The sequence below is a fragment of the Lampetra fluviatilis genome, chromosome 7 (genome assembly GCF_964198595.1).
Source record: "Lampetra fluviatilis chromosome 7, kcLamFluv1.1, whole genome shotgun sequence".
Classification (NCBI taxonomy): Eukaryota; Metazoa; Chordata; class Hyperoartia; order Petromyzontiformes; family Petromyzontidae; genus Lampetra; species Lampetra fluviatilis.
Genome location: NC_136281.1, coordinates 111,900 through 392,069, shown reverse-complemented (window position 1 = coordinate 392,069; position 280,170 = coordinate 111,900). Strand labels below are relative to the sequence as shown.

Here is a 280,170-nt window from a genome sequence, read left to right as displayed (position 1 = left end):
ATGCCTGGGCAGAAGAAGGCCTTAGGCTGGGACTTGCAACCTGCCACAGCCTTTCTAAATTATCACAGTGCAGCTAATAGTGTTATACATAATGAGGCTTTAGTTAAGTCACTGCAAGGAAATTCATTAAATCCTGGAAAGTAGGCTTCCCATGGATAAATATATTAATATGGACATTACATATTATTTTATGTCTCCTCAGCCCCATTTAAACTATTTTAACGCTTTAAATAGCTTCCGTGATTTTATGCTGTTGTCCCAAACACATATATGCTTGTAAATATGACTGAGGTACAATGCTTTTCATATTTTGTTAAATCCATAGACGATAACCCGACTGCAGACTCCTTCAAAATAAAAAATATTCCCAGTGGCCTTTGTTAAAACAGGCAATACCCGATCAATTTTAACTGACTTAATTGAATCTCGGTCGTGAAGTCAAAACAAAGTCTCATGGTAAACCATGAATGTCAGATATTAGAGTTTACATCATTTCCTTTCAGTGATTTCAAACCAATCCCCTCATGAGTTTCAAAAAACAATTTACGATGGTAGAAACAAAAAGCATTCTCAGTATTAAAATTGTACATACATTGGTATATTGAAGCTAAAGCATACCCAGGCTTTCCCTGAAAATATCTCTACGTGAGATTCCCCCACACCTCGCAAACAAAGTGCTTGGTGTTTTTGCCAACATTCGCCGCAATGCAGCAGTGGCAAATGAAGGTGCCGTAGCTGCCCGTTTACACTTTTCCTTCTTTATTTGGTCCACTGCATTGTGGGTTCTCTTTAATGTGTAGGGAACGCCTGTTTTGCAGTTGATACTGTATCTAAACAGGGCTAAAGATCCCATAGTTCCAATACTCAGGGTTGTCAGGTCTCACGTCGCACGTGCAACGCACACATTGCTCTCGTTACAATCAGGCTTGGGCTTCATGGCACGACAATATGTTCACCACCAACTATTTTGTCCCTAGTGGACGTCATTGCAATTCCCAGACCTTGACAACGATGCGATCTGTTTTTCCATAATAGGTTGGTTGCTGGTTTGCATTTCTTGACGACCATATAGTAACGATGTTCATGAAATAGCTTCCCAGACAAATAGTGTAGCACTTTGTCAATGTAAAAAAGTCAGGAAAGCTTTCCTGCACCAGCTAATATTCAAAACCATATACCTCTCACGTCGCTTGCATCAGCACACGAGTCACGCACGAACTGGCGGCACTTGTGATTCCTGAGCATTTCACAGACTTGAGAATCCACACTTGTTAATGCCACAGCAAAATCACTTCACTCCTCTCCTGGTCTCACGCCATTGTGAGACAATCCCGCAAAACCCGCCGGGTCAGTGACGCATCCTGCGTCTCCCGAGTTGATCTGTGCCTCGTACAACCTCACATTGGCTGCTGTAAATGTCTCATCGCTCGAGAGGTCTTCGTGGTGGACATAACCCACGGATGGGTCATGGTTTACACAGACGTAAACCAGTGGTTCCCAAGCTCTCTGGACCCCTTGGATGATTGTCAACCCTCAAACTAATTGTCGCAGACCATCGAGTATTGACAAATCTGGTGCGTTGTGAAAAAAATATGAAATCTGCAACAGTTCAGAAAACCAATTCCCATGGTTCGGGGAGCCACCAGTGGGCCTGCGGGCCACAGGTTGGGAACCACTGCTCGAAATGCAGAGAGACGTCTTGGCGGTACACCGGTCCTCATATCAAAATTTGAACCGACGTTTGTCTTCCGACTGCTTCGACATCACGAGACCTTAGTTTGACGCTCACCCCGCAAGATTTTCTGACTGGGGATGCGAATCGCGGGAAAATAATTGATTACTGCGTTTAAAAAAATGTATAATGTACACCACCGTTATACCGCCAATACATTAATGGGTCCCTTCCCAGAGATCGGTTCTGTCCTATTGACTAGCATGTTGTAAATTACATCTATATAACCGACGTAAATATACTTTTCTATCTATATACTGTAATACGATACTACTCTTTTTAAGTTGTTAGGTACGCATTTGTGCATACATGTCGACTTGTGATGTGCTAACATTGTCAGAGGAAAATGCGACCCATACCTCGGCGGTTCAACATTGATAGCGCGAGGAGCCCCAGACCGCATTGACTTGGCAAAGCTGATTCTTAGCCAAGTCGACGATCACCAAATTCCCGCAGGTGGCTGTGTAGCCTCAGGGTCAAGGCGCCCCCCACTTCGTGTGCACAGGATCGATTCCCACTGCTGGTAACACACCAAGGTTTTCCTGGTGATTAGCCAAATACGTTACACTATCAACCAATGCAGTTCTCTGTATATTGTTAATTACAGTAACTTCTACATGGTGCCATATTCGGATCTGCTTTGAAAATCTGATCATTTGAAATAGTTCCAACCTGGCTGAATGTTTTTTCTCCAAGGAGGGAACTCAGAGGTTTGTTTTACGTGGTCTCCATCTGATTCGCAAAGCCTGTTTTTGATGTATTTGCCAAATGCAAACCTAAACAATATATATACTACTGAACATACATTTACTGTTGATGTAATACATTGGACACCGTGATGTGTGTAATACTTTGTTTTAATTGCTGCATTTACAAGCACGTATAAATGGTTGTTCTTTATACAGTCTTGATGTGTATTTTGACCGGTTGTGATTGATCAGTTATTACACAGCAGTATGCGCTGGCTGAAGATTGTCGAGATTATCAAGCATTTCGACTGCAACGATGAGGAATTGCAATAGTCCTCATTTGGCACAAAATAAAAACATATACCGATCTCGGTAAAAGGCAAACAACAGCTGGGCTGGGCGAGGGAAGCCATGGCAAGGTCTGGTGCCATCAACTGCATTGGCTGTGATGACCTCTAACCTTGACAGTTTGACACAATGGGCAATAAGAAACGAAAGACAAATAGTTCACTGCTTTAACCCACCGGTGTGTTGAAGTGTCTTTTGTGAACGTGACACTTTTTTACTGATTGGCCGTGTCGGGTGGTGGAGGGTTACGACACATTTATAAATAACGCGATCTAAACCCAAAAACGGTGAATATGAATAATATTGGTCGCGAAAGCCTACGTGTTAAATAAGAAACGAGTCACACTTTTATTTACAATTCGCTTGAGCACAGACTTGCCCAACACATCAAACCCAGTGCGTCTGTCACTGACATTCAAGAGTAAAACATGAACATATGAAACAGGTCTTAAGAAAATATTCTGTACGACTCCCTTGGGTGCCAAACACATTTTGTGCTGAGCTACCACAAGCTGGGAGCTGCAGTGGTTTCCCCCCCCACCACCCAGCAAGTCGATTGGCAGGCTGCATGGGGTAAAGTGCGAGTCCTCCCAATTCTTCAACATCTTGGCCAGTGTGGAGAAGAGGTCAAGTGTTCTCCAGGGGGCCACTCGAGAGCTCCCTCTAGTGGAGGCCCTTCTGCTGGCAGTGTCGAAAGAAAAACGTTACAGGGCTGCACATCTACATTACCACAACATCACGTGTGCTATTTATCTTCGAAGGATTGACTAAATAAGAAATAAGCCAAGCCGGATCCACTTTTCTTTATGATGCAATGCATGGCTATGCTTACATCACGTTCTGAATAAACAAGCTAGTGTAAAAAGAAAGTACATATTTACTTTAAAAGATTTGTTTTGAACCTCCATTATTCAGAACAGAAATATGAAAAAAATACTAGCTGCAGTTAGCTGTCAGTCCTGATTTGAGTGAAATGTTATTAACGTTTCAAATAATTCTCAGGGGGGAAATGTTAGCCATGCTCATGCTTTAGCAAAAATATATCTACGTCATTCATAGAATCCTGGAGAATATGGCAAAGGTGTGACTGCAACGGAGCACAAAAGCAAATAATTTTGTATTGTAATATATACGCATAAAAGCCAGTAGGGCCAAGTCTGTATCGCTCATGAAGCCAAAACAGGCTAAAACGCACAACACTGCACTGCCGCTTAACCAATATTTTGGCGTAAATTAGTCGTGCAGCCTAATGTGTAAAAGTCTATTGCTATTCTCAAGCCTGGCCAATGGTGGCTGAGCTCCAAGTGAAGGGAGGAATTTTGCCAAGATACCAAATAGGAAAACTATATCATTCAAAATTATCTTGGCCACAAATGCAGCTGTCTGTCATGACCTTAAATGTTGAACCAGAATCAAGAGAAGTACCAGAACGCCACTGTTGCCAAGAATGTGGCTCTGCAACCAATTAGAGAATTCACATTTAAGCAGCTGAGCTATTCTTTCACACACACATAGGCAGTTGATTACAGGCGATCCAACACAATTTAGAAATTCTCTTCATAAAAAAATGACACGAACTGTAAAATGAAAGTAACAGCATGGTCATTCCCCCATTTCTTAATGTCAGCCACACTGGAGTCCCACAACCACCATGCGGCAGTTAGGAAGCGCCAAAAAGGCACGGCTCAGCAATGACGCGTGGTACACCATGGAATGTGTGCTCCATATGGCAGCACACCATCCTGGTGCCTCGGACCAGGGCCTGACAGATACATTTCCATTATGCATTCGGTTGCCACGGTGTTGTGGATCGATGTTTTTGAAAGTGTAATCAAGAGCATCCCGTTGCATGGGTAGCATTTTCCTTATAGGTGAAAAGGTAACACTTCAACTGCCTGTATATTCACATATCAAGGCATAAGATCTTCCAACACAGTTATTCTTAAAAGATTTTTCGGAACGAGTTGATTTTCTTCGACCTATCGAAAGCATGGTATAACAGTTTCGGCATCGTCCCTTAATGTGACCGCGTACAATTTAACTATTCTGTAAATTCATTTATTAAGGCACAGGATATGTCAATAAGGATATTCTTAAGAGATTCTTAGGAACATGTTGCATTTTCATGGGGTTAACCAAGCATTTTCTGAACATCAACCTGAGTAGGACGACTGATATTTCCAGGGACCACTTTAGCGGTATCTTTGGCAATGCACTAAAAAAAGGGTCCACTATGATGTCTCACCCCCTTCCAGCGTGCATCAGCACTCATTGGTTAAGTTCAGAGGAACCAGCAGCCAAAGGACTGCTGGCTCAGATGAAGGAAAGCTTACACATTTAATGTATTAAAGTACACAAATGCGCAGCAGACTGCAGGGAAGAGAGCAAGAGGGCAGAGGAAACAAATGGCTGCTGTGCGTGGAGCAAAAAGACACAAGTTCAAGAGCAGACAAGTGCTGCTCTATTCAGCCGGATGAAACATCATCAGTGCTAAACTGTAGGTCACATTCACAGCTTTCAGGTTTTCGTGTTTGTCTGAGAGTCATGCAGCTTAATGGGTGGCCTTGTTGTGCGCTGGGTGGCATACTGCTGGCTAGCGCTCTGCCTACGCCGATCCAGCGCCTCTTGCCTCTTGCGCTCAATCTCTTCAGGGCCGCATCGCTTTGGGCCTCCTAAAATTCGCGCACAGAAAGTGTATGCATTAGGGGTACGGTTAACACAGATTCTTGTTAACCAAGCCTGGCACAGAAACCACAGTAACATCACCAGCACTGTAATTAATGATTGTTATACTGTGCAGATTAGTGTAATTGACACTATCTGTACACTCCAGTGTACTCCATAAGCTATGCTTATGTGTATCGCAGTGTACTGTGTGTAAATTGAGTAATCAAGTTGGCCAGTTATATAAATCTGAAGTAAAAATTTCCCTTGGATTAAACCTATTCAGATAAGGAGTTAGAAGACATGGGATTTGAGCTGTTTAACAAAATGACCTGTCTACCCTATGGATACACGACCCAACTAATCAAGACAATACAATACTCTTTGGTTCTTTCGGTAAAGTCACGTAGAAAGAAAATAAATTTAATTAATTAATTAAGTAATTCCTGCAGTCACGAAAGCTTCAAATCAAGACGATACAATGTTCTATAGTATTCCTTATGACAGGGTACCCTACAGTAAACCACATGGTATGCTATGCTTGTGTGATCTTCATACATTCCACACCGTAATGCTTTGTGCTTAACAGAATTCAAACTTATGCTTGTGGATATCCCACTGCACTTAAGACATTGCTTCAGTGCGGACAAGAGGCCCTTACATACCTGTGAAAGTCACTGTCGTGTCCGTGTAGTGTCTCCGCAAGACAGGCTTCGAATTCGTTGACAGGATGTCAAATGCTGAGCGGCTGCGGTTCAGGGGGCCACCCGGAGCAGCTGGGGGCGCGCCAGTGGCCCCACCGCTCCTCCCCTGGAATTCGCCGATCCTCGGTGGCCCTGGACACGCAGCTGCTGCCTCGGGCACGGTGAGTCTGCGAGTGGGCGGCACCACTGAAGCCCTCGGTTTCGACACAAATGTCTGGGCGCCAGCTGGCAGGACGCTCGATAACGGCACGAGCATGCTCGCCTTTTCGCTCCCTCCTGCCGCCCGAGCCTGCAGCGGCATATTTATGGACTGGGTGTGGCTGGGCAAGACGGTGTTCAGATGCACCATGTGTGGAATGGTCAGTGCAGAGCCGGATTCACCCACGGCGCTCCGTGTTCCCATGCCACCCTGGGCCAATAGCGAAAGCCTGCTGGAGTTGTCACTCACCCTCTCAACAGCCGAGTTGTTGTTCGTTCGGACGAACTTGAAGCTGTGCTGCTTCGTGGGACATGTGCCTGACGATACCTCAAAGCAGACCGCCCCAGCTGTTGCTGCAACACCGCAGGAGGCACCAGAGCCACTCGGCTTCGCATCCGCCCTGGCAGGCGGGCAGTCTGCAGTCAAACTTTCCGAAAGTGTGCACTCGTTGTTCACGGGGTCAATGTCTGATTGCTTGTCCCAGATGCCGTCAACGGGCTCCCGGATCCTGCTCAGGAGCTCGTCCATATTACCGAGGTCATCCCATTCATCCTCACCGATGACAGTACTTGCAGCATTGGGTTTAACTGGGTTGGGATAGGAGATTGGGTTAAGATTGGAGTTGGAATTGGAGGTAGCATTGAGGTTAAGGTGGACATTAAGGTTCAATTTGGAACTGTGTGCAGGATAAAAATTATGGGTAGGGTTAACTTTACAGTTGAAACTAGGTTGAAGTTTGGTGGAAAATGTATAATTAGGCATAGAGTTAACACTCTGGTTAGCTTCAATGGTCTGATTCGGGCCAACAACTCGGCAAGCAATTCTGCCCTTCTCTTGGCGTGAGCTTGTTGCCTTGAAAAACTCACGGTTAATCTGAACCACAGCAGGGCCCAGAGAGTCTGCGCACTCGAGCTTAGTAGACATTTTCATTGCTGCATCCCTCTGACCAACCACTGCATGCAGACTTTTTACTGCGGCCTGCATTGGTCTGTTTGGCCGAAATCCACTGGCACACGGACCTTTACCAGACTGGTCTGCACTCCCTCGCTCTATGCCTGTCGCAATGCTTGAGGACGCGCTCTGCAGTGGCATGCTGGGAAGTAAATTCTGTTTTTCTAGGGAGACCTTATTAAAACCGTTCGGAAAATATGCTGAATGCGCAGATGGCATTGCACTCTGCTTAATAGGGGCATTCATTAAGCTAGATGTAGCTTCAACAGAATCAGGTTTCAATCGAGCAGGCCCTTTTGTTTCCCCCTGGTTGTCCTGCATTTCATCCACGACTAAGGTTCTTGTGGCAGTGGCATCCACACGTTCGGAGTTCGTCACAAGGTCAGACAATTGAGAGGAAACAGCGATGAAGGAACTGTCGTGCATCCAGTCATCATCCTCCCAGTCATCAAACACGTTCTCCATGGGTAGATTCGACCCTGGAATCACACGGGCCGCCGTGACACCATCCCGTGCTGCGCCCTCGGCAAACGCCAACACTGTGTCTCCTGTTTTCGTGTTCGTGGGCCTGGCACTCCCAACTTCCTTATTCCGCTGTGCGCAGTCAGTAGCACCGCTGGGTTCATAGCACAAAGGTCTTGCCCTCGCCCCAGCAAGCGGAGCGTCGATGACGCAAGAAGACAGGTCCCCAGCCAATAATACCTGCGCCGCCTTAGATGTGCAGCGCAGACCTTGAACACTGTGACATGCCGTTTTCTTGGCCAGGCTCGGAGCAGCGGACGCCGTCGCGAGCTTATCTTGGGAACCTGTGCCCACCGCACCCCCTCCACTGAGGGGATGCGACGGGTGCATCGTGTCCTCGTCGAACAGGGCGTGCAAGTCTGCCTCGTACTGCCACCCTGAGCCATTGGCTTTGGGCGTGCTCTGCAATGGTGGACAGAAAGTGAGCTGTGATGGCCGGGGGCGGTCGCCGCTGTTGGCGGACGCGTGTTCGGACGCGGGCTCCGGCGACGGTTCCAGCTCGTGAGGCAGCGAGACGATCACCAAGGAGCTGGACACGGGAGTGCCGAGGATTCGCGTGGGAGTGCTGTGATCTTCGCGGCCGTTTTCTGAGCGTCTGGCAATGCCCGCGCGTTCCCTCAGGATCTCTGCGTGAGTTAGACGCGTCGCCGAGTGGAGAGAGCCCTGCGGCGGCAGGTCTGCTCCAAATGCGGTCGTCACTCTTGCGCAGGTGGTGGCATTGCCATGCTGAGGCGGGGACCGGACGCGCTCCGAGCACACGGTCGACGGGGCGTTGTTGCCGTCCCGGGACGCACGATCTATGTCCTTTGCCATGCTCACCAGCTCCTCAGGGTGCAGCTCCCGACACTCGACCCTCCGTCTTTTATTCCTGCTTAATAAAAAAACAAGAGCAAGTATCTCCATTTAGCTGTGTAGACTCTTATAGGACAGTCACTATTCGTGAGCCTTTAATATGGCTGGTAATCATTTGAGGGGGAATATAGCCAGAACCACAACTAGCTGTCATTATTTCTCTGACTACAAGAACTGCTCATTTAAAATTGAGTTAACTTAGCGGACGCCCATACCTGATGTTGGCTATTAATTTAACTATGATTACCGAGATTACAATACAGTACAGAATGTAATACAGATAATAATATGCCACATTGTGCCCTCACTTTCTCAATATACAATGAAGCACAGACACAACCATTCAAAAACAAATATTCAAATATTCACATGGCAATGACTGGCAGAGCATGCAAATAACTTGTTAGACCATGTGAACAAGACCTGGCGCTGGGTATTTTGACAGAGGTGACTTGAAAAAGGTTTATATCAGCTCCAGCCACCAATTTTCACTTGAGCGTACAGTAAAAAATTAAATAAGGGCGGATATAATTGCAGTGCAGTGGAAAAATATCCTCAACACCCCCCGCCCCCACACTCAGCTTAACTTAGCTTTCTTATCTACTTCCGCCCCCTGCATCACAAAGCTTCAGTTTCAACTCCAGGTTACCTCCCAGCCCACACCCCGCCCCCACACCCACCATGCCCCCTCCCCCCCGCAACAATATAATTCCTCGTCACAGCCATCTCTTAGACACATTTAAGCGATTATGCTTTCGCTACGTTGTCCCCACCTGAAGACGGACGCTTGTGTTGCGCCCGAAACGTCATGCTTTAATTTAGTTGTTTTAATTTATTTTATTTTTTATCTACGTGACTTTACCGAAAAAATCAAACAGTATGGATCTTTGCAGTCACGAAAACTTCAAATCTAGAATTCTCAACACCTCTGCCCACGGTGAATCAGAATATTTATATATCCTGGATAAATCTGATGAACTATGAAGCTAATTTTCACAGATGTCCAGCAACCGTGTGCACATACAAAAGCTCACACATTAACTCAAAAGAAAAAGTCTCCGTGTTTAAATCTAGAGCCGTGGCCTGGCCAATGTTACCCCTGGGTGCTGTGTTCATGGTTGATGGGCTCTGGTGAGAAGGAACTAGATGATGGAGAAATGCCTTCCCCGTCCATCCAAAAGGTCACCAAGGAACCCATACTGTTGGGCATGGGCTCTTCCTGCACACAACACACACAATCACAAAATCAGCACCACATTAACCACTTTCCCGATTCTGTTCCGATCATGTACGTTTACATCAGGGGTCCTCAAACTTTTTAAACAGAGGGCCAGTTCACTGTCCCTCAGACCGTTGGAGGGCCGGACTATAGTTTAAAAAACTATGAACAAATTCCTATGCACACTACATATATCTTATTTTGAAGTGAATAAACAAAACGGGAACAAATACAATATTTAAAATGAAGAACAAGTAAAGTTAAATCAACAAACTTGCCAGTATTTCAATGGGAACTATGGGCCTGTTTTTGGCTAATGAGATGGTCAATGTCTGGTTCCATATTTGTCACTGCTAGTCGTAACAAGTGATGCAAGTGTGCATCCGTTAGTCTAGATCTGGTTGGAAATTTCAAATGTTTCATTCTGGAAAAAGTCTGTTCACAGACATAAGTGCTGCCAAAGATGGTTGCCATTTTGAGTGCATGGTTCCTGAGATGAGGATATGTCTCAGAGGGGAGAGATGCATAGAAATTATGAAGGCTGCTTGACTTGAATGCGTCTTTCAGAGAGTCACAATTCTGCAGTTCATCCAGTTCCATTTGGTAAATTGTATCCACATTTTCAATGTCAATAGAAAATGGGTTACGGAAAAGCTGTATCTCCTGTTCATGGAGATGAAGCTCTTTAAATCTAAATTGGAACTCCTTTTGCAATTTTTCCAGTGAATCCACACATGTTTTGTTTGGGAATTGCAACCAATGGTTTTTCCGCTAACAGATTTTGAGTTGTGGGGAGATGGCAGAAGTTTTCCTCCTTAACTTGTTTGATGAGGAGGCCTAATTTTATTTCAAATGCTTTGACATGTGATTGCATATCACAGAGGAGCTTTCCCTTTCCTTGAAGTTGCACATTGAAACTGTTGAGTAGCTCCGTTACATCTGTCAGAAAGGCAAGGTGCCATTTCCATTCTGCATCATTGAGCTCTGGTACTTCTTTGTTTTTTGAAAGCAGAAAAGCTGTAATCTGTGGAAGTAAGTCATAGAAACGTTTCAAAACTCTCCCTCGACTCAGCCAACGGACTTCTGTGTGGTACAGAACATCTTCATAGTCAACATTTAGTTCAGACAGAAATTCCTGAAATTGTCTGTGGTTTAGTGCATGAGCTCTAATGAAGTTAACACAAGATACCACAAATTTCATAACAGAGTTCCACTTCAGTGATTTACTACACAGCGCTTGTTGGTGGATGAGGCAGTGTATGGCTATTGGATGAGAATGGTTATGTTTGTCCATCTCTTGGTTAATGCGAGCAATTACTCCTTTCTTAGACCCCACCATGCTAGGAGCACCATCAGTTGTCACACTGGCTAGTTTAGCCCAATTCAGCTCCAAACCATTCACAGTTTGGCAAACCTTTTCATAGATATCCTCTCCTGTAGTTGTTCATTTGATGATTTGCAGTGCAGCAAACTCTTCTGTGACTTCGAAATAGTCATTCATCCCACGAATAAAAATTAGAAGTTGTGCAGAATCACGAACATCATTGCTTTCGTCGAGTGCCAAGGAAAAATAGGAAAGTTTTTTTGTGGAGTTTTACAAATGCTGATGCAAATTGTCTCCCATTTCTTCAATCCTCCGTGTAATTGTAGGTCCTGAAAGACTCACTGTACTAAATAAATCGGCCTTCTCTGGACACATCTCTTTGGCAACAGAAATAAGGCATTCTTTAACAAATTCTCCCTCCACGAATGGTCTGCCAGTGCACGCTATTAGCTTGGCAACTTGAAAACTTGCTCGCAGTGATGAAATATTTAGCTGCTTCTACTTCACAAAAGTATTTTGCTGAGTTGTTAATGTATTTTTCAGTTTTAATATTTTATCTTTTCTCACTTCTCCGACCAAACAATCATATTTATCTTTATGTTGAGTTTCATAGTGTCGACGTAAATTGTTTTCTTTGAACACAGACACTATATTCTGGCATATCAGACACACAGCTCTTTCCTTGTACTGCATGAAAAAGTAATCATAAGTCCACTGTTCTTTGAATATCCTACACTCCGAGTCAATTTTTCTCTTTCTTGACATCAGTTTCCTAGGGAGTCAAAATTGCTATTAGTAAAATACCAATATATATATACAGCGCTACAAAAACAATATACCAGCAATAACTTTGCCCACACAGAGACATACAGACTGCACTGCCCATCAATGCAGTCTGATTGGGGGAACTCCGCTTTTACCCCAGGCTCACACTGGTGCGGGTGCCATTAAAAAGTTAATTACACCTGCAGTTTTGTTCACAGATCGCAGTACATCCCCAGCACACAGGAATATCACTGGGAGTGGAGCCGAGGGGCAAGTGAGGGAGCTGAGGGAGGGAGAGCCAGTCAAGCGCAGCCAGGGGAGGGCTGGCAGTCTTAGGCCTGGGGGGCAAGTCCAGTCAATTGGTCAATTAAACCATTCACCAGCGCAGCCCAATGAGTGCCCACCACCGCAGCTCAATCAGTGCCCACCGCCGCAGCTCAATCAGTGCTCACCAGCGCAGCCAAATCAGTGCTCGCCACCGCAGCCCAATCAGTGCCCACCACCGCAGCCCAATGAGTGCTCACCAGCGCAGCCCAATTAGTGCTCACCAGCGCAGCCCAATTAGTGCTCACAAGCGCAGCCCAATTAGTGACCATGGGCCGGATAAATGTCCTCGGCGGGCCGCATGTGGCCCGCGGGCCGTAGTTTGAGGACCCCTGGTTTACGTCATTGGAATATAATCGATTCCGAACGGAATAGGAAGGAAAGGGCATGCGGGAGGGCGTGTGGAACAGTTTGGCGCCATCTGTCATTGAGTGCGGTCGTGTTTCTACAGTTCTCTGTGGTGAGTACAGTACAATGTCTATAAGAATAACGGCACCAAGCCTCCCTACATACAATTAACGCTAACCGCTTGCGCGTTCAGAGATTCAGCGGTGAATGGGACCCACCCTGCAACTTGCAGACGTCTTGGATTGTGAAAGGGTTAATTCACCTACTCGCAACAAGCCACATTTCTAGAGAATTAGATTGTGGGTTATCAAATGTTCTAGGACACCCTTTAATTCATAGAATTGCCATTGGAGTGACGCATTATACAGGAATCCCCCATTATACGTAAGGGATGCGTTCCTGGGAAATACTACTTAACTCTAAATTATTTAAAGCGAACTCTAATTTCTCACAGATATAATGTTAAAATCATGATTTGCGTTCCTAGCCGATATTCCTGGACGAAACAATGCGTGACTAAATATCATTAACTATACAAAAAGCATACGATTATAAATTAACATACATACATTTTAACTCAAAATAAATACAAATAATTAGATTACACTTACCAGAGATGGTTGAAGAGATGAAGGGGTAGGATCAAATGCCTTTTCATCTGACGATGAAGCTGGAACCACTGGAATGTGCACTAGTGGGGAATCTGCCTCTCTTCTCGACTATTTTCCGGACTTTATGGCGTAATTGCAAAACGTTTAAAAAAGATATTTCCAAAGATAGCTGGACAGCATATTTCTTCTTCTGCTGGTACAGCTTAGCTCCTTGTAGCAGTGAATGCCAATGAATATTAGTGGTGGTGGTATCGTCCTCATCCTCAGCTCATTGATGTTCCAACTACATCAGCTCTTCACCATGGGGGACTCAAACAACTCCACTATGTTGTCCGACTCCTCCACATTGTCGAGTCCACCTATCTTGCGATGCAATACTGCACTGTACACATGTAGTGGGGTGAGAGCCCTCCACGTGCTACGCACGCATTTTTTTCAAATATGCAAAGCATTCTACTTGTAAGGAAATGTTCCCTCATTCACCAGCAACGTATATGCGAAACAACGCATAATGATGCAATTTGTAGCGGGGGGATTCCTGTACCTTTATCTGTATGCCTGTGTGCATGCAAAGGCATTACATAAAAAAAGATTTTCAAACACTGTTCGATGTCCTATTTTGATAAGGGGTGCATGAGTGTGAAATGATGAGGTCTGCATGTCCCGCAACACAAGAGTGGCACACTGCAACAAACCTTTGGAGCACCTCATGCGAATGTGCACCTACCACAGGCTTGAGCTTCTTGATGATGTCAGCCACGTTTGTTTTCGTTAACCAGGCTCCCCTCCGCTCGGCTGCGGCACACGCAGAACGTGGAAGCATGAGACAAAGAGTCCAACCATAACACAAACCGTACCAATTTAATTGTACTGCATGATGGAATCAACCTCACGAGTTTATTATTTATTTTACCAGATGGCTTTAAAGCAAATAGATGGGAAAATAATCTCATCTAAAAGAGCGTTTAAACTAAATGGCACTTTTTCCTGGCACCATCAAGCCCATTTGAAATTACACAAAGCATCAAGCAAACACCTAGCATTTCGCTCTTACTTTAACACATATCCTGCTAGTTTACGTAATATTCTGAGTAACGATCACAGTAATTCAGCAATGAATGGAAGCCAAATATGAAAGGTTTACGTGAATCATAATATTGACCAGAGAGAGCTGTAACAGTCCTGCATCTTGTGAATTAAGTGAACAGGCTGGTATGTAAAGATACAGGAGTTCAGTCAGGCCACAAAAAGGGAGGACAGTTAAAGCAAGGATTCATATTCTTAGGTTTTTTCGGTAAAGTCGGTGGGCTCTCATGAAATTGTCTTTTCCAAGACCAAGGTTCTCTGCAAACCTCCTGGCTACCATCAAAGGTTTGTACACGAAGCCATACAAATATACAAACACAGACATAATTTCAACCGTGATGATGGTTACAAACTGAGTAATCATTGGAAAGATGTGATTAACCATGCAAAAAAGATTTAACTACACTTATTTGGCCAATCTTATTTGACAGACAACTATTACAGGTTTACCATGTTCAGTTGTTTTCACCTTGTCACAGGTTGAGTCACAAACCGTACCTCTCCATAACAAAGGCTCACCCTCTTAAGCCTCACCTTACCATATGAATAAAAAGTGTGCTGTACTTGCCGCTCCCCCCCCCCTCTCCAACCATTATATAAACGGAGTGGTAGCTCCTGCAATCTCTCATTTACTTGATACAGCTGTTGTGGCTGTGACGGTTCCACCTGAAGACGGAATCTTGTGTTGCCTCTGAAACGTCGTGATTTTTATTTTACTTTTATTAATTTTAATGTTTTACCTACGTGACTTTACCGAAAAAACCTAAGAATATGAATCCTTGCAGTCACGAAAGCTTCAAATCTAGAGTTAAAGCAAGGCTGTGCAAACGATATCGCGCCTGGGTTCATCAGCAACAGAGTGCAAAGAGGCCGTCCATAAATGACGTGACGCGATTTTGGACGATTTTTGCCCCCCCCCCCACCCATCGTCACACGGCGTCAAAAAGTCAGACCCCCCCCCCCTCAAATATGACGTCACAAAGTTCTGCCCCCCCCTCCCCAAAAAAAATATAAAACATGCTTCAAATCGCTTTAAACTATTGTCATTATAGTGCGTATTTAATGTGGTGCTGCACTCTGATGTTGTAGGAGAAAACATTTATTAAAAAGTCTATTTAATTAAGTAGAACGTATTGTCTATATTTATTTATTAAAGTTGCGCATTTTGATGTGACGTCACATTTCTCAACCCCCCCCCATCGCCACACATCGCCACAAATGTCTGACCCCCCCCCACCCCTAGGTGCGTGATGTCATTTATGGACGGCCCCAAAGGATTGGTGGTTGCAGGGGGACATTGTGCAGACCGCGAGGTAAGAGGTAGTTAAGAGATGTTTAATAAAGTGATAGCTCAGGACAAGGGTGCAGATGTTTTCTAGCCAGCTCGATGATTGAGTCTAGGACGCACACACTTGAGCGAGAGTATTTAATGAGAGTGGAGTTTTTTTTGTAAGAATGAGGACATATGGTTTATCAGCTATTTCAATGTGCAACAAACAAACGTAATATGTAATGCTTAGAAATTGATTTAATGCTAATATAATGATTTAACAATACATTGTCAATAATTGAGGATATGTTAAATTCATTTCTGAAATACATGATATTAAAAATCAAACGTAAAAGAAACAGCAACAAATATGACATGTGCCGTACAGTCGTGTTCCTTGATGTGTTCTCGTCACCTGTGGGTCCCTGGGAGGGCGAGAGTGGGTTCCAGGAGATGTCGTGTTCAGACTCGCTGCACGTCGAGGTGTGAGCGGCCAGCCCAGACTCGAGAACAGCGCTGCAATGTGCGTTGGAGCTCATTATGTTCGCTGCGAAAAATAACATTACAGGATCTGAACACATTGACGAGGAAGCATGCACATACACTCGCTTGAATTGTCTCACACTCAACCATTCCAGCCCGATTGTAGTGCGCTCATGACGCCAACCATTAAAATGCAAAACGTCGTCGAGTCCAGGGGTCGGCAAACTTCGGCTCATTAAGGACCACTTCTCGTCCGTATTCGATATCGGACACGAATTCTATTGTTTAGTCAAGGGTCACAATACGCGCGTTACATCATATTGTGTAGAAATCAACACTTTCTATTTATTAAAATGTAATACAAATACGCCGTTACATCTCGGCTAACTTTGGAAAATATAGCAAACAACACTGTACAAATACTGTACCTCTGATTATTTGTACGAAATCATTGCAACATACATACGCAACTGAAAATAGAAAAAAAAAACATTACAAGTATGAGACATTCCTTTAATCCAGTAGAGGCTTTAAAAATAAGTTAAATAAAAAACTTTTTAACACGCTTTCATTTAAATGTACCGCACTAGTAAATGGCAGAACTCCACGACTCCAGGAAGTGGCCCCGAGGCTTGCCACAACGTAAGGGGCCGTGGTCAATTACAGCCAACGTCAGTTGAGCGTGGACAATTAGACCAAAGCCGAAACATAACATAAATAAATGTGTATCAATATTTTTTTCATTTTTAATGATAGAATATAGTATTGTCATCAGTATGACATAAGTATGCCAAGTTTGCAGTCGATACCACATTGGGAAGTGGGTGAAAATAGAGTTACAAGATTTGAGGATACAACAACGACAGAGTGAGTTAGCCCACGTGCGTGACGCTCACGCCATGCGCCACTTTCAAAAATAAGCAACGCGCGACGATGAACGTCGTTCGCGTCGTTTGTAGCCAACCGGACGAATTGGAGGCGCACAAACAAGGCAGCTTTGGTGGGAAACCACCTCCCCCCCCCGGTATTTTGTTTGCGTGTTTAAAATAATATTTTAGTTTTTTGTAAAAGTAATATTTTGATTTAAAACGTCTAGATTTGTGGAGCCCAGCTCTGTACTTTGCCTGTCCTCTCTCTTTCACGCCGTTCCCTCATCACCATCATCAACCGTAGCCCTCTCACCTTCACCAACCCACCAACATTAACAGCCTCTTAATTTAACCTGATTTACTCCAACGTTTCATCTCACAAAGTAATAACAGACTCGAACGCACGCTATTTCATGATAACCGACAAGTGCATTAATGATAACAGTGTATTATGGCAAGGCACACCTTTGTTACAGAAATTGGCGTCCAGGCGTTTTAATGGGACGTTGTATTTTGTAGCTACGCGTCTTTCACGCCATTTGAAACCGCTTTAACACCCAACCACCTGTTAGAAACTTACACCCACGTTATTCTACTGTAGAGTAATGCACGCGTATCCCAGCGTTTGGTTACATGTCACCGATCCTGAGCGCTTCCCCGGCCTCACCCCTCGCCATCCTCCCGAGCTGCGAGGCGGCGGTCCTCGCCTCCCCGCGCCGCTGCCGGCTCAGCCTGGCGCCCTGCTGGGGCCTCTGCGGGGTGTGCGCCCCGTCCACCGCCACCTCCCCTCCTCCTCCTCCCGCCGCCGCCTCCTCCACTCCATCGTCCCGTGCTCGCGTGCCTCTGCAGGTCTCCTCGCCGGCTGTCGGTGGCTGCCGTCGGGTCCGCATGCTGCGCCCAGCACGCCCTGCGCCCTGCCGGCCCTGGGGAGGGCAGTGGGAGGAGGAGGTACCTGGGGGGGCTACGAGAAGGGGGGCTACGAAGAGGGGGGCCCGGTGGTGGTGGCGGAGTGGAACCGACCCCGCGTCCCCATCGCCGAGGGGTAAACCGCAACCCTCTCAAGTGTCGTGATCCTGCCTTGGCAGTGGTGCACAGGCGGCAATAAAAGAATGTCAACACGCTGGTCGGCAACACTGTGCCACGAAATGTAAAAACGAAAACATAATTGGCGACGTTTCGGGCAATGGCCCTTCGCCAGAGCAGGCAACTTTATCAAAAGCGCCGCCTTTCCCAGAGGCTGCGCGCTGATTGGTTGAGCGCCGAGTCGCGCGGGACCAATCAGTCACGAGCTCGTACCGCGAGTAACTTTATCGACCATTGGTCGGATCGCCGCGTCACGTGGGATAATCGTCACGATCGCCGCCTGCCTATTGGCTGACCGCGTCGGGCGGGGCGTAGAAACCGCCTGCGCGTTTCCGCCATTGGCTGGTCATGGTCACGTGGCGGGCAACCCCCGAACCCCGTGGACCTCTCCCCGCTGCAACTTTATTGACAACGGGGGCGGGGGCGGCAAAGCCCCCTCGCCTGGTGGAGCCAATGGGCAAGCCTCTCTGCTGTCACGTGACCCGAGGCGAGTTGAAACTTTATTGCGGCGGTGTAGCGTGCGCCAGAAGCGCGCACACGGAGACAGCGCGCGGGCGCCTCGGGGAGGGTAGTGGGGAAAGGGAGCGCTCTCACTGGGGAAGGGAGAGCTTCACTCGGGAAGGGGGGAACTTTTGACTGGGGAAGGGGAGAAAGAAGGTGTCAACAGCGAGGAGAGGAATGCTCGCGGCGGGGCTGCCGCCCGACGTGGCGGCGCTGCTGCCGCGCGGCGCCGAGAGCCTCGCGCTGAGCTTCTGCCCGAGTGAGGTCCCCGCCGCGGCGGCTGCGCTCCTGAGGGAAGCCGTGGAAGCGCAGCGCGGAGACACGGCGCGGGGTGAGCAGTGAGACGGGGTGATGGGACGGGGGTGAGGAGACGAGGTGGGGGGTGGAGGAGACCTAAGTGAGGGAACAGGGTGGGGAAATAAGGTTAGGGGTGAGGAGACAAGGGTGATTGATGGATGGGACAGAGTGAGGAAGTAGGGCGAGGAGACAAGGGTGAGTGGTGGAGGGGACAGGGTGAGGGGTGAGGAGACAAGGGTGAGTGATGGAAGGGACAGGGTGAGGAGACAAGGGTGAGTGATGGAGGGGACAGGGTAAAGGGTGAGGAAGTAGGGTGAGGAGACAAGGGTGAGTGATGGAGGGGACAGGGTGATGAAGCAGGGTGAGGAGACAAGGGTGAGTGATGGATGGGACAGGGTTAGGGGTGAGGAGACAAGGGTGAGTGATGAAGGAGACTGGCTGAGGAAGCAGGGTGAGGGGTGAGGAGACAATGGTGAGCGATGGAGGGGACAGGGTGAGGAAGCAGGGTGAGGAGACAATGGTGAGTGATGGATGGGACTGGGTTACCTATTACACTCACCCCACCAAGGCCCTGTCAATGTGTTTCCTGCTCCAGAAATGTCAAAGGCAGCACTGGACGTGGCGTGGGAGGGCCTCAACTCTGCGTGCTGGCGCGACGTGAGTGTGGAGTGGCGACGGTTCTATGCACTGAGCGCCCTCGTAGCGGCTCTGTGTGAGGTCAAGGCTGGGAAAGAAGAGAACCTCAGGGTAGGTATGAAGTTGCTCATGTCCAGCATACATGTATCATCTATGATAATTGGTTCTTTACCCTTCTATCTGGCAACAAAACTGACACCTTTTTTTACAAGGAGTCATGTTTGCATAGACCACAATACCTGCAGTCATAATGCAAGCAAAAAACATAACTCTGATAATGTGCACTGTCCTTGAAGGTGATTGGTCCACACCCGAGACAGCTTTCTTTAGAGCCTAGTCTCACATGGGTTGGACCAGATGACGCCAAAAGGCACACAACTAAAAGACAATGCACCATCAGAGTATGAGAGCTCGGGGTAAGCATTTACACCATTGGAACCTCATTTGCCAGTAAAAAATATGATAATTTTTTTTTTACCCTTCTATCTGGCAACAAAACTGACACCTTTTTTTACAAGGAGTCATGTTTGCATAGACCACAATACCTGCATTGTCTTTGAGTTGTGCGCCTTTTGGCGTCATCTGGCCAACCCATGTGAGACTAGGCTCTAAGGAAAGCTGTCTCGGGTGTGTGTCCTTGAAGTTGATTAACTTCAAGGACAGTGCACATTATCAGAGTTATGTTTTTTGTTTGCATTATGACTGCAGGTATTGTGGTCTATGCAAACATGACTCCTTGTAAAAAAAGGTGTCAGTTTTGTTTCCGGATAGAAGGGTAAAAAAACAATTATATTTTTTACTGGCAAATGAGGTTCCAATGGTGTAAATGCTTACCCCGAGCTCTCATACTCTGATGGTGCATTGTCTTTGAGTTGTGCGCCTTTTGGCATCATCTGGTCCAACCCATGTGAGACTAGGCTCTAAGGAAAGCTGTCTCGGGTGTGGACCAATCAACTTCAAGGACAGTGCACATTATCAGAGTTATGTTTTTTGTTTGCATTATGACTGCAGGTATTGTGGTCTATGCAAACATGACTCCTTGTAAAAAAGGTGTCAGTTTTGTTGCCAGATAGAAGGGTAAAAAAACAATTATCATGTGGAGGACCTATTATATAACCTTCAACAAAGGCCAGAAAACCCTGGCGCAGATCGTAAAACGGTGCAGATCAAGCGGTGGGGCCAATGTGGGGAAGAAGCAGGGTCGAGAAAGGAACTGGTGGAGCCAACATAGGAGGAGAGACAGCAGGTCAGCGAAATTAGCCAAACACGTTGACGAACGTGTTGAGTTTTTTCATTGTTATTGCGCTTTCCGCTACAACCAATGCGGCATCACCAAATAATGAATGTGGTGACGGGGTGGGACCAAATAGGAGGGACAGGACAGTTGGGGAATGACCTTAACGGTGAACGAGGCTCACAGGATAACTTATCAGATCATAATGCCATTTTCCGCATGCTCCATTTGTTTATCTTCCCAGGAGGCTGTGCGGTTTTGTGACCTTGGTCTGATCATGGGAGCGGCGATTCTCGATAACATCCTCATGCGACTGGTTGCTGTGCTGCAAAAACGTCTCACTGGACTTAAGAGGTCCCATGACCGGTTAGACGATGCGCCATGTGACCTCAAGCACCCTGATGCAAAGGTAGCCACACTTGGTTGAAAGTATTGACTGCTGTAAAATTTTAAAACTAATTTTATTTGACCAGGTAAGGGCACACTGAGCTATACAGCTCTTTTCAGAAGCGACCTGGCCACAAATGATAGCTCAACGAAGTGGATTATTATGTGGAAATGTATATCAGCCATATTTCTAAATGTGGATCCAAAAACCGGAGGACCCGGAGAAAAATCCACGGGGAAAACATGCAAACTCCAAATATACAAGCGTCAAAGGCCAGACTGCTCAGGGGACAAGTAATTTAAACACCGCAAATTACGACAGTTAGGGGTTACCACTACTTGTGTTAACTTGTGTTCAGTTTAGCGCACACACCCTAGCACCTGACTCTGCCGCATGATACACGAGAATCTACTCTCTTGTGGCCTGCATGTGCACCAAACTTGGTACGTACACCTAGGGAACGTTATCACCCTGGTTTTGAAAGATGTGTGAATTATGTTTTATGGGGAGATGTGTCCTTTTGTGGACATGTATTTTCACCATACATTAGTGTGGCTTTAAGTTTTAAAACCCTGCCGAATATTGTGCAGATGTATGAATATTGGCACCAGTAGTGTTATCATTGGAGCACTGTGAAACTGCCGAGACAGGCTACGTTTGAAATCTGACCACATCAGAAATATCAAATGGTAATGGGAGGTATTTGTTTTTGTGTGTGTGAACCTGGCGACCAGAGTTCGATTCCCGCTCACGGCCAACACGACCAACACCAGTGACGATTATCTGTACCGGTCCTAGGCCTCCCCTAGGTCAACTCGGCCTCAAATTAGTACCTGGTGCAGTGTGTAAACATTGCCACTTGGGAGATGAAGGCGGCCGGGCTAGCCCTCCCTCGTGTCCCGTGCCGGTCTTCATAGGTGCTTGCTGACAGCACTTGCCCCAACAGTCTGTTAAGGCTACACGGGGTGTCTTTGTCTAGGTGTGCCGCCTCTCCCCTGAGCGGGCTGTACCGCAGCTCGTGTGCCCATCCATTGACACATTCCGTCGACTGCACTTGCTGCCCGCTGAGCCCGTACTTCTGCAGGACACAGTCTCCCACTGGCCTGCCCTCACCAAGTGGAGGTCACTGCTCACCTACCTTTCTCACATTTTGTAGCTTGGCTCTGACTGTTGAGTGAGTGCTGTTATCATATCAATTAATTTGCCTATTCCGGGATAATGAGGGGGACCATGAGCTTACACAACCACCATTTGTTTACGAATTTTTGGTAGCACCCTCACTACACAAACATTTTATTACTCAATGCTCTGTTTTATTTAAATACATAATTACTTGATGGCCCCTTTCAATGTACCTTTAACAGCAGAAAAAAACATGTAAACAAAGGATATTAGCAAATAATAAGCCAAGGTGTTGGTTTAAAATAAGCCAGAAACCCAAGAGTTTACATTACAAGTTGATACTGCATTCTGTGAACTTTTTAATCCCCCCTCTATTTGTGGTGAATCAAACTCTTGTCACAAAGATGAAGCCGAATATATTTGTAATCCCTATCATTACCTTAATGCTATGGTGACATTACCTTTGCATCTATGGTGAATGCTCCATTGACGGACACTCTCAGGACTGACCTAGGTGGAGTATTGTTGGTCTTTATGCTGAATAATTTGGCTCCATGATCCCCATCACGAGCCATTCTAACTTTGTATTTAGTAGAGTGTGGTCCTGAAAATAAGTTGTTGTACTGTTTGTCTGTTCCATTGTCTATCCTCTCCATCTTCACACACCACACAAACAATCAGGGTAAGGTATGGCCAAATAATCCCCCTAGCCTGCACGGCATGGAGAGGCCCTCATCCAGCAGTGGATTGATAAAGGGGCTGTACATGTAATGACACTTTTTCCTGCATTCTGTTGGACGAAATGGGTTCTTTGTTTATTGATGTGTGTGCAGCTTGGGTTACCTAGTGCGCATGGCCGGTTGCCGAACTGTTCCAGTGGAGCTTGGCTCGCGCTACACGGACGCTCATTGGACTCAGACTCTCATGACGCTGCAGGAGTTTGTGGAGAAGTACATCATTAATGCGGTACAAATGCACATGATATGCGACCATTAGGAATCTCCAGCATTAAGTGTGTTTTCTCTCTCTATGTGTGTGTCCTCGTGTTGTCGCTCTAGTATTTCATGCAGTCACTAAAGCTCCAAATCTCTCATTGACATGCTAATTTCTCTACCCCCCCTCTCTCTCTTTGTCCCCTCTATTTAAGGCCTCGACACAGAGGCGTTGTTTCTCTGTGTGCCTATGTGTGTCTCTCTCTGTGTTATCTCTCTCTGCTTATGTGTCTCCTTGTCTGTGTTTTGTCTTTCTCTCAAATTTAGCAATCTTTGGAAGAATGTAATCAACCAGGTAGGGTGTTGACTGTTATGTTAGCCGAATCTGTGTTGCATTGCATTATATTTCTAAGTGTACTAGGTTTGTTTTCTCTTTCATTTGTACCTGATGATGATTGCTTGTGTTGCAATCGAAACGTCGTATGATATTATTTCATTTATTTTTTCTTTATACATGACTTTACCGAAAGAACCAAAGAGTAATTCCTGCAGCCACGAAAGCTCCAAATCAAGTTTGAATCTCCAGTATTTACACCACCGTCAGTCATGAACATCTCCATCTCCTTTCATTCATCACGATTCGCTTCTCGAAAGCATACGTCATTTATAACCATTATCCTCTATGTTTATTGCATTATTCTTTATAACCATGTTCATATCATAATCGTTACATCACAAATTATGTTATGTCTGTACAAATACATTATATATGTTTGACCTTACTTCCATGAACAGTTGCTGTTATTGGCATATCTGGCACTAATCCATGACCTTCCCTGAACTCCCTTGTCATTGGTTTATTGGCACTTTCATATCACCTCATCACCCCAGCAATGCGCCATAGTAACTGTTACCTTCTTGAGCCCGTTTGCCTGTGTACCTGCTACTCTGTTTTGCAAACATGATGCAGTAAACCGTTAAATACAGTGGAACTCCTCGTATCGGTGGTGTGTGTTGATAGGTGGTGCACTATTCCCAGATCCCATATGAGTTAATCTGCAAAATTAACAAGTGTTGTGAAAGTAACTGCTGAAAGATAGCATTGAATAATATTATTTTTTTCACAGGAGTCCCAACCAACAGTGGGTTACCTGGCTCAACATGAACTGTTTGATCAGGTGGGACACTTAAGAACGTACATGTACCCACTTGTATACTGACATCCATGTGTATGTATTTATACGCTTGAGTGGATATGTGCGTCGGCAACAGGTATGGGGAACAATACATAAAAACCTTTAGTTATGGTTTAAAATAAAATCGTTACGTTTGGTTGCGGGTATTTTTGAATTCCATTCTATTCCAGGATCAAAACATGTTTTCAGAATGGACTTTTGAAATTCCTATGAAATTATTGGAATTGAATGAAAGGACTTCATCGGGAAACATGATTGTAGCATGAACACGTGCTGAACTCTGCCTAATAAAAGCATGTGTTTTAAAAATATGCATAATATTTAGTGTTCATGCATGTGTTTAAGAAAACCAGACAGGACATCAGCTCACTGCATTTAACAACCGTGGTTATAATCCTGGGTAGTTAAAGCATGTGAATTAGACACCAACTTGCGTATGTTCTCAAATCCGTGCGTTCCTATTCTTGTCTATCAAAGTAATTCTAGGCATGTACCTGTCCATGTTAATTTGTGCACTTTTCAGCTTGTGTTCCATTTATGTTGCATTTTTTGTGATTCATTTTGTAATCAGGTATGATTCAACACAGTACATAAAATCCGTGATCTGGTCCCGTCTGTAAAAGATGTGGTTCCAGACATACAGTACCCTGGCGTCTACAAACTAAGTTGCCTCTGTGGTAGCAGTTACATTGGAGAAACCAAACGACATGTCTCGGACCGCATCCGTGAACATAAAGCAGACCTGAAACACGGTAGGACAAACACCTCAGCCGTAGCAGATCACTGTTACAATTCAGTGGGCTCACATGACATTGACTTCTCCAAGACAGAGGTTCTCTGCAAGCCATCTGGCTACCATGAGAGATTCGTTCATGAGGCGATCCACATATACAAACACAGAGACAATTTCAACCGAGAAGATGGATTCTGGCTCAGCAATCATTGGAAGGACGTAATAAACCACTTCGGATCTTAACTGATTGTTGTTCACGTTTATGGTGACTTTCAGACCGCAGTCCACTCACTGGCATTAACTGTGTATCTTGTGTTCTCCACAGGGAATGCATTATTTGCTCCATTGCGGGTCTCCTGCCATCGTTCTCCCATTCACATGTTTCATTGCTTCTACATACTATTAACATGCCCTCCCTTTGTTAATGCTACCCCCCTCCCTTTGGTGCTGCTGATCCTGCATAATACATGGGCATAATATGACTTTGAAACCCCCCCGCCCACCTCCTACGCATTTCCCATGAATATGCTAAATTCCTCTTGATATGCACATTCTTTTGTTAAGGCTCTCTTCTTCTTCCACCTCCAACTCAGCTTATATATAAGCTCCTAGCTTGGCAGTGTCTCATTCTTCACCTGAAGACGGCTGCTTGCGTTGTAGCCGATTATTTGATTTTATTATGTTTTATTTTTATTATTTTATTACTTCCCTTCTACGTGACTTTACCGAAAGAACCAAGAAAACGTACCCAGATGTATACAAATGCACAGCTGATGTTCGCAGTTGTGGTACCAGTAAATGTTATGAGAGCTGTGTTGTTACACCTGCTTGTTTACAAGGGTGTAATGGTGGTGCTGATTACATTAATATTTCTTGTGCAGATCCCAGATCTTAGAAATGATATTGTTATTCCGGACTACTGCTGCGTGTCAGAACGAGAGGGAGGAGATGACGAAGAGGAGGGAAGCGAAGAGGTCGTGATCAATGCATGGTTCGGCCCTGGTGGCACGGAAAGCCCTTTACACCATGACCCGCAGCACAACATTCTGGTGCAGGTACACAAGTGTGTGTTCACCCAGAGGCACTTTGAATTGCTATAATAACAACCATCTACACCACAAATGGTAGTGTGACATCCTCAAGGCACTAGTGCCAACCTTGGCACAACAATATTCTTCATTCACCACTAAGTCACATTTGAATCTTCTGGAGTTTGCATTAGCTGACTGACAAGAAGTCACGGGTCAGAGCTGGATGATATAGCTTAACAGAACAGAGCGACTGGAAAAACAGAACAACTTTAGAACTCGGTCAACTTTCTGCGTTAGCCACACGGTGCAATGCTCTCTGTTTTGAGTGTCACTTTGCTGCCTCCTATTGGTAGAAGCGAGAAGCCATTTGTCTCACAATAGATACGTTGTGAGTTTATTACCCACAATGATATGACAACATAGTTAACTGGCATTCCATTGCTTGCTGGAGCAGGGACACTGACTTATTTTATGACCTTACAAAATATGTGTACATCCTTGTTGTGTTGTCTCTACTACATTGCTGTGTATGCATATTTGGCACAAATTATTAACAGGTTGATTCGATTGTCAACATAAAAATCGGTAGTAGAGATATTTGCATACTTTTTGCAAAACTGAACGACAAAGAACGTTCGTAAACACATGAATCAGGGCTGTAACGTGCATTTAGCTTTTTAATTACGTGACCGTGTGTATGTGTGCGTGTTCATTAATGTGGGTATAAAGGTATTTGGACAGAAGTATGTGCGCCTCTACTCTCCAGAACACACTGACAAGCTGTACCCTCATCCATCACACCTGCTGAACAATACCAGTCAGGTACAAACACTGGCACATCACACTGTTTTGTCTGTCGATGATGTTGACGGTGGAAGCTTGTTACAGCGAGGAATTGTGCTATATCACCCACAGACTGTGAACATTGCCTGTTGTGATGGTCAATGTTTACTATCATCTGTCTCCCCCTCCTACTGTCGTCGTGTCCCAGGTGGACGTGCTTAGGCCCGACACGTGTCAGTTTCCCCGCTTCACCGAGGCCCCGTTCCAGGAGGTGGTGCTGTCCCCCGGAGATGCACTCTTCATTCCTCGCAAGCACTGGCACTATGTAAATTCACTCAGCCACAGCTTCTCTGTGTCCTTCTGGTGGTCTTGATCACACACGCACACAAATGCAAGGGCATGGACGGGCTACATCTCGCTTCGTAGGCTGGCAGAGACGGTGCTGTTCATGGCAAATACACAGGCCAGAATGCTAAAGAATTGGGTTTGTTGTACTAGCACCACTCACACATTTCTGTGCTCATGGTAACACACTGCACCAGGTACTAGGTTTTATTTATTTATAAAGCACCTTGAATCAAAGATCTCAGCACTGTACAAGACAAAGCAGATGATACCCCACATGATAAATTGTAACTTATGAATTGTAAAATAAATATTAAAAGCCATTTGCTGAATTACCTCAAAGTTTTATAAATGTAAGTGTATAAATACGTTTTCGGATGAGCTTAGGCCGAGTTATCCTAGCAGCGATGCAGTGGTTCGTGCATTGTGCTATGAACCTAATGACCTGAATTTGATTCTCAGCCGCAACTAGCATAATTTGTGAGTGATATCTGAACCGATTCTGACCTGCCTTCAACCTGTGCTGACCAGCATGGTGAAGTATGATAAAAACGGCTTCCATGACTGACATGGCATGTGGAGGCCTTCATCTAGCAGTGGATTGACAAAGAACTGTAAATTATAGTCTATGGTTCTTTCGGTAAAGTCACGTAGATAGAAATAATAATAATAAATAAAGTGACTAAAGAATTATACAAATATCACGACGTTTCGATCGCAACACAAGTGGTCGTCATCTGAATATTCTTTTTTATTCACTTTATTTTTATTATTTTATTGTTATAATTTTTTTCTATCGACGTGACTTAACCGAAAACCATAGAATGAATTCCTGGAGTCAAGAAAGTTTTAAGTCAAAATTTAACTAAATTATATTATTAATCGGGGAGGAAGGGTAGTCCAAGCCAAGTTTGTATGCCAATTGCCACTGGTATTGTGACTTTACAAAACCAGTAATGTTTGCTCTTATGGAATTATTTGTAAGAGTTGAATGTTATTCAATATAAGCCACAAACAACACCTTGTGGAAGACCGAACACAGAAGATCCCTGAGTTTAATCTCCCACGAAGCTCATGGTCCACCCTAAACTGCATCTACTGTGCAAACCATGACAATTGCAGATAGCTGATGCAAATGGAAAATAAAAAACTCGTGGTCATCCAGAACAGACCATATAACGTATAATGACGCAATGCCTGATCCACAAATAAGAAGGAGACATCACAGCGGTGATGACACACTCCGCTACTCCTGACGCAGTTGACTGGCTTGACCACCTGAATGTGAAATTGTAGTTGTTGGTCTGCATCTTCATCAGCCGTATGAAAGAAAAATATTTGCTGAGTCGGTAGACCCATGCTGTTATGCCCTAAATCCAAAATGTGCTAACTATACAAAGTTATCCACTCTTGCTACCTGTACACAAGTCTGTTATCCAGTTGTACATAAAGGGAACAATTGACAAATTTGTGTTTTTTATGATTTAAAGTGTAATTTTGATAAATGTGTTGCATAAGAAACAAGCACACCATATTACATTTAGTCTCAGTATTAAATGTATTGAGTCAATGAGTGAGAGATTGGTCACAGGGTATGTAAGGAAGGTTTCTATCACGGTGGCGAAATGTTATCTCCCTCACTTGGTATGCAGTAGGTTATGGGTTCGATTCTGACCCTGATCATGAATGTTCTCACGTTCTCGCCGTGGTCGTGCGGTTGTTATTCCGGGTCATCTGGTTTTGCTCTCCAGATTTAGAAACATGCGTTTAGATTATTTGGTATCAATTCCCACATAAAAAGCTATTTCCAAGGGCTGTCATGTGTGGCCTGGTTGCCTCTGAAAAAGAGCCACTAGCTCAGTCGGCTTTATCGGCTGAAATAAGATCGTTGAATCTGGGGAAAACATTGCACATACCTGATCAGGCACCACATGCTGCCCCCAGCCGCTGCCCCCAGCCGTGTCATCTCACCTGTCATCTGTGCGCCACCACAAGGCTTGGCTCTGCTACGGGTAATTTCATTTTCCTGGTAAATGAATTCCCCTTGAAAGTATTTACATTCGTCGTAGATATTTATTTTTTAGTGGCTCTGTTGGAAAATGTATGTATGCAACTTAAATTGATAAGTACAAATTCATTGACGTATAACAAAGCAATTTAAGTTCGATGTTAAGTAACCTGGGATGTTACATATTTATTATCCACGACCAGACAATCTGTGACACACCATTGTCGACTGCCCAAGTTGGGAGCCTTCTAAAGATATTTGAACTGGAGCTAATCTTAGCTCGCCGTTCCATAGTCATGCTCTGTTTAAATTGTGTTACCCAAAGTCAGAAAACAGCCCTCAAAACCAACTTGTACCAATCCACTGGATGTTTCTTACAATGGTTTTGCTGAAGCTGCATTATTTTAGCTGATAGACGATAATGATGATGGCATGACAGCCAAAGGAGAGAACATGCCAGAGAAGAACAAGCAGTGTTGAGATGGCACACAAGGATCGCTTCATGTGCCATCATTTACGTTCTTGTCCGTTGCCGTTTGTTTTATTCACTCGTATCCATGCCCACGAGATTCTCACGGGGTCTGTGTAGCCTGCGGAATTGTGTAATGTCACCCTAGTGTGGCAATACACTGGATTATATGAGTAGAACCTGCCTGCAAGTGGGACATTGTAGGGAGAGGACTAACCCATTTTCTAGCACGGTGTATCGGTTGCATACCAATGACAAGATTGTTGGGTAGGTGTTTGCCACCCATTCTATGGTGTATAAGACTGAGAAGATGGCAGACCAGGAGCTCATGATAGCTACTCGAGACCACCATATAGACTATAGAGTACGTGTGTATTGCAGTCTCCATTTTACAACAATACATATGGACTTTTGGCAAAGTAAATTGTATTAAAAGGCCAGTTTTACAAACTGCAAAGAAATGGTATAACATTACTTAATTACAACTGCATGGGATGTTGCCGTGGTGTAATGTCAAGCCCACTGAACAGGCTGCTGGTTCGATAATTATTTCACCCAGTGCAGCAGTTGAATCGATCGGCTTTTCTTAAATCCCACCGCTGCTGTCCACCCAGCAGTAAAAATGGATACACCATAGCCGGTCAGTAGGTTGCGTGTGCTACGGTAAAGTGCGGATACTCCCATCACTTTCTAAACCACGTGCAAAGAGTAGTCCGAACTCTGTTCCAGAGGGGCTCTCGAGAGCTTGCTCTCGTGTCAATCCTTCAGCCAGCAGTGGCATTCGCCAGCAATTTCAGGGCTGCACCTTCACCACTCCATATTTCAGCTGTCCTACACATTGAGGTGCCCCCAGAAACAGGACAAGCGAACGTTTAGTTTTGGAGCTATGAGACACCACTGCTGCACATCATTCCGACAGTTGGTTTGCAATGACTTCACAATCGTGTCAGTTATACATATAGGTATATTTATTATACAAATTTAAACACAAGTCAATAACGGCAACAAAGTCCATATTTCTGTACATGGCTGGAAAAGGTACAAAAATGAAAACCGGATTCATAATTTCTTTTGGGTTAGGTCACATAATGATCCGACTAAAATCTCTGTCGTTGAGATCCTCCACCATCCGACGCCACCAGAAAATGTGTCGCGTGTACCAGTGTTTAACGCGCCATTTAATGTTTCAGCTCGCGGCAAGTTGAAAGAACAATCCTCGCAAACAGGTTTATCAATCGGATACGGGACTTCATTTCACACCACAATCCAGGAAGTCAGAATCGGCAAGTCAAAACGACTTACTTGATTGTTGTTCACTCTTCCGTGATCTTGATCTGATTGGTGGAGTTTCAAATGAAACATATCTAATTGCTATTTGGTTGTGAGGATTGTGCTTTAACTTATCAGTGAGCTGAAACAATAACCATTTATGCGGCAAATTCTTGTACACGTGACAATTAATTTGGCTGTTAGTTGGGTGGAGGGTCTTAACAATTTCACCAGATCATTGTAGCCTGCACAACAAAAATATATGAATCATAACACTGTCTGCAAAACCCTACGTGTTAATAAAACGAGTTGCTAATTAGTGTAGTGCGTGAGCTTTGGGAAGTGACTTTTCCATGACCAAGGTGCAGTCTACATCCGTAAACCTTTGGGGATTTTGCCTGAAGAGGTAAAAACCCTCCCTCAGGTTTTCCATTCCATGAAATCCATGTAACTTGTTAGATGCTGACGGGTTCATATTATACATTGCCTCCACATTACAATTAACAGCTTGCACATGTAATGTTGTGCACGTCAACAGTGTTGGCAACTTCCCCTACCTGACAGCCACAATCCGCTCAGTGGATTCGGCATATGCACACATTCACTTTCAAGACGTGATGCAACACCGCCAAATTGGCACAAGCAAATGAGCGGGTGAGAGTTAAGTGCATGCTTGTGACATTCAGCCTTGTTTTAAAGCAGACACTTTTATGTTTCTAGTGCGACAGCAAGTACAAACGCGCGCAAGTGTTCGTACAAGCCTAGCAGTACTGCAGGTAGTTGGTGATGATTCTGGGCAGGGGTAGACAAGATATCATGTGCAGTCGCGCTCGACCAAGCTTCTTTCGTATCGCCAGTCTGCATATCTGCGTGAGAGACTGCGGGTCTGCACACAGGTACATGGAAAGAGACAACGATTTAAAAAAACGTGTAGGTAACGAGTGTTCTTTAGACTGCACATCAAAATAGCCAGGACGTGTGACTCATTGTATAGATGCCTCCTTCCTTACCTTTGAGGGTGCTTACCTATAAACACTTGGCACTTCACCAGCATCCATTCAAGAAAGCCTGGTTGCTGATGAGACACTTATGTTGAACCTGGTCCAAAGTCTGCTTGTGCCAAATTTATGCCACTGAAATTAGGCACTTCCAGAATGCCTATATGGAGAAGACCTTGCTTATTTATTTCTCACAGCATATAAGCTCATCTGGCATATATGCTGTCTATGCCTCCCCAATTGGCAGTTCCACAAATTAAACAACCTTGGTAAAAATGTTAAAATCATGCTAATGGTACATATTGATGGTAATTATCTACGTTAAAAAAATATGGCTTATAGAATAAGTGGTTTGACGCATACACCATCATCCCAGCATGGATTAAATATTCATGTCATCCGAATCCGTCCGACACCATGCAGTTTGAGGAGCATTACCTCTCTTCTACCTAAATTACTGTTTATAATTAGTTGACGTAATATGATGTCAAAAGGCACTTTGTGATTCATCATTATATCCCCGGCAGGCTGTCGACACAGCATGGTACAGCAGTGCATTGGCAATGGGCTGCAAATTATTCTCATTATGATAACGCATCTCAGAATACACAAGCAGATGGCGTATTCAACGTGCAGATGGCGCGTACTGCAGCAACGCACCTTCGTGCGACTGCAGCAACTGTTGCAGCGTGCACTCGGGGTGTGCATGGTGCGCGTAATCCACCGCTCGCTTGCCGTCCGCGTCCCTAACGTTGACGTCGGCTCCGAACTCGAGGAGCAGCCCGACCAGGCGCAGGCCGTGCGCGGTGCAGTACACGCCGCCGTGCGCGCCGTTGTCGCCCCCCTCGTCGTACACGCCCAGCGGGCCGTGCAGGCCCAGCACAGCGCGCACCCTGCCGTGCACATCCATTGTGCTGCTGTGCATCGCGCGCGATGCCACGTGCAGTGGAGTGGTGCGGAAACACCCCTTGTTGACGTCCGCGCCTGCACACGGACAAAGAGATGCCCATTTTCCATCGGCGCATCCGAGCCGTGCCTAGAATGGGAACCTCACCGGTACGGGTGGTTTTCCGCTGGCAGTTTGCCGAGCCGAGCCAGAAACAAACCGCGATGCTTTGGCCTCAGGATACTTTGGTGCTTTAAGATCCTTCGGTATTCAGGAGCAAAATAAAAGTGAATCCTTACAGAGAGAATTGTGCGTTTAACCGCACCTGCACGTAACAGAGCCCGCACACAGGCATCGCGGCCATGCAGGCTCGCCGCATACAGCGCCGTCCCTGTGTGGGGCAGCTCCGCGTCGATGTTTGCCCCAAACTCGAGCAGCGTCTCCAGCACGTCCACGTGACCTGGATGAGAGGAGGGGATTGGGGGTGGAGTTACTGGAGAGGTCTATTGCAGTGGGGAATGGTGGTATAGTGGCTCGTCTATTAGCGACAACGTACAACGTCAGTGGCACGTGCTATCAACATCTCATCTCGCCTTAGCTCGGTCAACTCAGAAAAGATGAGGATCTGGCGCTGTGTATGAGTATTGGCAATCGACAACAGCTCAGTTGGCAACACCATCCCTGTTGACTCATTAGATACCCACTAACAGCAGTTTATAGCACTTTATTGGGCTAAATTAGAGATATTTGTGAGTGCAAATGGCATCTAAATTTGGGACGGTGGGAGGACTGTTAAAGAGTGCGGTGAGCAGGCTTGCGATGACCGGGCAGCTGATGGCACTGGCCGCCAACAGAATGATCAACACAACAAGAAGCAGAACAAAGCAAGACCCATCGAGAACACAGCAAGAGGGAAATAGACGTGCGATGTGATCACCAAACACCCTACCCTGAAAACCCACAACACCTGCGTCTCCTGTCAGAAAGTTTGTGCCACTCAACGACACCCCTTGGGGCAGTATGTCGGGCACTGGCACTCTGGTGGTGTCTCCACCATGCAGCTAAAAATGACAGCTGGTGTGGCATGAGCAATAGTCTGTTGCCATGGAGAATTTTCTTGAAATCAAAAGTCACTTATGAAATGTATGTGTAATTTCTTTTGCATCTTACTTAGCCAACCGTGCTAATCCTAGGTGTGGGGAAATGTTGAGACTGTAACAAATTCACAGACATAATGAAGAACTCATTTTCTTAATAGCTGTGAAACTCCTGCCATGCGGTGTGTGGGTTGTGCTTGCCACCAATGGAAGTCTGCGTTGCGTGATGTGGGATGGTGTGACTTTGTGTGCAAGGGTGGGGTGGTGTGACTGATGTATTCGGGTCCGGTTTCATGGTGTGCGGTGTGAGGTGCGTAACATGTTGTGGATTCATGGTAGGCAAAATGTTGTGTGTAGTATGGTGTGACAGTGTATGCGATGTATCATGGTGTGGTTTCATGGTATGCGGAGTGTGCTATGTAGAATGGAGCGGCACAGGGTGGTGATGGTGCACGTGGTGTGGCCGGGTGTGGTGTGCAGAACGATGTGACGGTGCGGCGTGTGGGGTGGCGTGGGTGCAGTTTAGATTCACTTTATTAATTTTTGCAGGAAGGGACCAATGAGTGTTTGCCTTTTTCAAGGGCATCCTGCGACGATACAGATGTTAATTACAATCATGACTACATAGGTCGAGATACAAAGAGCAAGCACCGGTACGTACTTCATATGATATAGGAATAGGGAATCAGTGGAAAACGTACACAAAAAAGCAGGGCTACATAATTTTAGGAACAAAAATAAAGGGGAAAAAATATTATGTAAGAAAGCAATCACATACAGACCCGGCTTACGCCTCTCTGCCAATCATTTGATAAACTTGAGTTTAATGAGTGAATGGAGGTTTTTCATGATCAGCAATGACTGAATTCCCAAATCTAATGCGATGATATAGCATTCCACGAGGCAGCAGCCACCGATAATGCCCTGTTTCCGCACACCGAATTAAACCTGGGGATTTAAAAGAGGAAGTATGAGGAGCTTTAAGGCTTTGGTTATTTTCTCTTTTGGGGACAACAGGCCCATCAAGTATCTATGGGAGGCTGCTTTTGCCAGCATCAACATGATGAATAAAGAATAGGCATCAGTCTTTCCGGAAAGAATACAGGAGGCGTTAAGATGTTCCAACACCAAACAGACAACCATCACAAGGCATCTAGTCTGCATTCACAAAGCACGTGAGTGGTTAAACATGCAAACAACATGCTTTGATCACATATGCATTGTCCTTGAAACGAAATGGCCTACGCCAGAGACAGCCTCCTTCGTGGCCTTTTCGCACTAGTTTTAGACCAAAGAATGCCAAAAGTCGAACAGCACGAAGACAATGCAAACATCAAAGCATGAATAGCTTGGGTTAAGCAGTTATATCCATGGGACATTTTTTTACCAGCATCAAGATGATGAAGAAAATAATGTATTTTGCAGATTTAACCAAGAGAACCATTAAAATCAACAGGGCCCAGTGGATGCTTCTACGGGCAGACTCAAGTTGACGGGACGGTGCAGCGTGCGGGGAGTGGTGTGTACCCACCACGAGTGGCCGCCTCGTGCAGCGGGGTGGTGTGTGCGGCGCAGTAGAGGGTTGCGCCGCTCTCCAGGAGCAGCTTCACGCACGCAGGGCTCCCGCGCACGCACGCATTCACCAGCGGGGTCACACCGTCTATCGTCATAGCATTCACCTAGCCACAAAGACAGAGATCCCCCAGTATGGCCTGAAACAGACTTTTTGGGACAAGTTCTGTTCACGAGTAGCACCTATAAAGGCCGGAATGGCACGCGAGGAGGTGGGTGGCCAGCTCCACGCCCGGCCGCCTTTGTCTCCCCAGTTGTGATGCTTATACACCGTACATGGTATTAATTTGAGGCCGAGTCGACTGAGGAGAGGCCAGGACCGGTTCAAATAATCGTCACTGGTGTTGGCCATGGGATTCGAGCTCTGGTCGTCACGCATGCACACACACACCCAGTTATGCAAATAACAGGACAGGAAAACCTCTGTTAACGACTAATCGCTTAACGACGGGCCTCCATAGAGCACAATGTCTTCTCTTACCGACCATTCCCTGTAAACGACGGGATGTTGTAGGTACACTAATATGAATGCATTTATTAACCATGTTTCTTTTAATATTCTAGATTTATAATGTTGTTACTAATATCCATTGTTTAAATATTAAAAAGTAAGTTTTTCGGGTGAAAAAGGCAACTTTCGATGCTATCGGAACAAATTAAGCCTTTAACGTGTATTTCCTATACTCAATTAACGACCGGTTTCGTGGAAACAATTACCGTCGTTAAGAGGAGTTCTACTGTACTCACATAGGTGGACGCCAATAAATATTCAAACCTTCTCTGATACGTTTTCAGATTTTTGTTTTTCGAAGTGGGAATCTCGTTTGCAATGTGTCTCAGTTGTCTTGTCTGTCTCTTTTGTCTGCCATTCCCGTGATATTAGCCTAAAGGTACATTCACATGTACATGATGGAAAATAAATCACCATTTAAACTCCATGATCAATGCACATCTCGCAATGAATAAGTCGATGAATTGTGACATACCTAGAAATTGTATTGGCACACTATGTACCTGTGCATCACGCTTGACATATTTTCGGGATGTATTCCCAAATTTCATATCCATGCAAAATTAAATCTGAAAATCCTACCTAGATATGAAGATTCGAATGACGTGGGAAAAAAGTAGTTGATTCTAAAGTATGATGTCAGAGGGAATGTCACTTATATTACATCATGTCTATGATTTTCCCGCCAAAAGCAGTGTCAGGTGGCCGTGTGTGTGCGCGTGCCGTGTGCGTGCATAGGGGTCGTGTGTGTGTGTGTGGGTGCCATCTGTGTGCACGTGCCGTGTGTGTGTGCGTGTGCCGTGTGCGTGCATAGGTGCCGTGTGCATGGGTGCCGTGTGTGTGTGTCGTGTTTGTGCATGCCGCGTGTGTGTGTGTGGGTGCCGTGTGTGTGCATGGGTGCCTGCGTATGTGCGCGTGCCGTGTGTGTGTGCGCGTGGGTGTAATACCATGGCCCCCGCTTGGATGAGGGCTCGAGCACAGGACACATGCCCCCCAAGACACGCCTCGTGCAGTGGGGTCACCTGGTCTATCGTCAACGCATTCACATTGCAGCCCTGCCAATGACACGTCAATGTGAAGCGTACCATAAGAATATCACATTATTACCGCAGTAGGTGTGTGCACATGCACGCGTATAAACGTGTCCGTGCATCTAGAGCGGGATGGTAGTGTAATGCCAGCAGTGGTGGTTTCGTGGTCGGCGCATTGTGCTACAATCCTGGCGCCCTGCATTCCAGTCCTTGCCAGCGAATAATGATTGTGTCAAGTGACCGAGAACGTCAACTTCAGATGAAATATATACATTTCACCTTATAAGACCAGCGTCTAAAACTATCCGTGATTGGCTTTTGAAATTCACAATCGTGCAGGTCGTATGGTTTCATGCGTAGTTTTAAGTTGTTTTTTTTATGTTTTTGCTCGTGTATTTATTTGCGGACCTGCATGCTTACTCACCTGTGCAATGTACGTTTTGAGTGAGAGAAGACGTCCCTGGCTCGCAGCTTCATGCTGCAGGCTCCGGTCGGCCCACGATCCTAACGCACGCATACACAACAACGTGCACGCAAGAACACGCACGCAAAGATATATAAAATACGGCCCCTTTGTAATTCCACAGCTGGAGGAAGGCCTCCCCCATGCCACGTCGGTCATTGTGGTCTCTGGACCATAATTCACCATGTGGGCCAGTGTGGGTTGGTGATGGGATGGGCCCAGGACTGGTTCAGATATGGCTTGCTACTGATGTTAGTCGTGGCTGTAAATCTAACTCGGGTTGCTGGGTTCATTGAGCAGTGAGTGCACCACTGGGCCACCACAAACTATTGCTGTACCACACTGTGGAAGTATTACATACAGACCCACCTCATCTATTCACATTATTCTCAGAGTAGGACGATGGGGTTATCTTTGCAAGCAGGTGGAGGTTTATTTAGAACGAATTTTCATATACTGTACATCGGTAGTGGCTTCCAGGCTGTAACTGATTAAAAAAAAAGTTTACAGCATTACCAATGTATGTATTTTATAACCTTGACAAATATTATTTTTGAAAAAACATTCGCTGACATATGACTAGCTGAGTGTTCTTTTGATATATAAATGCTTTAAAATCCTACTCCTGCCTGAACAATCATTGTGGGTCCAGTATAGTTGGAGTTGTACAAATATACGAGGTTTTCTTGGTTATTATCCACATGCCAACTATCGTTTCAAACCCTCAATTGTGTAAATCTTGTGTGATAATTTGTCCAGGAGAGCTTGACTTAAGATATTGCCAGGGTGGTTCCATTTGCATGAGTTTTTAAACCCCGAAGAAGCCGAGATACGGCCAGGAAAATACTATTTGGGATGGCTACGTTGGAAGAACAGGAGAGGATGCTGGCTGCGCACCTCTGATAAGCATGATTGGCTACGTACGGTGCAAAATAACATACAACAGAAATGTAAGGAATTAAAGAAGGAACAGCGCATTACAGGTCTGATTACTCTACTTCAACTTTTGCTACCCACTGATTGTATTATTGCGCCATTATTTAGCATCATGTTTGTGCATTGTACTCACCAGAAAACCTTTAATAAACACGTAAGTAAATAAATACCCCCAGCATGACGCTGCGTCCTCACCGCTCAAGGTTAACACCAGACACTAATTTTAGGTTGAGTCATCCGTATGGGAGACACAGGTTGAGATATCAATTGACAATGGTGATGTGTGCGTCCAGGAATAAAGGGCAAAACTGAAGCACAACCCCACACGCCCACCCACATGCCCCCAGCCAACTTGAACAACATGATGCCAGCCCCATTCTGGAGCAGACAGCTGGTGCTCACTCACACTTATTGTCACGGGCTTGGAGCTGATGCCTGCTTAGATTAGCCTACATTTCAGACATTACACAAGCAGCTTTGTCAAATTCATCAAGGATATCCTACTCACCAGCAATGTCTGGTTTGTCCAGAAGCATCTCAGGTTGAAGACAAGGGCTTTTCAAACTCAAGTCCTCATGCTTCCTCACTGCAGTTTGTCAGATCAACTGAGACACGTGCATGTCCATAAAATGTGCAGCTGTCTGTGCAAATAATTTGAACGAGTCAAAGTATTCCCATGCTCAAATGAGGGTGCGGTGGTACTGAAATTCCACATTCATATGGCAGGGATCATCCCATCCACATTACAACCACTGATCACTTGCTGCAAAGCGATACTCAATTTTGTTATTTTTGGATAAAGGATAAAATGAGTTGACACCAGACTGGGATTCCAACTCGTAACCTCTTGATTGTGAGTCGAGCACTCTTGTGACGGACACCACCCGGCTGGAATGACTGCACTTTGGCAAACATAATCTGCAGACAACCAGTGTCCATTGGACGGTCAGTGCATTGCCATGTGGTCGATAATGAGACCTTCAATGCAGAAAATATTTGCATGGGAATGTATAAAGTTACATGGCAATGTAAATAATATTAAATAATGTGAGTGCAGGGGCGTAACTCCCAATTTCAACTGGGGGATATGCAAGATCCGACTGTCGGCCCCCCTCCTTTCTCCAGACTCCTTTCTCTTTTACTGAGACAGCTACTGGATGTTGTTAACCGGTATACAATAAAATATAGGTTATAACTCTCTATAAATTATTTTAGTTGCACCTTGTATTTGATTTAGAGGAAGACAGTCTCACAGTGACAGTATTAATAAATAAAAACATTTCAAGGTACAATACTCACAATTAATGAGACCTTTTTCCTGTATGAAATGCAACATAAGAATAGGATTTGACCCTTTCTGGCAATAAAACAGCTGTTAAGATGTTCAAACACCCAATAGATACATTTTGCAAGGTATAAAGTCGATATTAGCCACACACACAAGCCGCACGCGTACAAAGGATAAATACGCCCCCCCCTCCTCCGTATGGCCTTGAACAGACTGTCGGGGCAAGTGTTGTTTGCGGGCATCGATGAAGGCCAACACGGCACACGAGGTGGGTAGCCAGCACCACGCCCGGCCGCCTTTGTCTCCCTCATTGAGGCCGAGTCTACCTAGGGGGGAGGACCCACGACCGGTGTTGACCGAACTCTGGCCGGGGTTCGTGGCGTCTGCGCGCTCACCGCCGCGCCACCGCTCTTGAATTCACGCGCACGCGCCCGCGCACGCGCGCGCACCTTGGCACGTGAGCACCGCCCACCCCGCGTCGCGCCGCCGCTTGGGTGGCACCGCCGCCGCTTCCTCCTCCGCCTCGCGGCGCTTACGTGACAGGTCCCACTCTTCCATCTCACCGTGCCTCCATACAACTCCTCAATCACTCGACAACGTCGTCGTTATCGACGTCGCGATGGACGCACGTGCGCGAGGCTCACACCGGGAATCGATTTCGCGCCGCCGATTTTCTCGGACGATTCTGCCCAGCATCGATTCCAGAGTGTCAGAGGTTTGTGATCGAGCTCCAAATATATCCCGAGGAGAGGAGGAGGGTGCGGCAGATGGATGCTCACCGCTCCTCCACCATCTCACTCCTCCACCACTCACTCCTCCACCATCTCACTCCTCCACCACTCACTCCTCCACCATCTCACTTCTCCACCATCTCGCTTCTTCACCATCTCGCTCCACCATCTCACTCCTCCACCATCTCACTCCTCCACCATCTCACTCCTCCACCATCTCACTCCTCCACCATCTCGCTCCTCCACCATCTCGCTCCGCCACCATCTCACTCCTCCACCACTCACTCTTCCACCATCTCACTCCACCATCTCGCTCCTTCACAATCTCGCTCATCCACCTTCTCGCTCCTCCACCATCTCGCTCCTCCACCATCTCGCTCCTCCACCATCTCGCTCCTCCACCATCTCGCTCCTCCACCATCTCGCTCCTCCACCATCTCTCTCCTCCACCATCTCGCTCCTCCACCATCTCGCTCCTCCACCATCTCGCTCCTCCACCAGCTCGCTCCTCCACCATCTCGCTCCTCCACCATCTCGCTCCTCCACCACCTCGCTCCTCCACCACCTCGCTCCTCCACCATCTCGCTCCTCCACCATCTCACTCCTCCACCATCTCGACACCATCTCGCTCCTCCACCATCGTGCTCCTCCACCATCTCGCTCCTCCACCATCTCACTCCTCTACCATCTCACTCCTTCGCCATCTCGCTCCTCCACCATCTCACTCCTCCACCATCTCAATCCTCCACCATCTCGCTCATCCACCACTCGCTCCTCCACCATCTCTCTCCTCCACCATCTCGCTCCTCCACCATCTCGCTCCTCCACCATCTCGCTCCTCCACCGTCTCTCTCCTCCACCATCTCGCTCCTCCACCATCTTGCTCCTCCACCGTCTCGCTCCTCCACCGTCTCGCTCCTCCACCGTCTCGCTCCTCCACCATCTCGCTCCTCCACCATCTCGCTCCTCCACCATCTCGCTCCTCCACCATCTCGCTCCTCCACCATCTTGCTCCTCCACCATCTCGCTCCTCCGCCATCTCGCTCCTCCACCATCTCGCTCCTCCACCATCTCACTCCTCCACCATCTCACTCCTCCACCATCTCACTCCTCTACCACTCACTCCATCATCTCGCTCCTCCACCATCTCACTCCTCCACCATCTCGCTCCGCCACCATCTCGCTCCTCCACCACTCACTCCTCCACCATCTTGCTCCTCCACCACTCACTCCTCCTCCATCTGGCTCCTCCACCATCTCGCTCCTCCACCATCTCGCTCCTCCACCATCTCGCTCCTTCACCATCTCGTTTCTCCACCTCACTCCTACGTCTCACACTCCATCTAACTCCTCCGTCTCGCTGCTGCGTCTCACTACTGTGTCTCACCCCTCCGTCTCGCTGCTGCGTCTCACACTCCATCTCACCCCTGCGTCTCGCTTCTGCCTCTCACTTCATCTCACCCCTGCGTCTCGCTGCTGCGTCTCACTCCATCTCACCCCTGCGTCTCACTCCCATCTCGCTCCTCCATCTCACTCCTGCATGTCGTTCCATGTGATTTTTATTAAGCCTTATCACGCTTCGGAGTGAACATTCTCTTCGGACTTAAGTTACGCGACTTTCATGTTACACACTTTCAACATACGATGTGAATACTGCCTTCCAATATCGTTGCTAACATTGTGACATTCCTTGCTGTGTCCTCAAATTAGTTCATTCCCTCATGTGACCGAATCAGGACACCTTCCACTGCTGACCAGACTCGTTTACTCGTCTAAAAGCGTTAATCCACGGTGTATACATACATATATTGTACCACTGCTGTTGGACACATTCCCACAACAACAAAAATATATCGATAACTTTGAAAGGTCAGCTTGCCTCCGAAGACGTCGTAAAAATGTGGCTACTTCACGTGATGGCGAAGCCTTCGAAGCGTAAACGCGGCACGTGGTCCTCCCACCCTGTTCTACGCAGAGGCATTGCGCAAGAGCCGCCAAAGCGTCTGCTCTAAAATAAGCTCCGTCGCGTCTATATCCATCGCTTAGGAAGTGGCGTCACCTCGAGACAAATCGAACTCTGCCGTTGGCATTTGCCGATTTGTTTTAAGAGATTGATTCTGGAATCGATTCTTGGCAAGATATTCTTCCTCTAATAATACTGCAAGGGGTCACTCGCCCCCAAGGCTGCCACCCCCCTCGTTCGCAGCTAAGTTTAGCTCAGAGAGTACAGCGCTAAATTAAGAACGCCCCCACGATCCAGCTCACAACACACGTGGCACATAAACAGCCCGTAGACACGGACACACACAAAGCAGGGCACACACACACTGGCACTCGCCAGCTGCTCCACTGTCAACGAGCCACGCGTGCGTGTCGCGAGACACTCTGCACAAAGCCATGCGCGGCTCCATCCTCGCCATCGAGTGTATGTTCTGGTTAGTGCACTGCGATCCGCGTGGTGAAGTATGGCCAAATAACCCCCACGAACCGCACGGCGTCAGGAGATCCTTCATCCAGCAGTGAGTGGGCTGACAAAAAAGGGAGCTGTACGATTACATGTCCATGAGAGTCGTATAGACGTATGCCAACTTACACTCGCAAGCGTCGCCATGAGATGGCTAAGACCCCATAGCTACACAACTACCTCCTGTGCGTGAGATACAGACGGGCTTACCAAGTGGCAGAGATGTGAGTTAGTCCAAATCGGTGTCAGATTTACACACACCCTCACGTGTAGGAACATTCGTCAGTGTGTCCATTGCGCACGCGAACGGTGGGCAGCGCTGATCTCCGGTGTCCGTCCTAAATCAGTGGTGGAATTTCCACACCACATTCATATGAGTGGTGGCCAGGCTACACACTGCGCGATCAGGATTTGGATGTTCACAATGTGGCACATACTTCATTTACCGCGGGAAGATCATTGGATGAGCCGACCACTTTACGTGCACAGTATCGACACACGTGCTAAACCACGTCTCAAAGAAACGACGCTGCCACTAATACGGCCAGGTGATATAGATCAGGTATGGGGGGAATGGAAAAAACAATCGTATATCTCGGTCACGTTTCCTCCTATCATCTCTCAAGTCGCTAAATTAAGCGGCAGCAAAGCCACGTGGTATAAGCTCAAGTGAGAACAGCGGCGACTGGCTGCTATTGCCGTGTCACGGTTGAGTACCAAACCTTAAGCGAGATAACCACACACGTTCACTCACCCGAGAAATACCGCCAACATTTAAAATAGCGTCCCAATTTAGTCTACCAGAACCATCGGTGTTAGTCATGCATCCAGTTATTGAGACCGTCCCACGTCCTGGTGCCACTTGTTGGGCTCTCTGATCGCTACAAATTCCGATGACTTGTGGGAACCGGCCACATTTCACATTCATCTGGCAGGAGCCAGCCTCTTCATGTGGAAGCCACTGTTATGCATCGTTATAGTAGCACGAATGGTGGGATAGGTGGCGTCTACAGCCGCTGCGAGAGACTTAAGACAAAAGTCACCCCGTGTAGACTTTTCAGACTGTTGGGGAAAGTGCTTTTAGCGAGCCCCTATGAAGAACGGCGGGGTGGGTAGCAACACGCGTGGCCGCCCCCAGGCCCAAGTGCTTGGTGCTTTACACAGCGCACCGGGAAGTATTACTCATGTAAGGCTGAGTCGACCTCGGGTAGACCCTGTACCGATTCATGTATCCTCCACCGGTGTTGACCGCAAGTGAGAACCACTTGGGCCGCCAGCGCTCTCCACGACGTGAGAGAGACGCGCGCGCACGGCCTCGCAGTGTGGAGCGAGCCCGCATCACCCCGACCGCAACACCGTCCACACGTCCACCCCCGCCGGTGGCGCGTTCGTCCACTGCCGGGTCGCACTCGCGGGTCAATCCGCACGGCCAGACTCGCCAGCCAGGGGGCTCTGCAGAAGCGCCGAACGAACGCTCCCGACCGCCGACCCTCCACCCCCAGGAGTCTATCCACCCCCAGGGATCTATCTCCACACCCAGGAGTCTATCCACCCCCAAGGATCTATCTCCACCCCAATGATCTATCCACCCCCAAGGATTTATCCACCCCCAAGGATCCATCAACCCCAATGATCTATCCACCCCCAAGGATCTATCCCCACCCAAGGATCAATCTCCACCCCCAAGGATCTATCCCCACCCCCAAGGATCTCGACGACTCCACGCCCCCCCCCCACCGCGATCGTGGCCCCGCTCCCTCCATCGCTATCTGACTCCCCGACACAAATCCACAGTCTAGGGCTGAACGATTTGGGGAAAAGATCTAATTGCGATTTTTCTGACGGATATTGTGATTTGATTTGCGATTAAAATTTTTAAGTCAAGCTTCAGTTAAATATTCACTGTGTAATAGATTTAAAACATGTGATGGAGCATTACCACATAATATCATCAGCATATGAACTTCTCTATATATTCTAATGAAAGGATGAGAACTTAAAATATATTAATTGCTTCCAACATGCATTTATTAAACTGAAATAGAACAAACATAGAACAATTGTTAAGTTAAATACATAAAGTTCAAATTTTTTTTTTTCAATAAGTAATAGGACTTTTCAAATCGCAAAAAATTTCAGCCTTTGCGATTTACTAATCGCATTGTTTCAAATAGCAAATTTCGATTTGAAATCGATTAATCGTTCAGCCCTAAATTCCACATCGCCGCTGGCTCCGCTCCGCAAGGCGGCGCCCTCCTTGGAGCGCTCGGGGGCTCCTCTCGTTGACGAAGGCTCAACGAGAGGAGGAGGAGCGGCTCTTGGGGTCTTGGTCACGTCGCCGGGCTCGGTGAAGCGACGGCCGCCACGCGACCGCCACGCGACTTCTCGTCGCCTTCTCAAGCAAACAGCAAAGCGGCAGAGCGGCCGTGCCCCCAGGAGGCTCCGTCGCAAGCTCCGGGACCCCCCCCCCCCCAGCAGCGTCTGAGACGCGCGCCGCTCCAACGGAGATGAGACGATGGTGCACGGAGGGGAGGGAGATGGGAGATGAGACGATGGTGGGAGGTTATCAAATTGACTCCCTTCTGTCCATTCGCACTTAGCCCCCTCTCGGCCAATTCTCACCTCTTCGTAGCCCGACGCTTGGGCCACACTGGCCCCTGGGGGCCCTGGCGCAGTTGCACCGCCTGCGCACTCGACAACGCGCGCCGCCGAGTGAGAGTGCGCGGCCGTACCGCTGTGCTCCGCGATGCCGTAGAACTCGCTGGCGATGCGCGCCGCCTCCTTGCGGTTCCCCCGCACGATGTAGAAGTGGCTGAGCAGCGCCAGGCTCAGCTTCACGCACAGCTTGAAGCAGAAGAGCGCCAGGATGCTCAGGTAGATGTTTCCGAACTTGCGCGCGAACGAGAAGCCGTCGTCCTCCGCCGACATGCTTGTTACAACAAGTGTGTGTTGCTACGGCTCGCTGGATGCCCGGATAGTTGAGGCCGCCTCTCTGGCTGTTGCTGTACTGGCCGATTCAATGTTGTTTGTAGTCTGGATGTGAGCCGACTGGCTGGTAGTATAGTCAGCTGGCTGGTAGTATATATAGTCAGCTGGCTGGCTGGGCTGGCTGGCTGGCTGGGTTGGTGAGCTAGTGAGCTCGTGGGCTAGCTGACCGGTGGGCGAGCTGACTGGACTTGGGTGAGCTGGGCTGGCTGGGCTGGCTGCTGTCCGCAAGGCTTGTCGCTATCTGGCCACGGGTCGCTGCTGCCGCTGCGGCCGCCTCCCGTGCGGTGGCATGGGGGGGTGGAGTCTGTAGCATGGGGGGGGGGTGGAGTCTGTAGCATGGGGGGGGTGTTCTGGAGTGTGTAGCATGGGGGGGGGGAAGGGGGTGCTGGAGTCTGTAGCATGGGGGGGGGGGGGGTTCTGGAGTCTAGCATGGGGGGGAAGGAGGTGCTGGAATCTGTAGCATTGGGGGGGTGGTGCTGGAGTCTGTAGCATTGGGGGGGGGGGGGGGTTCTGGAGTCTGTAGCATTGGGGGGGGGGGGGTTCTGGAGTCTGTAGCATTGGGGGGGGGGGGTGGCGTCTGTAGCATTGGGGGGGAGTGCTGGAGTCTGTAGCATGGGGGGGGTTCTGGAGTCTGTAGCATGGGGGGGGGGGGTTCTGGAGTCTGTAGCATTGGGGGGGTGGAGTCTGTAGCATGGGGGAAGGGGGTGCTGGAGTCTGTAGCATGGGGGGGGGGGGGTGTTCTGGAGTCTGTAGCATGGGGGGGGGGGGAAGGGGGTGCTGGAGTCTGTAGAATGGGGGGGGGGAAGGGGGTGCTGGAGTCTGTAGCATTGGGGGGGTGGGGTCTGTAGCATGGGGGGGGGAAGGGGGTGCTGGAGTCTGTAACATTGGGGGGGTGGAGTCTGTAGCATGGGGGAAGGGGGTGCTGGAGTCTGTAGCATGGGGGGGGGGGGGGGGTTCTGGAGTCTGTAGCATGGGGGGGGGGAGGGAGTGCTGGAGTCTGTAGCATTGGGGGGGTGGAGTCTGTAGCATGGGGGGGGGGGGGGTGCTGGAGTCTGTAGCATGGGGGGGGGGAGGGAGTGCTGGAGTCTGTAGCATTGGGGGGGTGGAGTCTGTAGCATGGGGGGGGGGGGGGTGCTGGAGTCTGTAGCATGGGGGGGGGGGGGTTCTGGAGTCTGTAGCATGGGGGTGGGGGGGAAGGGGGTGCTGGAGTCTGTAGCATGGGGGGGGGGAGGGAGTGCTGGAGTCTGTAGCATTGGGGGGGTGGAGTCTGTAGCATGGGGGGGGGGGGTGCTGGAGTCTGTAGCATGGGGGGGGGGGTTCTGGAGTCTGTAGCATGGGGGGGGGGGGGGTGCTGGAATCTGTAGCATGGGGGGGGGGGGTTCTGGAGTCTGTAGCATGGGGGGGGGTGCTGGAGTCTGTAGCATTGGGGGGGGGGGTGCTGGAATCTGTAGCATTGAGGGGGGGGAAGGGGGTGCTGGAGTCTTGGCGTCTGTAGCATGGGGGGGGGGGGGTGCTGGAGTCTGTAGCATTGGGGGTGCTGGAGTCTGTAGCATGGGAGGGGGGGGTGCTGGAGTCTGTAGCATGGGGGGGGGGGTGCTGGAGTCTGTAGCATTGGGGGGTTGGAGTCTGTAGCATGGGGGGGGGGGGTGCTGGAGTCTGTAGCATGGGGGGGGGGTGCTGGAGTCTGTAGCATGGGGGGGGGGGGGTGCTGGAGTCTGTAGCATGCGGAGGGGGGTGGAGTCTGTAGCATGGGGGGGAGGGTTCTGGAGTCTGTAGCATGGGGGGGGGGTTCTGGAGTCTGTAGCATGGGGGGGGGGGGTGCTGGAGTCTGTAGCATGGGGGGGGGGAGGGTTCTGGAGTCTGTAGCATGGGGGGGGGGGGGGTGCTGGAGTCTGTAGCATGGGGGGGGGGGGGGTGCTGGAGTCTGTAGCATGGGGGGGGGGGGTGGAGTCTGTAGCATGGGGGGGGAGGGTTCTGGAGTCTGTAGCATGGGGGGGGGGTGGAGTCTGTAGCATGGGGGGGAGGGTTCTGGAGTCTGTAGCATGGGGGGGGGGGGGGTGGAGTCTGTAGCATGGGGGGGGTGGAGTCTGTAGCATGGGGGGGGGGGGTGGAGTCTGTAGCATGGGGGGGGGGTGGAGTCTGTAGCATGGGGGGGGGGGGTGGAGTCTGTAGCATGGGGGGGGGGTGGAGTCTGTAGCATGGGGGGGGGGGTGGAGTCTGTAGCATGGGGGGGGGGGGTGGAGTCTGTAGCATGGGGGGGGGGGGGGTGCCGGAGTCTGTAGCATTGGGGGGGGGTGCTGGAGTCTGTAGCATTGGGGGGGTGGAGTCTGTAGCATGGGGGGGGGGGTGCCGGAGTCTGTAGCATGGGGGGGGGGGGTGCTGGAGTCTGTAGCATTGGGGGGGGGGTGCTGATGTCTGTAGCATGGGGGGGGAAGGGGGTTCTGGAGTCTGTAGCATGGGGGGGGGGGTGCTGGAGTCTGTAGCATTGGGGGGGTGGAGTCTGTAGCATGGGGGGGGGGGGGTGCCGGAGTCTGTAGCATGGGGGGGGGGGGTGCTGGAGTCTGTAGCATTGGGGGGGGGGTGCTGATGTCTGTAGCATGGGGGGGGAAGGGGGTTCTGGAGTCTGTAGCATGGGGGGGGGGTGCTGGAGTCTGTAGCATTGGGGGGGTGGAGTCTGTAGCATGGGGGGGGGGGGTGCTGGAGTCTGTAGCATTGGGGGGGTGGAGTCTGTAGCATTGGGGGGGTGAAGTCTTCCGCTCGGTGGGGGGGAGGGGTGCTGGAGTCTGTTGCATTGGGGGGGGGGGTTCTGGAGTCTGTAGCATGGGGGGGGGTGGAGTCTGTAGCATGGGGGGGGGGGTTCTGGAGTCTGTAGCATGGGGGGGGGTGGAGTCTGTAGCATGGGGGGGGAGGGTTCTGGAGTCTGTAGCATGGGGGGGGGGGTGGAGTCTGTAGCATGGGGGGGGAGGGTTCTGGAGTCTGTAGCATGGGGAGGGGTGCTGGAGTCTGTAGCATGGGGGGGGGGGGGGGGGGGGGGTCCTGGAGTCTGTAGCATGGGGGGGGGGGTGGAGTCTGTAGCATGGGGGGGGAGGGTTCTGGAGTCTGTAGCATTGGGGGGGGGGTGGAGTCTGTAGCATGGGGGGGAGGGTTCTGGAGTCTGTAGCATGGGGGGGGGGGGTGGAGTCTGTAGCATGGGGGGGGGGGGGGGTGCTGGAGTCTGTAGCATGGGGGGGGGGTGGAGTCTGTAGCATGGGGGGTAGGGTTCTGGAGTCTGTAGCATGGGGGGGGGGGTGGAGTCTGTAGCATGGGGGGGGGGGGGTTCTGGAGTCTGTAGCATGGGGGGGGGGGTGGAGTCTGTAGCATGGGGGGGGGGGTGGAGTCTGTAGCATGGGGGGGGGGGTGGAGTCTGTAGCATGGGGGGGGGGGGTGGAGTCTGTAGCATGGGGGGGGGTGCCGGAGTCTGTAGCATGGGGGGGGGGGGGTGCTGGAGTCTGTAGAATTGGGGGGGGGGTGCTGATGTCTGTAGCATGGGGGGGGAAGGGGGTTCTGGAGTCTGTAGCATGGGGGGAGGGGTGCTGGAGTCTGTAGCATTGGGGGGGTGGAGTCTGTAGCATGGGGGGGGGGGGGTGCTGGAGTCTGTAGCATTGGGGGGGTGGAGTCTGTAGCATTGGGGGGGTGAAGTCTTCCGCTCGGTGGGGGGGAGGGGTGCTGGAGTCTGTAGCATTGGGGGGGGGGTTCTGGAGTCTGTAGCATTGGGGGGGGGGGGGGTGCTGGAGTCTGTAGCATTGGGGGGTGGGTGGAGTCTGTAGCATGGGGGGGGGGGTGCTGGAGTCTGTAGCATGGGGGGGGGGGTTCTGGAGTCTGTAGCATGGGGGGGGAAGGGGGTGCTGGAGTCTGTAGCATTGGGGGGGGGGGGAAGGGGGTGCTGGAGTCTGTAGCATGGGCGGGGGGTTCTGGAGTCTGTAGCATGGGGGGGGGGAGGGGGTGCTGGAGTCTGTAGCATTGGGGGGGGGGGGAAGGGGGTGCTGGAGTCTGTAGCATGGGCGGGGGGTTCTGGAGTCTGTAGCATGGGGGGGGGGAGGGGGTGCTGGAGTCTGTAGCATTGGGGGGGTGAAGTCTGTCGCACGGGGGGGGGGGGTGCTGGAGTCTGTAGCATTGGGGGGGGGGGGGGGTTCTGGAGTCTGAAGCATTGGGGGGGGGGGGTTCTGGAATCTGTAGCATGGGGGGGGGGGGTGCTGGAGTCTGTAGCATTGGGGGGGGGGGTGGCGTCTGTAGCATTGGGGGGGGGGGGTGGAGTCTGTAGCATTGGGGGGGTGGAGTCTGTAGCATTGGGGGGGGGGGTGCTGGAGTCTGTAGCATTGGGGGGGGGGTGGCGTCTGTAGCATTGGGGGGGGGTGGAGTCTGTCGCACGGGGGGGGGGGGGGTGCTGGAGTCTGTAGCATGGGGGCGGGGGTTCTGGAGTCTGTAGCATGGGAGGGGGGGGGGTTCTGGAGTCTGTAGCATGGGGGGGGGGGGGGGTTCTGGAGTCTGTAGCATGGGGGGGGGGAAGGGGGTGCTGGAGTCTGTAGCACGGGGGGGGGGTTCTGGAGTCTGTAGCATCGGGGGGGGGGGGGTTCTGGAGTCTGTAGCATGGGGGGGGAAGGGGGTTCTGGAGTCTGTAGCATGGGGGGGGGGGGCGCTGGAGTCTGTAGCATGGGGGGGGGGTTCTGGAGTCTGTGGCATGGGGGGGGGGGGGGGGAGGGGGTTCTGGAGTCTGTAGCATGGGGGGGGGTTCTGGAGTCTGTAGCATTGGGGGGGGGTGCTGGAGTCTGTAACATGGGGGGGGGGGGGTTCTGGAGTCTGTAGCATTGGGGGGGGTGCTGGAGTCTGTAGCACGGGGGGGGGGGGTGGAGTCTGTAGCACGGGGGGGGGTGCTGGAGTCTGTAGAATTGGGGGGGGGGTTCTGGAGTCTGTAGCATTGGGGGGGGGGGGTGCTGGAGTCTGTAGCATTGGGGGGGGGGTGGCGTCTGTAGCATTGGGGGGGGGATGGCGTCTGTAGCATGGGGGGGGGGGTCCTGGAGTCTGTAGCATTGGGGGGGGGGGGGTGGCGTCTGTAGCATTGGGGGGGGGTGCTGGAGTCTGTAGCATGGGGGGGGGTGCTGGAGTCTGTAGCATTGGGGGGGTGCTGGAGTCTGTAGCATTGGGGGGGGTGCTGGAGTCTGTAGCATTGGGGGGGGGGGTGGAGTCTGTAGCATGGGGGGGGGGGGGGGTGCTGGAGTCTGCGCGCTCACGGCTCCCAGGAGACGGAGGACGCGGTGTGGATTTCTGGTAGGGCGCGTTTCGGGCATCTCCGTGTACGAGTGTAGGGGTGTTACGGATGGGCTGTATACATAAGATCACACGGGAAACAAACACAGCGGGCGGGGCTTCGTGAGTGCACGGGGAGGTGCTCTCAACGACGTCCGCACCGGGCAGCCTGGGGGGCTGGCCCGGAGTTGTGATCCCCCGGGGCCCCACCCCTCAGCGGGGGGTTTTGGTATAAAAGGGGATGAGCCGGAGAGCTCGGGGAACAATGTTAAAGCTAAACCAGTGAAGACCGAAGATCGTCTAGCTAGAGCCCTGGACTCCCCTGGGACGCCGCCCTTATCAGGGCCGCGCAGGACCGAGCCAGCGGCGTGGTCCCGAGAACCAGAGCCAGTGCTCTGGGACTCCGGGTACCGTAGCCCGACTTACCAGTGTCGGGCAAGATAGCCTCCCCTAGCCCGTTAGTGGAGGACTAGGAGGTAGGTCAGATAGGGCTAGCAAGTGTGTTCCCAGCTAGCCGGGTGAGGGGGCCGATACCCCCTCCAGTGTTGTATGTCCGTAGTTGTGACAACTATCACGGAATAAATACGTGTGCCTCAACCCCGGCGTCCAAGAGTTCTCAACGATATTACATCTGGTGACAGAAGTGAACGATCACGAACATGGACACGCGCCGGACAGCTCGAGCCGGGGTATCGGAGGCGGAGGACACCGCTGTAATTGTGGAGCCCGAGACGGCTGAAGAAGGCATCGAGCAGCCGGGGCCGGACGCATCCTTACCGCAGCATCGGGGTGAAAGGGAGCCGTCAACAGAAGGACTGAGGCTGGCTCACGCGAGACTGGCGGAGCTGCTGTACGCTGCTGCCGCCACGCTCGAACAGATCACACGGCTGGGGGCTGGTGGACCGCCACGGGGCGAGGACAGCCGACGACCGGTGCGCCTTCCCGCCATTTCAACGGAGCCCAACTTCGAATCTCCCGCCATCGCCGCAGCAGCTGCTGAGGGCGTGGCCGGCCTGAACCTCGGGTCCGACATCGGCCGCACAGTGGCTGCCGCGTCATCACCAGCGGACAGAGCGTCACCACTGGTGCGACCGGCGATGCCATCCGTCGCTCGTGCCGAAGCCCAGCCGAGTGACGGGGAGAGCGGAGTGCGAGCTTCCACGGCGGCCGCTGCGCTGCATCAACGGCTACCTCCACTCAAGGAGTTTGTGGGCGAGGAGGGCGACTGGGGCGGCTTCCAGCGGCGCTTCCTCGCGCACCAGGAAATGGCGCAGTGGACAGATGCCGAGGCTCTCTGCGCGCTGCCGGCGCTCCTCGACAGCGACGCCCTCGCCGCTCTTACATCGGCGCCGAAGGACAAACGCTCCACGCTACAGATGGCGCTGCAGTTGCTGGCTGCGGTCTACGGACCATCGTCGGAATGCAGGCAGCTCTTTTATGATCGGCAGCGGGGTGCAAAGGAGTCGCCCCTGGCGTACCGTACGAGTCTCCTGGCGCTCGCAAAGATGGCCTTCCCACGAATGGACGACAAAGGCGTGGACGCGATGGTAACGGAAAAGATCCTCCTGCTGGCGGACGACCTGGACATCGCCGTCGTTGCACAGGATAACACAGAGATGGGTTCCCTCCAGGCTGCGCGGCTCCTCCACGCCAACCTACTGTCGCAGCGATGGAAGGCCAGCAGGGCAGCGGCCGGGCGTACTGTGGCTGCAGCCACCCTCCCGGCGGAGGAAGTTTGCGCCATCGACCATCAACTGCAGCAGAGAGCGGGAGTACGGGCGGGCCGGGACGGATCGAGCCGCCTCGACCATCCATCATCGTCGCCTGCGCTCCCGCGCTGTTACAACTGCGGCATCCGGGGCCATGTCGCCTCGGGGTGCCGCTCTCCTCGGCAGCGCGGGACGACGCCTCGACAGGACGCCGGCCCTCCTCCTAAGCTCCATCAACATAACCCGGCGAGTCGCGGCACCCCTCATGTTTGGCCCACGCACACACCCGTCACACACTCGCACACCGCAACGAACGGGGGGCCGACATTGCGCACCGTCGCGCCAACACGCACCACTATGGGGACTCAGATCGAACCCAGGCAGTGGTCCGTGTTGGCCCATCGCGTTGTGGCTGCATCGTCGGGGTCGTCAGCCGTGGTGGGGCACATTGACGGGGTTGAGGTGCGCATCCTGGTCGATACAGGAGCATCGGCGACCATCATTTTGGAACTAATTTACAATATTCTCCCTGTCCAGAGCCGTCCTTTACTGCCGGTTAACGTCCCATTCTATGCTGCTAACGGGGGCTCACTTGGCATCATTGGACAGATTCGAGCACAAATTTATATCGGTGATATCAAATTGTCCGGCCCGATTTTTGTTTCCTCCTCGCTGGCGGTTCCGTGCCTGCTGGGGACGGACTTCTTGGGCAAAATGCCGATTCTTATTTTAATAGACCAGGGCTGCATTGAGCTCCCGTCGGGCCGACGCATGGCGTTTCTGCCGTCCCCCACTGCGGCTCGGACGGCGTTCGCAACGGTACCGGCGTTCGTCGTTAAAACGGTTCGCGTACCGCCGGGGGCACAAATGTTGGTGCCTCTCAAACTTCGTCGGCCCTTCGCTAAAGGCATTGGGGACCAGGGAATTCTGCTGGGGCCATCTAGGGCCGGGGTTAGCGGACCTCATTTAATTCCGGCCCAGACCATCGTCAAAAGGGACGGGGACCCTTTCATCGCGGTCCTCAATGTGGGGTCGCAGACGGTGGTGGTTCCTCAAGGGACCGTGCTTGCTCACGCAACGCCGGTGCCCTGTGAGGAACCTGTCGCGAATCACGTAGGCACTGTCCCTCTGCCGCATCCACATTCGATGAAGGGTGGCTCGAGGCGCTTTGTGCGGGATCGACGGACCTGTCGGATTTAGAGCGTCAAAAGCTTAGGACACTGCTGCGTGAATTTTCCGACGTTTTCAGTCAGAACAAATTCGATTTGGGCTGTACCCATCTGCTGCGTCACCATATTGATACAGGTGACAGCGCGCCAATACGCCAAAATCCTTTTCGGTTAAGTCCCGCCGAAAAGGACCATGTCAAATCGGCTGTTGATGACATGTTAGCTGCCGACATCATTTCTCCCTCTACCAGCCCGTGGGGAGCGCCGATCGTCCTGGTTAAGAAACAGGATGGCTCGTTGCGGTTTTGCGTCGATTTTCGCCGCCTCAACAAAATTTCTGTTGCCGACGCATACCCGCTCCCACGGATTGACGAATCACTGGACGCCTTGGCGGGAGCGCGATTCTTCTCCACATTGGATTTGCTTTCGGGATTCTGGCAGCTTCTTTCTGGACGATGATTCTAAGCCTAAAACTGCATTCCGTACACCGCACGGCCTCTTCCAATTCAACCAGTTGCCGATGGGACTCCACTCGGCGCCGGCGACTTTCCAGCGATTGATGGAATTGGTTTTGGCTGGATTGCAATGGGACTCGTGCTTAATTTATTTGGATGACGTTATCGTCTTTAGCAGAACATTTGACGAGCATCTCCAGAGGTTGCGGGCGGTTTTCCTCAAAATGCGGGCTGCTAATTTGAAATTTAAACCCCAAAAATGTCATCTGTTACGCGAATCTGTGCGTTATTTGGGACACATCGTTGGACGCTCAGGTATTGCTACCGATCCCGCCAAAACGCAGTGCGTCAGCTCCTGGCCGACTCCCACCTCTGTGGGAGAGGTCAGGAGTTTCATTGGATTTGCGTCGTATTACCGACGCTTTGTCGCGGATTTTGCGACAATTGCGAAGCCCCTACACGCTTTGACGTCAAAGGGGGTCCGCTTTCATTGGGGACAGGAAGAGGAGGCTGCTTTCCGCTCCCTTCGGGACGCTCTGGTTAAAGCTCCTCCCTTGGTTTACCCCGATTTTTCTAAACCCTTTGTGCTCGACACCGATGCGAGCAACACGGGTATTGGGGGCGTGCTTTCCCAGGTGGTTGACGGCGTAGAACGGGTAGTCGCGTACGGTAGTCGGGTGTTGTCTCCAGCGGAGCAAAGATATTGTGTCACCCGTCGGGAACTGTTGGCAATTGTCTATTTCATCCAACAGTACCGCCCATATCTGTACGGTCAGCGTTTCACCGTCCGTACAGATCATGCGGCACTACAGTACGCCCTGCGAGTTCAACAACCATCGGGACAATTGTCTCGATGGTTGGAGGTTCTCCAGGACTTTGATTTTGAAACCACGTACCGTAAGGGCGTTCGCCACACCAATGCGGACGCTCTGTCGCGCATGCCAACCACCCCCGAATGCGCATGCCTCCTGGGGTCGGGTCGTTGCAGGCACCCGGGTGAAATATCTGTTCCGGTCTTGGCGGCCGCCGACGACGCAGCGTCGATGACGAATTCGATCGCACAACAGGGAACAGATTCCCTGTTGGGGTTGCCTGTCACTGAATGGGGGCGCCTACAGATGGAGGATACCTCCCTCCTCGCGTTGCGTCGTCGCGTCAGGGATGCTGGGCGGGGGAGGGGTGATGCCGACGCATGGGAAATGGTCACGGGTCTGCTGATGCATTGGGACGGGAAATCCCATCGACACCGGCTGGTGGTCCCTTCTGGGTTACGGGGTAAGGTGGTTTGGGCCGCTCATGAGCGCCTCCTCCACCTGGGGACCCAAAAGACCCTCGCCTTGCTCCAGCTTGATTTTTTTTGGCCGGGCATGACAAGGGATGTCGCAGATCTGTTGGGGTCATGCCCTCGGTGTGCGCAACGGAAACCACCAGCACGGGAGTCTAACCCGCCTTTGCAGTCTATCAACGTCTCCAGAGTCAACGAACTTGTCGCGCTGGATATTCTGGGCCCATTCCCCGCCACCCCCAGGGGCAATAGATATTTGTTGACCGGGGTGGAGTACTTTACGCGCTGGCCTATGGCTTGGCCCCTGGCCAACCAGTCGGCAGCAGCCATCGTGGAGGCCTTTGTCCAGGGATACGTCCGGAGCGGCTGCTGACCGACCAGGGCAAAAATTTTTCCGGCAAACTGCTCCAACAAGTCTGTGAGCTCCTGGGCACGAAAAAAATTCGTACCTCTCCCTATCACCCGCAAACTGACGGGATGGTCGAGCGTCTGCACCGAACCATCACGTCCATGTTGTCACAGCAGGTTTCGGACTCACAGACCGATTGGGACCTGCAAATTCAAGGGGTCCTGGCAGCATACAGATTGGCCCCCCATGCGGCAACGGGATTTTCCCCCTTCTTCCTCATGTATGGCCGCGAACCTGACCCACCTGTTCGGGCCCAGCTGCAGATCCCCGCGCCGCAGGGTAAAACTAAATTGGCCGACCATGTTAAATTTAACCTTGCTAAATTAACAGAGGCACGGGATGCTGCCATGCAAAATTCCGACCTCCGTCAGAAAGCTAATGAGCGGCTCAGACTGGGTCGCGCGCACGTGCTACAGTGGAAGCCGGGGGACAAGGCATGGCTGCACTGTCCCCAGGTACCACTCGCGACCTCCTCTAAACTGGTGCGGCCGTGGCGGGGCCCTGTCGAGGTGGTTGAGGTTTTGCGGCCTCAGTGCGTACGCATCAAATGGGGGAAGCGCCGGTGGTTTGTGCACCCCTCCAGATTGAAACCCTTTGTTGCGGTACGCAGTCCCACTCCACACACGCGTGGCCAAACATGTGGGGGGTCGACCGACTCAAAGGGTCCGTCTCCGCTGCTCTCGCCTGACGTGTTGCCGGCTGTCCCGCCCCCAGGTGCACCAGGAATGACGGGCTCACGCCCGACAACCCCTACGGGGGATGCCGAGGGTCTCGCGACATCGAGAAGAGATTCACTCGGAAATGGACAGTTGCCACCCGACGGCCCGCCATCCGGGGTTGCCCCGTGTGACGGGCCTGCTGCAAGGACGCGCGCAAGAATGCGCAGACTCTTGTGATGCCCAAAAAGAAAAAAAAACATTATTTTTCACATGTTATGTTCACTGTGTGCTGCGTCGGTGGTGTGTTCCTGGCACATTGGATTGTACGTATGTTGTGTTCACTGTGTGTTGTGTGTGTGCTGGGGTTCCCTGCAAATTGTATATACGTTGGTTTTACGGAATTCGTATTTATTCGGGGGGGGGGGGGGTGCGTCAGGTTATTTTCCCTTCTTGCTTTTCTGGTTCTTGTTGTTGTTCTCGTTCGCGTTATGGTTGAAAAAATTGTGAGGCACACGCGGGGTCGAGGGGTAAATACACTTTTATTGTCGTTGTTGCAGCCGGGACGGCTGCGAGCTGTACAGGGGGGGGTGATGTAGGGGTGTTACGGAGGGGCTGTATACATAGGATCACACGGGAAACAAACACAGTGGGCGGGGCTTCGTGAGTGCACGGAGAGGTGCTCTCAACGACGTCCGCAACGGGCAGCCTGGGGGGCTGGCCCGGAGTTGTGATCCCCCGGGGCCCCACCCCTCAGCGGGGGGTTTTGGTATAAAAGGGGATGAGCCGAAGAGCTCGGGGAACAATGTTAAAGCTAAACCAGTGAAGACCGAAGATCGTCCAGCTAGAGCCCTGGACTCCCCTGGGACGCCGCCCTTATCAGGGCCGCGCAGGACCGAGCCAGCGGCGTGGTCCCGAGAACCAGAGCCAGTGCTCTGGGACTCCGGGTACCGTAGCCCGACTTACCAGTGTCGGGCAAGATAGCCTCCCCTAGCCCGTTAGTGGAGGACTAGGAGGTAGGTCAGATAGGGCTAGCAAGTGTGTTCCCAGCTAGCCAGGTGAGGGGGCCGATACCCCCTCCAGTGTTGTATGTCCGTAGTTGTGACAACTATCGCGGAATAAATACGTGTGCCTCAACCCCGGCGTCCAAGAGTTCTCAACGATATTACACGAGTATCATCGTCCCCCTGCCCCCTACCACCTCCCGTTGAACCAGCAAACAGCTCGAGATTGACTTGTTCAACGGCGTTCACTCTCAATACACGGCAACAGTAGTCATGTACTACATGTGCATATATACACAGGGATTGAGTTTGATGTGAGTGCGGGCGATAATAGGTTTGGGAGGGTACCGAATATTGAATACATTGAGACTGCGTGCGGTATAATGTATGAAGTACTCTTGGTTATATGAATGTGGTCGTTTACAAAGGATCACAGAAAACACGCGGTGCACTTGGTTATTCACATTGGCACATTTATTTAATTGCTTATATATACTTAAGCAACAAAAATGGTATCCCACTTTAACATACATTTTCATCTGTCATTCCATAAACTATAATATACAGTAGTGCTCTCATGCATATCTTTGCACATAGCACCAATGTGGACTGCATTCGCAGTAATATAGAATACCTTTACCAATAAGCAAAATAAATGTATGCTGGAGAATATCAGCCTACAGATATTTGAAATACATACTTATCATTAAACTACATAGATACAAACTAAAAGTTACGATTTTTTAAAATAAATTTTCTCATGCAGTCATCCTGGTCATCAAGTTTGAACAGCAGTTTTACAATTTGCAGCCTATTTTAACTGTGAATGACACTTGCCGAGCTCTACGCCGGCGAGCACGCTTACCACATGTTCCTCCTGGGATTGCCATAGCAGCCGACTCGATATTATTCACGAAGTGTTTGATTCGGACTTCATCTCTGACAATGTCACCCCAATAAGCTATGCACATGCACCCTTACGAATGTTGAGATGCAGACCGACGATTATGCAGGCTTGTAGCACACCAATATCACTGTACAAAACAATGGTGGATAGATTGCGGTGGCAAATAGAAGCAGTTTCTCAACGCAAGGCTGACCCACGAGTGCACCAGAGCAAAATATAAAATTCCCCTATCGTATACCTTGGGTCAATACAGAGCTCATGTCGGGTTTGTGTATATAGCATTATTACATGTACTTTTTTTTGTCAAGTTGCTTGGGTGTAGTTTTTTGACATGTGTAAACAAAATACATGCAATCCCTGAATGTCAAAATGTGCTTCTACAATCATTGAGTGTATGTTCAGGACAATAACTGTACAATATAACATACAGCGGTGGAGCACATGTAACCCAGACATTTTGAGAAGAGTATTGGTGGTTTACACAAATGTGTGAAACGTCCCAAACCCACTGGGCTTTGAGTCGATCAGATGGCAGTGCAGCAAGTGGTTTTAATATGTATGGAGCTGAATTGCTTACTCATGAATTATCTTGGTATTTCGGTTTCCTTCCACATGCCAAACATTAATTAAGAGACTTTACCAAACTGCCCAATCCAGGACCCGAATGAAACTATGAAAACTCAATGAGTCTTTCCTCTTGAAATTTCCAATGCAAATATAACAAAAGTTGTATTTAGTTGAAAAAAAATTCAGTGCAACTTAAATGCTCATTTTTGTGAATATCCCCACATTTAATTAATCATCTAAGTAATTTTCCTTCAGGTCTGCACATTTGCCGTAAAAGCGCAGAAATGCTATCGAGTGCAGTATTTACTGAAGAATATTACTGCCTCACTCGTGACACGGTTGCCCAAAGAAAATGTTTATCGCAGTTCATACTGTAAACCACTCCTGGTATCTATATCCTTTTTAAATGGAACTCATTTTCAGATGATTAAAACATCTATAAATGAGAAGCTATGCGGCTTAAACTAAATTATAAAAAAATATTGGCATATTCTATTTTTTTCATCCTGAAATAAATTACTGACTGTACTTTTGCTCTCAGCAATGGTACAGTATACTTTAATAAATGGTAACAACCTCATTAAGAACTCAGAGCAAAATATCGCAGTTTAGACAATCCAATACTTTGACTGGTCTTCCTGCATCACCAATTTATCTTCATTATTATCAGGCACGATCTAGCCACTATTGGATGAAGACCTCCCCACCTATTTACTGGATATAGTTTTTACATTTGTCGTACTCTTTGAAAACAAATGCCACACTTACTGAACAAAAATGTTGGATTAATATTAGAAAATAGCTTAATGCCTCCACCTTTGTTTTGGCAGTGTCATAGCGCAGCTATTGTACATTGTATTCACATGAGCAATCGTGACAATTTGCATGTAGGCCCTCCTGGTACAACATGCACTTTAAGAGGTGATTCACATTTAGTTTGATAAGAAATACATTCAACTGTATTAACCGATTTGTCACTTTAAAGTTGTACAATACATACTTGTGTAAATGTAATGCATTTTTCTTTCCTCTAATAAGCATCTATCTTAATTAGGTTTTAATGTACACAGTATATATATTTCGCAAACAAAAATGTTTTTACAAAATGTATTTAGCACGTAGAGAGGTGTGCAAACCCAGAAATGCCGATGGTGAATTTAGCTGAATACTTTAAAGTCGATATTACATCAGACAGCTGTGCAGCGTGTGTGCAGCAGACAACATAGTTTATCGGGGTGTTATTTCATAGGGTAATCTTTATACTGTACATTTATGTTTAACATCTTTCATGAAAAAAACTTAAAACAAATTCTACAAGAATAATTACTTTTTTAAGTGCATAATTTTCTACAAGAATACTTACTTTTTAAGTGCAAAGAGACAATCACAATGTTATAATTTAATGAAAATGTATGAAATAGGAATGTATCACTTGGTAACAAAATGTAATAGTTGTGTGTACGTATGTAGAGTATGCATGCTTGTGTACACACATCTAATTTAAACTTCAAGGGAGGTCGTGGTCGGCTTTTCTTTGCAGCAAGCACAAACGACTGCGCACCTCCTGCACGTAAGCCCAGTTCGCTGCCAATACCATTAGGTAGTGAATCTGCAATATTTTTACACAAAGACACAAAACTAGCCACAAGCGCGTGCACACACACACACAGCCATGTAAAGTGTAGGGGCAAGTATTATTAATATCTACTGAAGGCGGGCACAGGAGACACAAGGGGCTGATATGGGCAGAACTATTCGCTAATTGAAGAAAATGGTCAATACTTTTTATCACCAAATAAACATGCGTTTAGATTATTTGGCTGCTATCAATTTCCATATGCTGAGCCACTTCGTTGATTTGATTTCTAATTTGTGGTCAGGTTGCTTCTGAAAAAGAGATAATAGCTGTGTGCTTTGCCTGGTAAATAAAAGTTTAGTTTAACTGGGCAACATTGAAGTTCAGCTAACAATAACTTTATCCAGATATGAATGAGTTGTTTCACATGTAAAACTGGTTTGTTATAGATGAAAACCTCTCAAAACCAGACTTGAGTATGCCGAAAATAGGGTAACACTATTGGAAATAAATCTTTTTCATTAAAAAAAACACTCAAAAGAACACCAAGGCGCACTACCACAGACGGGACTGGCCACAGCGGACCGAGTTCTCTGTGGGGAGGAACAATCTCGAAAGACTACTCACTTCTAAATCTTTAGTAGTCATCTTTTGGATTACTTTAGTATAAATACATGTTAATTTTGATTCATTTGTTTTTTTCTCACTTTGTGAACGAAAAGACACAAATTCGCCCGTTTTCTCATTGAAAATTGGTAAATTTCAAAATATTACTGTCCTGGTCACAAAAGCAAAGTTTGTGGGGAATAATAGCCATTTTCTTTACTTTTCAGGCATAAGCAATTACGAAATAATAGTGTTATCTGAACCTGTCTTGGGCCTCCCCTAGGTCGACTCGGTCTCAAATGAGTGGCTGGTGTGGTGTAAAAACATCGCCACTGGGGAAACAAAAGGCGGTCGGACGTGGTGCTGGCCACCAACTTCGTGTACTGTGCCAGCCTTCATACGCGCTCGCTAACAGAACTTGCCTAAACAGTCTGTTTAGGCTATACGCGGGATCTGTATGTGTGCACATGCCCATTTGTGTGTCTGTGTGTGCACGCGAGTACCCCCGTGTGTGTGAAATTGTGGTGACTCGATGTCCCCCTTCCAACAGGCAAGCCAGCATCAGGACTCTAGGTAAGTGAAAATAAAACTGATTTTATTTGTTACTTTATTTTATGTTATATTTTCTATATAGTATGTTTACAGTGTTACGTGTAAATGTACATTTATACTTATTCATGAGTTTCCCAATGTGTCCCTTTTTTGTTGAACCATAACACATTTCATCACACTGACGATATGGGCATTTAAATACAATCTATAATTGTGTTCTGACTTACAAACCGTTCGACTTAGAAACGGGTCTCAGGAATGAATTATGTTTGTAAGTCGAGGACTGCATGTCACCTAGAGGGGCTCTCCCCCACATTAGTCCAGCTTTACTATAAATGTAGTTCTACTGAGATGAGTTGCAATAATTATAACTCAAAATGTTGTCACCATATTGATTCAAATAACGTGTATTACTGTGATAAAATGTACTCCAACTTTACCATGGCAATTGTAGCCAGCAGCGCCCCAGCCATAGAGACCACAAACAGATGGTACGTCACATCAAACTGTAAAACAAGTCAAATAATTAACACATTCACAAGGAATTACCCACATTGCATACGTAGTGTTTATAGCAAACTGGGCATTGCAAGCATCTGCCAGTCGACCTCACCCAAGAGCAATGTGGTAATGCTCATCTCTGTTGGTGACCTTGAGCCAAAGGTAGAAATTCACATTGATGTGACAAAGGGCAGTTTCCCCATTGGACAACCACGTGACTTCTCAGAATGTAGTCATTTTATCAACCTTGGAGAAATAATGTACTTAGTTAATGCACAATTGGGATTTCAGCTTAAGAGCTTTCGATCCTAAGTCAAAAAATGTTTCTCTAACCAGTGTCACCTGGCCAGATTAGGAAAATGGATGAATAACATGTAAAAATAAATAACAGGTTAAAACAGTTAGTCTACGGAACTATAATGATACCACAAACTGTCAAGAATTCATGACATGTCTGAGGTCGGTAAAGGGTTGACTGTCTCACCACAATGTAATGAGTCTTTAGAGTTAGGAATTCTAAAGGTGACTATTACAAGGCCATAGAAACAACGGTGATGACAGTATTTGTCTCACCTCTGCAGAACTGCACATGTCTTCCAATGCAGTTTCACACAGGATTGTGTCACCCATAGACCAGGGTAGGATCCCTGAAAATGTTAACATTCACCACACGATATACACATCAATTAGTTTTGAAGATGTACCACATTACAACACAATACTGAACTTAAATTAGCATTTCAAAACACAAGCACAACTTAAATTTTGCCTGCCAAAATTTTTTATTTTCACATATTCCAAATAAGTGAGAAACTTTTGCGCCATTAAAGACTGGACTAAGACGTTCAACTCATGACACTAAAGAGCCTGATCTAATCACAGGTGGCTGTCAAACCCAGGATTTCAGTGGTATATGCTCACGAGTGATAAGGAATCGGTCCATGGCCATCTGATCACCTCAGATGACAACTCGAACTCCTGCAAAGTGGTATTCGTTTTATTGATTCTGGAGAAATGTTGGGCTGAGTAGATCCCTGATTGATATCACCGTGTAACAAAGAAATGTGTTCCTGGGTAGTACATTTTATTTCCTAATTGCTTAGGCCTCAAAAGGTATAGAAAATGGCTATTATTCCCCACAAACTTTGCTTTTGTGACCAGGACAGTGATATTTTGAAATGTACCTATTTTCAATGAGAAAACGTGTGCATTTGTGTCTTTCGTTCACGTAAAGTCCGGTTCACAAAAGCAAAGTTTGTGGCGAATAATAGTCATTTTCTGTACTTTTGAGGCATAAGCAATTAGGAAATAACACTTACTACCCAGGAACAAAAATTGTGTTATATAATGTATTTCAATTGACAGTGATTATGTGCCAGGAGTGAAGCGCTCAATTTTTATTCTGTACAATTACACAGTGTGGGATGTATAAGGATGGATTGGGCACCATACCATATTGACGGATGTCGACACACACCGGAAACCCAAGGGCTGAATCGGCACAGGCAATTGATATGGCCCGGAACACCCAGACCGGAATTGCCAGCAATCCAGTTAGAACAATCCACACCAGCATGAGCAAATAGGCCACCCCTACACACTGACATGCAAATATAGGCATAAGCACACACTCAAGTCGCTCTACGTATACAAAAGACAAACTTCCCCTCATAAGCTATACATGTTGGTGAAAGCGATGTGAGAGCCAGCACTTATTTATGATTTTATACAGTGTCTACATCATCTCAAGATGCTGCAATAAGGTTGGCATGATGCACAAGAGTGTGGTGTGACCAGCACCATCCCTGGCTATTTTGTATCCCCAGTGCTAATGTTTAAACATCAAACTAGGTACTCATTTGAGGCTGAGTGAACCTATAGGTTAATATACAATTTGTCACGGATGTTAGCAGTGATCAGAAATGGAATTCACATTACTTTTGACATGCGCAATATGTTGATATCATGATAATTCTGCATCTCCATCTCTTGAGGCTTCCCATGTTTCTCTCTGGACTTCCTCTGCATCTTTGTGTTTGTTACTATCCATTAGGCCTCGGCAAGGTAAGGTAATTTACCCTTTTTACTGGGTAAAAGGGTAAAGGTAAAGGGTAAAGGTGTCGACATGCCAAGGGGTAAGGTAAAGGGTAGGGTAAAGGTAGCTCGGAAGAATTACCCGGTAGGGTAAAGGTAGCGCAAAGTATTACCCGGTAAATACGGTACCTTATTTACCGCTAAAAGCTCTGTGGCACAGTCCGTGGCCTGCATTTAACAAGTAGTATTTTAAAAAAACTTTTTTAAAACACACTTTTATTAACTGTACTAGTAATGGCAGAACTCCATGACTCCAGGAAGTGGCCCCGAAGCTTGCCATAACGTAAGGGGCCGTGGCCAATTACAGCCAACGTCAGGTGAACGAGGACAATTAGACCCAAGCCGAAACATAACATGTAAAAACATGTTTTGAAATATATTTTTTTATGATAGAATATATTGTCATCAGTATGACATAAGTATACCAAGTTTGCAGTCGATACCACATTGGGAAGTGGGTTAAAATTGAGTTACAAGATTTGAGGATACAACGACAACACCAACAACAACAGACAGAGTGAGTGAGTTAAAAGAAAGCGTGTAAAATTGGAATCATCGAGAGTATTCTATATGTATAAAGCGCTCTACCCAGCATTTACCGTTATAAACCTTTTTCATGTGTAGTTCCCTAGGAATTACCCTGTAATCAGGTAATTTGTATGGGGTAAGGGTAAAAGGTAGGGTAAAGGTAGGCTCGTTGTTTTTACCTTTTAACTTTTACCTTACCGAGGCCTACTATCCATGTCTCTCTGTAATGGTCTCTCAATATCTGCCTTTGGGGGCCCATATTCCCCCCCCCCCCGTCTGCACAGAACCCCACTTTGTGACGATTGCCTGAATGTATTTGAAGTGGCTTGTGTAAAGGTGAAGAATTGTAAGTATTACCATAGCATGTATGCAGCGCCCGAAGGTTGTCATGCTGAATGTGCCATACAGGTCTGTGACGGACCCCGTTGTGTAGATGCTTTGAGTAAGTAGCATCAGTGAGCAGAACGCACAGGTGGAAGCTAGCCCATAGCTTAGGTACTGGGCCCTGCTAACACTGCGCACACACACATACACACACACAGGTATATTGGTAGAGATTGTACAAGAAGTCCACAAAACTCCGAGCAAAGCTGACTTGGGTAACACAAAATACAACTAATTTAAATACCAATTGGGTAGGTTTTGGATGGTATTCAAAATGGAACGTTACAAACCAATGCGATAATTAACTAAAGTCTAACCAACGAAGAGCGATGATTACCATATTCCCATAACAATCGTGATATCATCTGAAATGCAATCAATACATTATCCGTAAAAGTGATTCCCACCCCATGCCTAAACTGTGCAAGCTTACACATTTTGCATGTGGCTCAGCGCGTCTTCGTCAAGGGTGGAGTAGAAGGATTGCAGGACGGTCACGGTGCCAGTGAGGGCCTCGTGCCCACACGTGCACGCCAGGGTCACTCCCGTGAAGCAGAGGATCGTTGCCAGCAGCGAGGCGTACGGAACCCCTCCCAGGCATTTGATGCAGCACTCAAAACACCCTGCGCGACACGAGGACAATCGAGAGCAACAATTCGGTACAGTATTGTGTCTGTACGTACGGGTATGTTGGACTTCTTTCGCACCGTACGTAGCCGACCGTCATAATCGGAGGTGCGATATACACGCGAACGCACACTACACCCGTGATGCATTTTCGACCACTGAACCCACGACAGACAGGGTAAATACCTCGTCGGGAGTTGGGTCCGATTTCCAAGTGCGATGCACTTGGTGTTACAGGCTGCCTGCGGAGCCCTCTGCTAGCAACGTGGGTGACTTCTTCAGGGACCGCGTAGTAGTACAGCACAGTAGTTTACAATTCACACTTTGCGAGGTTTAAGTCTCAATAGCGGCTGGCGAGGTGGTCAGTGAATTCCCGGTAGCGCAGAGGCGTTTGACACAACACTTTAAAGTATTATTCTCTCTCCAATTAACGAAGTTTAAACTCGTGTTTTTGTTTTGCATTGGGGAGGAAATGTAGGTATTGATTCACCGACCCCATAATTAACTCGTCTGTCATAAAATATTTTCTATTTGTCCAATAACAAATGAACTTTGTAACTTCATACAATTTCTCAACTCGAGCAACTCATTTATTCAACTACAGCAGTCATTAATAATTTAGGATTATATCTTTAATTGTTCCTTTACTCGGTACTGTATTGCCATAATCATATTGTCACGTTAATCCGACAACCCATTCACCTAAAACGTTGCTTAAAACCATTTCTATTCCTTGAATCCGATCATCTCATTCATGAATAAATTAACTCTTATGCATCGTTTCAGAAAATAGTTCACATTCTCATTATTTAATACTTTGTATGTGGAACTTCTTTCGCACCATACGTAGCCAACCGTGCTGATCGTATGTGTTCAAGCGTCAACTAATTACATCAATAATTACATTCTCACCAGGAATAAAACAAGTGTTGCCAGGGAAGCTTTAATATAGCTCTTCTTAGTCAGAAGCGACGTGTCCCCTACACACGATGGCTCAACGAAGTGGCGGCGGCGGCTTGCCGCCATGTGGACATTTACAGCAGCCAAAGGACTCTCAACAGGCGCGATTATCACTGCGGAGGACCCGAAGAGAAATCCACGCGACCACGGGGAGAAGAGACGCAAACTCCAATGATGTAACCACGACGACCTCCTCCTGTAGACCTGGCGAGGGAGTCAACATCTCAGAGCCACCGCGGATCGGAGGGAACGAACCAAACTCACCCATGGCGCCTCCTCTCCCGAGCCGCGCTCTATCGATCTCAGTTCGCTTACAAGTGAATGAAAAATTGACCAAATGTGGAGTTAGGAGACGGTAATTATGCGATTGAATCGTTGGCAGTAAATATGGAGTGGATTACATAACTCGCTAAATACGGAATTAATCGATCTCGTCACCAAACATGACGGTGAATCACACAGCCAAGAATGAACGTGGAGTGAATTAATCACTAAATATGGAGTGAATCACCGGAGCAGTCAATACACGAGTGCATTCATTATACAGCGAATAGGGCACAGATGACATCGAAACAGAGTGAATGAATGCACCAGGGAGAGTGATCAAGGAGTGAATGAATGAACCAGTGAGAGAGTGAACAACACGGAGTGAATGAATGAACCAGTAAGAGAGTGATCAAGGAGTGAATGAATGAACCAGTGAGAGAGTGAACAGGGAATGAATGAACCAGTGAGAGAGTGAACATGGAGTGAATGAATGAACAAGTGGAGTGAATAAATGCACCAGTGAGAGAATGAACACGGAGTGAATGAGTGAACAATGAGTGACTGGATGCCCGAGGCAGTCGGTGGCCGTGGCTCCGGGTGGGATGCGGTGCACGCAGCCCCCTATCCGTCCCTCTTATTGGTCATCGGGAGTGGCCACGTGCCCTCGTCACAGCCAATCGGCGAAGGCGTCTCCCGGGGACCGTCGCACGCGAGAACGCGAACGGTGCGCTCCGATTGGTCGCCCGCCACGCAGCCCCCCCACATCCCCTTCAAATGGCGGGAACATTATTGTGGCCTCGTGCTGAAGAGCCCCCCCCTCCTCCCGAGTGGTACAGCCCGCGACGAGGGTAAAGACAACGCTGATCTTGGACCGCATCACTTGAATTGCCTGGAAGGGGGGGGGGTCCAGAGGCGGATTACTTGCACGTTGTAGTCAGCGTTTTGCATTTCTCACGCTGTGGTGCGTGTATTGCCAAGGTAAAATAATACAATAATACATATCAACATTGTCCGTTCATACAAATACTTTGTGCCATTTCCACCTGTGTAATAAAGGTTTACAATTGCGGCTCCTGCAGAGTTCGGAGCCCAGAGCAGCTTGAAATCAATGCAATGCCTTTTCTGATAAGCTAATGCAGAGATAACATCATAACGCCTGAATGTCATGCCGGCAGAGGGCCATTGAAGCCAAGTGGCGCACTCGTTTGACACAACTAAGTCGAAACATGCACACATCTGAATTGGACTGACATACCAAGCAGGGAGATGGACTTTGCAAACACTGTACAGATCCTATCACGGACAGATCTGCCAGAGCAGCTGGAAACACGAAGCTCTGCCAGCCATGCAGGTGCGGCAGTGGGCTTCACGATGTCTCAGACTAACCCCTCTGCGGAATGGTTTTGCATCTTCAATGGCGTCGTGGTGCCCCTGCAGAGCAGCCCGCTAGGCCGGAGAGCATCTGGCGGAGTCGGGGGAATGAACACAAACAGCGGATCGAAGAGGCCGCAGCAGGGACGCCGCTGCTGCTGCGTGCAGGCGGCAAGCACGAGGGGGGTGGTGGTGGTGAGAAGGGGTGCAGAGAGACCCAGAGACGGTCACAAGCGCCACGACACTCGAGTCGTCACGACCAGGACGCGTCTTGGTCCCACAGCAACTAAGCCACGACACGGGGTGCAAGTGCCACGTCTCATGTCCCACAGTGGTTAAGGCACGACACGGGGTGCATGTGCCACGTCTCATGTCCCACAGTGATTAAGCCACGACACGGGGTGCAAGTGCCACGTCTCATGTCCCGCAGTGATTAAGCCACGACACGGGGTGCAAGTGCCACGTCTCATGTCCCGCAGTGGTTAAGGCACGGCAAGGATTCATCGGACATTACGTCAATCTACCTTTGGGGGGGAGGTCGGGATAAGTAGGTGGTTGTGGCATTCCATGTCCTCATTAAGGACACGCACCACCCCAATGGACACATCTCACCCTCTTTACAGGCTCTTGGCACCGAGACGTGTGGCCGTAAAGACATCGGTGCCACTCAGCCCACAAGCCCCTGGTTGGTGGGAGCCACCATGCCAGACCTGTTACCACCGCTCTAAATCCAATACGTGAATAAGATGTAAATCAAGCCGCTACGCTTCAATGGGACACGACTTGTGCCCGTGTTGAAGGGACACGCTGCCGACTGCGTGAGATGATGGCCCAGCTGGACGTGCCACCTGCCGCTGGGACACTAGATCCACACCCCGTGGACTGCAGCGGCCAAACGGAGCTCCACATTTGGTCTGGCCGTGAGATACATTGTCGTGGAGGAGTTCCCGCTAACTCCTCTTGCATACCTGCTGACAGCGCCATTGGAAATGGAACACATTGATCAGAAACCATGCAAATCAGAGACGTATTGACTTAGGAAAATAAGTGGGCTTGGTCAGGGCATATCGCAAGAAGTGATGATTACAGATTGGCAGCCAGAGGGAACAATCAAGAGGATGACCACATTGGAGAATAGAGATGGAGTGATAGAATCAGCTCATGCGCAACAGATAGATGGATTATCCCAGTTTATAAATGTGAATTTAATGTTCAGCAGAAATCAAGAGCTATGGCGACAACTTGGAGACGCCTTCAACCAGCAGTGGATAGATAATGGCCAATGATGATTGGTGTGGTTCAAAATCAGAATTTCCCCAATTTTCAGACAAAAGGGTAAATTAAAATGATCAAACATAAATAAATATGAAGAACATTACATGTGTAGTTTAAATACTTTACAATTAAGATTGAAAGCATGAATATGTAATAACAGCCATAGAGGGTTCACGTGGGGATTGGCTTGCCGGTCCCGCTTTGTAGCCAATAAGGGGTGAGCCAGGGAGCATGGCCTCGGCGTGATCACGGCATGTTAGCAGGGGTGATTGGCCTGGCCAATCGGGGCCTCAGCTAATGGGAAGCCGGATCAGAGGCGTGGTCCCGGGATTGACAGGGAACCATCGGGAACGGTCAACGCTGTCTGCGGAGGATTGACTGGGGGGTACCACGTGACGAAGGGATTAAGAGAGAGAGGGAGAGAGAAGTCGGGAGCAGACTTGGGAACGAGAAGAGCAGGAGTCACGCGCGTACGGGGCTCTGGGTGCCACGTGCGCGGTGGGGACTTGGCGGGAAGTCTGCCCGCTTTCCGTTGTCTGTCAGCAACGGGGAGTGTGTGAAGTGTAACTGTGGAAGTTGAAAATAAAAAGGACTAATTCCGTCTCAAGAAGGTTTACAGGAATTTTCCTTCCATATTACATATCGTAAGGGGGCCCGTCACGCGAACGCTGACGCGCTCTCAAGGCTGCCACCCGTTCCTCCGTGCACTTGCCTGACGGGCACGCACCGCTGCGCGGCACCGCCCGCCTCGCCCTGCCCGGTTATGGGGGCGATAGCGAATGAGGACGACCAGAAGGTGTCGGTGGACACCGATGATACCTTATGGCTGCCACATGCGGTCTGGTTACGTGAGCAGGAGGCTGATACTTCGCTGTCTCCGCTACGGAAATTGATAGGGAAACAAAAAGTTAAATTGGCGGGATGGAAGTGGCAGATGTTCCGAGGCAAGTCGGGACTGTTAATGTGCACCGACGGGTTGTCTGACCGACCACGCTTGGTCGTGCCTACTTCGCTTCGCTACGACCTGCTTCGCGCTCTGCACGCTGATAAGTTGATGCCCCTCGGCGTCCAGAAGACTTTGGCCGCGATGCAAAAGGATTTTTTCTGGGCCGGCATGACGGCAGACATCAATGACTTTGTCCGCTCATGCCATGATTGTGCGAAGAGGAAACTGCCTCGGAACCAGTATGTACCGCCGTTACGTTCCATTGAGGTGTCCTGCATCAACGAATTAGTTGCTCTGGACATTCTGGGCCCGTTTCCCCCGTCGGCTAGGGGCAATAAATACCTTCTGGTCGGGGTGGAATATTTTTCTCGATGGCCGATGGCCTGGCCTCTACCCGACCAAACGGCTGCGTCCATCACCGACGCTTTCTTGAACGGGTATGTCATGGATAAGGGGGCACCTGAGAGGCTGCTCACAGATCAAGGGCGGAACTTCTCCTCTAAATTGCTTAAGGAGGTTTGTGACGCGCTGGGCACAAAGAAAATTCGCACTTCCCCGTACCATCCGCAAACGGATGGTATGGTGGAGCGATTCAACCGTACCCTTTCGGCTATGCTTTGTCACACGGTCAGTGAAAAGCAAACCGATTGGGACTTGCACATACCAGGCGTCTTAGCGGCATACCGCATGGTTCCACATGCGTCCACGGGATACTCGCCATTTTTTTTGATGTATGGCCGTGAGAATGTCCCACCCATCGATGTGCAACTGGGTAAGCCGAGTCAACAACCGTCCCGCTCCTTGCCTGATCACGTGCGGGACTCGCTTGAACGAGTTACGGAGGCGCGAGAGGCTGCCAGGTGTGCGACAGCCCGTGCCCAGGCAAGGAACGAACGGTATGCGCGTCGATCGCGTACTCGCATGCCTTGGTCAGTGGGAGACCTGGCATAGCTCCACTGCCCCCAGGTGCCGGTGGGCACATCCCCTAAACTGCACAGGCCGTGGCGAGGGCCCGTAGCGCTGGTGGATGTTCGGAACTCACAGAGTATCCGCGTTCAGTACGGAAAACGTCGGTGGTATGTTCATTCCTCGCGACTTAAACCCTATGTTGATACGCGTGTCGGTCCCTCATCCCCACTAGCTGACCTGCCGGGTTCTGCCGGGCCGATTACGTCGATTGCCACGCTCGTTGATCCCAAGGGGGACTGTGTTGTGCCTCCTACAGATGAACAGGTTCTGAGGGCTGAGGAAGCCCCCGCTGCCCCCCCTCCAACGGGGCCTGCCCTGGACATGACCGAGAACCAACAACCTTCTTCTTCAAGCCTACCACCTCCTGTCGATCTGGCGGCAAAGCGACCATGCGCTGGAAGCGGAGAGGGTCCCGCGTCGCGTACGCGATCGAAATCTCTCCCGTTTCGTTAACGTTTTATCGTCTAGCTGTTTCTTCCCTGTCGTTACCGCGCTGCAGGGGCGCCCTAATGTATGTTGGGTTTTTTCATGGGTGACTCTGTTTTTAAGTGTTGTTCGGCGCGGGGACGCCGTTTCACCCTTTATTGTTAAATGCACCTTGGTGCCCTAATAAGATGTTTTACGGAATTGGTTGATCACCCTTTTCCCAGCCAAGACGGCTGATTTTTTTCACCGGGGGGGGGGGGGGGGGGGGTGATGTAATAACAGCCATAGAGGGTTCACGTGGGGATTGGCTTGCCGGTCCCGCTTTGTAGCCAATAAGGGGTGAGCCAGGGAGCATGGCCTCGGCATGATCACGGCATGTTAGCAGGGGTGATTGGCCTGGCCAATCGGGGCCTCAGCTAATGGGAAGCCGGATCAGAGGCATGGTCCCGGGATTGACAGGGAACCATCGGGAACGGTCAGCGCTGTCTACGAAGGATTGGCTGGGGGGTACCACGTGACGAAGGGATTAAGAGATAGAGGGAGAGAGAAGTCGGGAGCAGACTTGGGAACGAGAAGAGCAGGAGTCACGCGCGTACGGGGCTCTGGGTGCCACGTGCGCGGTGGGGACTTGGCGGGAAGTCTGCCTGCTTTCCGTTGTCTGTCAGCAACGGGGAGTGTGTGAAGTGTAACTGTGGAAGTTGAAAATAAAAATGACTAATTCCGGAAGCCGTCTCAAGAAGGTTTATTACAAATACATTGGGTCTATCTGGCTGCTGTCTGAAACAGGGCTCGGGATGTGTCCCTCCATCCGCGTCCCTCTGACAAAAAATTCAATTGTTTCGTTGTCAAATCAGCCTCGTTGAATGTTTCCAGTCGGAGCAGCTTTTGGAGCGTTTAATATATACACTATACTGTGCCCTTGTGCAGATATTGCATGACCAAAAAGAAACCCCTTCAACAACCAGGCCGGAGGTATGGATAGTCAATTCATACTTTACATCTGTGATGAATAGCAGCCATCGCCGTCTGGCACACACACAAAACAAACCCACCCAATGTTGGGAAAGGCTGGCACCTGTGTTAAACAGCAGATGGCGATAATTTTCTGTACAGCATCACACGACTCGGGCACAGCAAACTGGACAGGACGATACTTCCCTTGGAAGATTTTCGTTAAGCGAAATGTAAAACGATGGCGAAGAAATTAATATCACAAATCGCTGTGTTCACATACTGCTTGGATGCGATCACACGTATGCGTGTGTTAATGAGAGCTCAGACATTACATCTTGTCATAAACATGCTTTTACAATACTGTATAAATATATAATATTACAACATTTATCATTTTGCTAACCTGACGAGTTGATTAAATCAATTTTAATTATAATGTCTCCATTACTTCTTCGCCCAAAATATCCACATTTTTTACATAAAACGATTTAGCTTGTTCCATGTATTTTTTTTTTAACCAAGTGTCCCTCGGCTCAAACGAGCATTAGGCGCTACCGTATCCATCTCCATTTGTGGCCGAGTCAGTGGCACAAATGTCACGTTCATAAACCAGGGACCAGGTTCTGCATGTGAGAATTACTGCTGACTCACCATATACCGTGTAATACCATATATATCCTGTCCCCTTTATTAAAGGGGAGAGTGCAGCTCAGCAATTGTTCTCTCGCACACCACAACTGGCAGAAGGGCCTCCACTAGAGAAGACTATGGGTGATGGTCCCCTATCTCTCATACCTGGTTCACAAATATCTCCGTGGCCTCGCCCCAACGTATCATCTCGCTTCCCTCATCTCGTTCTACGAAACCTTCTCGCTCTCTGCGTTCACAATCCCAGCTGTCTCCATCTGTTCCCCCTCCTCCCTGTGCACAATCACGACCACGTTCTTTCTCGCTTCTGGCCCCCTTACACCGTAACAAGCTGACCCTACACCTCAAACAATCAGCCTCGCTCTCCATTTTTCCTTCTTCCCTTAAAACACTCACTTTGTCTCGCTTACCCAAACTCCTCTTCCCCATAATCTCCTTTCACAACTTCCCTCCCCGATCATCGCACTCACTCATCATCAACCACTCATTGTCACTCTCATCATCGTTTATTTCACGCATCATCATCATGCTTATCATGCACTGCTATCCTTCTCATTAACTCATCTCATCACAGTTCTGCTGTACAAATAGTTAATTCTTTATACTGGTAGGAACGAAGTGGACCAGCCACCAATAGATTAATATCGTCCGTCCGTTTGTCCGTTCGTCCGTCCGTCCGTGTAGCAACATCGCCCCCTACTGCAAACACTTGGCATGACCCTACAAAAACCGAGACCTAGGCCTCAAACTCTCCCTTCGTATCGTACCCCCGCGTGTGTGAAAGGGAGTTAATGTTTAACAATGTTACATTCCCTGATGTTTTTTTAATAGAAACATTTACATTTAAAGCTTTTACATTAAAAACAACTCCCTACCCCCCCTCGTCGGCGGCTCTCCAGCCGAGCCAGGCCTGGGAATCTCTCCCCCGCTAGGGGTGTATTGGGTGGGGCTACAGCGGCAGGGGGCGGGGCTACGCGGGGCTGGGCGGGGCAACGGCGGCAGGGGGCGTGGGCACGAGGTGGAGGGCGGGGCTACGCGGGGTTGGGGCGGGGTTACGGCAGTAAGGGACGGGGCAACGAGCTGGGGGTGGGGACACCGAGATGGGGCGGGGCCACGGGTGGCCGGGGCGGGGTTACGCGGGTGGAGGGCGGGGCCACGGGGCATCCACTTATTGGCGGCCATTTTTTGCCATTTCATTTTATTATAGCCATTCAATTGTTCATTCCTACCAGCCCACCCCGCAGGGTCCTGTTTTGAGCGCCTTAATCAAGGCACTTTGCAAGTTAAAATAAGATATCTGTTCTAAATGTATGGTCTCCAAATTATCTTCTGAATACATATATCCTGTCTCTTATCTCTCTTCTGAATATATCTCTCATGTCATGTGCTTTCATTTCCTATATTTCCCATCTTATAAAAGCATCCCATATATTGCTAGTACTACTGTCTATATCTGCTATCTCATGTCTTGTCTGAATGCAACAACTACCGACTTTCGTATGACTATATCTCTCTTATCTCTTTTGCATGGATACGGCTCCTATTAATCAGCTATAACATGTAATATTGTTAGCATTATAGCACTGTACATGTTTAATCCTGCAGCTCTTTGCATGTTCGTCAATCTGTTTTGGGTTTGTAATATTGGCACAAACTCGTGAAAATCACTATTTTGTGGGTAGTCAGAAGTAGTTTATTTATGAGAGACTTGTCCACACGACAGGAATGTGGAATTTTCTTCACGAGTAGGATCACTCATGGAGATGAGAATTACATAAAACTATTTGGCATTGAGATGATAGAAACTGCAATACAGCATGCAATTGCAAACTATTAATTTTGTTAATATGCCTTATACTTTGTGCATTTTGCTGTACTGCACAGCAACCTATTTTACCCGTAATATTAGGTTACTCACTAACAGGGTATAAAGATCCCACGATAAACCTCTGTCAAGTGGAAATTGGTCCTGGGTTTGCTTTGTTTGATCAAACACTACTGGGATACATTAATCTGAAGTGAACATTTTTTTACGGATATGCTCGTGCATTAAACACAGCCTATGACTTATACATTGCACATATTTTTGGTGTTGTGCATACACAAGTGCACACATGCTGCAGAAAGTGGTAAAAATGCACCATTCATATTTAATTGCACTTTGCACACGCAGACAATGCGCTGTCTAAGTGCATATTTCATGAATGGTGTTGGCACATAGTGGGGAAGCAGCAAAAACGCGCTGTGTATTTAGTGGGCTTTGCACACACACACACACCGTTAATCCAATACAGGATGCACGTACCTAGGTGGCACTATTAAGCCTAACCCAACGTTTAGCTGTACTTTGTGTAGAAGTTCTCATCATCACCATCATCAACCATGATCAATCTACTGCTGGATGAAGGCCTCCAAAATACATCTCTATCTCATGGTCCAACAATGCAAAAATTAGTGGTTCTAATGCCTCACGCTGTTCCATCATATCTTTGGGATATAGCACAGCTGGGATATTACTCAACTGGGCTATATATGTGAATACAACTGACATTTTGACCAAAGCACTTTCATATGATGCATTATTATTACTACTACTGCATGATTATGAATAACGTGAAGTTAAATTCCAGAATATTATTTTTCACAATGGGAACAAACTATATGTTAAGCGATTATTTTTATACTATTTCCTGAGTTAGCCTGACTGTATAATTCATGCAAATTTAAAGGGCACATGAAGCAAAAAAACAACACAATTGGTGGCTGCATGAAATAATCCTTGTGTAGTGATCCAAAACTTGCGAGCTGTTGGCATTAACCATGACAATGTTCCTTATTAAGCAGTGCAACCACTCGCCTGCCCCATTACCCCCCATTTATCTTGCAGGTTCCGTCTGCATGCCCTACCAGCTGTTCAGCAAACATATCGCCCCTTCATCTGTTTCTACTGATGCATCCGGGGTGTTCAATCAATCTGTTCCAAGCACATAAATATTGACCCATCTTATAATATTTATTGTAATGACTGCCCTCTCAACCCCCTCCATTTAAGGGCACTGTTTTAATTACTGTAATTTCCAGGTAATTGAATGTTGGCAACTGGCTGGCTCATATGGATATCCCATTGTTCTAAATGGGTCCTGGCTAGATGAAGCACTTATGTACTAGTTTTGCCCTTTTCAAATCATATTTTGTTTCTATACAGTCATACAGTAGTACATCTACGACATAAAATGGGCATGCCATTCTTGAATTTATTTAACCGATCAATGGAATTGGATAATGTATTTTTGTACCATTTATGTATGTACATTATAATATATTACACAGGGCTAGTCGCATGCAATCATTATTATATCACGTAACCAGGCAATGCGCGTTAGTCTATCTTTGGTAAAGATTATTAGGAACAATTTATAGTGTCTCGAAGATGGCGAAACAAGGTTAATTTTCACGTGCATTTATCTTGAACTTGTATCGCACCGTACGTAGCCAACCATGCTAATCGGAGGTGCAGGGGAAGGACACCAAACTAAACAGAAAAAGCAATTCTAAATAAAATTATTTTTATACTCGATGTAAAAGTGCATAGTTCCAGTGGCTTCCTAGTATCGGAGCGAAGAGCGTTCCAGACGACATCTGAAAGAGTTCGATGCAGTGACCATCTTTATTCGATGGTTAGCCAAAAGCAGTTGCAAGGATGACCGGAATTTGCGTGATGGTTTATGCTCCTTGGCGAGATCAGTAAGGTATTGTGGTATATTTGTGGCAAGCACTATGGTGTGTAATGAGTGCGACCTGACAATGCATTTGTTCGGCAACCGGAAGCCAATGCAGCTCAGCGAGTAATGGACAGACATGGTCGGATCTTACAGTACCCGTCACGATGTGTGCCAGATAATTTTTCAAGACGTGTCTGTCGAGTAGTCAGTTGCAATAATCGAGCCTTGTCGATACTATGGTACACGTCACCATATTAGCTATGTCACAACTCAATAGTGGTAGAATGTATCGTAGAGGCCTGATATGAAACTTGCAGGACCTGACTATATTTTGCACGTGGTGAGGTTAAATACCGACACAAAAGTCATCATGGCCAATGCCTTTGTCACCAAACCTCACCACTGCTTCCTTCTACGATCTAAGCCAGTCCTGTCTAAACCAACCCACATTGACCAGCAAGGTCAAGTGTGGTCAAACAACCCCCATAATAGATGGCATGGGGAAGCCTTCATCCAGCAGCTGATTGACAAAGGGTTGTAATAATAATCAGTATTGTAATATTTTTTTCAGATCAATGTAGCATTAATCTCCGAATGAATGATATGTCTGCCCTCTAGTGTCACAATCTGGGAAAAAAATATTTTTCCTTGGTTGCCATGGTTATGCCCTATCCACTGCGCAATATTTACCAAAGTCAAACCGACACAGAGTATACATTATTAAACATCTCATTACTTAGTAAAACACCCTCGTATAACACTGTAAACATGGAGATGCTTCATTGATATGTTTCATGCATCATACAGTACATTTATTTCAGTTATTTTAGGCATAACCCATGCACTTTTCACATCTAGATTTAAAACATTTCTTTAGAACAGTTTTTTTGTGTTTAGTTTGTCGTCATTTCCCCGCACATCCGATTAACACGGTTGACGACGTACGGTAATAAATAAGTTCAACATACATTTGGTTATGTGTTACAGATGCATTACTTAGAGCAACCAAACTGATCACTGTGGTGAAGTATGGTCACACTGCCGTTTAAATCAGCCATCATAAGTTGCATCATCACATTTGCATAGACAGTATTTTCTAAGACTCAGATCTGTGAACAAATATTGTCAGTGTTTAAAAATTATAGACAGTACATATCAAAGACAGGAAGTCAAAATCCCAGTCTGATATAATTGGCAGCCCCAGTCTTGTGAAAGGACTCATCGTCTCCATAGTACAACTATTGTTGACTTCACAAGAAGGTACATATTATATACAGTATGGTCATTGATGGCAGGTGACGTTTGACCGATTAATTTGAATGAAACATAGATTCTGTGAAGTATTTAATATCCACGTTATGAGGCCTTCTCTAACACGATATTTACCGTGTGGACTAGGTCACTGGAAATAGTCTCAGAGGTAGCTCTGTGATAGCCACTTCTATGTGCCGCTCTCTAACACAATGAGTAGACACCGCTCTGCCAGATATCCAAATGGATCCTTTGTCTCAAACAAGATGCAAATAGCACAATGAGGATGAATCTCGAGAAAGATTACAATAAAATTAAGTTTAAGACATGGAAATGTCATGCTATTCACAATTATTCATAATATATAAACAATGATATTAGAATTATAGCTTCTCTCACCCGTGATTATCTTCATCCATGAACAGTACCACTGACTTCCATGTGGGCCTTTGCTATTGATGTCCCCAGGGTCTGGAATGCTATTGCCAATAAACTGCAACTGGAATCACTACCTATGAGATCTTCACTCAAAACTGCTCTAGAGGAGTTTTAGACCCCAAGCTGCCACTGCTATTCAGTGGCCTAAAATGAAATAAAATGTTTCGCTCCAGATGACCGCTGCAAAGTATTATCTGTGTCTTGATTTAGTGTGCTGATCTTAAAGGTGCATTGAAAAATGTTGATACTCCGACTGATGTTCCTGCTGTTGTGGAGTGATTCATGCAGCCAGCTATGGCTGCAGAGTTTGGTGGTACATGTTGTCTGTCGTTTATTGTGAAAATTCGGTCACAGTTCCTATGATCACTGTTACATTGCTTTTATGGCTTTATTTTGGTGATTTCGAAAACGTTTTTTGGTTTGGCCATGTTTGTTTGTTAGAGTACGGAGTTAGACTGATGGCCTTAATCTAAGTTGTCTTGTGGTTGTTGTTGTTTGACTTGCATCCCACTGGGATTTTTGCACACAGCGTTGGTGTACGGTGCTTTTTCTGAAATATTTTGTTGTCTTTTCTTGGATTTTATGTTTGCACATAGTCACATAGTCACTTTAAGATGTTTTCTTGTTCATGTTTTTGTTTGTTGCGGTTGCACCCGATTCAAGAGCCGAATGGCTCACATGGCTATACCAAATAAATGAAACTGAAAGAACTGAAACTGAGTTTAATAATGTGCATTGCTTACAGGGTGCTTAACTGCCTCAGCGACTCAAAGCCCTTAACCTCTCAACCATCCCAATGTGCTGCTACTGCTGCTGCAGTCTAGCCAAGAGGACCCCGTGTCAGCTGCGAGGTGTGCACAGCGCCAGCCTGCAGTGAGCATTCGGCCGCCAGTAAGAGGCAATGGTGTATGGTTTTTTATTATCCAAATGAAGTAATTTACAAGTAATTGATGAATTTCGGATCACGTCTCTGATACACACGGCCTACTCTCTTTTTTATATTGTCACAGGATCTGGTACGTCCACTGTGAAGCAGACGGTGTGTAGTTCTCGTCAATAGAGCTGCAGTATTAACTCGGGTGCAGTATTTACTATGATCCTGAATGCTGATTTATTTCTTGTCACTTTTACATTCCGGGTATCAAACCAGCATTCAACTATAAAGTGTTAGAATTCAGGGAGTTGTACAATGTGTCACACACAGCACCTACTTGTTGCCCTTGACATGTATGCTTTGTGTTTTTCAGCCTGGAATATGATTACCCTTATTCGCTACAGCTTCATACTCCCTGGGCATTTACACTGAGCCATGAACTAGCATCTAAATTAAGTTCAACGACGAAAGCAATGCTTCCTACAATTTTTAATTTAAATACAGTTTTTTTTGCTTCCACAAAGACATACTTGCCAACATGATATACTGTCTGCCTCAAATATAGAAAAAAGTAATAACATCCAGATCCCCAAGGATCACATGCACATATAACTGGATGATTACCCACACATCACTTCAGTAACTCACGCACAACATCAGCAGCTATTTTTTGTTTAAGTGCTTGTATGTTTCTTTAACATATGCTTTCACAAACAGCAACTTTATAGCAGGTCAGCTTTGAAAATAGCATAAGTTATAGTCCAGGACCTTCGACATGACGGCTTCAAGTTGTAAGCATGTTCCACGTGAACATGGTTGTTGGGTTTGTTGTCCTTACCCCGCACTTCCGATGAGCACGGTAGCCTATGTACGGTGCGAAATAAGTTCAACGTGAAGAAGAGAATATTGATTCAAATTAAGTAATTGGTCTCGTGTGTGTACTTGTTCTCAATGTAATAGAGGGTTTATTAAAATTAATATTGAATCATCGTTCTCCGTGGGACGTGTTTACCAAAGAAATGAGCGGTGTGTGACATGGAACATTTTAATGTGTTCTTTGTATGGAAAAGTTTGATAAATGTGTAAAGGCGTGCCATGGTGGATTGCGAGGACTGGGACTTGGGACACTCTATGGAGCTTGTCCACTGGCTCGTACTATTTAATGTATATGCATTCTAGCTAGTGGTTAAAGCAGACGTAACAGGGGGAATTTTATGCAAAGGGGGGCAAGGATGGGAGGGCAGGTATGGGCAGTCGACACATTCATCGACCAATATACACTGTCAAGCCTCCATGTACAAAGTAAAGTTATGCTTCTGTCAAATTTATATCACTTAAATAGCTAAACATTTTCAATAATCAGACCACTTGATGGGGAACAGAAGCATTTCCCTTGCTTAGGGGGGCAAGTTATCCTGCACCCCTACTCACTTTAATCACTGATTGCACTCACCCAATACAGGGAGCCCTTTCCACCCACTTGGTCATTCATGATTGGCTCCCTTTCACTTGACCCACACTCCTTCCTGTTACAAATCCACTCTCCTTCCTCTCACTTTCATTCCCAATTTCTCACCATTTCACTCTGCACCTCCGATTAGCACGGTTGGCTACGTATGGTGTGAAATAAGTTCAACATACACACAACCAACACCTCTGCAGTCTACTGCACACTTTAAAATTTTCTGCCACTTTCCCACTCATTCTTTCACCAATCACGTTCTCATACTCGTCTTCGTGTTGGCATAGCACCCGTCTCACAAGGTTGCAAGTTCAAGATCCCGGTCATTGCTGTGGGGTCAATAACTTAAGTACCTATACTTAGGTTTTTTCGGTAAAGTCACGTAGGTAAAAAATTAAAATTAATAAAAGTTAATTTTAAATTTTTACCTACGTGACTTTACCGAAAAAACCTAAGAATATGAATCCTTGCAGTCACGAAAGCTTCAAATATAGAACTTAAGTACCTCTTTGTGGGAAGTCAACATCGATTGTTTACACAGCAGGGAAGTTACATTTGCACTATGGGCTCAGGACCAATGGAACGCCACCTAACTGATGGTTGAGAAAGTTGACCCACCAACAAAATACGGCAATACAACAGTATTATGACCCCCAATGGCGGGGCCCCATAAGCCCCCGGCTCTCGCATAAACTGCGTTGCGACGTCATTTTATATCTGTTAAAGGCGAACGGTACGGCAATCTATTCCTCTCGACGAGCTCTACACGATGCGCTAATCAAAGTTTTGTTTCTTCTGCGTATTCGTCCTTGCTGCGCTTGGACGACACGACAACAAAATGATACGCACCAGGCGGGTCGCGACGTTTATGTGCGCGGTGGGACGGAGTCGCTAAAAATAAATTCAATAATTACGATTTTGACTTCCGTTTATTCGGGACCCCGGGGTCCCGCCATAAGGTTCAATTTTGACAAACCAGCCTGACTGCTGATGAGACCCAGAAGGTAGAAACTGGTTCAGAGTTTGCTTACATAAACAAATGCTGCTGGATAATATTGGTATTTAAAGCCCACAGGACGGTGAACTAAAGCATAGTTTACTTACATGTGGAGAATGGAGCATTGCTTAGATTTTAGTTTAACAAGTTATGTATACACGTACTGGTTGCGGGGCTGTGCTGTGTGGTTGTCGGCAGAGGGCAGTGCAGAAAAATAAATTGTTGTGTACCGCTATGCTCCCACGTCTATACTCCCCACCTTCACTAACCCGCATGAAGCAGCATGGTCAAATATGGTCAAATAACCCTCCTGATCCGCACAGCGTGGGGAAGCTCTCATTCGACAGTGGATTGATAACAGAGATGTAGGGCGGTATTCTGTACTGGGAGGCTGCAAAAATAAAACAAACAATGGCCATCGTGTGTGGTTAGGGTTGACATTTTAGGTAGAATAAATGGGGATATGCCAGTGTAAGACGATTACCTCACAATACCTGAAGAGGGGAGAACTACTTGTAAATGCGAAGTTTTCAGCCGTGGATTATGGTGCTATTGATAAAAACTGGAACCTTACATGACTTGGGGGAAAACACAGGAGAGGTGGTAACGTTGTGTGCGGTACACATAGAGTTGTGTGTTTTGTTGGTGTAGTGTGAGAAACAATGAAGACCTCTCTGAAGGTTATGCCTATCCCCGGGCACCGTGGCTGTGGCAGACACTTTTATTTCGAAGGCCTTTGCAAGTCGGGTGTGAGGACACGTATTTAGTTTACACTTTTCACCTAAAGCGTGCACTCGGCACTGCTCCGGGGACAACGACAGTTCAGTGTCAGTGAGATTAGTAACCAGCGTCACGTTAAATGCGACGCTTTACAATGGGACAGAGGTGGGGACAGAGGTGGGCCCATTCCGGTTGTGTCGCACCGCTCGTGAGCTCCTTACAGTTGTGTAATAAAGTTCTATTATAGTCAGAGCGATTAGTTACTTGACTTTGTTTCTAACTAATGGTAGCATGCTGTTCATGATTTATACGATTTTTTATCCAACGTAATTTCTTGGAATTATTTGTCATGCACAGTACTATATTTTTTTCCAAAGATTTCATCCCACAAATAATTGTATCCAAATTATTCAATAGCCATCATGACATGATGTGGATAAACAATCTTTTAGAATTGCTTCACCTCGTGGAATATAAGACCACTTCAGGGAACAGCCCTGGAAAAAGGAGACGATGTCAAGATTTGATGGAATGTGTTCTTGAGTCTGTCTTCCCCAACACTGGACGGTGCTCCTTCTAAGTCACTCTTCTTGACCAAGGGCTGAGCTGACAAACCGAGGTCAAAAAATTCATACCACTTTGTGTAAATTCAGCACTGGGTCACTCTGGACTTTGTATTTGGAATGTGGAATTTCAGCCATCAGCCAACAGTGATAATAGTCTATGAGCCCAGACCAAATATTCTACTTGTCGGTACAACCTGAAGTGACATTACATTCATGGTTCCAGTATATTATGTGATAACCATTCGAAATTGGTGTGTTATCAGAATATTCATCTCGTATTAGCTGTATAAATACATTGTACTCAAGTTTTGATTTCTACTCTGCTTCATTGACTATAAATGGAGATAAGCACCACTTCATTTCAAACTTGAACAGGAAGACATTGCTTGTATATTTGTATCATAAGGTATCACTTTAAACAAGATAAATATACTGTACAGTATTTTATTTTTCCTCAACATTAAAGATGTTGCCATGATATAAAAGCACAACTGAACTTGCAATCCAGAGATTGTTGGTTCCATATCCTGGCACAGCAGTTCAACAAGGTGCAAGTATCTTACATCTCCCATCTCTGTCCACCCAGCACTATAAATGGGTACATCACAGCTCGTTGAATTGCAGTCGCATGTGGTTGGGCAAAGTGCTGTATTTTAGCCGTCTGGGTCGTTGTTGTGAGCGTCGCTCTTCTACCCTGTACACACACACCTATGCACACACACACGGATGGCAGAGCCACGAGGAGATGGAGTAATGGGTAGAGAAACATGAGACACGGTGAGAAACAGAGACCCCTCCCCCACTCGCCACTGGGACCTCGTTGATTGCCTTTTGTGACCTATCCTGAAACATTTACAATTTCCTCTCCAACATACCGTGTTTACTCTCCAACACACCGGTGTTCTGAGCTAGTAACTAATGGGCACGTTTAGTTTACGTGACAAACCTTACTAATTGGGTGTCGGGTGATGGCAGCTTTGACACATTTATATTTACGCGATCTAACCCACACAAAAACCTTCGTGGGTAATATTGGTCGCGAAAGCCTCCGTGTTAAACAGTATAATATTCTGATTCTAGATTGACCAGAGCGCTGCAGGGTGGCACGGGGCAGGGATTATTCGCATAAGGCACGATCACGAGAGTACAAGCTATGCCTATTCATAATAAACCTATATTATTGTGCCTTCTACTCCAAATATTTTTTATATAAAGGGTACAAGGACAAAATAAGGCGAGATGGATGAGGCGTGCCGAAATTATTTCCCAAACATCTGAAATGAAGCAGTGATGAAGAAAGGCGACTGCCTTCAACCAAATGCCACCAATTTACACGTGGGTCGGCGTGACGGCTCGCGAGGCCACGTGGTGCGCACCGAGCCACGCCCACTCAGCCCAGTGGGCAGAGCTCAAGTCACCGGGGACTGAGTGACGTCATCTCAACTGGTTTTGCATTCCTCAGTGTATATGGGAGCGGGGCCTCGTCGCCTCCGCACCCACGTGACGTAGTCCTGTCTTATCTGCTCCATGAAATGCAAACTCACTTCGATGACGTCCGTTATTGGGCTGTACCAAATGCTCCGTACGAGGCGGGGGAGTTTAGGGGGGTGGCTGACTCCAACAACACTTGAGAGGACCCGCGGAGCGAGTGCCGTAGGGTGGGAGGGAAAGCGGTCAATGGGTGGCGCTATCTCTCCCCCCTCCCCCGTGAGGTTCGGCGGGTGGAGTCGCCCGCTCCGAGGAGCGGCCCCGTCTCCCGCCTCTTTCTCCTGCAGCGGCCACGGAACCGCCTCCTCCGCCGCCCGTCACTCGCAGCCTTCGCCCTAGACGACTCTGAAGGCTCCTTGTTTCCCAGTCGCTCGCGGTGTAGATGCCGCTTTGAGAGCGAGGAGCAGCGGGAGAAGGAGAGGGGGACTGGGAAGAGGAGAAGGGGAGCGGGGCAGGGACGCGGCGGGGTGGGCAGGGCTCGCCATTGTGCGCGGGGGCGATGGCAGCGGCGGCGACCCGGCTCGTGCCGCTGCTGCTCGTCGCATAGCCTCGCCCATCCGCAGCCGACACCAACAGCAGCAGCAGGAGGAACAACATCACCAGGAAGAATAAAAGCAGCAGCATCTCGGACAACCACCGCGGTCGGTATGGACGAGCACCCAGCCTTGCAGGTTGGCTCGCCCGGCCTCAAGCAGCTCCAGCAGCAGCCGTCAGGGGGATCCGGGCAACAACAACAACAGCAGCAACAGCAGCAGCAGCTACTGCAACAGCAACTCCAGATGCATCAGCAGCAGCAGGGCGGCGAGGGGGGCAGCGAGTCCGGCCGGCCTCACTACTCGATGCCGGGCATCCTGCACTACATTCAGCACGAATGGGCGCGCTTCGAGATGGAACGGGCGAGCTGGGATATGGAACGCGCGGAACTGCAGGTAACGAGGGGGGTTTGGTGGTGCCTAGTGGTGATGGATGTCCTCAACATCGCCACCAGCCGATGGTGTTGATGTTGTGGCTCCGTGCTGGGAGGAGGAGGGAAGCGTCTCCCCTCTCCGCCATTTTGGAGTCAAAATGGCGATGGCGGCGCCGATTATTTTATTTTTAAAGAGCGAAGCGGAGATTTGCGAGGGGTCCCCTCGTGGCTGCGCCTCGCCGGGAGTCGTCTCCCGCGTGCGAGACGGCGCCAAGGGGCTCCCCGCAGCCCCCTCGCCTTTTGTCTGGAGGCGCCGCGGAGCCGCACTGTACGGGGTACAGTGAGGGCGGCCACGGCTCTCGGCTCCGCCGGGCGCGGCTCCTTCCTGGGTTCCCCGTCTCTCAAAGTTGTTCATTTACCAGTGTGCGTGTGGCTCTTGCCGTTGTCCGTGTTCATGTGCCTTCGTCTGGAAGCCCCGTATGTGTGCGGTCACGTCTGTGTGTGCGTGGTGATCGGTGTTCGGCCGCGTCTGTTTTTGTGTGGCCGAATCCGTGAATGCAGCGCGGGGCCGTCTCTGTGTGTGGCTCCTGTGTTTCTACGATCCTGTCTGTCTCCACGGTGCGTGAATGTGTATCCCGCGAACGTGGCAAAGTATCTACGTACTTTTCCATGTTCAGTAAAATACTTTTGGATGTAGAAACATTTTAAAAGTGACATCGATTAGACAATTATAGTCGGCAACAGCTATGCCACCTTCCGTAAATCACAGTCACATGACACTAGTGGTTGCCATTAAAGAAACCAATTCCGTATGAAAAGCAGTCCACATAGCTGCATACATTTGCTCTTAAACAGAGATGTTTTCTTATGGAAACAGACTGTGTGTGTGTTCACGTAACGCCATGTCTGGATCTCTGTGGCCTCGTGTCACCCTTGAGCGCGTATGATCTGGTCTGTCTCTGTACTAGCCAGTTGGTTCTTGTACATCCCAGTCTCTCTGTCCGAGCCTGTCTACAATACATTCCACTTATTCAGTCTAGTCCTCAAGAGTCTGAATGCTTTCAGCAGGCTCCAACATTGGGATGTTTGACCAATTCCATTCATAAATGTTTGGCATTTTGGGATGAAGCTGGTGTACACAGAAAGTAAACGAATGATACTCTATATACACTAACACTCAACTCCGAACAGATGGATTCAGAAATCGGTTGCTGTGCTGCCATGTTGTAGACACCTTACAGCCTAATACTACAGCGTATCCTATTATCACGCAATTAACCAGGGTGAAACGTATGTGGCTTTATAAGATATCTTCAGGTTGGGTTCGTTCAGTGTGATACAATCACATGGCCAAATTATGTTAATGTGGTCCTGTCTGTAAGGCCCTCTCTGTGTCTCTGGCATCATCTTTGTTTTCCTCTATCCTTCTGCTCTGCCTGTGATCAAATCTGTCTGTTGCTATATGGTACCCGTCTATTTCGCCCATCTGTCTAAATTACGTGTTTTCTTGGTCTGTGACTGGTCCTATCTAATTTCCATCTATCACTTTGGTGGCCTATGGTTGTTTATGCCTTGGTGTATTTGCTATTATCTCTATGGTACTCTCGCTCTTTTGACTCTGCCACTCATGGCTTTGTTTGCATAAATATGTATATCTCCATGTACTCCTTTCCATCTCTCTGGCTTGTCTCCTTATCTGTATGACCTTGTTTGTGTAGCCTTGTCTTGCCTCTAGTCTCACTCTATGACCCTTTGTTTTTGTCTTTGTTATGCCATATAATCCTGCCTTTGTCTCTCTGGTGTTGTCTGTCTCTCATTGTCTATCTTTGTATACCTGTCAGGCTGTTCATCATTTTGTCTTTTCTGGCATTGTATGGCAAATATGTCATTGTCTCTATCTTGAAATTCTGTTTATCTTGAGTGTTTTCCTGTGTCTGCCACATTGTGAAGCGTAAGGTTTAAATGTGTGTGCCTGTCTGTCATTCCCAATTTGTGTCTGTTTTGTCGAATTGTCTCTTCCTTTTTAGTCCTTTCACTCCATGCTTGATGTCATCGCTGGAAAGAGATACTCTTTCCAGCTTACTCTTGATTCATCTGTGTGGTTGACCACTGAGATTGTCTTGTCAAACGGAAGGTGCTTTATCAAAGTTGAGATTATTCCGATGTTTATGAGTATTACCCATTTGACAGAGATTGTTGCTTTCGGGCAGGCATTGCCACCTGAGCTCCCTCCAACGAATAGAGCCAACCCTAATGGTTTCTGTCAGTCTGAGTAGTTATGTTTTTGTTTATCGGATTGTACTTGTCATTTAGTCCTGACTCAACTCGCTGTCCAGTGATGTTGAAGCTTGATCCTTTTGTGGATCGATACCTGATATTGATGATCTTTGCAAGTTACATGGAAGCTTTCATTCATTTGGAATGCAATGATTCATTGATTTGAAATATAGTATTGTTGATACTGCTTTAGAGTATGTACTCGTAACCTTCGATTCATTACTGCATGGTAGGAAAATTGATTCTGAAGGTGGAAGTCATATGTTTAAGTGTTTAGCATGAGAGTTGAATCTATTTAGAACTTTAGCATCACATTCACTTCTGAGTTGTAATTTTTGGGGGGCTAATGATTTTTTTTATAGTCGTGAGGTTTACATTTGTGCCAAATTACAACAGCATCACACTTTAACAGCATAATTTATGTAACTCAGTCACAATCACCGGAGGTTCTGTATGCAAAAAACGATTGGCTTCAGAAATCGAATTGACTTCAACGAAGATGTATTGAAACATGGAGATTGCAAGTTGTAACATTTATATCCTTGCTTTGCACTTTTGTTGCTAGAGTATTGTAGTTTTGTTACTTTGATTATAACCCTCTAATATGAGTGATGTATTTCTCAACAAAGTATATATTTTTTTACAACAAAGGAGATAATTTAACATGTAACATTAAAACTACGATATGATTGAATAGTATGCTACATACAAATTATCTCAGTGAGTTCCCTAATTACTCGGCTATCCAGCAACCCAAGTCATAACGAAGCTCTAAAATGTGCTCTCTGAATTCTTGTTTCCTGCCTGTGTTCCTTGGCTCATGCATGAGCTCTCAAACTTCGTGTTTACAAACCCAAGATCTTGACAGTGCTCGTCTGTGTTGATGGCCTGGAATCAATGGTGCAAATTCCACAGTTCCTTAACAGGGACCGGTTCTTTTTACACGACAACCAGAAAACCTAACCCAAGATCACGACTCATTCCCGGCCTCTCGTTTTAAACCTTGGCTTAACCATAGCCTTAAACCCACTTCTCCCTCTTATTGGAATAAGAAGCCAACTTGAGCCGTGTGGAGGCCGACAGATGCAGGGTGCCCGGGCTGGGCAAGGAGACTGCTTCTCCAGCTCTTGTCACCCGACACCGGACCCAGCTGTCGTGCCCGGTCAGTGGGGCCGTTACTTGAAACCGTGCACATGGACGGGTATATATAACGCAATGGGTCTTAATTTTAGACGAGTCGTATTATTTTATCCTCGCGCCTTGGACTTTTTGCTATGAAAACACAACTGAAAAAACGAATATCGGTTATTTTGTTGATACAAACCTAGACTCTCTGTACCGAACTGTTGGACACCATTTTTTTATTTGGTTAATGAGACAAAGGACTTTCAAATTAGCATCTAGTGCGTCATTGTTGCGCCCTAGTAACATCGTGCAATGCCACTCCCATACATTTAATTACAACAGTGCAGGCATGTTGGTTGTCGCAGTCTTGTTGGACAGCCCATATTTGTCACAACCAATGTACGTATCTGTGGGTTGCATCTTTAAGTTACCTCTGTAGCGTTGTGCATCCTTGGTGGATTTGTCAATGATAGACCAAAAGCGCCACATGTGAATGTCTAAATTGCAGCGCAAATAGGTAGGGCGTGATTGTTTTCGACCGTCATTGATTTTTATGCCATTGGGTACATATTTTTATATCTTCAGTGGTTTGAGTGAGATTTGTGCGTTTTAATAATAATGCGTTTCATTTGTCCATGGAAGTCTCACGGACTGTCAAAAATTTGAATGCTTGGCCAATTCGATTTAGGGTTTTTTATGTGGAAGGGAACCGGATGCGGGTATAACACTTACATTAGGTCCACATTGGCTCACAAACCATTTTATTTATTAGCATCTTCTGGGCACCTCACATCCCGGCGGGTTGGAGAGTTTCATAAACCCATGCCTACAAGAGTACTGGATTATCGTCGCCCGGCTGAAGTAACCCATGCCCAACTCGCATCATTGTGACGCTCGCCAAGGCATTGTCAGACCACCGGGTCATCCTGTGCTCAATAGGAAGTCATTTCTCCTCTGCTGCCCCCCCTACTGTATGGAGTAGCCTCTCCCACATTGTCAGCACTGCTTGCTCAAGTCCAGGCTTCACACTCTTATGTTCTCCACTGCCAATAACTGCGCTCCTTAACTGATATTTTGTATCCACCTACTCTACAGGGTGATTTTTTTCTTGCACACTCATACCGTCACCACTCCCAAACTCGCAACGTCTTTTCCTCGGGGGAATATCTCGGGTTTTCCCTGCCGCAGTCCTCCATTGCCTGATGGAGCAAATGTCTCCTATTTTTACAGAATATTTAGATGCAGTCACATTAATGCGTCATTGTCTTGAATATGAATTGGAGTGAAACGTTTATCAAAAGCTCTGTCTTGTGTAGGATTTCACAAGCAAAATGGCAGGCACACGTGTCTTGAGATGTTTGAGCTATAAAGGGCCTCAGCGGGGCTGGGTGTAGTGCAATAACTAAGTGGTAAATGTAAGAACTGCAGCCCTGCTGGTCTGTCCATGGCTCCATGGAGAAGCCCGACAGAAGGATATCTCGAGCTGCCTTTGTTCGCAAATAGCGAGTAAGAGGGATTGTGCAGTTTTGATAATATTTGCCTCTAGCGAATCGGTGGCTAATAATTTTCAACGTGTGTACTTTATTGGGTTTTCGCAGTAATTGATTGTCAAAGAGGGACCGGTAAGTAGGACAATAAATGATTTGTGCCGAGTTTAGCATTGCCATAATGGTTTCCTAAGCAACATGTTTAGCTCTTGATTTTGAACACATTTGCTTGAGTAAATGTCACCGGCAGCAAACAGCTGTGTCAACGAAGCCCTCTTTATCATTACCAAGGTCAACAGTAATCTACAGTTTAAACATAATTGACTTAAGTGCAATTTGGGCTTTATTTTAAGAGATAGAATAAGTGTTACTTTCTGCGAAAAAATCAAACCGTTTATAGTTGATTACCTTATTTAAATAAGTTAGTGGGCCTTGTTTTGTTTATTGCTGCGATAAAATTTTGTATTGCCTCTGCCCATGGAATTTGAAAGTTCTAATTACTCCTGGCTGATGCTACTAAATTGCTGATTTGTCTTATTGTGTTGAACCACAGGGGTCACGTTGAGCTAAAGAATGTCACTTCGTGACTGCAGGGATTCATCTTCTTGGTTCTTTCGGTAAAGTCTTTACCGAAAGAACCAAGAAGATGAAGTCGTGCTTTATTGTTTATTTTTTCTACCTACGTTACTTTACGGAAAGAACCAAAGAGTATAGATGTGCTTGTCATGTATAAAATGCTTGAAACAAATTTAATGGAATTTTTAAATGCATAAATTCTGGATTCAAGACGGCCAACAGTGAAGTGAGCTGTGTTGAAAAGTAACATTATTTAACCACACGAGCCTTTGTAAAAACAATTGCACTCGTTCAATTTGGTGACAAGCTGAGGATGTGGTATAAATACAGCCCTATGCAACATAATGTAAATCTCCATTATACTTTCAACAAAGAGACTAAGTTATGTTTTAAAACACATCCCTGACCTATAGTACATACAACATATTGAAGTGTCATTAAAATGCTTTTTCACGTGCAATTTTGTGTCGGCGAGACACGTCTTCCTCTGGGAACTAATCGGGGTCTGCCATAATTCAGGTCCCATGGTTATGATTAGCCTTGTCTCCCTTTGTTCCAGCTCCTCATCTCTGTCCTCCATATGCCCACACTCTTGTCAACCCGTATACACACACACAGAGACAAATGCCTTCGCAAATCTGTCTCGGAGACTCCTAGACTCACCTTGGGGACCCATAGACCTACACACACCCGTATACTTCCTTGTTCATTCAGGCTCGAGACCTTCCCTTTTCATCTGTCTATGACTGACTGCCTCTTTCTGTCGAAAATAAATGCGCACTGTTTCTGCACAGCAACTTAATATGCGGTCATATTTTCAAGCTATGTAAATCGACATTGTATTGTGCGGTATATAGCAGTGGTTCTCAACCGGGGGCACGCGGACCCCTGGGGGTACATGAGATGATTTATAAATGCGTGAAATTATATCATACATAAGTCATTGGTGAATAATCATGTATTAATCTGCCAATATAAAATAACTATGAAAACATTTTAATCCACATGGGAACCTAGATCGATATAAAATACCTTTCTAAAGTAATCGATCACTAACATTGGTTTTCAGGACTAAACAGCAAGTACGAACAAATTGCAATTACGTCACCGCACGCAGAGCATCCCTTGGTTTGTTTGTATTCGCGTGCAGTTACTTGCTAGTTAGGATACCTCACAAAATGGACAAATTTTTTAAATATTAACGTCCATTATTCATACATTTATTTCTCAAACATTTACGGTCAGGCAAGGCGGTAGTACTCGGTTGATACAAATTTCAACAAAGAGTATTACAGAAGCCAAAAATGTTGAACCGCTGATATCCAGTAGCATTCCTCTGTGCCACCTCAGGAGGAATTGGAAGGAAAAGATCCTGTCTCTTGCCATACATTTGCCAACAGCGTGTCACGTCAACATTGGATTGTTGATTATGGCGGTGTCATTTTAAAATACAGTAATCCCGAGTTTGAGGTGGTAGATGCGTTCCTGAAAAGTACTGCGTTAAGCGAGGAATCGCTCTATCCAATCACACTTGCACAGTAAAATCAGCCTGCAGTCATCCCATGTCGGGACAAAATAATGATTTGAGGCTACGCCAGCGTGCTGTCACTCCCCAGTAGACCTCGGTAAAGTAATTTACCCTTTTTACCGGGTAAAAGGGTAAAGGTAAAGGGTAAAGGTGTCGACATGCCAAGGGGTAAGGTAAAAGGGTAGGGTAAAGATAGCTCTGAAGAATTAGCCGGTAGGGTAAAGGTAGCGCGAAGTATTACCCGGTAAATACGGTACCTTGTTTACCGCTAAAAGCTCCGTGGCGCAGTCCGTAGCCTCCATTTAATATGTAATATATATAAAGAAAACTTTTTTTTAAACACGCTTTTATTAAATGTACGAGTAATGGCAGAATTCCACGACTCCAGGAAGGTAAACGTAGGCTTATTTTTTTTACATTTTAACTTTTACCTTACCTTGCCGAGGCCTACTCCCCAGACTGTTATACCGCTTAGCTGCACAGCTCAGGAAAACCGTTCGTCATTCATTGCTCGGACACCGCGTTATAGCGACGTTTGTTCCGTGTTGTGCGAAATTTGTTTCCAAATATAAGAACCGCGTTATCGCGAAAACGCGTTTTTATGAAAACACTTTTAAGCGTAGATTTACCGTCTGCGTAGGGTGGCTCTGCAGAGTCTTTAGCTTGCTTTCCATTTGGCACTGCACTTTGTACTAAATGAAACCTGCTCTGTTCATTGCCTTGACCTCTACTCTAAATTTGGTTTCCATCTATCTTAATGGAAGAAGATGCACCGGTATAAGTTTGTTTTTAATGCTATCGCTATTGACCTTGAAGTATATCTGGGCTGCTTGTTATCACGTATCATGAATGACTGACCAATTTAGAGTGTTCATGTGTCCATGACACCTCTCATACCTGGTACAATCTGTCTTATTTACATTTACTATTTACGATCTCCTCTCAATTGGTCTTCTTTGGTGAAACAGATGATCTGTTCAGAGCGTGGGTCCATTTGTTTTGAAATCACATTCAAATGGTTGTGTCTACTTAATTTGCTTTGCACCATATTTAATATGCTTCCATGTTGATAGCACGTGTTGAAATGTTCTTCTTCCTTCGTGTGGCATTGTAACACGTCCCTCTTAAATTAGATTAGTGCCAACAGGTTATGGTTAAACAATCAAGGATCTATGCGTATGAATGTAGGTAAGGTCAGAGTCGACAAGCAGGTTAATGTAATTGTTTTAAAACTTTATTTTCAACAGAGAAGATTAGGTATGGAAACAGTAGACATAAAGTAAATTCCCACATTATTGTTGACTTAATGTTCACAATACTGTTGTGTGGGAAGTCAATCGCGGTTGTCCTGAAGAGAGATTAGCCGTTGCCACATGTGTACGCCAGTTTATGAACTACAAATGCTCAAATGATTAACAGAGTGATGTCACTGTTTAGTGAAGAGCGATGTCACTGTTTAGTGGCCTAAGTAATGGTGCCCATGTGACATTAGTCTGCACCTGAAAACAGGCACACAATTCAAAGGGTGCTTTAACAGAACAGTGATATGACGATATTAAAATATTGATGCTATTAAAATTGTAATTAATGTTAAAATTGCTATGATGTAGCAGCATGAATGTGACCCAAGAAGGAAATGCCAGGGTCTTGCACAATAATATTGTGCCATGGGAAGGAGGCATCAGCCCTTCTTTCACCTCCCCTTACCTGCCTTCCTCTTTCACAGCTCTCACCCAGTGCCTCTTCATTTCTCCGATCCCACACCCACTGAAGAAGCTAAAATGTCATATTTTTCACAGTACAATAAATTGTTATGTGTAATGTCTCTAAATGTAACTGCATCTCAAGATGCTGTACAAGAATGCGTATATGTATTGGGAAAGGCTCGATTAAAAATTACATGGAGAAGGAGGTGGGGGAGGAGGTTGTTGGGCTGAGTGATACAGGGCCAGAGAACGGCTGTAGTGCAATGTTGGCTGACATTGAATACATTGGTGGAGTGGGCCTGCCAATCAGGAGTGCTGACTGCTAGGAGGGGTGGGGAATTCCGGACAGCAGAGTCGAGCAGACGAGGATTGACCACCCACAGAGGAGAGCTATGGGACTGTATTTGGCTGTGCATGTTGTACATTCCTTTATAATAAAGAAGTGAATAAACCAATAAACAGTACATAAATTAACTGACACTTGCTGTAATATTCTGTGGGTTTTGTTTATGACTTAAGATCCTTTCTGGTGAGAAACATACAAAAGAGCATAACATGCAGTGAATCTTATTGGTTCTTTAGGTAAAGTCACGTAGATATAAAATGTTTTTTTAATAAATTGAAAATAATAAAAGCAGTGAATGTTCGTATGCAATGATTAATTGCTTAGAATACAGTATGTTATAATGGTAATGGAACACGGATCGAATGGTGCTGCAAAGAATGTATTATTTATGATTATGCAATTTGGAAATATGAAAGAGTGATGTCCTGCCCAAATGATCATTGAAACTATTCATATCCTGTTTACAGCCCAAAACCCGTGGTGGAATTTCAAGTTTCCAATGGTGGAGGCAAGCCTATCCATAAGACAGTCCCTGTTAGCTTTCCCACAATGTGGTCTTTATTTCATAAACCCCAGAAAGTTGATAGGCCGAGTCCACTTCCTGCCAGGATTTTAACTCGCAACTTTGTGAGTCGCTCACTCTACCAACGAGCAACTCGGGCCGATTATGCTCGTTGCATGTAAACGATATGCTAATATACCTCTTGGCTAATGGAACAAACAAGATAGACCTGAGCAAACTACACTAAAAATAATAATCTTGCATTGAAGTGTGACCCACAATCATAACATGTAATTTTCCCATGAGGAGGACTCGTTACATGCCCACCATCAGGTGCGTGTGGTGTGCTGTGGCTTTGCATGTCAACAGACTGGATTCATCATCAAGTAGTGCCACATTTTGCTGGCACCAATCTTTTATGTGGTCATCAAGCCATTCTCTCTTAGGTCTTCCACTCTTTCCAGTTCCTTCCTTTTTTCTGATCAACACACTTTTAAATTTTCTGCTGTTGTTCATCCTACATATGTGTCATAATAATCATATATTTTATGTGCAACGTTTTTCTTCTACGTTGGCCACTCTTTGGTTCCAGCTTAGATGCAGTATCCTTCTGTAGCAATATATTTTCAGTGCCAATATCTTATTTCTGTCAGTCTTTTTTAATATCCAAGTCTCACAGGCATATACATCTGTACTGGACATGAATGTTCTTCAGATGTTCAGTTTGGTCTTGTAGGTGATTTGCTTGCTTCTCCATATGTTATTGAATCCTGCCATTACACCTTTTGCCTTTGCGATCTTCGCTCTTATGTCTTTCTTGCAGTCGTCCAATGTCAGTAGACTTCCCAAGTATACAAATTCCTTTACATTCACAATCTTGCTGCTTTTTATTATTATTTCTTTCTCAATGTCCTCCCTTCCAAACACCATAGTTGTATTTTGAACGTTAATCCTCAGTCTCGCATCCTTTCCTGACTTATTCGGCGTATTAATACTTTACTGCAGTAATATGCTGGAAAGATTCACAAAGGATAGATTGGTAATCACGAAATGGTGTACTGGGAGGGGGTTGGAGGTTTCGTGGATCTGAGTTGACGAAACACTACATGGATATAATGTGAATATGCAAAGTGTAATAATATATGTGTATTTGTTTATTTGTAATGCATATATCTTAATCTTATAGTCTAGGCAAATTGCAGTAACAATTGAGGCCTTGCCAGACTTCAAACACTGTTCACTTTCCATGTGTGGCAGATACAACATGGGCTTGGTTTCTCATTGGATATTGTGGTGACTCATACATAAATGATTGATTATTACGTTTACTTGTTTATGAAACGTGCCTGTTTTGGAATCTGGATCATTGCTGAAGCATAGCTGCCACTTGGTAATACTTTACAGAGCATTCTTTATTTTTATGTACAATATTCTGGAAGTGTAGGATGTTGTGTTAAGTGGTGTAGGATTATGTAATGTCATATTTTGTGTACCTGATTCATGCACTTGGCAGTTGCTGATTTGATTGCTCCATTATCGGTGTGAAATGTGCAGTAAAATGCAGAAGCAATTATATGAAATAATGTTCCCCATGATAAAAAAAAATTGCACCTGTTTAGATCATTATAATTACCCGATCAATGTGTATGTGTTTTATCATGGAGGATGGTGTTTTTGATTTTTGAGTGTCGATTTACATTTGTGAAAGCTAGACAAAAACACGTTTATAAATCATCTGAACCAGTCACCAACCCTCATTGACAAGTGTGGTTATGAATGATAAACACCCCGAATTATTGACATAGAATAGGAAGGCCTTCATCTAGAATTTTATTAAAAAACAGCTGAAAATAGTTATAATGGTGTTGACGCTTGAGTTTATAAAATGTACAGTGCTATACATTACAGTACAGCAGTTTTCTTCACACTTTCTCAAGCACGTGTACCCAAACTGGCTGGCCCAGCTCACATAGAATGTGTAACGGAATATGACCAGCTTTGATGGCATTATGGACTTACAGTGGGAGCCGTTTACTATTGTTTCGTCATAAAGATTTAGTTGCCATAATAATTCAGAGGCCACCGAGCCCTGAAGCATTGGTTTGTTACTTGGTCCACCGTACACCACGCTACCTCTATTATGGATACCATTAAGTTATTGACGTTTGTCTCTGTGCATTTCCTCATGTGTAGCACAACGGAGGCCTATCCTGTTGGTTTCAGATTTTGTACGCTTCTTAGAACTGGACTATATCATTATTAAATAATTGATTACCCTATGAATTATCGGATTGATTTAGTTGAGAAAATGTGAAAATAGCTGGAAAAGTCTCACCTCTCTTTCCAGAGTGAGGTTTCTCGTTTGGGGCACTGTACCCTGTCCCCACCACCCAGGATGCCTCGCTTCATCTCTGCACTTGTCCTGAGTGCCATTAGAGTAGATTTAGCCACAGACTAATATTTGTTCAAATGTGATGTAAAGACAAGCAATAGTTGCCTTAAAGTGTTAATTGGCATCTTGGAGGACAACATTTGGTACACACCAGCATTGAGCTGTAGGCGGTGTATTGAAACGTTCAGGACGATGAGAGAACCTTGGCTGTAGCTGTGCTTGGAGCAGCTACACTTCTTCCTCCTTGCAGCATGCCCTCAGTGAGGAGATTCACAGTATGGGCAAGGCCACAAGAGGTGAAGACAGACTTACTCATTAGGCTCATGCCACACACATCCCACCTATTTCGATTAGAAGTAAGCTTGCTAATAGGAGATCCTGTGATCCCTGCCAATGAGAACATGCCTGAGGCTGAATATTCAGAGCAGAATCAACCCAAGACCACTGGAATAGACCTAATGTTCTTGAAGGACCAACCTGCCAACTCTGAGCCTGATACCTTTTGTGATAGATAAGTGGAGAGCTCTACATTCACTGCAGCAACGGTCCTGAAATGTAACCTTCAGAGGACAGCTTGCAGACACAAGTTTAAAGTTAACATGCATGCCTTGGCATATTAAATGCGTTTTGTCTGCATGAGTATTGGGTGGTGCTCCTCTCCATTGGCAGTGGGTTTCCACGTTCTTATGGTAGGACTGGTCCCTACAGGACAAAGCAGTTTTCACGTCCCACAAGCACAAAGTAGTACTTATTTTCTTGATCCCGCAAGCAATATGGGCCAAGTGCACCCCTGATTAATTTGAACTCGGCTTTATATATGCAAGTTGAGCACTCTTACCAAAGTGTCGGCCATCGTCGTGATTGCATGTAAACACGTTCAGAGTGCGCAGGACTTGCCTCTGCTGGAGAGTATTGACGCTGTTTGACCTTGCAGTTTACTTAGGTGCTTGTCTCTTGCTTGTGTAGGGGTGTTAGAGAGAGAGCCGTTATGCATGGCAGCTTATGGGAAACAAACACAGTGGGTGGGGCTACGTGAGTGCACGGGGGGGGGGTGCTCTCAACGACGTCCGCACCAGGCAGCCCGGGGCCCCACCCCTCAGCGGGGGTGGAGTATAAAGGGGGATGTGTCAGAGGGCTCGGGGCAGAATGTTAAAGCTAAACCAGTGAAGACCGAAGATCGTCTAGCTAGAGCCCTGGACTCCCCTGGGACGCCGCCCTTGTCAGGGCCGCGCAGGACCGAGCCAGCGGCGTGGTCCTGAGAACCAGAGCTAGTGCTCTGGGACTCCGGGTACCGTAGCCCGACTTACCAGTGTCGGGCCAGACAGCCTCCCCTAGCCCGTTAGTGGAGGACTAGGAGGTAGGTCAGAGATAGCTAGCAGTGTATTCCCAGCTAGCCGGGTGAGGGGACCGATACCCCCTCTAGTATTGTATGTCTACAGTTGTGACTACTTGTACGGAATAAATACGTGTGCCTCACCAACGGTGTCCAAGAGTCATCAACGGTACTTCACTTGTATTTCAGCCGTGATGGAGCCTTCTGCTCTGAAATTGCTATGGCTTTCAGACCTCCCTTAACTCTCCTTAAATTGAGCTGCTGGTTTTATTTAAAAATGCAGCGGATGTGGTGGGCTTATCGCCCGTTTACGTTTCCATACACTTGCCTTTTCACTGCTGGATGAGTTCCCATTTTTAAACCTTAACCCGTAGTTTGGGTCGTTTACATTTTGGATTGTGCTTATTAAAGGGCTATATGTGAATGGGCTTTCACCAGCTGATTAGTAAATGTTTAAAAAAGATATAAGCACTTAAATTTCGATTTAAAGCCTTCGTGACTGCAGGGATTCATATTCTTGGTTGTTTCGGTAAAGTCACGTAGAAGGGAAATAATAAAATAATAAAAATACAACATAATAATTCTCACGTTTCGGCCACAACGCAAGCAGCCGTCCTGGACGCTGTCTTTCCGACAGCTCTGTTATTCACCTGAGGACGGCTGCTTGCGTTGTGGCTGAAACGTGAGAACTATTATGTTGTATTTTTATTATTTTATTATTTCCCTTCTACGTGACTTTACCGAAAGAACCAAGAATATATAAGCACTTATCAAAGAAGTCAAGTGACCTTCGGACTGCACTGGCAGCTCCTAAAACCAAAGACTGCATTCACGCACTACCTTGTCCTGTTCATGCTCATAATATTACTACATCAAGAAGGGAATGTTTTTCCATAACCCATCGCATTATTGCCTGAGAATTTCCTAACAAACAATTACATGTAAGCATTTTTTGCATTTGTCTTTGGCATAGGTTTTCTAGTGGCTCTTGGTATGTTGAAGAAAAATAAATGTCAGGTGGACTCTGTTCCATTACCTTGACATTATAGGTAGGGACTTCCCTACAGCAATGTGTGTATGGCACACTGCTTCAACAATACAGCACTGTTTTGAAACGGTTACTCTTGGTGTAATGTGGTTTTCAGTTAACATCAATCCTGATAGCCATCTGAATGTTTCACTCAAGGTTGGTGAAATAAATAATGTGGTTTTACAATGTTTTATTTCAAATGTGTGAGGTTGCCCTGCTCCTGATGCGTGTATGTGCACTTACGCTTCTGTAATACTATTTTTAATCCTATGATTCTTCCCTGCATGGTTACTGGAGGATTATCGATTCTTCTTTGGCCGATTACCATATTAAATTCTCCATTCACTCAAATGAGATTCTAACAGGGATGCTGCCGTGGAAAATCCATCCAGGGTTGCTTGCACGAAATGTGCACCATTTAACTTGTATCTCCATGCAAAAGCAACCAACATATAACATATGCAACAGATAATACAAACTAGACAAATAATATAATTATTGAATTAAATTGAGCCTAAATTTTTCCAATTCATAAAATTGTTTGAGTGAGGTTTTGCATGTCTGACAATTGAACAGGGAGTATGAGGTCTTTCAGTGCCTCTGTGTGCCATTCCAATAGTCTACACTACATATCTGCTCAATTAGTCAATTACCTGAGCCTAGCAATGTAACGGCCTAGCACTAACTACAGTTTGCTGAATATTGCCCAATGTGGCTGTGAGTCTCATCAGTTATGCCCACCACTTGTGAAGGCGGCAGTGTTTACAGACTGGGCTTGTTAAATTCCTGTTATTACCTTCCCATTCCCGATTCCATATGCAACATCTTACAGAGAAATGCGTGCCATATTGAAACAAAACGCTGCACTATTAGGTAGGCGATTGTCACTCTTAGGTGCGCTGAGCCAAAGGTAAAATTTATCATTCCTTTGGTAAGGACCCAGTCTCTTCCAAGCGACTATACTTCTCTCTCAATGGTCTTCATTTTTCCACCCACGGAGGGATGAAAAGTTAAGAGATGAATGTCGATAATGAAACCACCTCCAGTGCTATGGGTGGTGGGTCAGTGCAAACTTGGTTTGGAGGATTGGGCATAAGTGTGTGATGGGCCGAGAGTTTTCCTGTAAGTCCACATCCAAAACAACTTCCCTCTCCTTCACTGTTTGTTAGCAAAAACAAAAGTAATCGTAAGTTTTCATGAAATAAAATATACAATTATAGATATCGGCTTGGCAGAATTGACCAGAATCGTCATTGAAATATATAGCCGATGTCGGTTGTTTGGCATCGGGGGCCTCATTACTCTCGGGGCATTTATCGACCATGATACTAGCCCAATATAGACTATAATCTCTGTTGAGACGTATTACACAAGCATTGGCCGTACGCTTTAATAACAATCCACACTGTCAACCTGGCCACACGGACCCCTGCCGTACTTGATCACCAATGCTGATTTTGGTTAATTACCTTGTGAATGTTTTTCTGATATACAATAGTTACATGCATGCCAAAATTAACATGTTTATGGAAATTACATGAAAACTTCTTAAGTTTTGAATAATGTATTCTCCCATTATTTGGGATAAACAGTAACAATAGAAGTAACATAAAAAGCTTTGGCATGCTGATGTCACCAGTGTGAGATGGTACATCCGCGTGTTGTATTACCACAGCAGTGTTTACTGATCTGTGCTTGTATTAAAATAGTTTTCCCTTAAGTGAAAAACACTTAGAAAAATCAACCCTGTTGGATTTGGCATTGCCATGAAGATCACGTGTCCCTATCCAGACAATCACAGTGTGCAACAACAACATTTAACATGGGTATGAACAAAGTTTCTTATTGCAGAGCATAGCTGTATTATATTGTCAGCTTTGTAAACCTTTATTAACACAGCGATACACACGCCATTGTTTTAAGCATCATTGCTTTAAAATAGCACTGCTTAACTTGGGCTGTAAGGAAACATTTAAACAATGAAATGTTACATTTTCTGGCAACTCAGGTATTGTGAGCATCGCATTGCTTTTAAGCATTGGATTGTATGCCTACCAATTAGTATGCACTTGTTAGTCAACCTGTCACCCCCCAGTCACCAACTGTCTCAATGAGATGTCATTGAGACAGTATAATTTCTCTGTCGTATAAATATGAATTTTCTCCGGCTCGCCCAGAGCTATTAATATTTGTTTGGCGCTATACATACCAAAACATGTGTTACACTTGCACACAGATGCTACCACATACATTGTATCGCTGAACCAACCTTATGAAAGTCACATAAAAACAGGTAATTCTATTACCTTTTTTTATCACAATGGAAATGAGCCGGTGACATAGTAGAAGTAAACATGGGTGCAGGAAACTACAAGTGGAATCTTTTCTGGTTTTGCAAAAAAAACGCAACCCAACGTTGTTGTGAGAAATGGAACCAAAATTGCGACCATCCTTGGTGTGCATAATCAGTCAGTATGGGAACATCCAAAATAGTTTTGTTATCCTCGTAATAAAGTGAGATGTTATATTTCTGATACTAGATTTTTGGCAATAATTGTGTATAAATCATTTTTTTAAACACTTTCAATTGTCCCTCTGACCTTTGAGTTTCAATAAAAGGAAATCTTAACTCCTTCTATTTTGAATGACACTACTTAATATCAGGCTAATGACCATATGAAATATTTTATAGCCAATTACCAATTTTCAGTTTTTATGACGTCACATCCTCTTTGTGTAATAGGAGCTAAGGGAACGTAATATATTTTGTAAATTAAGACTCATTCTCACAACTTTAAACTCTACCAAAAGTCCAGGTTGTTGAGCAGACATTCCTTATTTTTAATGTCAACACTCCATTCAGAGGTCCCCATAATGTATGCAAATGCATGGTGTGTATGCAAGAACTAGCTTTATTTAATTTGTACCTTCGTATGCGAAATGAAACATAGCACAGTTTCATCCCGAGACTTGTTCGGCACATTATTTTCGTACTCTTGGGTGATGCGTGATGTATTTGCATTCTCAGGATGCTTTCACACCTCTTTCGTTAGCAATAAATTAGGACCGGAAGCTATTCATATCAGTAAAAAAAGTTAATTAGCTGAACATTATCGTAAATCTCTCACAGTGATTCGTACAACATTGTGATAGGGGAGCTGAAACTATTATTTACTGGTGGCTATGGCTGGGATTCAACATAGTGACAGACTGATCACAAGTCTTTTTTGCAGCCGATGTAGGCCTATCAAAATGTTGCAGTCGCCACACCAGGCTGCATTCCAGAAGTAGTCGTTGATGTCTGGTGTGTGTACCACACCTGTAAGCTCCACTCATGTATAACGCATGTCAAGAGTGACGGACAGGCACTTAAATACACGCTATCTTTTTGTTCTCCTGCCTGACAATTTTTCAGTATTACAATGGATGCTGTTCATTTTTTTAATTTGAGGTTTTGTTGAATTTACATTTCTTTTGGACACATTTGCCCAAGTGTTTGAAGCATAGTGCAAAGCTTGTCTGTGGCTTGAAACAAATATTAGAAGTGAGTTTGAGGGTATTTAAATTTGTGAAATATCTGTTTGAATAATCCCACTTATTACTTTGTGATATGTTTGCCCAGAGATATAGTCCTGGCACACATAACGACTGTGTGCATGTGTTGAAAGTTAATGAACGGATAATCAAAATATCAGAAATTTCACATTCAAAATAATTTAGTCTTCATGACAAATTATGGACTCTTAGGTTGTGCCATTTTCTATTTTAAAGCCACATTAAGGATTGAATTTCGCAATTGTTTTAGTAACCTTGTAGTGCATTTTCAGGGAGGGATCTCGCACTTTATTTACAATGGAACTTGAGCGAGCCCAGATGAAAGCACACATCTTTAGGCCACCCTTTTTGGTGGTGTTTGTATATTCTATGAACCAAAATAAATAACCAATTCATCAGTTCTCACCTAGGATGACATGGTAATCATCTTGAACTATAATAACATAAGTCTCGATGTGTAAATGCATGGTTTAAATATTCAGGAAGTATTAGCATTTGAAATGAAAATTTTACCTCGGAAAATCGTAATAGACGTGTGTAACAAGCCGATTAATGCACCTGGGCACATGTTAAAACAACACTATTTACACAACTGACAGTAGCATTTGGTTAAACCTGCTCTTGGTAAAACATCCGTTGCATTAACCCCCCCTCCCTCACCGGCAAAAATGCATGGCTTCCCAAGTATTACATAAGCTCAGTTCTGCATGTCCACTTGAGTACATTATTGAAGCGTAAATAACCAAGTCTTTTGTATGTTTTAATCAAATTATTAATGTTTGGAAGTATCACGTGTACATATTTATATCCGCTAAATATAAACGTAATTTTTATTGAACCATTTATTTCAAAAGCTATTATAGAGATATTTTAGAGCCAGAGTTTTAGATTGAAGTGGATGTTTTTGTGAAGTAGACATCGATTTGTAACCAGAAAGTAGATGGATTTTCATTGCTGTTTGGAGAGCATTGCCAGTCAAGGTTAAAGAGAGAATTTATTTTCCTTCAAATAGAGGTTTAAGTCAAATCAGTCTTGAGTGTCGGTATGTAAAGTGCGTGTTTTGGAGCTAGTCACTGGCCTGTCGAGTGGAGGAGATAGTCAAGTGGAGTGCGATCAACCACAACGTGGGAAGGCTTCACCCTCTGAAGTGTTTTCTCTTGCCATGTCTGGGCACCATTTGGATGCCATTGCATGAAGACCATGGGTACATTTAAGTTGGAATGTGCATTCCTGAACACTTCCTTCCACCGTGGTTTGAATATACTAATCCTTTCCTCACAGTAGTTTACACCATGATTCATATTATAATTGCATTGGGTATGAGAATAGTTGTTGTTTTTTGCTTGAAATTCTGGAAATTCTGAATGCAATTCATGAATTTGAATTCACTAGATTTATTTCCAGACTGGCTGCCCTTAAAACTATACTGCAGGTGACAGTTGAGGTGGAGCCTCCCGTTAAGTCGCATTCATTTGGTAGATGTTTGTGTTCACATATATGATATCGAGAAAGCCATTTGAATGAAGGGGTTAATTTTCTCATCAGCCCAGCTCACTCCCCAATCGTCACCACTCATTGTTGATCCCTTCACCATTGGCACTGGCCCTCCGCTGTCACTCCTGCCCCCTCCCTTGCTGGCCAACTCTTGCATTTATTGCCGCGCAACTCAACGTACACCTGACCTTCACCGCTTACCAGACACTCGCTCACCAGTCAACTGAATGAGTTACTTATCACTCGACACCTCACACACTCCAAATACTCGCCTGACGTTTTATCAGACACTCACTACTCACTTGGCCCTCAGCAGACATTTCACACTCACCAGGCATATGCCACCTCTCACCATTCAAAAGTCACTCCTCAGGATGCACTCACTTGACGCAATTCACACTCACCATGCATATTATAATTTGTATGGCTGTTACCTTTCATACTTTGCATTACGGCTTTCAATAACACTTCAAGTCCAGCAGGCCGGGAATTACTGTTTGCAATTAGCATGCATCCTTGGTTTTTCATAAATTTAAAGTCATAATTGGTCTGTGGGTCAAATTCAAGGCCAAAGGTCACTTTTTCCGGCTGTTGTTGCCCCTACACTGGCCCCTGTAGGACGAACACGATTGCAATAAATGCTGTGACGGATCTATTGACATGCACCGCATAGCTGTTGCCTCTTTCATTGACTTCACCTCTTTCCTCTTTAGCCTTGCCCCTTTTCTTGGTGATCCCACCTCTATGAGACCTTCTTTACAAGTGGCAAAATATAGTGATAGTTTTTTACCCTTTCAACTGGTACAAAAACTGACACCTTTATACAAGGCATCATGTTTGCAATAACCACAACACAAGCAGTCAAAATGCAAACAAAAAGGATCAACTCTAGTAATGATAATGCTATGCACTGTCCTTGAATTTGATTGGTCCACACCCAAGACAGCTTTTCTTAGAGCCTAGTCTCTACATTGGTGTTGGACCAGATGACGCCAAAAGGCGACACCAATGGAGACTAGGCTCTAAGAAAAGCTGTCTCGGGTGTGGACCAATCAACTTCAAGGACGGTGAATATCATCATTACTAGAGTTGTTTCTTTTTGTTTGCATTTTGACTGCTTGTGTTGTGGTTATTGCAAACATGATGCCTTGTATAAAGGTGTCAGTTTTTGTACCAGTTGAAAAGGTAAAACCCTATCACTAGATCCCACCTCTTTCCGTTCACGTCACCACAACGTCTTGGGTTTGTTGGCCTAGGTTAATGGTTTACACATCACTTTGCCAATACCACAGGACCTTGACACATTCTGGTCAAAATGAGCTCTTATATGATGAAACATAGTAAAGTAAATGCTGTAATCATATGACTGACTTATAGATAACTATTGTTTATATTGATATAGGTGTTTGTGTAATGAAAGGATGTAATGTGTGGGTTGTGTATTGACATATAAAAGGAATGAGGTACTTATTACCAATTGGGCTGTACAGATACTAATATCTTCGAACATACCATGTGCAAGGCAAGAAAGGTCTCAGTGATTATATCGGATTTAAATTAATATTTTATTTAATGTGTTGGGTTTCGTCCTTGTGTTTGTATAACTCTCCAATGCGTTTTTGGATTTTTTTGGCGTGCCCTCTGACATGCGGAACATCCCGAATCTTTTGTTCAGAAATTTGACTAAACACACGAAGACAACTTTCTCTGGGGTTGTAAATCTCGAATGCCGTGCACACATTGAAGATGATGTACTCGTCACTCTTGACGCCCGAGTAGATGGGGGTAATCCGTCCAGGTCATCTTGCCTGTGGCCCCAGTCACTACAGAGAAGAAACATGCAGTGTTCTGCTTCCAGAAGCAGTCTATCACATGACCCCACAGCTGTTGTGTATGTACATTAATGATGAAGACAGTTAAGTTTAAGTGAGAAGTAATATTGATAGAAAAGGATAGTTCAGGCTTTCTTGGAATTCAGTACTCGGTCGTTGACTTGCTCTATGACAGGTGAATAACTAAAGATTGCCTGATAAGCTGGTTGGCATACATCCCTGAGAAACCGTCGACATTCCTGGTACATAACGTAATCACAGCAACTACAGTGCTCGGTCAAATTAACTCTCTGCATTCACCATTAACACAACAGAATCAACTATTAAGCATATTTATGGTATAAGGCAATGTAGTGAAGTTGTTTTTACACTTTCCGACACAGCCTCTTCATTTCTATTTACTTTTGCGATGCTTGCCCATAACATACGTGAACTTTAAATTTCAGCATTGTATTCAGCGACCACTTGATTGTATCTGCCATTGTTACATATGACTGTACAATGATACCTCGGTTCACGAACTTAATTCGTGAACTGACTCTGGTCGTGAACCGAATTGGTCGTGAACCGAGGCACATTTTCCCATAGGGTTCAATGTAAATCCGGTTTATCCGTTCTGACCCTTTTTTTTGTTTTTTGAAGCACAAAAATATGAAACAAATGACAATACACATTACTGTAGTACTGTACAGTATAGTAATGTATAAAGAGAGAACACTAACCTTGCTTGAGATGACTTCTGGCATGGAGGAAGGCAGGTGGGAGGCGGGTGGGAGACAGTAAGCACTCAAACGGGTGAACTGTACAATACAGTAAGTACAGTATTGTACAGTACAGTAGTACAGTACAGTACTGTATGTGCTAAAAAGCACACCAAAAATCAAAAAGTCACTGAAAGTGTCTTCACAGTACTCACAGTACTTCTTTCTGTCTCTGCTTCTCTCCACGATCTTCCTACAGGAAGTCACGACCATGTGACAGCCTGGAATTAGCATAAAAATGGACGCGGCTCCTGTTCGTGAACCGAAGCGGAGTTCGTGAACCGGAGCATATTTTTATGAAATTTTCTGTTCGTGAACCGAGTTGTTCGTGAACCGAAGCGTTCGTGAACCGAGGTATCACTGTATTTAGTGTCAATATGTGATGTGGTACCTTCGGATCAGTTTCATTTGGGCACAAGCTTGAATTTCCATAATTTTGATCTTAGTCCAGATTCAGTAGCTATCCTATATATATACTTTTATTTATTTTTCCAGTTGTATTGCTTCTGACATAACTCTTTGCTTGTTTAGCAACCTTGTCCATGACTTTGGTTTTGATAATATTTATCCCGAGTCCGACTTTGCACCTTCTTAGTGAATGATGAAATCGTTACCTGCAATACATTTTCATTGTCTGTGATAATGACAATGTGTCATATGCCTTGGTTCTTGAATCCATATGTTGGAAAATATCTTCTAATGTTGCTGTCAAATTGTCTTGGTGAGTTATTGCTTGCCTAACTCGTCTAATTTGTTTTTGCTGTGGTATGCTGCTGCACTCTCAGTGTATATCTAAATGTATATTCAACAATCTCAATTATATGTAAAAAAAAATTAAATTTTATTATAAATGATTGGATAAAAATTTGTATGTATGTTAAATATGCTTTGTGGGCTTGACTGGATGCGTACACGTTTTGTACGTGTATGGGTGTGTGCGTAGGTGTGCATTTATCTACGTTTGTGTGTGTTGTGCGTATTTTTGTGCGTCTAGGCACGCATAGCATTCTTACAAGGAGAGCGGAAGGGACAGGAAAACCTGAAAAAGGACCTGGTGAGGAGAATAAAAATGCTGGAATATGCCCTGAAACAAGAGAGGTGAGTTCATCGGGCTGTCTTTCGCAGGAATCTCAATGCAACATGGGTCTTTATTCTTCAATAAACACAAGTGACCTGTGCTCTAGATGACCATGTGAATGTCTTGTGTGTCCACTAATTTGTAATGTACCTGTACTCGCTGGTGGGGGGGGGCGTTACCGTGACCCAATTAATGAGGTTGTCCATAACATTACACATCACACTATTTACTGTATACAGCTCCGATATACGTGTATGTAATGTTGTAGCATACCCTCACCATGTACTATAGCTTGGCTGTATACAATAAATGGTGGGGGTATTGCGAGAAAATAAGTGTCTGCCCTTAAAGAAATTCACATCGGTCATAAATTGTATATGGTGAAATAAAAGACATTGGATAGGTGTCAACCATTAATGTTGTACAACAATAGGACCTGTATATCAACATTGCGAATACTCATACGCCCTTTCCCACAGCATGGTACAGATGGAGTACAGGATACAATATTTGCGTGCTCTAACCCAAAAAAAATCTGTATTATGGACTTTCAGAGTAAAAAAAATATATAAAAATACTTATTATTAGGGGTTTTGGGTTAGATCGTGTAAATATTTATGGATGATATTGGACGTGAAAGTGTACGTATTAAACATACTGTGTACATGTTTGGGTGATGTGTTTACCTTCCTTGTACTTCTCCTACTATAATGTTTTTGTATTGTTTGATGTTGTAACGTTCTTACCCCGTGCCTCTACTGGACTTTATAGCTTATCGGATTCCACCTATAAGAATAGGTTTACCCTTTCTGGCAATACAAGAGGTGTTAAGATGTTAAAACACCAAACAGAAACCTTTTGCAAGGAATCAAGTTTTCATTAACTACACATACTTGTGGTGAACATACAAACAAAAATTCCTCCTGCAGTATAAATATTCTGATTGTGATGTACGTCAAATGATGCCAAATTAACATCTGTAATAATAAATCGCGTTACTGGCATCTGTTTTGATCCATATTGCTCACCGTAGATATTGACCTGTTTGGAATGTACCACTCACTCAGTGGGGGGACTATACTAACAGTTTAGCATGGACTTATACTTTAAAACATAAAAAAAAACAAGACAACATTATAAAATCACTGCAACTGTTATTGTACAATGATTGACATTTCTATTGAAATCAATGGAATAGGGTTACATTTTATTTGTAAAATTGTGAAATAATGGGATGCAATCACCTGTGGTTGATAATGGTTTTTCTCTCCGTGGGTTTTAGCAGATATTTTTTAAAATTAAATTGTAAATACACTTTAAAATATGTTTTAAATATATTTTATTTTAATTAAACTTTAAAATATGATTTAAATATAAAACCACTTATTATTTGTGTGTTAACATTTCTGATTGGTAATGTAGTTTTGGCCAATCAACAGGCCGGAAAGCAAGAGTGTTACTGTGACACACGCACGAAACTACTAACATTTATACCTATATAGTTTAGAAGGGCCTGAAGCATTACCACCTTAAAACACTTGGCTCACCAGCCCCATGTCAGCATGCACATTCAGAACCAAGAACACCTCATGTATTTGTGAAGGGTCTTCTGACTCTTCGACAACCATACTTGTTGAGGTAAGTGCATTGACGATTTACAAAGCATTGACTTGTACATCTACCCCAGTTAATCTCAGTTATAGCCTTGGTTCAGGGGTCGCCAACCAAAATAACAAGAAGAGCCAATTTTTTTTCGAATTTGGTAAAAAAACAAACTTTATTGTAAGAGCCGCAATACAAGTGGTGAATACAAGACGTTGGTCCTTAATAAATAACGTCACGAAGCAGCAGTCCTTAAAGAGGCGCTTGTGGCTCTGGAGCCGCAGGTTATCGACCCTTGGACGACGATTCCTTTGCATTCAGCACTACGGGGGGCCAGAAGATTATCGGTGTTCACGTAATGTCCCCATACCAAGTATTTGCGTAGCACAAACTACTCTGTGAAGACCGATGGTGTTAAAAGTCCAGCGCCATCAGACCATGGATGAAGAGGGTTCTACTAGTTGCATTATTGGTGATGATAGCAAATCCAGACAAAATAATAGTTATGCTGTTATGAAATTTATGAAATGTCGAGCAAGCTGTTTCCATTAGTGACTGCTGTCAGCCATGTGTTCATTAGCTGTCTTAGATAATGAGGGTTATCAGCACTGTGGGGCTTAAAACTAACAGTGTACAAGGCCCTTTGGGAGTTGGCACAGAGCAGTGGCAGTTAATCCCTCTGTGTGAAATGTTTACCAAATGGCAATGATTTTGATGGGCATGGTGAGATTGACCATTTTCCACAAAATGGGTTAAAATACATTATTTGTAACTAATCACAACAGTGTACAGTTTGCACATGCAAGATTTTTAAGGCACTTCTAATGAGGAGATCTTACCAAAGTGATTAAATGATACATGTGTTTTGTATTAATTTGTCTTAAATATTTATTCTCAATGTTTTAATTTTCAGAAACTACAGTACCACGATTTCACACGTTTGCCCGTTATGGAAGCTGCCTCCCGTGACACTTACACCCACCCATGTCATCGTTTTTATTTTATTTTTGGGGCCCTCTCCCCAGATATGTATTTACTTCCATACTGGGAGAGGTTTAAAGTCGAGAGCTCTGGGAAAGTCCAATATTTCGATCAGCGTTGGATGTGCCAAGGCCCACTGCTCACGGTCGGCAGTACTGTTGGTTACGGGTGCCTTTGGGCCTACTGGCACAGTAGGCCCAAAGGCAGGGCTCACAGGCCCATGTTCCTCAGCATAAGCACATGAGTTCCTGTGCTGATTGTGGGTTGCTGTTGAGGATGTCCTACGCCCACGTGCACGGTGTTTGGTGTTGTTGGCCACGTCAGGCAGGTTTATATCCTCTGTCTTGAAGGTGAGAAGACACTGGGAAAGTGAAGTGTGTCTGTGCATGACTGGTTAAGGTGGATGCCAAGTCGGCTGCAGGTGCAGCCTCAACTAGCACTAAAAATGCATGAAAAGTCATCCCGTGGTGGGAATGAGCCGAAAGTGTAAAAACAACAGTTATGGGAGCATCCTAAAGGGTCACCAGGACCCATCACCACTGAATCGCTGCAGAGGACATCTGTGAGTGCTTGCCATGTCGGCGGGAGCCTCCAGTGTCCCCTCAACAACAACAACAACTGACATTCGCCACGAAGTGGCGGTGATATCACCATGGTGCTTGTGCCAGGCTATGTGCACGTTAAGGCGTCCCCCCATGCCTACCGTCAGCAACGGCCGCAATGGAGTGGCCCTACTTGCAGCAGGCCAACCCTCAGCCACCATTACATGAAAATATGGTGTCTAAAAAGATCCTGAAGGCATATTTTAAACGAGAAGCACGTTCTCATTGCATGTGATATAGCCTGTCACAGTGTAAGTATCCATTGCAGAGGCAGCATCAATAAATAACTACTTTTGTTTGGATGCTGAATGAGCATGGCTTTGTATGTAAGCTTTCCTTTCTGTAATGCTGCCATCAAAATGGACCATGTACTTTAATGGGGCTTATAAACCAACAAGCACTCTTGCGGATCCTCTTACTGGAATTGTCAAGTGCCTTAGTGGACAATACTGCTAGTATGAGCATGAGCAGTGGTCATATCTGTAGCCTGATGAGATGATTAGTGTTACAGCAAAGGATGGATTTTAAGTTAAGAGTACATGTTTTTTATAGAGAGTACCTGTTTTCATAGCAATAGGTTAACCGCCATTTACTTTACATACCTTTGAAATCATCTTTTTGTAATACATTAAACTCTGAATAAAATTCTCGAGCATCCAGAGAAAACTATACCAGCCCCCCCTCACCACTCACCAGACATGTTATCTTGTGACTTCCATGATGTTTCCTCAATCGAAGAATCACTTGTGAGAAAGCAATTTTCTAGTGACAGGGATGTGTGCTGTATATGAGTGGATTGAGAAGCAAAATAAAGAGTGCTTCCTGGTCGGGATTAAAGCCTTCGAATGTCGATTGACTAAACGCATTGCCCGTCAGGGGGGCTGTGTAGATAAATAACACAATTTCACGTAGGTCAATGCTTTTAATCACTTCGTGCAATAATGTGTGCTGTACTATTCTAGCCTTGACAAATGCCTGGCATCCTAATACACGTATCAATAATTGGCCAATATTAAGTAATACATAGGTTTGTAAAATTGTCTTCATTTGGGTATTTTTTGCTTGATCTAAATGCATTATATTTATATTAAATGGAATTTAAAAGCAGATTTTTCACACCTTATATGTAATTGAAGGTTGTTTAGATTAGGCCGTATTGTCAAGTAAATTTGTGGATTGTTTATGTTTATGTAGCTATGAAGTTCGTTTATAGAACATCAAACATATATTTACCACTTGGCCTGTGGCTGCATCTGTGGCACTGAAAGTTTTAAACCGAACTTTTTATTTTACCAGGTACTGCCCACTGAGCTATATAGCTTTTTTTCAGTTATGACCTGGCCATGAATGATAGCGCAACCATGTGGCTTTGTTTAGTTTGTCCTTCCCCCGCACCTCCGATTGGCACAGTTGGCTATGTACGGTAATAAAGAAATTCAACATGTATGTTGAACTTCTTTTGCACTGTACATGACCAACCATGCTAAGCGAGGTGCGTAGGTAGGATGACAAACTGATCACAAAAGTAATTCCATACATCACGTGGAAAAACCAGAAGACCCGGAAAAATTCCACACGACCAGGCGAGGGAGTTAACATTTTGCCAACGCAGCGAGATGTGGTGGGTGGGAACAATTGGTGTGGGTGGCTTCATGATGACAAGAAATTAACGTAGAATAATATAATAATGACACATTTATGTTATGTATTTCCACTATACATTGAATATACAGTGATTAAATACTGTATAAAGTAAGCCTAAAACAGTTTAATACAAACAATGCATCTGTAGTACCGTCGAATACAGGTCGACACCCGGGGTTGAGGCACACTGAGGTTTATTACACCAAACGTTGTGACATACACACTTGAGGGGGTATTGGCCCCCTCACCCGTCTATCTGAGGACACACCTCCTAGCTAACCCTAGCCTGCCTCAGAGTCCTCCTCTCGTGGACTAGGGGAGGCTATCTTGGCCCGACACTGGTCAGTCGGGCCCGGTACTCAGAGTCCAGACCAGCACTGGCTCTGGCTCTGGCACCACGCCACTGGCTCGAGCCTGCGCGGTCCTGACAAGGACGGCGTACCAGGGGGAGACCAGGGCTCTATCTAGGACGTCTTCCGTCTTCTCTTCTTAGCTAACCCAACACTCCCGAGCCCCCCGATACATTCCCCTTTTATACATCCCCCTCCCTGAGGGGTGGGGCCCCGGGGGATCGTAACGTCCGAAGCGCGGACGTCGTAGAGGGCACCTGCCCGTGCACTGACGTAGCCCCGCCCACTGTGCTAGTTTCCCGTAGGATCCCATACATATCAGCTCTACACATATTTCCTCCGTAAGACCCCTACATCACCCCCCCCTGTACAGCTCGCAGCCGTCCCGGCTGCAACATTGACAATAAAAGTTTATTCAGCCCTCGATCCCCCAGCGTGTGCCTCATTTTTTTTTCAACAATAACGCAACGAGAAGAACAACAGGAAGGAAAAATAACCCGACGAACCCCCCGCGAATAAATACGAAAACCGTAGGACGAGCGTATATACACGTGTTTCTTTTCCTGGAGTCCCCCCCCAGCACCCACAGAACACACAGAACACACACAACACACACAACACACACAACACACAGCACGCCCAATAACCGTACAACGCAACGTGGCACGTGCCGGGAACACAGCACGGACGCCCCACACCGTGAGCACAACATGCGAATGTACACCGGAAAGAGAACCCACAAAAGATGCAAAAAAAAAATATATATTTTTTTCTTCTTTTTTTTTTCACAAGAGTTTGCGCATTTTTGCGCGCGTCCTCGCCGCAGGCCCGTCACACGGGACAGGGCCGGCAGGCCGTCGGCCGGCAGGTCGTCGGCCGGCAGGTGTTCATCACAGAGCGAGTCTGTTGCCGACGTCGCAAGACCCTCAGCATCACCTGCGGGGGTCGTCGGGCGTGAGCCCGTCACTCCCGGTGCACCTGGGGGTGGGACAGCCGGCAGCACGTTAGGCGGGTGCAACGGAGAAGACCCCTCTGAGTCGGACGCCCCCCCACATGTTTGGCCACGCGCGTGTGTAGTGGGATCTCGCACCGCAACGAAGGGTTTTAGCCTGGAGGGGTGTACAAACCACCGGCGCCTCCCCCATTGAATGCGCACGCACTGAGGTCTCAGGACCTCAACCACCTCGACGGGACCCCGCCACGGTCGCAGCAGTTTAGAGGAGGACGCGAGCGGTACCTGGGGACAGTGCAACCATGCCCTGTCCCCCGGCTTCCACTGTATCACATGCGCGCGACCCATTCTGAGGCGCTCATTAGCCCTCTGCCGCCTGGCAGAATTCTGCATGGCAGCATCCCGTGCCTCCGTTAATTTTTCCAGGTTGAATTTAACATGTTCGGCCAATTGAGTTTTTCCCTGCGGCGCCGGGATCTGCAGTTGGGCCTGAACAGGTGGCTCCGGTTCGCGGCCATACATAAGGAAAAAGGGGGAAAATCCCGTCGCAGCATGGGGGGCCAACCGGTATGCTGACAGGACCCCCTGAATTTTCAAATCCCAATCCGTCTGTGAGTCAGAAACGTGCTGCGACAACATCGACGTGATGGTACGATGCAACCGCTCGACCATCCCGTCGGTTTGTGGGTGATATGGAGAGGTGCGAATCTTTTTAGTGCCAAGGATCTCACAGACCTGTTTGAGCAATTTGCTTGAAAATTTTTTACCCTGGTCGGTCAGCAGCCTCTCGGGAGCACCTTTGTCAAGGACGTATCCCTGGACAAAGGCCTCCACGATGGCTGCCGCCGACTGGTTGGCCAGGGGCCAGGCCATAGGCCAGCGCGTGAAATATTCAACCCCGGTTAGCAAATACCTATTTCCCCTGGGGGTGGCGGGGAACGGTCCTAGAATGTCCAGCGCGACGAGTTCGTTCACCCGGGAAACCCTGATAGATTGCAGGGGCGGGTTCGACTCCTTCGCTGGTGGTTTGCGCTGCGCACATCTAGGGCACGATCCTAATAGATCCCCGACATCCCTTGTCATGCCCGGCCAAAAGATTGGAGCAAGGCCAGGGTCTTTTGGGTACCCAGGTGGAGGAGGCGCTCGTGAGCGGCCCACACCACCCTACCCCGTAACCCCGAAGGGACCACCAGCCGGTGGCGATGGGATTTCCCGTCCCAATGCATTAACAACCCACCGAGCATTTCCCATGCGTCGGCATCACCCCTCCCCCGCCCCCGGTCCCTGACGCGGCGGCGCAACGCAAGGAGGGAAGTATCTTCCATTTGCAACCGGCCCCATTCCGTAGCAGGCAACCCCAACAGGGAATCAGAACCCTTTTGTGCGATAGAATTAGTCATTGATGCTGCGTCATCAGCAGCCGCCAAGACCGGGACAGGCAATTCAGCAGGATGCCTGCACCGACCCGACCCCAGGAGGCATGCGCATTCGGGGGTGGTCGGCATGCGTGACAGGGCGTCCGCGTTGGTGTGGCGAACGCCCTTACGGTACGTGGTCTGAAAATCAAAATCCTGGAGAACCTCCAGCCATCGAGACAATTGTTCCGATGGTTGTTGGACTCGCAGGGCGTACTGTAGCGCTGCATGGTCTGTACGGACGGTGAAACACTGTCCGTACAGATACGGCCGGTACTGCTGGATGAAGTAGACAATTGCCAGCAGTTCCCGACGCGTGACACAATATCGTTGCTCCGCTGGAGACAACACTCGGCTACCGTACGCGACCACCCGTTCGACGCCCTCGACCACCTGGGACAGCACGCCCCCAATACCTGTGTTGCTCGCGTCAGTATCGAGCACAAGGGTTTTGAAAAATCGGGATAAACCAGGGGATGGGCATTAACCAGAGCGTCCCGAAGTGAGCGGAACGCAGCCTCCTCCTCCTGTCCCCAATGGAAACGGACCCCCTTTGACGTCAAAGCGTGCAGGGGCTTAGCAATGGTGGCAAAGTCCGCGACAAAGCGTCGGTAGTATGACGCGAAACCAACAAAGCTCCTGACCTCTCCCACCGAGGTGGGAGTCGGCCAGGAGCTGACGCACTGCGTTTTGGCGGGATCGGTAGCAATACCCGAGCGCCCTACGATGTGCCCCAAATAACGTACCGATTCGCGCAACAAATGACACTTTTGGGGTTTAAATTTCAAATTAGCAGCCCGCATTTTGAGGAAAACGGCCCGCAACCTCTGGAGATGCTCGTCAAATGTTCTGCTAAAGACGATAACGTCGTCCAAATAGATTAAACACGAATCCCACTGCAATCCAGCCAAAACCAATTCCATCAATCGCTGGAAAGTCGCCGGCGCCGAGTGTAATCCCATCGGCAACCGGTTAAATTGGAAGAGACCATGTGGCGTACGGAATGCGGTTTTAGGCTTAGATTCATCGTCCAGAGGAAGCTGCCAGAATCCCGAAAGCAAATCCAATGTGGAGAAGAATCGCGCCCCCGCCAAGGCGTCGAGCGATTCATCAATACGGGGAAGCGGGTATGCGTCAGCAACGGAAATTTTGTTGAGGCGGCGAAAATCGACGCAAAACCGCAACGATCCATCCTGTTTCTTTACCAGAACGATCGGTGCTCCCCACGGGCTGGTAGAGGGAGAAATGATATCGGCGGCTAACATGTCATCAACAGCCGATTTGACATGGTCCTTCTCGGCGGGACTCAGCCGGAAGGGATTTTGACGTATGGGCGCGCTGTCACCAGTATCAATATGGTGACGCAGCAAATGGGTGCAGCCCAGATCGAATTTGTTTTGACTAAACACATCGGCGAATTCGCGCAATAGTGTCCTAAGTTTTTGACGCTCTACATCCGACAGGTCCGTCGATCCCGCACAAAGCGCCTCAAGCCACCCTTCATCGGTGTCCGAATGTGGAGTCGGCAGAGTGGCAGCGTGCACGTGATTTGCGACAGACTCCTCACAGGGCACCGGCGTTGCGTGAGCAAGCACGGTCCCTTGGGGAATTACCACGGCCTGCGACCCCACATTGAGGACCGCGATGAAGGGGTCCCCGTCCCCCCTTACAATGGTCTGAGCGGGAATCAAATGCGGCCCGCTAACCCCAGCCCTAGATGGCCCCAGCAGGACACCCTGGTCCCCAACACCCTTAGCGAAGGGCCTACGAAGCTTTAGGGGCACCAACATTTGTGCCCCCGGCGGCACGCGAACCGTCTGAACTACAAACGCGGGTACCGTCGCGAACGCCGAGCGATCCGTAGTAGGGGAAGGCAAAAACGCCATCCGCCGTCCCGACGGGAGTTCAATGCAACCCTGATTAATCATAATCCGAATCGGCATTTTGCCCAAGAAATCCGTCCCCAGCAGGCACGGAACCGCCAGCGAGGAGGACACAAAAATAGGGCCGGACAATTTAATATCACCGATCGAAATTTGCGCGCGAATCTGACCCATGATACCCAGTGAGCCCCCGTTAGCAGCGTAGAATGGGACGTTAACCAGTAGCAAGGGACGACTTTGGACAGGGAGAATGTTGTATATTAGTTCCGAAATGATGGTTGCCGACGCACCTGTATCGACGAGGATACGCACTTCGACCCCGTCAATATACCCTACTACGGCCGACGACCCCGACGGCGCAGCTAGAACGCGATGGGCCAACACGGACCACTGGGCGGGTTCGAATTCGGTTTGCAATGTTGGCCCCCCGTTCGTTGCGGTGTGTACATGTGTAACGGGTGTGTGCTTCAGCCAAACATGTGGGGTGCCGCGACTCGCCGGGTCATGTCGGTGGAGCTTGGGAGGAGGAGGAGGAGGGCCGGCGTCCCGGCGAGGCGTCGTCCCCCGCTGTCGAGGGGAGCGGCACCCCGAGGCGACGTGGCCCCGGATGCCGCAGTTATAGCAGCGCGGGAGCGCAGGTGGTGAAGACGGGCGGTCGGAGCGGGCCGACCCATCCCGGTCCGCCCGTGCTCCCATCCGTTGCTGCTGTCGGAAGTCGGCGGCGTAGACCTCCTCCGTCGGTGGGGTGATGGCAGCCACCGTACGGCCGGCAGCTGCCCTGCTGGCCTTCCTTCGCTGCGACAGGAGGTTGGCGTGGAGGAGCCGCGCCGCTTGGAGGGAACCCATCTCTGCGTCCTCCTGCGCGACGATAGCGACGTCCAGGTCGTCCGCCAGCAGAAGGATCTTCTCGGTGACCATGGCGTCGACGCCTTGGTCATCCATACGAGGGAAGGCCGTCTTTGCGAGCGCCAGAAGGCTCGTACGGTAGGCGAGGGGCGACTCCTTCGCACCCCGCTGGCGATCGTAGAATCGCTGCCTACACTCCGCCGAGGGTCCGTAAACCCCAGCCAGCAATTGCAGCGCCATCTGAAGAGTAGAACGCTTGTCCCTCGATGCGGACGTAAGAGCGGCGAGGGCGTCGCCGTCAAGGAGCGCCGGTAGTGCGCAGAGGGCTTCGTCGTCTGACCACCCCGCCATCTCTTGATGCGCGAGGAAGCGCCGCTGAAATCCCCCCCAGTCGCCCTCCTCAGCCACAAACTCCTTCAGCGGGGGCAGCCTTTGGTGTAGCGCAGCGACCGCCGTGGAGGCCCGCACTTTGATGTCCCCGCAACTCGGCCGAGCGTCAGCACGAACGGCAGCTGTAATCGCCTGTCGCGCAGATAGTGACGCTCCGTCCGAAGGCGGTGACGCGGCAGCCCCAGCGGAGCCGATGTCGGACCCCAAGTTGAGGTTGGCCACGCCCTCGGCAGCTGCTGCGGCGATGGCGGGACTTTCAAAAGTGCCGTCGGTAGAAATGGCGGGAAGGTGCAACGGCCGTCGGCCGTCCTCGCCCCGCGGTGGTCCAGCAGCCCCCAGCCGAGTGATGGTCTCGAGTGTGGCGGCAGCAGCGTATAGCAGCTCCGCCAACCTCGCGTGCGCCAGCCGAAGTCCGTCGGACAGCGACTCCCCTTCCTCCCGATGCCCCGGTAAGGATGCATTCGGTCCCGGCTGCTCGTTGCCCCCATCAGCCGTCTCTGGTACCGCACTTCCCGCGGTGTCCTCCGCCTCCTGCACCCCGGCCCGAGCTGTTCGGCGCGTGTCCATGTTCGTTGTTGTTTACTTCTGACGCCAGATGTAGTACCGTCGAATACAGGTCGACACCCGGGGTTGAGGCACACTGAGGTTTATTACACCAAACGTTGTGACATACACACTTGAGGGGGTATTGGCCCCCTCACCCGTCTATCTGAGGACACACCTCCTAGCTAACCCTAGCCTGCCTCAGAGTCCTCCTCTCGTGGACTAGGGGAGGCTATCTTGGCCCGACACTGGTCAGTCGGGCCCGGTACTCAGAGTCCAGACCAGCACTGGCTCTGGCTCTGGCACCACGCCACTGGCTCGAGCCTGCGCGGTCCTGACAAGGACGGCGTACCAGGGGGAGACCAGGGCTCTATCTAGGATGTCTTCCGTCTTCTCTTCTTAGCTAACCCAACACTCCCGAGCCCCCCGATACATTCCCCTTTTATACATCCCCCTCCCTGAGGAGTGGGGCCCCGGGGGATCGTAACGTCCGAAGCGCGGACGTCGTAGAGGGCACCTGCCCGTGCACTGACGTAGCCCGCCCACTGTGCTAGTTTCCCGTAGGATCCCATACATATCAGCTCTACACATATTTCCTCCGTAAGACCCCTACACATCCACTATTCATGTGATTCATTCAAAACGTCCGAGAGAGAAAGTCCAGTTGCGGTTAAGTGTTTCAGGATTACATTTTTTTGTTAATGTGTGCTTGTTTAAAGCCAGCCCTGCACAGGAAAATCAACTTTCAGGTGCTTTGTAATAATTTTAATAAGACATTGCCCATGACTGGGCCTCATGGTCCAGTTTATGTTATGCATTATATGTCTAAAAGAGCCCCAGTGGCTAGCTGTTGTACAGTTATCGCTGCTGTAATGTTTACTTTTATAATTAATGTTCACTTGATCTCGACAATAATGGTGTTCTTAATGACAGTGGGAGATACTTAAAGCAGTTCTGGCCACTCGCCGATTACTATTCGAGAGTCGCTGTGGAAAAGTAAATATGCGTTGTGATTAACATGGACATACAGGTGACTTAAAGAAACTCACCATGCCGCTGGCCCCAGTGAATGACAGATCAACTTTCCGTTGGGTCATTCTCACTTGGCATTCACGTGGCTGTCCATTAATAATACAGAACACATTCATGCGACTCTTCCAAGGGTGTTATTTCCAAAAGTCATCCACATGCCCTTGTTTGCTTCTCAGGTTTCTGCACCAAAATGGTGCGGTTGAACTGGTTTGAGAAAAGGGGCATTCAAACTCTGTGTTCATCTGATGAGGCCGCCTCATTGTTATTGAGTTGTTTTTTTGCCAATTGGAATCTTAAAATGTTTTACGATGTATCCATATTAAATTGCTAAAGTTGCAGTACTGCGATTGCTTGCTCATGCTACTGTTGTCGGCCAGGCCTCTACTTGGAGCGGTCTCTGGAGTCCTTTGGCCTATTCTTCCACTCGACTTGAGATATGGGATGTAAAAACAAGCTATTAAAAGGTTTTAATGTATGCAATGTAAACGTTCTAATAGCTTGGGATTTTTGTTCGCCTAAATAAAAGAGTTCAAATGAGAACGTATATTATTCAATATATTTCAATGAAAGGTCAAATAATGAATATTTCTGCCACCAATCTGTTGGCCAAACCACGTTGTACTGTACCAATGTTATCATATGTAGTTTAACACGTAGGCTTTCGCGACCAATATTCTTCATAATAAACGTTTTTGGGTTCGATCACGTTATTTATATATGTGTCGTAGCCCTCCACCACCCGACACGGCCAATCAGTAAAAAAGTGTCATGTTGACAAAGACAAATAGTTCACTGCTTTAGCCCACCGGTGTGTTGAAGAGTGAATCCACAACATTTACAATTTTTGAGTACGACGTTTCGCTGGTAATTACATCCAGCATCGGGCAATTTGGCAGAATGGCAAATTGGATGTAATGTGATTGCACTGCTCACATATTTTATTGACTTGTTATTTCATCATGGGCTATGTGACATTATTTATGGAAAACTATTTTCTTATTAATTATTATAATGAGCCAACAATATCTGTCCCGCACGTGACGTCACTCCATGTCGACCAGCCCCCCTCATTAATAATCATGAACAGGTTACGTCCTCCACATGGACCACCCCCCCCCCTCTAATTAATAATTATGAGCGGGTGACGTCACTCCACATCGAACAGCCCCCCTCATTAATAATCATGAACATGTGACATCCTCCAAATGGACACCCCCGCCCTTAATAATAATTATCGGGTGACGTCACTTTACATGGGGAGGGCGAGGCGCCTCCTCAAAAGTCAAAAAGTCAAAAGTCACTTTATTGTCAAGTGTGTTACATGCATAACATACAACACAGATGAAATTACAGTCCTCTCTCTTGGTCCCACGGTGCAACCAAGCAATTAAAAAATGAATCACAATTAACAGACATAAATAAACAATAAACAATCGGCGATCAACACAAGATAAATAATCAAAAATGTAATAGACTTAAAATAAACAACAGTCAAGAATTATAAAATGTAAAATATTATTTAAATAAAATATTTAAAGAAATAAGATATTTAAACCGGTGTGGTAGTGCGATGTAGTGCAATGTGCAGTCCAGAGATCAGGATGTACGAGTGAATGTGTGTGTGGGGGTTGGGGGCAAGGGGGGGAGGGTGGGCAGAGGGGGGGAGTGATGGTAGAGCAGGGAGGGAGTTGAGTCTCCTGACAGCCTGGTGAAAGAAACTGTCTTTGAGCCTGCTGGTCTTGGCCCGAAGACTCCGCAATCTCCTCCCTGACGGCAGCAGGCTGAAGAGGCTGTGAGATGGGTGGGTGGGATCACCTGCAATCTTGATTGCTTTGCTGGTGATGCGGGTGTTATAAATGTCCAGAAGAGGGGGGAGAGAGACACCAATGATCCTCTCAGCTGCTCTCACTATGCGCTGCAGAGTCTTGCGGCAGGACACGGTGCAGGTGCCGTACCACACGGTGATGCAGCTCGTCAAGATGCTCTCAACGGTGCCTCTGTAGAAGGTGTGCATGATGGGGGGCGGGGCTCCTGCTCTTCTCAGTTTGCGGAGAAAGTACAGGCGCTGTTGGGCTTTTTTGGCCAGTGATGCAGTGTTGTGACTCCACGACAGGTCTTCAGAGCGTCAACTTATAACCCTCACTACAAAGGCAGAACCCTCACGTCACGCGATCTCCGTAACGCTGTTGAGACGTAGAAGTAAAAAGGACGTCATGATGAACAAGGGATTATAACCTTTAAATGAAATAAGTCTGTCACCGCGGCCTTACCAATTGCACATGAATTGATGCAATGAATATCACGTCGCAGTCTGCTTTTCGCTTGCAAGTTTCAGATTTACTGCAATACACCCATCCTTGGATGGGCAAAAGGCTAGTTTGTGAAATAATGCTGAAAGGTCAGATTCTAAGAAAGAATGCCACCGGTTAAAATGTGGTCTCGGTTCCACCCATAGCTCTAAGGTGAGCGGTGCTGCATGCTGCATGAATGGCTCTTTTATAACTAGCCACCCAGCCTCATTTAAAACTTTGTACGACTTTCCTAACAAATTTGCCACGTTATGTTTTTTTGGGGAGTCTGCTTTCCTCCGTCTGCATTCTCTGCATTTTTGTTAAACCACCCTTTATAGTGCCTTGCTATGCACGCCTTAAGGGTGTTCGCGCGCACGCGTCATAATGTGCGTGGGTGCGAGTAAATGAACGGACTGCATTTGCATGAGCCTGGAACGCTCATGAGGGTCGATCTCAGAGGAAGATGCAACTCAAATCAAACGGCTCTCAACTTATACCAACATAAGATTGAAGCATTAAGTGTAAAGACCCATATCTTAAAGAGAGCGTTCCCACCTATAACATCTGGAAATTTACCATCATTGGTGCAGGGAGAGATGCAGACATCCTAGCTGGGGACACTGACAAAACTGGTCCAGAGTTTGCTTGCATTGAACAAAGCAGCTGAAATTATGCTTTCCCAGAAGGCCTTGTGGTTAACATGAATAGTACACTCCCAGAAGGCCTTGTGGTTGATTCGTATTGTAAAAAATACTTGTCGCTTTAAAGCTGAAGTCACGTTGTTTATTTATTTTGTGACAAAATAATTAGTTTTTAGGGTCTCATCTTCCTTTACTTGCCGTTATGTTTCTAGCAATGCCTCCACTCTTGTTCAATTAAAAGGCCATAGTCAATGAGCATTAGGCGGTGCTCACCTTTGTTGGCAGCCCTAAGTGATTGGTGGGAATGTCATATTCCTGTGGTGGAAGCCACTCTCCGCAGCACCACCACTGTTGGATTTTCACAATTTTAATGATCTAACAGGATGATGGTATGAGCCTCCTGTTTTTTTGGATTTTAATTATACACCTTCCAATTGTGAGTCATGCCACTGAGCTACAGTGTCACATCCTCCACAGCAACTTTTAAAGTAAATGTATGGGAAGCAAACACAATGTAAAACAGAAAATGTTTTTCTATCTACGTGACTTTACCGAAAGAACCAAAGAGTATGGATTCCTGCAGTCACGAACGCTTCAAATCAAGATTGAATGTAGAACAGGGTTGTGTGCAAATGCCTAGAACACTGACATTTTGGACACAATAGGTGTGCTTTTTTATTAATAAACCCAGAACAAGGACATAATTCCAGAGGGAGATACAAATTACAAACATGTGTCGAACCCAGAACAATAAACGTTCTTAATTAGTCCATGGTTGATTTTCCACTCTTTGAAAGTAAAAACCCAAAGTGTACATCAAGGCAATAACTAGACTGGAAGAGACCAGTGTTTTTGCATATTCACTGAATGTTAGTCCCACTTGAAGGAATGCCTTAGAGTCAAAGACAAATTAAAGATTCTTGGAGTTCAGCATTAATTCCTGAGCTAGGCTAAGGTTCAGGAAGGCCTAAGTCTCACTTTATGTGTGGAGTGCCCAGAGGAGGCCTGATGCCTACAAGGAAAGACAACTGACACACTACACCAATTTGCTTTATTGCTTTTTACATGGCTTCCTTTAAACAACATTACCTGAGCCATTTATGGTAATTATACATTACAATGGTAGCTGCTAATCTCCCCATTGGACAACCAGGATTTACTTTTGAAAATGAGTGTTCATTTTGTTGTTTTGACCCTGAATTGATCATGCACCGGGATTAATTTATCAGTGTTTGGCAGTTGCTTAGATGTCAGGATGTAAGCTTCCAAATGTTTGCTTGCAAGCTGCTTCCCAGCTGGATATCACCATTACTAACTGGAAATTTAGAATTTTTTGAAAAAAATACACCACATCTATAAAGAAAGGGCACATATTACAAAGTGAGAGCAGAGAATGAGTGGAATGGCCACGTGGGCGGTGGGTAAACAACCAGCTTGTTCTGGAATTGGTGGCTGTGCACAGTGAATCATGCTGCTTGTTCCACCCTTCATCTGTTGCCCATGGCGCCCTAATGAGTGCATTCAGTTACAATTGTTCACCCAGTTGTATTGGACCAATCTCTTACCTTGGCGGGATAATTTCATCATAGCATACTGAAAAGCTCTCGCACAAATAGAAAAATGGGTCCAGTATTAATGGTGTTCCCATTCAGCTTTTGCATTCTTGGGAAGATAATTTAGTTTTTGGGATTTAAGTCTGACCAATTGATCCCTCTTGTACCACAATGTCATGTTATTTACCATGCAAGGTTATAAACAGGCTTGATAGGCACCACTCATTATAATTAGTTCAACATCTGTGTTTTGTGCATTTACAAAGTTATTCCAACATTGACTTGCACACCTTGGGATTAGAAATGCACTTCCACCTCTTGTTACAACCTGGATCCTTTTGGGTATATCAGCTTGGAATGGGACATGCCAACAAGTGAATGTCACATTCTTTCAGAATTGCACGACAAAAAGGATGCAGGATAATGTTCTGGTGTTACTTGTAAGTCTGATAAGACCTTAGGGACAAACTTGGGAAAAGTCCTCAAAACAGATGTCTCATTAGTCTTAACTGTAAATGGTGGATGTGCCACTACCCGGCTTCGTCCGAAACTTGGATTCTTGTCTTGGATTAATACACGGCCTACGTGGAGGGTGCGTGGGAGGATGTGTGACGTCAGCAGGCACACTGCTTAACGATGCCGCATGTGGGTGACATCACAGATGTGACGTCCATTATTGCGCCCCCCCCCCACCAAAATATAAAAGTCATTTTTATACCTGCATTGTGTACAGTCTGGAAGCTACCCACATGCCAAATTTCAAGTTTGTTGCATGTTGGGAAGTCTGCGCAACATTTCGAACAGACACACATATTCACAAATTTCCCTTTTATATATACTAGCGGAAGTACCCGGCTTTGCCCGGGTGAAAAATATATTTCTTAAAAACCTTACATATATATACACAGATACTAAGGTATTGTCAAAGCCCGGTGGGCTGTTTGTACATTTCTCCACCAACAAATATATAAGAGGCTTTCACAAGTCAAAAAAGTTGTAGAAAGTGTGGGGTAAATAGTTGATGTCAAAAGGTTTCCGAAAATTGCGGTCTCCCCCCCCCCCTCAAAAAATATCTTTACCCCTCGTTGGTATATATACTAACAACACCTTACATACAACAGAGGAAGTGGTATCTATTGACTCTGTAGTAGTATCTACTGACTGTACCGTAGTATCTACTGAGCCAGTAGTAGCTACTGACTGTGTAGTAGTATTTAGTGACTGTAATAACTACTGACCATAGTAGTATTTACTGGGCCTACAGTAGTATCTACCGACTATATACTCGTAACGACTAACTGTATAGTATCTGCTGACTCTATAGTTGTATCCACTGACTATAGTAGTAACTACAAAATCTATAGCAGTATCTACTCACTCTATAATAGTATCTACTGACTCTAGTAGCTACTCACCGTGGTAGTATGTACTGACTGTATAGTAGTATATACTGACTGTAGCAGTATTGACTGACTGTAGCGGTATATACTGACTGTTTTAGTATTTACTATAGCGGTATCTACCAACTCGATAGCAGTATCTACTATCGCTACAGCAGTGTATACCGACTGAGGTCGTACCTGCTATCACTACAGCAGTGCATACTGCTGTGTTGGTACCTGTTATGATGACAGCAGTGCATATTGTGGTGGAACCTGCTATGATTACAGCAGTGCATACTGCTGTGGTGGTATCTGCGATGATGAGAGGAGTACATATTGTGGTGGTGGTACCTGGTATGATAACAGCAGTGCATATTGACTGTACTCATCATTCACCCTCACCATTCACCACTCACAACTCACCCTTACCACTCATCCTCACCACTCCCACTCACTATTCACCATTCACCCTCACAACTCACCACTCACCAACCTCCCTCACCAATCTCCCTCACCACTCTCCCTCACCACTCACCCTCACCACTCACCCTCACCAATCACCACTCACCAATCACCACTCACCCTCACCACTAACCCTCACCACTAACCCTCACCACTAACCCTCACCACTCTCACTCACCACTCTCCCTCACCACTCACCACTCACTCTCACCATTCACCCTCACCATTCAGCCTCACCACTCACCCTCACCACTCACCGTCACAACCACCACTCACCCTCACCACTCAACTTCACCCTCACTACTCACCATTCATCCTCACCAATCACCACTGACCAATCACCACTCACCACTCTCCACTAACCCTCACCACTCAACCTCACCACTCACCCTCAAAACTAACCACTCTCTCACCACTCACCCTCACCACTCAGCACTCACCCTCACCACTCACCCCTCACCGCTCACCACTCACCCATCACCACTCACAACCGCCACTCACCCTCACCACTCATCCTCACCACTCACCCTCAGAACAACCACTCACCCTCACCACTCACCCTGACCACTCACCACTTATCCTCACCAATCACACCCTCACCAACCACCACTCACCCACACTGCTCACCCTCACCACTCACGCTCACCCTCACCACTCACCCCTCACTATTCACCACTCATAACCACCACTCACCCTCACCACTCACCCTCACCACTCACCGTCACCACTCACCCTCACTACTCACCACTCATCCTCACCAATCACACCCTCAACAATCACCACTCACCCTCACAACTCACCCTCACCACTCACTCTCACCACTCACCCTCACAACAACCACTCACCCTCACCGCTCAGCACTCACCCTCACTACTCACCCTCACCACTCACCACTAATCCTCACCAATCACTCCCTCACCAATCACCACTCACCCTCACCACTTGCCACTCACCCTCACCACTCACCCTCACCACTCTCCCTCACCACTCTCCCTCACCACTCTCCCTCACCACTCACCAGTCACGCTCACCACTCACCCTCACTACTCACCACTCACCCTCAACACTCACCCTCACCTCTCACCACTCACCCTCACCTCTCACCACTCACCCTCACCACTCACCCTCACCACTCACCCTCACCACTCACCCTCACCACTCACCCTCACCACTCACCCTGACCACTCACCACTCATCCTCACCAATCACACCCTCAACAATCACCACTCACCCTCACCACTCACGCTCAACACTTACCCTCACCACTCATGCTCACCACTAACCCTCACCACTCATGCTCACCACTAACCCTCACCCTCACCACTCACTAATCACCTCTCACAACCGTCACTCACCCTCACCACTCACCCTCATCACTCACCCTCACCCTCACGACAACCACTCACCCTCACTACTCATCCTCACCAATCGCACCCTCACCAATCACCACTCACCCTCACTGCTCACCCTCACTGCTCACCACTCAACCTCACCCTCACCACTCACGCTCACCCTCACCACTCACCTCTCACTAATCACCACTCACAACTGCCACTCACCCTCCCCACTCACCCTCACCACTCACCCTCACCAATCACCACTCACCCTCACCACTCACCCTCACCACTCACCCTCACCACTCACGCTCAACACTTACCCTCACCACTCATGCTCACCACTAACCCTCACCACTCATGCTCACCACTAACCCTCACCCTCACCACTCACTAATCACCTCTCACAACCGTCACTCACCCTCACCACTCACCCTCATCACTCACCCTCACCACTCACCCTCACGACAACCACTCACCCTCACTACTCATCCTCACCAATCGCACCCTCACCAATCACCACTCACCCTCACTGCTCACCCTCACTGCTCACCACTCAACCTCACCCTCACCACTCACGCTCACCCTCACCACTCACCTCTCACTAATCACCACTCACAACTGCCACTCACCCTCCCCACTCACCCTCACCACTCACCCTCACCAATCACCACTCACCCTCACCACTCACCCTCACCATTCACCCTCACCACTCACCCTCACCATTCACCCTCACCATTTTCCCTCACCACTCTCCCTCACCACTCACCCTCACCACTCACCAGTCACGCTCACCACTCACCCTCACTACTCACCACTCACCCTCACTACTCACCACTCACCCTCAACGCTCACCCTCACCGCTCAGCACTCACCCTCACTACTCACCCTCACCACTCACCACTAATCCTCACCAATCACTCCCTCACCACTCACCACTCACCCTCACCACTTGCCACTCACCCTCACCACTCACCCTCACCACTCTCCCTCACCACTCTCCCTCACCACTCACCAGTCACGCTCACCACTCACCCTCACTACTCACCACTCACCCTCACCACTCACCCTCACCACTCACCACTCACCCTCACCCTCACCACTCACCCTGACCACTCACCACTCATCCTCACCAATCACACCCTCAACAATCACCACTCACCCTCACTGCTCACCCTCACCGCTCACCCTCACCACTCACGCTCACCCTCACCACTCACCCCTCACTAATCACCACTCACAACCGCCACTCACCCTCACCACTAACCCTCACCACTCACCCTCACCACTCACTAATCACCTCTCACTAATCACCTCTCACAACCGTCACTCACCCTCACCACTCACTCTTACCACTCACCCTCACCACGCACCCTCACAACAACCACTCACCCTCGCAACAACCACTCACCCTCATTACTCACCCTCACCACTCATCCTCACCAATCACACCCTCACCCTCACTGCTCACCACTCAACCTCACCACTCAGGCTCACACTCACCCCTCACTAATCACCACTAACAACCGCCACTCACCCTCCCCACTCACCCTCACCACTCACCCTCACCACTCACCCTCACCAATCACCACTCACCCTCACCACTCACTACTCACCCTCACCACTCTCCCTCACCACTCTCCCTCACCACTCTCCCTCACCACTCTCCCTCACCACTCTCCCTCACCAGTCACGCTCACCACTCACCACTCACGCTCACCACTCACCCTCACTACTCACCCTAACCACTCACCACTCACCCTCAACACTCACCCTCACCGCTCACCACTCACCCTCACCACTCACCCTGACCACTCACCACTCATCCTCACCAATCACACCCTCACCAATCACCACTCACCCTCACTGCTCACCCTCACTGCTCACCCTCACTGCTCACCCTCACCACTCACCCTCACCACTCACGCTCACCCTCACCACTCACCCCTCACTAATCACCACTCACAACCGCCACTCACCCTCACCACTCACCACTCACCACTCACTCACCCCTCACCACTCACTCACCACTCACTCACCCCTCACCACTCACTCACCACTCACTCACCCCTCACCACTCACTCACCCCTCACCACTCACTCACCCCTCACCACTCACTCACCCCTCACCACTCACTCACCCCTCACCACTCTCCCTCACCACACGTTAAGGGCGATCCTAAAGGAATCTACAACCTTCGATGATTCCTTTGAGCGATTCAAAGAATCGATTCCTGGCGCATAGGAGGTTTCCATTTTTAATTACAGAGTTTTATTTTCATTCTTATGTTATGTTTTAAAGTTTTCAGGAGTTTTTAATTATATTTTAGCCCCGGTCAACGCCGGATATTTCCCATTCGTAGCAGTTTATATCGACTCTATAACCAACTAATATTAAACGGAAATAAGGCGATTCTAAATGAATCTACAACCTTCGATTCCTTTTCGCGATTCAGAGAATCGATTCTTGGCGCGGTCGGGTTTAGAGTTTTAATTACACAGTTGTATTTTCATTGGGATGTTTTGTTTAAAATGTTTTCAGAAGATTTTAAATGTATTTTTCCCCCGGGCAACGCTGGGTATATCGAGTTTATACCACAAAGTCGACGCCTGACAGACTTGCGTGTCGAGGCCTAGTACCGTGCAGAGCCTCCGGCCTCGCCTAGATTGCCCATCCGGCTGAGGCTGGGTACTGGGGCCGTTAACCCCCCCCCCCCCCGCGCTACAATAATACTGTCTAATCGCTATAATTTTATTATCTACCGACCCTATAATAGTAATTGCACACATTGGGGTGGGGGGGGGAGTGAAGAGGACGTGAAACTTTGATAAATTTACCTCAGAGTCGCGTGTTATTGCGTGCGCATATTTTTAACGGGAATTAAAAATGGCGTCCACCCCGCAGCGAAGTTGTTGCTACCAGTTGCCAGGGGCAACCGCCGTGGTCCGCGCCGGTCGGCGATATTAAATAAAAAAATAAAGCGTTATATAAATAAATAAATAGAAATCGCACTAAATCGATAATCGGTCCGATTTAAAGTTTAGAGACGAAAAATCGGAAATGCCTAAGTTTACCGCGGGGCCGGGGGCGTGCCCACCTGCAAAATTTAATCTCGGCGAACCCCACGGTCCGAGAGCTACATCCCCCGCAAGGGAGCGTACGCAGATGGACGGACAGACAGATAGACAAAAAATGAATTATATAGGTTAGATAGATAGATGTTTTCAACCAATATATGCATGTTTATACAAGTGGGAGGAAATCCATGCATGTGTAAGGGATCTGCGAGCCACCCTTACGCACGCGCACCATGCAGACATGAAATCTCCGCACTCAGTATAACACGCACCAATCACACGTACAGGAATATACTAGACGGGAGACGGGGGTCAAGGATTAAAGGGCACTGACGTCACCAGGCGTGCGAGAGACGAGGATGTGTATTGGGAACGAGGGCAGAGATAGAGGGTTTTAAAGGGGCTGTGAGACACGTGTTCGAGGTTGGTTTTGGAATGTGTGTGGCTGTGGGTTAAAGAATAACCAGTCTCCGACTCCTCTTCACATGTGAGGGAGCAGCACTCTCTCATACTGATGGAAACAAATTGTAATTAGTCCACTTGCTGCACTGCCTTCTTGCAAGTCAGGGTATGGTACCTCAAAGCTTACGGGAAGGGAGTTTAACTACATTTGTTCTGTCCACCGACCCTCTCCTCCACAGTGCTGGATTACAGCCATGTGCCATCACCACCTGACACAAATGCCTGCCGCCTTGCCGAGGTTATGGCTCGATGGAATACCAGCTATTGGTCAGCATTCAGTTTGAGAAAGTGGCCAATGGTTCGAAAAGAGGTCTGCATAGGGAATTTAGCGGCAAATGACTTGGCATTCAGTGCATGAGCTACATTTAGTGCATGAGCTACTTTCTCATTTAATATAAGCTTGAAGCACGAATAAAAAACTACATTTGTATACAACGGTCACTGACACTCTCCAGATTTAGACAATAAAACACTATTCCAGTGCCCAGCTCTCAGGGAACTTGGCTAATTAATAAAATGTTACATATGCATCAATTTGATAATAAGTTTAGGTGTAGGGGAACCCCCCCATAGAGAGTGAGTGAACTACAGGCTCTAGTCGCAAGTCCTCCAGGGTAATTTAAAATGGGGGAGCACTGTTCAGAATGTCACTCTGTTTTGTGACAAAAGTGCTCTGTCATTAAGATGAACCAGGGCTAACTAGCGTACATCTTGGCTGGTTATGTGGCAACGACCCATTGAACATAAACATTTGGGCGGTCTGTTATAAAAATGGGCAAGCTGATTTAGGCAACTATTGGTGGAGTGATGACACTTTGGCAAATAGTTTAACGTTTCATGTTATGAAATTAAAGCTTTATGTTTGCAATGCATTGTTTTTAGTTATGAATGCCAAAGTTAATGATAATTTATTTTTAACCTTACCATTGCTCAGGACAACTGCTTTAAGTCCCATGATGTCAAGATTTTCTCCAAGCCATGCACATAAACAGTATATAGAGTAAATGTGACCAAGAGGAGAAGTATGCCCAAGTGGTAGTAACTACGCGTGCATGGCACTAGTTAAGGGGCCACCCGATCTCTTGGCGTGCAGAATGAGCGGTTTCCGGGGACGTTGGCTTAGGGTTTTGGAATTAAATGCCACCTCGGCGCCACGTTGGGGTCATTTGTCTGGGTTGTAGCAGACGCCGTCACCCGCCGAGAGAGGGCATTCACTGGTGAGCGACAGAGATGTAACTCGACCCGCACCCTGCCGCCTGGCATGTTCTTACTGACAAACTGGTGTTGTATCAACGTTCACAAGTGTGAACCTGCGTGGCATATTACGTCAGCCTGGGATATGCCAAAGTGCAATAGACACAGATTCGACGTATATGTTGGACACAGGGAGAATGTGAATTAGGGGCATTTATTTGATAAGGAAAAGGGAGCCTTAATATCTTTACTTGAGTAATTGCCTAAATGGACTCTTTTTCACCCTTTTTATTAACTCACTCTGTTGTTGTCGTTGTTGTATCCTCAAATCTTGTAACTCAATTTTAACCCACTTCCCATTGTGGTATCGACCGCAAACTTGGTATATTTATGGCATACTGATGACAATACTATATTCTATCGTAAAAAATATATTTTTGTACATTATTTTTTACATGGCATGTTTCGGCTTGGGTCTAATTGCCCACGGCCCCTTACATTATGCCCCACGCTTTTAATTTTTAGTCAGTTACAACAACAGTATATTAAACATATATAATGCAAAGTACAGTGGTACCTCGGTATACGTCGTTAATTAATTCCAGAAGATAGGACTTGTACCGAAAATGACGTATACCAAAGCATTTTTCCCATAAGAAATAAAGGGAAAGGAAATAATCCGTTCCAGAGTAAGAAATTCTATTTTATATGGCATATTATACATTAATGGGGTTGTATAAAATAATGTAGACACTACTTATTACTAAAATGCATACATAAATTAAAATAAATGCATAAATAAATTAAAATAAATTGAAATAAAAATAAAATTTTACGTCACTTTACCTTGCTGAGAGGAGTTGATAGCCTACAAGGATGGTGGTGAGGAAGGGGAGGAGGAGGAGATGATATTTTTTGGAAGGAGAAGTCCCCTTCCATTAACTTCAGGAAGATACAATTCTGGGTTTTTTTTCTTTTTTCCTGTCTTTTTTTTACTTGGACCTGGTTGAGGCTCACCAGGTTTGAGTTTTACTAAAAACCTGTCCATTGAAGTTTGTTTTTGCCTTCTAAGAATGTTCCTGAAGTGGGACATTGTCTGGTCATTCTACACAATACTGTTACAGCTTGTTAGAGCCGTAACAGTATTGTGTACGCGGGTACTGTACGCGGTGACTCATCCCGACCCATTCAAGTAGCAAGCGCGTCATATCCCAAGCAAGACGTCGTATCCCAAGACATTTTTTCCTCGTCAAAACACGACGTATACCAAATTCGACGTATTCCAAAGCAGTCGTACACTGAGGTATGACTGTACTTGAACAGAAAAAAATTAACCCGTAAAAACAAAGTTTTTCACTATAAATCCTTTATATGCGTGGCGGCTAGAGTCGTCTCGTCCTCTGGCTTGAGATGGCTGCCACCTATGGGTCAGATGATTGCCTGCCACCATTAAGCAATTGGTAATTACATATAAAAAAAAAATCCTAAAAAGTGTCAAATTTTGGAAAAATATTTTCACGAAAATTGATTGTCACGCACAACGAGTCTGTGGGCAAAATGTCAGCTCGATTGGATCACGGGAAGTGGGTAAAAAAACGACCGAAAGATTTGCACGGTCGTAAGCGCGCAAGCAAGCAAGTGAACTTAATATAAAGGATTTAAAAAAAGATTTGAAACTTTTTAGTACATTTCATAAAAGGGCTAACAAGTACTCTTTGGGTCTTTCGGTCAGTGTTCAATACACAAATTTCATGGCCACTGTGTGCCTTGAACTGGAAAAAAATAATAAGGCCAAGTGCCACCACGGGCAACCGATTGCATACCATGGGATTGACACTGGCAGGCTGGCATCTTAAGCTAGTGTTACTGCTTTAATTTGTTAATTGTAAAGTGTTTATTTTAAGGGTATTAACTTTTCCCCACATGGTGAAGCTCATTCGTGCATGGCATTTCCATCGTGAACAACTACAATTCAGCGAATATCAGGTAGAGTTGGTTGGATGACATGCAAAATGATACATCGTGTGGGCTATCCTCATGCTCAGCAATGTGGTGCCTTTAAGGGACAGTACTGCGAGTAGATACTTGACCTGTCTGTGCTGAGTGTTTTTCAAATGGGTGGCTTTTCTGAGGGTACTTCAGCTTCCTCTCGCAAGCGTAATGTGTCCAAAATTGACATAACCTTGAAAATTAGAACCCTTCTGAAAATAAGTTTAAACTCGATATGGCCTTCCTGGATAATTATTAAAATAAGAATTGTCCTCGAAAATAGCAGTTTTCCTGTATGGTACGTGGAGTTTATAAAGTGTGTAGTCTCACAACTATACAGTAGTGGAGTGATGTTAGACTTTTGGTTGATTAGGCCATTGGGAATGGGCTAGAGTTGTGTATGTGAAGAAATATTCCAGTAAAAGAGAAAAAAAACACTGCCATACAATGACATAGGGTCAGGATCAAGGCGGAGAGAAAGTAAATCCTAAGCAAAACAGAAACAATGTTGTAGGTCTGGACTTCAAAACAGGGAGCTAGCCAGGAATTGATATATTCTGCAGGAGGGAGTTCTAGACAGTGTGGCAGCTGAGGAGATAGAGCGACCTATTGAGAGTGGATGCTCATTAGCAGAGGGCCCAGGGAGTAGAGTGGGATGCGATTATGCTGTGCACGGTGTCGAGGTGCTTTGTGGTGTTCGTGACTCAGTTGTGTTACACATAATCATCGGTGCATTTTAACTCTTCCCACAGAGCGAAGTACCACAAGCTAAAGTATGGCACGGAGCTCAACCAGGGTGACATGAAGCCTCCGACCTTTGATGCAGGTAATCAGTGTGTCATACTCAACCCACAGTAGTTCTCAACATGAGGCAAGGCTAGCTTAGGGGGACATACTTATGTTTTATTCTTCGGGATGTGGGTGTCACTGGCAATCTACCATTTATTGCCCATGATTAAATTAACTTAGTAAATCTGTGATGTGGGCATCATCCATAATGATTGTCATCAAGCATGGCCAGTGGGTGCCTCACCTCCCTGTAAGGATTTTTGAAGGCCAGCTCCTTAAATGCATAGGTACTCTCTTGGTACAAAAGATTAGTTGATCGTTTGGTAGAGGACTATTGTTATTACTTGTGTACTTAGTTGCCCATTATTTTTTCTTCATTTGTTGAAAGTTTTTTTGTGAACTGGAGCAGAGTTTCTATTAACTGGAGCCGAACCGACAGACACGTGTGGTTTTTAGTTGAAAAAAAATCATGGAACTTAAAATGCATATTCCTTAGGAATGCTTCTTTCAACTTACATAATAGTGGGCCGAGCTTTAGGTTTTAGGAGCAAGCAACATCTGGGGTTCTTGGATTCAGCAGGACTTGCATTCTTTGTGAGCACTGTATTGTTCCCAGTGAAAGGTTTCCCTGTATCAGAGCCGCTAACCCAGTGGTTCTGAACGTTTAGTGCACACACCCCCTGGCTGTGCGAGATGCCCTTTTTGGCGGTTCGAGACACGCCAGATTTTTTTAGAAGGTAAATGATCTAAAATACTAATTAAACACGGGCATGTAAGTACAACCACTTTGTTTCATCAAACCTATGTATTTATTAACATTTTCCATGTTTTTTACGATTGAGAACCAAATGGGTGCAGTGAAGGTTAAGTACCACTGCACTCACCCATGGGTTTTTATTTCTTGAAAGTGGCTGAGGGGGCATGTAATTCAGGGTCTAAAGTAAGTGTTTGCAACTGTACCTCTTTAGTAAATGTAAATTTGGGCATACACCACCATTGCATATCCACCGCACTTTATCTCAAAATATTCACACCGCACTCCTTTCAAAAGGAAGATGCGACCCACACACCAAGTGTCCACTATACTTTAGATTGAGTTGGACTCTATATGGTAGTGGCTCCACATTTGCTGGGCACTGGAGGCTGTGATTTAGTTTGTTGGTCATGGAGGAGTTGTTTGACCATACTTCATCACACTGGTTGCAATGGGTTGGTAAAGGGGAGCACATTTTTTTCTCGTTTCTTGCAGAGTGCTCGACTGGTATGGGTGCTCCTATCCAGTATAGGAGGACATGATTTATATATGTGTTCTGAAGAAGGGCCATTGCCCAAAACGTCACTTTATATTTTTCATTTGACGGCAGTGGTATTGATGAATGTGAGGTTTACAAATACAAAGTGTGCTTGTGCACCACTGCCAATGCAGTATCATCATATAATGAATGGGATATATGGCTTTGAAAAGTGTAAATGTTGATACATTCTCATCCAGCTGGGTGCCAAATTTTCAGAATTTAAATATGCTGTTTAACATTCCAGTATCCAGAAATGGATATTGTCATCCTGTTCAAACACATTGACTTTTTCTACATTCGTTTATGCTATAAACACTGAAAGTGCTATGGGTGGGGTGAAGGGTTCAGTTAAGGTTAGGGGTAGGGTTAGTTGGTATCTGGTTGAATTTTTTTTTAAATACAGTATATGTAGGGCTAGTATCTGGGGGGGCTATTATTGGATAATTTGATTATGATTAGAGGTAGGGCTTGTGTCTCAAGAGCTAGTGCAGTAGATCAAATAAGTCTGCTTCTTTGTCCGATTGCCATATAGTTTTCACAGAGCTTCTCTTTAAATAATGTGCACAAAATATTCTCTATGTTGCTGGAAGCATCAAAGCAAGGTGGCAGTGGCATTGCCTTTGGTTACAATTACTTGGCATGCACGTTGCTGTTTGGAATATGCACATTTTACATGTTTTAGTCCCGTGTCCTTAAATGGACTGTTTGGAGAGACATGAAGAGGATGACTCATCGAGACTGTAGTCAGCCATTCTCCCTTTTAGTGTATCACAGGTCCTGTGCCTGTTGTGGTAAATACATTGAATTGGCATCCACCGTTGCAGGCAGCTTCATACAGTAATGCTGTAAAGTTGCAGCACCTCACAACCAGGCGCTGTAAATAAATGTCCAATGTTTGAAAGCGCTTGCATTTTTGTGTAGACTTCCCTGCCATGGCATCCGCATGCTGTGGAAAATGTTGACCTTGACAATGTTACACAGGACCGACAATCCCTTAAAAAAACAGAGTCTAGTAAAGTGCAAAACTTTCATGTGCACCTGGTCAGAAAAAAATACTAGTTACTTGAATTTTCTCGAAAACGGTGGCAGGAAGAGCAAGCAAAAAATATCCACCTTGAGCAGTGGAAAAAGCAGCAGTGCTTTTGTGTACATTGCTATTTTGTCTGTTCATCGACACAGCACAGTCAGACAAAATGTACTGAAACACACTGAAATGTAATTGAAAGGATAATAACAATAAATATTTTTCGATTTAAAGCTTTCGTGACTGCAGGGATTCATCTTCTTGGTTTTTTCGGTAAAGTCACGTAGAAGGGAAGTAATAAAATAATAAAAATAAAACATAATAAAATAATTATCACGACGTTTCGGCTACAACGCAAGCAGCCGTCTTCAGGTGAAGAATGAGACACTGCCAAGCTAGGAGCTTATATATAAGCTGAGTTGGAGGTGGAAGAAGAACGCCTTAACAAAATAATGTGCATATCAAGAGGAATTTAGCATATTAATGGGTCTAAAATCCTACGGCCTTTCACTGGAAAAACCACCTCTGCGGTACTAAACTCTACTGACCTGGTATCCACAATCAAGGGGATTTCCCTGTCCCCAGACGACCTGCTTGTCAGTTTTAATGTGGTTTCCTTGTTCACCAAGGTTCCTGTGCCTGACACCATCGCAATCATTGAAGACTTGGTTCATCAAGGACTGAATACTGGGGTACCCCCCCTGGTGAGACACTGCTTAACCAATACATACTTCACCTGGAATGGAACCTTCTATAAGCAAACTGAGGTCACCCCAATGGGCTCCCCCCTATCTCCGGTTGTAGCCAACATTTTCATGGAGAAATTTGAGACTGACGCCATCCAGACTGCCACTCTACACCCGACCTTATGGAAGAGGTACGTAGATGACACTTTTGTCATCTGGCCACATGGCCAGCCTGCTCTAGACCAATTTCTCGACCACATCAATTCCATACACCCAGCCATCAGATTCACCATGGAAGTCGAAAAAGATGGCAAGCTACCCTTTTTGGATGTCCTAATTAAAAGGAGACCTGATGGTTCAATGAGCCATTCTGTCTACAGGAAAGCCACCCATACGGATGCCTACCTTAAACCGGATTCCCACCACCATCCATCCCAGAAGAACTCCCTCATCAAGACTCTATACCATAGAGCCCAATGCATCTCCGACCAGGAACACATTGCCAGTGAACTCAAACACGTACGCCAAGCTCTTAAGGCTAATGGTTACTCCGACTACACAATCCGCAAGGCCATCACTCCAACCATCAAGAAGGATCCTGTTGAGGAGCCTTTCAAAACCATCACCATACCCTACATTGCTGGGGTCACAAAAAAGATCTCCAAAATCCTGATTAAACACAAGATTCAGGTACGATTCAACACAGTACATAAAATCCGTGATCTGGTCCCGTCTGTAAAAGACGTGGTTTCAGACATACAGTACCCTGGCGTCTACAAACTAAGTTGCCTCTGTGGTAGCAGTTACATTGGAGAAACCAAACGACATGTCTCGGACCGCATCCGTGAACATAAAGCAGACCTGAAACACGGTAGGACAAACACCTCAGCCGTGGCAGATCACTGTTACAATTCAGTGGGCTCACATGACATTGACTTCTCCAAGACAGAGGTTCTCTGCAAGCCATCTGGCTACCATGAGAGATTTGTTCATGAGGCGATCCACATATACAAACACAGAGACAATTTCAACCGAGAAGATGAATTCTGGCTCAGCAATCATTGGAAGGACGTAATAAACCACTTCAGATCTTAACTGATTGTTATTCACGTTTATTGTGACTTTCAGACCGCAGTCCACTCACTGGCATTAACTGTGTATCTTGTGTTCTCCACAGGGAATGCATTATTTGCTCCGCTGCGGGTCTCCTGCCACCGTTCTCCCATTCACATGTTTCATTGCTTCTACATACTATTAACATGCCCTCCCTTTGTTAATGCTACCCCCCTCCCTTTGGTGCTGCTGATCCTGCATAATGCATGGGCATAATATGACTTTGAAACCCCCCCGCCCACCTCCTACGCATTTCCCATGAATATGCTGAATTCCTCTTGATATGCACATTATTTTGTTAAGGCGCTCTTCTTCCACCTCCAACTCAGCTTATATATAAGCTCCTAGCTTGGCAGTGTCTCATTCTTCACCTGAAGACGGCTGCTTGCGTTGTAGCCGAAACGTCGTGAGAATTATTTTATTATGTTTTATTTTTATTGTTTTATTACTTCCCTTCTACGTGACTTTACCGAAAAAACCAAGAAGAACAATAAATATATCTGAAAACCCTGTGTTATGTTCCAGAAATATTAATTAAAACATGTCACTTAGTGGAACTTCCAGACCAATGTAATGCCAGCAGCATTTGAGTGCAGACCGTAGATTGGCATGTCCATCGTCTCTGCATTCTCCACAAACTTTCCCTAGTCAATGGCCCGCAGCCAGCGTGCCTTCACACCCCACCAGTAGTACGATGTTAAGATCTGTTTGTGCATAGGGAGGCACTGTCACTAAATACAATCTTGGGTAAGACACATTAAAGAATTAGGACTGGCTAAAGATTCTGGCCTGCGAGTGTCTAGCAAGTGGTGTATGATGACATCAGGACCCAAAGCTAAACACGGAAATACAATTTTAAATATTAAAAAATGCAGTAAAAACTTCATGAAAGCACACAGGCTAGTAATAAGAACACCCCACTAAGTAAAATAAGCACCCCAAAGCTAAACACAAATAAAGGAAGTGATAAGGAGTTTAAGAATACACTAGTCTTTAGGTCTTTCGGTAAAGCCACGTAAATAGAGAAAATAATCAAAATAATAACAATATCCACGACGTTTCGATCGCAACACAAGCATAGTACCTTTGTCTTGATTTTGCCAAGACGAAGGTATTCTGCAAACCCACTGGCTATCAACAAAGATTCGTTCATGAAGCCATCCAGATATATAAACACAGACACAATTTTAACCGAGAAGATGGGTACAAACTGAGCAATCATTGGACGGACGTTATTAGCCAGTTTAGGTCATAATTGGCTGTGATGTTCCTATCCTACCTAGCAGTTATTTTCGACTCTCTGAGTTACACTCACTAACACAGCCACCGATAGCTGTGTTAGTAAATGGCGGCTTGCCATTCTTTTCCCGCTCCATGTGGGCACTTACATTGACATGCTAATCTCTCACAATACAATGGCCACCTCCCCACAGCTCCGTAGTACCTCCCCCACATTGGCATTAGCTGCCCCACCCATCTCTAAACCATTTGTAAACAGCTCTTTGATTGGTGTAGACCTACTGAATGTTACGGAGACATCTCCTACATTAACATTAGCTGCTCTGCCCATCTCTAAACCCTTATAAACAGCCTGCCTCGGCAGATTTCCCCCTCTTTTTTCACTTGAAGACGATTGCTTGTGTTGCGATCAAAACGTCGTGTATTCTAATTATTTTGATTATTTTTTTCTATGTATGTGGCTTTACCGAAAGACCCAAAGAATATGAATTCTGCATTCATGATAGCTTTAAGTCAAGATTTTACACTTGTCTTTGGCAATATTTTAATGGTAGGGCAGATTTGGGCAAGACGTATCCACTTGTTACATCACTCGGAAAAAATAACTTGTAAGTTCCTTTGGTATTGAGTATTCATTTAAATCTTATGTATTTGCCTGGAATCAGGTTCGGAGTTGTTGAAAATCACTATCCCTTTCACAGTTGAGTAGGGCCAGATGTGGCCCTGTTAGTGCTGAGCTCGCATTTAGAAGGGCCCGAGTAAGTATCCAGATTTTGGGTTCACTCGGAGCCCATTCTTCCACTAGGGTCTGTTTAATAATTTCCACTTTGAGGGAAGCCAACAGAGGTGGTCCTATGGGGAGACTGGATCACATCTTAGAAATGCCATCACTGGCTTAGGGCCAGCAATGGAGATGACCATTGCTTCATTGCTTTTATGTAATTCAGAGAATATTACTTTTTGGCCTTTACAATTGAGACCTTGACAATTTCCATCTTAACAAGCAATATGAGCAGCTATATCATGTAACCTCCTTTGCCAGTACCAAAATATGATGATAGGTTTTTCCCAGGCGTTAAGATGTTAAAACACCAAATTGAAACCTTTTACAAGGAATCATGTCTGCATTAACCACAATACTTGTGGTCAGAATACAAACAGAAAACATACTCTGATAATATATGCATTGTCCTTCAAACTGATTGGTCCACACCAGAGACAGCTTTCTTTCGAGCCTCGTCTCAAACGGTGTTAGACCAGAGGACGCCAAAAGGCGTACAGCCCAAAGACAATGCACTATCAGAGTAATGATAACATTTTAACACCTGTTTTGTTGCCAGAATAAAATATATATAAAAACTTTTTTAAAAACACGCTTTTATGAAATGTACTAAAAAGTTAAAAATATATTTTTTCTGTTCAAGTGCTTTGCATTAAAAAAATTAATATACTGTTGTTGTAACTGACTAAAAATTCTGATGAGCGCTCAGATTCCTGGACTATGTGCATTTCACATCTAGTCCCGTATGTCAACAATGTGATGTCGGGCCTATTGGTTGGTGCATGTAGCCTGCCGTCCACAGGTAAAGGCCACTTGAGGTGTTAGCTTCTTTTGCAGAAACTACCTGGCCACAAACGATAGCTCAACGAAGTAGCACATGGCATAGAGATTCATAGCAGCCATCCAGCAGTACATCGATCGTCACATCGTGAACATGAATGTACTGTAGTGATGGAAGAACTCCACGACTCCAGGAAGTGGCCCGAAGCTTGCCGTAACGTAAGGGACTGTGGGCAATTACAGCCATGGACAATTAGACCCAAGCCGAAACATAACATATAAAAAAATAATGTTTAAAAATATCTATTTTTATCATAGAATATATTATTGTCATCAGTATGACATAAGTATACCAAGTTTGCAGTCGATACCACATTGGGAATTGGGTTAAAATTGAGTTACAAGATTTGAGGATACAACAACAACAGACAGAGTGAGTTAAATGAAAGCGTGTAAAAAAGGGGAAAAACCCTTTATTTTGGTACTGGCAAAGGAGGTCCCATGATGTAGATGTTCACCCCGAGCTCTCATTACTCTGATAGTGCATTGTCTTTGGGCTTGTACGCCTTTTGGCGTCCTCTGGTCTAACACCAATTGAGACCAGGATCAAAAGAAAACTCTGGTGTGGACCAATCAGTTTCAAAGACAATGCATATATTATCAGTGTTTTCTGTTTGCATTCAAACCACAAGCGTTGCTGTTAATGCAGACATAATTCCTTGTAAAAGGTTTCCGTTTGGTGTTTTAACATCTTAACACCTGTTTTGTTGCCAGAATAAACTCCGTAAAAAAAGTTTAAAATAACAACGGTTTTATTAACAACTTCGTTTAACTTGCGGTCGAAAAGTACGTCAATGGTGCCTGAGACACGTGGCGCCTGCTTTTTTGTGCGAGCCGATTCCACAGTTTAGGGACCGTGGCGTTTTGGATCTACAGAAAAATATATAATTAATAAGCCGTCCATACAAATATTTTAATTGCCTGAAAGGAGGCAATTGATGAATAATTTGATGCCGATTTTGATACAGGCATGCATTGTCTCCGGGTGCAAAATGTGGAATTGATTGGACAACAGGAAGTAGACTAACTTTTGATTACAAGATTTGACCACGACAAACACAAGTGAAGTTAAATAAAGCCGTTGATAAAAGGGGAAAACCCTACTATCAAGCAAATATGAGATTGTAATAAAAGTCAACTAATTACCCTATTGTATATTGTATGTACTGCTCGTGAGTGAATGGCATAGATTGAGTAGTTTCTGTCAACATCTCTTACAGCAGACTGCAATGACGTGAATACTAAAAGAGTATGGAAACTCATAACCTACAACCTGCAGCAGTCTATTATGGATATACCAATGTGTATCTTGATACGTGAACAGTGGGAGGAGAGATCTGATTCGTCTAAGTCAGTGTTTCTTAACCTGGGGTGCACTGACCCCCTGGGGGTGTGAGATGCCCTTTCTGGGGGATGCGAGACATGCTAGATTTTTTTTAGAAGGTAAATAATCGGAACACATTAAGTACAGGCACGTAAGTACACCTGCTTTGTTTCATCAAACCTATGTATTTATATAAAAATACAATTGAGAAGCAAAGGGGTGCAAGGCTGCAGTAAAGGTTGAGAACCACTAGTCTAAGTTTTCAGGTGTCACACTTCCTCATATCAACCGTAATCCTAATTGTGTGATGTGCCATTTGCACTTCTTCCTGAGTTATGAGTTCTCTGTGCATATACAGCTGGTGACTGTGCCCAACTTGTTTGTACAACACCGAGTTGCAGTACATTGCAAGGTCATTGTGACGTTCACGTGCATTACAGTAGTGAGCAAATGCCTTTGAAGAATGGTACAAGCAGACTTGGGCTTGTTTTATTACTGGGCGTTATACGTCTCTGGTTCAACCCTCTTCCCACACTGCACTCTGCCCAAAAAGCACCATGTGCTGTGGTGGTCACGTGACTTTGGCGGCCTCCAGTGGTCAAAAAACAAAATGCTTCGCTTTGTGTGGGGGGTTTTTTTTAGTTCAGACCCAACCGTTGAAAAGTGCCAGAGGATAGCTGGACCCACATGCGAAGAGGATATTCACTGCATCCATGTTTATAACCTCAATTGTGTAAGATGGATACAATTAGAATTGATAGCAAACACATAATTAGTGTTGGTACATTTACACTTGTAGCATGGATCATGTGTATATTTATGCCATCTGCCTGGCAAAACCGGAGTTTTTGTATGTAACAGCTTTCTAAATTATGGGCCGTCTTACATAACAGGGACAAAGTGCATCTATAGTTAACAATGTCAATTTAAACTGTCTTTCAATGTTTATCATGAGAAGACATCACATTGAAGCTGAGTATTACAATAAAAATAAAATGTGTTCTTACAGGAACCACACATGTTTAAACATTTTATCGTTTTTCCATGCTGAATTTTTTTGCTTAAAGAGGAATGGCTTTCAAAATTTAAATGGCTGCCTTGTCCTAAGCCACATGTGCTCAGGTGCAGATATTGATAGGAAGGTTTTGTTGGGCTAGGGTGCTTGTAAAATAGTTTATATTTTAGTTTAAATCCCTTCATCCCTAATGGCACTGCCAGTGTTTACTTGACACATTGTCATCACTTCACGGCCTTTTCTCTGCCAGATCCTGCCACCTTTGCACTGTACAGTCGACAACTGACTTCCATGGTCTGTCCTTACATCATTATCACCACACTATCGTGTTCAGCCTGCTGTTTTGTCGCTGACCTCGGGGTACCTCTCCAATGCCTGTGTTAGTAACCTGCCATCTTCCATTCTATAAATGTACCCCATCCACCACAACCTCTAGTCCCTGATTGCGTTTACAATGCTTTCTTACTACATTCTATTTTGAATTTGTATGTCTCTGACCCTTTATACTTCAAGTACATTTTCCCTAATGTATATTCCTTTCAGAAGTCTTTGCTGAATTGAATCAGTCGATTACAAATAGCATGCCTCATAAAAGGATTGGATTTAGCAATTGTGGAGCATGCAGTGCTTCATTGCAACATGATGCAGCCTTTTATTTGTATGTAATGTACTCGTGGTGTCCATATGCATGTGGTATTGACCCGGCTTAGGGCCCGCTGACAGTGATAAGTGCTCCTACAGTACATGTATGAGCAGGGAGACCTCATAATTCTGAATTCCACTTGGCCTTTATCCCTATGGTCTGAACAAGCAGACATTTCAGTTGTGCCGCCAGCATTTGGATGCACAGACCGACCTATAATAGCCTCGCTTGCATGGCATGAGCTGTGCTGGCAGATGCTGTGTCCTGCCACAATGTATGACTAATATTCATTGTGTGGTTGAGAATAATGATGGAGTGGTTACCAAAGGAGGGAACATGCCCGAGAGTGGCCGCCATGTAGATGGTGAATAAATCAGCTCATGTGCAGGACGTAGATGGATTGTTGCACTGCGTGACCATGAGGGATGGCAAACATCTTGGGGAGGCCATAATCAGAAAATTGGTGATGGTAAATAACCCAGTTTTAAGTCACAAGAAATGATATCGGTCATTCACTGAGCAGTGTGTGCTGGGCCACTAGAGTAGAGCGCGCTCGTGATGCTGTCGTGCTGGCGTGTGCTTCTGCGGCCACTCCCACCGTCTTGGCCATGAAGCCCATCACAAGGGTGATGATCCCTGAGCCTGTCTGGTTTTTTAAGCACACGTCAAACTATTCCCAAGGATATATGTGTGTGTATGTATGTATGCACATATATGCTGGTGACTGCTAGAGGGTTTTTCTTGCTTAATATTTGCTTCAGTGACTCGTACAAATATTTACCAGAATATTTAGGTTATTGAAAATATGTCAATTCTATTCATCATTCTTCAAATTTTCCACGTTTCAACATTTGCTGGGCCATTCAAAAAAAAAATTTCTCACTGCATATTTGGAGGTCTGAAATGAGGTAGCTTTTATGATTTTCCTGTTAATAGGCATAGACTGCACTATATTTGTACCAGTTTCAGCTCTTGCCTTTCTAGAACATGATGAGAAATCATATCGGTCATTCACAATTGAGAGTGTGTGTTTTATTAAGATAGCAATGACCATATAATTCCTAGGAAGACTCTTTGCTCATGAGTGGTTTATTGGAAGTATATTTAGTGTTTAAAATGCATTGGTCACCCTAGTGCTATCGGCACTGAACTCAGAGATGGGGATTTTAGAATTCCATTAAAGTCAATGCAGCACAGCACCCGCTATTTGCATGCATTGCTCCTCGTATATGTGCTGGTTGTTTTGTCTTTGCCAGCTAAGCTTTACACTTGCAATCACTCTCTGCTTTCCACCTGCATATGAACTTTCCCACCTCCACTGAACCTGCAGCCTTAAAAATAAACACACGATAGCTGCTTCTGGTCATGATGGTTAATAACGTGCTTTGTATATATATTTTAAACAGCCGTCATAACTTAGAAAATCACTGAGCGAATGTCGTGTGACACTGGCCTGTAACAGTTGTAGACCTCTACAGTAACGACTGCGTGCATTTTTTTCTCTTTTGATAAATAATTTGGTCCAAGCAAATGGATGCACATTTTCCATTAAAGTGCATCTACGATAAGGTGGAATAAGCAATGCCAATGTTTCTGCAGTCTTAGGGAACCATCTGTTTTGTATTATAATGCTGTTAATTTTGGTTGTTGTAGATTCATGCAATGAAAATCATTTCACGTGTTCCTTATCTTCCCAGCTGGTGTCAATCGCTCTACAAACGCGTTTAATTTTGGCCTCGCAAAGATAGGGCAGCGAATCCCACTTGACACATTTTGTCGGGCTGTAATATAGGGCTGCGTGTTTTCACATTGTTTTTATGAATGCAGTCGGTGCATCTACATTATATGAAATTTTATTCCAGCCTACAAATGTTGTTCAGCAGTCTTATGTTGAAAATTGCAACTTAGTTTTCTGTCTCGCAGCACAGTACGGTGTTATTCTAGCTCATCGCACTCTAACGATGCCTTCATGACGAATACAGTATCTGGCTGGGAGAATCCAAAGGCAAAATTCACCCACTCTTCTCTTTTTTTTTAAAGGCGAGCCCTAAGAGCTCACACCAACCATTTAGGGCATCCACACAACGAATTGCACCCTCCAAGCTAAAAAAGAAAAAAAGGAGACATTGCAGAAAGTAATAAATTTTTGAAATAGTTCAGTTTGAGTTTTTAGTTTCTGTCCATCTATCCAAATATAAATTGGCCACCATTTTGTTCATTACAGAGGCTCTGCTTCTGGCAATTCTTTTGAGCTGTCACGATTGCATTCCAATCAATCAAGAGTGTGTAGTGTATTTAATATGAAACAATTGTGATTGTTAAACCCAAGTGGAATTGTATTATGGCGTGTAGCTGCACACATTCAATGGAGCAACAGGAATGTAAATATTTTAAGTGACTTTGGGCATCATCAACGGGCATCATCACCACGACCTCTCAAGGTTTACAAGTAAACTTGTATCTACTTGGAAATTAGTGTCGGGCAGCATTAATCTGTTGACAATCTTGAACGAGTTGTGGAAATCCCATATTCACTTTGCAGGTATTAGTTTCTCCAAAGTACAAATGTATTTTGCTTTTATAAAAGGTTTTTTGGGTTCGATCGTGTAAATATATAAATGTGTCTTTTGCTTTTCCTAAAATTTGGTACTACATTTTTTATAAACCTTGGAGAGCTGATAAGATGAATTGATATTAGGGATTTGAACTCGCAATAGTTGTAATTGTGGCACTGACCATGCCACAGCCCCACCTGGCTAGGCCCATCGATGGCTATGGACAAACCTCTCACTTGGTTATGGTGAAGAATGACCGCTTACATTTTTCTGGTTTGTGTGTTGCTGCAGACCTGTCAGTTGTGAGTTGACCGAAATAACATTTATCTATTACCTGAATGAGTGTCTCTGTTTCTCTTTGCCTCTGCAAACAGGAACACATTGTAGCTGTTTCTTTGCATATTTGTAAGATAACACCGGTTTGATCACATTTCTATCGGCTATTTGCTTTGTGTCTGTTACTTGAAAATGAAAAATTGCTCTGTATTCATTGAATTCGACATAAACGGCTGAGGGATAATAAAAAGCCCCTTTTGTGTTCGCATGTCTTGTGTATATTTGTACTGTATTTGTCACTGTGTTTTCTCGCATCACTCGTGGCAGCGTTGAGTGAATGTCCTATCTGCGCTGGCTCACACTGGTATTCGTCTGTGTTTGTAGAAGAGACAAATGACACGGACACCCCGGTGGTGACCTCCAACAGCCAGCTGACATGGAGGCAAGGACGGCAGCTCCTGCGCCAGTAGGTCACACTCTGCGTCGCCCCACTGGGCAATATCTATTGTGTCCAATATAATGCCTTGCACTGTTTCACACTTTACCCCTCATACTCTACACCACACACTGTAACTCACCTTTCCAGACCACTACCATACCTTGCCATCTATTGCTACAACAGCTGAGCTGCCATGACATTGTCATCATCTTGTTTGTGCCAGGCTAGGTACACTTTGAGTTCAAATGGAGTGGCAAAGGCTCCCAATACCTCACTTTACACATTTCAACATACCACCCAGCATTCATTATATTTTGCACAACACATTGCAGTGCCCCAGTCACTCACATCCTGTACCACAGATTGCACCACATTACTCAGTGCTACCTGTTATAGAATAAAGGCACGATGTTGTATTTCTCTACATTATCAACAAACTATGTGGTGGGCAGCAGAGGGCAGTGCAATAAAATCAATTGTTGTACTGCACTTCTATGCTCCCATGGCTTTGCTCCCTGCCTTTATGAACCCGCGCTGACCAGCGTGGCAAAGCACAATCACATAAACTCCAAGAACTGCACATCGTATGGAGGTCCTCATCCAGCAGTGAATTGATCAGGGGTCGTACATGTATATTGTGCATATACGCCTTTATATTTGAAGTTTGCAGCTTCTCTCCGTGGTCGTGTAGATTTTTCTCCGGGGCCTCTGGTTTTTTTCCTTCATATTCATAAAAATACGTTTAGAGTAATTGGCTGCTAGAAAATTCTATATGTTAAGCCACTTTGTTTAGCTGTCATTTGTGGCCAGGTCGCTTCTGAAAAAGAGCTGAATAGCTCAGTGTGCCTTACTTGGTAAATACATAAAATAGTTAATAGTTAAAAGCACACACCGCACTATGACACAGCATTCGGCATTGTCGCTCCCGCCACAAACTCGACCGCACATTGCAGTTGACACGAAGGAACATGCCTGCTGCCGCTCAAGTTGTAATAATGCACGTGACGAGAAAACTATTGATTTCTCTACTTGTATCATGTGTGCTAGGGTGACCGTCTTATTCAAGCATCCTGTTAAGTACCCAATGCTGCTGTCCCAAGTTCTTAGATTACGCTGTTTAATTCGCACGCTGAGGCAGCGGCAGATTGTTAAACATGTGTCTGCCTCGCGCAATCCCAACCGTTTGGCTCCTGTATGTGAGCACTGCGTGCTGAGCGGGTGGTCATTGAATTGGTGGCATTTGGCACGCATTGGGGCATGACCCCAGGGGGCAGACAGTGGTGATGAATTCTGAAGTCACATGTTTGTGGGAAATGCACGTGGCTGGAGCCAGTGCTGTCATCAACATGTGGGGGCCTTGTTCTAGGAGTGGAGCATGAATGGCTGGTGATGATGATTCCAGTCTCATTATTTGAAGAAAAGAAAAAATTTAATCCGCATTTGCATCATGCAGAATAAATAAACTTCCTTTAAAAATGTTGGATTGGCTGCAGTCCCTTCCACATGCGGTGCCGAAGACGCCTTTTTGGCATCCGATGGTTCGACTTCGTCAGAAATGTCACCATTGCATTTGCGACCAGTCACCTAGCGACTGAGAGCTTAGTTCGATGGAGATGGCTGAACTTTGTTTACATGTCACCCATCTTAATGCGCAAACTCGAGAAAATTGCGCACTCTAGTTGGCGGTTGACGTTTGAAGTGAGGACTGCGACCCTCAAAGGAAAGGTGCCCCCCCCCCCCCATAGTCGCTCTCGCGATACGTGGATCAAACAAATCACTTGACACCGGTGTGGCAGCAAGAGCAGTTAATGTGAATGCTGTCGAAGGATGTCAGGCATTTGGCGCAAAGGTCCTTCGCTGACTGCTTTGATGAGTGAATTCATTTCCAAGTGAAGTGTTAATTTTCTTAGCGGATTGTGAGTTATAGAAGATTACATAGGCCACCAATTCCTGATAAAATCCAGTAATCAAAACGAGTCCCAAGTTTTTACTTGTTTAAACACATTTTACCGGTTTACATTTATCCTGAAAACCTATTAATTTAGTTAAGCAATAAAACACACCCTTTACATGTGTTTATTTATGACTTGACCATTCCCCTCACGACCACACTGGTAGTGAGGGGAATGGTAGTGAATTGGTAGTGAATTGCTCTTCAGGCCATCGAGTGACTGTCCAGTTACACTGGAGCAGTTAATGTCGGGCAGTATGTTTGACTTTTGTAAAATGTAGGGTGGGTGCTTGTTAAGTGACGCTAGTTTGTGATCTTCCATGACCACCTGAAGAAGGTATCTGCCAAGACCAAAACAAGGGTCAACCTGGTCAAGAAACTGGTGCACAAATGGAAAATAAAAACTCTCCAGCAGTGTGCGACTGTGGTCATCCAGAACAAGATCATACAATGTATAACAATGCAATGCTCAGTCCACAAATACGAAAAAGACAAATACTGAATAGTTTTATTTAAGGAAAGCAAACTGCTTTGGTATAAAATGCGAGTGTTCCTTTCTTTTCTTTATTAGCACGAACAGCATTAACAGCCATTCTACAGTCACGTGCAACAGTGTCTCTTGGTCCCAGTGCGGTTGCTGTAGTTGTGTCCTTGCTCCCAGTGCGGTCGCCCCAGCTCGTGTGCGTGCGTGTACGCGACGCGTCTGCCATGCCCGCGGCGCTGACGCAGGTACCTGCAGGAGGTGGGCTACACGGACACGATCTTGGACGTGCGGTCGCAGCGCGTGCGCTCTCTGCTCGGCCTCTCGGGGCCGCCGGACCAGAATGGCGCTCCCGACGCCAAGAACATCGAGCAGATCCTCAATGGCCGTGACATCATGTCTATCAAACCCAAGGAGGATGATGCCAAGAGGTGCGTACCCCCGTATGGCAGTGTGTAATTTAGTTGAAAGGTTTCCTGTTGCACGAGCGGTCGTTTTGTTTTCTCCTGGAGGGATGTAAACATTACATTCACTGTGCGGTATACATTTTCTTCTTACGGCAGCGTATTGTGGCAGTTGTGTTTTATAGGCTGGGCGTATACACCAGTGATGAGCTTGTGTGCACAGGTGATTGAGATAATAAATTACCGGCTGGCCTACATCAGAGATCAGCAACAGTAGCCGCCAACTTTATGTAATCGTGGGAGAACATGTGAGTTGCTCCATTCAATTTATGAAAAAGCCCCCAGCTTGTGGAGCGAAACGTCGGACATCACGCTGGACAACATACTGTTTAATCCTAAAACATATTTTTTCTGCCATTTTGCTACACACTTGGGGATTGTCTTCCTGGTCCTATTTTCCTACTCTTTTTTGTCCTGAGCTATCCACCCGAAACATATATTACACGCTTTTATTTAACTCACTGTCTATTGTTGTTGTCGTATCCTCAAATCTTGTAACTCAATTTTAACCCACTTCCCAATGTGGTATCGACTGCAAACTTTGTATACTTATGTCATACTGATGACAATACTGTATTCTATAAAAAAATAAAAAAAAGTATTTTTAAACATTCATTTTTATATGTTATGTTTCGGCTTGGGTCTAATTGTCCACGTTCAACTGACGTTGGCTGTAAATCGCCATGGTCTTTTACGCTATGGCAAGCTTTGTGGCCACTTCCTGGAGTCGTGGAGTTCTGCCATTACGAGTAGGGTACATTTCATTAAAGCATGTTTAATAAAAAAGTATTTTTAAATGTTACTTATTTTGGACATTTCGTCAGCCTTCGACACCATCAACCATTCGCTCCTTACTTCCCTCCTGAAATCCGACTTCGGTATATGCGGCTCAGCACTTAAGTGGATAGTTTCGTACCTTTCTGACCGGCAATCTTCAGTCAGGGTGGGCATGTCCACATCGCCTGAAACAACAGCATTATGCGGGGTTCCCCAGGGCTCTGTTCTAGGTCTTCTGCTCTTCACAGCCTACACTTCCCCGATCGGCCGGCTCATTGCAAGCTTTGGTATTAAGCATCACTCATACGCGGACGACACGATTCTATTCACCGCCATCGACTCTAGCAATGCATCTGGATTCGAGAAGCTCTCGGAATGTACCACCGCCGTGCAACAATGGTTCACTGCACACAACCTAGCCCTTAATCCGAAAAAGTCAGTGGCCATCATGTTAGGTACCAAGCAACGTCTCAATTCAGCAGCACTCCCCACACACACACATCTTCGGTCACAGCATCAAGTTTACCGACCACTTCAGCTACCTCGGTGTCATCCTAGATTCAACTTTATCCTTCGACCGTCAAACCAACCATATCATCAGCTCATGTAACTTTCACCTGAAGGCTCTTAGACACATACGTACTCTCATCTCTACTGAAATTGCCAACACATTGGCATGTTGCATAGTTGGGTCTCGCCTTGACTATTGCAACTCCGTCCTAGTCCGGACCTCCGCTGGCAACCTAAAGAAACTTCAAAGACTACAAAATAAATTTTGATTGAAAGCTTTCGTGACTGCAGGGATTCATCTTCTTGGTTCTTTCGGTAAAGTCACGTAGAAGGGAAGTAATAAAATAATAAAAATAAAACATAATAAAATTATTCTCACGACGTTTCGGCCACAACGCAAGCAGCCGTCCTCAGGTGAAAACCAGGTCCGTCGAGGCGACAGAGTCTGAATGAAACAGCACACGAGCTTGGAGCATATATATAAGCTGGGCGCCTTGACAAAGGAATTTGCATATCAAGAGGAATTTAGCATATTTATGGAAAATGCAGGAATGTGATTAGTACTACATATGCATGTGCATGATGCAGGATTAACAGCATCAAAGAAAGTTGCAGTTGCTGCAGCAGCAGCAACTGCAACAAAGAAAGTTGCAGTTGCTGCAGCAGCAGCAGCAACTGTAACTTTCTTTGATGCTGTTAATCCTGCATAATGCACATTCATATGCAGTACTAATCACATTCCTGCATTTCCCATAAATTTGCTAAATTCCTCTTGATATGCAAATTCCTTTGTCAAGGCGCCCAGCTTATATATATGCTCCAAGCTCGTGTGCTGTTTCATTCAGACTCTGTCGCCTCGACGGACCTGGTTTTCACCTGAGGACGGCTGCTTGCGTTGTGGCCGAAAGGTCGTGAGAATAATTTTATTATGTTTTATTTTTATTATTTTATTACTTCCCTTCTACGTGACTTTACCGAAAGAACCAAGAAGACTACAAAATAACCTAGCACGCGTCGTCATTGCCCACACTCATCCCCGTCTCGACTCACTAGCTTGTCTCCGTGCTCTCAACTGGCTCCCCATCGCCAGTAGGGTCACATACAAGATCGCCTGCCTCTGCCACAACGCCTTCATATCCGCCTGCCCGCCGTACCTTTCTTCATTACTGACAACTTGCAGCTCAGCACACGGCAGATGCCTGCGCAGCGCGACTCACGACCTCCTCTTGATACCAAGATCCAGGATGGTCATGTCTATGCGCCGCTTCTCGGTGGCAGCCCCAACATTCTGGAACGATATCCCTCTGCACATTCGCAGCATCACCTCAATCGCCTCCTTCAAGAGATACTTAAAAACTCACCTCTACAATCATGCTTTTGAGCGACTCTGAGCTTGGCTCCGCGCCTCTGAGTTGCGGCCACTACGTCTGCAAATTTGCGCGCGTTACAAATTGAACTATTATTATTTTACTCGTACATAAATCGGCCCTTATCAGTATTAATACACAGGAATCCAGAATGAAGCACATTGAAATCCACACATTGACACCACCTTAGAATGAGAGTACACATACATGGCGGAATATCAGTTTGATCCTGTTCGTGTGCCATGGTTTAATGATGTAATGCAGTAGCTATTTAAAGGGGAAGCTTCTCTTGGCGGATGACCAAGGTAGAATTGTTTGTTGGTTTGCTGGTACAACACACATTGTTCATAAGCGATAGTCAGCAGTGGCCGGATAGCAGCCAGGGGTCTACGTTCAATCTACAGCACCACTGAGAGATGCAGCAAAGAGCTCGCAATGATGGGGTTTGTGTTTGGAACCCAGGTTTAAATCACCCCACCATTAAACCAAATTTACAGTCATAGTTGATGGCCACCAATGACAAAAAAAACACATACTAAATATTCTAGTTGGAATGAGCATGTCAATAGAATAAATGTAATTTATTTACAGTAGTGTCAGGATACAGTAGATCTAGATAAAGAAACAAAACATGTACAAACAACCAAGCACACGTAACAAAAATCATGTCAATTAAAATAATAGCTGTTTTACTGTAACAAAGAAAGAAAGAGCTCGATGGTTTGAGACAACTGTGCTTCAGGATATAATCACCGTTACATTGTAAGGATTTTAAGCGTATTGGATATGACGGGTGTGGTATAAATTAAAATTTCAATCACTCCTGTTATCAAAGATGCATTTACTTTAGCTGTGGATGAGAGGGGAAGGAGGGACCTGGTGGTGTCTTTTCTTCGTTAATGGATAAAGACCACCATCTCTTTGATGACGTGTGCAATCCAATACAATGATCGTGAGAATTTAAGTAGTTTTTATCTTGATGAAGTGTTTGACTTGCATTGACTGTCGCCAGTGGGTGTTTGTAAGCCATTGCATTTCTGAAGACATTCAACACATTTATAAATCACGATTGTGAAGTGTGTAGAGGAAAAACAATCCAAACCATGAACCAAAAAACACTTCATCAAACGTCCCTGCTACAAAAACTCTTTTATGGCTTTTCTAATTGACTAATTAGCCTATCTGGTTCCATTCCCCCTTACTGTGGTGTCTCACAAACCACAAACTGCCCACCGCCCATGATGTGATGCACTCTGAATAATTGCCTTGTCAACTTTGAAACACACTTTGACCGATGATCATTTTTGGCAGCAGAGTTATTTTTGGCTGCAAGTCTCGTTGGCATGAAAAGCATGTTTCAATGTTATTTATGCATTCATTCGCACACTTTTTTTTATGGATATTGTATTTTGCATGCACACCACTTGTAAACTAGCTACGCACCCCAAGTAGTGTGCATATTTCCACGCATTTTTTGTACGTTTCTTGCATGAATCGATACGTATGCTAAACCTACATTATCCTATTCAAGCAATACTCCAACCCTAATATTGCATTTTAAAATAGTCCTCTGACATCATCATCGTTGACATGCTGAGCCACACAGCCAATGCAGTGAGTCACTAGGGTGACCTAAGAATGGTGCTAATGGCCCATGCATGATGGGACACCACACTGGTCATCCCTTTCGTAAGCAATGTGTGCAGAATAGCTGTTCGACTTCCAATTGGCAGTCACAAGGAGGCCCCCTGGTCAACCTTTTTCCAGCCTCTAGAATTATTTTTCCATCCAACCCGACTGGTTTTGCAAGATCTGACCATGCCCACCTAGTGCTCGCCTCGCTGCATTTGGCTTCTGGTTGCTGAACGAATATATTCTAAGGTCATACTCATTCCACACAAAGGGCTTGCCATCGTACAAAGACGGTCACTGCATCGTGCGCTTTCAGATGCTCTTCTACGGCCATCTGGAATGCTCTTCTTTCCGATATTAGGAAGCCACTTGAGCTATGCACTTTTAAGTCTTGATTAAAAACTAATTTCTTGAACTGCCTTTTGTTTATAGTTTGTTGCCCTTCCCCCGCATGGGTGGCTGTGTACAGCGTGAAATAAGTTCTAGATACATCCGACTGCACTTAAAAATGTCCACACCTTTAGGTGTAGTCTTGGAGACTACTACACTTGACCTATAGCAGAAAAATGTTAATGCTGTAGGAGTGGACTACGGTGAGCAATGAAACAGTTGTTCCGTTGACAGTGAAATTGTTATTATATTGTTGCACTGGTCAGTCACTTGAATGTCATAGGCACTTGCCTCTTGCTTGAGTGTGACTGTAACCCATGGTGAACAGGTATTGTATGATAGGGTCTAAAAAAAGTCCTGCGACCTCAACACCTATCGTTCATCTCTTCTGGCTAATGAAAGTTTATAGATGTCCTTGTAGTAATTTGTTATACTATTAGCGCTTTCTCAATTATTATCTAGCCTCAAATGAATTGACCCCTCTCCCATTGGACTCAGCCATAAGGTTTCTTAAATCGGTATAATTTTTTTCTTTCAAGGTCAATAAAATGAGTACATCTTTGGTAAATCAACAGTAGTTGTGTCTTATGGCAATACTAGTCCCAGCCATAGGAATGTTACGTGTTGGATACTGTAGTGAATCAATGCAGAACAGAATCCCTCATTGCTCATTTGAGAATTTAAACATTTTTACTTTTTACTTTGAGCCCAAGTCAGCCAAATCTTAACCATCCTGGCCTTTGTTCTTGTAATCTAGTGCGTCGTCAGCTAGCCAGCCCATAATAAGCCTTAGCCCTAGTCAACTCGTTGTCAAAACTGGCACCTAATTGATTCTTAATCAGCCTCGACTCTATTCAACTAGCTCCTCAATTCGGAATTTCAAAATGAAATATCCATTGATTTTGTTCAGCTCTCTTTTCAGCTTCCAGTTTGCACTCGTGAATTAGTCCCTGACTCGCTCACCTTACCCATAGTCAACAAAATCCTAACTTACCAACTGGTAATGAATCTCCTATTGCAAGTCAACTAGAAATGAGCCAAATAATTTCAATGGTACTCGCTTATAACTCACGTGATGTAAGTGAAATCCAGCCATTCCATAATTATAGATTCATTACCACCGGTCAACTAGCCCCTAGCTGGCAAAACTATCCATAACTAAGCTGATAACCAATCTGCCAGCCATTTTCAATGAACTCCCTTAAAACCCAGCCAAAGCGTTGTCCTCGCATGGCACATCACTGTGATACAACCCACTGGTGCCGTTTATCTTCACGCTGATTCAAGCCCCGTGCCGCTATGCATTTCCTTGTAGCCCTGTGCAGTGTCCACTGTTGTCCTTTCCTTCCCACGTGGGCTCGTGCACCTTGGGCAGCAGGAAGGGGTTCTCAGCGCCGGCCATTGTGTTTCCCTTCCCTAGAGACCGCATCCCCTGACTTCATCAGGGCAGCGCCCGCCCACGCACGCTCTGGTGCGGGGAAGTGAAACGCCTCATTTTGACTGTACTCTGCGGCTCAATTGAAAAGAAAATGAGAAGTGTGCAGCCTCCGTCATTATTCCTTTTTTGTTGGTTATTGACGGTAAAGCATTGGAAGGGTGTGCTGATTTCAAGGTGCGTTTTTGGGAAACTTTCCAAGCAGGGTGGTACAGACCCAACGTGCTTTGGTTACCTGTGGTTTAGCGCCCATTTTGTCCTTGTGTATGTGTTGGCATTCATGTTTGTGAAACTTTCTGTGCTATTTGTATTCATGTGTTCTGATGTGATGTGCTGTGGCTTGATATGGTATCGTTCAGTTGGCGTGCCTCATTGTTTAATGTGCCATGGTGTGTGTGACATATTTTGATGCCACACGGTGAATTTTGTAATGTGGTGTAACTGCGTGGTATGACGTGTTATTGCGTGATGTGATCTTCGACGGGGGTGCCACATACTATGGCTTGCTGTGTCATGGTGACGTATGGGTTGTTGCAATTCGGTGTAGTTTGGTATGGTTTGGTGAGATATAATAGACGCTACGGTGCTGAGATGGTAACTACCTCGTCTGGTTTTTAGGAGCGCGTGGATTTTATTCCGACCCTGGTGCCTGTATATTTGGAGTTTGCATGTTTTTTCTCTGATCGCGTGGATTTTCCTCGGTCTTCCGGTTTTCTCCTCCACATTTAGAAACGTGTGTTAAGAGTGTTTGGCTGCTATAAATTTCCACAAGTGACTTCGTAGAGATATTATTTGTGGTAAGGTCAGTGGGCCTTACCTGGTAAAATTTAAATTGTTGCCAGAAAAAAGGGTAAAAACCTATTATCAGTTTAAAATAGTTTAATAGTGTGGCATGGCGTGACACCCATTGACCTGTGTAGGAACGGGGACAAGTCTCGCTCCGAGCCACTGGTACCTTCGGTGGTGGATACCTTCCAGTTCCTGCAGGAGGAGGAGGACAGCGACGACGATGAGGACGACGACCCAGTCGGCCCCGTCGATGAGCGGGATCGGCCACGCGCCAGCAAAAAGGCGAAGGTGCGGCGGAGCCCCCGGTGACATGACCCAGATTCGCCACAAACATCCACACCCATCACAACACCCCAACTCATTACTAACATTTGCCAAGCAAATACCTGGACTAATTATACACTCATTTCACACAGCAGACGGAGACTAGCTACGCAGACGCACACATATCACACAACACAGAAACTAGCTATAACAAAAAATACGCACACTCACCGATGACAGCACAAACCCAGGCTAATTAAACAAGCGCGCGCACACGCCTATGCAACAACACAAACCGGGACTAACTACACACTGATCACAAAGCAAACTAAAACAATCACCTGCCACAAACCTTGACTACACACACTTTCACTTTTGTTGCAAAATCCATAATAATTACTACACATGTCCGTGACTACACAACCGTGACTATCTTCTTGGTTCTTTCGGTAAAGTCGCGTAGAATGGAAATAATAAAATAATAAAAATTATTCTCACGACGTTTCGGCCACAACGCAAGCAGCCATCCTCAGGTGAAGAACAGGTCGGTCGAGAAGACAGTCTGAAATCAGACTCTACGTGACTTTACCGAAAGAACCAAGAAGATGAATCCCTGCAGTCACGAAAGCTTTAAATCGAAATTTAACCGTGACTATGTTTTCACTAACCCCAAGTCTGGACTAACTAAACATACACACATGACTCTACACAACCTATACATGCCAAACGCACAACATCCAACATGAGTCAAGCCCCCACCAACTCGAAAAATCTCCACACACCTTTCATTGGAATGCCATGACCCTCCGAAAAGCTCAGCGAAACATACCCTCCAATGCAACAACCTACACGAACCAACATTCACATCACCTTCACCAGTCATCCTAGCCTGAAATTACCCTCCTGAAATGTTGTTACACTAACTGACCAATGAAGCGAGATGTTGTGACAAATTGGAAAGGGGTGGGGCAAACAGGGGAGGTGGGTACATAAGACGTACAACCTAGGCAACCCATCTATAAGACGGACCATCAGTCACAACATTTACTTGACTAATTTCCTCGTACAGGGTGATGCTGTAGTTTGGTAACAAGTGCCGCTGTGTGACGACGCAGATCGTTAACGAGGGCCCGGTGGACCTCGCTGATGACCTCGACACGGAGGAGGCGCTCAAGGAGTTTGACTTCCTGGTGACCACAGAGGACGGGGAGGGTGCGGGTGAGGCGCGCAGTTCCGGGGACGGCACTGAGTGGGGTACGGCGCTCCCCTCTGCACCCCCACAGCCTCCGTATGGAACACCGTCCTTGTGCCATACTTCACCAGGCTGTGGCAGACCGGCACTTTGTAGACAAGGTTTGGTGGATCGTGCAGAGAATTACGAAACCCCAAAATCTACTGGGCGGCGAGGTGGCCAGAAGATGGCAGTACAGAAAATGGATTTTTAACCCTTCTTTGCAACCGACCTTTGAGTGTTCTCCCGTTATATGCGTAGGCTTGCTCCGGGCACTGCCATTTTCTCCCACATACAGACTACCTAAGGTAGCCCTTCACAGTACAAAGAAGGACCATGGCCCAAAGAAAGCATTACCTATTACATATGTGTTCTTTTAAAACGGTGTTCTTGATGAATACAAGTTTTTTTTTTGTTATGTGATTGTGGACCACTGCCAACAAAGTATCGCAGAATAATTAACATAAATATAATGAGACAAATATCCTCATACAATACTCTCCTGGGTCTTTAGATCTAGTGAGGCTTATCTAGAAAAGTAAAGGACAAGAGACCCTTGACTATCACGGGGATTAAGTTTTTGGAAAGTGCCATGAAAACCAAACCCACGATATTCAATACTAAAGCCTTACCAAAATAATGGGGTAAGGTACATGGCAACCAAAAATATACATCACAATTGAAATAAATACGGTATTGTGCCAAATAAACTAAAAATAAAATAATTTAAATAAACATGTAAAACCCTATACAAAAACATACCCTAGACAATGAATAGGAGTATAAATACTAAAATAGTATAAATACTCCTATTTGTTGGATGATGATGATCCAAAGCGGGGTATGTGTATGTCCACGAGTAGGGAGCAGTAGTGCAACGGTTGGCACGCAGCCGAGTTCGACTCACTCTGACGCCCAACACCTGTGACGATTATCTGAATCGGTCCTGGGCCTCCCCTAGGTCGACTCAGCTTCAAATGAGTACCTGGTCCAATGTGTAAACATCACCACTTGGGAGACAAAGGCGACCGGGCGTGGTGTTGGCCACCCACCCCCTCGTGTGGCGTGCTGGCCTTCATAGGTGCTCGCTAACAGCACTTGCCCCAACAGTCTGTTAAGGCTATAAGGGGGGGTCTTTGTCTCTGTTAGCGAGATGGTTGCAAGGCAGAGGTTGAGGTGCCACTGATATACTCAAAAATACTTTCCTTTTGCATCCTATTACATGCTTTGTGTGGTGCTACCCAAAATATTGCATATTCCACGTCAATTATCTTTGTCCGTGCTCTACCCTTCTGTACCATTGCATTACGGTTCAATGCACCACTTTATACCATAGTATAATAAGGCATACACTAGAATAAGTACATAAAAACTGTACAGCTCAGCATTGTACCGATAATGCGCTAGGTGTTGAATGTTGGTGCTAATCACAGCAGAAATCCATGCTCGTAATCACCCTTGCACGTATTGGCTTAGTTGACACTTGGCCACAGTCGGGCCGCAGCTTGGTGATTACAGCGTAAGGCTTATGGGCCACGCAAATTGCTGATGGTGCTCAACAGCATAGTGATTGTTGCGTATGCCTTTTATTGATTGTCATCGCCACCAGCGTCAGCCACTTTTACCCATTGCAGTTAAATCCTGTACCATTCCCTTTCATCATTTGTGTCATTGTGTCATCACTTGTGTGTCGTGTTTCTGAGTTTGTCATGAGTGTGTTTCCTTGTGTTCAAGGTGGGAATTGTCTCCTAACAGTTGTTTTGGTGGTTGTGTGTATGTTACTTCTATTTTATTTAGTTGCCTGTTGAGGGTTGTCTTTCTCAGTTTTCAAGTCAACTTGTGGATATGGGTCTCTAAGCACACTCTTCTCCCCAAGTCGCACAGTTTGCTAGTTTGATTTCCCTTGCCTATTGCTATGAGCGTCATCTGCTGCAACGAAATTGCCAGTTAAAACGTGTGCCACCAGTTTGTCCTGCCCTCTGTGAATTGGTGTCCTGTGACATTATTCACTTCTGGATACAGATGCTTGTGTGTAAGTATCGTGGTCAAATATAAATATAAGGACCACTGCATTTATCCTTTTGGCACACAGGCACAGGAACTGCTGTGAAAGGAGGGCCCATTCCATATTAATTTCTACAAATACCGTGACGATGGTGATGGTTGTGATGGTGGTATGCACTATACAAGTCCTCGGGTTGTTGCAGGGAAAATTATTTTCCCCACTTGGACAGATCTAGAGGAACTTGTATATCTGTACAAACTTTTTTTAAAAGAGGTGTCGGACCAACCAAATGGTGCAATGTCAGTACCGCAAGTATGTTTCTGACATGTCTTCAGAGTTTTGCAGCCTATCCATGCAGGACACTCCCCTCATATGCATGGGTTATCTCCCTGCACTCTTTTCAGAATCTTTTCAAAACAGGAATTGTCTTTACGACTACATCATGACCTTAATGTTTTGAAAATGGTGGGGGTATTTCTTATCTATATACTTTGTTTACCCCAGTTTATGCTTTCAAACAACTATTGGACTGTGCTCATTCTGTTGCCAACCTGAGCTAATGGTGAAAATTCCACATTCTTACAGCAGTGCTGGCCTTACTAAAGGTTGATCAAAATTTACTTTCCATAAATTGGTAATCGTTTTTCTTGAGTTAAGTGAGATAATGTGCTCAATCGACCTCCAAACTTTCAACTCTTGTGATTGTGAGTAATGCTCTTACCACAGTGCCACCTATACGGACTTCTTCGTAATGAGGATGAACAAATGAGTGATGTGCTATGTCTGCCAACAATGTTTATCTGGTGCACCTGGCTGCCAAAAAGGTAACATTTTAAATGTCATGTCTTTTACCACTAAGTTAGTGCAGAAGTGCTTAGAGCGGCCAAAATGAGCACTCAAGTAAAAACATTTCCCGTACATGTTCAAATGGCTCTTGAAGTTCAGAATTAGAATGACGTGTTGAGCAGTCTTGGCAATCGCCGTATTCTTATGCCATGCACATCAGAACTGTTCTTAACCTTGAACTTTCGGCCAATGTGTTTATTTGGAATAATGGGCCCACTGGGTTAATTAAACCATGAGGGAGACGAAGGTATTAAATAGATGTTTTATTCTTCATGTTGAACTGGATTCTCAAGACTATTGGATTGATAGTCTGCCAAACCGCAAGATAACGTATTCATGCAGAAGTATTTCTGTGGATTTTAGCCAAGCCGTGAGCTCTTAAGGGTTAACCTTTTTTAACATGAGCATTGAGGAGGAGGACCATCGCATAAGAGATTCAAGTGACCCCAGAAGTAGTAACCTGCTGCCACTTCCCGAAGCCATTCATATGTAAGGCTGTTGCTTGAGGAGTTTTAAATTAAACATTTTTAACCTTATAACAAATCTCAATAGACTAGTCAGTATACCAAAAAAGGACCTAATTATACAGTTTGTTGTAACGTCAGGTGATTCGTGCACTTAGAAAATATTATAATTTATAGTTCCGAAAACTCTTCAAATTTCATTTGCAGTGAAGCGTTTTGTCTCTGTCACAGCACTTAAAACATGAGACAACACAAATTACATTTCATAATCGTGATATTTCTCAACAACTTTTCTGTTCACAAAACCCTCACATTATCTTAAGATTCTGTTTTCCTTTATCACTTGACTATTTTTAAAGAGGGCCCTGCTTCTTGAGGCATTTTGGCCAGATTCCATTTATCATAAAAACTAGAATACTTGAATAAAACCCATGCATAGGAGGGGATAACTCATAACAATGATAGGTCAGAACCCTACTTGCTGTACCACTTTCAATACACTCTTCATTCCTTGACACCAGGTGAGAACCCGCTGAGACAACAGGTATCATGCAAGGGTGGGCCGGCTAGCCCTGTACGTTTCCCAGGGACAGATACAAGGGTGAGCTGGCTAGCCCTGTACGTTTCCCAGGGACAGGTACAAGGGTGGGCCGGCTAGCCCTGTACGTTTCCCAGGGACAGACACAAGGGTGGGCCGGCTAGCCCTGTACGTTTCCCATTGACAGATACAAGGGTGAGCTGGCTAGCCCTGTACGTTTCCCAGGGACAGGTACAAGGGTGGGCCGGCTAGCCCTGTACGTTTCCCAGGGACAGACACAAGGGTGGGCCGGCTAGCCCTGTACGTTTCCCATTGACAGATACAAGGGTGAGCTGGCTAGCCCTGTACGTTTCCCAGGGACAGGTACAAGGGTGGGCCGGCTAGCCCTGTACGTTTCCCAGGGACAGGTACAAGGGTGGGCCGGCTAGCCCTGTACGTTTCCCAGGGACAGGTACAAGGGTGGGCCGGCTAGCCCTGTACGTTTCCCAGGGACAGACACAAGGGTGGGCCGGCTAGCCCTGTACGTTTCCCAGGGACAGATACAAGGGGGGACCGGCTAGCCCTGTACGTTTCCCAGGGACAGGTACAAGGGTGGGCCGGCTAGCCCTGTACGTTTCCCAGGGACAGACACAAGGGTGGGCCGGCTAGCCCTGTACGTTTCCCAGGGACAGGTACAAGGGTGGGCCGGCTAGCCCTGTACGTTTCCCAGGGACAGACACAAGGGTGGGCCGGCTAGCCCTGTACGTTTCCCAGGGACAGATACAAGGGTGAGCTGGCTAGCCCTGTACGTTTCCCAGGGACAGGTACAAGGGGGGACCGGCTAGCCCTGTACGTTTCCCAGGGACAGGTACAAGGGTGGGCCGGCTAGCCCTGTACGTTTCCCTGGGACAGACACATGGTGTCACGTCTCCATCCCTGGCTCATCCACAAACTCCATTTCCTAGTTGTTGGATTACAGTCGTACGCCACCACTGTCGGCAAAAGTGTTGAATTATCACAAGAAGTTAAGCGAGTGGTGTGTTTTCCATATTTACGATTTATTCACTCACTACTAATAATAAACTATTTGCTCTCAAATTACTTGGAATCTCAAGACTCTTTCTCAGAATCTCAGCACTCTGAGGTGGTTTTCTAGTTTCTCATTGATTATTTTTTTGGTGGGGGGGGGGGTCCATCTTGCCAAGGGAAATCTTGTGTAATATGGGAAAATACTCGTGTACAAAAATGTCAGCAACCTGCTTGCTGCATTACTTGCTGTATTGCTATCTACTGGACACGTCAAGGCTCTGCAGGTTGCAATTAACAATTAAACCTGCACATTTCCACGAACCCCGCCTCTGAAGCGAAGGATTACAGATATTTCTCCCATTGCCTGAACTAATTTAGAACAAATACCAAACATTCTCACAGTGACTGGTCATCACAAATGTCCGGAATATTTCCTGCCGCCTATCTGCAAGGGCAATAGGGATCAAATGTGTTTTTGGTTCGCAAGCTGATGGCCAAGCCCATGGAAACGACATTATCCCCATGTGCTGTTCTATTCACGAGATTCCCAACACATCGGTCCGCTTACGTGCTGACCAGTGTGAGTGAGTGCTGGGTTTGGTTGTCAGGTTACATGAGAGTGGATCATCTGAGTGATGATGGGCTCAGTCTCTTTAATGTGTTCTTGAGTGCTAAGTCTGCTGTGTGCCTGTGGGTTGAGGATACTTCTTTTATACATACACATGCACGTGATGCGCACAGATAATTATTTCCCTTGCGCTCATGTGTATACGCTCACACGCATGCAGTGCTCCAATCCCAGCGACGTGTGTTCGATACCTAGATATCATGCTCACCACAGCCAACTGGTATATAAGCCTGGTATGAGTCTCCTCGAGGTCAACTGAGCCTTCAACGAGTGTAGGGGATGGTGAGGGTCACACCACCTTCCCTTGAAATGCCAGCCTTCATAGGTGCTTACCAACAGGTCTTGTTCTTGCAATTAGTTACAACTCAACAGGTTATCTTTTATTGAGTGTGAGGAGATAAAAATATATGTTTGTAATTGCTTTTGGAAGAAGTCTCTTAGGTGCATGCCAAGGACATAGGCCTGCTGTGCGTGTGCAATGCTGCATTCACGGGGAGTGGTGGCCCAGTAGTGAGCGCAGTGCTTTACAAACCTGGTGACGTAATGAGTTTGATTTACAGCCATGGTTAACATCGGTGGCAAGTGATATACCAATACTGGGTCACACCTAGGTCGACTCGGCATTACATAAGTATCTGGTGTGGTATGAACATTGGTGCTGGGGTGTTGAAGGCAGCCAGGCGTTGTCGGCCAGACCACCTCCCCATAGATGTGCCGTGCTTGCTAACAGCACTTGTCACAACAGTCTATAATTCTGTATGGGGATCTGTATATATTTTGTTGTTTGCTGCATTAAAAGTTACATGCATGCCAAGGCAGATACGTGGCCATGCATGCGGCTGTACAAGGTCATGTCCCTGCACCTGTATACGTACTTGCGCCAAGGAAGTGTGTGTGCGTGTGCGCCCGCGCGCATGCCTTTGTTAAGCCTGGCTTGGTGGTTTGTGCCGACGCTCGTAGACAAAGAGGAGCTGTCCCCGAGCGGCGAGGAATGGGACATCGACCATGGACTCATAACCAAGCTCAAAGAGCAGTACAAGAAGGAGCGCAAAAACAAGAAGGGGGCCAAGCGTAAGTCACCTGCAACATCCACCCGGCAGGCCCAACAACTCTTGTGTTCTTGTCATCTTCTCGTCATGTGTCGTCTTTGTAACCGGTTTCGGGTGTGTTCACCTGGATGTGTTTCTTCAGCCCAAAGGATCTCTTGTGTGTACAGTAGTCCTTGTTCATTCGTAACTGTGCCAGTGTGTCTGTACTTGGGTTTGCACGCGTGAGCTTAAGCGGAAGCTTCCTTGCATTTGCGTGGCTTTGTTTTAGTTTTGTTCTTCTGGGATTTCTGCGTTTCCCTTCCATACCCCGAGCCTAATTCAACCTGGTGTGTGTGTGCACATACCGGAGGGTCCTCTGCCCATTCTCACCACAGGGTGCTTTATTTTGTGTATGTGTGTTGTGGGGAAGGTAGTGCAGGGATTCATGCACTGCAATATAATTCCTGCAACCTGGATTTAATTGACGGTTATGCATGTTAGTATCAAGTAGTATCTTAGCCTGACCTGGACCTCCTTTTGGGTGACTCAACCTTAAAATAGTATCATGCAGCCAGGGGGGGGAAACCGAGGAATAACATGCCACCACTTTCTACCACCACGATCGACTTGCAATATTCGTCAGCCTGGCCTATCCCACACGCTGAACGAAAACTTCTGTTTGTGGGCAATCCATGTTGCTCATACTGTACGTGCATTACCCTGTGTTTGCCCATTATCTTTTCATAAATTATTTACATACCTTACACTCTCGGGATTGCAGTGCCCATCTTAAAAAAAGTGTATGGGGGACACTTGCCCTCTCAACATTTGCTAAGTTGGTTATGCCTAGGTGTGCTATTATATAACTTTGTTTATTAGTGTTTATATTTACTTCTCATTTTCCGTGTATATGTAATGAGCGACTTCCGCGACACATCGTGTAGAGGTTACTCTTCTCTTTATTCCACGTACGGACACAGCACAGGCCAACGTTATCGGCTTCCTCTCCAAGTAAACACTCGGATATTAACGTTCGACAGACTACACACACGGTTGATTACACGGCGGGTTCCGCCCGTCCGCTCCCGGTCAGCCGCTGGCTGACGGCGTGCCGGGGAGGGCGGTGGAACTTGGCAGGAGATCCGCCACGTGGCCGAACGACGGAGAGAGATGACGGCGAGCAGCGACTCAGTCCGGACCCAAGACTCCACACATCAACTCCGAGTCCTCCACTTATATTACCGCAGGCGCGGCTAGGCTCCGCCTCCGGCCACGCCCTCTCGTGGAACTTTCTAGCCGGTTCTCAGTTTCTCAGCCGGCCCTGCCCTTCACCTTTGGCCTAGATACCTCTCCCTGTAGGGATTGGATCATGTTTATAATGGTGCCTGTACCCGTGCTTCCCTTTTCCAACCAGTAGATGTCACTATCTCATTACATATAAATAATGCACCACCTTGGTAAAAGGCTATTAGGAGGGTTCAATTTTAAGACTGCAGTATTTAAGTCTGTAGTAAGTAGCCTGTGTGTGCATTAAAATGTTGGTTAAAAATGAAACACCATATAAAATGACATGGAAAACATAATTATAAAAAGGTGGCATTGTGTAACACATTTAACCGAGCCTGCGGTTATGTGTGTTATTGACCTACATTATGTGTGTGATATTACTGTCTAGTTTCTCAAACTTGGTGTTGAGTTATCTGGTTAAACTGGGGCCCAGAGTTTCAATTCCATGGCAGTGCTTTGCAGCTTCCCACTCCTTGATCATGTCCATGCCCAGTGCGGCGCCAACGCTACCTCGCACCCCACACCAGACCCGTGTAGAATGTGGACTTGGCCTTGCTGAGCGCAGTGGGACTTTCTCGGCCTCAGTTTCCAAGATCCATCTCGCTCCTTGTGTGTTGTGCCACATGCCATTGGTTTTGAGCCTCCCATAATGAACGTCACGCAGGCCTGCACGCCCCCCAAGCAAGTTTACCGCTCTCTAGCAGAAAGGAAAATGTATCGATACACCAATTCAGACGGGTGGGTTTTCATTGACCAAAGGGAGGTGAGCCACACCATATCTCGACCTCAGAAATGGGGCCAATGTGCATGCGCAAATGATCGTATGCGTTGATGTATCATGCAGTGCACTCTTTTGTGTTGGAAAGTCTTCTGAATTACAATGCTAGAATCTTAATTTCATTCTTGGCCACCTACATCTTTAGGAATTTGTAGCTTCTTCAAGGTTGATTCAGTCAACAATTATTGCCTGGCGTCTATTGGCCAATATCGGCACTAGGAACACGGAGGGCTGCGTGTACTTGGTGCTGGCCTCACAAAAAATCCCTAATGTGCCACACTGGATTGATTTTATACTCGCTAATGGCACTTGCCCTAAGAGCCTGTGCAGCTGAATTGGGAATAATTGGTTGTTCTGCATGCACATGTGCTAGACTTGTCACCATTTGGAACAGAAGCTGTTTATGCACAATTAGTTTTAATTTATAAACTGCTCCTGAAATAAATCATCTGGCGTCACTTGATTGTGTATGCGGCACAAGCAGTGCCATTCAGGTCGAGTCTTGTGCAGCGCGTGTACAGTACGTTACACTGCGCCGGGTTGTTTGGCTCTCACAAACTCGACGCACGCGGCTAGCGCCGTCACTCATGCCCAAGTTTGATTTATTGCGCAGCGCTGTTTGGCCGTCGCTGTTGTAACCGTAAACTCGGGTGCCATTTCAAGTTCTTTGAAGGGAGCCAGGTGTCTTGCTAACATTCATCCCCGCACGCCAAGTTTGAGACTGGTTTGTTCTCAAATTGGACAACAACCACTGTTCATTTCCCACAGTCCTCTATTTCCTACTCTGGAGGAATGGTGAGCTGAGTTGACCTGCCTGGGTATTCGTAATATCTTGCAAATGTGAGTCGAGTACCCTGTCCACAGCATGGGGCTCAGGGGTTTCTGCTGCCACTTGGCAGCCAGAATAAAACAGTCAAGAGGGTTTAGCTTCACACAGAATCTCTTTGGATAGGGGTAGGAGCCAATTGGCTTGATGTTAACAGTTTAAACAGTGCTGCTAAGTGGAGAGATTGTGCCGAGGGGGTGGGAATAAAATGTACCATGCAATATCAGCCAGAGTTTGAAACCCGTGTCCTTAACATGTTAAAGATAATCTTTGTGCCCTATTCCCTCGGCTACAAAACCCCGACACAGAAAGTGCTGATATTTTTATATTTAACATTAAGACAAGTGTGGCATCGCCTCACCCCCAACCTGCCCTCCCACCACACCCCCTCTGTGTTGTGGAGTCATTTATCCCCCCACTCGTAAAATGGCGGCGCCTTCAATGAGCCAGCTAATGGGATTACAAATGAAAATCCCACAATAATATTCGACTATAATTACCGCTCTCGGTAATCTGATTACAGGAATATATTACGCCCCAGCAACGTTTAGACGCGATGGCATATTTTGAGTGGCCCTTTAAATCCAGTGCTTGTGCTTTGGTGGCGATGTGGCTAGCCCAAGTCGTGAAGATTATTTAAGACAGCGTCAGAGTGAACTGAGGATGGGCGCTTGTCTGAGATTGCACATCGGAGGTATTTGAATGTTAAGCATGATTGTCCAGCATCGGGTACATGCTGTTATTCATGTCAGCCATGCTTTTAGCAAGCACCTATTCATTCAAGGTTAAGTTGACCTAGGGGTATGCCAAAGACAGGTCCAGACCCCCCCATTTGCCACCGATATGAACGATAAGGAGGTGAACCCAGATGGACGGCACCATTACTCTTCGCGCATATAAGCATAAGCTACACTTTTTATTTATACGACATCTAAATGCAACATCTCAAAACACGTTTTGGAAGCGAGGCAGAAGACTGGGGGAGAAGGGAGCCGACCTATGGTGCAAGAGGGAGGAACGAACACCACTGCACTGCCATCGAGGCCAAGTTCAGTCGTGATGAAGCCACCTTGGCCTGGCGCCAATGAGGGCACCAAATAACGGTGTGTTTTAGACGCAGCAAATATCTGTGCTGCATAGAGCCCCCTGGAGGTTTCGGCGGACACGAAAGGCACCGCACTCAACTGATTGCAGAGTACGTTTCCCTCCCCACGCTGTTTGGTCTGCAGGTGGTTCTACCGTACGCCAGGCTTAAGTGCGCACCGGCTTCACATAAGGGGCAATGGGGCGGCACTCATCTTTGCTACCGGCCCTGAATCTCCAAAAATGCATCATTCCCATGGTGGAGGTCAGTTTATTCATAGAATATCCTGTATAGTGGTTTTACAAAGGCGAAGATGTTTTTAAAGGAGCTCTGTGCAAGTCGGTCTCTGATGCTATTTGTGCAGTCAGCGTTTCAATAAAGGGGCCTTTATGAATGAAACTGCTCCAGGGCAATACAGTAAACCCGCTGTGTCCACGAGGGTTACGATCTTGAAAACACTCGTGAATGGACAAACCTTGTTCCAATGGGAAAACTAGGATTATGTTCCTGGTGAAGAGTGAACATGGGGGAAAATGTTTAATGTTTAATAACAATGACTAAAAATAGATATTAAATTAGAAAGAATACAGTTTTATTATGATGTTTTGATGACGATGGAGGTGGTGTTAATGAGGAATTCAGGAGGATGACTCCCCGGGAAATGCAGGTGTTTGATAACAACGGCACATAGCTGTTATCATTTTAGCACTGGGGAGCACTCACTGCAACAATTTCCCTGTTTGCATTCGCTTTCTTTTCAATTGACCCCACAGTTGTCTCGTTTATACCAAAATGTATAGACGAGTCGACTAAGTATGGGAGTCTGGCAAATAGGGAATTAACATACATTTAGTAACTCGCGAAACTCATAAATCCAGAACTCGCTGATTGAGAGGGTTTACTCTACTTGGTGACATGGGACATATTTCTAATACTGTGGGTTTATTCATACAGAAATAAGAAGGTTATATGTGACTGAATAAGTTTCTACTCCCTGCAGAAATGAGCAAATATTGACAAATGTGGCCTCATTACTACCAGGATGATAGGTTTTAAAACAAGGGGAGTGGTTGTTTGACCTTTGAATGTTCATCTCGGAATGTCTGGAGTTAACCAATACCATTGATGACACTAAAGAACTTGGTGTTATTTTAAGTCAATTGATATAACATTTCCTAAAACCATTTGATTTATATTATAGACTAGCTGTACTACCCAGCTTCGCCTTGGACTTGGATCCACCACGCCCGGTCACCTTTGTCTCCCCAGTGGCGATGTTCACACACCACAGAAGTTACTCGTTTGAGGCTGAGTCGACCTAGGGGAGGCCCAGGAGCGGTTGAAATAATCGTTACCAGTGGTGGCCGTGAGCGGGAATCGAACTCGGGTCGCCGGGTTCGGAGCGCAGCGCGCTAACCACTACACTACAATGCGTTACGCTTCCACATGCGCGGGTCACGTGACAGATTTGACGTCAGCTCACTTGCCGTGCAAAAAAATATATGCATTATTGAGCTCCCCCCCCCCCCCCAAAAAAAGTGTCTTTTTTTTATAATTTTTGCATGGTGTACAGTCTGGAAAGTACCCACATGGCAAATTTCCAGTTTGTTGCATGTCGGGAAGTACGCTAAACATTTTGAACAGACACACATTCACAACTTTGCTGTTTATATATATGGAGAAAACTTTCCCCATCCCGCAGCAGGCTGCTCGGTTAGGGTGGCTGTGTTATGTGTATATGAAGGAGATGCATGTTTGATGAGCTAAGCTGTAACAAAGCTAATAAAAGGTAGCCCATGATCTCTTAGTGTATGTCCATATAGAATATGCTACTGCAAACTAGCAAGTTGCTAATTTGCAATACAGTGTGGCAAAGTATTGCAGACCAAGTCAGATAAAGATTGTTACAATGGATGGGGCATGTGTGGGTGATGGGGTATGGCAGGTTACCGAGTCAGGCATTGGGAGTGACACCCACATGTCAGCATCTTTGCGAAAGATCTAAAGCTGGATATTGATGAGGGCAGATCTTGGAGGCCAGGTGTCCACTATGCCACAGGTACAGAATCGTGCAGAAAAAAATAAACAATGGCAAAGTGTGGTTAACATAAACTACATTTGCCGCACTAACCTATTGATCTTTAACTTGCCATGAGAATGATTATCTGCGTTCTGCATATTTTAATCGCACAAACCTTCAACAAAGGCATTAGTCACAGTATTTTGGTTCTGACCCATTGTATGCAGTGCATGAACCAATTGCTCCAGAGCTGTTGGCCCAAATTCACTAACCGTGCTTGTCCACAGGGGGCTAATTGGACTGCTCTTAAAGCAGGCGCCGTTGGCCTGTGTTAATTGGATTTATATGAATTAATAATGGTTCTACATCATTAGACCTTTGCCAGTACCAAAATATAATAGGGGTTTTCCCCTTTTTCGAGACGAGGCTCAAAAGAAAGCCGTCTCTGGTGTGGACCAATCAGTTTCAAGGATAATGCATATATTATCAGTGTTTTTTTTTGCATTTTGACCACAAGTATTGTGGTTAATGCACACATGATTCCTTGTAAAAAGGTTTCAGTTTTGTTGCCAGAAAAAAGGGGGAAAACCCTATTATAATAATGGTTCGTGGAGCGCTTATATAATGAGGACATATTTAGGTTTTTGTTTGTACAATATACTGTTAGTGCTGACAGGTATGTCACCGCTAAATGGCTGAATTACTGCAATTCACATGGTTTCCATATATTTTACTCCTTGTTTATTGCCATTAGTGTAAGGCTCATGTGTCAATGTGTACACGGCACCTGTTCAGGCATGCAAATGCTGCGAGCACCAATCAAAGCCAGCACTATAAAATGCGCTGGCCAGCACCACACATGCTCAGCTGACTCAACCCTCATCGTGCGAGGTACTCCCTTTAGACCGAGTCAACTTAGTGGATTACTGTGCTAGGTTCAGATAATTCCAATTGTGTACCTGTTACCAGTAGTTCAATACAATGACCAGAGGAATGTCTACAAAGTGGTACATATTTTATCAGCCGCAGAGAGATGATGATCCATCCTAGTCATCCCTCAGCTGGGATTTGAGGTTACAGCATTTCACGCGTGTGTTCAGAGCTGAAGACTACAAACTCGATGCAATTGACAACCTGGTTTATCTAGTGACCTTGGGTTTCAGCTGGCTATGCTCTGACTTGCTTGGCTTCTGAACAACATCGCATTTATCATTGTCCTGATAGGACACATGTTTTCAATGTGAAAATTTGTGGTGTCGGTATTATGGATTACATTATCCATTCCCACGTCTTCTGCCTCTTGCTTTTACAGGCATTTCAAAGTCTTCATATTAAATTGTGGTCTTATGAGACTCCAGCCCAATTGTTGTGTGCTGTGGTTGGGGCACCCCCCCACATCAATAACATTTATTGCCATCATTTCTACAGCTGCTGTCAGCTGATATGTTTAGGTGCCGAAGGATGCTCCGTGCCGGGGATGAGTGGGAGTGAATGTCGGTGCTGAGAGTCGGGGCGTGAGCACAGTGGGCATACGATCGGATGTGATTGTTTTGTGGCAGTGAGACGAGAGCCCCCCACCATCACGCGTGCAGTTGTACTCTGAGCGGACGCTTTGGAGCATGGATGGGTTAGGTGACTTGACGTGTGGCCTCTGGAGTGGTGAGTGGTCTGAATTTTCGGCACACTGGGATAGGTTTGCGTTCGGAAGCTTATTCTCTTGCTGCACATCAGCAAAGTGAATGATGAGGTATAAATGGCATGGCCACGCAGCTGATGGCGGCAGATCAATCGCACACTCGGGAAGAGTGTATTCAAATTCCACCAACTACGTGGTTTAACCAGATGTCTAACCAACCCAATAATGAGCTCAGTAGCAACTAAGTCCAAATAGCTGAATATGCAGTCTGGATTTATTTTACTGGGCTTGATGATGGCGTATGTCTGTAATACAGTGCCTTAGATGTGGGATTGAAGAATTGCATAAAATTCAACCTGCAGGGTGACATAGATGGCTGTACATTAAATAAGATGTTGACCCATCTGTACAAATTTGAGTGTTTTCCACTATATTGTGAGTTTTATAAAACACGCAAAAATCACATCTTTGTAAGAGGGTCTAATGTCCCAATTCAGGAAACTGCCGAAGAATAGTCTTAAGGTTGTGTGAAGCATTCTGGATAAATAATTAACTGTTCAGGCAGAATGACTCCCTGTTCACATAGGCAATGGAGTCTGCACTCCATAGGTGGCCCAGAGCTCATGGAGAAAGCTTGATATTCCACTGGTGAGTTTCTTTTTTGAACAAGCTGTGCTCTTGTTTTCACAAAGTGCAACTCATTAAAATAAATCCAGACTAATTTCCAGGATTTTCAGCCCCTGCAAATCTTACGACACAAAACGTTGAGAAATTAAGCTTACAGCAGGGAAACATGCTTCTAGACCCAAAAGAATTTGGCAAAATGTATTGAAGGTTCTTAAAAAAAATAATTTTAGACACACGCCTGTTGGTCAAAACTGGCTCCATCAGATCACCAGAGAAAATGGCACCCACACCCTTGTGCGACCAACCAGCTTGCCAATGATAAACGGATATGGAGATACCTCCACCGATGTTTCAGCTGACGGTGCGTGCTAATCAACCTCGGGCGTGCCATTATCACGGCGCACTGCATTGCACACAAACCATGTGGAGCCCTCATTTACCCCCTGCAGGTTGACCGGCGTTGGTCGCCATCGAGGTGGCACAGCTGCAGTGCAGTGCTGCGAGTGTCGTGATGGACTAACGGACGGGCTCGCGCAGCTGACGGCCGGCGTTGTGCTTGTGGCAGGCCCCAACCGCTCCGCCTTGCAGGACATGCTGGCCAACCTGCGCGAGGTGGACGAGCTGTCCCCATTGGCAGCCTCCAGCCCGCCCCGCCAGCCCGAGGAGCGGGCCGCCCCTCTGCCTCACGACAATGCCCGCTCAGATGAGGGTACAGGATGGCGCCGAGTCCCCGAACCCTGCCCCCCTCGTCTCATCTTGTGCCCCTGTGTCCCGTCCCGTCTTCTTCCTCACCTTAACGACCACGTCCACTGTTTGCACACTGCGCCTGCACATCTCATCCACCCGCATCCCGGTTACCACGCTCATCCCACATCACCCGAACACGATCGTATTGGAATCTTTTGCATGGAGAGGTTGACAACTTTGTAAATTGAAAACCATCTCATATTCAACTTAGTTGTTTCACTCTCATTGGCTATGCCTAGAAACAGAGATGCATACTTATCTTCTAAAGAATCAAATCCTTGTTAGCTAAATGCTTTCACAAATGGCCCACTGTACTCCACTTGATTCGTAGCCTTAGCTTTCTACTCTCCCAGCTACATCTTCAATATCGGAGTGTGTGTACTCAGAGCAACCTACCCAACTCCTTGCTGGACATCCATCTTCACCGACCTTTGTGCTGGGAAGACATCCAAACCACCGCCCCAGTCTCCCACCCCCCCCCCCACCAGTTCCTGAATGTTCTCCCTTACCTCTCTCCTCACTAATGGCACTCTCTTCTTTTGCCAAGGGAGGCCGCTTCGTGTTTGTTGCTGCCGCCAAGCCGCTTTGCAATACTCTCCTCCTTTGCCCCCCCTCCCCCTCGTGGCCGTGACGCTCGTGGTGTCCCTGCTTGCAGCAGCAGCACGGACAGCTCACGTCCGTCTGCTCTCCCCAGTAGTCTGCTGTTGTGTGCCCCCTGCTGTTCACCCGTCATCTTTGCAGAATGCAGAGAATGGTGGTTGTTGTTGTGGTGCCACTGTGTTGCGTATTGTTGTTCTCCGTGACCCGCTTGCTTTTCTTCTGCAGTCCAGCGATTTGTCTCTTTCACCGATGCTTTGCTGGTGTCCGGGTGGCGTTGCCCCATTTTCAACCAGAGCTTTGTTGCCATTCTGCTGGCCGGCTTTCCGCAGCACTTCTTTGTGTCCTTCATTGGCTTTGGTTTGTTTCTAGATTTGAAGCTTCCGTGACTGCAAGGATTCATACTCTTAGGTTTTTTCGGTAAAGTCGCGTAGGTAAAAAATAACAATAATAAAAGAAAATAATAATAAATGAAAATAACAAACTTTTCATTTATTATTATTTTATTTTTGTTATTTTTTACCTACGTGACTTTACCGAAAAAACCTAAGAGTTTGGTTTGTTTGCTACCTGTGCCTTCTCCATGTTTGCTTTTCTTGATGTCGGCACTCTTTACTCCAGCCTTGAGTTGCGGGTGCTGTCCCCTTTTAATTGGGTATCTTGACTCTACTCCTGCCTCGGATGTGGCTTCTGAATTGTGCGTCTGTATTTTTCTTTCTACCAACTTGTAGGCCGTTCCCCGCCAGTGGCTAATACTGTAGAGCTCTCTGTTGTTTGTCTGAGACTTGGGGCATAGAATGAATGCAATTGAATTGCAATATATTCAATTCACCTGTCTCTAAGTAGTAGGTCACCTAACAGTGATGTTTTCAATAAGATATTAATATTCACTGATGGAACATGATTCTGAACGCAAATTAGTACGAATTATTCACAGTGTTCTTCAGCTGAATAATAACTGAGTTTAAGGCTTCACAGAGGGATACAGGTATCAATGTGGTTCTCCGCTTGTTGCAAAGATTCATGGTTTTATTCCAACAGCCGCCCTGGTGATTATTTTGTGGGCATATGAATGAAATATTTATGCAGTCTGTTTCACGGTGGAAATTTGAAGGATACTGTAATGTCATGCACAAGAGCATAGGCCCTAGTGTACCAGTGTCATGACCAAAATTTTTAACCTTGGCTGAACATTTCTCAATTAGAATAAACTTAGCTATCATTGCCCCTACTACAAAAACTTGCCAGGTCCCGCTTGCAAAATAGTTTTCGGGACTGAAGTTTTCCTGGGTAACCAAGCATTGTAATAATAATAATGTCAGTGTAAATAGAGCATTTCACATATGCCTTGAAAGTAACCTGTCTCAATCCACCCATCAGCACGACCCACTCTATTTGCACACCACTCGTGGTGAATCCTTCCATAATTGTTTTAAGTCCCAACTTGTGATCACTGCTATGCCTAGCCACCTGTGTGCTTTTTCATGACCTTTCCCTCTTTGTACTCACTGCCCTGATCAATGTGTACCAACTTTTTGCCCAGTGGCAATTTCCACTGGGAGTGGGTTTGCTTTGAGCACGTTGTGATTTAGGCGATCCTTATGAGAAACTTTTCTGGCCAAACGTGTGAGGTATGAGTTGTGCCCTGCAGTTCCAGCCAATCCCTGTTCAGGTATATCCACAATCTGTCAAGATGACAGACACGGTGATGCATACCAGTAACCAGAAGCTCGAGCGTTTTAATTGATCGCATAGCTGTAAAGAACTCCAAAACCCCTGTTGGGTGGCCAGGAGATGACAAACAAGTGGGTTTGTCGAGCTGTCTATGCAGATGTTTTGTTTTCCTTTTGTGAATGGGTTTTTCAGGGTACTCCTTTTTCCTCCTTACAAAGGAACTGGTCAAAAATCGAAATGTCGAACCTTCCGCAAAACGTATTAAAAACTCAAGTGACGTTTTCCTTAGTAAATATATAACCTTGTTTTAAGATATACAGTAGATGATAAATGTTGCATTTACCCATCACATGCTGACTTCTCGAGCACCGGAACCTAAATGTAACTATTTCCTTAAGCGCTTCTAAACATGCAGTAGCCAGATTCCAACACGCAATGCCTGGATATTGCAAAGCATTATGCGATCTTGACAGGTGGCCAGAACTCAATGGGTGATGGCAGAACTCTATAATTAATAACTTTTCTGTTAGACCTCTGGCCGGGAAAGCTCCTTGTAGCCCAACCCAAGTGTCCCCTCAAGCACCGCACCCGTCCTGCAAACATACTGGCCCAAAGCAGCCCCTACATAGAACACGCACATATTGATCTCTGTTCACCCACTTGCTAGTGGCCGGCCCTTGAACACTTTACTTCCCTTCCCATGTCGCCCTCTGCTGTCCCCCCCATCCCCTGCCCCCGGGGCGGCAGTCGAGAGCCCGTTTCCCCGTGGCACAGGGAAGATGTTCATCAGCGGCCCCGAAGAGGCCATGGACACAACGGGCCTCGGGGAGCTTGCGGACCTCACCGTCACCAACGACGCCGATTCGCCCAGCTACGACGTACGCAACCCCGGTCCTGTGCTCCTTGTGTGTCCACGTACAAAGACGAAGGATCCCCGTGGAGACCAAATTGACGTTGGGGGGGGAATTGCTTTTGGCAAGGATCTATTAAGGCCAGCACGGCACACGAGAGGAGATGGTCGTTTCTAGAGCTGTTGTCCGGCCACCTTAAACACGTTGTACACACAAGCGTGCAGGAGTACACAAAAGGTTATATACACATATGTACATACATCCAAAGATCTGTGAACATAAAAATGCACCACACACCTAATCTCCACCATTCCGTTCACATGGTGTACAGTTGTTAATTTTTTGTAAGCGCCTTGGTTAAGGCACTATATAAATTATGTTAAGATAAGACATAAGTACATGTGGAAAGGATAACGATCCCTTTGCATTCTGCCACCCAAATCCCATAACAAATTAGGACATTTGTTAAATTCGTGGAAAAAAATACTGCGTTGCGATTTTGCTCAGCAATCATTGCCCCAGAGCCACTCTTACAAATGTTACCATCCTGGCCTCTCGAGCTCTCACTTGGTTAAACAAAATATGCTTCAAACTAAACGATTGCTGTGATGTATTGCCCCCCTCCCCCCCTCATTCCTGGCCGTAGATTGGCGCCAACAAAGACGCATTCCGCAAGACGTGGAACCCCAAGTTCACACTTCGCAGCCACTTTGATGGTGTGCGGGCGCTGGCCTTCCACCCGAGTGAGCATGTTCTCGTCACCGCCTCCGAGGACCACACTCTCAAGCTTTGGAACCTACAGAAGACCATCTCTGGAAAAAAGTGGGTCCCATTGCAAGACAAAGATCCCCCGTATAACCTTAACAGACTTTTTGGGGCAAGTTGTGTTAGCACGCGTGCCTATGAAGGCCGCTATGGCACACGAGGGGGTTGATGGCCAGCCCCACGCCTGGCCACCTTCGTCTCCCTAGTGCTGCTATTTACACATCGTACCAGGTACTAATTTCAGGCAGAGTCGACCTAGGGGAGGCCCAGGACCGGTTCAGATAATTGTCATCGATGTTGGTCGTAAGTGGGAATCGTACTTGGGTCGCTGGGTTTGTAGTGCAGTGCGCTAATCACTGCACCACTACCCCCCCACTGCACCACTGGTCCCAATGCAATCATCACTTTCACATTCACGCATGCTCTTTGCTGTGTGCGTCCTCGAGCCCGTTGTCATGCGCTCAACGTGCGTCGTCAAATTCCAGTGCCTTCTCTTCGTTTCACCCGTGAATGTCTGCACACTGATACGTGCACACTCGTGATGTGCGGTACTTTGTCTGGTGTCTCTGAACTTAAACATTTGTATGCAAAGCTTTCTCCTGGCATTTTGTGGTACATTACACTCGGCATACACATTCATTCAAAGAATTGGCCAGACTTCCCATTGCAGGGCCTTACCAAAAATGTCTTGAGAATTATGATTAAAGCGGTTGTCTCACTGATTCAGTGAGTTGTAGTGCGGAGGACTGCTGCTTTGATGGTCCTAAGCTAGTGGTGGCAATTCCATATTGCTATGGTGGGTGTGATTCCATAGGACAGTTACTCTTGACTTCTCGCGTAGCCGTGCTCGTTTTATGATTATTATCGGAGCCAACACCTGAGCAGAATTTGTCTCGACATGTATTCTACATAGTGCCACTCTGCGTTATTTAATTAACGGCTGTCGTTACTAATATTTTATGAAAGGAAGTGAGAGTGAATTGAGACAACCAATCCTATTTTCTAAGGAGATGAGGAATAAATAGAGATGAAGAGACTGGCCTCAAGCAGTAGAGCCAAGATGTGTACAATAAACCGTTTTAGGCATTGCACATCTCCTTTGATGGCCCTGAGCCAATGGTAGCTCAGGGCTGGAGAGATCGACTTTTCTCATCTCGCCGGATAAGATAAATTTAGGAACATTTTACGTGAGGTCAGTAGTCCTTGCCCTTGGGGATCCAATTGCACACTGTATACAAAATGTGGAATTATCACCACTGGGGATCAGGGTTATAAGCAAGAAATGCAGCATGCCCTGTGCTCTCTTGAGGAGCATACTCTCACTTATATTGCCACCAGACTAATTACTTTTCAAAAGGAATCCTTATGAGTGTTTGCTTACTACTGCATGCAGCAATGTTGTTTGGACTACAGCATCATTTCAACTACATTTTTTTAACCAAAACTCACAGTTGCTGATTTAGCACGTTTGACGTTTTGTGAAATATGGCAGAGAGCATTTGGTAACGATTTACGGTTATGTCTGACCAGGGAGCTCCAAGGGCAGCGCTTGTTTTTTAATTCTTGTGCACTCGGATTTTTTCCTGCGTGGAGGACCATCTGACACGTGCGGGCAGCTTGGTAATGCGTGCGTAAAACGACAGAGGATTGACTCGTGCTGCAGAGACGACTTTACATTGTGAACAGTCACTGCTCCCTGTCCTCGCTGCAGTAGATGGGCAGCATCGTAGCTATGAGTCGTCTGAAAGTGGTGTTTAAAGCAGCCCTGGTCGAAGGTTATGGGGTCCCTAATATAGAACAAATACCAAGGATGAGCCTCCATTCGTGGCAATAGCACACTAGCAGGGTAGTGAACATTGGGTAATCAAAGGATGGTGCAAGTAAATGTACAGACCTTTATTAAGCCACTCCTGACTGAAGGCCTCTCTACCCCGTGCAATTTGTGGGGGTTATATGACCATACTTTGCCCTGATCACTGTGGGTTGGTGATGGTTGGGAGCATAGATAATGTGTGCATTGCACTCATTTGCCCATTATTTATCTCCACAGACAATAGCACCGCTTATTCATGGTAGTTGCCCATACAAGCACTATACAGGCTCATGGCATTGCTATATGCATGCAAGCCTGTTGTAGACCACTGGCGCCCACAAATACTGGAAGATGAGTAGCTGCTGCTCTGTCTCTAACTGCCACCAACCACGCAAAACACGACATGAACAGCTTTCTGATTGGCAAAGAGACTCACACAGCTGTCCTTCAACAAGTGATGGTAATGTCACTCCAGCATTTTGGATGGGCTTAAATGCACGTTGAAATTCCTGTAGAGTGGTGAGCCCCTCCCTAAGTACTCGTTTATGGTTGAGTCAATCTAGGAGAGACCCAGAAGAGCTTCAGATTCGAATTTGTGCTTATGTTATCCTTAGCCAGGAATTGAACCCAGGTTACTGGGTTTGTAGCAGTTTTCAAATCACTGTCATCATTCCCTCTATATTCATACAAGCACAAATTTGAGGGACGTCAAATATAATTTTCCAGTGGTGTGAAATAAAATTTGTTGCGTGGAGAAGTTGTCCAGTAGGGTGTGTTGTGTGTGTGTGCATGATTTTAATCCGCATAAGAATCACCAGCAGCCCAACATGCTAATGATTTGATAATTGCCCTGCAAATACCCCAGGCAGTTTGGCATGTGTTTGCATGCGATGATGAACAACAGCCAGTCTTGCATTGTCGTACAGTGTCTGTCATTAGCATTACCATGAAATCCCTTTAGGGATGCAGTGACAGATGGATTCTTTCATGGGATTTAGTCTCCTCCGCATAGCGCTATTCTCTTCTAAATATTTGATTAACGAATATTGACTGCCATCACATCTAGCAGGGTGGGGGCCAAGCACCCTACTCAAATCGGAAGGTTGTGAGTTCAAATCCTCGGCAATGGTTAACTCAGCCCATGATTTTTCTGGGATAATACAATGTTTACTACTTAGTAGGAAGTCAACAGTAGCTAGCTACCCTGTGGAGAGGCTTAGAAATTTCCACTACTGACTCTAGATTTCCAAGAGGTGAGCACCACCCAAAGCTTGTGTATACAGATACACTTTGACACTCTTTGGAATTACAGAAAGGGACATTGCTGCCACAGAGACTGCTGCTTTCGTAATGAGAATAAATGCCTGTTTACTGTAACGCTTGCACGTGCATGCACACTGCAAGCCGGAAACCAAAATCGTATCCGTGGCCAGTCTCCGAGAGCTCGCACATGGGGTGTGGTTAGCATTTTTACCCGAATTAATAACATATTAGATTTTCTTTGTGTGCATGGGTCTGTATCCATCTATCTCTGTGGAGTTGGCATGAACTTGCTGGCAGAACTAAACCTGAGTCCTGTACAAGTTATGGACTGGCTTATTCACCATTGGCATTTGCTTCCAGATTTGAAATTGAGCAGCGGTCTGCTCTGTATTCTTCTGTATGAAAAGATGGAAATATCAGACTTAAATCTTGACTTAAAGCTTTCGTGACTGCAGGAATTCATATTCTTTGGGTCTTTCGGTAAAGTCACGTAGATAGGTTCAAAGAAAATAACAAAAAACTACGAAGTTTCGATCGCAACACAAGCGTTCGTCATCAGTAACGGGGGGGGTTAGCTTCTAAAGGTAAAATGTGTGGGCAGCGACCGCGACGGTGGTGGGTTTTCCCACCAATAAAAGGGCTGCCCAGTAAAAATTAGCATGATAATGTAAGATCGTTGAGAGGCCAACACGGCAGGCGCCCTGAGGTAGCTATGTTCATGTGAGAGATTAGCATGTTAATGGGAGATCGCAAAGCAAAAACCTCGAGCTCGGTGAGCAAGGTGGCTAGGTTAGGGTGAGAAATTTTACCTGTGACTGTAAAATCAGAGAGCCGAAAATAACAACTAACATCGGAAGGTGGTAGGATGGGAACATCACAGCCAGTTATGACTTAAACTGGTTGATAACGTCCTTCGAATTATTGCTCAGTTTATACCCATCTTCTCGATTGAAATTGTGTCTGTCTATAAATATGGATGGCTTCATGAACGAATCTTTGTTGATAGCCAGTAGGTTTGCAAAGTACCTTTGTTTTAGAGAAATCAATTTCGTGTGAGCCCACCGCATTAAAACAATGATCAGCCACGGCCGAGGTATTGGTCCTACCGTGTTTCAGATCTGCCTTATGTTCACGAACACGGTCCGAGACATGTCGCTTCGTTTCCCCAATGTAACTACTGCCACAGACACAGCTTCGTTTGTAGACGCTGGGGTATTGCATGTCAGAGATCACATCCTTCAAAGATGGGATCAGATCACAAATTTTATATACAGTGATACCTCGGTTCACGAACTTAATTCGTGAACTGACTGGTCGTGAACCGAATTGGTCGTGAACCGAGGCACATTTTCCCATAGGGTTTAATGTAAATCCGGTTAATCCGTTCTGACCTTTTCTTTTGAAGCACAAAAATATGAAACAAATGACAATACACATTACTGTAGTACTGTACAGTATAGTAATGTATAAAGAGAGAACACTAACCTTGCTTGAGATGACTTCTGGCATGGAGGAAGGCAGGTGGGAGGTGGGTGGGGGACAGTAAGCACTCAAACGGGTGAACTGTACAATACAGTAAGTACAGTATTGTACAGTACAGTAGTACAGTACGGTATGTGCTAAAAAGCACACCAAAAATCAAAAAGTCACTGAAAGTGTCTTCACAGTACTCAACGTACTTCTTTCTGTGTCTCTGCTTCTCTCCACGATCTTCCTACAGGAAGTCACGACCATGTGACAGCCTGGAATTAGCATAAAAATGGGCGCGGCTCCTGTTCGTGAACCGAAGCGGAGCATATTTTTATGAAATTTTCTGTTCGTGAACCGAGTTGTTCGTGAACCGAAGCATTCGTGAACTGAGGTATCACTGTACTGTGTTAAATCAAACCTGGATCTTGTGTTTGCTCATGATTTTGGAAATCTGTTTGGTGACCCCTGCTATGTATGGCAAGGTGATGGTTGAACCTATCTACGGGACTTTACCAAAAGACCCAGAGAATATGAATATCAGACTTGTTCAGTTGGTATGATTGTACTTGTTGGTGTGCTGAAACTATCTGTGTTGTCGAGGCTACCGTTGACGGTGCGCACGTGTTGTCGCAGGACAGCGTCGCTGGACGTGGAGCCGATCTACACCTTCAGGGCCCACACGTAAGTGCTGCTTCTTCCACGCCTCAGCTCACGCTATCTTCCTGTGTTTCCTCGGCACTGTTGCAAAATATCCTCATCTCTGTACAGTTGGTGAAATTAGTGCCACTTTATGGTTGTCCTATGGAGACACTGGCCCCAGTCCTGGGAATGCGAAATCTCACCACTGATTCAGAACTCCCAAAAGAGGTGAGCACCACTCCCATGTAGAATTTCTTCCCCTGGCACAGAAATGCTAGCGGAGGTGAGCATCACGACAACGCTCGCGTGATCATGGAGACTCTTCTGCATTCGACAATTTGAGAAGCTTGTGCACACGCACGTTTTGAGACCTTGTATGAACCTGTGAACGTAACTTAAGAAAGGTAACGTTCAGGCACTTTAATACCACCAGCATATACGGGTTTTAAAGAGATATCTTTCAGCAAGCAGGTGTTGCGTTATGTTGATCTGTGAAAGGAACATTAACACTCACATTGGAACCACTTCTCCCCTCTCCTACCCATCTACTGGATCTTGGCAACCTTTAGCGAAAAGGTGACAAATCACCAATGTTTCTGTGAATGGTGTACACAGCTGTTATTTATTAATTTCTATTGTAAGTAGATATCCAGTTGCATGGCAGCGAGTGAACGTCACACAATCTGCAGCAGCAGTAGCATCACCTGTGCAGTTTGTGTTCAATACAAATGGTGTATATAGCCAGGTGGCAGTTTGGTACATTATGCATGCACATTATGCAAGCACATTGTACTTATACAGGAGGATTTCACCACAAATCTGGCTATCGCCTGATGAAGCTAGTTGTAATTACTGGCGAAACGTTATACTTAGATTTTAAATGTTGTGGCTTTGCTCTCCAACACACCGGTGTGCTGTACTAGTAGCAAATTGGCATATTCTGTTTACTTGACAAACCTTACTAATTGGCTGTGTCGGGTGTTGGCGGGTTTAACGACACATTTATATATTTACGCGATCTAACCCAAAAAACCTGTATTATGGACGTGTACTCTAAACATATACCCGATACGTACTGTTGTACCATGATATTGACTTCTGGTTACATCCTTATCCTACCCCACTCTCGCGCCTCATATCTGGAGACATTTTTCATATCTTCTCTTCTGAATAATGTTTTTGTCTCTTCTGAATAATTTATTGTTTCCATGTATCTCTGTTCTGAATGCATATTCTTGTTCTCATATTTGCATTTATAGCCTATTGAAAATAGAGGTAATATATAATCATCGTAATTGTCAACAAGAGCAACTTGCCAATTTATTTTCCTGTATAGCGATAACAAGATATATCTTGCTGAATTACGTGGTGAACCAGGTTCTCTCCAAACCTGATTCTTTCTTTGGTCAAACCCATTTCCTTGCACAAAACAGTATTTATTAGGTTTAGAAGTAGCAAATTAGGGCACTTGAAACTGAAAATGTTTTTTGCTTTTGATGGTGGTCATTGGGCTCACCACCAATCCACGGTCGATGGTGCAGTTCTGTGGTCATTTGTTCAGACAATGTCACTTGTTTTTTGTGGACATTAAATACCCTTTGTGAACGTCATGAAAGGAGCCGAAATCCCCATCTTGGAAGCTATAAATACGCAACTACAATTTACTAAATCGATAAGCAGACAATGTCTTTTTAATATGGGTTTCTCCACATAAAAAATAAGTGTTTACACTTGCCGTCCACCACAGAGCCTTCTGGGAGTGCATACATTTTGGGGCATCTCCAGAAACGTACAATGTAAAACACAAAAATATGTTTATGATCTGGACGAGTGTCATTAACCATTAGCATCGTTGATAATATAAAACAGGACCCTGCGGGGTGGGCTGGTAGGAATAATACTAATACCGGTACAGGGATATCGACCGCACACACACGCACACGCGCACACACGCGCACACACGCGCATAAACGTACACACGCACACACACACGCACACACACCGCACGCACACACACATACATGCACGCACGCACACGTAATGAAGTTGTGTTGCTACGCTTCCAGTTCGCCGTGAATAACGATCCGAAGCCCAATAGCGCCCATTCATCACGCCGCTCGAGTGGGCCGGACACGCACACACGCACGCACACACACGCACACAGTCACACATATACACACACGCACACACGCACACACAGACACGCACACACACGCACGCACGCAAACACACACGCACACACACACACGCAGGGGGAGCGGGCGGCCATCTTGTCGGACGGACGGACGGACAAACGGACGCGGACGGACAAACGGACGCGGACGGACGGACAAACGGTCGGACGATATAATCTATTGGTGGTTTGGTCCACTTCGTTCCTACCAGTATAACTAAACGAATGAAGTGACAATATGCATCTGTCGTACATCTGTCTTTCCACATGAAAATAGTCTTGTTTACACAACCCGCTGGCCCGACAGCCATCTAGGAGTGAATGATTTCAGCAGCATTGATTCAGTACAAGCAAACACTGGACTGGTTTTGACATACGGTGTCTCATCAGCAGAGTCAGGCTTGTTTTAATCAATGCTGTTGAACTGCCAGATATTAAAGGCAAGGACCTCTTAAAGATGTAGGTCTGAGTTCAACGCAGTATTATATGATGCATAATTCAAAATAATCAAGTGGAATTAGATTGCATTAGTTCTAAAAGTTTAAGCATTGAGAGATTGTTTACCTTTCCACAGTGACCCTCCCATCACGCGTAGGTATAACCTCACTGATCAACCCAACTTCGATTCGTTAATTTTTTCGCCATCGTTTTCAGATCCTCTACAACTCCCTCTTTGGAGAGCGAGGCCTTCCATGTTTCTCTTGTGCCCCCTAGTGGATGAGACGTGACTCAATGAATGAGATCAAAACAAAGGTTTCCCCCCCCCCCCTCTTTAGCTTGATAGAATGTCGGGTAAACGCTGTTAATGAGCGCTTTTTAAGGCTAACTCAGCATGTAGAAGGAAAATGTGGGGATAGCACTCTGCCTGGGCCCTCTGTGTCTGTTATGTTGGTCTCCACACCCTCCCATGCATTAATTTAACATTTTAGGAATGTTGAACTTCTTTGGCACCGTATTTAGCCAACCGTACTAATCGAAGCTGCGGGGAAGAACAAATGAGGATAAATTCACCTAAAGTGGGTGGTGAGGTGGCATTGTGGTTTTGTTTCTTGGCTGGTATTCTGAAGGTTGTGGTTTCAAATCATGGCTGGGGGAAAACCTCACCTCCTTCGTGCTTCAAATGACAACCACTTTCTGGGTTGCTGGAGTTTGCTAGAAGTGGCTGGGTGGCTCGGGGGGGGGGGCTTGTGTGTCGATGGTGCTGAGCAGACGCGGAGATGAATTGAAATACAGGAAACCACCAGTGATTAAATTGGTATATTGGGTTGTCAAGTAAAATGAGTTGATTGTCCTAGTCCTGTCACTATTGACTGCATGCACATTAACAATCACAGTAAAAAATGTTCTTCCCATAACTTGTCATATTCCAGCTCTGAAAATAAAGTTAAAGGTTTTATTGTTAGGCAGCAGCCCTCGTGAGGGTATGAGGCCTATTTAGGTTTCAGAACTGATTCTCTTCTCTGATGTCACACCCAGGGTCGTCTGATGCTGCTGACTCCCAGAGTTCCAAATGGAAATGTATTCATCTTGTGACATGATGGTAGAAAATAAAGTGTAACTTTTGGATAAACAGTTTCCCACAATAGAAATGTGGAATGTCTACAACTGCCTGAAGACCATAAGTGAAGATTATTTCCATCCCTCGTTTGTTGGGAGCATGGAGAAAGCTGAGGCTGGATTCCAAGGCCAGTTGTACAGTGTGCATGGCCTGAAATTGAACCAGAGTCATTAGGACTGGCATGTCGTTACAGGCAGGTTTAAGGCACAGGGCACACTTCCCCAGGGAGAGTGCATGCATTGGAAAGGTCTTTCTCTCTTCACAAGCCTTGGCCTCGTTCATGGAAAGATGCTGCAGGACAGCTCCATGACTCATACTAACGGATGGGCGATTGATCTTTCCGGTCTATAAGGTCACGCCAGAGGTTCTGAGCACTGCCGGCTGATTAAATTGACGGCCCTGAGTCACCAAGTGTTTGATTAATTGTCTGATTTAAATTGTGAGCGTGCATGCCGTCACAAATCCACAGTTAAAACGGGAGAGAAAAATGTTTAGCTGGAAAGCGTTTATTGACATGCAGCTGTGTCCAGCGCAGCACATTTACTTGGTGCTTTATAGATATACCTCTAGACACCGGATACACATTTGTATTATACTTAGTGAGGTTAATGACGAATTAAGTTTACTGGCTTAAACAGACATTGGGCAGTCGTGACCTTGAGTCTGTTGTGAACATTCCACATAGTTTGGCAGGCTCTCATCTCTCCATGGTATAACCACGTTTGATTTCTTCACAAAATATTACATTGTATCTCCCCTGAGGGGTTGATGGCCTGAGTTGGCCCCAAACTGAAATTTGAACTCCTAACCTTACAATTTTTATTCAAGTACTCTACTATACCCCAACCAGGTATGATGTAGTATACACTTGCAGAAATTATTAAACAGGCAAAGTAATTAGATTTTAGTCAGAATTGGTTAATAGTCTCGTTGTTAACACAGGGAAAGCTATGGCCAGGTGGTTGAAGAGGATCAGAAACGCTGAGCCAGTTCATCTGAGAAATCAGGTCAGCTACTGTTTATTGAGGCAGCTTCTGAAGTGTAGTAGTTGATGATGCATTATATGCATGCTTGCCTCACGACCTTTAACTCTAGCACGTGAACCTAAATACTCTATACTGTTTCAACGACTAGGTCTGAAAGAGCTGAACCATACAAGCACTAATGTGTATTTTCTCACAAAAGATTACCTTTTTAATCCAATTGTGTAATACAACTTTAAACGTCTTCTGTGAGGTCATGCACGAGTTAAAAATGTGCATACCAAAGACCTCATGCCGACTCTCTCGGACCCCAGGACTGCATCCTCGGGTTATAACAAAGCTTGCCTATTCTAAGGCCATGCATGAATGGAGCGTCTTCCCCTCTCCGTGCTGTGGTGTGCAGGGGCCCCGTGCTGAGCTTGGCCATCAGCACAAGTGGGGAGCAGTGCTTCAGCGGTGGAACGGACGCCTCCATCCGCTGCTGGAACATGCCTAGTCCCAACATCGACCCCTATGACACTTTTGGTGAGTGCCCTGACCATTTGCCCCCCCTTGCTGCTCTCGCTTTCTAGAAACTCTCTCTCACATACAGACACATGTACTCACCTTGTCTCCTGGTGCATGGTACCATTACTCACGTAATCTTACTTGTCAAGCCAGCCTCGCTCATCCCTTCAATTTCATTTGGAGTTAATCTTAACCATGAAGTGGTGTCCATGCTGCCGACTGTAATGGTTTGAGTGGGGAGTTATTTATTTATCTATGTTAATACATTCTCACGGAAGCAGCATTAACCAGTTATGTGAAGAGGCAGCCTCTTCACGTAACTGGAGGCTTTCATGGCAGTCTGTTGCTGGGTATGGCTTACTGATGAGGATCTTTTCAGGGTAAAATTTGTACATATATTGTTGTGGATTAGTGGTCGGTATGCAACATTGTCATCTTGTTAACCTCAATGTGACTTCTGATTGATGCACAAATCCAATAGTACCAGGATCTTCTGTATTGGTGCCTCTTTGTACATGTATATTCCTGTTTTACCGTGCGTGTGTGCACATGTGTGATATGGGAATCTGTGCCGTAGTAGCTTGTTAGCACACTGCGCTACAAACCCAATCGTAGCCGCGATTGGCATCAGTAGCTAGTAATATATCAACACTGGGGAGACAGACACGGCTAGGCGTGGTGCTGACCATAGCACCCCTTTGTGCACTGTTTGAGCCTAAAGAGGTGCTTCCTAACAAATTGCTCTCGCCGTGTTTGTATGTGTACATTTGTGGCTATGTGTTCATTGTGTTTGCGTCCCATAGAGGCGAGTGTGCTGGGACAGACGTTGCTGGGGCACAGCGACGCTGTGTGGGGGCTGGCCTACAGCAGTCTCCGGCGCCGGCTGCTCTCGTGCTCCGCTGACGGCACCGTGCGCCTGTGGGACCCCTCGTGCCAGGACTCGCCACCCTGCCTCAACACCTACAATCCCGACAAGGGTGTGTGCTCTATAGAGCCACAGTACCAGATGCAGCACAGCTAGTTCGTCCAGCACTACAAAATTCAATAGGATTCGGATTTGTACACCCTCTAAATATGACTTCATTTCAGGATGCTGTACAGTAACAGGGGGCAAATGTATTTTATGGAGTGAGGCAGTCGCAAAGGAACAAAAGGAGTTGATGTAGCAGAGGAGAATGAGTAACCTCCCACTGAGTGATGGTTGACTGGAGGCTTTGACAGAAAGCATTGGTTGCTATAACAGAGTGCATAGAGGGAATTGGATGACGGGGGAGTGGTATGCAGGGATGAGTATGGAGGATCAGCACAGGACTAGCATCAATGCAATAACAGCCATCGTTTGCCACTGAGGAAGTGATGTCACCCCAGCTCGTGTCAGGCTAGGTGCTACAAAACAATCCACATTACTGCACACAGCATGGACACATTGCCACTTTAGAATACTACCACATACAGAATGCATACAGTCCAACACCCTGTTCAGCTTTGATACCCTGGCTACCAGGGTGATGCCTATTGTTGTGTTTGAAGCGTGTGTTTTCTTATATCGTTACAAAGCTTTGTGTCACATGTGCCTTGGCATTCAGCTGAACGACCGGTGCCAGTACCACAGCCCTGCAGTGCTCACATTCCCCTCCCTCTCTCCGCGTTGCCTTATACAGAGCATGGCATCCCGGTGTCGGTGGACTTTGTGAGCGATGCTTCGCACCTGGTGGCCACGTTTGGGGGCGGTGACACGCTGGTGTTTGACATGGAGACTGCCAAGCCCGTCATCACACTCGAGTCTCGCATTGAAACTGGTGAGGCCAGCAGCCGTCCCTGTGCCAGAAGTGAGGAGTCCATGTTGTTCACGTTGAGGGTAAGCCTCTCCAAAGGACGGCCACTGTTGGCTTCCCACAAGTGGTAATTTACCAACCCCGTAAGCATTATGGGCTGAGAATATATGATTTTGTTCCATTCTGTTTTGAACTTTCAAGTTACTCTTTGCTATAATGTGCATTTCCAGCATCTTCATGTGTACCTGCATATGCACGGATTCTCACAAATAAATTTTTCCAAATTTCTTTATTCGAGTACGGCACTCCAAACTAAACATTAAAACCAACAGCATAATAGATACATTATAACCATTATCCGGTGCGGTGGCACTAAGTAGATCGCTTACACTCATCAGTAAAAGGTTAGAATGCCTGACCTGGCTCGCACCTTTGGGATGCATACAATCAGTAGCACTTTGTGGGAAGCCAATCGTGTTTCGTTGTGGTGAGACTGTCCTCCATCATAGAAATGTGACTTATTCGATTTGGTACAACTGCTGCCATCAAACACTTTCTTTATTCTGTAATTAACCAGTATTATACCAATGGCGCAGTGGTTGGTGCATGCACTATAAAGATAGCAACCTGAGTTTGAATCCCAGCTGTGGCTTATACGTCAGTCCGTGGGGTGGGGGAGGCTATTTTACATCAGCAGATTGGAAAAGATTGCAATTTATTATTATTTACCTTGTGTAGTACTGACATAGAATTTGCATAATATTAATATATTTCTCATAAGTTTACACAATGTGTGTTCATAGCATTCGTAAAAAAATAAAATCCTAATATGCAAAATACTTGGTGTATTTGGTTTAACATGTCAACAGAAACCTTATGAAAATGTCTCCTGAGATTCAGTAGATAGTGGTGGTGACAATCGGTGGCATTCACAATTACAAACTTATTGTAAATGCTTTTGTGTTTCTTTTGTTTTTGCTAAAGTCGTTGCTTCGCTGCTTGGCTGATATTTGTTGGTACTGTCGTGTGCACCCGTGTGTGTCTATATGTGTGTCTACATGTGTGTATGCCCTTGTACCATCTCTACTCCAGACGCACCGCTGGGGAACCAAATAAACCGTGTAGTGTCCCACCCAACGCTGCCCATCACCGTGACGGCACACGAGGACCGTCACATCAAGTTTTTCGACAACAACACGGGTACATCAACATCGTCTGCATTACGTAACACCTTATATGACACGTCATCGCATAGTGATTCAGTCTCTCGCATGAAGCTCATCGCATCCTTCTTCAGGATAATACCAAACAATTTAAAAAAAATTCCAAATTAGAAAAAATATGCTTTTAAATATGATTCAAACAAAGTAATGGATTGAATCTCTCTGATTAGACTTAGTGAGATCCAAAGATTGTGGTTGTAATAGAAAAAAGTGGAAGTTAATTGGCTTACCATTTTGGCCATAACAAGTGCCCATTCGGCCAGGTGTTTAAGGGTCAGCGGGTCGCAGTCATAATGGTCGAGTTAAAATCTGTTTGGGGGTTGATGCAACCCATGGTCCAATGGATAGACTCACCCCTACCATAGGAATGAGGAACATCCACCACTTGTTCAGGGCTAACAAGACGAGCACCTCAATGCTCAATTGTGAATTATATCACGTTGACATTTTTTAAGCATCACAAAGGCTCTTCCATTGCTTGTTTTCTAGAATAAACAATGCCCGACATAGGAATGTATCATTTTTAACTCTGGCTGCCAAGGCCCACTTGAGCAGGGAGACATTCTGGATTTGACTCCTATCACTTGTCCCATTGGTCTCCTGATTTGTAGTTGTATGAATGTATGTTGATCTTATACAGGTAGGAACAACAGGTTTCTCACTGCCCACCAGGGATTATTTGTCTGTTGTGCATATTTGTCTTTCGTGCACGAATGCGCTGTCTAACCAAGTTCCTACCTGCCCACTCCGAAGGAACGTGTTTTCTCTCTGTTTGTAGCCAACTGTGCTAATCGACTTGATACACCTTCGCTCTTCAATGGGGCTTACTTTGCACCAACAGGGAAGCAGGTGCACTCGATGGTGGCTCACCTGGACGCCGTCACCTGCTTGGCCGTGGACCCCAACGGCCTTTACCTGATGTCTGGAAGTGAGGGTGCACATTCGCACACGCAAATAGCACCGTGCATCAAACACCCTTCTGGCCGGCACTTGAAGGGGGTGGACATTTTGTGTGTGGGTCGTGTGTCGTACTTACTGTGTGGGGAGTCTGATGGATCATGTGTTATGGGGTGGATTGGGGGTGCAGTGGTGTGTGTAATGCACCACGATTCCAAACAACCTGGGTTCGATTCCTGGCTGGGAGTAACATCAGTGTAAAATGGCATAAGAAAAATGGGCTCTTGCATGGATAAATTAAGGATCTGAGTGTAGTTAGGGTGTTTTGGAGATATTAAAACAATTTTAAGATGATACAAATGTGATAAAATATTAAACTTAATAATTGTGCTTTATAAAAATGTGTAAAACATTAACACATCCAGCAAGTCTGCAACGAGTTAGACAGATATAGAAACTACACCACTTTTGCCGGGACCACAACTTGAATCATGATGGAGCTGTGAACGTCGCTGTTCTGCAGATGTGCCCATATTCATAGCTGGACACGACACATTCTTCAGCCACGTCCTCATGAAATTCCCATATGCTGCGGTTGGGAGTGGAATGGCATTATTTACCTGACAGAGGCAACCGCTGAAGGGGCTGTTTTATTGGTAGCCTGCCTCACCATCGGAACAGCACGCACGTTTTACCACAATCTAAAGCGATACACGATGTAGCCAGTGTGTTGAAGCACATCTGTAGTCCAGTACTTTGGAGGCAAGGGTTGGTGGATCATGTAGGTTTGTGAAACTCCAAAACCTGCTGGGCCGTGAAAAAGCTTGGAAAAGACGGTACAGCTCTCGCGGGTTTGTGAATCTATGCCTGTGAAAGTGTTTTATCCCTCCCTATGTGGGGAATTTCTCTGGATATTCTGGTTTTCTCCCACATGTATAACACTTTTGGAATTGGCAAACTATCCCAATGTAGGAGCCCTATGAAATATATTTGAGATATCTCGAGGCTTTTCTAGATACATACTTTACTGTTGTTACTCTTTCCAAGTGCGGCATGGAGCCACTGCCGTTTCGGATCACAATGAGACCACCCACGGTGGTGTTCTTTCACGACTTAATTTTGCTCAGTGTCCGAATAACTTGGAATGCAAACCCCTAATGTAGAGTCAGAAGAATATAAAGAGCCAGAAATAATACGACTTCAAATATAACTAATAGTCGTGGTGTGTCAAGCACTTTGAGACTCCCAACTTCCTGGGCTGTGTGGTGGCCAGTTGACAGCATTGTGGCCTCAATCGAAAACACATATTTGAAATGTTTTAACCCCTTGTGTGGATATTCTCCAGATTATTTCAGTTTCCTACGTGAAAAATGCGCATGTATTATCCTCCAGAAAAGCATATCTTACGGCTTTTCTACATAAATAACTGCTATTTGTATGTCATTGAACAACGGAATGATAACATTTCTTAAACAAACTGTATTGTGTGTACTCAGATCGTAAATGTTGTGGTTTTACTCTCCAACACACAGGTGTGCTCTACAGTAACGAATTGGCATGTTTTGTTTATGTGACGAACCTAACGAATTGGCTGCGTCGGGTGATGGTGGATTTAATAACACATTTATATTTACGCGGTCTAACCCAAAAAACCTATATTATGAATGAAATTGGTTGCGAAAGCCGACGTGTTAAACTATAAGCAGATCACTTGCCACGTATTTTATTCCTATTATCAACCATATTTAACAGGGTTTAATATGTAAAGAGCATAACAAAATCTCTATGCCAAGTCACATCGGAAACCAAGACTGACTGTTCAAATATATTTGGAGTTGTCGGAAGATGCGAAATTAATCCAGTTTCTGTGTCGTAAATCGATCCATGGTGGTATTCTATAAATGTCGTGAATGTGGATCATCGTGAATCGAACCGTAGTAAACCGGACACCGCCTGTACTTATGCTGGCCAGTTTTAAATGATCTGTTTAAGTTGTTCAAGGTAAGCTAGAGTTTGGTTCGAATGTATTCCTGGGCCTTTATTTTATTTACAATGGTAATTTTGAAGATGTGCAGCAAGGAAATGTCAACATTCAAGATGTGATAGAATAGTCAAGCAACTAAGGTTTGGCATCTAACAATTACGCAGTGTCCAATATAAATTGTGCACCTCGGTTATAAAGCAGTGGATGACACCGTAGCTGTCATTCAAAAGTTGTACATTTATATCTAAGGTTTTGAGCCAATCAATGGCACTGGCTGTAAGTTGATGGATTGCTTCAGTGTCGCCAATCATTGATATTGATGGGCAGTGAATGACTGTGCTCCATTGTTCCGCTCCACATACATTTGTTACGTCACCATGGCATCTGTGTTAAAATTTATACCACATAGTGATGAAGGCTGTCATCACAAGAGATCAGAGACAATGGTAATGTGGATTGACGTAATGGTAATTTAGATAAATGAAATGCAATGTACCCTCTACCCCAGGTGCCTAACTACCTGCTCATTGGCACAAGCCCTGCACATGTGCTTTGCGTTGACTAGCAGCCTGCGGCCCCTACCTGGTGGCCTCTCAAACAGAAGCCTCCTGCACTCCGTATAGCAGTGATCCCTCTCCCTCTTTGTCAGGTCACGATTGCTCAATCCGGCTGTGGAACCTGGAGAGCAAGACGTGTGTGCAGGAGATCACTGCGCACCGCAAAAAGTTTGACGAGGCAATCCACGACGTGGCCTTCCACCCATCAAAGGCCTTCATCGCCAGCGCCGGTGCTGACGCCCTGGCAAAGGTCTTCGTATAACGGCCGCACAAACGCATGCCCCGTCGCCCGCCCACCTCCTGCGGGCTCTCGGCTACGGCGCACGGTGGGGGGAGGTGGGGGGCAGGGGAGCGGTGAGGTGCGTGCCCGGAGGCACCACCACTCTTCGCACTGCGTCCTGCCGCGAGCAGATGGTCCCAGAGTCCTCGGCCGCTCGCCGACACCAACCGGCGACGGGCCATGGGCTCGGACCGCGGGACGCACGTCTGCCAACGCCGGGGCTCAGTGGATTGACGCAGGCGTGGGACACTAACACAGGTCGCGCTTGCGTAAAGGAAACAAGCGAGATGGCTGGGGTGGTGTTGGGCTTTTTTTTTTTACCCCCTGCGTTTCGTTTCTCCTGGGGGCATAATTACTTTCCACGGTCACTGTAACACTCGGATCCCCGCGCACAGGGCTGTCTGCAACCCAGAACCCCCTAACCCGCTGTCGACTGGTGGAGGGGTACTACGGTATAATAGGAATGTATGTTGGTGACTTGTATAGCTGAAAATGTATTCTCAATTTTATGCTGTTGCCGTATGTACGGAGGGTTCCTCTGCTGTGTTTTAAATACGCTTTGCTTGGCAGGATCTGACGAGGGGCGTGCGTGCGTGTTGTGTACTCGAGACTGTACAAAGGTAGCACTCCCGCTCGGGGGGATTGTGCCACGATGCACGCTAAGCGCCGGGGCTGCCTCGGCCTCCCTCCTTCTACCCCCTCTCCTCCCCTTCCTCCCTCTCACATCCACCGTGTTGAATGAGAGCTGCATGCCTCCCCCCACTACAGTTCCATATTCCGCCGTGTCAACGTGCCCTTTTTATACGTAGCTGGCCAAACTTATCTGTGCCCTTCCCTGCCAAAATTTTAAAAAGGAACAGAACAGGAAAGGAAAGCAAAGTAAAGCTCTCCCCAGGATACTAGGCCATAAGATGCACTGGGCCTGTTATTACTTTATTATATGCTCTGGTCAATCTTCATCGCAGTGCAAAGACACCAGTTTTGCCAAAAATAACAACCCAAAATGTTAGCTATTCTGTCTGAGAAGGTGGTTATCGATTCATTTTTGTGTTCCAGATGGTGTGAGGAACATAAGTTTGTGGTCATCCCGATAATGTGTTGTTCGAGGCATTGGGTTACGGTAGGGCTGAGATTTGTTCATAGTTGACATGGGAAAATATTTTCTGTCCATTGGAGAAGCCCACATTTTAACCAACTGTTGGGTACCTATGAATAAGTGGCACGCACACAGTAATGAAATGTTACACACGCACGAGATGCAGGTCCAATGTTACACGCTTGCGTGGGGAAATATCTATATTATTTTAAACACAATATGGTTTTTAACAAAAAAGCAAAAACACAAAAAAACATTATGCTTGATGTTACACTTCCCAAACAGGGATTATGCTCGCCACCATTACTGGAGGTCTAGGGCCAGTGGAGAAAATTCTACTTTCTTTTGGCAAAGGGGATTTAATGCATAGACGACCCACTGTTGACATACCAGTGTTGTAACCATCGAGCTCGGTGGAATTTACAGGGTGGGTCGACCTCCATCCGAGATGTAGACTCACGACCGGAATGTTAGTTCAACACTGCCATATTGCCACCCAGCTGGATACCCGAAATTTGCTTCGTCTTGAGGTATATTTGAATACGTAGCACATGAACTTAATATCTGTTTTTGACAACAACCACAGGCAGACTGTTGTCATATGCATCAATAGTTGTACTTGCAGGCAACAGTATTTAGCCATTAAGACGATACTACTTTAAAAGTAACAATGTACTTTTTTCAGTTTAGTGGTGTTTCCAGAAACTGCAGGTCAGTGGGTACAATGATGGGGACAGAAAGCAGTGGAGGGCACCACCAACTTATACGAGGCGCCAACAGATGAGGTAGCCAACAGCCAGGGCAGGGTAGGGGGGTGGCACGTGCAGCAGCTTCAGGCCGCACCGTCAACACGGCACCGCTTTCCATTGCCATGAACACTGACAGATCATGATGTGTGCTGCCTGTGTGTGCGTACATGGTCGCGTTACATGCACATATGCAGCATGTGTTTAGGATAGATGGGAGTGCGTGCGTGTGTGCTTGCGAGTTCATGACAGGCACGTGTCGTCTGCTGAAGTGCTTGTGTGCGTGTCTGCATAAAATGCGTGCGTGGGTGTTTTTGAAGCCCAGGCAGGTTCCTATGCTGTCTGTCCTGCCTCTTGTGATGCAACGCTCGGCAGTTCGGGCGACACCGCGCACACTCTCTTGGGCCATCGGGGCGGTGAGGGGGGAATCTTGTAAAATACAGCTGTGGCGGGAAATGACTCTTGAGGGGCGCAGCTCCACGCAGAGCGGGGTAGTAGTGGTGGTTGTGGTGGTGCAGCGTGTGCACGTAAGTCACACCCGTCACCATGTGATACTTGTACATTAACCTGTATTTACAAAATATCACACGTGCTTGTGAGTGGCTAGCCATCCATCCCAACACTATAGTAGCCTATTTTGTGTTATTTATTTGACAATGCATTTGTCAGGCCAGTCTCATGAGGCTGGGGTGTGTGCAGGCTTGGGGTGGTTGGGAGAGGGATTGTGATATTGGGCCGGTGGAGATTGCGCACACGAGAGTTGTGTTGGGGGGGGGAGCTCGTCCAGGCGATTCCGTTGGCACGTACGCCCCCATATCCCCTCGTGCGCTGGAGGCTCGTTGGGTAGACATACTGTCGTAGCGACGCTAGTGCTGCACCTGTTGGGAAGGAGCAGGGGTCCAGATTGGCGAGCAAATGCAGGCAGGAAACTGTGCAGTCTGTGGAACACGTGGACGCAACAGCTATTGTTTTTTTTAATGATTGATTTATCGAAATACACAGCGTTAATCATGCAGATTTGGGTGAACAGCATGTCACAGGTTCTGATTTAATACAGTCATGGTTCTATAAGGAGCAGTGAGGCGTGGGGCTGGTGGACAGATGGGTGTGGTGGGACGAGGTGTGGGAATGGCAGTAGCGTAGGATGAGCAGGTAAGCAGTGGGCATCTCTTACTGCCTTTCCTCAATCTCCTCCCCTACCCACCCACGTGTTCCCTTGCCTCCTGAGACCCCTTCCTCCTCAGCTTGCTTGTGTGCTGCATGGTTTATTGGAGAAAACGAATTCCTAGTCTTCCGCGTAGACTTGAAGCGATTTGCAAATTCACTCCTTTGTTGGCCACCGGTACTCAAACTCTCGAGCAGCACAGTATTGGCTCTCGGGGACGGCTGCATACCACGCAAGCGTGCAAACGTTAATGCATTACAGGAAAAAAGCATCTTGATTCAGAACGGTGTACAGTTGCTTATAGCTATTCATGTAAATTAGTGATGGTAACGCCCTTAATTTGCCCTTAATTATATACCACAGAGTACAATTGCTTACCCTTGTGTTATTTTATAGCTCACAAACAGTTTGCCTTGTATAAAACTAGAAAAAAATTGTGTTCATAAAACTCTAATTATTGTAATAATGCTCTCTTTTCTGGAAGGGAAGTGATAGATTTTGCCAATAAAAAGCAGACCTTTACAGCGAGCTGGCTTCTCTTTAAACTCTTTGTGTGGTGTGGGTGGTCTTAGACATTGGTTGTTTTTTTTTCTGAAAATGCAACAGATGTTTAGTGGTGGTTGCCTTTGACCCCATCGGCTTGGTGACTGGTTTGGTGGACCGCCAAGGGCTGTAGCTGGCAGGCAGGAAACAATCCATCCAGAATGTGCCTGCAGGAAGGAGATAGTACAGCCAAATGGGTTTACAGGTAGGCTACTTGTGCCATGTGTTCTACCTGCTTACAGATGAGTTTATCTAGGATCTAAATTTTCAACTACTGTATGTAAAAAAACATCCCAAACCAAATAATACTTAAATCCTAAGGAGTGTTTTAATCCGTGAAGAAACGTTTACTTCAACCAGTCGACCTAATGAATAAATGTATCCCAGCAGTGTTTGTTTAAACAAAGCAAACCCTGGACCAATGTTTACTCTGAGCATCGGCAGGATGTGCATCTGAATGAGGACCTCCGCCACACTATGGGTTATGAGGTGCATTTGATTTCAAGACGTTGATCCGTTTGGGTTGGTGAAGGTGGGGAGCGTAGAAGTGCTGTACAACAATGGATTTTCTGAGACGTGAAATATTCAAAACCATGCTGCAAACAACGTAGCCCATCAGCAGGTTTCAAGCTTCGTAAGGAATGTCACTGGTTAACTCCGTGTAACAGGCAGCTGCCACGAAATAACACATTGTTGGAGATTGAATTTTCAGCAAATTATAAAATTATAACAGATTTGCAATAAGCGAAGTTTGTAAAAGTATGATTCTTTTCAGCAATTCACAAACAAGGAAGTCCCCAAATATCCAAAAAGCAAGATATCTTGACCCTGTTAAGGTTTGCAGTACAAATGTTTCCATCACATGAAAATACATCTTATCAAAATGTTGAACACGGAGCCATGTGCAGTCAGTAGAGAATAAGGGCCAGAGTGCAGGGCATCTGGACAGATTCGTCTCTTCAAACAAAAGTTCACAGTAAATGGCTAGCTGCAATGCTCCACGAAGGCCAAGCAAACGTAATTATAATTAACATGGTGGGGTGATTGTGGTCGGCTGCATCGCACAGATTGAAATGCCTGCCTGTGGGGTGTCAAGAGCTCCACAAGTGTTCGATGTTTTGTGTTCCTACTGTATAATTACAGTGTAATGTGCGTTTCGATTTGTCTCCCAATATTATCCCAACTTGTCCTATCAGTATCATGACATGACTACATTTCCATGTTTTCATTATTACAGTGGGGAGTGCATCTCTTTGTGATAGCCCCCAGATATGGTGCCACAGAACCCTACTGTAATTCTGGAGGTACTTATATTTGGCCTTGTATTCACATAGGGTACCACACATTTTTCATGCGTTAAAAACTTAAATATTTGGTCCACATATTTGGCACATTTCAAATTCAGTGAGAAAGTAGATATGCTGTGCAGTCATGTGTAACTTGACTGAGATCACCAGCACATGATGATCTGGTTTGGTCATTGCCTGGATTGTCGCCCAGGATCTCAGCAGTGCTGGCTCGTGCCTCAGTACCATTTTTGTTTCCAAAAACACGTCCCTAAAGTGTTGCAGTTTTAGACAAGCCTCATAATTCAGTCACATAATTGCTTTATAAATACATTTCGTTCATCAGATGAGAGAATTGATGAAACAGTCCTGATTCATGGTGGTCTATGCCACTTTTCTCCCAATTCTCAGCAGAAAAGCCATTGGTAGGATTTAATGGTAATGTCTTTTCCTGCCAAATAACATGGGGGGAAAAGCCTTTCTGCCAAGATGAATTTGGGCAAACATGTCTACTTTGCACAATAAGTCTTTGCCCTAATCCAGGTTGAGTTAAGATGTATTAGCGGATATGTCATGACATATAAGTCTGATTTCAGAATAGTTTTCGTGGAGTAGCAGTGTTTGGTAAATTAAGATAAAAATATTTAAAAAATCTGTTAGCATGAACAGGTTGTCTTCCTGTTGCATCATCCCAAAGTCCCCTTCATGTATGATTCTGATTATCCTGCTTTACAGAACCTTCTTCTTGGTTCTTTCGGTAAAGTCACGTAATAAAATAATAAAATAAAACAATAAAATAATTCTCACGACGTTTCGGCCACAACGCAAGCAGCCGTCCTCAGGTGAAGACCAGGTCTGTCGGGGAGACAGCGTCTGAATGCTTGCGTTGTGGCCGAAACGTGAGAATTATTTATTATGTTTTATTTTTATTATTTTATTACTTCCCTTCTACGTGACTTTACCGAAAGAACCAAGAAGATGAATCCCTGCAGTCACGAAAGCTTTAAATCGAAATTTTACAGAACCTTGTTTGTAAAGCAGCACTGTGGCATTGGCCAACTTGCAATTGGAAGATTTTAAGTTCATATTTTAGTCTGTCTACTTGGTACACCATCCCTTCAGGATCAGACGAATACCAGTGCGTAGGTCAAAACCGGTTCTGTGGAGAGACTCGAAACTACAGCGATATGCGCGACGTCCTCGACTCGCTCACCAACCGAGAAGAGCACAATCAAACCAACACTCACTGGGATGGCAAAACATGCCTCGCACTTGCACCTCTTATTCCAACTACAGAGATGTATGTATGTTGAACTTCTTTCGCACCATACATAGCCAACCTTGCTAATCTGAGATGTACCTGCGATGTGGTTTGTTTTATTGAATGCTTAGTTTAACAGGATGTACACTACACATGTGTATTAAGGGAAAAAAACTTGTGTGATTAAGTGCTTAATGTCCTGCTGTGAACCTGGCACCACCTATTTTTGATTTCTGACCACGGCTCACATCATTGAAGAGTGATAAACCAAGGAATCCTGGACAACCCTCATCAACCCCGCTCTCAGCAGCTCTGAAATATGGTCAAACCCCCACGACCGACAAGGTGTGGGGTTGCCTTCATCCAGCAATGTATTGAGAAAATGCTAAGTTATTAATATGTAATTGTCCACATGATTAGAAGTACATGCATTTGTTAATAGGTTTAGAGTCGTGGGGAATGGACTGGACATTTTGACGTGACTGCATAAGTAGAATATATTGGCTAAAAACTCGAAATACCTTTTAATGTATTCAGATTTTGGGCTTGAAGACATAACGACTTTCCCATGGAGATTTGACTCCCTGCACATTAGGAGGGGAAGTGATGTACAATTACGTATCCTAACACGTTTTAACATTTACACACCATATGCTTTCTCTAGCCGGTTCACCACCACTCCTGCTCCACAATATAAATCTACCGATCTCCACAATAGTGCCAGATCGCAATTGTGTACAAAATAAAATTCCAATAAAGTTGACCATACCTGAGCGTGTCTGCGAAATACTGTTGCCTACATTCTCTGGAACCACCACCGCCTCAGATCGGGGAGGTGAAAACCACGCCATCCACACACTCCTGAGTACATGAGCCGCCGACTGCATGTTCACTCGGTGATCTTCAATGCGGCCAGTTCGCAGCCCCACGCAGCATGCCATTCGATCACAAATATTAAACGTGCAATTCGTTTAAATAGTTTGATTAGTTTCCAATTGTCTCGCAAACAGGACATTTTAATTGTCATGTGTTTTATAAATGCATTTTGACCCGGTCAATAGATTCTAATTCTAAATATTGTATCGTGATTGAATTCGACACGTTATGCCTCCTACATCTTATGAGAGTCCCGGTAACCAGATGGTAACATTTGAGATGACTTCTCACCGATTCTGTTCCACCTTGTGGGAGTCCTACTGAGTTTCTGCTTCATGGACGCGTTCATCTGGACATAGCCACGAACTTCTGGCTGCCAGCGGCATGTGAACAGGGGGTCACACACGCGTCGTGACTTCTGCCTCCCGTGACTTGTGCACTACAACTACCGTGTTGTGTCACTTGCTGCGATCAATGTCTCTGGGGGGGCCTGCTTCGCGTTGTGCCTCAATCCCCGTGTTGTGGCAAAACAAATTCCAGCGTTGTGCCAACTCCATATCTACTGTGGACGGTTTTGCGAATCATTACGTTTGGGGTTTGGCCAAACATCTTGAAGCCGGCTCCTTTTAAAGCCTTGAGGCTCGATCGAGGCTTTTTTCGGTAAATATTTGCCAACATTATTGCGAGGATCCGTGGCACAGTGGTTAGCGCTATAAAGCCGGCAAATTGACTCCCTGCCACGGCTGGCATCAGTGGCGGGTGATGATGTTTTTAAATGCCACCAAGCTGCACTGTCCACCGTGGTGAAGTATGGTCAAACAACAAAACCCTTCCACGAGTCGGCCTTCTCCCACAGTGGATTGACAAGGTATACAGTTTGTTGTTGCTTTATGATCCGAGGCGCAGGGGGGTGGGGTGATGGCAGGACGGCAATGGAGGTGAACTGCTCCCAGCAGCAGCTGCTGGTCAAGGCGCTGGCCCGGACCGTTGCGGGCGGACGGGCCCTGCTGGGTGGTGCTCGGGCGGAGAGTGAAGAAGACGGTAGGAGGAGGAGGATCTCTGTGTGTCTCGGGTCGCCCAGGCGGACAGTCGAGAGCTGAGACGCCGGGTTCCAGGTCCTCTTTGCCGCGTGACCACGATGATCCATCCGGTCCCGTCACTCGCCACCCCCCTCGGCCTAGTGGCCCCGCCTGTGCTGCTCCCCTCTCCAAGGCAGGGGTCTAGGCGAGCACGCTGGGTTATCGGTCCTAAAAAACCCCAATAACTTACGGTCTACTTTGAACTTTGAATTAACGTTAATTGTGCTTTTGCTGTGAAAGTGCATGAAGTATTTCGGCCCATGAGCGATTGTATTTAGAGGGATATCCGCAAATGGAATGTTACAAGACCAAACACGGAATTGTGGCCTCGAGACCGTTTGTGGCACAATTGAGGTATTGTAGTTTAAAAACAAAAATCAACTTGAATTATTTTACTGTCATAGCTTCATTCCACAATGTTATTTTTGTTACTCAAATGAGTGTAATGCAATGTGTAAACATTACCACGAGGGAGGCGAAAGTCGGATGGACGTTCCAGCCTTGGTGTTCGGCTGAACGGGGGGGTGGGGGGGTCGCTTTGTGTTTTAATCAGCGGCGCAGAGGGGGGGGGGCCTGGATGGCCTCGGGGCTCATCGTCGTGGTCGCGTCAGAGACGCCGACTTGCTGGGTTCGGGCCCTGGTTCCACCGGTCAGCCGGTGGTCACAGTCCGGTCACGACTGCACACACATTTCCAGGACCTAACATTAGTTTCATGACCACCCTCTCTGCACGTGGCAGGGCATATGGACAATGTACCAGCGAGTGTGAATCCGGGGCTCGAGAGGTCACGCCATAACTCGGTGTTGCCATCTCACATGTTCAGCTGTTCTCATGCGTAGCTGCCACTGGATGTTGGTGCAGCACAATAATACACTGGCACATTTCTTACAAGCTCGAGGTGTGTTTAAGGACCTTACTTAAATCGGCCTGCCAGGTGTTTGCGTTTGTTTTATTTGTAACCAAGTCGGAACGCATTGAGATTGGGTAAAACAAAACCGTGTACATGACACCTCAACGTGGTTTGGACCCTGAGCCAGAAAAAAGCATTGCTTATAAATAATGGGATGTATGTATGTAGAACTTCTTTCGCACCGTACGTCGCCAATCGGAGGTAATGGGTGTGACCCTGACGCAATGCTGCTACAATCTACATCTCAAAGAGCACTTCCCTGAACAGCAGGACTCGTGGTTGTTCCCAGCAGGTGAGCTGCAGGAGTTTGTGCTGCAGAAAATCACTCGTCTGGGTGCGATGATCCGAGAGTATGCACAGCTCATGTCCAGGTGAGCTCATTGGAAATTATACAGTACAAATGTTGTTCGATAGAACACTTTACATGTGTGCATTTAAATATGGCGTTGGTTAATCTCGAAATCTATAATATTTAATTTTCTGTGGATATTTTGTCATAATTGTGCCAAAGCGTGTTGGTGAGCAGCCGTGCTGACCTCGAGGAGCTGTGGAGGCTCCACTGGGGGTGAGTGCCGCCTCTTCAAGGCCCCTGTGCCCGCAGGGGATCTCTGTGGGTCACCTGATTAATTCTCAATCCCACAAAGTCCTTCACATGCTCATGGCTGTTGCTTTCGTGGGGCTCCCTCACCTCTTCAGAGCTCCTCTTTCCCTCTGTGTTCTCCTCTACTCGCTTGGGGTTCTTCTTGCACATTGAGATATTTGTGGGACTCCCTTTCGGCAGATGACATTGTGAATTTATTCACGTAGCAAATCAACAGTTGAAAGTGACGAGCGATTAACAGCTGCTTTACAAGATTGCAAGCTGTAATTCGGAGAATAAATAGGAAAGTATTAGCTTCCAGAGTTTAGTCGTAGGGTACAAAAGATGAGACCATATGCTTTGTCGAGCAGGCCAGTAAGAAAACATTTGTCAAAGTGCGATAAAGATGGATAAAGAGCACAAGTAGATCGACAGACATGCACAGTGATGTGAGATACTTAACGAGAACACTGACCTTTGAGGTACGATTATAAGCAGCAAAGGAAGGCAACAGTGAAGATGGTATATAAAGGCAAGAGAGGCAGACATGGTTACATATTCAATAATACAGCTTTTGATTTGATTCTGTTGAGATGTTTTAATCCTTTGACACACCATCTCACATGTGGGAGCAGTAGAGAGTGAGGAGCTGCCGCATGGAGTGGGGCCAGTGTCTCTACAACTATTTTTTAACCTACTCTTGGAAGGAGGACTGAGAAGGGCAACACTTCTTCTGATGGTGTACAATATTTGTCTTTGTACAGGAAATCCGATGTGCGTGATGCAGTGGAGGAACTCCTGCAGCTCGAGGTGGTAGCTCCACTCTGGTGACAATCACATGGTTACACAGCACCTGCCTCTTGTGTCACTGCTGTGGCACTGTCAGGAGCTTCAGTTTTTAATGTATTTTTATATTTCGGTAGGAGCCCGGTACAAAGCATGCACCGTGATGTGAAAGCTGTGCTCCTGGATTGAGAGGAGGGAGGAGATTGTGCTCGCTGCTGCCACACCGAGTGGGGACCGAGAGCGGGTGTTTCAACTTTTATGTGGGGAGGGGTCAAGTGAGGGAAGAAGAACTGAAGTTATGGAGTAGAGGGAGGAGCGGGAGGAGAAGGAGAGGGAGGGAGGGGAAGCTTTACTTAAAAAAAAATTCTGTAATGGGGTGTATGCCCTACAACTGAAGTATATTTGACTGAAATTCCAGTATTAAGAAAATAGTTTTTGGTAGTTTGACAGCAATAAACTTTGAATTGTCTCGCATAAATCTAATTTACCATTTATCATTAGCAGTCTCGTTACTGATTATTCAACAAGAATGGAATAATCTTCGTAAAATCAAAGTTCTTGCTTCCTCAAATCTGCTGTTTTGGTGGCCTGAGCCAACAGCAGAAATTCCACTTTTCCATGACAATGGCTGGTATAATATACATATAAAACCATTGCTGACATCCCACAAATTGGCATGTATTTCATCAACTCTGAAAGGGTAAAAAGCTGAATCAGTACTCTACTGGTATTTCATTCAAGTCAAGTACTCTGACCATAGCCCTATCTGGCTGAATACCACTATACACTCAGGGTATATTGACTAATCTCTCCACCCTACCCATGCCTCGCAGTACAGTCAGTTTTCACAATTGATGATTGTAGCGGCCTCTAGTGGCTGAATGATTCACGTGAAACCATTACAGATGTAAAACATGTATTGTTACATGCAATAAATGTGTGTTCTGTGAAGTACAAAAATACATATGCATCGATTATTTGTGACATTCCTACTATATAATCTAGTGTGTCTACTGTATAGTGTTTAGTTGTACTACATCGGCTTTCAGATGTGATTGCGGGTTGTACCACATGTTGTTTGGCATGATGTCCAAAGTTTCGCTTCTCGTGCTGAACAACAGGATGTGGAGCATGTTGAACTACATGCGGTACAGCCTGAAAACAAATCAGAGAATTAATAAACATACATACAATTTACCTTGTCATACTGTGAGCTACGGTTACTGCACACGTTGCTGGTCCCAAGGCCGATTAGATAAACGTAGGTGACTCGTCTGTATGCGTCTCTCCTGTATTGTCAAGCATTTATTTTTCCCCTGCAAGTGTGTGTGACACCATAGCCTCCCCCACTCTTTCTGCGCCCACTCCTGTGCCTGACAGGAGGAGTGGAGCTCATTTCTGAAGGGCATGGATGAGCGCCTTGACAACGAGGTGACAGCACCAGGAGTGGCAGAGCCAGCAGTGCAGCTCCCGCTAGAGCTGGAGCTCACGGATGCGTGCTGTGGACGGTGAGCCCACTCGTATGTGTGCGCGTACGAGTGGTGGTCGCTTCTGCCCCCACCGAAGATGAACATCAATGGAGAGATGCAGGCAAGGCCGATGAGTCAGATACCTTCTATGACCTGTCACAGGTGTTAGTTAAAGTGGCCCCTCGGCATAGTCATATTGTTCTGTAACTTTAATGCCTGAGTGAGTCATGACGCTGGCACCTGGGCTGGAGTGATTGGAAGGCATGGGCCAGATCAGCTCAATAACAAGGGTCGGAAGTTGCTCAACTTCTGTGCGGCCCATGGGCTTGTAATTATCAACACGCTTTTTCGGCATCGGCGCATCCACACAACATCATGAATGCACGCTGGGTCCAAGCAAGAACATCTGTTGGACTATATAGTGATGGAACAGTGGATCCGGCCCCATGCCCTTGACACCAGGACCTATGGTGGAGCTGATCTGACCACTGATCATCGGCCTTTCATCTGTAAGATGTGCCTGCCATTCTTACACTCTGGTGGTGGGTGTCCATCTAGGACCCTATTCAAACCCATAGTGACCTAGTCTCAACTAGCTAATGAAAGTTGTGAGAATTTCATCATCACTTGCAGCTGGGGTTTAGCATTGTCCCCCCCCTCCTCCTGATACTGGGGGGAAATAGGTGAAGTTGAGGATTGTGGCTCATGCAGTTGCAATGGCTGCTTTGGGTACATGGTTCAAACCTGCCCAGAGACCCTGGCTGATGGAGGAGGTGTTCAAGATGGCTGAGATAAAGCGACAGGCCCATTTCCACTGCCTATAGCATCTCACATCGGATCGGAGAATGAGGAGGCTTACCGCAGCCTTTGCTCGGAGGTTCGGAGAGCCGTGCGGCGCTGCAAGGATGAGTGGTGGTCATGGGTTGCTGAGGAGATGTAGTCTGCCTTCGTAGCTCGCGATCAAATTATTTAATTCCATCAAAAAAGTAACTTGCAGTGCCACACCTATCTCTATCCTCAGGGGAAAAAAGGTGATGTGATTTCCGACCTCAGGAACAGGTTTGCAGATTTGCTGTGCATTTACACTGGCCTTCCTACGATCCATTCTGGGTTTAACCAGGCTGTATTGTGTGAGGAGCCCACCAATTCTCGAAAGATCTGGACACAGTCCAATCGGTGAGCTCCAGCAGGCAAGGCTGCGTTGGATGGGTTATGTTGCCCCACATGCCACCGCATGCCCAAACAGCTTTTGTTCAGCCGGATAGAGGGGGCTAAATGGGCGCGGCACGGGCTAGAGAAGAGATGGAGTGATGTGGTACAGGAGGACGTAGAGCTGAGTGGACTTGCCGATGACTGGTCCCAGCGGTGTCAAGATCAGCCTCTGTGGAGGAGGCTCGTTAAGGACGCGACTGGGCAGTTGGAGGCAGTCGCCCTCCAAAAACAACGGAGGGCGGAGGAGTGACGCTCACAACAACGAGCAGAGTGCAGGCCGGTTAAAACAACAAGTTGGCACAGTAGAGGGCACAGGTGGTGCATCGGCCATTCATTGCAGTCACGCAACCCATGGCACCTGGGTCTATCCCGTGACCTCCTGCCAGTGGGCGTTTGACACTTCACGTGGCCTTAGAGTGCACATAGCCTGGCACAAGTCCCAAGGTGATGTCACCGCCACTTCGTGGAGAATGGCGGTTGTTGCACGAGTATGGGGAGTGTTCATATCATTGTTAGCAGTCTGTACTACAAACTCGACGATCTGTGTTCGGTTCTCGGCCATGGCCAAAACCTGTGGAGAATGTCTGAACTGGTCCTGGCCTTTCATAGATTGACTCAGACTTAAATTACGACCCGGGCCTGGTTCTGACCACACCACCACCTCATGCACTGTGCTCCGTAATAGGTGTTCACTAACAGCACTTTCCCCAGCAGTCTGTGGAGGCAATGAAAAGGATTATTGATTTTGTATGTGTGTTTTTGCCTTATGGTTGTTTGCAGACAGGTTTCTCTCGCAGAGGTGCTGGGTGAGGACTCTTCACCCGTGCTGCTCGTGCTGCTTCGTCATCTCGCCTGACTGCCCTGACGCGATCATGTCGCCCGGCTCCTCACTCACCAGGTCTCCGCACCTAACACACAACACCTTATCAATATCCCTCAGCCCAATGCCAGGTATTTAGCTAATACTTCATCCTTTCCTATTCGTTAGCATCATTTTCCATTCACTGCATGGATCCCTTCCCTTCAAGTCATCAGGCAGCATTTAGTTTTTTTTCCCTTTTGGCCACATACCCAACATGATTCTTTGGAGAACGTCCTTCATGAAGCCTAAGTCACCAATTCTGACTTCCCAAGATTGTGCTAATTATTCTTCTTTCCTCTTGAAACTCCTCTATAGCTTCCTCATTTATCTTTGCAGTCAGTTGATTTACTCCATTCGTTACCATACCCACATATTGAGACTTCCCATTATTCTTTGTTCTTGTTAGTCCACATTTCTGTCGCATACAACACTGCAATTCTATACTAAGGTGTGAACGAGTCTCTTCTGTTACTTCACAAATCACACTGCTTGTATCATTTATGCTGGAGGATTCCGATGAGCTATAAAACTTTTTTCACAGATGTGCAGTAGGGGCGGGTCAGAAAGTTACAACAACAAAGAATACAAAAACACGAAAGAAGTGCAAAATATAGGAAGGGTAAGAAAATCACTAAAACATATTTTAGCAGGTAAAACCCACTGAGCTATTAGCTTCTTTTACAGAAGCTTCCTTGCCACAAATGATAGCTCAACGAAGTGGCTTATCACATGGACATTTATAGCAGCCAAATAATCTAAACGAATGCTTCTAAATGTGGAGGGAAAAACCAGAGGACCCGGAGAAAAAATCTGTGCGACCATGGGGAGAACATGCAAACTCCAAATATACAGCAGGTGTCAGGATTGGGATCGAAGCCACGATCTCCTGCATAGCAGGCGAGGAAGATGACATCACGCCACCGTGGTGCCCCTTAAATGAATAATAAAAATAAAGCATATAAGTTGAAATTGCATAAGTACATCAATTCCCAAGCTTGGGAAAGGCAGTAAAACAACAGCAAAAACAGTCCCAGACCACACCAAAACAAGACACAGGCCCTGAATAAAATTGTACCTTAAACTGGAACTACTAATACATGGGTTAGGATCAAAGTTGCAAATCACATTTTTAAATGTAGCTACATCCAGCACTAATCTGCTTCAGAATATTTTTGAAGGAGTATTTATGATATTAAGGGAAGAAACCAGGTTGTTCAAAAACGTTGGTGCTGCAACTGCAAAGGCTTTGTCACATATTTCAGTTCTCGTTCTTGGGATAGTTAAAGGGTAATTAGATGGACGTCTTAGGTTTATTGAGTTTGACAATGGGTTCATAAATTAGCTAAGCATAGCGCAGATTTACTAATAAGGATTTTATGGATAAACAGGGCCATAGAGCGTAGTCCTGCTTTGCACTGCATGACAATGATGGTGCATGTAATGATTCAGCAATTAAAATGTATCCTGATACACATTGTATGTGCAAGAATTGATCATTTTTTATGTATTCATTTAAATGTCGGCCAATGGTGTAAACAGGAATGAGTGGTGGTGCAGTGATTACCGCACTGCATTTCAAAACCTTCAACCTAAGTTTGATTCTTGGTCACGGCTTATATCAGTGGCGAGTACTATCTGAACCAGTCCTGGGCCTCCATACTGACCACCGTGGTTAAGTATGGTCAAACAACAACACCCATGAAAAAAAAACCGCATGGGTGAAGCCTCATCCAGCGATGGGTAAACAAAGTGCTGTGAATGCTTATTTAATTTGTTATAACTATTGACGAAAAACAACAACTGTACAGATAAGACAGATAGCACAACAGGAACCACACAGATGACATACAGTGCAAACAAAAAGAAAAATCGAATGATTCTTTAACCTAATTGTTACCCTGAATGAGTAAACATCACATTGTGATGGAAATTAATCATATGCCTATTTATAACACCACACACCAACATGTACAACACTTCCCTGCACCCTGGCTCACCACACTGCATTGTGCCATACCATTTGTATTGCATCCTCAACACTGCAGCACACTGCATTGAGAAACACAGCACTGGCATAGAACTTGCTACATTTCCCTGGTGTGTTTCTTGATCTTACCAAGCTCTATGTTCCTGTCTGTGTGATCTCAGCTGTCTTTGTCTTTCTCTATCTCCCTGTGCTTACTGCCTGCCTGGCTGATTGCCTGTCTCTGGTCCTTACTGCCGTGTGTAGGGAGACTTGGCCGCGCGGGTGGTGTTGGTGTCGTTCAGTAGCTGCAGCAGAGCTAAGGCCTGGTTGAATGAGACGGGAGCTACTTTTCCCATGCTGCTCGACCCCAACAGACGAGTGAGTAATGTACCGCAATCCGCTGCAGCACCCAATCAAGCCCTGCTCCCTGCTGCAAATTAATATCACTGATTGCTGTGCTAAAACATTACTCCATCCTGCAGGAAAAACATCACTCAGTGCATCACTTCGAGACTACCAAGACACTACTCCATGGATATTGTTATTTGAGGTCAACAAAGCCCTTCAACACCTCTGACCTAGATAAAATGAGGACCACTTCATGGGAAAGCAGTAGCAGTTGTCATCTGGATGGAGTGGCCCCTGCCACAAATGGAGATGAGCACGAACGAGCTCATTTAAGCAGGGACACACAATGATTTTTTGTTACAGTAGAAGCTGGATATTAGCACGTATATATAAGCAACACAACTTTGAATTTCATTGCTGGGGGAAGGCGGAGGGCAACTTTGGAGCCATGCATACTACGGGTATGAGCACACCTAGGCTTCCTGCGAAGGGGTGTGGTTATTACCAAAATTCTGTTTCACAATTTTATTCCTGGTGCATTGTCGGTTGAGCAGTGCGACCCCGTGTACATGAGAATGGACCCTGAAAGGCTTTTCATAGAATAAAAAAATCACTATGTGCTCTTGACGCTCGAACCACCCAGTCACCTTGCATTTACATTTTAAAGTGTATTTAAGATTAACTGTATGGAGAATGGTACAACAAACCAAGTATTGTTTGGAAACAGAAGCAAGTCATCGTTTATATACCCTGCCTGTGGTGGTCTTGTTATGGTTCCTGCAGCTGTTTGCAGTGCTGGGCCTGCGTGTCTCGGTGTCAAGGGTGTGGTCTGTGGCAACGCTAATCTACTACGCTGAGCAGATCGTGGCTGGGCGCAGTCTTCTCCAAACTGCAGAAGGCCCTCCGGAAGACCTGAATCAGGTTTTTGACAGCTATACACACTTGAGCACACATATACAGCCCAGCCAGAGTAGAGAATTTTAGTCCACATTGGCAGCAGAGGAGCAGGAGCGTCCTTTTATATAAACACCTGCATGATCTTAAGTGACTGTAGCAGTGCCCTCATGTCCTGTTTCTCCCTTTCTGCACGTTTCCAAGCTCGGGGGCGATTTCCTGGTGGGGGAAGGCGGTCGGGTTCTGTGGAGTCATCCTAGCCATAGCCCGATGGACCGCCCCAGGCTACAAGACATCCAGGAAGCACTGCACGCTCGCTAACATCTATGCATTTCAGAGTGGCCAACACCACACCCGGCCGCCTTTGTCTCCCCAGTGGCGATGTTTATACGCCGCACCAGGTACTTATTTAAGGCTGAGTCGATCTAGGGAAGGTCCAGGACCAGTTCATATTCAATTTTCGTTACCAATATATTTTACTTTTCTATCCGACAGGAAACGAAGATTTATACGTTTTGGCAGAATTAACTTTTTCAGGAAATATTGAGCCTTGCCTGGTAAAATCAAAATATTTTAATAGTTTATAGAATGTCAAAAGTGGCATTGGCTCGAGTGCATGTAGTCTTGATCAGAACATCGCCCCTCGTACTGTCAAGGCAAACGTGGCAGTTTCCATTAGAAGGCTGCACTGGCTGCCTTGCTCTCTAAGAGCCCCCAAGTGAAATATTGAGAAGCCGAGTTTGTAAATAAAGAGCTTGGTTAAAGAGTAGCTTGCAAGTGTTGAGTTTGCATCCCAATTCTACTGTTTACTCTATGCATCTACGTGTATTTGTGGATGTGTGTGGCCATGGGTCTGTGTGTGTCAGAGCCTCAATGTGTGCTATGCTTTATGTACGTGTGTGTGTAACTGCGTGTGTGTATGTGGTATTGGGGAGGGGAGTGTAGAGGTTAGCATACTGCACTACAAACCCAGCAACACGAGTTTGATTCCCGCTCACGGCCAACACCAGTGACGATTATCTGAACCTGGCCTGGGCCTCCCCTAAGTCGACTCAGCCTCAAATGAGTATCTCGTGCGGAGTGTAAACTTCGTCACTCAGGAGATAAAGGCAGCCGGGCGTGGTGCTGGCCACCCACCCCCACGTGTACCGTGCTAGTTTTGATAGGTGCTCGCTCACGGCACTTGCCCCACAAGTCTGTTAAGACTATAGGGGGATTTTTGTTTTTGTGTCACAGTATGTCTCTCTTTGTCACTGTATGTTTCACATGTGTGTGTGTGTGGCCTTCCCTAGGTCGATTCACCCTTAAATTAGTACTTGGTGTGGTGTGTAAACATCAGCGCTGGAAAGACAAAGGCGGCCGGGCGTGGTGTTGGCTACCCTCCCCTCCTTCCTCTGTGTGCCGTGCCAGCCTTCATAGGTGCTTGCTAGTAGGCCTTACCCCAACAACCTGTTCAGGATATACGGGAGGAACCCTTGTCTTTGTGTGTGTATATGAGTGTCTGTGTGAGTGTCCGTGTGTGTTCCACTGTTACTGGTAATGCAGTGGGGAGTGGAGACTGGGAGTACAGCAGTTCGCATGCTGCGCTACAAACCCGCCTACCAGGTGACCGGGCGTGATGCTGGGCACCCACTCCCCCGAGTGTGCCGTTATCTGTCTTCATAGGTGCTCGCGAACAGCACTTGCTCCTTCAATTTGTTAATGCTATACGGGGAATCTTTGTCCACTGTGACCATTTTCATGTATGTGTGTATCTGTGTGTCTCACCGTGTGTCACTCTGTCCCTGTGTGTGCATGTCTGCGTGTGTGTCATGTGATACTACTCTTTGTGTACGTTTGTCGCAGTTTGCATGTGTATGTTTGTCTCCATTTCTGCACACCACAATCCATACTATCTGGTTCAATCTCCGGTCATGATGCGCAACGTGAGCTAGGTATAGCCATGAACCTGACATTGACTTCACCTAGGTCAACTCAGCCGAAAATACAAGTTCTGTACATCACCACTGCGAATTAACAAAGGCGGCCAATTTATACAAATGCCACTAATCTCCACCAACCCACCTCGCGCTCTCTTCTCTCTGTCTCATCTGCCTCTCTCAGACATAGGCGCTTGCACAACACTCGATAGCACACACATGTATGCAGCATCACATAGCATTACTCATGTACACATGCACATACTCATCCACAGAAGCACACAGCAACCTTCTCTCTACCAGAATTGCGACCATAATGACGGTATTGCCATAAAGCGACCTGATTGCAGGCGAGTGGCATCATCTTGATTCCTCTAGGAGGTCGCATCAGGTAATGAGAGGCAGTGCTCGGTGCTTCCGGGACCTGTATGATTCATAGGACCTTGGGAGTGGGTGATTGTGAGAATAATCAAACATTTCATAGTAGTGTAATAATGCCGACACGCATTGCTACTTGGAGCCTTTTATTAGACACAGCACCAACACTTGGCCGGGGCTTTTTTCTTGCTGCTTGAAGCTTGTACTCTCCCCAAACATCACCTCCTCCTGTACTCTCCCCTTTTATACATTTCGAGCCCCTCTCTTGAAGCTTCGCTCGCCCCGCTCCTTTCGGCCAATCCTCGTCCTCCTCCACCAACGGTTGTCACCCGTCGCCTCAACCCTCAACCCTCGCTTCCTGCCTTTCACGTTTTAAACCCTCCAATCCCTTTGAACCTTGCCTTCCGACCAATCACTTCGGAGTCCTCTCTGCACTAATAGGAGGCCTTGGCCTACTTCTTGACTCTCCGTCTGCCTGTACGCTTGCCTCAGGGGAGTGGTCTGTTGCCTCGGTCATTACACCACTGCCCTTTAAAAATAAAACGAGCCGTCCCGGCTAACACCAGGGAGGAATGGCCTACCTAACAGACCACGGGGAGCCAGGGGAATTTCACCCATTAGAACTTGATGGCACAATTTAAGTTTTCCCTGTGTCCAACTTTGTGGCAATAAATAATACATGAAAAATAACAATGTGTGGTGTGTGTCTTTGCCACGCAGATTTTGCATCTCCCACAATTAATAATAGACCAACAATAAGATTTGGGAATGAGGTTCAATAGACTGCTGCTCCGTCCAGGACAGTATCAGTGCTGTCGTGCACATCTTGCACGGGTCCTCGTTGCCAGACCGCATTCTCTGCAGGGTCCCGCGGCGTGCTGTCCGGGATCACTCTCAGTTCTGTGGGCGGGACAGGATCATGTACAGGTGATATGGGTGCTGCTGACAGGTGCAGCGGCTTGTCGGACACCTCAGTTGCATGGGTGATGATAAAGATACGGCTTTAGGCACGACGGGTGAACATACCAACGGCGACGTCCCGACTGTATACGTACACATTGCAGCCGCTTTATCTGGACTATTTTGACTGGGCCCTGCCATGGCTGATGTAACTTAGGAGAGGTACGTAATGGGACCTGCGGGCAATGTAGCCATGCCTTGTCGCCAACCGCCCATGGAGGTGTGTGATCCTGTTGCATTTTATTTTGCTCTTTAGCGGCCTGGGCTTCCGAGGTGTTCGCCAATGCCGCTGTCCGCACTTCGTGCAGGCGGTCAAGCATGACCTGTAAGGACGCCGGCCGATTTGACATGCCCTGTGGGAGTCTTACCCAGCTGCGTTTCTATGGAAGGTGCAGGTTCCCTGCCGTACAAGAGGTAGAAGGGACTAAACCCCGTGCAGGCATGTGGGGCCAGCCTATATGCTGCCAAGACCCCCAAAATATAGAGATCCCAGTCGGTTTGTGTTGTATCTACAACTTGGCATAGCATTGCTGCTAAGGTTCTTTTTAGCTCTTCGACCGTACCATGTGTTTGAGGGTAGTACGGGGAAGTGCATACCTTTTGTGTGCCCAGTGCCTCGCATACCTCTCTTAGGAGTTGTAACGAAAAATGTTATTCCTGGTCGGTGAGGAGCTGCTCTGGAGGGCCTTTGTCTATCACATATCCGTGAAGGAATGCATCACTAATTGATGCTCCTGTCTGGTCAGGCAGCAGCCAGGCCATCGGCAACCTTGCGAGATATTCAACCCCCAGCAGGAGAAATGTATTCCCTCTTGGTGAGCATGGAAAAGTCCAGAGAATATCGACAGCAACCAATTCATTGATTAGAGTCAACAATGGGCTGTCAGGGAGGCTGTGACCTTTGTGCTGGTGGTTTCTGGCACGTACACTCCGTGCAACCCGCGACCAAGTCATTAACATTAGCGGACATATGCAGCCAATAATAATTGTGTTGCAGGGTCAGTAGAGTCTTTCGGCATCTCAGGTGCAGCAGCTTATTTGCGTGAACCTCTCATGTCAATCTGCCTCGCACAAATGTGGGTACCACCAGACATCGCCGGTGAGCGATCCCATCCCACCACGTCAACAACCCTTCATGCAACATAAACTTAGACCGCATTTGGGAGGTTGGCGCGGATAGTTCTGTCTTCACCCGGCAACGCAAGGGAAGCAGGCTGGCATCGTCGGCCTGCAGCTGTCCCCATTCTGAATAAGTCAGACTCAAAGCGTAGTCCCTGCATGGTTCTTTTTCTGGTAGCTCAGCGGGCTGACCTGCTGCTATCGTCGCCGGCGTTTTCGGGACGGTAAGCTTACATCGGCCAGCACCTGATATGCACACACACGGATTCTCTTGAGGCAGCCTTGAGAATGCGTAGGCATTTCTGTGCTTTAGGCCCTTACGATATATAATCTGATATGAGTACTCCTGCAATTTCTCTAGCCAGCGCACCCGCTGGCCCGATGGCTGCTCTATGCGCAAGGGGTACTGGAGGGCGACATAATCTGTGTGGACTGTTCATTTCGTGCTGTACAGGTAAGGCCTGTATATTTGTACAAAGTACACCATTTTCAATCATCGGTGAGTTACACAGTAACGCTGCTCTACCGGCGATAGAATGTGACTACCATATGCAATGACCACTTCAACCCTGCCCTTCACTTGAGAGAGGACAGCCCCAATCCCCAGATCACTGGTGTCCGTGTCTGGGATGAAGGGCAGGGAGAGGTCCGAGTTTGCTAGTGGTGAAGCATCTGTGAGCCGATTTCACAGCGTGACGAAGGCAGTTTCCACCTCTACCCCCTAGTGAAACTTTTTTTGGGCTGTCAACGCGTGCAGGGGCTTTGCGATTGTGCCAACATTTTTTAACAAACCGTCGATAGTAAGAAGTGAAGCTAAAACAACTGCATACATCGCCCACGGATTTGGGGCAATTATCCAACTCGCTCACCACGTGACCCAAATATCGCACCGGCATTTGCATAAAATTACATTTAGCTGTTTTAGTTTTAAGTTGGCTGGGCATACCTTGGACAACACCGCGCAATCGCTGCAGCTGTTCATAGAACAAGCAACCGAAAACAATTACATCATCATATGTTGCCCCGCTAAAACCAGTTCCATTAGCCTTTGGAATGTGGCCAGAGCGGTTTGAAGACCCATCGGGAGGCAATTAAATTGGTATAGGCCTTGCGGTGTACGGAATACTGTTTTGGGCTTCGAGGCCTTGTCCAAGGGCAGTTACCAAAATCCTGAGTAAGTCCAATGTGTAAAAATGTTGCCCCTGACAATGTGTTTAATGAGTCATCAATGTGCAGGAGTGGATATGCATCAGCCAATGTAACCTTATTTAGACAGTGGATATCAACACAACTTTCGGCTGGCTTTTTTTTTTAAGTACCACAGGAGCCCCCCAAGGGCTGGTGGATGGAGAAATTATGTCCGCTGCAAACATCCACAGCCTGTTGCACATGTCGTTTCTCTGCGGAGCTCATGCGATACGAATTTAGCCAAATAGGGTTGCGAATTTATTGTATCAATGTGGTGCGTTGCCAAGGACGTGAGTCCTATGTCATACTTCCACCTGCTGAATACATTGGAGAATTGCAGAAGAAATTCTCTTCTGCAATTGGTTTCCTTGTGCTTCTGACAAGTCCGCATAACTTGTCTAAGTTTCTTCTTCTTTTTTCACACACTGGTTTTCCTACTTTAAGTTTTACCACACATATTTGGCAAATCTAGAATTAATCCCAGCAACGTAACAAAGTGCTGTTTCATCTACATAACAAAGGCTGTCCCATTCACAGCATCCGCACCTTTACATCAGCCGCACCTTAACAACTCTTAGAACCTCCCAGTTCAACCATTCTAGTGATTCTACACAACAAAGACTCATTCCTGGCAGCGGTTTCAGCCGCACCACCTCTACATAACAAAAGGCTCAGTCCCATTTACACGCACCTTTACATCAGCCGCACCTAGTTTACACAACAAAGGCTCATTCCTAACAGCGTGCTCCAGCCGCACCGAACGTCACAAAAATAATATTCAGGGACTACCTTGGCTCCTCCCACCCTCAACCAGTTATATATACAACGACTGTTTTCTTGGAATTTCTCTTACTTGATACAGCTATCATGCTGTGACGGTTCCACCTGAAGACGGAAGCTTGTGTTGCCTCCGAAACGTCGTGATTTTTATTTATTTTTTATCTTACTTTTATTAATTTTAACTTAATTTTTTACCTACGTGACTTTACCCGAAAAAAACTAAGAATATGAATCCTTGCAGTCACGAAAGCTTCAAATCTAGAATTGTCTAATTTTCCTCTGATGGAGTGTCGCTAGCAACTCCAGCTATCACCGTTTTTGTTGGGTCCTCTGCTCTTACAACCATTTCTGCCCCTGCTAATGTCAATCTGCGGGTCATCACATTTGACGGAGCAATCAGAATTGGCCCCGAGTGGGGGGCTGGGGGGGATTGCGCAACAATCCAGGTCCCTCGAGAAGGTTCCAGATTGTGGGCGTGGCCAGGGGCGGGGTGACCCTAGGAGCCCCATAAAAGCCGGAGCCCAGAGCGGCTGAGGCAGTTCGCCTCAAGTCGAAGTCCAGAAGCCACCTGATGATAGGACCCTGGACCCCAAGCCCCGACGTCTTTCTGAGGGCCGGGGCTCAGTGAGGCCAGTGGTCAATAGGCTAGGACCCTGAGGATCCCTCAACCCAACGTCCTTCTCAGGGCCGGGTCTGGATGGGCCTGGGTCGTGACTCACACCTTGGCTGGGTCGAGTCAGCCTCCCCTAGGTCCCGCTAGCCGGAGGGCTATAGGAGCAGTTAGCCCCAGTGGCTAGGGTACGTTAGCCCGGAGGCTGTACCTCCCTAGGTTGTGGGTGGAAGGGGCCATTACCCCTTCGTGTTAGGGACCTAGTGTTGTGTTGCTGTTACGTTATAACGGTTATATAATAGACATGTTGCCTCCTACGAAGACTCCGTCTCCATACAAACCCACTACAGTCGTATCTACTGACTCTCCAGTAGCATCTACTGACTCTACAGTAGCATATACTGACTCTACAGTAGTATCTACTAATTCTATAGTAGTAACTCCACACATTGGGGTGGGGGGAGAAGAGGGAATCACGCTGTTCAGGATTTACCTCAGCTTGTGCTTCTGCAGCAGTAACTGTGCCGTGATTTTTTTCTTTTTGGCATTTTTAACGAAGGAGAACCTCCCTCCCGTCCCCGCTCAGCAAGCTTGTTTGCGTTGCTAGGGGCAACCGTGAGTTACGCGCTCAAAGTTATCAATACGATCAGCGGTACATTGTTACAAAATGTGATTTTCTTATCTTCTTAGTTCTTTCGGTAAAGTCACGTAGTAAGGAAATAAAATAATAAAAATAAAACATAATAAAATACAATTATTTTTATTATATTATTTCCCTTCTACGTGACTTTACCGAAAGAACCAAGATGAATCCCTGCAGTCACGAAAGCTTTAAACCGTGATTTTCTTAGTTTAGATTGGACCAAGGGAAAAAAACAAATAGCAAGTGTTCGTCCAGGCACTTAGTTCATTAAATCTGTGTACTTTGTTGAAACGTAACCCCAACAGTCTGTCAGTTACAAATGTTACAACGATAGGCGTACACATGTTGAGGTGCATAAGACGACTCGGAGGCAGATCTTCAGTAAGGGCTTCCGCCAGTTTATTAGGGGCTTACGCCGAAAACACTTAATGGAATCATATCAAGAGGAATTTAGCATATTTATGGGAAATACAGATATGTGATTAGTACAAGTAGTACAAGCAGTACTAATCACATATCTGCATATGCAAATTATTTTGTCAAGGCGTTCACCCCATCCAACCCAGCTAAAATATACGCTCCAAGCGTGGTGGTGTTTCATTCAGACGCTGTCTCCCCGACAGACCTGGTCTTCACCTGAGGACGGCTGCTTGCGTTGTGGCCGAAACGTCGTGAGAATTATTTTATTGTTTTATTATTATTTCCCTTCTACTTGACTTTACCGAAAGAACAAAAAGATGAATCCCTGCAGTCACGAAAGCTTTAAATCGAAACTTAATGGAATTACAACTCTTTCTCCAGGGGTGGTAGGGGTTCTAGGATCTGTCGCTCGGCTAGCTTCCCGGGCTCTCACCTCTGCGTCGGCCGAGGGATCAGCCAATATCGACCGATCGAGGAGAGCAGCCACTGCTATTGCTAACGCCGGCTTCTCTCCTGACTCCGTGAGCCCCTGGTTAAATCTTCTACCCTTCACGTTCCCGGGCTCCTACAATGACCCCGCTCATGTCACGGGCTCTCGCTTAAGTACCCCCAGGAGACATGACGTCATCGCCACGCCCCGCGCCCATGACGTCACATCCTGTGACATCGCACCGGAAAGTGCGCGTGATGTAATGTCCCCGACTACTACTCTACACACAGAGACCGACAGACAAAATACTATAGGTAGGATGACGAGGAAATGAAATTATGATTCCTGTTTGTCAACTTGTCGGTACTCTAATAGCCATAATTCACCAATTTTGACTGGAAATGTGGCAATTTTAGGCCACAGGAAACATCTCTTTTGTTGCTAGCTAAATCCACTGTTTAACAAAATGACAGCCATTTAGGACCCCCAAAATGGAAGATACGGGAGTAAACTTGAACTTGTATTAGAGCTATAAATCGGAAATGTTATACACTCATAGTGAAGTTCATGCTTAGAAAAACAAATCTGAAAATTGCAATTTTTTATTTAGGCCTGCAAAAAATTAATTGTCATGCAATATCATTATAGGTTATGATTATTGTATCCAGTATATATGCAATACTCATTGTGTATGTGTAGTGAGTCCAACTGAGTCGTAGACGTTGTTCTTTTAAGAGGCAACAGCTTTATTTGTAACACTGTAACACAAAGGGGTAACTGCTCCTTTACCAGATACAACCTAGGGTGGTGACCACCCAGCTAACTATTCTACACAGGGGAGTTACTGCTATGAAGGTCCTGACTCTCGCTCGGGTCTCCGACCACGTGGTCTCCCTGTTGTATACTAAACCCTTCTTCCAAACTTGATTTTTTTTATATGTTATCTTTTACTTGATATATAATGAATGAAAACACCCCAAAGCGCAGCAAACTGCAAAATACCAGGTGTTGTTAAGTAATGAACTGGAGGAGGGCTAGGATGACAGAATTTGCAACCTTGCCTCAAGGAAAGATAAATCCAGGGTGAGTGGTCAAACGAAGTGGGTCAGCTCAAGACTGTGTACACAGGGGGGGGGAGCTGATTTAAACAACCCTGCACGGCTGAACGTGAGGGGGCCTTTGACCTGAAATTAAGAATAACACTCCCAGAGCAGAAGGTTGGATGGCCACAGTGAGACGAATAAGAGCGTTGTATATCTCAAGGATGCAGACTCAGCTGAATAACAAGGCTGCGGGAATCACCAGAAGTTCGCGTTCGCCTAGTTAAGACGAAAAGCTCAATTATTCTGTATTGCTATTAAAGTAACGTTAAAGTCAGAATTTAACAACAGGGTAGGCTAAAGTTATTGATATTCACACCCACTCCAATTAAACCAGGCCACAAGTTACGCCTACTGAACCATCACCATCATTAAGTCAATATGAAATGTTATTTCCATACTTTAATATACAACTCGACCCAAAGCATATGACAATCAGAACCTTCCTAAGTCAAAATTGAATCGCACCCAGACAGGAGCGAATAGTCGATATAAGGTTGAAGAGGGAAGGAAATTAAGAGCACGGCGAACTGCAAACGTAAGCAAAAAAGCCGGGAACACACCAACCCAGCGACCCACCAGCCCAGCAACAGCGAGTCGGGCTTCGACAGGCCATAAAAGTAGAAATAATAACTCCCGGGGTCAGGGGACATCAGAAGAAGCAGGCAGACAAAAACCAGAACTGACTCCAAGGTTCAACCGCCCTCACCTACAAGGAGTGACGGAAATTAATGAGGCCTTGAGTTAACGGCGTCAGCTGGACAGCAACAACAACGGCGAGCAGAGACAGAGTGAGGCAAAGACTGCGAGGCTATGAAATGCAACTTCATGTCAGTAAAGCCCTGACCAATAAGTTAAGTTAAAGACATCACAATACATAATATCGTACATAACATCAATGTTAACGCTATTCACCGTGAACTATATTCCGCTTATATAACCATGCAGACACCAAGGAATACGAATTCCTAGGATCAAGAAACTTACCCCTTAACCTAAGATATCGGAAATAAATTAATAATAATAAGCCTATGCATGAAAAGACAAAAGTAAAACTTATGAAAAGCCAGGATAGCGGGATAAATCACCACCAGGTCGAAATAAAATACATAATAAAAGAGCGATGTTAAACCCAGGGTCGGAGAGAAAGGGAGATCCCGGCCGTCTTTGTATCCCCGCAGCGCGGGATGGGAGTGTGTATGCGCTCGGGGAGGCACCTCCACTTGGGTCAAGCACCACGATGGGAAACGACACACCTTAGGTTACATACAGAATCATAACTGGGAAATGGTAAGGGACAAATGTTAATTTAAAACTTTTTAACCATGTCTTTATGCGTCTGTGAGGGTCGGAGGGAGTGTGCCCTCCCTCCAGGTCGTGCAACACGGACAGAGGCGCCTGTGAGACGATTTGTAACGTCTGTGTTTTGGTTCATGAAGAAGGCCAAACAAGAGATAAATCGCACCCAGACAGAGAGACGACCTCGAGGCAATTTGTAACACCTGATTGTTTGCTCGTGGATTTTATGGAGGGAATATGACAACGGAATATACCGTGGGTGATGCACACAAGGACACACGGACGTACGAACACACACATGGACACACCTACACACGGACGGATCCTGACACAGTAAATCAAAAGAAACCCCGCCTTGTGGGCAGGGTCTAAAGGGGTTTTTCGGCATAAAAGAAAGGACCCTGAGCATTGGAAATCAGTTCGACCAGGAGGGTCGACTCATCAGCCGAGTTCGACCAGTGGGTCGGCTCAGGAGTTCGACCGGGAGGGTCGGCTCAGGAGCTCGACCGGGAGGGTCAACTCAGGAGCGAGCTGCGACCAGCGGGTCGGCTCGACTCTTCAGCTCGTCTGGGACTCAGCCGAGTTCGATCGGCTCACCGGAGCCGGCTCTCGGGGCTCGACTCAAGCGGCTCCCCATCTCCTCTGCAGGCGGGCAAGACCCGCTTGACAGCTCAACTCGGCCTGCGTGGGTCAACCTCTGCCGCGTCAGAGGTCTCTGCAGCTGACAATCGCGGTTTGGCGACGAGGCGACGACCCAACACTGCACGCTGCGAGCGAGCTGTGGGCGCCACCTACCGACCGGGTTTCGAACTACGACAGCGTATCAACAGGCATCCAACCAATTCACCACGGTGACAGAGGAGCGACTGATACGTATGACGCGCACCGCCCCCTCACCACACGACCACCAGGCGTCTGTTTGACATAAAGAACCGACTCCGAACACTGACTATTCAAGACCACTCTTACCACTCAAACACACTCGAACCCATAAGCCATCCGTGGCTGTGAAGAAACACTCGAGACCGAGTGATGGCCATCCGTCGTTTATAAGAGTGTTCGTAATTTTTATCTTTAATACTTAGTGGGCTGTACTCTTAATCGCATAAATTCCCAACAGATCCATCAATACGAATTGATTCTTGGCACCTCCTTCCGCCAAGCCACGCTCACGTGGGGAGTGGTGGCCCACCAGATCCTTATCAGGTGATCTGGTCCCCAATTAGTAAACTTGATAAGATAACGATCTTCGGAAAAGGAGCACCGTCGCAGGCCCTTACTCCGAGCCATTCTGTTGTCAGATAACCTGCCGATGTATCTGTTGAGATTGGTGCCTTTAAGAATAATAACTGTTTTTGATTGTTTTTTTTTTATCGCCGTATAATCTTTCAAGTATCTTTCAGTCATAATCGCCGCACGTACTCGCATCCTATCAATAAGGAGTACGGTACTGCGTGAACAATAGTGAGTAATCATTCATTAACGTTAAGGTTTTTCTTAGCATAGTATTTGCATGTTTTAACGACTCTCTCTCACTAACAACCATCGCATTATGCGGGATACATGTGCCGTTGTCAAAGTGAAATCAGACAATCATTGATGATACTGTATTGATGCCGTGTTGACGTTCCGGGATTGAGAGTTCGCATACTATATCATAGTTGAGGTTGAATTAGTAATAAATTGATTAATACAGAAGTGGTTGTGTGATTCTTTCCTGAAATCTATGCATAAGATCTGCTTCTGCGTTGAGATCTGAACTTGGTGACCTTAATAAACACACTAATACATACTCAGTAAATGTTAAAGCGATAACGGGGTGAACCGGGGACCTAAAAATATAAGCGAGAATGAGACGAACCTAGACAACGATGCCGAGTTAATCTAAGTTAATCTTGCATACTTACACCACACCTGCATAACTGCATACGATTAATTGCCGTATTCCGATCGATAACCCACCCTCGTCACCGAGGCGGGGTCTGGTTATCATAACGACTTGCATTATCATAATTACACCCACTCGCATAATTACTACGATTACCTCTCGAATTGGCATAATTAAATGCGCATCATTACATAAATTAACATATTTCCGGATAATTACACATTTGGCCAAATTTCATTTGATTATTATTATTTTCACTGAATATTCATAACCCACATATACAACATAATAATTTCACCCACGCACGCATACAACACATCAAAATTTTCATAACCAACATATACAACACCCCGTAGGATGAGGCGCTTCCAGCTTGAGATGCGGAACTTTCAGCTTGTAGAACGAAGAGAGACCCCGGTCCCTCTCCCTTTCCGGTCGGGGCCGCTCTGCCCTCGGCCCCGCCCGCCTTCCCGAACATTCTCATTCCCTCTCGATCCTTCAGAGCTCTCTCCAGACACGTGATCACCCCCTAGTCCCCCCCCACCTGGGGCCCCCTGTATGGACATTCCGGATCACGTGTCTACGGGGTCAACCAGAGTGCCATGGCCCGGGGCAACACTGTCCCTGGGCTGACACTCACCCCCTCCGCCTCGGGGGAGCCCCCACCACACGCTGTGCGTGGTGCCCGCACTATCCCCAGGGTTCGAACAGTTGGGCCGATAGTTTCCACGATGTTGATATCCAACAGTCGACCCCGATGTCGTCCACCTGCAGTCGTCCTTCAGTCCCTGAGCCAGCACCCTGATCATGAGCCTCGCTCCCCCTTACATACCAGCTCGGCCACGCCCTGGTAACTTCCAGCACTTTACCCCAGTAGATTCTTCCAGCAGATTCTACTGTCTTCTGCTTCCCTTCTCGAACCTTCCCTCGTACAGTACCCTGCACCTGTTTCCACCCATCTCCACTGACCCCACTATAACCGTTGCCATGTATAGTACCCTACACTATTATTATGCATGATACTGTAATTGAGTTACTAATAAAACTAAAACAACTATGGCTCCAATTAAATTACAATTACTCCCAGAATCACGTGATGAGATGAAGAACCGTCCTTTCGGAATATTACAGCTTGCAGTGCATCAGCCTGTCTCAGAAAGTAACCCGGAAGCATGACATCGGAGATTTTTTTACGGAGTCACTTCAACACAATAACTGCACACTTTTTTACTGGTAGGAACCCACTGGTTCCACCAGCCCACAGAGGATTATTGTGTCCGTCCGTCGTGCAGGGAGGGGCTGGGTGGGGAAGGAGGGGCTGGGTGGGGAGGGGCTGAGTGGGGAGGGTGGGGCTGGGTGGGGGGGGTGTTAGGGGTGGAGCTGGGTGGGGAGGGGCTGGTCACCCCGTGGTGCCCTTATAAAACTCAACGTTTAACCTTCTCACGCCGGCTTGTGACCGCCCTCACAGTCGGGCATATTTGCGGAATACACCACGCTGCCGTTGACCCTGGCCATTGACCGAGCAACCCAACGTTCCTACCAGCTCCTTCCGCAGGAATGTGTAAACAGGACCCTGCGGGGTGGGCTGGTAGGAACGAATAACCAAAGAATATAAACATAATGTATTATTACACTTGTTTAGCCAGGAAAGCCCCACAGAGTCTAAAGGTTTTTGTAGGGTCCTGCCAAGTGTTTGCAGTAGGAGGCGATGTTGCTACACCTAATCGGACGATACGAAGGGAGAGTTTGAGGCCTAGTTTTAGGCTTTAGGCCTAGCTGTAGGCTTTAGGCCGCTGTGAGTTAATTTTAAATTTAAATGATTTAATTATTTATGTAAAAGCTTTAAATGTAAATGTTTCTATTTAAAAACATCAGGGAATGTAACATTGTTAAACATTAACTCCCTTTCACACACGCGGGGGTACGATACGAAGGGAGAGTTTGAGGCCTAGTTCTAGGCTTTAGGCCTAGTTGTAGGCTTTAGGCCGCTGTGAGTTAATTTTTTATTGAAATGTTTTTATTATTAATGTAAAAGCTTTAAATTTAAATGTTTCTATTTAAAAACATCAGGGAATGTAACATTGTTAAACATTAACTCCCTTTCACACACGCGGGGGTACGATACGAAGGGAGAGTTTGAGGCCTAGTTATAGGCTTTAGGCCTAGCTGTAGGCTTTAGGCCGCTGTGAGTTAATTTTTAATTTAAATGTTTTAATTAAAAGCTATCTCAGGGAATTATAAGGGAATGTTACACTTGTTTAGCCAGGAAAGCCTCGTTAATTTAAATGTTTTAATTAAAAGCTATATCAGGGAATTATAAGGGAATGTTACACTTCTTTAGCCAGGAAAGCCTCACTGAGTCTAAAGGTTTTTGTAGGGTCATGCCAAGTGTTTGCAGTAGGGGGCGATGTTGCTACACCTAATCGGACATCGGACGGACAGACGATATAATCTATTGTAGGCTGGTTCACTTCGTTCCTACCAGTATTATTATTTCACGCTTTCTATTAACTCTGTCTGTTGTTGTTGTCGTCGTATCCTCAAATATTGTAACTCAATTTTAACCCATTTCCAAATGTGGTATCGACTGCAAACTTGGTATACTTATGTCATACTGATGACAATACTATATTCTATCATTAAAAAATATATATTTTAAACATTTTTTATATGTTATGTTTCGGCTTGGCTCTAAATGTCCACGCTCAACTGACGTTGGCTGTAAATCACCACAGCCACTTCCTGGAGTCGTGGAGTTCTGCCATTACGAGTACGGTACATTTCATTAAAGCGTGTTTAAATTTTTTCATTTTTTAATATTACTTATTAGTGGTATAATATGCTGTGCAAATAGTGTTCAAATAGTAATTGTCACAAAACGAGTTATATTTTATATGGGGGGTTAGCCACCCTCCCATCCTCAAGTGTTAATGATAAAAACGTTGTCATGAGGTTGAATAGTTCAGTCATGTGCAACTGTGTTTCAAAACAAGCTACGACGTTTCAGTGCCTCCCATAGGATTCTGTGTAACATTTTGAGCATGCAAGTCACATGTGTTGAGAGTTGCCCTCTCTCAGACCATCACTAGGACTATGCCCCCTAGGGCTGGCTGACATGTCGCACTTACTCTGGTGCTAGAGAGAGGCTTCAGACGCACAGTAGCTAGCGCGAACACCCTCGTGACACCGTTTACGTCACTGCAAATGTACCAAGATCAAAATTGCGAATTACAGAGGTGGTATAAGAGTGGGTTGGGGGGCTTTTGGGAGGATGCACTTGACAATGAAGAGCAATATACTAATGTGTCTCGAGAAGAAAGTGTTTATGAGTGACTTGCTATGATATGGACCAGAAACATGTACAGTGACAAAAGATGGAACAAAAGCTCAAAGTTGTGCAGAGAAGCATGTAGGGATGCACGATTGGGATTTCACAGACACGTAAAGAGGAACGTGGATTAGACAGCATGTACGTGTTAAAATGTTTATCTGTTAAGTAAAATGATTGAGCTTGGACAGGACTTGTCAATTGAAGGGATGACGACGGATGGACAAACTGGCTACTGAGTGGAGGGAGCGTGCACGAGTAGCGATCTATCGCGCATAAAGCTGATGTGCAGGTTCTGGTGAATTGATGCATCGCAGACCGTGAAGAATAGCGACGACTTTTGGAGGCCTTTATCCAGCAGTAGAATAATCATGGCTGATGAGTGAGTGTAAATGTACTGTAAAGTTTCAAACAGTAAATGTGTATTTATTTTAAATGTATATAAACACAATGTGTATTTTCTACGGTAAAACCGAGGATTGTTTTTATTTTAACTCGCCAAACCACACCAAACTAATTATCGAGAAAATCGGCTTCTATTGCTTAGTGAATGAAAAAAGTTAATTATGAAATTCATTGTTTGGCCATGATTGGGGAGATTTTAAAATAATGATCGGCCAAGGCTTCCAATGGACGCTAGCATGGATTATCTCAACATTAAATCAATGTCTGGGTCGTCAACTTGTTATTTATTTACAGAACACATTCTTGGGTGTCCCACGTGGACTCTCGTGGTATCACCACAGGCACCGCTCGCGAACAGCACTTGCCCCGACAGCCCGTGTAGGCTACACCGTGTATCTTTGCCTTTGCTATCGCGAGGGCTCCGGCATCGTCATTTCCGCTCCCCAGGCCGCACGCGCGGCGCACCACCGAGACCGCTTCTTTCGCAACCCCACGAGACCATGTCTGGCGGCGGCAGCAGCAGCAGTTACGGCGACAATGAGGAGGTGGACGAGGCCGAAATAGAAGCGATCGCCCCTTCCCTGCTGGACGCCGTCTTGTCGAGGATCTACGACTGCGGTGAGCCAAGGGTCCCCTGTGCCGCCGCTGCCACCGCCTCTAGTGGCCGATGTCCGGCGGCCCCGCCAGGAAAGATCGGAGGCTCGAGCGCGGCCCACATTCAATTCTTACCGCTGTTGGTAATTATGGAACTAATTGGCTGCGTGAAGTGAACTAGCGAGTATTCATCCTCTGCCAACCGCGCATGGTTTACTGCGTAGAGACGGCATTGCTACATTAACACGTGCGCGAGCCCCGTCCTGTGTGATTCGTATACGGTATATTCTGAAACCCGTGTTAACAATGTTTTTTATGGTGTGTAAATGCGACTTCGTCTTTACGACGCTGTAAGAAACTAATGGAATATTTACTTCCGGAGAGCGAAAGCAGCAGTCGGTTAAAAGTCACGAGACAAAAAAATACCCGACCAGGGCATGAACGTGGAGAGTGAGATGACGAGACGAGTGACTAGGTAATGAATGGGAGTTCTCCAGACTGTGGGGTCAGAAGAGGAGAAGGAAGGAACCGGCGGGGCGACATCGCGGCAACAAATCACCAAAAATACATTAAATAGATGAAGTGTATACGATAAAATTGCATAAGTACACCAGTTACAAGCTTGGGGATTTTATATTTAACTAGCGGAAGTACCCGGCTTTGCCCGGGTGAAAAATATATTTCTTAAAAACCTTACATATATATACACATATACTAAGGTATTGTCAAAGCCCGGTGGGCCGTTTGTACATTTCTATACCAACAAATATATGAGGCTTGCACAAGTCCAAAAAGTTGTAGAAAGTGTGGGGTAAATAGTTGATGTAAAATGTTTCCGAAAATTGTGGACTCCCCCCCCCCCCCCTCAAAAAAATATATTTACCCCTCGTAGGTATATATACCTACACACCTTACATACAACAGAGGAAGTGGTATCTATTGACTCTGTAGTAGTATCTACTGACTGTACCTTAGTATCTACTGAGCCAGTAGTAGCTACTGACTGTGTAGTAGTATTTAGTGACTGTAGTAACTACTGACCATAGTAGTATTTACTGGGCCTACAGTAGTATCTACCGACTATATAGTCGTAACGACTAACTGTATAGTATCTGCTGACTCTATAGTAGTATCCACTGACTATAGTAGTAACTACTAACTCTATAGCAGTATCTACTCACTCTATAATAGTATCTACTGACTCTAGTAGCTACTCACCGTGGTAGTATGTACTGACTGTATAATAGTATACTGACTGTAGCAGTATTGACTGACTGTAGTGGTATATACTGATTGTTTTAGTATTTACTATAGCGGTATCTACCAACTCGATAGCAGTATCTACTATCACTACAGAAGTGTATACCGACTGAGGTGGTACCTGCTATCACTACAGCAGTGCATACTGACTGGTGGTACCTGCTATGATTACAGCAGTGGATACTGCTGAGTTGGTACCTGCTATGATTACAGCAGTGCATACTGCTGTGGTGGTACCTGTTATGATGACAGCAGTGCATATTGTGGTGGAACCTGCTATGATTACAGCAGTGCATACTGCTGTGGTGGTACCTGTTATGATGACAGCAGTGCATATTGTGGTGGAACCTGCTATGATTACAGCAGTGCATACTGACTGGTGGTACTTGCTATGATTACAGCAGTGCATACTGCTGTGTTGGTATCTGTTATGATTACAGCAGTACATACTGCTGTGTTGGTATCTGCTATGATGAGAGGAGTACATATTGTGGTTGTGGTACCTGGTATGATAACAGCAGTACATACCGAGTGTGGTGGCACCTGCTATGATGACAGCAGTACATACTGTGGTGGTGGTACCTGCTTTGAGAGCAGTACATACTGTGGTGGTGGTGGTACCTGCTATGATTACAGCAGTGCATATTGACTGTACTCAGCATTCACCCTCACCATTCACCACTCACAACTCACCCTCACCACTCATCCTCACCACTCACCACTCCCACTCACTACTCACCCTCACCATTCACCCTCACAACTCACCACTCACCAATCTCCCTCACCACTCACCCTCACCATTCAGCCTCACCACTCACTAATCACCACTCACCCTCACCACTCACTCTCACCACTAACCCTCACCACTCTCCCTCACCACTCTCCCTCACCATTCTCCCTCACCACTCACCCTCACCACTCCCCACTCTCCCTCACCACTCACTCTCACCATTCACCCTCACCATTCACCCTCACCATTCGGCCTCACCACTCACCCTCACCACTCACCCTCACCACTCACCCTCACCACTCACTAATCACCCTCACTACTCACCCTCACCACCACTACTCACCCTCACAATTCACTCTCACCACTAACCCCTCTCCCTCACCACTCACCCCTCTCCCTCACCACTCACCCCTCTCCCTCACAACTCACCCTCACAACTCACGCTCACCCTCACCACTCACCCCTCACTAATCACCACTCACAACCGCCACTCACCCTCACCACTCACCACTCACCCTCAACACTCACCCTCACCACTCACCCTCACTACTCACCACTCATCCTCACCAATCACACCCTCAACAATCACTACTCACCCTCACCACTCACCCTCACCACTCATCCTCACCAATCACACCTCACCCTCACTGCTCACCCTCACTGCTCACCACTCACCCTCACCACTCAACCTCACCCGCACCACTCATGCTCACCCTCACCACTCACCCCTCACTACTCACCCCTCACTAATCACCACTCACAACCGCCACTCACCCTTCCCACTCACCCTCACCATTCACCCTCACTACTCACCACTCATCCTCACCAATCACACCCTCACCAATCACCACTTACCACTCACCCTCACTACTCACCCTCACCACTCACCCTCACCATTCACCCTCACCACTCACCCTCACCATTCACCCTCACCACTCTCCCTCACCACTCTCCCTCACCACTCTCCCTCACCACTCACCCTCACCACTCACCCTCACTACTCACCACTCATCCTCACCAATCACACCCTCAACAATCACTACTCACCCTCACCACTCACGCTCACCACTCACCCTCACCACTCACCCTCACCACTCACGCTCACCACTCACCACTCATCCTCACCAATCACACCTCACCCTCACTGCTCACCCTCACCGCTCACCGCTCACCACTCACCCTCACCACTCAACCTCACCCGCACCACTCATGCTCACCCTCACCACTCACCCCTCACTACTCACCCCTCACTAATCACCACTCACAACCGCCACTCACCCTTCCCACTCACCCTCACCATTCACCCTCACTACTCACCACTCATCCTCACCAATCACACCCTCACCAATCACCACTTACCACTCACCCTCACTACTCACCCTCAACACTCACCCTCACCATTCACCCTCACCACTCACCCTCACCATTCACCCTCACCACTCTCCCTCACCACTCTCCCTCACCACTCTCCCTCACCACTCACCCTCACCACTCACGCTCACCACTCACCCTCACTACTCACCCTAACCACTCACCCTCAACACTCACCCTCACCACTCACCCTCACTACTCACCACTCATCCTCACCAATCACACCCTCAACAATCACTACTCACCCTCACCACTCACCCTCACCACTCACCCTCACCACTCACACTCACCACTCACCACTCATCCTCACCAATCACACCTCACCCTCACTGCTCACCCTCACCACTCACCACTCACCCTCACCACTCAACCTCACCCGCACCACTCATGCTCACCCTCACCACTCACCCCTCACTACTCACCCCTCACTAATCACCACTCACAACCGCCACTCACCCTTCCCACTCACCCTCACCATTCACCCTCACTACTCACCACTCATCCTCACCAATCACACCCTCACCAATCACCACTTACCACTCACCCTCACTACTCACCCTCACCACTCACCCTCACCATTCACCCTCACCACTCACCCTCACCATTCACCCTCACCACTCTCCCTCACCACTCTCCCTCACCACTCTCCCTCACCCCTCTCCCTCACAACTCACCCTCACAACTCACGCTCACCCTCACCACTCACCCCTCACTAATCACCACTCACAACCGCCACTCACCCTCACCACTCACCACTCACCCTCAACACTCACCCTCACCACTCACCCTCACTACTCACCACTCATCCTCACCAATCACACCCTCAACAATCACTACTCACCCTCACCACTCACCCTCACCACTCACCCTCACCACTCACACTCACCACTCATCCTCACCAATCACACCTCACCCTCACTGCTCACCCTCACCGCTCACCACTCACCCTCACCACTCAACCTCACCCGCACCACTCATGCTCACCCTCACCACTCACCCCTCACTACTCACCCCTCACTAATCACCACTCACAACCGCCACTCACCCTTCCCACTCACCCTCACCATTCACCCTCACTACTCACCACTCATCCTCACCAATCACACCCTCACCAATCACCACTTACCACTCACCCTCACTACTCACCCTCACCACTCACCCTCACCATTCACCCTCACCACTCACCCTCACCATTCACCCTCACCACTCTCCCTCACCACTCTCCCTCACCACTCTCCCTCACCACTCACCCTCACCACTCACCCTCACCACTCACCCTCACCACTCACCCTCACTACTCACCACTCATCCTCACCAATCACACCCTCAACAATCACTACTCACCCTCACCACTCACGCTCACCACTCACCCTCACCACTCACCCTCACCACTCACGCTCACCACTCACCACTCATCCTCACCAATCACACCTCACCCTCACTGCTCACCCTCACCGCTCACCACTCACCCTCACCACTCAACCTCACCCGCACCAGTCATGCTCACCCTCACCCCTCACTACTCACCCCTCACTAATCACCACTCACAACCGCCACTCACCCTTCCCACTCACCCTCACCATTCACCCTCACTACTCACCACTCATCCTCACCAATCACACCCTCACCAATCACCACTTACCACTCACCCTCACTACTCACCCTCAACACTCACCCTCACCATTCACCCTCACCACTCACCCTCACCATTCACCCTCACCACTCTCCCTCACCACTCTCCCTCACCACTCTCCCTCACCACTCACCCTCACCACTCACGCTCACCACTCACCCTCACTACTCACCCTAACCACTCACCCTCAACACTCACCCTCACCACTCACCCTCACTACTCACCACTCATCCTCACCAATCACACCCTCAACAATCACTACTCACCCTCACCACTCACCCTCACCACTCACCCTCACCACTCACCACTCATCCTCACCAATCACACCTCACCCTCACTGCTCACCCTCACCGCTCACCACTCACCCTCACCACTCAACCTCACCCGCACCACTCATGCTCACCCTCACCACTCACCCCTCACTACTCACCCCTCACTAATCACCACTCACAACCGCCACTCACCCTTCCCACTCACCCTCACCATTCACCCTCACTACTCACCACTCATCCTCACCAATCACACCCTCACCAATCACCACTTACCACTCACCCTCACTACTCACCCTCACCACTCACCCTAACCATTCACCCTCACCACTCACCCTCACCACTCACCCTCACCATTCACCCTCACCACTCTCCCTCACCACTCTCCCTCACCACTCTCCCTCACCACTCACCCTCACCACTCACCCTCACCACTCACCCTCACCACTCACCCTCACTACTCACCACTCATCCTCAGCAATCACACCCTCAACAATCACTACTCACCCTCACCACTCACGCTCACCACTCACCCTCACCACTCACGCTCACCACTCACCACTCATCCTCACCAATCACACCTCACCCTCACTGCTCACCCTCACCGCTCACCGCTCACCACTCACCCTCACCACTCAACCTCACCCGCACCACTCATGCTCACCCTCACCACTCACCCCTCACTACTCACCCCTCACTAATCACCACTCACAACCGTCACTCACCCTTCCCACTCACCCTCACCATTCACCCTCACTACTCACCACTCATCCTCACCAATCACACCCTCACCAATCACCACTTACCACTCACCCTCACTACTCACCCTCAACACTCACCCTCACCATTCACCCTCACCACTCACCCTCACCACTCTCCCTCACCACTCTCCCTCACCACTCTCCCTCACCACTCACCCTCACCACTCACGCTCACCACTCACCCTCACTACTCACCCTAACCACTCACCCTCAACACTCACCCTCACCACTCACCACTCACCCTCACCACTCACCCTGACCACTCACCACTCATCCTCACCAATCACACCCTCACCAATCACCACTCATCCTCACCAATCACACCCTCAACAATCACCACTCACCCTCACCACCCACCCTCACCACTCACTCTCACCCTCACCACTCACCCTCACCACTCACCCTCACAACAACCACTCACCCTCACTGCTCACCACTCACCCTCACCACTCACCAATCACACCCTCACCAATCACCACTCACACTCACCCTCACTGCTCACCCTCACCGCTCACCACCACCACTCAACCTCACTCTCACCCACCACTCACGGTCACCCTCACCCCTAACTAATCACCACTCACAACCGCCACTCACCCTCCCCACTCACCCTCACCACTCACCCTCACTACTCACCACTCATCCTCACCAATCACACCCTCACCAATCACCACTCGCCCTCACCACTTACCACTCACCCTCACCACTCACTACTCACCCTCAACACTCACCATTCACCCTCACCACTCTCCCTCACCACTCTCCCTCACCACTCACCCTCCCCACTCACCCTCACCACTCCCCACTCTCCCTCACCACTCACTCTCACCATTCACCCTCACCATTCAGCCTCACCACTCACCCTCACCACTCACCCTCACCACTCACCGTCACAACCACCACTCACCCTCACCACTCACCCTCACCACTCAACCTCACCCTCACCATTCATCCTCACCAATCACCACTGACCAATCACCACTCACCACTCTCCACTAACCCTCACCACTCAACCTCACCACTCACCCTCAAAACTAACCACTCTCTCACCACTCACCCTCACCACTCACCACTCACCCTCACCACTCACCCTCACAACAACCACTCACCCTCACCACTCACCACTCATCCTCACCAATCACCACTCACCCTCACCGCTCACCCTCACCGCTCACCATTCACCCTCACCACTCACCCTCACCACTCACCCCTCACTAATCACTACTCACAACTGCCACTCACCCTCACCACTCACTCTCAACACTCACCCTCACCACTCACCCTCACCACTCACCCTCACCACTCACCCTCACAACAACCACTCACCCTCACCGCTCACCATTCACCCTCACCAGTCACCCTCACCACTCACCCCTCACTAATCACTACTCACAACTGCCACTCACCCTCACCACTCACTCCTAACACTCACCCTCACCACTCACCCTCACCACACACCCTCACCACTCACCCTCACAACAACCACTCACCCTCACCACTCACCACTCATCCTCACCAATCACCACTCATCCTCACCGCTCACCCTCACCGCTCACCATTCACCCTCACCACTCACCCTCACCACTCACCCCTCACTAATCACTACTCACAACTGCCACTCACCCTCACCACTCACTCTCAACACTCACCCTCACCACTCACCCTCACCACTCACCCTCACCACTCACCCTCACTACTCACCCTCACCACCACTACTCACCCTCACAATTCACTCTCACCACTAACCCCTCTCCCTCACCACTCACCCCTCTCCCTCACCACTCACCCCTCTCCCTCACCACTCACCCCTCTCCCTCACAACTCACGCTCACCCTCACCACTCACCCCTCACTAATCACCACTCACAACCGCCACTCACCCTCACCACTCACCACTCACCCTCAACACTCACCCTCACCACTCACCCTCACTACTCACCACTCATCCTCACCAATCACACCCTCAACAATCACTACTCACCCTCACCACTCACCCTCACCACTCACCCTCACCACTCACACTCACCACTCACCACTCATCCTCACCAATCACACCTCACCCTCACTGCTCACCCTCACCGCTCACCACTCACCCTCACCACTCAACCTCACCCGCACCACTCATGCTCACCCTCACCACTCACCCCTCACTACTCACCCCTCACTAATCACCACTCACAACCGCCACTCACCCTTCCCACTCACCCTCACCATTCACCCTCACTACTCACCACTCATCCTCACCAATCACACCCTCACCAATCACCACTTACCACTCACCCTCACTACTCACCCTCACCACTCACCCTCACCATTCACCCTCACCACTCACCCTCACCACTCTCCCTCACCACTCTCCCTCACCACTCTCCCTCACCACTCACCCTCACCACTCACCCTCACCACTCACCCTCACCACTCACCCTCACCACTCACCCTCACTACTCACCACTCATCCTCACCAATCACACCCTCAACAATCACTACTCACCCTGACCACTCACGCTCACCACTCACCCTCACCACTCACCCTCACCCTCACCACTCACGCTCACCACTCACCACTCATCCTCACCAATCACACCTCACCCTCACTGCTCGCCCTCACCGCTCACCGCTCACCACTCACCCTCACCACTCAACCTCACCCGCACCACTCATGCTCACCCTCACCACTCACCCCTCACTACTCACCCCTCACTAATCACCACTCACAACCGCCACTCACCCTTCCCACTCACCCTCACCATTCACCCTCACTACTCACCACTCATCCTCACCAATCACACCCTCACCAATCACCACTTACCACTCACCCTCACTACTCACCCTCAACACTCACCCTCACCATTCACCCTCACCACTCACCCTCACCATTCACCCTCACCACTCTCCCTCACCACTCTCCCTCACCACTCTCCCTCACCACTCTCCCTCACCACTCACCCTCACCACTCACGCTCACCACTCACCCTCACTACTCACCACTCATCCTCACCAATCACACCCTCAACAATCACTACTCACCCTCACCACTCACCCTCACCACTCACCCTCACCACTCACCACTCATCCTCACCAATCACACCTCACCCTCACTGCTCACCCTCACCGCTCACCACTCACCCTCACCACTCAACCTCACCCGCACCACTCATGCTCACCCTCACCACTCACCCCTCACTACTCACCCCTCACTAATCACCACTCACAACCGCCACTCACCCTTCCCACTCACCCTCACCATTCACCCTCACTACTCACCACTCATCCTCACCAATCACACCCTCACCAATCACCACTTACCACTCACCCTCACTACTCACCCTCACCACTCACCCTCACCATTCACCCTCACCACTCACCCTCGCCATTCACCCTCACCACTCTCCCTCACCACTCTCCCTCACCACTCACCCTCACCACTCACCCTCACCACTCACCCTCACCACTCACCCTCACTACTCACCACTCATCCTCAGCAATCACACCCTCAACAATCACTACTCACCCTCACCACTCACGCTCACCACTCACCCTCACCACTCACGCTCACCACTCACCACTCATCCTCACCAATCACACCTCACCCTCACTGCTCACCCTCACCGCTCACCGCTCACCACTCACCCTCACCACTCAACCTCACCTGCACCACTCATGCTCACCCTCACCACTCACCCCTCACTACTCACCCCTCACTAATCACCACTCACAACCGCCACTCACCCTTCCCACTCACCCTCACCATTCACCCTCACTACTCACCACTCATCCTCACCAATCACACCCTCACCAATCACCACTTACCACTCACCCTCACTACTCACCCTCAACACTCACCCTCACCATTCACCCTCACCACTCACCCTCACCATTCACCCTCACTATTCTCCCTCACCACTCTCCCTCACCACTCACCCTCACCACTCACCCTCACCACTCACGCTCACCACTCACCCTCACTACTCACCCTAACCACTCACCCTCAACACTCACCTTCACCACTCACCCTCACCACTCACCCTGACCACTCACCACTCATCCTCACCAATCACACCCTCACCAATCACCACTCATCCTCACCAATCACACCCTCAACAATCACCACTCACCCTCACCACCCACCCTCACCACCCACCCTCACCACTCACTCTCACCCTCACCACTCACCCTCACCACTCACCCTCACAACAACCACTCACCCTCACTGCTCACCACTCACCCTCACCACTCACCAATCACACCCTCACCAATCACCACTCACACTCACCCTCACTGCTCACCCTCACCGCTCACCACCACCACTCAACCTCACTCTCACCCACCACTCACGCTCACCCTCACCCCTCACTAATCACCACTCACAACCGCCACTCACCCTCCCCACTCACCCTCACCACTCACCCTCACTACTCACCACTCATCCTCACCAATCACACCCTCACCAATCACCACTCGCCCTCACCACTTACCACTCACCCTCACCACTCACTACTCACCCTCAACACTCACCATTCACCCTCACCACTCTCCCTCACCACTCTCCCTCACCACTCACCCTCCCCACTCACCCTCACCACTCCCCACTCTCCCTCACCACTCACTCTCACCATTCACCCTCACCATTCAGCCTCACCACTCACCCTCACCACTCACCCTCACCACTCACCGTCACAACCACCACTCACCCTCACCACTCACCCTCACCACTCAACCTCACCCTCGCCATTCATCCTCACCAATCACCACTGACCAATCACCACTCACCACTCTCCACTAACCCTCACCACTCAACCTCACCACTCACCCTCAAAACTAACCACTCTCTCACCACTCACCCTCACCACTCACGACTCACCCTCACCACTCACGACTCACCCTCACCACTCACCCTCACAACAACCACTCACCCTCACCACTCATCCTCACCAATCACCACTCACCCTCACCGCTCACCCTCACCGCTCACCATTCACCCTCACCACTCTCCCTCACCACTCTCCCTCACCACTCTCCCTCACCACTCACCCTCACCACTCACCCTCACCACTCACCCTCACCACTCACCCCTCACTAATCACCACTCACAACCGCCACTCACCCTCACCACTCACCACTCACCCTCAACACTCACCCTCACCACTCACCCTCACTACTCACCACTCATCCTCAGCAATCACACCCTCAACAATCACTACTCACCCTCACCACTCACGCTCACCACTCACCCTCACCACTCACACTCACCACTCACCACTCATCCTCACCAATCACACCTCACCCTCACTGCTCACCCTCACCGCTCACCGCTCACCACTCACCCTCACCACTCAACCTCACCTGCACCACTCATGCTCACCCTCACCACTCACCCCTCACTACTCACCCCTCACTAATCACCACTCACAACCGCCACTCACCCTTCCCACTCACCCTCACCATTCACCCTCACTACTCACCACTCATCCTCACCAATCACACCCTCACCAATCACCACTTACCACTCACCCTCACTACTCACCCTCAACACTCACCCTCACCATTCACCCTCACCACTCACCCTCACCATTCACCCTCACCATTCTCCCTCACCACTCTCCCTCACCACTCTCCCTCACCACTCACCCTCACCACTCACGCTCACCACTCACCCTCACTACTCACCCTAACCACTCACCCTCAACACTCACCCTCACCACTCACCCTCACCACTCACCCTGACCACTCACCACTCATCCTCACCAATCACACCCTCACCAATCACCACTCATCCTCACCAATCACACCCTCAACAATCACCACTCACCCTCACCACCCACCCTCACCACCCACCCTCACCACTCACTCTCACCCTCACCACTCACCCTCACCACTCACCCTCACAACAACCACTCACCCTCACTGCTCACCACTCACCCTCACCACTCACCAATCACACCCTCACCAATCACCACTCACACTCACCCTCACTGCTCACCCTCACCGCTCACCACCACCACTCAACCTCACTCTCACCCACCACTCACGCTCACCCTCACCCCTCACTAATCACCACTCACAACCGCCACTCACCCTCCCCACTCACCCTCACCACTCACCCTCACTACTCACCACTCATCCTCACCAATCACACCCTCACCAATCACCACTCGCCCTCACCACTTACCACTCACCCTCACCACTCACTACTCACCCTCAACACTCACCATTCACCCTCACCACTCTCCCTCACCACTCTCCCTCACCACTCACCCTCCCCACTCACCCTCACCACTCCCCACTCTCCCTCACCACTCACTCTCACCATTCACCCTCACCATTCAGCCTCACCACTCACCCTCACCACTCACCCTCACCACTCACCCTCACCACTCACCGTCACAACCACCACTCACCCTCACCACTCACCCTCACCACTCAACCTCACCCTCGCCATTCATCCTCACCAATCACCACTGACCAATCACCACTCACCACTCTCCACTAACCCTCACCACTCAACCTCACCACTCACCCTCAAAACTAACCACTCTCTCACCACTCACCCTCACCACTCACGACTCACCCTCACCACTCACGACTCACCCTCACCACTCACCCTCACAACAACCACTCACCCTCACCACTCATCCTCACCAATCACCACTCACCCTCACCGCTCACCCTCACCGCTCACCATTCACCCTCACCACTCACCCTCACCACTCACCCCTCACTAATCACTACTCACAACTGCCACTCACCCTCACCACTCACTCTCAACACTCACCCTCACCACTCACCCTCACCACTCACCCTCACCACTCACCCTCACAACAACCACTCACCCTCACCGCTCACCATTCACCCTCACCAGTCACCCTCACCACTCACCCCTCACTAATCACTACTCACAACTGCCACTCACCCTCACCACTCACTCCTAACACTCACCCTCACCACTCACCCTCACCACACACCCTCACCACTCACCCTCACAACAACCACTCACCCTCACCACTCATCCTCACCAATCACCACTCATCCTCACCGCTCACCCTCACCGCTCACCATTCACCCTCACCACTCACCCTCACCACTCACCCCTCACTAATCACTACTCACAACTGCCACTCACCCTCACCACTCACTCTCAACACTCACCCTCACCACTCACCCTCACCACTCACCCTCACCACTCACCCTCACAACAACCACTCACCCTCACCGCTCACCATTCACCCTCACCACTCACCCTCACTACTCACCACTCATCCTCACCAATCACACCCTCACCAATCACCACTCACCCTCACCACTTACCACTCACCCTCACCACTCACTACTCACCACTCACCATCACCACTCACCCTCACCACTCACCCTCACAACAACCACTCACCCTCACCGCTCACCACTCACCCTCACCACTCACCAATCACACCCTCACCAATCACTACTCACACTCACCCTCACTGCTCACCCTCACCGCTCACCACCACCACTCAACCTCACTCTCACCCACCACTCACGCTCACCCTCACCACTCACCCCTCACCAATCACTACTCACAACTGCCACTCACCCTCACCACTCACTCTCAACACTCACCCTCACCACTCACCCTCACCACTCACCCTCACCACTCACCCTCACGACTCACCACTCATCCTCACCAATCACACTCTCAACAATCACCACTCATCCTCACCACTCACGCTCACCACTCACCCTCACCACTCACGCTCACCCCTCACCACTCACCCTCACCACTCACCCTCACCACTCACTAATCACCACTCACAACCGTCACTCACCCTCACCACTCACTCTCACCACTCACCCTCACAACAACCACTCACCCTCACCGCTCACCACTCACCCTTACTACTCACCACTCACCACTCATCCTCACCAATCACACCCTCACCAATCACCACTCGCCCTCACTGCTCACCCTCACCGCTCACCAATCACCCTCACCACTCAACCTCACCACTCACGCTCACCCTCACCACTCACCCCTCACTAATCACCACTCACAACCGCCACTCACCCTCCACACTCACCCTCACCACTCACCCTCACTACTCACCACTCATCCTCACCAATCACACCCTCACCAATCACCACTCACCCTCACCACTTACCACTCACCCTCACCACTCACTACTCACCACTCACCATCACCACTCACCCTCACCACTCACCCTCACAACAACCACTCACCCTCACCGCTCACCACTCACCCTCACCACTCACCCTCACCACTCACCAATCACACCCTCACCAATCACTACTCACACTCACCCTCACTGCTCACCCTCACCGCTCACCACCACCACTCAACCTCACTCTCACCCACCACTCACGCTCACCCTCACCACTCAACCCTCACTAATCACCACTCACAACCGCCACTCATCCTCCCCACTCACCCTCACCACTCACCACTCACCCTCACCACTCACCCTCACCACTCACCCTCACCACTCACCCTCACCACTCACAACCGCCACTCACCCTCACCACTCACCCTCACAACAACCACTCACCCTCACCGCTCACCACTCACCCTCACCACTCACCCTCACCACTCACCCTCACCACTCACCAATCACACCCTCACCAATCACTACTCACACTCACCCTCACTGCTCACCCTCACCGCTCACCACCACCACTCAACCTCACTCTCACCCACCACTCACGCTCACCCTCACCACTCACCCCTCACCAATCACTACTCACAACTGCCACTCACCCTCACCACTCACTCTCAACACTCACCCTCACCACTCACCCTCACCACTCACCCTCACCACTCACCCTCACGACTCACCACTCATCTTCACCAATCACACCCTCAACAATCACCACTCATCCTCACCACTCACGCTCACCACTCACCCTCACCACTCACCCTCACCACTCACGCTCACCCCTCACCACTCACCCTCACCACTCACCCTCACCACTCACTAATCACCACTCACAACTGTCACTCACCCTCACCACTCACTCTCACCACTCACCCTCACAACAACCACTCACCCTCACCGCTCACCACTCACCCTTACTACTCACCACTCACCACTCATCCTCACCAATCACACACTCACCAATCACCACTCGCCCTCACTGCTCACCCTCACCACTCACCCTCACCACTCAACCTCACCACTCACGCTCACCCTCACCACTCACCCCTCACTAATCACCACTCACAACCGCCACTCACCCTCCACACTCACCCTCACCACTCACCCTCACTACTCACCACTCATCCTCACCAATCACACCCTCACCAATCACCACTCACCCTCACCACTTACCACTCACCCTCACCACTCACTACTCACCACTCACCATCACCACTCACCCTCATCACTCACCCTCACAACTCACCACTCACCCTCACCACTCACCCTCACCACTCACCAATCACACCCTCACCAATCACTACTCACACTCACCCTCACTGCTCACCCTCACCGCTCACCACCACCACTCAACCTCACTCTCACCCACCACTCACGCTCACCCTCACCACTCAACCCTCACTAATCACCACTCACAACCGCCACTCACCCTCCCCACTCACCCTCACCACTCACCCTAACCACTCACCACTCGCCCTCACTACTCACCACTCATTCTCACCAATCACACCCTCAACAATCACCACTCCCCCTCACCACTCACGCTCACCACTCACCCTCACCACTCACCCTCACCACTCACAACCGCCACTCACCCTCACCACTCACCCTCACAACAACCACTCACCCTCACCGCTCACCACTCACCCTCACCACTCACCCTCACCACTCACCCTCACCACTCACCCTCACCACTCACCACTCATCCTCACCAATCACCAATCACCACTCACCCTCACTGCTCACCCTCACCGCTCACCATTCACTCTCACCACTCACCCTCACCACTCACGTTCACCCTCACCCCTCACTAATCACTACTCACAACTGCCACTCACCCTCACCACTCACTCTCAACACTCACCCTCACCACTCACCCTCACCACTCCTCCTCACGATTCACCACTCATCCTCACCAATCACACCCTCAACAATCACCACTCACCCTCACCACTCACGCTCACCACTCACCCTCACCACTCACCCTCACCACTCACGCTCACCCCTCACCACTCACCCTCACCACTCACTAATCACCACTCACAACCGTCACTCACCCTCACCACTCACTCTCACCACTCACCCTCACAACAACCACTCACCCTCACCGCTCACCACTCACCTTTACTACTCACCACTCACCACTCATCCTCACCAATCACACCCTCACCAATCACCACTCGCCCTCACTGCTCACCCTCACCGCTCACCACTCACCCTCACCACTCAACCTCACCACTCATGCTCACCATCACCACTCACCCCTCACTAATCACCACTCACAACCGCCACTCACCCTCCACACTCACCCTCACCACTCACCCTCACTACTCACCACTCATCCTCACCAATCACACCCTCACCAATCACCACTCACCCTCACCACTTACCACTCACCACTCACTACTCACCACTCACCATCACCACTCACCCTCACCACTCACCCTCACAACAACCACTCACCCTCACCGCTCACCACTCACCCTCACCACTCACCCTCACCACTCACCAATCACACCCTCACCAATCACCACTCACACTCACCCTCACTGCTCACCCTCACCGCTCACCACCACCACTCAACCTCACTCTCACCCACCACTCACGCTCACCCTCACCACTCACCCCTCACTAATCACCACTCACAACCGCCACTCACCCTCCCCACTCACCCTCACCCTCACTACTCACCACTCATCCTCACCAATCACACCCTCACCAATCACACCCTCACCAATCACCACTCGCCCTCACCACTTACCACTCACCCTCACCACTCACTACTCACCCTCACCACTCACCATTCACCCTCACCACTCTCCCTCACCACTCTCCCTCACCACTCTCCCTCACCACTCTCCCTCCCCACTCACCCTCACCACTCCCCACTCTCCCTCACCACTCACCACTCACTCTCACCATTCACCCTCACCATTCAGCCTCACCACTCACCCTCACCACTCACCCTCACCACTCACCACTCACCGTCACAACCACCACTCACCCTCACCACTCACCCTCACCACTCAACCTCACCCTCACTACTCACCATTCATCCTCACCAATCACCACTGACCAATCACCACTCACCACTCTCCACTAACCCTCACCACTCAACCTCACCACTCACCCTCAAAACTAACCACTCTCTCACCACTCACCCTCACCACTCACCCTCACCACTCACCCTCACCACTCACCCTCACCACTCACTAATCACCACTCACCCTCACCACTCACCCTCACCACTCACCCTCACCGCTCACCACTCACCCTCACCACTCACCCTCACCACTCACCCTCACCACTCACCCTCACCACTCACCCTCACTACTCACCCTGACCACTCACCACTCATCCTCACCAATCACCACTCACCCTCACTGCTCACCCTCACCGCTCACCATTCACCCTCACCACTCACCCTCACCACTCACGTTCACCCTCACCACTCACCCCTCACTAATCACTACTCACAACTGCCACTCACCCTCACCACTCACTCTCAACACTCACCCTCACCACTCACCCTCACGACTCACCACTCGTCCTCACCAATCACACCCTCAACAATCACCACTCACCCTCACCACTCACGCTCACCACTCACCCTCACCACTCACGCTCACCCCTCACCACTCACCCTCACCACTCACTAATCACCACTCACAACCGTCACTCACTCTCACCACTCACCCTCACAACAACCACTCACCCTCACCGCTCACCACTCACCCTTACTACTCACCACTCACCACTCATCCTCACCAATCACACCCTCACCAATCACCACTCGCCCTCACTGCTCACCCTCACCGCTCACCACTCACCCTTACTACTCACCACTCACCACTCATCCTCACCAATCACACCCTCGCCAATCAGCACTCACCCTCACCACTTACCACTCACCCTCACCACTCACAATCACCACTCACCCTCACCACTCGCCCTCACAACAACCACTCACCCTCACCACTCACCCTCACCACTCACCAATCACACCCTCACCACTCACTCTCACTGCTCACCCTCACCGCTCACCACCACCACTCAACCTCACTCTCACCCACCACTCACGCTCACCCTCACCACTCACCCCTCACTAATCACCACTCACAACCGCCACTCACCCTCCCCACTCACCCTCACTACTCACCACTCATCCTCACCAATCACACCCTCACCAATCACCACTCGCCCTCACCACTTACCACTCACCCTCACTACTCACCCTCACCACTCACCATTCACCCTCACCACTCTCCCTCACCACTCTCCCTCATCACTCTCCCTCATCACTCTCCCTCACCACTCTCCCTCACCACTCTCTCTCACCACTCACCACTCACTCTCACCATTCACCCTCACCATTCAGCCTCACCCTCACCACTCACCACTCACCGTCACAACCACCACTCACCCTCACCACTCACCCTCACCACTCAACCTCACCCTCACTACTCACCATTCATCCTCACCAATCACCACTGACCAATCACCACTCACCACTCTCCACTAACCCTCACCGCTCAACCTCACCACTCACCCTCAAAACTAACCACTCACTCACCCTCACCACTCACCCTCACCACTCACCCTCACCCTCACCACTCACCCTCACCACTCACCCTCACCACTCACTAATCACCACTCACAACTGCCACTCACCCTCACCACTCACCCTCACCCTCACCACTCACCCTCACCACTCACCCTCACCACTCACTAATCACCACTCACAACTGCCACTCACCCTCACCACTCACCCTCACCACTCACCCTCACCACTCACCCCTCACCACTCACCCTCACCACTCACCCTGACCACTCACCACTCATCCTCACCGCTCACCCCTCACCACTCACCCTCACCCTCACCACTCACCATTCACCCTCACCACTCTCCCTCACCACTCTCCCTCATCACTCTCCCTCACCTCTCCCTCACCACTCTCCCTTCTCACTCACCCTCACCACTCCCCACTCTCCCTCACCACTCACCACTCACTCTCACCATTCACCCTCACCATTCAGCCTCACCACTCACCCTCACCACTCACCCTCACCACTCAACCTCACCCTCACTACTCACCATTCATCTTCACCAATCACCACTGACCAATCACCACTCACCACTCTCCACTAACCCTCACCGCTCAACCTCACCACTCACCCTCAAAACTAACCACTCACTCACCCTCACCACTCACCCTCACCACTCACCCTCACCCTCACCACTCACCCTCACCACTCACTAATCACCACTCACAACTGCCACTCACCCTCACCCTCACCACTCACCCTCACCACTCACCCTCACCACTCACTAATCACCACTCACAACTGCCACTCACCCTCACCACTCACCCTCACCACTCACCCTCACCACTCACCCCTCACCACTCACCCTCACCACTCACCCTGACCACTCACCACTCACCCTCACCGCTCACCCCTCACCACTCACCCTCACCCTCACCACTCACCATTCACCCTCACCACTCTCCCTCACCACTCTCCCTCACCACTCTCCCTCATCACTCTCCCTCACCACTCTCCCTCACCACTCTCCCTCCCCACTCACCCTCACCACTCCCCACTCTCCCTCACCACTCACCAGAGGTGTGGACTCGAGTCATGTGACTTGGACTCGAGTCAGACTCGAGTCATGAATTTGATGACTTGCGACTCGACTTGGACTTGCATAACAATGACTTTGTCCCACCTATGAGATGTGGACTCGAGTCATGTGACTTGGACTCGAGTCAGACTCGAGTCATGAATTTGATGACTTGCGACTCGACTTGGACTTGCATAACAATGACTTTGTCCCACCTCTGCCACTCACCACTCACTCTCACCATTCACCCTCACCATTCAGCCTCACCACTCACCCTCACCACTCACCCTCACCACTCACCGTCACAACCACCACTCACCCTCACCACTCACCCTCACCACTCAACCTCACCCTCACTACTCACCATTCATCCTCACCAATCACCACTGACCAATCACCACTCACCACTCTCCAATAACCCTCACCACTCAACCTCACCACTCACCCTCAAAACTAACCACTCTCTCACCACTCACCCTCACCACTCACCCTCACCACTCACCACTCACCCTCACCCTCACCACTCACCTTCACCACTCACCCTCACCACTCACTAATCACCACTCACAACCGCCACTCACCCTCACCACTCACCCTCACCACTCACCGCTCACCACTCACCCTCACCACTCACCACTCACCCTCACCACTCACCCTCACCACTCACCCTCACCACTCACCCTCACCACTCACCCTGACCACTCACCACTCATCCTCACCAACCACCAATCACCACTCACCCTCACTGCTCACCCTCACCGCTCACCACTCACCCTCACCACTCACCCTCACCACTCACCACTCATGCTCACCCTCACCACTCACCCCTCACTAATCACCACTCACAACTGCCACTCACCACTCACCCTCAACACTCACCCTCACCACTCACCCTCACCACTCACCCTCACCACTCACCCTCACCACTCACCCTCACCACTCACCCTCACCACTCACTAATCACCACTCACAACTGCCACTCACCCTCACCACTCACCCTCACCACTCACCCTCAAAACTAACCACTCTCTCACCACTCACTCTCACCACTCACCCTCACCACTCACCCTCACCCTCACCACTCACCCTCACCACTCACCCTCACCACTCACTAATCACCACTCACAACCGCCACTCACCCTCACCACTCACCCTCACTGCTCACCACTCACCCTCACCCTCACCACTCACCCTCACCACTCACCCTGACCACTCATCACTCACCCTCACCGCTCACCCCTCACCACTCACCACCCTCACCACTCACCATTCACCCTCACCACGCTCCCTTACCACTCTCCCTCATCACTCTCCCTCACCACTCTCCCTCACCACTCTCCCTCCCCACTCACCCTCACCACTCCCCACTCTCCCTCACCACTCACCACTCACTCTTACCATTCACCCTCACCATTCAGCCTCACCACTCACCCTCACCACTCACCCTCACCACTCACCATGCACCGTCACAACCACCACTCACCCTCACCACTCACCCTCACCACTCACCCTCACCACTCAACCTCACCCTCACTACTCACCATTCATCCTCACCAATCACCACTGACCAATCACCACTCACCACTCTCCACTAACCCTCACCACTCAACCTCACCACTCACCCTCAAAACTAACCACTCTCTCACCACTCACCCTCACCACTCACCACTCACCCTCACCACTCACCCTCACCACTCACTAATCACCACTCACAACCGCCACTCACCCTCACCACTCACCCTCACCACTCACCCTCACCGCTCACCACTCACCCTCACCACTCACCCTCACCACTCACCCTCACCACTCACACTCACCCTGACCACTCACCCTGACCACTCACCACTCATCCTCACCAACCACCAATCACCACTCACCCTCACTGCTCACCCTCACCGCTCACCACTCACCCTCACCACTCACCCTCACCACTCACCACTCATGCTCACCACTCACCCCTCACTAATCACCACTCACAACTGCCACTCACCCTCACCACTCACCCTCAACACTCACCCTCACCACTCACCCTCACCACTCATCCTCACCAATCACACCCTCAACAATCACCACTCACCCTCACCACTCACGCTCACCACTCACCCTCACCACTCACGCTCACCCTCACCACTCACCACTCACGCTCACCACTCACTAATCACCACTCACAACCGTCACTCACCCTCACCACTCACCCTCACCACTCACCCTCACCACTCACCCTCACAACAACCACTCACGCTCACCACTCACCCTCACTACTCACCCTCACCACTCACCACTCATCCTCACCAATCACACCCTCACCAATCACTACTCACCCTCACTGCTCACCCTCACCGCTCACCACTCACCCTCACCACTCAACCTCACCCTCACCACTCACGCTCACCCTCACCACTCACCCCTCACTAATCACCACTCACAACTGCCACTCACCCTCCACACTCACCCTCACCACTCAGCCTCACTACTCACCACTCATCCTCACCAATCACACCCTCACCAATCACCACTCACCCTCACCACTTACCACTCACCCTCACCACTCACTACTCACCCTCACCATTCACCCTCACCATTCACCCTCACGACTCTCCCTCACCACTCTCCCTCACCACTCTACCTCACCACTCTACCTCACCACTCTCCCTCACCACTCACCCTCACTACTCACCCTAACCACTCACCCTCAACACTCACCCTCACTGCTCACCACTCACCCTCACCACTCACCCTGACCACTCACCACTCATCCTCACCAATCACACCCTCACCAATCACCAATCACCACTCACCCTCACTGCTCACCCTCACTGCTCACCCTCACCGCTCACCCTCACCACTCACCACTCACCCTCACCACTCACCACTCACGCTCACACTCACCCCTCACTAATCACCCCTCACAACCGCCACTCACCCTCACCACTCACCCTAACCACTCACCACTCGCCCTCACTACTCACCACTCATTCTCACCAATCACACCCTCAACAATCACCACTCACCCTCACCACTCACGCTCACCACTCACCCTCACCACTCACCACTCATGCTCACCACTCACCCTCACCACTCACTAATCACCACTCACAACCGTCACCCTCACCACTCACTCTCACCACTCACCCTCACAACAACCACTCACCCTCACTGCTCACCACTCACCCTCACCACTCACCCTCACCACTCACCAATCACACCCTCACCAATCACCACTCACCCTCACCGCTCACCACTCACCCTCACCACTCACCCTCACCACTCAACCTCACCCTCACCGCTCACGCTCACCCTCACCACTCACCCCTCACTAATCACTACTCATCCTCACCAATCACACCCTCACCACTCACTACTCACCCTCACCATTCACCCTCACCACTCTCCCTCACCACTTTCCCTCACCACTTTCCCTCACCACTCTCCCTCACCACTCACCCTCACCACTCACCTTCACCACTCACCACTCATCCTCACCAATCACACCCTCACCAATCAACACTCACCCTCACTGCTCACCCTCACCACTCACCCTTACCACTCACCCTGATCACTCACCACTCATCCTCACCAATCACACCCTCACCAATCACCACTCACCCTCACTACTCACCCTCACTGCTCACCCTCACCACTCACGCTCACCCTCACCACCCACCCCTCACCACTCACCCTCACAACAACCAATCACCGTCACTACTCACCCTCACCACTCATCCTCACCAATCACACCCTCACCAATCACCACTCACCCTCACTGCTCACCCTCACCGCTCACCACTCACCCTCACCACTCACCCTCACCACTCACTAATCACCACTCACAACCGCCACTCACCCTCACCACTCACCCTCACCGCTCACCACTCACCCTCACCACTCACCCTCACCACTCACCCTCACCACTCACACTCACCCTGACCACTCACCCTGACCACTCACCACTCATCCTCACCAACCACCAATCACCACTCACCCTCACTGCTCACCCTCACCGCTCACCACTCACTCTCACCACTCACCCTCACCACTCACCACTCATGCTCACCCTCACCACTCACCCCTCACTAATCACCACTCACAACTGCCACTCACCCTCACCACTCACCCTCAACACTCACCCTCACCACTCACCCTCACCACTCATCCTCACCAATCACACCCTCAACAATCACCACTCACCCTCACCACTCACGCTCACCACTCACCCTCACCACTCACGCTCACCCTCACCACTCACCACTCACGCTCACCACTCACTAATCACCACTCACAACCGTCACTCACCCTCACCACTCACCCTCACCACTCACCCTCACCACTCACCCTCACAACAACCACTCACGCTCACCACTCACCCTCACTACTCACCCTCACCACTCACCACTCATCCTCACCAATCACACCCTCACCAATCACTACTCACCCTCACTGCTCACCCTCACTGCTCACCCTCACCGCTCACCACTCACCCTCACCACTCAACCTCACCCTCACCACTCACGCTCACCCTCACCACTCACCCCTCACTAATCACCACTCACAACTGCCACTCACCCTCCACACTCACCCTCACCACTCAGCCTCACTACTCACCACTCATCCTCACCAATCACACCCTCACCAATCACCACTCACCCTCACCACTTACCACTCACCCTCACCACTCACTACTCACCCTCACCATTCACCCTCACCATTCACCCTCACGACTCTCCCTCACCACTCTCCCTCACCACTCTACCTCACCACTCTCCCTCACCACTCACCCTCACTACTCACCCTAACCACTCACCCTCAACACTCACCCTCACTGCTCACCACTCACCCTCACCACTCACCCTGACCACTCACCACTCATCCTCACCAATCACACCCTCACCAATCACCAATCACCACTCACCCTCACTGCTCACCCTCACTGCTCACCCTCACCGCTCACCCTCACCACTCACCCTCACCACTCACCACTCACGCTCACACTCACCCCTCACTAATCACCCCTCACAACCGCCACTCACCCTCCCCACTCACCCTCACTACTCACCACTCATTCTCACCAATCACACCCTCAACAATCACCACTCACCCTCACCACTCACGCTCACCACTCACCCTCACCACTCACCACTCATGCTCACCACTCACCCTCACCACTCACTAATCACCACTCACAACCGTCACCCTCACCACTCACTCTCACCACTCACCCTCACAACAACCACTCACCCTCACTGCTCACCACTCACCCTCACCACTCACCCTCACCACTCACCAATCACACCCTCACCAATCACCACTCACCCTCACCGCTCACCACTCACCCTCACCACTCACCCTCACCACTCAACCTCACCCTCACCGCTCACGCTCACCCTCACCACTCACCCCTCACTAATCACTACTCATCCTCACCAATCACACCCTCACCACTCACTACTCACCCTCACCATTCACCCTCACCACTCTCCCTCACCACTTTCCCTCACCACTTTCCCTCACCACTCTCCCTCACCACTCACCCTCACCACTCACCCTCACCACTCACCACTCATCCTCACCAATCACACCCTCACCAATCAACACTCACCCTCACTGCTCACCCTCACCACTCACCCTCACCACTCACCCTGATCACTCACCACTCATCCTCACCAATCACACCCTCACCAATCACCACTCACCCTCACTACTCACCCTCACTGCTCACCCTCACCACTCACGCTCACCCTCACCACTCACCCCTCACCACTCACCCTCACAACAACCAATCACCGTCACTACTCACCCTCACCACTCATCCTCACCAATCACACCCTCACCAATCACCACTCACCCTCACTGCTCACCCTCACCGCTCACCACTCACCCTCACCACTCAACACTCATGCTCACCCTCACCACTCACCCCTCACTAATCACCACTCACAACCACCACTTACCCTCCCCACTCACCCTCACTACTCACCACTCATCCTCACCAATCACACCCTCACCAATCACCACTCACCCTCACCACTTACCACTCACCCTCACCACTCACCCTCACCATTCACCCTCACCACTCTCCCTCACCACTCTCCCTCACCACTCTCCCTCACCACTCACCCTCACCACTCACCCTCACTACTCACCCTAACCACTCACCACTCACCCTCAACACTCACCCTCACCACCACCACTCACCCTATTCCCGTTTTAAAAACTTACTTACGTGTCGCCAAGTATGCTTAACATTTAGAACAGACACACACATTCACTAATTTAGCTTTTGACATTTAACAAACAAAACCTCAGCTTGTACTACTGTTATCATAGCAGGTACCACCACCACAGTGATGGTGAGTGGTGAGGGTAAGTGGTGAGCGGTGAGGGAGAGTGTTGAGGGTGAGTGGTGATGGTGAGTGAGGGAGAGTGATGAGGGAGAGTGGTGAGGGTGTATATATTTTCCTATGATGACAGCAGTACATGCTGACGTTTTGTATGTTAAATGTAAAAGCTAAATGTGTGAATGTGTGTGTCTGTTGGAAATGTTAAGCAAACTTGGCGACACGCAGTTTGTTAAAAAGGGAATATGGCGATTCTAAAGTAATCTACAACCCTCGATGATTCCTTTGCGCGATTGCAAAGAATCGCTTCTTTTCGCGCTTGGGCTACATTTTTAATTACAGAGTTTTATTTTCATTGGTATGTTATGTTTTAAAGTTTTCAGGAGTTTTTAATTATATTTTTGCCCTGGTCAACGCCGGATATTTCCCATTCGTAGCAGTTTATATCAACTCTATAACCAACTTATATTAAACGGGAATAAGCCGATTCTAAAGGAGTTGACAACCTTCGATTCCTTTGCGGGATTCAGAGAATTGATTCTTGGCGCGGTCGGTTTTACATTTTAAATTACACAGTTGTATTTTCATTGGTATGTTATGTTTTAAAGTTTTCAGAAGATTTTAAATGTATTTTTCCCCCGGGCAACGCTGGGTATATCGAGTTTATAGCACAAAGTCTTCGCCTGACAAGTGTGGGGTGTCGAGGCCTAGTACCGTGCAGAGCCTCCGGCCTCGCCTAGATTGCCCACCCGGCAGAGGCTGGGTGCTGGGGCCGCTACCCCCCCCCCCCCGCGCTACAATAATACTGTCTAATCGCTATAATTTTATTATCTACCGACCCTATAATAGTAATTGCACACATTGGGGTGGGGGGGGAATGAAGAGGACGTGAAACTTTGATGAATTTACCTCAGCGTCGCGTGTTAATGCGTGTGCATATTTTTAACGGGAATTAAAAATGGCGTCCACCCCGCAGCAACAGCGTTGCTGCCCGTTGCCAGGGGCAACCGCCCGTTGCCAGGGGCCAACCGCCCGTTGCCAGGGGCAACCGCCTTCGCACATGCGCAACGGCGTTCTTCGTCATCTGCCGGTCGGCAATTGTAAATAAATAAATAAAGAGGTATCGCACTAAATCGATAATCGGTCCGATTTAAAGTTTAGAGACCAAAAATCGGAAATGCCTATGTTCACCGCGGGGCCGGGGGCGTGCCCAACGGCAAAATTTAATCTCGGCGATCCCCATGGTCCGAGAGCCAAATCCCCCGCGAGCGAGCGTACGCAGACGGACAGACAGACGGACAGACAGACGGACAGACAGACGGATAGACAGACGGACAGACAGACGGACAGACAGACGGACAGACAGACGGACAGACAGACGGACAGACAGACAGACAAAAAATGAATTATATAGGTTAGATTGCTGCTTTGCCCCAGCCGCAGAGTATGTTGCACGTAATTTAAGTTATTTGAAATGGTTTGGCATTCAAAGTGATTTTTGCTGAAAAAATTTATATAAGTGTTCATCACCTGCTCGTGCCTAATGGTGTCTTTTTCGGGAAGCGCGTCTAATTACGTGTGGCGTGTCCTCAGGAGATAACCCGGCTAGGAGCACTCACAGTAAAGGCCCTGCCAAGAAGAAGCAGAGAGAGGCTCTGACGGACACAAGTGGCTCCGACAGCAGGCCTGTAGCCAAAACACAGGTTCCAGTGGGCAAGCACAGCAAGGGTTCCAGAGGGAACCTCAAGATTAGTGGAACAACACGCGGCAAGGGGCTTCGAAAGAGTGGTGGTCGGGAGCCGCTGCCCAGCCATCTGCGTGACCTGCATCAAGCTGCCCTTGAGGAGCCCAAGTCTCCCCTCCACAATTATGGTATCATCACACTTGACCCACTACCTATCGAATGATTTCCTCTTAAGTTCATTGTAGCATAGGCTGCCATATAATGATGTATTGATTCATTACTATTTTGATCAATTCTTGCATGAAAGGATCACTGATGCAGTCAGTGTAATAAAATTTGAATGGAATGTATTATTGACAAATGTAATGCAGACAATACAACTGAGCCATAACTACTGGTGATCTGGATTAAAATCTACAAAATCGTGTCCAAGTCGCCCCCGATTAACAGGATAGATGCATTCTAGAAAATGTTTGTGTAAGGAGAAATTGGGTTAATCAAACACTCATTTCCCGAAATAAATAATAAAAATTAGTGGGTGCGTTCCAAGCCCTCAACTCGATCGACAATTGTATCATTCTCATTATGACTATTTTGGTTAATGCTTTTTATTGTTGCCTTTTATGTATGTATTCTGCATGAATAACATTTAAACGAAAATAAATAATGGTGAAGGTAACCTAAAGTAAAGAATGCGCACGTGAGCTGTGGTGGGTGGAGTGGAGAGAAAGAGAAATTGTAAGAATAGAAAATCGTTAAGTGCAGAATTTTTATTTTTTACACTTTTGTACATAAATAACACATTTAGAATGTTTTTAATCTGTAATCATAATTAAACTTTTTGTCATGTAAACAAGGAAAAAGATTAGTACACTCACCAGCAGAATGATGAACGAATGCTTGCGGTGATGGGTGGAGTAGAGGAGGGTATCACCACCACACTTCCAACGCTTACCACGCATTACGAATACAGCAAGCCCTCTCTAACCACGGGGGCTAGGTTCCTGGAGAAGGCAAATCCGCAGTCGGTAAATTTCAGGGCCTCTGGAAACATTGGGGACTCAGACTCATCATAGCTTAACTAAGTTGCCTGTTTATTAACTAAACAATGAGTAACTACAGTATATTACACAATAAAACAATGAAACATAAACATTACGTTACATTTACATACCTTGAATATTAACGATGACGATGAGATGATGGGGGAAGGGCTGGTTAGAAGGAGGGGGCTCAGCCCATCCCTCGCCTTCTTCCTCCGAGGCACAGACGCGACGTTCTCAGCTTCACCACTCGCTGCACGCTTCGAGTCCATGATTAAGGGAAAAATGTACTCTTTCTCGGAATCGCAGGAAAAAATAAAATGACGTTATCGGTATAATCTTCTTTAATAACGTCACGCAATACAATGATATCATGCTGTGATGCAGTGACGTAATACCTACGTCACGTGGCTTCCTTAACACCTTGATTACCCGTGGATATTCAAATTTCCAGGCTGTGGTTGGTAAATTGGCATATAAAAAATACACCGTGTATACATCAAACTGTGGTTGTTAAGTCCGCTGTTGGCGAGGGATTCTATACACTAAAGTAAGTTCCCGGGTTGCGGAAGACCTGACTTACGGAATTCGGACCTGAGGCAAATTCTCCCATAAATCATGTAAAAAAAATTCAATATGCAAAAATGTTTTCTTTAGTTACTTAAGCGCAAGTAGTGCAGCATTATGAGGTCACGGATAAATGCCGCAACCTATTTTTAAGTGTATGTCATTAGTTTTTTACTGTATGTACTTTATTTCACACACTTCAATTGCGTATGGTCTCAGCCAACAGCAATCGAAGTGTGTGGTTTTACTTTACTTTACTGAGTGTTAACATCCCCAGTTATTTTTTAACAGTACTCTCTTCATTGTTCAGCCAGCATTGGTATAAACATGGGCATTTTCGTTATTTTGTCTATCATGTGTATCAGGCCTCCCCTCCCCCTCTCTGTCCATTGTGTTGGCGTGTGCAGCAGCAACCGCGTCCAAGCCGTCGTCCATTTTTTTCCCCCCCTCCCCCTCCCGATGCGTTGTACTTAGCACTCCGTGCTGTCTTTGAGCCCCGCCCCCCTCCCTCCAGATACGTTCCATTCATTGGCTACCACATTCTGATGAGCTCCCCCCCCCCTCTCCTCCCCCCTTCAACTTGCTTATAAGGGATTACATCTTGAATCATTGCCTCACTTGATGCAGCTAATTCGGCTGTGACGGTCCCACCTGATGACGGAGACTTGTGTTGCCTCCGAAACGTCGTGATTTTTGTTTTATTTTATTTTATTTTCATTAATTTTGATGTTTTACCTACGTGACTTTACCGAAAAAACCTAAGAATATGAATCCTTGCAGTCACGAAAGCTTCAAATCTAGAATTTTTTCTCTTACATCACACGGGTCTACCCCGTACTATATACTACCATAGACAACCCCAACATTAAATTATATACTGTATTACTATGCACACTCTATACCTTCGACTATAATATTACCCTAAGTATTATTCTACCCACCCTACTGTATACCACACTGCTGTATATTCACTATACAATTACGATATTGTATATTACCTTATACATTGTATTAAACATTACAATTTTATACTATTTATACAATCTGCTATACACTGTACCATTGACCGTCGCATGAAAGATACTAAGAGGAAGCAACGAAATATGTCAATGGGCATAATATCACTTTGAAACCTCCCGCCCACCTACGCATTTTCCATAAATATGCTAAATTTCTCTTGATATGCAAATTATTTTGTCAAGGCGCTCTTCTTCCCCCCTCCAACCCAGCTTAAATATACGCTCCAAGCTTGGTGGTGTTTCATTCTTCACCTGAGGACGGCTGCTTGCGTTGTAGCCGAAACGTCGTGAGAATTATTTTATTACGTTTTATTTGTATTATTTTATTATTTTCCTTCTACGTGACTTTACCGAAAGAACCAAGAAGATGAATCCCTGCAGTCACGAAAGCTTTAAATCGAAATTTAACTGCTATTTAGTGGTATGATGTTATAGGATAGAGTCAGTCATTCATGAACTCCATGGGGCCCTGGCTTTAAACACATTTTGGTGTGGTGATACACACCTTTGATCCAGGCAGGTTTGATGGATCCTTGTAGGGATGTCCAGGACGTGAGTGAAAAATTACCCTGCAAGACAGTGATGTGTTGCTAGAGCAAGTCGTGTCGAGCCACTATGAATCATTATTTCTGAATGCATTCTAACAGTTTTAATAACAGTATTCCCTTTCCAACCGCGAGATTTGGGTGTCCACGGATTTACTTCTGTGTACCTGTTTATCGGCCGCGAGAATCTAGGTTTGAGTATACACGAATCACGAGTTGCGCCGAGTCGTGAAATCAAATTGGCGCTGCCACGTAGCATCTGCCATGTTGCCTCAGACTCACGCGAGGGGGCACTTCTGGGTCTGTTGCTACCTAATCCTGTTTCTGCTCCACGTTGCTACCTCTGTGATAGGTCAGATTCACGCTCCGTCTCACAAAATAATTGTACAGCATAACAATTTACTAATTGCGGCTGGGAAATGTGAGTATCAATGGGTAAGCACACAGTTATCACATCATTGCATTTCAACATGACATTGCATTGAGTTAAAGCTTTCGTGACTGCAGGAATTCATACTCTTGGGTCTTTCGGTCAAGTCACGTAAATAAAAAATAATACATCACGACGTTTCGATCGCAACACAAGCAATCGTCTTCAGGTGAAGCAATCGTTTTCACCTGAAGATGATTTTGTTATTGACGCGACTTGACCGAAAGACCCAAGAGTATGACATTGCATTGCGTGACATCATTGTTACAAATTTCACGGCGCTGTGACGATGCTTAGCTGATCAGCTGCCCATCTGTTTTTTTGTACAGTACTGTACAGTACACAATCATTGTGCTCTTCATCATGGACCCGAAGTGTGTAGCAAGTGAAGGTGATAGTGTCGGGTCTGTGGCCTGGAGTAAGAGGGGGGGGGGGGCCTGAGCACCACCTCTTTTTAACCACCCCTTCCCCCATCATCTCATTGTCATCATTAATATTCAAGGGTTGTAAAGTGAATGTATTTTTATTATGTCATTGTGTAATGTACTGTATTTTACTCGGTGTTTAGTTAATAAATAGGCAACTTAGTTAAGCTGTGACGAGTCTGACCGAGGCTCTGGTTGACCTAACCCAGGGGTCGGGAACCTTTTTGACTGGGAGAGCCATAAAAGCCAAATATTTCTAAATAAATTTCATTGAGAGCCATATAGTATTTTTTACGTATAATAAATTAAATATGTCTTTTAATGCGACTTCTGGTGCTGCATGGTTTTGCTGATGGCCTTGTAGTCTGGTTCATACGTGGAGAGGTTGAGCTTCATGCAGGCGTTGAGGCTTCCATCAGTTAAACGTGAGCGTAGGTTGGTCTTAATGTTCCTCATATGCGAGAATGACTGCTCACATGCATATGTAGAGCCAAACATGGTCAATTCGGCAATACTCACACGCTGCATTGTGTGGTATGTCACAGGAAGCTCGTTCCAAGTTTTAAGAATCCGCTGGTCTTCAGGTTGAAGATTTTTTATTTCTGTCCACTTGTGTTCCCTCGCCAGCTCTGCTCGCTGTCGCGCAAGACTTTCCAACTCTCGATTAAGTGACTTGAACTTACTCATCCACATGTCTGATGCCTTCAGGTCAGCAACTTCCAGCTCAAAGTCTCCGATAGAGACCCCGGGGATGCATGTCAGGTCGACTTTGTCCACTGCACACTCATGTGGATGAGTGATGAACTTGAAAAGACCAGTGCGCGCACGAAATTCTCCAAAACGTGCTTTGAATGACTGCAGGAGATTGGACTAAATCCAGCTAGCTGCTGGAGATCCAGATGTTGAGTGGAGTCACTTGCTAAGCATGCACCTCTAAATTGTCGCAGTCTTTCAAAGTGCAGAAGACGACCTGTTTCAATGTCCCTGAGAAAGACTTCCAGCTTCCTTTCAAATGCAAACACTGCTTGTTGAAGGGATGATATTGTATTTCCAATACCTTGCATTTTCACATTGAGCTGGTTCAGATGGCCAGTTATGTCCACGAGATAGTGAAACTGCAGGAGCCAGTCAGTGTTGTCTAGTTCAGGATGCTTGACGCCTTTCATTTCAAGAAAAGTCCGGATTTCACTCAGGCAAGCTGCAAAACGGCTGAGCACCTTCCCCCTTGACAACCAACGCACGTTGCTGTGTAAAAGCAGACCGGGATAATGATTCCCAACTTCTTCTAACAGAGCTTTAAACTGGCGATCATTTAAAGCTCGGGAAACAATAAAGTTGACCACTCGAATGACCAGCGACATCACCTCACCAAGCTCCTGGCCACACGTCTGAGTGCAAAGCGCCTCCTGGTGCAGGATGCAATGAAAACTTAGGATGGCTCTCTTTTCATGTTCACGGAGAAGCGCTACAAATCCTTTGTTCTTCCCCAACATACAGGGTGCACCATCAGTACAGCCAGAAATAAGTTTATCCATCGGTAGTTTTTTTTTCTTCATCAAACTCCATGAAAGACGTGAATAAATCCTCTCCTCTTGTTGTCCCTTTCATTGGCAAAACAGCCAAGCTTTCCTCACGCAGTGTGTCACCTGCAGCATACCTGGCAATAATACTGAACTGAGATAGATGGCTAACGTCTGTTGACTCATCTAACGCGAGAGAAAAGTATGTCCCGGCGTTTATGTCCTTAATTTGTGTTTCCTCGACTTGATTTGCCATCATGATGCTACGATCGTGAACAGTTCTTGCTGACAGAGGCATGTCTTTTATTCGTTTGATTATCTTGTCTCTATTTGGGAAGTCATCAAACAGTTCATTGGCCACATCAAGCATGAATGTTTTGGAATACTCGCCATCTGTGAATGGCTTTCCATTCCTTATTATTGCCAAAGCACCCGCAAAGCTAGCGGAATTCCCGTCACCTTGCTTGGTCCACACACGTAGTTGCTGAAGACTCGTCTGCACTCTCCACTGTAGCTCTTCGCATGCCTTTTTCCTGCTGTCCCCCGCTGGATATTTCGATGCAAATGAAGCATGGTGCGTATCGAAGTGCTGCTTTATATTTGACCATTTCATCGATGCAATTTTATCATTGCATATTAGGCATACCGCAGATCCTGCTCTCTCCACAAATGCAAATTCCTCTGTCCACGCAGCCTGGAATGCACGGTAATCATCGTCTTTTTTTCTTTTCGCCATCTTTTCCGTTACAAGGGTTGAAGCGGATAAACTAGTTGGCTATCTGATCAAATGGATTTTTTCACCTTTACAATGAACCGTGACATGCTCGCGAGCCATTGATTCCCGACCCGACCCACGGGTCACGGGACCCGTGACCCGTGAAATTTATCTTCAAAACTAATTTCTGTTTACTTTAAAAATGACACAGTATTATTAAGCAATATCACAAGTATTTTAAAATCAGTTCCAAACTTTTTTTTTCAACTCAAAATTGTCTGGGAGCCATATGCCGTCACCGGAAGAGCCATATATGGCTCGCGAGCCATAGGTTCCCGACCGCTGACCTAACCCCTTATTTCCCTTAGGCCCCCTGCACTTTAACAACCGTGAATTTACCAACTGCGAGGGTTTTCAGGAACCTTGTGGTTCGCAAGGGATTACTGTATTATTTATTTGCAGCACCACACTGCATGTACTACCTTTTAAGGCGGACAAATGATTTGTTGATTATGAATCCAGAACGCTTAAATACAAAATTTTGAGAAAATGTGAACTTCTTCCAATTGTCGCCTTTAAGAACAATTCCTGGCTCTTATGCTTCTATGAATTGTTGGGTGAGTCAGCACCAGCTGGAGAGAGAAAGGGAGCTGCTGCGAAGAACGGAGCTGGCAGTGAAAATGAGGTCGGCAGTGAGGAGAGTGGGGCTGGCCCAGGGAGCCAGGCCAAAACGGGAGGCAAGGCCATTCAGTTGGTCGTGTATGAGGATCCGCGCAAGAGAAAGCGACAGAAGGAGAAGCCACAAGTGGCTAAGGAGAATGGCACGAACCAGACCGCAGTAAGATTTCCTTGACTTACCAACACCACCACACGCCGCCCACAACATTTATAACATCATCATACCTCGGTCCTAAAAGTATGGTCATCACTTTCAGTAGTACAATCTTTGTCAAAGCAGTTTTTCTCTCTGTCGACATCATAATAAAATTATCTCCAGCGTTTCTTCCTCCCTTGCTATTATCAGCATTATTTTCATTAGCAGTGGTGAATGTTAAATTCTTATCAATATCAGCTTTATAATCACGACTCTTAGCATCATCATTGGCTGTTCACAGCACCGAACGCTTTACCCTATAAACTTAACTCTTTCCCCATGGATGCTAGAAACATCATTATCATCAGCAGCATATAGTTTATTCAGTGTCAACAGCATCACCGTAGCATACTTTCCTATAAGAGCAGCGTCATTGCTTCTTATGTTGAATTCCCATCCACAGATAAAGATGTCATGGTCAAAGCAAGTGGTGCCACCACACCTCACAAATACTTTCTACCATTTTATAGTTCCCACAGGTGCTGCAAAGTCGACATAACCTCCCAATATCTGTCATCACAGTATTCTCAGTATCTTACCATCTGTTTTTAGTTTTTCTCCTTGGTCGCCTTCTTTTAGTCCTGTGGTGGCTGTTCCCTATAGCAGGTAGCTTTGTTGACCTTGTGCAAATCCTCCAACACGCTTTTGCCTCCTTTCAGCATTTCAGTAGAAATTCCTCGTTACCATTGACTATAACCATCAACAACACTGACAAGCTGGCAGTCATTTTTATCAGCACACCTCACCTCCATCTCCAACAACATGACAACCACAATCAATAGAATCCTATTTATCGTAACCTACCCTTCTCTCCATCAACATCACCATCAGTGTCGTCATAATTATTCTGCATGTGATCAGTTCTTTGGATTTATGGTGTGCGAATCTGTGTGTGTACCATGCTGCAGGAGGTGGCCAATGTACCCAGCAGTGACCAAGAGACTGGGTTCAGCATTGAAAAGGTCTGATGTCACTCACTCTAACCTTACACGACTGTGAAGCTGTTGTTGTAAGAAAGTTTCCGTTGCTGGCGTTAACCAAAAACATGTTTGTTTAGTCACATATCCAAGGCAGGTACCAGTAATATGGGAATCCAGTTTGTTTCTCTTGGAAAGCACATAACTGCTTCGTAACATCTACATGTGCCAATGTGTTTTTTGAGTTGCTCATTGAGACCCGTTTTATGCATTAAGCAGCGTATAGATGATGATAGTCAACAAAACTAAATTTTCACGTGTAATCAGATTATCACTATTTCGCATATACTGGTTGCTTATAAATGAGAAAATGATGGTGCTGCAAAGACTACAGTTATCATTATCACATTACAATGTGCAATTCACAGCATGGGTCTCCATGTGCAAGTTGTATAGTGCTGTTATCGTAGTGACTCTTTTGTAAATGAGATTCAAATCGCATCATTATTGTGAGCCCTGGTCTATACAAGTGCCACTTTGTTCTGTTATTTTAAATGTTGAATACATTTTTTCAAGTTATATGATATTAGTCCAGTAATTAGTTTATATCATTTCCGAAATACCTAATGTGGACCTGTTTCATTAAAACTTAGCAATCCAAAGTAAGCTGTGAACACATTTTTCAGGTGGATATGCTGTGGTTAGATTGCTCACCTCACAATGTGAGTTTAAATCCTCATGCCTGGTTGACTTGACCCATCATTCCTGCAAAATGAATAATACTGATTATCACTTTGTGACAAATGCTACCAGTAGTTATCCAAAGGATGAACTTTCCCCTTTCATCATCTCAGGGCCACCAATGCAGACGAGCACACTCCCATTTTTCTTTTGGACAATGTTAATAAAAATAATCAGATTGCCCTGATACAGTGATTAGCACAATGTGCTACGAGCCCGGTTTATTTGCGTTCAGTTCCCGGCTACAGCTGTCAGTGGTGAGTGATAACTGAACTGGTCCCTTCACCAAACCGATTGGCACGGTTGGCTACGTACGTTGCGAAAGAAGTTCAACATGCACACATGGTGTAGAATAGACAAACAACCTCAATGCCCACTGTATGTGGGGGGACCCTCCCAAATGATCGGATTATGCAACTTAAAACATACCAAATGCAGGATTATGTTATGGGATTACATTACTTTTAAAATATCAAGTATCTGAAAGACCTCCCCCTAATGCTGGCTGTGGTCCCTGCGTGTGTTCAGGCCAGGCTGGAGGTGCACAAGTTTGGGCTCACGGGCTACAGTCGCGAGCGGCAGCGCGAGTGTGAGCGCGCGCGCGCCATTCGCCTGGGCGCAAAGGTAGGGCTACAAGCTCGTGCAGAGACACAACGACACAAACCCCCCATTCAGTCTTGATGAACTTTCGGGGGCAAGTGCTGTTAGCACCTAAGAAGGGCTGGCACAGGACAAGAGGGGTTTGTGCGACCGGTATTATACCCAGCCGCCTCTGTCTCCCCATTGCTGATGTTTACGGACCGCATCAGGTACTCACTTAAGACCAAGTCGACTTCGGTGAAGCCCTGAACCATTTCAGATATTCCTCTTTCACACGCGCACACACAGTTGTTCCAAATTTCTGGCTAGCTTCATTACCTTCCTCCATTGGTTGCATTTGCCTCTCCCTTGCATCAATGCTCTGCACCCTGCACTTTGGCACATACATCACTTGCCACCGATGTGAACTGTTACCAGTAATCGAGCTCAGGTCACCAGGCTTGTAACGCAGTGCGCCAACCACCCGTGCCGCCATTCCCCACCTACAAAAGCGCACACAACGCTCCTGTATAAATTAGCATACAATCGCAATTCACCACTAAGTGGTGGTGATATGACAATGCCGCTTGTGCACTTTGAGGCCACGTGAAGTGTTGAAGGGCCACTGGCAGCAGGCTATGGAACAAGGAGAATTGTCTGCCCCTCATGGTGACTGAAACCAGAACCAGCCCACCAGACCACCTGTATACCACAGAGGTCCAAGTGATATCGGTCCAACCCCTGAGAAATGAAAGCCTCTGTTCTACAGTGACTGTTCGAACATGCCACGTGGCCAACCTCAGTGTTTTCCTGCTGTTTATTGAAAACCCCCATGTACCATGAACACTTGGATATTGCCCTTCAGGATGCAGAAACTTTCAAACACAAAGCATCAGGTTACTAGATCCAAACTCCTGTGCGGAGCACCAGGCATCCGAAGCAAGGACGTGTTCATGTGTACCTGGTATCTGGACTTGGCAGGTCCACGAGCGAGCTTTGTTTTTTTTACCTAATATAAATTACGAGGTGAGCGAGTGCCCATAGAGCATCCAGGCCTCAATATACGCTGCCTTCCATTATTGTGATGGACAGTGCCCTGCAGGGCAGTGTGGACAATGAGTGATGTGAAATGAGATCCTGTCTGAATGGAGTTCATACGTACTCAGCATATATACACACACAAAATTACAGAATCGAATAAAATGTTGCCATTTGTGCTAGCATTAAGTGTGTGATAATTATAATTCAGTCCTTTGTCAGTTCACTGCTGAACGAATGCTTCCCAATGCCATGTTGGTCGTGGAGGTGTTCTTCTACTAAACGTCACCATGCTCTTTGGTTCTTTCGGTAAAGTCACGTGGGTAAAACATTTTTTTTATAGATCATGACGTTTCGATAGCCACACAACCGTCTTCAGGTGGGAGTGAGAAACAGGCTGCTGAAGCAAATCTTTATATATAGAGCCAGGAGGGGGAGAGGGGGGGTTGCAGCTTCGGGCAAGAGGGTGGGGCTGGAGCTTGTGCTGAGGAGGTGGCCATTGTGAGAGATTAGCATGTCAATGTGTATTGACGGTATATCAGCCACTAAGGGGATAGAGTGCGCAGCAGGAGACACAGACAGACAGAGAGAGACAGAGAGAGACACACACACAGAGAGACACATAGAGAGACACACCTAGAGGGACACACAGAGAGAGACCCACGCAGAGACACACAGAGGGAGAAACACAGAAAAACACACCCACACACAGAGAGAGAGACACACAAACCGAGGGAAACAACAACAACTACCGACATTTGCCACTAAGTGGCGGTGACGTCACCACGATGCTTGTGCCAGATCATGTGCACCTTGAGGCCACGTGAAGTGTTGAACGTCCGCTGGCAGGAGGTCACGGGGCAGACCCAGGTGCCACGGGTCGACTGACTGAGATGACCGAGATGACTGGCTGATGCACCACCTGTGCCCTCTACTGTGCCAACTTGCTGTGCTTTAGCCACCCGGCGCTCCGCTCGTTGTTGTGAGCGTCGCTCCTCCGCCCTCTGTTGTTGGAGGGCGACTGCCTCCAACTGCCCAGTAGCGTCCTTCACGAGCCTCCTCCACAGAGGCCGATCTTGACACCGCTGGTACCAGTCATCGGCAAGTCCACTCAGCTCCACATCCTCCTGTACCACATCACTCCATCTCTTCTCTAGCCCGTGCCGCGCCCGTTTAGCCCCCTTGATCTGGCCGAACAAAAGCTGTTTAGGCATGCGGTGATTGGGCATGCGGGCTCCATGGCCCAGCCACCGCAACCTTGCCTGCTGGAGGTGCTCACCGATGGGACTTTGTCCAGATTTTTCGAGGATTTGTGAGCTCCTCACACAATCCAGCCTGGTTAAATCCGGGATTGATCATAGGCAGGCCAGCCTAAATGTTTCTAACCGGCGAAGATGTTCCATTAGGGGGCTCCACGCTTCGCAAGCGTAGAAAAGGGAGGGAATGACTAGCTTTACTACCCGGCTTCGTCCGGGACTTGGATTCACCACGGCCAGCCGCCTTTGTCTCCCCAGTGGCGATGTTGACATACCACACCACTTACTCGTTTGAGGCTGAGTTGACCTAGGGGAGGCCCAGGACCGGTTCAAATAATCGTCACCGGCCGTGAGCGGGAATCGAACTCGGGCCGCCGAGTTCATGGCGCAGCGCGCGAATTGCTACGCAGTCGCTGCCCCCCCCCCCACCCCCCAGATGCGTTACGTCATTTATTGACGGCCCCAGACGATGGTTGCGGCTGTAACCTCGCTCGCGAGCTACTGCTGCTGCTGACGTGTGTGTGTATGCAGCCTATCGCATAGGATTGCCTAGCGCCGACTGACCGGCTGATAGACTTAGCACTAGCGTTATATTATAAAAATAGATCTTCAGTTGACGTCCGAAAGTCAATATCAGTTTCGGCCGAAACCGAAACCAGACCAAAAGTTAAAAATTGACTTTTGGCCGAAACCGAAAGTATGCCGAAAGTGACCATTTACCAACTTTCGGCGCCGAAACCGAAACCGAATTTCGGTCGGCCTCTAATAACATCCTTCAAATTATTGCTCAATTTGTACCCATCTTCTCGGTTGAAGTTATGTCTGTGTTTATATATCTGGATGGCTTCATGAACAAAGCTTTAATGGTAGCCCGAAGGTTTGCAGCGTAGCTTGGTCTCGGAAAAAACAATGTCGTGTGAGCCCACCGCGTTCAAGCAGTGATCAGCCACGGCAGATGTATTGGTTCTGCCGTGTTTCAAATCTGCCTTGTTTTCGCGAACACGGTCCGAGACATGTCGTTTAGTTTCCCCAGTGTAACTGCTACCGCAGACACAACTTAGTTTGTAGACACCAGGGTATCATAATACAATGGCCACCTCCTCAGCACAAGTTCCAGCCCCCACCCTCTTGCCCGATGCGGCAACCCCCCTCCCCCCTCCCCCCTCCTGGTTCTATATATAAGGACTTGTTTCAGCAGCCTGTTTCTCACTCCCACCTGAAGACGATTGCTTGTGTGGCGATCGAAATGTTGTGATCTATTATTATTTTTTCTTTCTACCTACGTGACTTTACTGAAAGAACCAAAGAGTATGGATTCCTGCAGTCGCGAAAGCTTCAAATCAAGATCGTTACCATGCTGGCCAGTGCAGGTTGGTGAAGGGGGGCCAAAGACCAGTTCAGCTATTAATCGCCACTGATGTTAGTCATGGCCAGGAGTCAAACTCTGTTTGCCCACCATAGCGCAGTGTATTAACCACTGCACAACCGCTCCACCCCAAGTGTGTGCCGTTTCGCATGTAGGCAGGTGTCTGTCGGTGACTGCACGCGCATCTCCATGTTTCATATTTGCTTGAACACTTTCATTCATTAAGATTTTCCGCACTTGTGCATGTGCAGCCACCCAAGCCTGAGTATATCAACTACAAGGAGCTCCTGAACCGGAAGCGACAGCAGAAGGAGGAGGCGGAGAAAAGGCACAGAGAAGTATGATGACAGATGTACCCAACAAATATATTGATACAAAATTCCAGTGCCCCACTTTAGCCTTCGAGGCCACAGCCAGCCCAGCAAACGAGAGGATAATGTACCCACCACCATATCTAGTCATTCGTATTTTACCAGTGCTGATTTTTAAACACTGTACCCGTTAGTAAAGGTTGAATCAACCTAAAAGAAGCCCAGTAAATATTTGTATACTGTTTGCTGATGTCCATGGCCAGGAATTGAGTCAAGTGACTGTCAGCCTAGTGTCGTGTGAAAGTTGCATTCACTGCTCCCCACACAAATAATAAGACACATACACACTGCATCAAGCATAATGCAATGTTTATATTGTGCCGAACAATCCAACATCCAGACATTGCTCTTGTTCCCTGACTGCGTGTAGGAGGCGGAGAGTGGGGTATTCAATAAGAAGAAGAAAGGGAGAAGACATGTGGAGAGGTGAAGACCCAACATACATGACTGCCCTGCCACAGTACACCCCAAACCAAGTAAAAACACAGTCTCATTGGACTATAGCTCTCCAAACTACACTCGGCATGCCCCAATGTGTTTGTCTTTGGATGCCCACCATCTGAATAAATGTGTAGTATGGTCAAAGGTGAGACAGGAGTTTGGGAAGTCCTAGGATAGGGCTTTGGGAGGTTTGGCTACAAGTTGATTGTCTGGTATTGGTCACTCATACATGTTGGTGTCAAAGTGCAATTGTTTGTTCTGAGACAGTGGTGGTATTGAACAGGACAGTGGTAGGAGCAAGTCTTTTCCTCTGTTCGTGGTCATTTGATCGACTGTGGAAGAATGATGAGCAATGATGAGTTGAGAACCTGATTGGGATGAAATTTGTTCTTGCAACCTATTGATTGCTAGTAGAGTGATGTAACCATTGGACGACCACAAGCCCTAACTTACCATGACATGGTACTTTGATCGACCCGGAAATAATGTAGGGTGAGTTTAACAGGATTTTAACTTATGACCTTCAATTTACGAGTTGAGCACAACACACCAATCTAGAGCAGCTTCTGCGCCACAACTACATTTACTCTGGTAAATGTAGTTTTGGGGCGATAACTAGGTAGTAAATTTCGATTTAAAGCTTTCGTGACTACAGGGATTCATCTTCTTGGTTCTTTCAGTAAAGTCACGTAGAAGGGAAATAATAATATAATAAAAATTAAACATAATACAATAAAATTCTCACGACGTTTTGGCCACAACGCAAGCAGCCGTCAGGTGAAGAACAGGGCTGTCGGAAAGACAGCGTCCGAATGAACACCACCAAGCTTGGCAGCGTATATTTACGCTTGGTTAGAGGAGGAGAGCGCCTTGACAAAGGAATTTACATAGAGGAATTTTGCATATTTATGGAAAATGCAGATATGGGATTAGTCACTACTTGTGGAATGTGTAGGTGGTGGGGGGGGTCTCAAAGTCATATTATGCTCGTGTATTATGTAGGATTAGCAGTAGTAAAGGGAGGAAGTAAGATTAGCAGTAATAAAGGTAGGGACATTTTCATAGAAAGGAGCTGCAGCACCCAAAACCACCACGTAAAAAACTAAAATATAAACTACGTAAATATCAATATACTCAATATACTCTCCAATAAGCTGAGCTACTAACAGTAAGTCATACATTACACTTCTATGTCGCAAAAAATATAATATGCCTCCAGCTAAACTTTTTCCTACATCACACGGATATACCCCGTACTATACACTGCCATAGACAAACCCAACATTAAATTATACACTGCGTTACTATACACCACCTTAGACTATACATTGTAATATTACACTATGTATTATTCTACACACCCTACTGTATACCACACTGCTGTATATTCACTATACAATTACGATGCTAGATATTACCTTATACATTGTATTAAACATTACACTTTTATACTATTTATTATTATACAATCTGCTATACACTATACCATTGACTGTCGCGTGAAAGGTACTAAGAGGAAGCAACTAAATATGTCAATGGGAGAGTGGCGAAAAGAGACTTGCAGAGCGGAGCAAAGACTACATTCCCTGAGGAGAATACAAAAGATATATAGTCAATGCCAGCGAGTGCACTGCGGTCTGAAAGTCACCGTAAACGTGAACACAATCAGTTAAGATCCGAAATGGTTTTTCACGTCCTTCCAATGATTGCTGAGCCAGAATCCATCTTCTCAGTTGAAATTGTCTCTGTGTTTGTATATGTGGATCGCCTCATGAACGAATCTCTCATGGGAGCCGGATGGCTTGCAGAGAACCTCTGTCTTGGAGAAGTCGATGTCATGTGAGCCCACTGAATTATAACAGTGATCTGCCACGGCTGAGGTGTTCGTCCTACCGTGTTTCAGGTCTGCTTTATGTTCACGGATGCGGTCCGAGACATGTCGTTTGGTTTCTCCAATGTAACTGCTACCACAGAGGCAACTTAGTTTGTAGAGGTACGTGGATGACACTTTGGTCATCTGGCCACATGGCCGGCCTGCTCTAGACCAATTCCTCGACCACATCAATTCCATACACCCAGCCATCAGATTCACCATGGAAGTCGAAAAATATGGCAAGCTACCCATCTGGATGTCCTGATGGTTAAATGAGCCACTGTCTACAGGAAAGCTACCCATGCGGATGCTTACCTGAAACCGGATTGCCACCACCATCCATCCCAGAAGAATTCCCTCATCAAGACTCTACACCATAGAGCCCAATGCATCTCCGACCAGGAACACATTGCCAGTGAACTCAAGCACGTACACCAAGCTCTCAAGGCTAATGGTTACTCCGACTACACAATCCGCAAAGCCATCACTCCAACCATCAAGAACAATCCTCTTGAGGAGCCATTCAAAACCATCACCTTACCCTACATTGCGGGGGTCACAAAAAAGATCTCCAAAATCCTGAATAAACACAAGATCCAGGTCCGATTCAACACAGTACATAAAATCCGTGATCTGGTCCTGTCTGTAAAAGATGTGGTTCCAGCCATACAGTACCCTGGCGTCTACAAACTAAGTTGCCTCTGTGGTAGCAGTTACATTGGAGAAACCAAACCACATGTCTCGGACCGCATCCGTGTACGTAAAGCAGACCTGAAACGGTAGGACGAACACCTCAGCCGTGGCAGATCACTGTTATAATTCAGTGGGCTCACATGACATTGACTTATCCAAGACAGAGGTTCTCTTCAAGCCATCTGGCTACAATGTAATGTTTAATATAATGTATAAGGTAATATCTAGTATCGTAATTGTATAGTGAATATACAGCAGTGTGGTATACAGTAGGGTGTGTAGAATAATACATAGTGTAATATTACAATGTATAGTCTAAGGTATGTCGTTTGGTTTCTCCAATGTGGTGTATAGTAACGTAGTGTATAAATTAATGTTGGGTTTGTCTATGGCAGTGTATAGTACGGGGTATATCCATGTGATGTAAGAAAAAGTTTAGCTGGAGGAATATCATATTTTTTGCGACATAGAAGTGTAATGTATGACTTACTGTTAGTAGCTCAGCTTATTGGAGAGTATATGGATATTGATGTAGTTTATATTTGAGTTTTTTACGTGGTGGTTTGCCTGCTGTAGCTCCTTACTATAAAAATGTCCCTCTCTTTATTACTGCTAATCTTACTTCCTCCCTTTAGTACTGCTAATCCTACATAATACACAAACATAATATGACTTTGAGACCCCCCCCCCCACTACCTACACATTCCACAAGTAGTGACTAATCCCATATCTGCATTTTCCATAAATATGCTATATACCTCTGATTTGTAAATTCCTTTGTCAAGGCGCTCTCCTCTAACCAAGCTTAAATATGCACTGCCAAGCTTGGTGGTGTTCATTCGGACTCTTGTCTTTCCGACAGCCCTGTTCTTCATCTGAGGGACGGCTGCTTCCGTTGTGGCCGAAACGTCGTGAGAATTTTATTTTATTATGTTTAATATTTATTATTTTATTATTTCCCTTGTACGTGACTTTACCGAAAGAACCAAGAAGATGAACTAGGTAGTACCAGCAGGGAGATGACCCTGGTATGTTTGGTGTGTGCACAGCAAGCGGGGGTGGCACGACGACCTTGGGGTGGAGGGCATGCCTGGCCGCTTCCGTGGAGGTGCGCTGCTGCTGAGCAAGGAGGACATCCGTCGCATCCAGACTGGCCGCTCTTAGCACAGCCATCGCTTTCCTCTGCACCCCAGGACCACCTGAGTCTCTAGCTCTGAACTCTAAAGCTATGCAGGGTGGAGTGTGGCTAATGCCTATGTAATAAAGGTCATTGAGGCGACTTCTGGAATCCGTCTTTTATTCAACTTGTATTACAGCTTTCCTTCACGCTGCTGATAGGCAGCGTGAGAGGGATACATAGAGAGAGATGCACCACCACGTGGCAACCCGGAGCCCCGCTCCCGCGTGGCCCCCTTCCTCTGTTCGTTCCCGTTCTGACCCCGTGTCGTTCGTCTCCACCCCTATTTAATACCCGGGTCACGTGATACGTTTCCACCAATCCTGGTTAGCCTCCATGGAATATTCCAGGCTCCCTTGTAAGCTCCCGGGACCACGCCCCTGACTCATCTCCCCATTGGCTATGGCCAAAGCCAGCAGAACCAATCCTTACAGCTGTCACCTTGCCATTACGTCAGTGCCATACCCCTAGGCTTCCCCCCCATTGGCTGTAAACCAGGACCAGCAGAGCCAATCATCATGACGAGTTGTGATACATCAGTGAGCCGGATATATCCTCACATTACACCTAGATGGAAGTGGTGCTCAATTTATGAACCCCGGATGGAAGATGCGTCAAATTGACCTCTCACCAGGATTGTGTGATGCAGTTGCCGCATGGATGACGCGATGAGAAAACTAAATATTACTACATTCGCAACTTTCTCAATGCGAAGCAGGTGCTCTGCCGCAGCACTGCCTGGCCGAAATACACTGGCAAACAGAATGGTGCCTGTTCTCCGGACTTGACAAAACCCACCGTTTTTTATTAACTCAATTTCACTGAGCTGTACTGATTACTATTTGTTCTACAACAGCAGCCAGTTGTCATTAGTATGTAGACATTTGAGAAATTGCTTTAAATGCTTTTTGGTATTTAAATTGTCAACAGGGTTTATTTGTTTAACGTGGGTCTATCGAACTGCTGTCTTAATTGAGCTACAAAATAGCAGTGACAATATTTGCATGACATGTGCTTGTGTGTAATTTCCATAAAAATGCAGCTTGTGAAGTTTTCACTTCACTAAGTAATTTCCTCACAAACAACTCCAGTCAATTCATTTTTAATAGTTACACTTAGCCTGGAAAAATACAGCAGCATACAACATTCAATGTGCAACAAAATAATTTGTATCAAAGTACTCATTGCATTTTAAAAAACAAGCAATGATGAAAATTTACTTTCATTGCAGCAGAATATACTTTTTTTTAAATTAGTTTTTATATTAATATTTTATGATAACGCACCACTAACACGTTCATCATGACACTATAACGTGGTCAAACTAGCTGAGAATGTGCCATACATAATTTCACATTTACCGTGCTGAGAAAAAAAATGTCAGACATGTCGAGTGCAGAAGTTTTCTTTTAACGGATGTATAAGTTGATTTTCTCGGGTCTGTTGAACAATGACTGCATGAAACAAAATATACAGTCGACTCGATTATCCATGCTAATGTAATGCGAGCAAGGATTGAGGGGGGGCGGAGTCTGGGTCACGTGAGGAGAGGGAGGAGTTAGGATCACGTGGGGGAGAGGATTTAGGGAGAGAACCGGAAGGGGTTTGGGGAGTTGAGACGGAGTGAAACGGGAGGAGGCCACGCTGGGCAGTACGGGGAGAGTGGCGCGGTCGCCACGCGGTGGGACACGGCACCATCAGCCATCGGTGTCAGGACGCAGAGGGCTAGAGGGCGGTGGGAGGCTAGCTGCAGAGCGGAGCAGCAGCAGTGAAGCTGTAGAGCGGAGCAGCGGTGTGGCTGCAGGGCGGAGCAGCAGTGAGGCTGCAGAACGAGCAGCAGAGTGGCTGTGGAGTGATCGTCGGGAGAGACGCGGGCCTGAGCGAGGACGCCGTGTTTTGGAGATTCTACGAACCCAAATAAAGGACAACGGAGATCGACATTGAGAAAGAGTCCTTTATTACACTAATGACAGGCAGGATGGCCGCAGATAATTCAAAATTGTGGATAATCAAAAAATATTAATTTCCCGCGGATCTCTATGCCAAAAACCACATCGATATAAATAATGTTTAAGTTAAAATTGAGAACGAATACTGATGATCGGTGGATCTGCACGTGCTCGGTGATGACACTTTCCTGCTCCCGCGCAGAAGACTCGGCCCACTAAGTGGATGGCAGAGCGACGCCAATCAATGTCAATCAAACTCCGCCCACTGTTGTAAAGCTATGCAACTACTGTACTGTAGAGGCGGGCACGTTGATTTCTGATTCACTGGGGTACATGTTTGTTTGGTATAAGCACGTGACTTGTAATAAACATTTCCAAGAATGACTTTAACTTGTTATTATTCATTTGGGCTTAAGGGACAATTCATGAGTTATCATTTTTTGTTAAAATCTCATGTGCGTGGTTAATTTGCAAATGGGATAAACCGCACACGGATAATCAATACTGTCTATAAAAAAAACCTCACCAGCTTCATAACAACCTCGTAAGTTGGGTAACATTTCAGTATTTGGCTTTTCTATACGGTTTTCTGTAATCGGTGATAATTGTGAATATTTTTGTGATACAGCAATCCCTCGCCAACTGTGGAGGTTAGATTCCTGAAACCCCCTGTGGTTAAAACCGTAGT

The 280,170-nt window shown here is 47.0% G+C and overlaps 7 protein-coding genes across 24 annotated transcripts; 4 read left to right on the top strand and 3 right to left on the bottom strand.

The window, feature by feature from the left end:
- Positions 1 to 4,903: 4,903 nt before the first annotated feature.
- Positions 4,904 to 18,184, bottom strand: LOC144933365 (uncharacterized). Of its 2 annotated transcripts, none has more exons than XM_078858048.1 (6): positions 17,628 to 18,184; positions 16,024 to 16,155; positions 13,980 to 14,047; positions 9,759 to 9,880; positions 6,099 to 8,680; positions 4,904 to 5,441 (listed from the first exon to the last, which is right to left on the bottom strand). In XM_078858048.1, exons 1-6 carry the CDS (start codon positions 17,848 to 17,850, stop codon positions 5,287 to 5,289), a joined length of 3,282 nt encoding a protein of 1,093 aa, XP_078714174.1. In that variant the 5' UTR covers positions 17,851 to 18,184; the 3' UTR covers positions 4,904 to 5,286. The 2 variants fall into 2 exon arrangements, with proteins under 2 accessions (XP_078714174.1, XP_078714175.1); XM_078858049.1 differs by having other exon boundaries at positions 6,099 to 8,677.
- A 466-nt stretch (positions 18,185 to 18,650) lies between these two features.
- Positions 18,651 to 29,094, top strand: KDM8 (lysine demethylase 8). Of its 6 annotated transcripts, none has more exons than XM_078858050.1 (10): positions 18,651 to 18,875; positions 19,437 to 19,588; positions 20,956 to 21,120; positions 22,079 to 22,221; positions 23,055 to 23,187; positions 23,684 to 23,725; positions 24,281 to 24,331; positions 25,964 to 26,137; positions 26,843 to 26,935; positions 27,105 to 29,091. In XM_078858050.1, exons 1-10 carry the CDS (start codon positions 18,722 to 18,724, stop codon positions 27,267 to 27,269), a joined length of 1,272 nt encoding a protein of 423 aa, XP_078714176.1. In that variant the 5' UTR covers positions 18,651 to 18,721; the 3' UTR covers positions 27,270 to 29,091. The 6 variants fall into 6 exon arrangements, with proteins under 6 accessions (XP_078714176.1, XP_078714182.1, XP_078714181.1 ...); XM_078858056.1 differs by having other exon boundaries at positions 26,880 to 26,935; positions 27,105 to 27,240; XM_078858055.1 differs by lacking the exon at positions 20,956 to 21,120 and having other exon boundaries at positions 27,105 to 29,094.
- Positions 29,095 to 30,495: 1,401 nt separating this feature from the next.
- Positions 30,496 to 46,237, bottom strand: LOC144933227 (ankyrin repeat and SOCS box protein 5-like). Of its 4 annotated transcripts, none has more exons than XM_078857892.1 (7): positions 45,697 to 46,237; positions 37,507 to 37,586; positions 36,999 to 37,106; positions 35,500 to 35,647; positions 33,197 to 33,331; positions 32,646 to 32,969; positions 30,496 to 31,873 (listed from the first exon to the last, which is right to left on the bottom strand). In XM_078857892.1, exons 1-7 carry the CDS (start codon positions 45,890 to 45,892, stop codon positions 31,749 to 31,751), a joined length of 1,116 nt encoding a protein of 371 aa, XP_078714018.1. In that variant the 5' UTR covers positions 45,893 to 46,237; the 3' UTR covers positions 30,496 to 31,748. The 4 variants fall into 4 exon arrangements, with proteins under 4 accessions (XP_078714018.1, XP_078714019.1, XP_078714021.1 ...); XM_078857893.1 differs by lacking the exon at positions 45,697 to 46,237 and adding an exon at positions 40,219 to 40,431; XM_078857895.1 differs by lacking the exon at positions 45,697 to 46,237 and adding an exon at positions 38,990 to 39,046.
- Positions 46,238 to 58,384: 12,147 nt separating this feature from the next.
- LOC144933363 (neuronal membrane glycoprotein M6-b-like) lies at positions 58,385 to 68,175 on the bottom strand. 2 transcript variants are annotated; one of them, XR_013637016.1, is made up of 8 exons: positions 67,489 to 68,174; positions 66,071 to 66,260; positions 65,611 to 65,767; positions 64,084 to 64,231; positions 63,205 to 63,278; positions 62,744 to 62,877; positions 62,571 to 62,636; positions 60,971 to 61,005 (listed from the first exon to the last, which is right to left on the bottom strand). XR_013637016.1 is itself a non-coding variant. In XM_078858047.1 (7 exons), the coding sequence occupies exons 1-7, from the start codon at positions 67,490 to 67,492 to the stop codon at positions 60,904 to 60,906; spliced, it is 741 nt and encodes a 246-aa protein (XP_078714173.1). In that variant the 5' UTR covers positions 67,493 to 68,175; the 3' UTR covers positions 58,385 to 60,903. The 2 variants fall into 2 exon arrangements, 1 of the variants encoding a protein (XP_078714173.1); XM_078858047.1 differs by lacking the exon at positions 62,744 to 62,877 and having other exon boundaries at positions 58,385 to 61,005; positions 67,489 to 68,175.
- A 17,645-nt stretch (positions 68,176 to 85,820) lies between these two features.
- LOC144933373 (striatin-3-like) lies at positions 85,821 to 204,863 on the top strand. 3 transcript variants are annotated; one of them, XM_078858070.1, is made up of 18 exons: positions 85,821 to 86,527; positions 109,444 to 109,547; positions 136,905 to 136,978; positions 150,117 to 150,198; positions 152,852 to 153,034; positions 160,099 to 160,255; positions 161,347 to 161,449; positions 167,912 to 168,022; positions 176,803 to 176,946; positions 180,003 to 180,133; positions 180,753 to 180,928; positions 186,051 to 186,098; positions 191,174 to 191,295; positions 192,081 to 192,254; positions 192,939 to 193,076; positions 194,145 to 194,252; positions 195,117 to 195,203; positions 197,806 to 204,863. In XM_078858070.1, exons 1-18 carry the CDS (start codon positions 86,246 to 86,248, stop codon positions 197,973 to 197,975), a joined length of 2,394 nt encoding a protein of 797 aa, XP_078714196.1. In that variant the 5' UTR covers positions 85,821 to 86,245; the 3' UTR covers positions 197,976 to 204,863. The 3 variants fall into 3 exon arrangements, with proteins under 3 accessions (XP_078714196.1, XP_078714197.1, XP_078714195.1); XM_078858069.1 differs by having other exon boundaries at positions 85,822 to 86,527; positions 161,347 to 161,485; XM_078858071.1 differs by lacking the exon at positions 167,912 to 168,022 and having other exon boundaries at positions 161,347 to 161,485.
- An 858-nt stretch (positions 204,864 to 205,721) lies between these two features.
- On the top strand, positions 205,722 to 218,124 carry LOC144933375 (uncharacterized). 5 transcript variants are annotated; one of them, XR_013637017.1, is made up of 9 exons: positions 205,722 to 206,007; positions 207,249 to 207,327; positions 207,468 to 207,521; positions 208,301 to 208,346; positions 209,703 to 209,830; positions 211,784 to 211,901; positions 214,096 to 214,209; positions 214,963 to 215,100; positions 215,278 to 218,121. XR_013637017.1 is itself a non-coding variant. In XM_078858076.1 (7 exons), exons 1-6 carry the CDS (start codon positions 205,857 to 205,859, stop codon positions 211,857 to 211,859), a joined length of 534 nt encoding a protein of 177 aa, XP_078714202.1. In that variant the 5' UTR covers positions 205,722 to 205,856; the 3' UTR covers positions 211,860 to 211,901; positions 214,096 to 214,268. The 5 variants fall into 5 exon arrangements, 1 of the variants encoding a protein (XP_078714202.1); XR_013637018.1 differs by having other exon boundaries at positions 216,619 to 218,119; XR_013637020.1 differs by having other exon boundaries at positions 205,739 to 205,834; positions 215,278 to 218,122.
- A 13,824-nt stretch (positions 218,125 to 231,948) lies between these two features.
- On the top strand, positions 231,949 to 279,884 carry FSAF1 (40S small subunit processome assembly factor 1). 2 transcript variants are annotated; one of them, XM_078858046.1, is made up of 8 exons: positions 231,949 to 232,158; positions 259,853 to 260,131; positions 266,834 to 267,045; positions 267,990 to 268,043; positions 269,268 to 269,363; positions 273,230 to 273,316; positions 273,720 to 273,825; positions 277,406 to 277,544. In XM_078858046.1, exons 1-7 carry the CDS (start codon positions 232,041 to 232,043, stop codon positions 273,777 to 273,779), a joined length of 906 nt encoding a protein of 301 aa, XP_078714172.1. In that variant the 5' UTR covers positions 231,949 to 232,040; the 3' UTR covers positions 273,780 to 273,825; positions 277,406 to 277,544. The 2 variants fall into 2 exon arrangements, with proteins under 2 accessions (XP_078714172.1, XP_078714171.1); XM_078858045.1 differs by having other exon boundaries at positions 231,951 to 232,158; positions 273,720 to 273,775; positions 277,406 to 279,884.
- The last annotated feature ends 286 nt before the right edge of the window (positions 279,885 to 280,170 follow it).

Bases quoted from the DNA above. Each gene is read 5' to 3' on its own strand.
- KDM8 (XM_078858050.1), top strand. From the start codon at position 18,722: ATGCTCGCGGCGGGGCTGCCGCCCGACGTGGCGGCGCTGCTGCCGCGC. The intron at 21,121-22,078 runs GTAGCCACACTT...GTCTTTGTCTAG, and splicing joins TCAAGCACCCTGATGCAAAG to GTGTGCCGCCTCTCCCCTGA. The intron at 26,936-27,104 runs GTACAAACACTG...GTCGTGTCCCAG, and splicing joins TGCTGAACAATACCAGTCAG to GTGGACGTGCTTAGGCCCGA.
- FSAF1 (XM_078858045.1), top strand. From the start codon at position 232,041: ATGTCTGGCGGCGGCAGCAGCAGCAGTTACGGCGACAATGAGGAGGTG. The intron at 267,046-267,989 runs GTAAGATTTCCT...ACCATGCTGCAG, and splicing joins ATGGCACGAACCAGACCGCA to GAGGTGGCCAATGTACCCAG. The intron at 269,364-273,229 runs GTAGGGCTACAA...GTGCATGTGCAG, and splicing joins CCATTCGCCTGGGCGCAAAG to CCACCCAAGCCTGAGTATAT.
- LOC144933363 (XM_078858047.1), bottom strand. The intron at 62,637-63,204 runs GTGAGACAAATA...CTTGTTTTACAG, and splicing joins ACATGTGCAGTTCTGCAGAG to TTTGATGTGACGTACCATCT. The intron at 61,006-62,570 runs GTAAAGTTGGAG...AAAATATTGCAG, and splicing joins TGCTGGCTACAATTGCCATG to ATTCACTACCTAATGGTATT.
- LOC144933375 (XM_078858076.1), top strand. From the start codon at position 205,857: ATGATCCGAGGCGCAGGGGGGTGGGGTGATGGCAGGACGGCAATGGAG. The intron at 206,008-207,248 runs GTAGGAGGAGGA...TGTTCCCAGCAG, and splicing joins GGCGGAGAGTGAAGAAGACG to GTGAGCTGCAGGAGTTTGTG. The intron at 207,328-207,467 runs GTGAGCTCATTG...ATTGTGCCAAAG, and splicing joins TATGCACAGCTCATGTCCAG to CGTGTTGGTGAGCAGCCGTG.
- LOC144933227 (XM_078857892.1), bottom strand. From the start codon at position 45,892: ATGTCGGCGGAGGACGACGGCTTCTCGTTCGCGCGCAAGTTCGGAAAC. The intron at 37,587-45,696 runs GTACGGCCGCGC...TGCGTGCGTTAG, and splicing joins CGGCATCGCGGAGCACAGCG to GATCGTGGGCCGACCGGAGC. The intron at 32,970-33,196 runs GTGCGGTTAAAC...GTCCGTGTGCAG, and splicing joins GCGGGCTCTGTTACGTGCAG to GCGCGGACGTCAACAAGGGG.
- LOC144933365 (XM_078858048.1), bottom strand. From the start codon at position 17,850: ATGCGGACCCGACGGCAGCCACCGACAGCCGGCGAGGAGACCTGCAGA. The intron at 16,156-17,627 runs GTGAGGCCGGGG...TATTTTTCGCAG, and splicing joins GCTCGGGAGGATGGCGAGGG to CGAACATAATGAGCTCCAAC. The intron at 8,681-9,758 runs GTAACATTGGCC...TTTTTTATTAAG, and splicing joins CATGAACACAGCACCCAGGG to CAGGAATAAAAGACGGAGGG.
- LOC144933373 (XM_078858069.1), top strand. From the start codon at position 86,246: ATGGACGAGCACCCAGCCTTGCAGGTTGGCTCGCCCGGCCTCAAGCAG. The intron at 161,486-167,911 runs GTACGGCGCTCC...CGACGCTCGTAG, and splicing joins CGGGGACGGCACTGAGTGGG to ACAAAGAGGAGCTGTCCCCG. The intron at 192,255-192,938 runs GTGTGTGCTCTA...TGCCTTATACAG, and splicing joins CACCTACAATCCCGACAAGG to AGCATGGCATCCCGGTGTCG.